Source organism: Pristiophorus japonicus, chromosome 8 (assembly GCF_044704955.1).
Source record: "Pristiophorus japonicus isolate sPriJap1 chromosome 8, sPriJap1.hap1, whole genome shotgun sequence".
NCBI lineage: Eukaryota > Metazoa > Chordata > Chondrichthyes > Pristiophoridae > Pristiophorus > Pristiophorus japonicus.
The window spans coordinates 93,965,212-94,253,569 of record NC_091984.1 but is presented as its reverse complement, the minus strand read 5'-3'; the positions used below and the strand labels follow the sequence as shown (position 1 = coordinate 94,253,569).

The 288,358-nt window shown below is 45.5% G+C and overlaps 3 protein-coding genes across 16 annotated transcripts in view; 1 reads left to right on the top strand and 2 right to left on the bottom strand.

Moving 5' to 3' along the window:
* The first annotated feature begins 24,447 nt into the window (after positions 1-24,447).
* Positions 24,448-43,421, top strand: pdcb (phosducin b). The gene is made up of 3 exons (XM_070887119.1): positions 24,448-24,520; positions 28,457-28,617; positions 42,894-43,421. Exons 1-3 carry the CDS (start codon positions 24,448-24,450, stop codon positions 43,419-43,421), a joined length of 762 nt encoding a protein of 253 aa, XP_070743220.1.
* Positions 43,422-127,849: 84,428 nt separating this feature from the next.
* On the bottom strand, positions 127,850-266,920 carry odr4 (odr-4 GPCR localization factor homolog). 9 transcript variants are annotated; one of them, XM_070887110.1, is made up of 20 exons: positions 266,789-266,920; positions 263,911-263,985; positions 263,619-263,724; positions 260,753-260,834; positions 238,040-238,087; positions 237,511-237,670; positions 232,037-232,165; positions 220,859-220,957; positions 213,541-213,647; positions 211,419-211,455; positions 199,450-199,575; positions 197,204-197,299; positions 196,839-196,880; positions 195,009-195,137; positions 191,561-191,642; positions 169,539-169,724; positions 151,726-151,758; positions 140,306-140,365; positions 129,820-129,893; positions 127,850-127,984 (listed from the first exon to the last, which is right to left on the bottom strand). In XM_070887110.1, the coding sequence occupies exons 6-20, from the start codon at positions 237,607-237,609 to the stop codon at positions 127,982-127,984; spliced, it is 1,302 nt and encodes a 433-aa protein (XP_070743211.1). In that variant the 5' UTR covers positions 237,610-237,670; positions 238,040-238,087; positions 260,753-260,834; positions 263,619-263,724; positions 263,911-263,985; positions 266,789-266,920; the 3' UTR covers positions 127,850-127,981. The 9 variants fall into 9 exon arrangements, with proteins under 9 accessions (XP_070743211.1, XP_070743215.1, XP_070743208.1 ...); XM_070887114.1 differs by having other exon boundaries at positions 237,511-237,629; XM_070887107.1 differs by lacking the exon at positions 260,753-260,834.
* Positions 266,921-276,484: 9,564 nt separating this feature from the next.
* Positions 276,485-288,358, bottom strand: part of kifap3a (kinesin-associated protein 3a) — a 256,736-nt gene continuing 244,862 nt past the window's right edge. For 4 of the 6 annotated variants that reach the window (XM_070887101.1, XM_070887100.1, XM_070887103.1 and 1 more), the window contains one exon: positions 276,485-277,293. In XM_070887101.1, coding sequence (XP_070743202.1) covers positions 277,185-277,293 — 109 coding nt within the window. In that variant the 3' untranslated portion in view covers positions 276,485-277,184. The remainder of the gene's footprint in view (positions 277,294-288,358) is intronic. The other 2 variants (XM_070887104.1, XM_070887105.1) reach the window with 2 other exon arrangements.

Here is a 288,358-nt window from a genome sequence, read left to right as displayed (position 1 = left end):
GCATATCATTAGGAGATTCCCTTCGTAAATGAATGCAATGGAATCCTCCTTTGTCATTGGAGAATCGGGCCCACGTGTTCCCAGGGATGCTTCCAAACCACCTGCGTCCCTGGGATACGTGGGCCTTTACACTGACATCCACCTCGAGGCCCGAGACCTCTCCCCGGCCCTCGGCGGCCCGACCTTGCCCCGGCCCTCAGCGGTCCGACCTTGCCCCCTCACCTTGGCGGTCTGACCTCGCCCTCATACCTCGGCGGCCTGACCTCGCCCCCTTACCTCAGCGGCCCGACCTTGCCCCCGGCCCTCGGCGGCCCGACCTCGCCCCCTTACCTCAGCGGCCCGACCTTGCCCCCGGCCCTTGACGGCCCGACCTCACCCCAGCCCTCGGCGGCCCAACCTTGCCCCCGGCCCTTGACGGCCTGACCTCGCCCCCTTACCTCAGCGGCCCGACCTTGCCCCCGGCCCTTGACGGCCCGACCTCACCCCAGCCCTCGGCGGCCCGACCTTGCCCCCGGCCCTTGACGGCCCGACCTCACCCCGGCCCTCGGCGGCCCGACCTTGCCCCCTTACCTTGCCGGCCCGACCTCACCCCCGTACCTCGGCGGCCCGACCTTGCCCCGGCCCTCGGCGGCCCGACCTCGTCCGGCCCTCGATGGCCCGACCTCACCCCGGCCTTTGGCGGCCCGACCTCGCCTCCCGCCCCTTACCTCGGCTACCCGACCCTGCCCGGCCCCCCCCCCCAACCCCACCTACCTTGGCCCAGGCAAAGACGTTCCGAAATCCGGAAATACCCGGAATCCGGAACGGCCTCAATCCCAAGGTTTTCGGATTTCGGACGTCACACCTGTATTGCAATATCATGAAGCTCCTTTCGATTGTCATAAGCTGGCTACTGTCAGCCCAGGACAGTTACTGCACCATAAAGTGACAGACTCTACATAAATTTATGACAAGCAGGGCAAGAAGGGCATCAGTGTACACCCTACCCATTAGAAAGTGTGCCACCTTGCCCATCAGCTCCAGTAATGCTAATTCCTAGGGGAGGCAAAAGGGGAGAAAAATCTGCTGCTAATTTCAAGGACATTTTTCCCTGACTCTAAAGGCAATCAAGCAAGCTCCATTAGTCCATGATTATCTATGATGCATCACTAGGAGAATTTAACTAACTCAGACAATTTCTATCCACCCAGTGCCCAGATCTTGCTATGTCCCCCGTACTTACCACTTCCATTCATTCCTGACATTTAACCTGACTCTGCTGTTTATTTTATAGGCATGTCCTCTAGTCTGACTGTCACTATACATTTGAGTATTTTATCCAAATCTATTATATCCAATCCTTTCAGAACTTAAAAACCTCTTTCATGTACAACCCGAACTGTCATTTCTTCAAAGTGACAAATCCTAACCCTTTTAAAGGTTACTCTCTTAATCCAAGGTTAGCTATCATCCCTGCCTCTGTACTTCCTTAAAACCTGTTACAGCGTTAACCTTTTCCAGTTCTGATGAAAGGTTATCAACCTGAAACATTAGCGCTGTTTCTCTCTCCACAGATGCTGCCTGACCCGCTGAATATTTCCAGCATTTTCTGGTTTTATTTCATATTGCCAGCATCTGCAGCATTTTGCTTTTGTCAGGTATCATTCCTGTTGCCCTCCTCTGCACCCTCTATAAAGCTTCAATATCGAGCACAAGATGCGGGGACCAAGCCAGACACAATACTTCAACACCATTTGCATTATACAATCACTAGTAGGAAGTAAATTAACTACTTATGGCATGACTTGCCTTTAAGAAAAGGGGTTTACTGGGAGCTAATAAACTGCTATATTATTGTGTGGGTAAGCCAATCAACTCTCTCAGTGTGGTCCTGTTATATGTTACTCAATATTGGCAAATAGATTTTAGGTTTTGCAGCCTTGAATGACAGAGTTCAGATGTTTGAGAGAAGTAGATTCCCTTCCCAAGATGTACCATGCCTTTTGCTGGTAGCACGGAAAGGACCAAGTATTGATTTGCAGCTGTCACTCTGTCTAAGTATAGTTATATGTGTAACAGTGTCAACTAATTTGCAAATTAAATAAATGGTTGGCTTCAAAACAGAACTCAGTGCAAGTGATGCAGAATAAAAATGCTGAGTGTAATTGCTGTAGTGACAACACAAGCAGCAGCAACAGTCAAAGTGATAACAACAGATTAGGTGGGCATGTAAGGGTCAGAGTTGATGCCATCTACAACAGATGGGTTATTTGTTTTAATCAACAACGGAAACAGGAAATAGACATGATTAGAAATGTATGAGCACGGAAATGAATAAAAGCTGAACTTTTGTCATTGAAGTACTGAAAACGCAAGAGTATAATAGTGAATGAGTGAGGGGAGAGAAGACAGAGACAAAGGGGAAATAAAGGAGGAGAGTGTGTGAGAAAACGACAACACTCAAGAAAGGGAAGTGAAAGGAAAGAGAGAAAAGTGAAAAAGAAGCAAACAGAGAGAAACTGGGTGGCGGTGTGAGCTGTGAGGAGGACGCTAAGAGGCTGCAGGGTGGCTTGGACAGGTTAGGTGAGTGGGCAAATGCATGGCAGATGCAGTATAATGTGGATAAATGTGAGGTTGTCATGGTACATCAGTCATTGAAAGTTGTCATGCAGGTACAGCAGGCGGTGAAGAAGGCAAATGGCATGTTGGCCTTCATAGCGAGAGGATTTGAGTATAGGAGCAGGGAGGTCTTACTGCAGTTGTACCTTGGTGAGGCCTCACCTGGAATATTGTCTTGCGTTTTGGTCTCCTAATCTGAGGAAGGACGTTCTTGCTATTGAGGGAGTACAGCGCAGGTTCACCAGACTGATTCCTGGGATGGCTGGACTGACATATGAGGAGAGACTGGATCGACTGGGCCTTTATTCACTGGAGTTTAGAAGGATGAGAAGTTAAAAAAAAAGAGGACAGACAGAGTCACGCGCACAGTGTGACAACACAACAAATAAATTGGATATTCTGCTAATCCATTAATACCGCATCAACCTACATACACTTCAATCCATCTGACAGGTGCATACGTCAAGTGTACGTTAGTTTACAGCATTCTCCAATCAGACTGATAAATTTCAAATCCTTATACGAGTGACCTTATAAGAAGTCTCTTCTTGCTAAACCACAAATCGCTAGACATATGCTGCGCGTAGTCATATGTAATCCCATTCTCACAGTGTACTGCTTTTCCCAATGTCCTTAGAATACTTGCTGTGAGTCAAAGTTACCTTAACCTTTTTGAACAGATTTGGTTATTAATAGATTTCTAAAATATATTAAAAGAATAGCCAACAAAATATATGTACACACATTAAGAAAGGAACATTTTTGAAGCTTTTATTTATAAACTAGGCCTTTTCAGCCTCACAGACACATTTTATTTAGTAGAGTTATAAGAGATAGGTTGTTTAATAAACCTAGAACAATACTTCCAGATATTCCAGAACTGCAGAACAAGAGAGTACAGGTTCCGGGTTGTGAGCAGTACATGTAGAACAGATGGTACAAAGCATTTCTCTTTTATACAGGTTACATCCAAGTTTGTAGATGACACTAAGTTAGAAAGCATAGTAAGTTATATGGATGGGAGCAGAAAGTTACAAGGGGACATGAACAGTTTACGTGAGTGGGCAAAACTACAGCAGATGGAGTTTAATGTGGGGAGGTGTAAGGTCATCTATTTGATCTGAGAAAGACAAATCGGAAAATGTCCTCGACAGTGAGAGACTAGGAGTGCGGAGGAGCAAAGGGATTTAGGTGTCCATGTACACAAATCACTAAATTTTAGACAACAGGTACAAAAGTAATTTGAAAGGCTAATTGAATGTTGGCCTTTATCTCAAAGGGGTTGAAATACAAAAGTGAGGAAGTGATGCTTCAGCTGTACAGAACCTTGGTCAGACCCAATCTGTAATTCTGCGTTCAATTTTTGGCATCGCACCTCAGGAAAGATATATTGGCCTTGCTGGTGGTACAGCGTAGATTTGCCAGAATTATACCAGGGCTAAAAGGGTTAAATTATGACGACAGGTTGCATAAACTTGGATTGCATTTTCTTACATTTAGAAGGTTGAGGAATGATAATTGATTCCAAATGTTAGATACAGAAAAACTATTTCCTCTGGTGGAAGAAACCAGAACAAGGGGATAATCTTAAAATTAGAGCTAAGCCAGCTAGAAGTGCAATCAGAAAGATGTTATTCACACAAAGGGTAATGGAAATCTGAAACTCTGCCTTTCCCCATATTCATCTCAGATACTAAATTTGAAGAACTCATTGGGCCCGAATTCGGTCGAAGCCAAGGCTCGTCCAAGTGCCGCCCAAAGGACCGCCGATGGCCGCCGAGAGACCGGGCGGTACTTTGCCAGGAAGATTCCTCTAAAAGAGATGGCAGTACCACTCGACGGCCAAACACCGGCTTATGCCGTCAGTCTGGGCAGCAGCGGGCAGGAGCTCTCAATCTTGGCAGCAAATGCGCTTGCTGCCCAAGTGCTGCCGAGGATGGAGTCGAGCCCAGGGAGGGATGAAGACATGTAAATAAAAATCATAGCAAAAAAAAAACGCACCGCAACACCTTAAGGGGACCCCATCCAGGTAAGTCGCTGTAAAAAAAATGTAAAAAATATGTTCACTAACCTTTTTTAACATTCTTCATACTTACCGTCGGGCTTAGAACAACGTCCATGCAGCAGTCCTTCCCCCTGCTGGCATCTACTCCCACCCGCACCAATCTGGCACCTCGGCAGGCAGGAGGCCACCTGTGCTACTTAGCCACCAGAGCATGTCAGCGGGCAGTTCCTGGTGGTACTCCCCTCACACCCGCTCCACACAAGTGGAAAATGACAAAGAGGGGAGACCGGCAGCAAAACTCGGCAACAGTCGGTGGCAGCAGACAGCAGTGGGCGGTAAGACCACCAATATCGGAGCCATTGACATTCTCGTTGTCCAAAATTCCAATGTCTCCCAGTCGCCCACTCCATTCCTCATTCTTGGTTCCTTCTGATTCATTTGCCACACCTGCACACTGAAGTGTCTCACTCATCTTCCACCCCTAGCTCTCAAGCTCATCTTCCCCATGAATCCCACTATATGCTCCTGACCTAGTTCCTAGTTACTTAGCTTTCTCTTCCTGCACCCATATTTCCCACCTCTCCACTTCTCCCTATCTTCTGAAACAGTCCTCACCTTTCAAAATCACCACCTTTCTATAACTAGAGAATATAGTCTAAGTCCCCACATTCTTCAATAGTTCTGGTACGCATTAAAGATCTCACAGCGTTAGTAGAAGTGAAGCAAAAATTTCTTGCTGACAGATTTCCCTCAATCAACATTGTAATGCATTTGCTTCATAGGCTCTTTGCTTAAGAATTCATAGCAACACATTACTATTAAGAACTAGTTGGTTTATTGGCAAAAAGTTTAACAATCACATTACACATTAGCAGTTCATCCAGCAGGCTCAGAACCGCCTGCCTTATCATGGATCTCCCGAAACCAACTGGCTGCGGTTTCATTGAGTCTTGTAAACATCACATCACTAGCTGAGCCACTCATAACTCAACAGCTCTGCAAACCTGTGAGCATACTCACAGGTGTATACATTACACTGCTTCCCCCTTTTTTTTTAGAAGCAAGGTATTTATACAAAATTTCAAAAAATTATTTATCATGATTCCAATTTTACAAATTCGACTGCTGAGACTGAGTATCTTGTTGTAAGCTTTTAGCTTTCTCCTGCTCCGACCTCCATTTCTTTGCAGTAGACTGGCTATGTCCATTTTCTATATTCTTATTTGAATTTCTGTTTTCAGGGTGTGCAGCTCAGGATTCCTGACCTCTATCTTCCTGTGTCCTCTTGAGTTTCCTTGGAACCCTAACATCCATCCTCATGTTAGCTTTCTTCCTAAGATCTTGATATTCCCAGTTATCAATATCCCGTCTAGTTGGTTTGCATTTCCTCGTCGATCTTCTCAACTGAGCCCCAACTCCACCTCTACCCCCAGAAGATACAGAGTCTGCGAGATTGTCCCAAACCCGCAGAACGGCCTTCAGTCGGCTGCATCTCAGTTGGTGGGGATATGGACGCTGTAACCATTGTGTCCGTTGAAATATTTGGACCTGCCAACTAACTCTGATCATCGTCCAAGTCAGGCTCATAATTATCTAGTCGTGGTACTGAAGGTGCATCACTTGCGAGCAACATTTGATACACATGTACCTTCCTGATATGTTCAACAATTTTGATCAAGTACTGCTTAATGCCACATACCCGAATAATCGTATCAATGTCCGATTTGTGTGGATTTGCCCTTTTCAATGGAAGGAGAACTCTGACCTGATCACCCTCTTGAAAGTACCGCTCTTTAGTCTTAATGGCCCCAAGTTTCCACACGCGGCGAAAAAGGCGCCCCTCAGAGCTGGGCATCTGTTTTTTGCGCCGAAAACAGCGCCTGAAAAAAAACGCCGTATTCTCGAGCTCCTTGCAGCTCGATGTCTGCTTGGCGCGGCACACAGGGGGCGGAGCCTACCACTCGCGCCAATTTTGTAAGTAGGAGGGGACGGGTACAATTTAAATGAGTTTTTGGAGCGTTCGCGCACGCGCAGTCTGAAGTAAACATTGGCACTCGGCCATTTTTAAAAGTGCTACAGAAAAAGTGAAAATTTGTTTATTGAACCCTTGCAAAGGCTTGCATTTTAATTTTCTAGATATTTCTGTGTGTGAGGGAGTGCTTTTAGCAGCACTGCTGAATAAATCACCTGCTGAATTAATGTTAGCTCTTTAACCAGTGTTACTGCAGCAACTGTGCATTTTAATTCAGCCTTTACAACTCATTACCGTTTCAATCTCCACCACTCATTCTGTAATTAAAGATAGACTGTGATAAACGGGACACGTGCACTTGTTTGAGACGATTCAAATTCTTTGTAGCTGTTCAATTTTTAACATTTTTTAATAAAACCACATTGCCCTTCAATGATCAGCACTGAGGCTGCTTGCTGCTTCTTGCCCCTGCTGTCGGGACCGACGCCACACCGCTGCCTGAAAGGCCTGCCTGAAGCACTTTCACACAGGTAGGAACATGGTTTATTTAATCTTTTCTTTGCTTATAAATTTTTATTCAGGTTGGATTTATTTGTATAATATATTTGTATAAGTATAACTAAGGATTGATTGTAGAATTTAATAACTTCCCTTCCCCCCCCCCTCCCCTCCCACCTCGTTCTGGATGCCTAATTTGTAACCTGCGCCTGATTTTTTAATGTGTAGACAAGGTTTTATCAAGCGTACAAAAATCTTCACTTGCTCCATTCTAAGTTAGCTTGGAGTACGTTTTCACTGTGGAAACTTTCAAATCAGGCGTCAGTGGCCGGACACACCCCCTTTTGAAAAAAAAATTCTGTTCAAAAGTGAAACTGTTCTACCTGACTAGAACTGCAGAAAACTTAAATGTGGAGAATTCCAATTTCTAAGATACTCCGTTCTCCACCAGTTGCTCCTAAAAATCAGGAGCAAATCATGTGGAAACTTGGGGCCAATGATTCATAATGACGTTTCTGCACCGATTGTGCCTTCTCTACCTTATCAAACAAGTTCGGTTGCAATAAACTGAGATGCGTCGTCAGCCTACGCGTCATCAATAATTAAGCAGGTGTGTACCCTGTTATAGAATGAGGCATAGTCCTGTATTTGAAAAGAACATTTGTTAACCTGTGTTTCATGATCACCGATGATCCAGTCTATAGAACTTGTTTCCGCAAATTCTTGACAATCCTGACCGACCATTCAACTGCACCATTCGAAGCAGGATGATATGGTGCTACCAACGTGTGTTTGTTACCATTATGTCTGGCAACATGCCAAGGTGAACATAAGAACATAAGAACATAAGAAATAGGAGCAGGAGTAGGCCATAAGGCCCCTCGAGCCTGCTCCGCCATTTAATACGATCATGGCTGATCCGATCATGGACTCAGATCCACTTCCCCGCCCGCTCCCCGTAACCCCTTTTTCCCTTATCGGTTAAGAAACTGTCCATCTTTATCTTAAATTTATTCAATGTCCTAGCTTTCACAGCTATATGAGGCAGCGAATTCCACAGATTTACAACCCTCTGAGAGAAGAAATTCTTCCTCATCTCAGTTTTAAATGGGTGGTCCCTTATTCTGAGATTATGCCTCCTAGTTCTAGTCTCCCCTATCAGTGGAAACATCCTCTCTGTATCCACCTTGTCAAGCCCTCTCATAATCTTATACGTTTCAATAAGATCACCTCTCAGTCTTCTGAATTCTAATGAGTAGAGGCCCAATCTACTCAACCTTTCCTCATAAGTCAATCCCCTCATCTCCAGAATCAACCTAGTGAATCTTCTCTGAACTGCCTCCAAAGCAAGTATATCCTTTCATAAATTATGGAAACCAAAGCTGCACGCAGTATTCCAGGTGTGGCCTCACCAATGCCCTGTATAACTGTAGCAAGACTTCCCTGCTTTTATACTCCATCCTTTTTGCAATAAAGGCCAAGATTCCATTGGCCTTCCTAATCACTTGCTATACCTGCATACTAACCTTTTGTGTTTCATGCACAAGTACCCCCAGGTCCCACTGTACTGCAGCACTTTGCAATCTTTCTGCATTTAAATAATAACTTGCTCTTTGATTTTGTTGTGCCAAGTGCATGACCTCACACCTTCCAACATTATACTCCATCTGCCAAATTTTTGTCCACTCATTTAGCCTGTCTATGTCCTTTTGCAGATTTTTTGTGTCCTCCTCACATTGCTTTTCCTCCCATCTTTGTATCGTCAGCAAACTTGGCTACGTTACACTCAATCGCTTCTTCCAAGTCGTTAATATAGATTGTAAATAGTTGGGGTCCCAGCACTGATCCCTGCGACACCCCACTAGTTACTGATTGCCACCCCGAGAATTAACCATTTATCCTGACTCTCTGTTTTCTGCTAATTAGTCAATCCTCTATCCATGCTAATATATTACCCCCAACCCCGTGAACTTTTATCTTGTGCAGTAACCTCTTATGTGGCACCCTGTCAAATGGAAGCCCAAATACACCACATCCACTGGTTCCCCTTTATCCACCCTGTTCGTTGCATCCTCAAAGAATTCCAGCAAATTTGTCAAACATGAATCCATGCTGACTCTGCCTGACCGAATTATGCGTTTCAAAATGTCCTGCAACTGCTTCTTTAATAATGGACTCCAACATTTTCCCAACCACAGATGTTAGGCTAGCTGGCCTATCGTTTGCTGCTTTTTGTCTGCCCCCTTTTTTAAATACGGGTGTTATATTTGCAGTTTTCCAATCTGCTGGACCGCCTCAGAATCGAGGGAATTTTGTTAAATTACAACCAATGCATCCACTATCCCTGCTGCCAGTTCTCTTAAGACCCTAGGTTGTAAGCCATCAGGTCCAGGGGATTTATCTGCCCTTAGTCCCATTATCTTACTGAGTACCACCTCCTTAGTGATTGTGATTGTGTTAAGTTCCTCACCCCCTATAGCCCCCTGACTATCCACTGTTGGGATATTGTTAGTGTCCTCTACCGTAAAGACTGTACTGTGTCCTCTACCATGAACAGACAGCAAGCCCTGAATGGTAATTGTCTTAATGTAATTGACTATTTTATGTCTCTAGAAGATTTCACTTTAGTCTTCGAAACTGGTACAACAGACCTCATTTAAAAGTTTAAAATATAAAATGATTTTTTAATATTCCTTCCTGGGATGTGGGCATCGCTGGCAAGGCCAGCATTTATTGCTCATCCCTAATTGCCCTTGAGAAAATGGCGGTGAGCCGCCTTCTTGAACTGCTGCAGTCCTTGTGGCGAAGATAATCCCACAGCGCAGTTAGGGAGGGAACTCCAGAATTTTGACCCAGTAACGATGAAGTAAAGGCAATATGGGCTCAAATTTGGGGCACCCCTTTTTTCGGCGCACTCACTAGAGATGCGGCGACTTTGTGGGCCGTAAACGACGCCTAAGAAATCTCCCCCAATTCTGACCGCTGTGTTGCCTCTCCCGGGGCTTAGTGCGGCATGACCAGTTGATTGGGGGGGCGGAGCTAGGGCCCTGCGCAAAAAACAGTGCCGGCATCTGTCCGCACGCACATTAGAGTGTTCGCGCATGTGCAGTAGCTCCTGCCAATGATGATGATGATGATAATGATGATGATGCTGCATGCTGCAGCGTGGGACCCAATTCGTCCCGCCACTATCCTGGGCCGAGTGGCCTGCCACACAAGCCGGCCCGTGCCTTCCCGGGCTAAGGCTACAACAAACAGGTTGGTGAAGAGTTTTGATCCGGGTGGTGGGGGGGAGAGGAGGAGAGTTTTGATCGGGGAGGGGGGGGGGGGGGGGAAGAGTTTTGATCCAGGGGGTTGGGAGGAGAGTATTGATCAGCAGTCGGGGGGGGAGGAGGCACGGAGGAGAGTTTTGATTGGGGGCTTGGGGGGGTGAGGGAAGAGTTTTGATGAGGGCAGGGGGAGAGTTTTGATTCGGGCGGGACAGGAGCTTTAATCCAAGGGGGGGTGCGGGTGTGTGATAACTGTGTAGCCAGTAATTTTAATGAACTTACTCAAGACTTTCCTTAACCCTGTTGATGAAAATACTTTCCTAGATAAGAATTACGAGCAAGAGGTACTTCTAGTTTTTATTTGGATATTTTAAAAAAATTATGTAAATATGTTTTGTCTCTTTACTTCTTTTATTTTTGTAGTTTAAGCTTCCATGAATGCTTCTGTTGCAAAATAAATTAATCTTGCAAAGTTTGTCATATGATATCCTGTATAGCTGTTTGATCCTGTTCACATTCTGTAGTCAAGTCATTAGTACCTACCTGCGCTGATTTCTTAACTCTCCGCAAGGGATTTCTGTGTGGCCACAAGTGGCCACATACGCTGGCCTAAGTTAGTTTGGAGTAACTATTAGCTGTCCAAAGTGGCCTAAATGGCCAAAACGGGCGTAGGTGGCTGGTAACGCCCCCTTTTGAAAAAAACCAAACTAAACTAAAAAAATCCTAACTAACTCACTTACACTGGTGCAAATTGAATGTGCAAAATGGGGATTTTTAAGATACTCCATAAAAATCAAGTTGCTCCCAAAAAAAATTCCTGGGCAATTTTGAGCCCTATATTTCCAAGTTAGGATGGTATGTTAATTGGAGGGGAACTTGCAGGTGATGGTGTTCCCATGCGCCTGCTGCCCTTGTACTTCTAGGTGGTAGAGGTCGCAGGTTTAGGAGCTGCTGCTGAAGAAGCATTGGCGAGTTGCTGCAGTGCATCTTGAAGATGGTACACGCTGCAGCCACAGTACGCCGGTGGTGGAGGGAGTGAATGTTTAAGGTGGTGGATGGGGTGCCAAACAAGTGGGCTGCTTTGTCCTGGATGGTGTCAAGCTTTTTAGTGTTGTTGGTGCTGCATTCATCCAGGCAAGTGGAGAGTATTCCACCGCACTCCTGACTTGTGCCTTTGGGGAGTCAGGAGATTAGACACCCCCTCAGAATACCCAGCCTTTGACCTGCTCTTGTAGCCACAGTATTAATGTGGCTGGTCCACTTAAGATTCTGGTCAATGGTGACTCCCAGGATGTTGATGGTGCTGGAGTCGGTGATGGTAATGCTGTTGAATGTCAAGGGGTAGTGGTTGGACTCTCGTTTGTTGGAGATAGTCATTGCCTAGCAGTTGTGTGGCATGAAAGTTTCTTGCCACTTATCAGCCCAAGCCTATGTCATCCAGGTCTTGCAGCCAGTGGAGTGTTTCCGCCTGATTCCCATTGGCCTCAGTATTACTAGGGCTCCTTGATGCCACACTTGGTCAAATGCTGCCTTTATCTCATCTCACCTCTGGAATTCAGCTCTTTTGTCCATGCTTAGACCAAGGTTGTAATGAGGTCTGGAGCCGAGTGGTCCTGGCGGAACCAAAACTGAGCATCAGTGAGCAGGTTATTGGTGAATAGGTTCCACTTGATAGCACTGTTGCCGACACCTTCCATCACTTTGCCGATGATTGAGAGTCGACTGATGGGGCAGTAATTGGACAGATTGGATTTGTCCTGCTTTTTGTGGACTGGACATACCTGGGCAGTTTTCCACATTGCCGGGTAGATGCCAGTATTGTAGCTGTACTGGAACAACTTGGCTAGAGGCACGGCTAGTTCTGGAGCACAAGTCTGACAGTCGGGATGTTGTCAGCCCCCATAACCTTTGCTGTATTCAGTGTGCTCAGTCATTGCTTGATATCACGTGAAATGAATCGAATTGACTGAAGACTGTCTGTTGTGATGGTTGCGACCTCAGGGGAAGGCCGAGATGGATCATCTACTCGGCGCTTCTGGCTGATGATGGTTGCAAACGTTTTAGCCTTGATTTTTGCACTTGTGTGCAGGACTCCATCATCATTGAGGATGGGGATATTCATGGAGCCTTCTCCTCCCATTAGTTGTTTAATTGTGCACCACCATTCACAACTGGATGTGGCAGGACTGCAGAGCTTTGATCTGATCCGTTGGTTGTGGGATCGCTTATTTCTGTCTATAGCATGCTGCTTCCGTTGTTTAACATGCATGTAACATCCCCAGCAATGAATCACTGACCACACTTGATCAGCTCCACTCGGCTGGTCACATAATTCGCATGCCAGACACGAGACTCCCAAAGCAAGCGCTCTACTCGGAACTCCTTCACGGCAAATGAGCCAAAGCTGGGCAGTGGAAACGTTATACAGACACCCTCAAAGCCTCCATGATAAAGTACAACATCTCCAATGACACCTGGGAGTCCCTGGCCAAAGACCGCCCTAAGTGGAGGAAGTGCATCCTGGAGGGCGCTGAGCACCTCGAGTCTCAATGCCGCGAGCATGCAGAAATCAAGCACAGGCAGTGGAAAGAGCGTGCGGCAAACCAGTCCCACCCACCCCTTCCCTCAACGACTATCTGTCCCACCTGTGACAGACAGTGGTTCTTGTTTTAGACTGTACAGCCACCTAAGAACTCATGTTAAGAGTGGAAGCATGTCTTCCTCGATTCCGAGGGGCTGCCTATGATGATGTCCTGTGTTGCAGCTTCCCCAGTTTAGCACCTCATTTTTTGGCACCTCATTTTTAGGTACTAAATTAATTACACAAATAAACAACCAAGTAGCCTAACAGGTTGCAAATCAAAAATAAATGTAATCTTTTCGAATTTGCTTTTAAGTAATTGGGGAAGTCCAGAACCAGGGGACACAGTCTAAGGATAAGGGGTAAGCCATTTAGGACTGAGATGAGGAGAAACTTCTTCATTCAGAGAGTTGCTAACCTGTGGAATTCCCTGCCGCAGAGAGTTGTTGATGCCAATTCATTGGATATATTCAAGAGGGAGTTAGATATGGCCCTTACAGTTAAAGGGATCAAGGGGTATGGAGAAAAAGCAGGAAAGGGGTACTGAGGTGAAGGATCAGCCATGATCTTATTGAATGGTGGTGCAGGCTCGAAGGGCCGAATGGCCTACTCCTGCACCTATTTTCTATGTTTTTATGTTTCTAAGTAGGCACAGTGTTTCATGTTACTTCCAGGAATTTCACTGTCAATGATTTTTAAACTGTCAATGCTTTTTAAGGTTGCTTCTGATCTTTCTCATAGGATTTTCAAACTGCTCTCTTGAACAGTTTTTTACATCTCAGAATAATGTGACTGAGACTTCAGGGATTTTGGAAACTCAAATTCAATGAAAAAATAGTTAATCAAAAACAAACTGAATCAATCACAGTTTATATATTTGAAAGCTTTGCATCGGGATAGACTTGGTGTTAAAATTTTGACTTTAGTTGAATGTTAAACTCCCTCAGCGCAATAACTGAGTTTTAAAGAGGTGAGCCTGGGGTGAGAGGAGAGCGTGGGGCCAGTGTGTGGTTGAACATTCCATTCCACTGCACCTCCTTTGGAGCCTATGTCCATTGCACCAGCCACTTCTCTTCCAATACAGTCACTTCAGCTCCCCTAACAATTGTTCCTCCTGTACTTGCATTGTTACCTCCAATGTGACCATGTCACCAGTACTCTCCTACTCCTCAGAAGCACTACCGACGCCAACTCTAGCTTTCCACTTCCACACAGCTATCACTTTAATTTGCTGCTGCCAGTACAATATCAAGTCCTGGATGAGAAAAAAAACATTCTTTCAGTTCAACGTTGTTGCATAACTGAAACCTTTCATTTTGACTCCCACCAGCACCTAAATCCTTCGTGTTCAAACTCCATCAAGCTCCCAGATTGCCCTATCAAGTGAAATTTGAAGATGCATAACCTTGTAATAACATAAGAACATAAGAAATAGGAGCAGGAGTAGGCCATACGGCCCCTCGAGCCTGCTCCGCCATTCAATAAGATCATAGCTGATCTGATCATGGACTCAGCTCCACTTCCCTGCCCGCTCCCCATAACGCCTTATCCCCTTATCATTTAAGAAACTGTCCATTTCTGTCTTAAATTTATTCAATGTCCCAGCTTCCACAGCTCTCTGAGGCAGCAAATTCCACAGATTTACAACCCTCTGAGAGAAAAAATTTCTCTTCATCTCAGTTTTAAATGGGTGGCCCCTTATTCTAAGATTATGCCCTCTAGTTCTAGTCTCCCCCATCAGTAGAAACATCCTCTCTGCATCCACCTTGTCGAGCCCCCTCATAATCTTATACTTTTCGATAAGATCACCTCTCATTCTTCTGAATTCCAATGAATAGAGGCCCAACCTATTCAACCTTTCCTCATTAAGTCAACCCCCTCATCCCCGGAGTCAACATAGTGAACCTTCTCTGAACAGCTTCCAAAGCAAGTATATCCTTTCGCAAATATAGAAACCAAAACTGCACACAGTCCTCACCAATACCCTATATAGCTGAAGCAAGATTTCCCTGCTTTTGTACTCTATTCCTTTTGCAATAAAGGCCAAGATACCATTGTCCTTCCTGATCAGTTGCTGTACCTGCGTGCTATCCTTTTGTGTTTCATGCACAAGTCCCCACAGATGTACAAAATACATCTTGTTTGACCCCAAACTGAGCTTTTCACTCCACATCTGGTCTATTGCCCAGATCGCTTTCTTCCACCAGTAGATCATTGCCTGCTTATGCCCCCTGCATCTCCTCCACCATTAATATCTTTTCCAGCTCTATGTCCCGAAGCACACTCTCCTCTGCTACTAGATTAGTACTTGTTCACTCTTCTGTTCGCCATCAGAAGTTGCTCTCTTGAGCATGACTCACCCGCCCTCTGGAACCTGCTCCCAAAGCCTTGCTGCCTCCCTCACTGCTTTCAAAATATCCCTAAAAACACTTTTCATGGACATAATCGTCCCTAAACTTTCTTTTTTGTCCCTGAATGTGGTGCCATGTTACATGCTCAGAAATGTTTTCTTTAAATTATAAATTCAAATTATTGTTTGCTGACAGATCAGAACTACATCTGGAACAAGCAGTGCAAGTTGCATTTTTGTGACAGGAATGGTGACATTACATTACATGTTAACCTAAATTTATTTGTGATAGCTATGATGTCTTTGGTGGCATTCATCATCATCATCAAAGGCAGTCCCTCGTAATCGAGGAAGACTTGCTTCCACTCCTGAAGTGAGTTCTTTGGTGGCTGAACAGTCCAATACAAGAGCCACAGACTCTGTTGCAGGTGGGACAGATAGTCATTGAGGGAAAGGGTGGGTAGGACTGGTTTGCCGCACGCTCTTTCCGCTGCCTGTGCTTGATTTCTGCATGCCCTTGGCGTTGAGACTCAAGGTGCTCAGCGCCCTCTCGGATGCACTTCCTCCACTTAGGGCGGTCTTGGGTCAGGGACTCCCAGGTGTCAGTGGGGATTTCGCACTTTATCAGGGAGGCTTTAAGGGTGTCCTTGAAGCATTTCCGCTGCCCACCTTTGGCTCGTTTGCCGTGAAGGAGCTCAGAGTAGAGCACTTGCTTTGGGAGTCTCGTGTCTGACATGCAAACTATGTGGCCGGCCCAGCGGAGCTGATCAAGTGTCGTCAGTGCTTCAATGCTGGGGATGTTAGCCTGGATTAGGACGCTGATGTTAGTGCGCCTGTCCTCCCAGGGAATTTGTAGGATCTTGTGGAGCCAGCGTTGGTGATATTTCTCAGCAACTTGAGGTGTCTGCTGTACATTGTCCATGTCTCTGAGCCATACAGGAGGGCAGGTATTACTACAGTCTGAAGGTTCTGTGCCTCAATGCAAGGAGTATTCGGAATAAGGTGGACGAATTAACTGCGCAGACAGCAGTTTACGGATATGATGTAATTGGCATCACGGAGACATGGCTCCAGGGTGACCAAGGCTGGGAACTCAACATCCCAGGGTATTCAACATTTAGGAAGGATAGGCAGAGAAGAAAAGGAGATGGGGTGGATTGCTGGTTAAAGAGGAAATTAATGCAATAGTAAGGAGGGACATTAGCCTGGATGATGTGGAATCGGTATGGGTGGAGCTGCAGAATTCCAAAGGGCAGAAAACGTTAGTGGGAGTTGTGTACAGACCACCAAACAGTAGAAGTGAGGTTGGGAACAGCATCAAACAAGAAATAAGGGATGTGTGCAATAAAGGTACAGCAGTTATCATGGGCGACTTTTATCTACATATTGATTGGGCTAACCAAACTGGTAGCAATGTGGTGGAGGAGGATTTCCTGGAGTGTATTAGGGATGGTTTTCTCGACCAATATGTCGAGGAACCAATCAGAGAGCTGGCCATCCTAGACTGGATGATGTCTAATGAGAAGGGACTAATTAGCAATCTTGTTGTGCGAGGCACCTTGGGGAAGAGTGACCATAAGATGGTAGAATTCTTTATTAAGATGGAGAGTGACACAGTTAATTCAGAAACTAGGGTCCTGAACTTAAGGAAAGGTAACTTCGACGGGTATGAGGTGTGAATTGGCTAGAATAGACTGGCAAAGGATACTTAAAGGGTTGATGGTGGATAAGCAATGGCAAACATTTAAAGATCACATGGATGAACTTCAGCAATTGTACATCCCTGTCTGGAGTAAAAATAAAACGGGGAAGGTGGCTCAACCATGGCTAACAAGGGAAATTAAGGATAGTGTTAAAGCCAAGAAAGAGGCATATAAATTGGCTAGAAAAAGCAACAAACCTGAGGACTGGAAGAAATTTAGAATTCAACAGAGGAGGACTAAGGGCTAAGTTAAGAGGGGGAAAATAGAGTACGAGAGGAAGCTTGCAGGGAACATAAAAACTGACTGCAAAAGCTTCTATAAATATGTGAAGAGAAAAAGATTAGTGAAGACAAACATAGGTCCCTTGCAGTCGGATTCAGGTGAATTTATAATGAGGAACAAAGAAATGGCAGACCAATTGAACAAATACTTTGGTTCTGTCTTCACGAAGGAAGACACAAATAACCATCTGAATGTACTAGGGGACAGTGGGTCTAGTGAGAAGCAGGAACTGAAGGATATCCTTATACGGCGGGAAATGGTGTTAGGGAAATTGATGGGATTGAAGGCCGATAAATCCCCGGGGCCTGATAGTCTGCATCCCAGAGTACTTAAGGAAGTGGCCCTACAAATAGTAGATGCATTGGTGATCATTTTCCAACAATCTATCGACTCTGGATCAGTTCCTATGGACTGGAGGGTAGCTAATGCAACACCACTTTTTAAAAAAGGAGGGAGAGAGAAAACAGGTAATTATAGACCGGTTTGCCTGACATCAGTCGTGGGGAAAATGTTGGAATCAATCATTAAGGATGAAATAGCAGCGCATTTGGAAAGCAGTGACAGGATCAGACCAAATCAGCATGGATTTATGAAAGGGAAATCATGCTTGACGAATCTTCTGAAATTTTTTGAGGATGTAACTAGCAGAGTGGACAAGGGAGAACCAGTGGATGTGGTGTATTTGGACTTTCAAAAGGCTTTAGACAAGGTCCCGCACAAGAGATTGGTGTGCAAAATCAAAGCACATGATATTGGGGGTAATGTACTGACGTGGATAGAGAACTGGTTGGCAGGCACGAAGCAGAGGGTCGGGATAAACGGGTCCTTTTCAGAATGGCAGGCAGTGACTAGTGGAGTGCCACAGGGCTCAGTGCTGGGACCCCAGCTATATACAATATACATTAACGATTTACATGAAGGAATTGAGTGTAATATCACCAAGTTTGCAGATGACACTAAACTGGATGGCAGTGTGAGCTGTGAGGAGAATGCTAAGAGGCTGCAGGGTGACTTGGACAGGTTAGTTGAGTGGGCAAATGCATGGCAGATGCAGTATAATGTGGATAAATGTGAGGTTATCCATTTTTGGGGCAAAAACACAAAGGCAGAATATTATCTGAATGGCGGCAGATTAGGAAAAGGGGAGGTGCAACGAGACCTGGGTGTCATGGTTCATCAGTCACTGAAAGTGGGCATGCAGGTACAGCATGGTGAAGAAGGCAAATGGTATGTTGGCTTTTATAGCTAGGGGATTTGAATATATGAGCAGGGAGGTCTTACTGCAATTATACAGGGCCTTAGTGAGGCCTCATCTGGAATATTGTGTTCAGTTTTGGTCTCCTAATCTGAGGAAGGACGTTCTTGCTATTGAGGGAAGGTTCACCAGACTGATTCCAGGGATGGCTGGACTGTCATATGAGGAGAGACTGGATCAACTGGGCCTTTATTCACTGGAGTTTAGAAGGATGAGAGGGAATCTCATAGAAACATATAAGATTCTGACGGGACTGGACAGGTGAGATGCGGGAAGAATGTTCCCGATGTTGGGGAAGTCCAGAACCAGGGGGCGTAGTCTTAGGATAAGGGGTAGGCCATTTAGGACTGAGATGAGGAGAAACTTCTTCACTCAGAGAGTTGTTAACCAGTGGGATTCCCTGCCGCAGAGAGTTGTTGATGCCATTTCATTGGATATATTCAAGAGGGAGTTAGATATGGCCCTTACGGCTAAGGGGATCAAGGGGTATGGAGAGAAAGCAGGAAAGGGGTACTGAGGGAATGATCAGCCATGATCTTATTGAATGGCGGTGCAGGCTCGAGGGGCCAAATGGCCTACTCTTGCACCTATTTTCTATGTTTCTATGTTTCTATGTTACAGCCTTGTCGACCATGAGCTTGGTAGCAGTTTTGAGGGCCTGGTCTTCGAACACTCTTTTCTTCAGGTGGCCGAAGGCTGCACTGGTCCACCGGAGGCGGTGTTGGATCTCGTCGTCAATTCCTGCTCTTGTTGATAGAAGGCTCCTGACATAGGGGAAGTGGTCCACGATGTCCAGGGCAGCGCTGTGGATCTTGATGTCTGGGGGGCATTGCTGTGCGGTGAGGACAGGCTGCTGGAGGACCTTTGTCTTACGGATGTTTAGCATAAGGCCCATGCTTTCATACGCCTCAGTAAATATGTCAACTATGTCCTGGAGTTCAGCCTCTGTATGTGTGCAGACGCAGGCGTCGTCCGCGTACTGTAGCTCAACGACAGAGGTTGGTGTGGTCTTGGACCTGGCCTGGAGATGGCACAGGTTAGGTTTGGTGGCATTAGTTCATTGATAAATACATCTGATGAATCTACTAATATCCTGTATATCTGAATTGTAATTTAATGATTTGTGAATAAGACTTCACAACAGTAGATTGCTGCCACAACCAAGTACAACAAAGTTTTAGTTTGTAAAATGTGTGGCTGAACTTCATAGTGAAATATGCCAGTAAATTAAACTGTTTTGAAAAATTATTGAGCATAAAAAGCTAGACAGCATCCTGAGGTCAGTGTTATTTGTGGATCTCAAAACTAAATCATAGAAATAGCACAGAAGGCTAGTGCCAGTGCTAGCTCTTCAATTGGATCTACCCAATTCCTTTTCCTGCCTTTTTTTAAGAGTCTTCATTTTCAATACTTATACAATTCCCCTTTAAATGAAGTTATAGTCTGTCTCAATAATCACTTGAGCAAAACCATTCCATGCTCTAACAACCTCTGCTAGTTTTTGTATATTTTCTAACCAGTCTCAAGCTGGGATTATACAGTATGATGTACTGACAGCAGACCAAAGTTATACTCCTGACTGCTTCTTACACTGAGATTAGCAAGAAAATAAATTATGAGTAATAGTGCACGTTTCACATCAACGTGTGCCCAAAACTGCTTTGAAGCAATGCAAAAGTAGTGGTATAAACTGAGCGCTTTAATAAACTGGCAGAGATTATGATCTCGCCATGCACTGGCAATATGAGTGATCCCGTTAACAGTCTGAGCCAAATTGTGAACTCGCTGTGCACTGAATTTACAGGATGAGCACACATTGTAGCACTATATAGCACAGCATATAAGGGCATCAATACTGCAGATGGCATGACTGACAGGTGCTACTGGCATTTAGTGAGACATTGGAAGTTCTAAAGCCCATGTCATGCAAAATCCTGATAAGCTTTAGTACCTAAAAATAAATTTGCATTGGCACGCATTATGTCAGCAGTGAAGAAGACAATCTGACAAGAATAAATGTATTTGTCCCAATACTAGGATAATGGATAACTGGATGAACTGACTTATAAGGTTCCTGAAGTCAACAAGTGATTTTCCAGCTTACGTTCTGTTGATCCAATTCCAGAAAAGAATCTGTCCTAATAGTGTAAGATGCTGCTTAAGCCTGATAATAACAAAGTGTATTAAGTGACATGCCATCTTACAAATGGAATATAATTGACCCTGAATTTAGTCATTTAGCATCATCATCATCATAGTTAAATAATCACCCAGTTACGACCCAAGTGCTATGACAAGGCTGTTCTGCACTGTCAAGACAGAAGCACCAACACTGAACATCTGCAGCCCAGAACTAATGATATTACATCATTTAAATAAAGAGGGGGGAGGAATCAGCTTCAGCATATATTGTGCAGTAAAAAATGTTTGTGAATAGACCGTATAACTCAATCCCAAATTGCCATGGTAACCCATGGAATGCATTCTCTGATTCACTCCCAACCACCATGTAATGGTTAAACCAGTTAATTTCAAGGACATTTGTACAGTATATTGATTTTGCAGGCTGAAAGCGATTCCTGGTATTTGTACACTTATAAATAAGCACTTATTTTGGAGTTATTTTCCTGAAACATTGTATGAGTTACAGTAATTACTATCATAACCTTAAGATAGTACAGAATGTCAGTCGGAAGCAACACAGATGAACCCACACCATCATTTACTCCCATGCTTAATCTGCACTGGCTTCAGTGTATAGTACATTCACTTGATATGTTCTGATGCAAGTTGCATGTTCATGTAATACATCGATAAAATAAAGCAAAAGCTTTTTGCTTAAACGTGAGAGTGATGTATACGCCAAATTTTATGATGTGTGATTGCAGGCAAATGCAAAGCAAGTAGAACGTTCTTTTTCCTCCCCTACTCTCATGCATCCGTTGACTTGGGTTCGGGCAGTGGACTACCTCTGCTACCTTGCCCGAGTGGCCATTCTATGAGATAAGAGAGTGAGTGTTACCAGAGTGTTTGCCCATGGATGGTGTAATTTATGCACCTGTGAATATGCTGATAGGTTTGTAGAGCTGTTGAAGAGGAGCACACAGTGTCCACCGGTACACTTGCGGCCTTCCTCAAGAGGTTGGCGCCAGAGGGACTGGAGTGCATCATCACCCCCGGGAACAGAATTTTAATTTAATTTGGCAAAGTTCCCAGTTGATTTGGAAATTTGTGGGTTCTAGTGCCCTTACAAAAAGGGGGTACTTGATTTTAAAGTTCTATCTTAAATAGTTGTAGAGCTGTTGAGTTGTGAGTGGCCTAGCCAGTCACGTGATGTTCACAAGACTCAATAAAACCCCAGCCAATTGTGTTCAGGGGATCCACGATGAGGCAAGTGATTGTGATCCTGGTGGCTGAACTGGTAATGTATATTGTGATTGTTAAACCTTTGCTAATAAATCAACTAGTTCTTAATAGCAATGTGTTACTATGAATTCTTAAGCAAAGAACCCATGAAGCAAGTACATTGCAGAGGGCATCACAGCTAATGCCAAATCTGACCTCAACTGACATCACTGCGAGTGAACCTTTCAGCAGGAATAACTTGATAGTGATAAGGAGTGGAAATCCTGACTTGGGAATGGATGGTGTCTGAAGGTAGGGGGAATCAGCTAGGGTTCTACTGAGTTATAGCCCCTGTACAGAACAAGGATTGAAACTGGAATGTTCCTGTCTATATGGCTCAGTGTTACTCTGGACAGGGCAGTTAATAACTGAGCCATCAATAAAGGCTGGGGCCCTTTTCTCTAGAAAAGGAAAGGCTGATGGGTGAGCCAGTAGAAATCTTTAAAATTATGAAGTGGTTTGATAGGGTAGACAGAGAAATGTTTCCACTTATGGGCCAATCCAAAATTGGAGGTCAAATAAAAGATAGTCACTAATAAATCGAATAGGGAATTCCAGGGACACTTCTTTACCCAGAGAGTGGATAGAATGTGGAACTCACTACCACAAGGAGTAGTTGTGGCAAATAGAGTAGATGTATTTAAGGAAAATCTAGATAAACACCGGAGGGAGAAAGTAATAGGTGGTTATGCTGATAGAATTATATGAAGTAGAGTGGGAGGAAGCTCATGATGAGCATAAACTGACACCTGTTTCTGTGCTGTAATTTCTATGTAATTCTACGTAAGTATGTTGTAAATGTTTGCTGTGCTTATCAGTGACCACAAAAAGGCCAAATACTTCCCACTTCTCAAAGCTGGTGGTTTTTTTATTAGTCCTACAAAGGTCATCACTCTTCTAAACAACTTGTATTTACACCTTTAATGTAGTGAAATGTCCCAAGGCGTTTCACAGAGGTATTATGAGATTTTTTTTAATTTGACACCGAGTCGCATAAGAAGAAATTAATGCAGGTGGTCAAAGAGGTATGTTTTAAGGAGCATCTTGAAGAAGGAGAGAGAGGTAGAGAGGTGGAGAGGTTTAGGCAGAGAGTTCCAGAGCTTAGGGCCGAGGCAACAGAAGGCACGGCCACCAATGGTTGAGCGATTATATTCAAGGATGCTCAAAAAGGCAGAATTGGAGGAGCGCAGACATCTCAGGGGAGGTTGTGGGGCTGGAGGAGATTACAGAGATAAGGAGGTGTGAGGCCATGGAGGGATTTAAAAATAAGGATGAGAATTTTGAAATCGAGGCGTTGCTTAACCGGGAGCCAATGCAGGTCAGTGAGCACAGGGGGTGATGGGTGAGTGGGACTTGGTGCAAATTAGGGCAAGGGCTGCCGAGTTTTGGATCACCTCTACTTTACGTAGGGTAGAATGTGGGAGGTCAGCCAGGAATGGTGTGTTGGAATAGTCAAGTCCAGAGGTAACAAAGGTTTCTCTCTTGTTTCTTCTAAGCTCCAAATATGTTGTCTCACATCCTTTTCCCGCTCCCTGTGGTGCAATCAGGACTCTGTTCAATATTTTCTTTATAAAAAATTAATTCTCAGGATGTGGGAATTACTGCCAAGATTACATTTATTGCCTGTACCTAGTTGTGCTGAGGTGATGGCAGTGTGCCTTCTCCTTGAATACATAGTGATTGTTTGTGCAACTGAAAGGTTTGCTGGCCATGTCAGAGAACATGGAGAAACAACCCATATCATGTGGGACGTGAGCCATGTGTAGACCAAACCTGGTAGAAACATAGAAACATAAAAAATAGGTACAGGAGTAGGCCATTCGGCCCTTCGAGCCTGCACCACCATTCAATAAGATCATGGCTGATCATTCCCTCAGTACCCTTTCCTGCTTTCTCTCCATACCCCTTGATCCCCTTAGCTGTAAGGGCCATATCTAACTCCCTCTTGAATATATCCAAGAAGTGGCAGATTTCCTTCCATAAAGGTCATTAGTGAAGTAAAGTATGTAACGTTCTTGATGGAAAGCCTGCTCCAAATACCATGTTTAATCCTTCAATTGGAATACCAAGATTGTCTAAACTGCAGAATTCTCTCCTCCTTGACTGACCAAGTGAGGCACAAGCCTGCAGGGGGCACTGGATCTTTCAGTTTTTCCCACATTCCTTGGCCTTAGTTCCAAACAGTGTTCCAAGTTGGGGCCTGGCCAAAAACTAGAAAATCTTGCCAAGTAATGGTGGAGTAGTTCAAATGTATCTGGGATTGTGGCCCACAATACCCTGAATTGGAATTACAACGCTCTACTATTAGAGACTCCCATCCACCCTCTGTGATGCTCACTTATAAAAAAAAAATTAGGTTCAAATAACAACTTTAAGTCACAAACAACAGCTGAAAAGCATTTTATAAAAGAACCATAAGTAATAATTTGAAATTTGTCACATTACAGCCAGACGCACCTAAAATCCAAATCTCATCTTATCTTACTGTTTTCCCATTTTCAGATACCTTTCATTGCATACCTGTCCAGAATGAACCGTGAACAAAGCGGGGATGAAGATGTGGAATCCGATTCAAATCTTGAATCGACAGCTACAAACACAGGTAATCAAAGAGAGTTGCAGATTACACTGCTGTACCAACAAATCATGTCACAAAGTGATCACGTGTTACGTTGAGGCCCAAGAGTTCCTTATGTAAACTAGGACCAAGTGCTTCTCCTGATGAAGTGAGGTACAAATCACAGGCAAAACCACTCTTGCACATTTTTTTATGGTTTATTTCAGAATAGCTAAGGAGAGAGCTAAGTACCAGTGTGTTATGCTTTGGGAATTTCTTTATTCTTTTTTTACTCAAGATATGTTTGACTTCCATGTTTCAGGCTACTCCCGCAGGTGTCTCCAAGATCTCTTTTGCTCCAGAGAGTGTTTTCACTTACCTGGATTCATAGTGTGCCCAGCGAACGAATGAAGAACCCATCAGATTATTTCAGTTACTGGCTTTATCAAGCATTCTCACATGATCTCCTTTGTTCCTGAAGGAGTAAGTGCCAGGAATTCTACATGGACATAATCTAAAGAATGTGGAAATAAGCTAAAATACTGTAGAGACATAGAAACATAGAAAATAGGTGCAGGAGTAGGCCATTCGGCCCTTCGAGCCTGCACCACCACTCAACAAGATCATGGCTGATCATTCACCTCAGTACCCCTTTCCTGCTTTCTCTCCATAATCCCTTGATCCCTTTATATAGTGCCTTTAGCATAGTAAAACGTCCCTAGGCACTTCACAGGAGCGTTATCGAATCAAAATTTGACACTGAGCCATAAAAGGACATGTTAGGGCAGAAGACCGAAAACTTGGTCAAAGAGGTAGATTTTAAGGAGTGTCTTAAAGGAGGAATGAGAGGTAGAGAGGCAGAGAGGTTTAGGGAGGAAATTCCAGAGTTTAGAACCTAGGCAGCTGAAGGCATGGCCGCCAATGCTAGAGAGATTAAAATTGGACATGTTCAAGAGGCCAGAATTAGAGGAGTGCCAAGATCTCAGGGGATTGTGGGGCTGAAGGAGATTAGAGATAGGGAAGGGCAAGGCCATAGAGGGATTTGAAAACAAGGGTGAGAATTTTAAAATCAAGGTGTTGCTTAACCGGGAGCCAATGTATGCACTTAGGAGAGGTCGGCAGCAGCGGGGCAGAAGTGGAGACCGCCGGAAAAATTTGTGAGTGGCGGCCATTCAACTCCGCCGCTTTCCGGCGATAAGAGGCATTTTCGGGAGGTTGAATTTTGGCCCCTCTGCATCTATTGGATTTTGAAACTCAAGCTTTCTTTCACCTAAGGTCGTTTTCTTGATCTCACCTTCACTCTTGCTCTCTTCAACCCTTGGTGATATCCTATACTTAGGATTCGGCCCTTTATCTACATTAAAGAAAGATCAGTACATATGCACCAGAGGTTATGTTTATAGGGAGAAAGGAATAGCAGGATATATTGATAGGTTGAGATGCAGTAAGGTGAGAGGAGGCTCATGTGGAGCATTGGTTTTCTAGACCAATATGTCGAGGAACCAACCAGGGAGCTGGCCATCCTAGACTGGGTGATGTCTAATGAGAAGGGACGAATTAGCAATCTTGTTGTGCGAGGACCTTTGAGGAAAAGTGACCATAAGATGGTAGAATTCCTTATTAAGATGGAGAGTGACAAAGTTAATTCGGAAACTAGGGTCCTGAACTTAAGAAAAGGTAACTTCGACGGTATGAGGCGTGAATTGGCTAGAATAGACTGGCAGAGGACACTTAAAGGGTTGATGGTGGATAAGCAATGGCAAACATTTAAAGATCACATGGATGAACTTCAGCAATTGTACATCCCTGTCTGGAGTAAAAATAAAACTGGGAAGGTGGCTCAACCATGGCTAACAAGGGAAATTAAGGATAGTGTTAAAACCAAGGAAAAGGCATACAAATTGGCTAGAAAAAGCAACAAACCTGAGAATTAGGAGAAATTTAGAATTCAACAGAGGAGGACTAAGGGTTTAATTAAGAAGGGGAAAATAGAGTACGAGAGGAAGCTTGCAGGGAACATAAAAACCGATGGCAAAAGCTTCTATAAATATGTGAAGAGAAAAAGATAGGTCCCTTGCAGTCAGATTCAGGTGAATTTATAATGGGGGCCAAAGAAATGGCAGACCAATTGAACCAATACTTCGGTCCTGTCTTCACAAAGGAAGATACAAATAACCTTCCGAATGTACTAGGGGGCAGTGGGTCTAGTGAGAAGGAGGAACTGAAAGATATCCTTATTAGGCGGGAAATTGTGTTAGGGAAATTGATGGGATTAAAGGCCGATAAATCCCCGGGTCCTGATAGTCTGCATCCCAGAGTACTTAAGGAAGTGGCCCTAGAAATAGTGGATGCATTGGTGATCATTTTCCAACAATCTATCGACTCTGGATCAGTTCCTATGGACTGGAGGGTAGCTAATGTAATACCACTTTTTAAAAAAGGAGGGAGAGAGAAAGCGGGTAATTATAGATCGGTTAGCCTGACATCTGTAGTGGGGAAAATGTTGGAATCAATCATTAAGGATGAAATAGCAGCGCATTTGGAAAGCAGTGACAGGATCAGACTGAATCAGCATGGATTTATGAAAGAGAAATCATGCTTGACGCATCTTCTGGAATTTTTTGAGGATGTAACTAGTAGAGTGGACAAGGGAGAACCAGTGGATGTGGTGTATTTGGACTTTCAAAAGGCTTTTGACAAGGTCCCGCACAAGAGATTGGTGTACTGTACTGACATGGATAGAGAACTGGTTGGCAGGCCAGTTGGGATAAAAGGGTCCTTTTCAGAATGGCAGGCAGTTACTAGTGGGGTGCCGCAGGGCTCAGTGCTGGGACCCCAGCTCTTTACAATATACATTAACGATTTGGATGAAGGAATAGAGTGTAATATCTCCAAGTTTGCGGATGACACTAAACTGGGTGGCAGTGTGAGCTGTGAGGAGGACGCTAAGAGGCTGTAGGGTGACTTGGACAGGTTAGGTGAGTGGGCAAATACATGGCAGAAGCAGTATAATGTGGATAAATGTAAGGTTATCCATTTTGGGGGAAAAAAAACGAAGGCAGAATATTATCTGAATGGTGGCAGATTAGGAAAGGGGGAGGTGCAACGGGACCTGGGTGTCATGGCTCATCAGTCACTGAAAGTGGGCATGCAGGTACAGCAGGTGGTGAAGAAGGCAAATGGTATGTTGGCCTTCATAGCTAGGGGATTTGAATATATGAGCAGGGAGGTCTTACTGCAATTGTACAGGGGTTTAGTGAGGCCTCACCTGGAATATTGTGTTCAGTTTTGGTCTCCTATTCTGAGGAAGGACGTTCTTGCTATTGAGGGATTGCAGCGAAGGTTCACCAGACTGATTCCAGGGATGGCTGGACTGTCATATGAGGAGAGACTGGATCAACTGGGCCTTTATTCACTGGCAGTTAGAAGGATGAGAGGGGATCTCATAGAAACATATAAGATCCTGATGGGACTGGACAGGTTAGATGCAGGAAGAATGTTCTTCAATTTGGGGAAGTCCAGAACCAGGGGACATAGTCTTAGGATAAGGGGTAGGCCATTTAGGACAGAGATGAGGAGAAACTTCTTCACTCAGAGAGTTGTTGACCTGTGGAATTCCCTGCCGCAGAGTTGTTGATGCCAGTTCATTGGATATATTCAAGAGGGAGTTAAATATGGCCCTTACGGTTAAGGGGATCAAGGGGTATGGAGAGAAAGCAGGAAAGGGGTACTGAAGGAATGATCAGCCATGATCTTATTGAATGGCGGTGCAGGCTCAAAAGGCCGAATGGCCTACTCCTGCACCTATTTTCTATGTTTCTATGTTTCTATAAACACTGGTGTAGACCTACTGAGCCAAATGGCCAGTTTCTGTGTTGTAAAATTCTATGTATTTTTATCTTGGAACTATGCTATTTAGCTGATCTGTAGTGTGCATATCGATGGAAGGAGCAACATTACAACCAACAGTTCTGTTTCCAGGTCCGAAAGGGGTGATAAATGACTGGAGAAAGTTTAAGCTGGAGACTGAAGACCATGAAACTACTGCTTCAAACAAAAAGCAACTCCTTAGACAACTGTCATCACCATACCGATCTCCCGATAATGAAGTCAAAGACACACGTGAGAAATTCTGTCGTAAGGTGAGCCAAAACAAGCAAGACAACTGTAGGTACAGCAATATATGTCGTATTCAAAACAAAATGGATTAACTGCAGGCAATAATTTATGGAGAGGATCCAGATATAGTAGGATGACTGAAACATGGCTACGTAGAGAAGACAATTGGCAACTAAATATTGCAGGATCTAACACATTTAGGAAGGAAAGAGAAGGAAGGAGGGGAAGTGGAGTAGTTGTACTAGTTAAATATAACATAATGAAGCTAAAAAAAAGGATGAAAATAGCAGAAAGATATATTGATTGAGTGAAAAGATAAGAAGGGCTCCATCACACTAATAGGAGTATACTATAGACCACCAAATAGTGGAAGGGAATTGGAGGAAGAGATATATAGGCACATCGATGTAGCAGGCATAGAATAATAATCATGGAAGATTCCAACTACCGCCAAATAAACTGGCAGGAAGAAGTAATGAAAGGACAAAAGGGAATGGAGTTTTTACTGTGTATACAGGACTCTTTTCTCACTCAGTACAAAGCAAGTCCAACAAGAAAATAATCACTGCTGGATCTTGTAATGCGTAATGAACCAGAACAAATGGGAGAGATAAGATTAGGCGAACATCTTAGTAGTAGTGATCACAACATAGTAAGGTTCAAGATTAAGATCGAGAGTGACATGAGTAGGGCAAAGACTAAGGTAATAGATTGGAAAAGAGCAATGAGGAAATGAAGGTGGAATTAAAGAAGGTAAACTGGAAGAAAATCTTGAAAAACAAGGACAGAAAACAGTGGGAAATCTGTAAAAGGGTAATTAAGAGTTCAAGAGAAATGTATTCCACTAAAAACCAAAACACAAGCAAGCTAATTATGGGGTACCATGGATGAATAAAGAACTAAAGAAAAAATTAAATCTAAAGAAAAAGACACATATGAAGTATTTAGATACTAAAGGGGAGGACAAAAGGGAATAGGAAGAATTTAGGAGAGAAGTTTTAAAAAACCATCAGGAAAACAAAGAGAAATCACGAAATCAATTTATCAAGGAATATAAATAGAAATATTGACACATAAATTAAAAAAAAGGAAATTAAAGTAGGGATAGGGCCAAGATATAAACTCACAATTAATAACAGAGAAATGGCAGATGGATTAAACAATGACTTTGCCTCAGTTTTTAAGGAAGCTAACAAAATAGAGAAGGAGCTTAAAATAATATTAATACATTTAGGGTCGAAAAGGAGAAAATCATTGACAAACTAGCAAAATTTGAAAAAGGATAAAACCCCAGGTCCGGATGGTATGCACCCACACATACTCGAGGAAACTCGGGAGGAAGGAAGTAGCAGAGGCACTATTTTATATATATATATATATATATATATATAAAAAGCTCCATAGCAGAGGGGATAGTGCCAGAAGACTGGCGGATAGCTAATGTTGTTCCTATATACAAAAGGAAGATTGAACAATATCTGGGAACTATAGACCAGTCAGCTTAACATCAGTGATAGTAAGATACAGGGCTAGAACCTCCACTTTTGAGCTTAGTGCCCAAAAATGGGCATTATTTCCAGTGTGGGCGGTAAAAAAGGGTTCTCAGATCACCGGCTTCTCGCCCATTCTCAAAACACCTAGTTTACATTTTTGAAAATGGGCGTTACCACGGGCGATATCAAATGGGCATTAAATTTTTCTGAAATTCTGTCGTAAAGTGTGGCCGTACTTAGCGACGGCATGGCAATGCTTCATTCCCGCGATTCTGGAGGTCAAGGGTCACCATGACATGCGCAGCAGAGAAGACAGAGAGAGAGGGATCTCAGAGGCACTGACAGCAGGTGTGGCTGTGGTGTGTGCTTGTTTAGCTGTTGTGGGAGGCATGAGGGAGATTCACCAGCAGCAAAAAGCCTACTAAGCACCAAGAACATAGTTGGCACCGAGTTTTTGTCCAACAAATAACATATAAAATGGAAGGGATGGAGGAGGCCCTAGAGCTGGTAGCCAGGAACACTGGTGGCAGAGGACTCCCAGTGGTCCCGGATCGTCACACTGCACCCCAAGGTGACGCACCCCCATTGCCATCCACACGAGAGCCAGGAGCAACATCTTGCTTCTGGGTTAGAGCACATTCCCACCTCAGGACCGTCCTCTCCCGTATCCATCCAAGCAGCGCTTCGGCCATCACCCCCCCCCCCCCCCCCCCCCAATGAAGCATCGCCTGAGGACCTCCTTGGCCAGGCAGCTTGGAGTCAGGAGGGGAAGGGGTAGAGGTGGGGAGGGGAAGCGGGGGGGGAGGGGGGTTGATTTGTACAGAAATACTGATGATTTCAGACTACTGTTCAGTTTAAATGTTTTTTATTTAACAAAACCTTGCAGCACATTGGCTCAGATAGCTGCACCATTATACGCTGGTGATTCCTTAACATCAAAGGGTATAATTACACTTAACTTCAATCAACTTAAACTTTAACTGTCACCAAGGTGATGCCCACTAATGATGTATGACTGCACACTCAGCAGTGTGTCAGCCATGGAAATAACACCAACATTCTTTCAGGCAAAGCGATCATTGATGAGCTCTTGACATAAGGTTTTTGCAGCTATCATGTCACCATGGGCCCTTTCATGTGGTCTACAGGGGGGCGGGGACATGGCTTCAGCATCAGCCTGATTGTCTGGGCCGATGTCAGTGTCCGCCTCCTCATCGTCCTCTTCCTCTCTCTGGTGAGATGGACTGTCAGACTCTTCAGGCAATTCTTGTCCCTTCCTGATAGCCAAGTTGTGTAGCATGGAGCACACCACCACAAATTGAGCTATCTGCTCAGGCTGGTATTGGAGCTCACCTCCTGAGTGGTCCAGGCATCTGAAGTGCTTCAGCACTCCAATGGTTTTCTCCACGATATTGCGAGTTGCTCTCTGGCTCTCGTTGTATCGCTTGTCAGCCTCGGTATGGGTGTCACGCAAGGGGGTCATCAACCAGATGGCAAGGCCATATCCTTTGTCCCCAAGCATCCAGCAGTGACCTTGTGGCTCATTGTTAAACAAGTCAGATACAGTGCTCTCACGCAGGATGTGCGCATCATGGATGCTGCCCAGAAATTTAGCATTCACTGCCAGTATAATTTGCTGGTGGTCAACAACCAGCTGGACATTCAGGGAGTGGAATCCCTTGCAGTTCCTGAAAACCTCTGCATCTGAAAAGGTGCCCGCATCGCGATGTGCATACAGTCTATTGCTCCCTGCACCTTGGGGAAGTTTGCAATTCTGGTGAAAGCTAGAGCCCTCTCACTCTGTGCTTCCCTGGTCATAGAGAAGCTGATCAAGTCCCTCCTGTCTGTACAGGGCTTCAGTGACCTGCCTAATGCAGCGATGTGTGGCATGCTGAGAAAGTCCGCAAATATGAACCCGAGGCATAGAACGACAGTGCCGCGGTGACTTTGATGACGGATAGTGCTATTCTGATTGTGCTGGCAGGCTGCAGGTCTGCCCTTATCAGCTGGCATACCTCAGTGAGAACCTCTTTGTGGAAGCGCAGTCTCCGAAGGCAGGTGGTGTCAGGCAAGTCGAGGTAAGAATGCTTCTCCCTGTACTTGCGGGGGGTGTAACATGTCCTCCTCATCTGTCTGTCACTTTGTACATTGGGCACATAATGCAGTGCAGCGTTCCTTCGGCAATGTCGAGTCTGCTGCATGTATTTTGTCACCAAGAGAGGGTGAGAAAGGACAGGCCCCATTGCAGTAGCTTTCTGTCTGCCACCGATTGCACACAAACAAGGAATGTCCTGACGAGCACACCTCTTCAATTCCAATTGGTCACAGTGTGGTCAAGATGTTTTCAGAGATGTTCACATCAACTCCAATGACCTGCAGAGTACATCTTAACTCCGCCGAGGTTGAAGCACAGCAGCCTTTTAAAGGACATGACATGTGATCTACAACATGGCGTCCATAACGCTGTGATTCGTTCCGGTTAGTTCCACTTTTTGTGGGCGTTTTTTTGAGCGAACGATATTGTGGGCGATATGTGTGCGAGGTGGTGAAATTGACGGTGGGCGATCTCCATGGCCGCTAGTTTGGGTAAATATGCTCTTTACAACAAAAAACAGTCGTCGGGCGTTAATATTGAATCTCGGCGTTAATTCCATGAGGAAAGTAACGCTGAGCGATAATATGGACGTTGACTTCACCCATTCTGCTGATACCACCCAAAAATGTGGGCGGGCGGTAATATTTTTTCTCGGCGTTAAGCCCATTGGGAAAATGGGCTTATAAGGGAATTAAGGGTTACGGGGAGCGGGCGGGTAAGTGGAGCTGAGTCCACAGCCAGATCAGCCATGATCTTGTTGAATGGCGGAGCAGGCTCAAGGGGCTAGATGGCCTACTCCTGTTCCTAATTCTTATGTTCTTATGTTCTTATGTTCAATAAGTCTCTTAAAAAAGCCCGTCAGTTTCATTTTGTGCCAAAATGGGCGATATCTGGGCGTTATACGTCATTTCAGCGGTAAAATGGGCGTTAAGTGGGCGTTAAGAAAGCAAAAATAGTTGAGGTTCTAGCCCATGGGAATCTACACTAAAAGAAGTGATAGAAGAGCATCTAGGGACAGAACATATAATACAAAATATTCAGCATGGATTCTGAAAGACAAAGTCATGCTTCACTAATCTGATAGAATTGTTTGAGGACATAGCAGAAAGAGTACATAAGAACATAACAATATAAGAAATAGGAGCAGGAGTATGCCATACTGCCCCTCGAGTCTGCTCCGCCATTTAATACGATCATGGCTGATTCGATCATGGACTCAGCTCCACTTCCCTGCCCACTCTCTATAACCCTTTATTCCCTTATCGTTTAAGAAACTGTCTATTTCTATCTTAAATTTATTCAATGTCCCAAGTTTCCACAGCTTTCTGAGGCAGCAAATTCCACAGATCCACAACCCTCTGAGAGGAGAAATTTCTCCTCATCTCTGTTTTAAATGGGTGGCTCCTTATTCTAAGATTATGGCCCCCTAGTTCTAGTCTCTCCTATCAGTGGAAACATCCTCTCTGCATCCATCTTGTCAAGCCCCCTCATAATCTTATACATTTTGATAAGATCACCTCTCATTCTTCTGAATTCCAATGAGTAGAGGCCTAACCTCCTCAACCTTTCCTCATAAGTCAACCCCCTCATCTCCGGAATCAACCTCGTGAACCTTCTCTGAACTGCCTCCAAAGCAAGTATATCCTTTCGTAAATATGGAAACCAAAACTGCACGCAGTATTCCAGGTGTGGCCTCACCAATACCCTGTATAACTGTAGCAAGACTTCCCTACTTTTATACTCCATCTCCTTTGCAATAAAGGCCAAGATTCCATTGGCCTTCCTGATCAGACAAGGGTAATGCAGTAGATGTCATGTACTTGGATTTTCAAGTACCACACGGTAGGCCCATGACAATGGTTAGGGCATGTGGAGTCAGGGGACAACTAGCGGAATGGATAGCAAATTCACTAAAAAATAGAAACCACAGAGATGGGGTAAAGGGTAGCTATTCTGATTGGAGGAATGTCGAAAGCAGCGTTCCACAAGGATCAGTACCGGGACCACTGTTACTCATAATTTACATTAATGATTTGAACAAGTAACTTAATATCAAAATTTGCAGATGATATCAAATTGGGGGTGGGGGGGCAGTGGGGGCGGGGAGGGCTGTAGCTAACACTTACGAAGAATGCAACATAATACAAGAAGACATTAGAAAACTTGCAGACTGGGCAGTTAAGTGGCAAATACATTTTAGCATATATAAATGTGAGGTAATGTACTTTGGTAGCAAAAATAGAAACATCACCTGCACCAACAACAACAATAACTTGCAGTTATATCACACCTTTAAAATAGTAAAATGTCACAAGGTGTCTCACGGGACCATTATCAGACAAAATTTGACACTGAGCTACATAAGGAGATATTGGGACAGATGACCAAAAGCTTGGTTAAAGAGTTAGGTTTTAAGGAGTGTCTTAAAGGAAGAGAGTGAGGTAGAGAGGTTTAGAGAGGGATTTCCAGATCTTAGGCCTAGGCAACAAAAGGTAGAATGGTGGAATGGTTCAAATCGGCTGTGCAAGTGGCCAGAATCGGAAGAGCGTAGAGATCTGAAGGGTTGTAGGGCTGGAGGAGGCTCTGGAGATAGAGGGGGCAAGGCTATGGAGAGATTTGAAAACAAGGATTAGGATTTTAAAATTGAGGCATTGCTCGACCAGGTGCCAATTTAGATCAGTGGCACAGGGGTGATGGGTGAACGGCACTTGTTGTGAGTTAGGACACGGGCAGCAGATTTTTGGATGAGCTCAAGTTTATGTAAGGTGGAAGATGGGAGGCCAACCAGGAGAGCATTGGAATAGTCAAGTTAGAGGTAACAAAGGCATGGATGAGGGTTTCAGCAGCAGATAAGCTGAGGCAGGGCGGAGTCGGGTGATGTTACGGAGGTGGAAGTAGGCAATCTTGGTTGTGGAGCGGATATGTGGTCAGAAGCTCATCTCGGAATCAAATACGACATCAAGGTTGCAAATAGTCTGGTTCAGCTTCAGATGTTTGCCAGGGAGAGGGATAGAATCGGTGGCTAGGGAATGGAGTTTGTGGTGTGGACCAAAGACATTGGCTTCAGTCTTCCCAATATTTAATTGTGGAAATTTCCTTAGAAAACACCTTAGAAAATGAGAAACTGAATAGGGTGGAAGAACAAAGGGATCTAGGGATATAGGTGAACAAATCATTAAAAGCAGCATCGTAGGTTCGTAAAGCTATTAAAAATGCTAACAAAGCACTGGGATTTATTTCTAGGGGTATTAAATTCAAAAGTAGTGAAGCTGTTTTCAACTTATATAGGACCCTGGTCATACCACACAGAGTACTGTGCATAGTTCTGCTCTCCATACTATAAAAAGGACATAGAATAATTGGAGAACATGCAAAAAAGATTTACACAGATGGTATCTGATCTGAGAGATTACAGCTATGGGGAAAAATGGAACAGGTTGAGGCTTTTGGCTGTAGAAAATAGAAGACTTATTGGAGACCCGATAGAGGTCTTTAAAATTCTGAATGGCTTGGACAGGATAGACGTGGAGAGAACATTTCCACAGAACAACGGAATCTTTTTTTAATGGTAAGAAACTATTAACTGTTGATCTTCAGAGAGACTTGGGTGTCCTCGTACAGGAAACACAAAGTTAGCATGCAGGTGCAGCAAGCAATTCCGAAGGCAAATGGCATGTTGGCCTTTATTGCAAGGGGGTTGAAGTACAAGAGTCGGGCAGTCTTACTACAATTGTACAGGACTTTGGTGAGACCACAGCTGGAGCACTGTGCACAGTTTTGGTCTCCTTATCTGAGAAAGGACACACATGCCTTAGAGGCGGTGCAACGAAGGTTCATTAGATTGATCCCTGGGATGAGAGGGTTGTCATATGAGGAGAGATTGAGTAGTTTGGGCCTATATTCTGGAGTTTAAAAGAATGAGAGGTGATCTCATTGAAACATGCAAGATTCTGAGGGGGATTGATAGGATAGATGCTGAGAGGTTGTTTCCCCTGGCTGGAATGTCTAGAACTGGAGGCATAGTCTCAGGATAACGGGTCGGTCTTTTAAGACTGAGATGAGAAGGAATTTCTTCACTCACCGGTTGTGAATCTTTGGAATTCTCCACCCCAAAGGGCTGAGTCATTGAGTATATTCAAGGTTGAGATAGATAGATTTTTGGACTCTTGGAATTTTTGGAATCAAGAGATATGGAGATCGGGTGGGAAACTGGAGTTGTGGTCAAAGATCAGCCATGATCTTATTGGATGGCGGTGCAGGCTCGAACGGCCATATGGCTTACTCCTGATCCTAATTCTTATGCTCTTAGGTTCTTATGTCCCATTCCTTCTTATTCATGGGAGAATCCAAAACTAGGGGCCATAAATACGACAGTTACTCATAAATCCAACAGGGAAATAAGGGGAAATGTCTTTACTCAGAGAGTGGTTAGAATGTGGAACTCACTATCACAGACAGTGGTTAAGGCAAATTGTTTAGATGCTTTGAAAAGGACACTAAATGAGTACGAGAGAAGCCTTCACCAAGACTTCTTCGACAGTACCTCCCAAACCCGTGACCTCTATCACCAAGAAGGACAAGGACTGCAGGCGCGTGGGAACACCATCACCTGGCAAGTTCACCTCCAAGTTACACACCATCCTGACTTGGAAATATATCGCCGTTCCTTTATCATCGCTGGGACAAAATCCTGGAACTCGCTCCCTAACAGCACTGTGGAAGTACCTTCACCGCATGGACTGCAGCGGTTCAAGAAGGCGGCTCACCACTTTCTCAAGGGCAATTAGGGATGGGCAATAAATGCTGGCCTTACCAGCAATGCCCACATCCCTTGAACAAATTTTTTTAAAGCTTGTGAATTGCTCATTGGCTGGGATAGTATTTGGAATAGCCTCGGCTATCAAAGTAAATGTTGGATTGCCAAATGTCAAATGTTTGAGTGGACTAGCCATTCAAAATGTTACCATTTGGAGTTCCCACCATTGTGAAATCTGGTCTCGCAGGGATCAGGTAAATTGAAACAGGCCGCATTTGTACAACTCAGTTTCTCAAGTTCTTACTCTAGCTCCCAACAGTTATCCATTCACACTGCGGACATTCAAAGGCCAGCAGCCTTGTAGTTATTAACAAACATCACCAAGTATGCTTTTTATAATGAAATTGTGATATATATGTTCATCAATTTACTCTGTCTCTTAGTCCAGAATCAGAACAATAACATTGGCAAAGAATAGGCCTCAATTCTGAACATTGGGAAACCTTTGAAAAAGAAAGCTCTTTCAAAGGTAACGCCTGAATTTCCCTTTCACACTGGCATTACACATCTCAAGAGTTTATACAGGTATATAAAAAGGAAAAGAGTGGCTAAAGTAAATGTTGGTTCCTTAGAGGACAAGACCAGGGAATTAGTAATGGGGAACATGGAGATGGCAGAAACTCTGAACAAATATTTTGTATCAGTCTTTACAGTAGAGGACACGAACAATATTCCAACAGTGAATAGTCAAGGGGCTATAGGGGGGAGGAACTTAACACAATCACAATCACTCAGGAAGATAATGGGACCAAAGGCAGATAAATCCCCTGAAGCCTTGCATCCTAGGGTCTTAAGAGAAGTAGCGGCAGGGATTATAGATGCATTGATTGTAATTTACCAAAATTCCATGGATTCTGGCGAGGTCCCAGCAGATTGGAAAACTGCAAATATAACGCCCCTATTTAAAAAAGGAGGCAGACAAAAAGCAGGAAATTTTAGACTAGTTAGCCTAACATCTGTGCTTGGGAAAATGCTGGAGTCCATTATTAAAGAAGCAGTAGCAGGACATTTGGAAAATCAAAATTCGGTCAGGCAGAGTCAGCATGGATTTATGAAGGGGAAGTCATGTTTGACAAATTTGCTGGAATTCTTTGAGGATGTAACGAACAGGGTGGATAAAGGGGAACCAGTGGATGTGGTGTATTTGGACTTCCAGAAGGCATTTGATAAGGTGCCGCATAAAAGGTTACTGCACAAGATCAAAGTTTACAGGGTTGGGGGTAATATATTAGCATGGATAGAGGATTGGCTAACTAACAGAAAACAGAGAGTCAGGATAAATAGTTCATTCTCTAGTTGGCAATCAGTAACTAGTGGCGCGCCTCAGAGATCAGTGCTGGGACCCCAACTATTTACAATCTATATTGACGACTTGGAAGAAGGGACTGAGTGTAACGTAGCCAAGATTGCTGACGATACAAAGATGGGAAGAAAAGCAATGTGTGAGGAGGACACAAAAAATCTTCAAAAGGACATAGACAGGCTAAGTGAGTGGACAAAGATTTGTCAGATGGAGTATAATGTTGGAAAGTGTGAGGTCATGCACTTCGGCAGAAAAAAAATCAAAGAGCAAGTTATTATTTAAATGGAGAAAGATTGCAAAGTGCTGCAGTACAGCGGGACCTGGGTGTACTTGTGCATGAAACACAAAAGGATGGTATTCAGATACAGCAAGTGATCAGGAAGGCCAATGGAATATTGGCCATTATTGTAAAGGGGATGGAATATAAAAGCAGGGAAGTCTTGCTAAAGCTATGCAGGATATTGGTGAGGCCACACCTGGAATACTGCGTGCAGTTTTGGTTTCCATATTTAAGAAAGGATGTACTTGCTTTGGAGACAGTTCAGAGAAGGTTCACGAGGCTGAATCTGGAGATGAGGGGGTTGACTTATGAGGAAAGGTTGAGTAGGTTGGGCCTCTACTCATTGGAATTCAGAAGAATAAGAGGTGATCTTATCGAAACGTATAAGATTATGAGGGGGCTTGACAAGGTGAATGCAGAGAGGATGTTTCCACTGATGGGGGAGACTAGAACTAGAGGGCATGATTTTAGAATAAGGGGCTGCCCATTTAAAATAGAGATGAGGAGAAATTTCTTCTCTCAGAGGGTTGTAAATCTGTAGAATTTGCTGCCTCAGAGAGCAGTGGAAGCTGGGACATTGAATAAATTTAAGACAGAAATAGACAGTTTCTCAAATGAGAAGGGGATAAGGGGTTATGGGGAACAGGCAGGGAAGTGGAGATGAGTCCATGATCAGATCAGCCATGATCTTATTGAATGGCGGAGCAGGCTCGAGGGGCCGTATGGCCTATTCCTGCTCCTGTTTCTTATGTTCTTATAGCACTGCATTGGTTTACATCAACGCAAAAGCTAGTTCAATTTTGTAAACAGTTACAGCACTAGCAGTAGAAAAAAAAAATGACTCAGCCAATAATTAACGAGCAATAAATAATCATCATGTCCGTGTCTGACACAAAAGCAAAAGTTGCACCTTTTCTAAGTGTGATTGACATGGTGGTGCTGCTTAATAATGTGTTGTATTACTATAAAACTTCTCATCTTTGGACTTTGTGCAAATGGAAAATGCAGGAAATAATGTGCAACTCAATCTTTAATTGGGCAAGTCAAATCTACAACAGTTAGATGGATTATTTTCTCACCATTAGGGCGAGTGTCAGCTGTGGCTCAGTGGGTAGCCAGAAGGTTGTGAGTTCATGTCCCACTTCAAGAACTTGAGCACATTTTTTTAAAAATCTCGGCTGACACTCCAGTGCAGTGCTGAGGGTGTGCTGCACTGTTGGAGGTGCCGTCTTTTGGATGGTGCAGAACACCAAAGGGCAAAAAACGTTAGTGGGAGTTGTGTACAGACCTCCAAACAGTAGTAGTGATGTTGGGGAGGGCATCAAACAGGAAATTAGGGGTGCGTGCAATAAAGGTGCAGCAGTTATAATGGGTGACTTTAATATGCACATAGATTGGGCTAACCAAACTGGAAGCAATACGGTGGGGGAGGATTTTCTGGAGTGCATAAGGGATGGTTTTTTAGACCAATATGTCGAGGAACCAACTAGGGGGGAGGCCATCTTAGACTGGGTGTTATGTAATGAGAAAGGATTAATTAGCAATCTCGTTGTGCGAGGCCCCTTGGGGAAGAGTGACCATAATATGGTGGAATTCTGCATTAGGATGGAGAATGAAACAGTTAATTCAGAGACCATGGTCTAGAACTTAAAGAAGGCTAACTTTGAAGGTATGAGGCGTGAATTGGCTGAGATGGATTGGCGAATGATACTTAAGGGGTTGACTGTGGATGGGCAATGGCAGACATTTAGAGACCGCATGGATGAACTACAACAATTGTACATTCCTGTCTGGCATAGAAATAAAAAAGGGAATGTGGCTCAACCGTGGCTATCAAGGGAAATCAGGGATAGTATTAAAGCCAAGGAAGTGGCATACAAATTGGCCAGAAATAGCAGCGAACCTGGGGACTGGGAGAAATTTAGAACTCAGCAGAGGAGGACAAAGGGTTTGATTAGGGCAGGGAAAATGGAGTATGAGAAGAAGCTTGCAGGGAACATTAAGACGGATTGCAAAAGTTTCTATAGATATGTAAAGAGAAAAAGGTTAGTAAAGACAAATGTAGGTCCCCTGCAGTCAGAATCAGGGGAAGTCATAACGGGGAACAAAGAAATGGCGGACCAATTGAACAAGTACTTTGGTTCGGTATTCACGAAGGAGGACACGAACAACCTTCCGGTTATAAAAGGGGTCGGGGGGTCTAGTAAGGAGGAGGAACTGAGGGAAATCCTTATTAGCCGGGAAATTGTGTTGGGGAAATTGATGGGATTGAAGGCCGATAAATCCCCAGGGCCTGATGGACTGCATCCCAGAGTACTTAAGGAGGTGGCCTTGGAAATAGTGGATGCGTTGACAGTCATTTTCCAACATTCCATTGACTCTGGATCAGTTCCTATGGAGTGGAGGGTAGCCAATGTAACCCCACTTTTTAAAAAAGGAGGGAGAGAGAAAACAGGGAATTATAGACCGGTCAGCCTGACATCGGTAGTGGGTAAAATGATGGAATCAATTATTAAGGATGTCATAGCAGTGCATTTGGAAAGAGGTGACATGATAGGTCCAAGTCAGCATGGATTTGTGAAAGGGAAATCATGCTTGACAAATCTTCTGGAATTTTTTGAGGATGTTTCCAGTAGAGTGGATAAGGGAGAACCAGTTGATGTGGTATATTTGGACTTTCAGAAGGCGTTCGACAAGGTCCCACACAAGAGATTGATGTGCAAAGTTAGAGCACATGGGATTGGGGGTAGTGTACTGACATGGATTGAGAACTGGTTGTCAGACAGGAAGCAAAGAGTAGGAGTAAATGGGTACTTTTCAGAATGGCAGGCAGTGACTAGTGGGGTACCGCAAGGTTCTGTGCTGGGGCCCCAGCTGTTTACACTGTACATTAATGATTTAGATGAGGGGATTAAATGTAGTATCTCCAAATTTGCGGATGACACTAAGTTGGGTGGCAGTGTGAGCTGCGAGGAGGATGCTGTGAGGCTGCAGAGCGACTTGGATAGGTTAGGTGAGTGGGCAAATGCATGGCAGATGAAGTATAATGTGGATAAATGTGAGGTTATCCACTTTGGTGGTAAAAACAGAGAGACAGACTATTATCTGAATGGTGACAGATTAGGAAAAGGGGAGGTGCAAAGAGACCTGGGTGTCATGGTACATCAGTCATTGAAGGTTGGCATGCAGGTGCAGCAGGCGGTTAAGAAAGCAAATGGCATGTTGGCCTTCATAGCAAGGGGATTTGAGTACAGGGGCAGGGAGGTGTTGCTACAGTTGTACAGAGCATTGGTGAGGCCACACCTGGAGTATTGTGTACAGTTTTGGTCTCCTAACCTGAGGAAGGACATTCTTGCTATTGAGGGAGTGCAGCGAAGGTTCACCAGACTGATTCCCGGGATGGCGGGACTGACCTATCAAGAAAGACTGGATCAACTGGGCTTGTATTCACTGGAGTTCAGAAGAATGAGAGGGGACCTCATAGAAACATATAAAATTCTGACGGGGTTAGACAGGTTAGATGCAGGAAGAATGTTCCCAATGTTGGGGAAGTCCAGAACCAGGGGTCACAGTCTAAGGATAAGGGGTAAGCCATTTAGAACCGAGATGCGGAGGAACTTCTTCACCCAGAGAGTGGTGAACCTGTGGAATTCTCTACCACAGAAAGTTGTTGAGGCCAATTCACTAAATATATTCAAAAAGGAGTTAGATGAGGTCCTTACTGCTAGGGGGATCAAGGGGTATGGCGAGAAAGCAGGAATGGGGTACTGAAGTTGAATGTTCAGCCATGAACTCATTGAATGGCGGTGCAGGCTAGAAGGGCCGAATGGCCTACTCCTGCACCTATTTTCTATGTTTCTATGTTTCTAAACCGAGGCCCCGTCCGCCCTCTCAGGTGGATGTAAAAGATCCCATGGCAGTATTTCGAAGAAGAGCGGGGGAGTTATCCCCGGTGTCCTGCCCAATATTTATCCCTCAATCAACATAACAAGAACAGATTATCTGGTCATTATCACATTGCTGTTTGTGAGAGCTTGCTGTGCACAAATTGGCTGTCGCATTTCCCACATTACAACAGTGACTACATCCAAAAGTATTTAATTGGTTGTAAAGCGCTTTGAGGTATCCGGTGGTTGTGAAAGGCGCTATATAAATGCAAGTCTTTCTTTCTTTTATTAGTTCTTGAAGGCCAGGAATGCTATAGGCAATTCAGAATAACTGAATCTGTCAGTACATGTGTTTGGTCTTCCCACAATAACATTCTAATTGCAAACCTCAAAATTGTTCTCTTTAAAAAAATCTCAAAATACAGATGAGTGTGCAGGAATATGAAATGATCCAGAGCAAGGAAGACGAAACCTGCCTTCGTCGGTACCGCAAGCAGTGCATGCGGGATATGCATCAGCAGCTGAGCTTCGGGCCTCAGTTTGGAGTCGTCTATGATCTAGAGAATGGGGAGCAATTTTTGGAAGTGGTCGAAAAAGAATTGAAAAAAACCACGGTGATAGTGCACGTTTATGAGGATCGAGTGAAGGGCTGCGACTCGCTGATCAATTGCTTAACATGTCTTGCTATGGAGTACCCCTTAGTCAAGTTCTGTCAAATAAAGGCCTCCAACACTGGGACTGGTGACCGCTTCTCTGACAATATTCTCCCAGCAATGCTAGTGTACAAGGCGGGTGAGCTGATAGGCAACTTCGTACACATCACCGAGCAGCTGGGCGAAGAATTCTTTGCCGTGGATGTTGAATCCTTTTTAAATGAATATGGCCTTTTGCCAGAAAGGGATTTTGCCGCAAACGAACACAGCAGTGACGGCAGTGATGTAGATATTGAATAGATACCGCTAAAGTGGAGCCCAACTCAGATCACTCCGCAGTATCATAGAGGAGAAAATTAATCTTAAGCATGCTTTGATCTCACGTGACGGTATTCCAGGAATTTTAATATAGTGTAATGAGGCCAATAAAACAAACCTTTGCATACTACCAATTTCCTACCTCTGTATCTCACTTGTAGACGTCTATATCTGGATTTGAAAACATGTGTAGTGCTAGTGGTGCTAACTGGTACTGCACGGACTTTTCCTTTTCCAATTCCCAATCAGTCACCAATATCCTCATAAAGGGAAAGTGAGAATATTGTCAGTTGCACATCGAGTCTTAAATATTGGTACTCCACTAAACATTCACAGCATGCTGGTGAGAAGTTACTGTATTTTGCTAATATTTAGATGTGTAATGGCAGTGAAGACTTTTTCCAGCCATCAAGAGCACGGATACATAGCAAGGTAGATGATTGTAAACAATCCTGGACTCATCTTTTAGCCCCAATTACACTGCAGCTTTCAAACTCATGTCATTGTGGAAGCTTTCGTTGTAAAACTTTTAAAGTATACGAGTTTTTACGTAAAATCCCGTGCATAAATTGCACCTGCATCCTGGTAGTTATGCCGCCTGAGGCCGTGACTTATGTCGTGATGCAACAGTACTCCTGTGGGTTCTATTCTTAAACCAGTTTTACTTCCTGGGCAAGCAGAACAGCTCCAATTTAAACATAGGGTTTGTTTCACAATGCACTTGTACATTGTGACACAAGCTATTTGTTCTATTCTCATTTTGTTTTTAAATGGACTGTGGGATTTGATGGCACACACTCCACTGTGAGCTGCTGTGCAAAATCTACACAGCACTTAATATTTTCTGAATTAAAATAAACAACTGGCACAAATGCTATCAGCGAGGATCCAGGGATCAGTGAATGAGAAATTGCAGATGGTGCAGGAATTAGATCTAAACTCTTGGGGCTAGAATTTCCCCAAAGCCCGCCAGCACCCGATTGCCACCCAAAAAGCTGACTGGGAAGATTATTGCCGGCGAAAACGTCCCGAAAAAATGTTTAAATCCGCTTTGCACACCCAATCTGGGTGGGAAAGTACAATTTCAGCTAGATTGGGCAGTGCCCAAAGAAAATGGGCAAAAAATAAAAAAATCTGTAAACATTTACCCCAAAGCTGTGGGTTGGGCCTAACACCAAAAAAGAATAAAAATAATTTTTTTAAAAAACCTAAGATACTTTTAAATGAAATCACCCCCAGAGATTTTGAAAATAAATAGTAAAAAACCAATCACTTACCTTTTTCTTGCAGGCCTACTCACCAAATGCCCAGCTCCGCTGATCCTCATGGGCGATGTTTTAAATGTATTTTTTATACTTACCTACGGGTCCCCGTTCAGCCAAAGATCGCGCCTGGGCGATCTGTGGATGTTGCACACCGGCAGTCTACTCCCCAGCGGGACTTCAAAACTGCCGGCGTGCCTCAGCTGGGGAAAATTTCGCTGACCCGGATCTCGCATAAAATGGCCAATACCGCCGAGAAACCGGGCGGTGAAAGAGTGCAAATTCTAGCTCTTGGTCTCATCAATTATAATTCGGATTCGGTTAATGAGAAAGTCTTGCAATTTGGAAAGAAGGTTAAAAGGCAGGAATTGATGTCGAGAGGGCTTTACTGTATTGTTCACTTTTACCTCAGTATAGTCTTTGTTCTGCTTTTCCCTGCCACTCTGTCCCACCGCAACCCATGAACTGATGCTAACTATGTAAGAAAAACTTCAGTTTTATTACACAGTGTCCTTCTTTAAATTGCTTTACAGAAATATGTAGGTACATATCTGTATAAATATTAAATGATCGTTTAAGCTTTATTACTTAATTGGATGTGGTTTAACAGAACATGGAAAGTAGCTTTAATACCAGTGTATTAGAAAGTTGAAATAAATTAAAATCAAGTAAAATAACCACTAATCATTTCACATGTTCTGGAGACAATCAAAGCTAACAGTTATCTGCTCTCTTAGAGCCAGTGTTGGAATCCACACTCTCGAATGATAATACCAAATATCTGTCATAAAAGAATTAAATGTTTTGTTACAAATGATCACACGATACTGTTCCAAAAGATTTTCAGTTATTTGTTGCATATATGTAATTTCTGCGGAACTATTGATCTGTTTGTAGGGAAAATGTTTATGGAAGTTTCTTTTTTTGTACATTAAGGGTCTCTGAATATAAACAGTAATTTAATAAAGGTGACACTTTCTGCAATATATGCCTCAGCTTTTTTCTTTAAATACATTATTTTTTGTTCCAAGAAAATGTTGAAAGTGATGAAGAAGGACAATGTGCTTCACACCAGACTGGAGATTGGAAGAGGGTTAAGGAGTTACCTGTGGTATATATCTGTAATCAACTGAACAGCAGCCTGGGAACACGGTGTGGTTCTGTGCCAGAATCAAAGTAGATCACTTGTGGCTACAGTTCCCAGCACGGCAAGATACTAGGGGGGAAATTCGGTCGCTCCCATTTTGAGGTATTAATTCAGGTGGAGCGGCAAATATAGTGCCTTGAAAAATGTTGTGCTTCCACCGAGAAGTTTGCTGGGAATCGGACCAAGTGTTAAAGGGGGTACTAAATCAGGCGTTACACACCTGACCTGGTGGGGGGTGCTTACAAACATACTGGCGCTAAATTTTGCTGAACCATTGCTGTAAGCAGTTTTCATCCTAGCCCAATTGCTAGACGGACAGTTCGAATCGCCCCTGCCTTACGAAAATTCGAGACCCCGGAATTATTATTCAGAGTGCAAATGAAATAAGTCACGGACAGGAATGCTTCGGTGAAAAATCGTACTTGTATATATTTGGTCTAACATACACTGGCTAAAAACATGCACCACTAAAATGAAATCACTGTCTCCGTGGAGAATAAAATCCAGGTTACAAACAACATACGTACAGTACAGAAACGAGACCAGTAACATGCAGAAATTCCCTGGTGGTTTCTAACTCTACCCTTACCAACAAATTACCCCGTCGAAGCTTCCTCCCCAGAATAGCCCTGAAAAGCTTCACTTCTGAGAAAACCCTGAGCCCTTAGTCTCACCCAGCTTGGGACACTCGCGATCATGCTCACCACTACACACACAGTTGGTTTCCTCGCTCAGCACAGCTGTGTGAAGTCACTGCCTGGTTTTCAGTCTCAGCGGCTTCTGCGGAACTGCGGCTTCCTCCTGGTACATCGATCTTGGTGGAGCGAGAGCGAGAGGGAGAGAGCGCTCTCTCTAGATACAAGCTGAAAGCTCCAAGCTACAAGCTAAAAACTCCAAACCAAAATTAAAGTGGAAAGAGCCTGTCTTTATGGGAGTCTTGCTACACCCTATTTTACCCGCAAAACTTTAAAATCCTTTTGTTTCTAAGCACGGGTACTGAGTCAGTGATGGGCCATCCAACCCATTTGTATTGGACTGATGGCCCTTAGTCTGGGCATTTCTCTCAGTATTTGTGTTGGGAAAGACCTGGCTCCTCTTTGGCTGGCCAGGCTACTGGCTTCATTGTTCTGCTCTTCTTCTGAGGTGGATGTGTAAGGAGTTTTCAGGGAGTGTTGTTGTGCCTTGGGTGTCTCTCTCTGGGCTTCTGCCCTCACAGCTTGTGCCTGGCCTGTGAGGTACCCTGAGTGCTGCAAGAGCACCCCTGGAGAGACTGTGTCCACAGGTTATGAAGGGGGTTTTGAGACTCGTGCATCCCCACAGCGTATGCCTAGCCTGTGAGGCACCTGTGAGTGTCAAACACTTCTAATTCCTTCTTCCCTAGCCCGTGACACACAGTTGAGCATTTTCGAGGCACTCCTAGCTTCCCTTACACTGTTCTGACATAAGACTCACGATCAGGAGATGTAATACAATAGAACTGAGACAAGGTGATTCCAAGAGGAACTTCAGCTTCCAATTTATTTGACAAGGTGTATCTCAACAAACAGCAATACACCAACAAAACAATCCCCCTAAATCCCACTAAATGGACACAACGAAAATCTTTACACAAGTTTAGCAGTACAATGCCCAACCTCCCACCTTTCCTGGCCTAACTGAGTTGGGAGTTCCGGGGACCAGAGGTTATACTCACTACTGTGCCTTTCTGCAGTCTGGTGGTTTGTTTCTTCTATCTTCGGTGTCTTCGGACACTGGTTTTCCTTCAGTGTCGAGAGGCTTGCTGGTTGTTGGATCACGAGGGCAGGGAACCACACACACTACGTCAGAAACCCCTTTTTACAGCCAGATTATCCAGTCCGCCTCTCCTGCTGAAATCGATTCTTCCCATTGGTGAGCTTTGTGATTTTGAAAAATGCAGCAGTTTTGGATTATTGCGGGGTTTTTTTCCCACTGATGTTAACCTACTCAAGGTTTGAATGGGTGTTGATTGCGTTGGCCTCCTGTAGCTATTGTGTAGGCCCTTGGGTTGTTTTGGGTTCCCTGGTTTCTGAAGGTCTGCATAATTTTCCTCCAATTCAGGTTTTCTAACCTACTCAAGGTTTGAGTAGGTGTTAATTGGGTTGGCCTCCTGTAGCCATTGTGCATTGTGTAGGCCCTTGGTTTGTTTTGGGTTCCCTAGTTTTCAAAAGGTCTGCATAATTTCCTTCCATAGTGTAAACATGGGGAAGACAATAGTCTGATAATGGCTATGGGTCAGTCACACAGTTTTCGAGCAAGTGCTCTCCCATTGGCTTGAAAACCCACATGCTTCGGTCTGACTCTGTCCTACCATTGGCCCTCCGGTGTCCTTCCCCGTCCAATCACTGCTCTGCCAAGGTCGAACCGTATCGGTTTCAATTCACAGCACAGACTGATCCCACAGCCCTTTTCCTTCTGGGTAAAATGAGGGGGTTTTCGTCCTCCCCTACATAATCCCCCATCTGACACAGTCAGACACCACTCGAGTGTGTCAAAGTTCAGGGTGGTGAGAAAACACTAGGTCTCCCAAATTGCCCAACTTTCTCCAGTTTAACTCTAAACTGATGCCGTCGATATGTATCGTAATTCCTTTTAACGCGGTACTAAACACAGAAATCCAACAGGTTACAATATACGACAGCAATATACATATATGTACTTAAGGTTACAGCAGCAATTGTACATTGAGTCTCATTTCAGTCTTAACCGTAAAACAAAGAAACCTGCCCTGCAAACTCCCCAGGGGCCATGTATGAAAACGCAGTCATCCCTGGGAATAACAAAACCACCTAAGTGTCGCGGTCAAGCTTTGTTTACACGCCTTGAGTGTTTAGCAATGGCTCTCCTGTCTGTGTAGTAGCCTGAGGAACTGCTTTCGTTTTCTTTTTCTCCTGAGCTTACAGCTTGTAACTAGCAGACATGCTACAATCAGGAGTTGGCTGATTACTAAGGCATGCGATCCCACCCGGATCCATGCAGATATGTCTGCCCGTATTCCCAAATCCCACCATGCTGGGGGTTTAATCTGGGCAATCTCCCCTGCTAGAATTTCAGTTTTCTGCTCCATGGTGTAAAAATGTTTTTGAGACAAATCCACTGCCTGGAGGAGGGCTGTAAGTTTCTCAGGTAGTGGGGCAATGGGATAGCCAAAATGGGCGACATATTGTTGTAGGTGGCTGAGGTTGTTTTGTACCGTGAGGTGAATCGTGGAAGGTTCAGGGATGGGTGTGATTCTGGTGTGTGCCACTTGAACCTCTGCCCTGGGTTTGAAGCAAAAGCTGCTGTACGGTATTGGACACCACCTTCCCGGTCCGTGTTCATACCATTGGGCACTTGTGGTGACACAATATGTCCCACCGCCTACATATGCTACCTGTGGAGGCATGTGGTTAGGGGCCATTACCTCCATTGTGTAATTGATAGGCTCTGCCCCAGCAGTGCTGAACCCGCACTGTGGCCTTGCAAAAGCGTTCAAGTGCTGGGGGCACAGGATTACCTGTGCTCCCCTGCTCCGACAACCCGAGAGGTCTGTACCTGTCACAGTGTGCTCCCACATTGTGACATAAGGTGGGACCTCTTGGAATCGAACATGCACCCCTCCACGAATGACTCCCACATTCTCCACTCGGTACAGGGGTGCTGGTCGTGGGGACGCCCCCATCACGGGCATCCTGACCACCACACCCATGATGGTATGATTTGACTTTCCACAGTCCACCGGTACCGGGTAGGCTTCCGACGCTGCACGAAGTTGGCAAGGACTTAAAACATTATCATAAGGGTGCAGTGCTGCTAAGTGCTGGTTGCTGATCCAGGAGGGGACCTGTCCCTGTCTCAGATCCTCGAGGTTACTCCGTCCCTCTCCCAGCAACCAGGCCCCATAGAGCACGCACACCTCATTTTGAGCGGCTTGATCGGAGGTGTTTCTATCCTCCTGAATCAAGGCGTTTACAGCCCTGGCCTGCGCCTCCAATTGAGAGATAATCTCCTTTAAGTGAACTGTCATTGCCACCTCTTCGTGGAGCGCGGATCCCACTACGGTATTCTCGTCCCCCAGGATTTTGCGAGGCTGATTCTTTAACCCATTTATCTGGAGGGCCAGCTGCATGTTATCCAAACTGTTTATGGCGGACGCCCCGGTGTTAAACCCCGTGAAAATGTCATTTAAAGTGCCACGCCTCTGCCTGCCCGGTTCAGCCCTATCCCACTGTTTATACAAGTCTGTCACTTTGACATCCCCAAAGTCCAGTTCATAGAACTTCCGGAACATCTCCCGCAGCAGAGCCTGGTATAACAGCTCGGTTTCCCGGGGACACCACGTAGGTAGGCGGACTTCTGTCAGATTTAGCACCAGTGATGCCACCGCGTAGTGTACCCCCTGATAAAGAAGTTTCTCGGTAGGGACCAACACTAAACCATTCCCTGGCCCCCTGGTTGTTGTCGGGCACTCGTGTGGGACGGTGGGCTTGGCCGTGGGTGGGGGTTTTCTTTCCCGAACTACAAGTTCGGTGGCGTTTACTAGTACCCGGAGATTGGGGGTCACACGTCTCCCCGCTGCGATCCCATACCACCCCATCTCCGACATCCTGCCACCACCTATAGAAAGCAATGGAGACCCCCTCTGAACACATGCGAGTGGATCCCCACATACACAAGTAAATTCCTTGGTCGTACGCCCACCATTTCTCCCAGCACACTGTTACCCCACCAGATAACCCCATGATGGTTCGGTAGGTATCATTATCCAGATGTTCTCAGTCCGAGTGTCGGTCTCCCACGTCCCTCTTGAGCTTTCTGAGCCACCACCACCGTCCCAGAGGTATGTCCCTTTGGCAAGTTAGGCATACCTTCCTGCCTTCTGTCAATCTCACTCTGGAAATGGCCACAGTGATCTCCGGGCAGGGGATGGAGGCCTCTCCGTAGGTAAAGTTCTTATGGTTGGAGTACTTGGTGGAGTTCGATCCCAACCACCCAGGCCATCTCCCCTCGTGGGAGTAGGTGACTCGGCCATCCGCCGCCGGAGTCCCTTCTCCTGTGGTCACTGTCGGCGCTCTGCCCCCGGAGCATCCGAAAATCAGGGAGTCCTCGGTGTCCCCTCGGTGCCCGGTGCAGATCCTTAGCGATACCAGCATCGCTAACGTCCAGTAGGGAGGTGTTGACATCTGAAAGGCAAGAAGAACATGGCCTTGCCTTGAGAGACCTCTCCAGGCTCGGCCCACTTAACATGTTCCGAACATAAAATGCTGTACCCAATCGTCACTGCCTTACCTAAACACATCTGCACACAACACAAAGTAACAAAACAGGAAGGGAAAATATATACACTGCCACCCGTCCCCGGGTGGCCAGGCTATATCCTGTCACTGTACAGGCGTCGTCAACCACTCGGCTGACCGTACCCTGGGGACCAGGATGCCCTCCGCTGAGGGGCTCGTATAGTCACCCTTAATGAGTCTTGTGCTGCCCTTCAAGGCCGTCCCGAGCCCCGGATAATCGGTGGGAGACCCTTGCTAGCGCAACAGAGCACCTTCCCTGTTGTCTTTCGCCTTCTCGGTCTGGGGCGGGGGGCTAAGTAAACAGGGGACCACGGCGCCCTGGTCTGTGGCACTCTGTTACTCCTCCTTACTGTCGGTGCAGAGTCCCACGTTATGGGCTGCAATGCTATCTCCTCCACCTCTTGGGCTAGCCTCAGCTGATCCACCATGGGAGGTTCAGCTTCCCCTTGGACCTTGCTAATGGTAGAGCCTTTCTCCCTACTTCTGTTAGTGGGCTGGGAACCTCTACCCAGTGGTGGGATAGCCTTACATGAGCAGTGAACCAGCCCTGGCTATAGAGCTTCAGGGCCCGCTGCCTCCTCCGGAGCCTCCAAATCCACCGGGGCCTGTTCTTCCCCCAGTGCCTGATTCCCTTCCCTTGCTCGTCCCCTCTGTTTTTTTACCTCTTTTGGGGTCAAACAATTTACACTGATTAATGTGATACCACTTCACCCGGCGAGGCAATCGAACCGCATAGACCCTAGGGCTAGCCTTGTCAACTATGCTGTATGGTCCCATTTACAGTGGTTCAAATACCCCGACCCGGGCGAAGCTTCTCACCATCACCTGGTCGCCCACCTCCCAATCATGGTGACTACGGGGTTCCAGCAGCAGCCGATTGGCACGGTGCTGTTTACCCATGTTGTTGGCCGCCTGCCAGTGAATCTGTTGAAGCTGTCCAAACAGATTCCTGACGAAGCGGTCCCGGTTCACCTCTCGGAGCTGCCCTTCGGTGAGAACTGGCGCCAACACATGCACTGGGGTTCTCATGATCCGGCCCGTCATCAGCTCATGGGGTGAGTACCCTGTGCTCTTTGACTGACTGGCCCGGATTCCCATGAGGACCAACGGTAAGACCTCCACCCACTTGTTCGGTGAGTCTCCCGTCTCCTTGCGCAGCCTTTCCTTTAGGGTCCGGTTCAGGCGTTCTACGGGGCCTGAGGACTGAGGGTTGTAGGCGACATGCCATTTGGCTCTTATCCCCAGCACCTTTAGGGTGGCCTGCATCACCTGGCCGGTGAAGTGGCTTCCCCGGACGGACTCCACGATTTGAGGTAGACCCCACCAAGAGAACACCTCCCTCACCAGGATTTTTGCAGTCCCCACCGCGGTAGCTGTTCGGCAAGGGAAGGCTTCCACCCACTTGGAAAACACATCCACCAGGACGAGGCAGTATTTATAACCTCCCTGGGCGGCCGGTAGGGATCCGATGTAGTCGATCTGGATCGACTGCCATGGTCCCTCTACCCGCCTGACGTGTCCCATAGACATCTTCCTTTCCTGAGGGTCTGGGTTGTTTGCAGCGCAAACCAGACAGCCCGCACAGAAGTTGCAGAAGTCTTCCCGGAGGTCTGGCCACCACCCTGCCTTTTTTACCCGTTGCCAGGTAGATTCCGGCCCAGGGTGTCCTGCACCTGGACCCTCATGGGCCAGCTGAAGGAATTCCCTCCGGTGTTGTGGCGGCACTACCCATTTGTCCCCTTTAAACAACATGCCTTCCCGCACAGCAATATCTACAGCACTGTATGTGCCCTCTGCCTTTTTCCCCTTTTTGATAGCAGCCAAGGCAGCCTTCAGGACCGGATCCTGCATCTGGACTACTTTAAGGTCCAGGGCCGCAGCCGCCCCTACGCTCCCTTGTGTCCCTGGCTTGCTTCTTGCTGCTGCTATCCTGCCTGACTCGTATGGGTCCCATGGGCGACCTGTACGAGCACCTTCCCTTGCCAGCAGTCTGCCTGCTGGTTACCTTGTCCCGGTGGCTCAGTTTTGGAGTGGGCCTTTACCTTATGGATATATACATCCCCGGTTTCTCCCACTGCAGCCATGACCTTTTCTAGCAGGGGTTTGGTCACAAGGGGCTTCCCATCCGCAGAGGTGTACCCCCGGCGTGACCAAATCGGCAGATACTCTGTACACGAATTGCAAGTGAACATGATGTCTGAGCAAATATTGTATGGGGTAGGGAATTACTCGGGGTGTGTGACCACATACATCACCGCCGAGAGTTCCGCCTGCTGGGCGCTCAGGGTGCATGGGAGTTTAAGAGCCAAGGCAATCCCTGCCTTGGGATCCCAAACTCCGCAGCCCGTGAGTCTTGTACCCGCGGACACTGAATTGGAGCCATCAACGTAGATCTCGCGGCCTGTGGGGTGTATCCCTGCCCGAAATCCAAAGTTGATGTCCCATACTCCCTCCACAGAGCATCGATGCAGCTGCCCTGGATAGATTAAATTTGCTGCGAGCCTGGGCTCGCAGAGGCCCTTGGCCTTTAAAGTCATTTGGGAGAGGAGGAGGGTCCAGCGAGTGATTCTAGCACTGCTCACTGTCCCATCCTTAATTCTCCCGTCCAACAGCATCTGCATCGGGGTATGATGGGTGAGGAGTGTAATGGGGGATATTCCGGTAAAGATCTGAGCTCTCTTTACTGCCCAGTGGGTGGCAAGCAAGTGCCTCTCACAATTGGAGTATCCCTTTTCTACCTCCGTGAGGACCCTGGAGGAGTACACCACTGGTCTCAGCTGACCGCTTCGCCCCTGGAGCAACACTGCACTTAAGCTGTCACCACTGGCTGCCACCTCCAGGAAGAATTCCTCCCCTCCATCAATTGCCCCTAGGGCTGGTGCTACCTGCAGGTCTCTCTTAAGACGGACAAATGCTGCCTCACAGCCCTCGTCCCATTCCCACTCGACCCTCTTATGTAGGAGTCTGAGCAGAGGGGTGGCAGTGGCTGCATAGTCCTCGATGAAGTCCCTACAATAGCCAGTGATTCCCAGGAAAGACCTTACTCCTGACACATCCCTAGGGACACGGAGTTCCTGCACTGCCTTTCTTCTAGCCTCATCAATGGCCCTTTCTCCTGCCCTTATCATCAGGCCCAGGAATTTTACCTCTCCTCGACCTATCTGGGCTTTCTTGGGGTTAACTTTAAAACCCCCTTCCTTCAGTAAGACCAGCAGTTCGGCCAGCAGTGGACCGTGTTCCTCACTGCTGTCTGTGAACAACAACAGGTCGTCCACATACTGGACCAGCTGGTGTGGTTGGCTGAAGCCTTTTAAGCAGTTCGCCATGCATTGGTGAAAGATGCTGGGACTATTATGAAAGCCCTGTGGGAGGCAGCTCCATGTATACTGCTGTTCCCGGAAGGTGAAGGCAAACTTGTACTGGTCTTCCCTCCGTACAGGGATAGACCAGAACCCGTTGGATATGTCCAACACTGTGAACGTGGTTGCGGATGCAGGGATTTCCCCCATCAGATCCGCAACCGCCGCTACTGTGGGGGCACAAGCTGGGATGTTTTTATTGAGCACCCTATAATCCACCGTAGCTCTCCAAGAATTGTCCGGTTTCCTAACCTGCCAAAGCGGGGAGTTGACATGGGTAGCTATGGGTCTCAAAACACCCTGCTCGACAAGCGAGCTTAAAGCTGTCTCCAAGTCTGCTTCTGCCTCTTGGGGAAAGCCATACTGCTTTTGCAGGCGGGACATGGGATCTCCATCTACTCTAACCTCCACTCCTGTGACTCTCCCACAATCGTGTTTATGGGTGGCAAATGCTGCAAGATTTGCTTGCACATAGGCCCGGTACTCGGCCGGGGTGTTACCGACCAGAACCTCCAGGTCGTAACCCACTTTTGGCTTCATTGTACACAGAGTCCCTTTTCCCTGTTTCTTATCAATAACCATGACTTCTCCCTCTGCTCCCGTGCCCACTCTGCCCCATAGGCAGTGATTCCTCAAGTCTACTAGGATCTGGCGAACGATGATGAAATCAGCCCCCAAGATCCCTTTTCCCACCTGCTCCCAGTTCATCAGGACGCACTTCCATTGTGTTTGGAGTGCTCCTAAATGAACTGCGAGCGGGACTGAGAAAAACCCAGCCTTCTCATTTCCTGTGAACCCAACTAGTTGATACGGCACCCCGTTTGATAGAGGTGAGGTTGCGGGGTACTCCGAATGGATTATCGTGCTGGAAGCACCAGTGTCCAAAAGGTAAGTACCCAATACACCCTCAACCTCCATCTTGACCCAGGGTCGTCCCCAGGGGTCGTATTCTAGTGGGCACAGGTATGCAGGCTGGGTCTGGGCTAGTCACGGCCTCTGTACTGGCAGGGTTGCTGGTGCTTCCCTGCCTGTTGCCGTGACTACCTTCCCAGTCCTCTCCAGCGCTATCCTCACTGCGGGTACTATCTCATCAAGGAATGGTGAGGAGCTCCCTGCACTTCCCCCATTCTGGACAGCTCCTAAAGAACTTCTCCCCCCCATATCTCTTTACTGGGCTCCTGCAATCCCTTTTAAAATGCCCAGCTTTCCCGCACCCGTAGCACACTCCCTCCTTAACAATCGAGCGGCCACCCTCCTGGTGCCATTCCCTTTTGGGAATCGAGTTGGGTTTTACTTCATTTACCCGACCTTTGGAGGTTTTCTCCTCCTCCCCTCCTCCATTCCGTTGGACCAGTGCCAGTTGCCTGACCACTGCTTCCTCGGTGAGGTTGGGGTCCCGGGACTCGAACCACAGTTCTGCCCTGGCCTTGAGCCGGGGCAAGCAGTTTGCCACCAGCATCCTCAGCCAGCGGCCAGTCTGTACCGTGGAAAGATTCGCCCGGTCGAGGAGCTCCCCACAGGCTGCGTGGTATACCACCAACAGTCTGTCCGCAAACGCCTGCAGGGTTTCCCCTGCGAGCTGCCTTGTCCTTTCGACCCGTTCGAAAGGACTGCCTTCATCGAAGCCCATAGCCTCAAGGACGGCCCTCTGGACCTCAGTAAATGTACGCTGTGCCCTCCGGCATTCTGCCTGTAGGGCCTGGTACAATTTGCTGTCCAGAGAGAAGAGCAGCAGCTTGGCTGTCTCTTCCTCGTCGCACCCATTAATTTCCCCTGCCTGCATCACCTCCATGAAGTGGATAGACGGGTCCCCGCTGCGAGTGAGTTTGGCCAAATGGGCCACCATGGCCCTGAGTGATTGAACTCCATGGGGAATAATAAAGTCGCTCTCCAGCGCTCCCCGACCTTGGCCACCTGCCTGTGGAGGACCGTACTTGCGCTGCCTGACCGGGCACATCCGCCCTCGTTCAGGATCTTTCTGCGCTGGTCCCTCTACCTCCGGCTGTCCCACCATACCCGGTGCAGCAGACAGTGCCTGGTCGCCTGATCCAGCCTTTAACTGACCCTTGGCTGGAACCTCACATCCCTGCTGCCGAGTGGGACACCTTGGTCCTGCCCCCAGCCTTGGGTGTGCTACTACCTGCATGCCCCGCTCCTCCTGGTACCCCACCGGACAAACCATCGGTGCCTCAGGAGGTGGTCGGGCGTCTCTTGCCTTTGGATTCTCCTCTACCCCCCAATACTCTCCTTTGTCCCCTGTGGACCTTCCGGGTCCTATCAGGGTGACCATCCCCTTTGCCTGGGATAGAGCGTGGGTGAGAGTTTTAATCCTCTCCTGGCACGGACCGTGATCTGCAAACTCACTGCTACTGGCCACTTTATAAGCTGCCTGTACATCTTTTAACTTATTCTCTAGTTCCCAAATTTTCTGGGTGTACCGACAGTTCTGTTCCCAGAGGGACCCCTCACTACCCTTGGCCTCAGTGACCTGACACTGAAGGTCTCCTCCAACTGCCGGTTCCTTTGCTGCTCCTCAGCTAATTCGGCCAGCAGGTTGTCCCCAACCGCAGCCCGGATAGCAGAGAGCTCCTCTGATTTCTGAAGACTCTGTTCCAAGTCCTTCACCTGCTGGTCGAGCTTTCGGACTTGGCGGGTGAGGCAGATAAGCCAGATGGCCTTTTCCACCCTGTGGTTGTGATCCTTCCCTGCTGTCCACTGAGCAGCAGCATCCACTGGGCGCTCTGCCCGAGTGAGGGCTTGCACCCAAGGTTTGGTGAGGTTCACCTTGCCAAAAATGTATGAGGAAATTCTCTCCTCCATTTTAGTTTCCTCTCTTATCACCTCATCTGTTATATTAATATATCCTGTTTGCTTTTGTCCTGCCGCGGTCACCATGTTCTGTAAGGGGTTTTCAGGGAGTGTTGTTGTGTCTTAGGTGTCTCTCTCTGGGCTTCTGCCCTCACAGCTTATGCCTGGCCTGTGAGGTACCCTGAGTGCTGCAAGAGCACCTCTAGAGAGACTGTGTCCACAGCTTATGAAGGGGGTTTTGAAACTCGTGCATCCCCACAGCGTATGCCTAGCCTGTAAGGCACCTGTGAGTGTCAAACACTCCTAACCCCTTCTTCCCTAGCCTGTGACACACAGTTGAGCATTTTCGAGGCACTCCTAGCTTCCCTTACACTGTTCTGACATAAGACTCATGATCAGGAGATGTAATACAATAGAACTGAGACAAGGTGATTCCAAGAGGAACGTCAGCTTCCAATTTATTTGACAAGGTGTATCTCAACAAACAGCAATACACCAACAAAACAATCCCCCTAAATCCCACTAAATGGACACAACGAAAATCTTTACACAAGTTTAGCAGTACAATGCCCAACCTCCCACCTTTCCTGGCCTAACTGAGTTGGGAGTTCCGGGGACCAGAGGTTATACTCACTACTGTGCCTTTCTGCAGTCTGGTGGTTTGTTTCTTCTATCTTCGGTGTCTTCGGACACTGGTTTTCCTTCAATGTCAAGAGGCTTACTGGTTGTTGGATCACGAGAGCAGGGAACCACAAACACTACGTCAGAAACCCCTTTTTATAGCCAGATTATCCAGTCCGCCTCTCCTGCTGAAATCGATTCTTCCCTTTGGTGGGCTTTGTGATTTTGAAAAATGCAGCAGTTTTACATTATTGCGGGTTTTTTCCACTGATGTTAATCTACTCAAGGTTTGAATGGGTGTTGATTGCGATGGCCTCCTGTAGGCCTTGTAAAGGCCCTTGGGTTGTTTTGGGTTCCCTGGTTTCTGAAGGTCTGCATAATTTTCCTCCAATTCAGGTTTTCTAACCTACTCAAGGTTTGAGTAGGTGTTAATTGGGTTGGCCTCCTGTAGCCATTGTGCATTGTGCAGGCCCTTGGTTTGTTTTGGGTTCCCTAGTTTTCAAAAGGTCTGCATAATTTCCTTCCATAGTGTAAACATGGGGAAGACAATAGCCCGATAATGGCTATGGGTCAGTCCCACAGTTTTCGAGCAAGTGCACACCCATTGGCTTGAAAGCCACATGCTTTGGGCTGACTCTGTCCCACCATTGGCCCTCCGGTGTCCACCCCCCCGTCCAATCACTGCTCTGCTAAGGTCAAACCGTATCGGTTTCAATTCACAGCACAGACTGATCCCACAGCCCTTTTCCTTCTGGGTAAAATGAGGGGGTTTTCGTCCTCCCCTACAGATGTGAGAGGTGCTTTTGCATATTAGAGTGGCTTTGTCAATGGCCCCCCTTCCTGTCCAACAGCACTTTTGTCAATGGATGATTGACAGTACTTTTGTCACGGCTAACTACCATGCGGTCTCTGGAGTTTTAACAACAAACAGCTTTTTCACTTATCTGCACAGGGTGACCCCAGTACAGGGAAAATACCCTCAGGGAAATAAAATCCACAAAATATTCTCGACTAAGTCCATTCTTTAAACAGAGTCTTTGCGATCTCTTCAGTCCCCTGTTTGATGCTTTTTCTTTCCATAAAACATCACTCGACGAGAGAGCAAAGGCCAAACACTCCCACAAGTGAAGCTGTTCCCCTGATTTTACATTTTGAAACACCAGAACTGTCCCCTTTACTGCGTGTCACAATACCCTTCTACAGAGTCAAGACATCAGTGAAAACGGCTTCTTCATTATGGTTGGGTTCCACTCCACGAGACGTTACAAAACAAACACCGCGCACATCGCACCGTACAGCGTTGACAGGTGGTAACACATTACAAAAATCACAACACCGCACATCGTGCAATGCAGAGTGTATAACTCTAACCAGAATATACAATACACTTGCTTACAGAACTTTGGTATATAATACAAATTTTAGCAAGGAGAAACCATCTTCAACATACATCAACTACACCTCTCCAGGTCGATCTAACACTCCTTGCCACTGCGCTCGGAGCATCTGGCTCCGTCACTTACAGCTGGTGTAAAACAAGTAGCCTACAAGCAACAATTGTATGATAACCAATGCATGGGAACAGACACGGATCCAGGGAGGAATCTCTACACTCAGACCGATGTCCCACTACGGTGGCGAGACAATCCCCTTGATCTCCTCCCCCAGTTCTACTGTCTTTTGCTCTAAAATGTAAAAATGTTTCTGGGAGAGCTCGACGGCCTTTATTAACTCAGTGAGGTGTTCCGGCAGAAAAGGGATCGGGTACCCGACATGTTCCACAATGTCCTAGAGATGCGTGAAGATGTTGTTCACAGTGAGATAAATGGTCGAGGGTTCGGCAATGGGAGCAATTCGCTCTTGTGCCACTCGAACCTCAGCCTTCGTTTTGAAACAAAAGCTGCTGTCGCTCACCGGACACCACATGTCCTGGCTGTACCGGTAGCGGAGCGCACTTGTGGTGACACTGTATGTCCCACTCCCCACGTATGCAACCTGTGGAGGTACGTGATCTGGTGCCATCACTTCCATGGGTACAATTGATAGGTTCTGCGCCTGCAGAAGCAAACCCACATTCTGATCGGGCAAAAGCAGTCAAGTGCTGGGGACACAGTAGTACGTGTGCATCCCGGCTCTGGCATCCGGAGAGGTCAGTGCCTGTCATAGCATGCCCCCACCTGATGACACATGGCGGGACCGCTTTAAAACGAACATGCACTCCTCCACGAATGACCCCGATATTCTCAACCCTGTATACCGGTGCTGGCTGGGGTGACCCGCCCATTACCGGCATCCTTACTACAATACCCATGAGTGTATGGTTGGACCGCCCGCAATCTACAGGGACAGGGTAGGCTTCAGAGGCTAAACGAAGCTGGCATGGGCTCAATAAATTGCTATATGGGTGCAACGCGGCGAGATGCTTGTTGCTTAACCACGAAGGGACGCGACCTTGCCTCAGGTCCTCCAGGTTACTGCGGCCCTCGCCCAGCAACCATTGCTCCGTACAACACACATACCTCATTCCATGCAGCCTGCTCCGAGGCGTCCCTGTCCTCCCGTATTAAATCAGGAACAGTTATTAGCATGCCTCTCCAACTCCGCAATGACCTACTTTAAATGAACGGTCATTACCTGGTCCTCATCTGAACCCACCACTGTATTCTCTTCCCCTAGAATCTTATGCAGTTGGTTCTTTAACCCAGTGATCTGCATCTGGAATTGTACATCATCCATACTATTAACAATACCCGTTCCTGTACTGAGCGCTGTGGCTACATCGTTCCAAGTCCCTCTTCTCCTCTTCTCTGCCTCCTGGACCTCACACTATTCCCAACATTCAGATCATAAAGCTGTTCTTTATCTACATTTCCATAGTCTAGTTCGTAAAATTCCTGAAACATCACTTTCAACAGAGCTGCATAAAGCTTCTCCATTTTCTTCGGGCACCACACAGGCAGGTGGACTTCAGTCAGGTTCAGGATCACGGATGCCATGGAGTAGTGCACATTCTGAAACAAAACTTTGTCAGTGGGGATTAACACCAACCCATTCCCTGGACCCCTGGTGGTGGTGAGACACCTATCTACAGTCGTCTGTTTACCTTCGGGGCTTTGGGCGGGGGCTTCCTGGTATATGAGATGAGCTCTGTGGCTCCGATGGTGTTCGGGGGATTTGGGATCACACAGACATTGGGACTCAAACCCACACAGACAATGTACACTGGGCCTCGAACCCATGCAGACAAGAAATGACATGGATCCCTTGTTTCTCTTTCCACCACTTTTCCCAATCCAATCTCGTATCGTTGGCTCCTATTAAGACAAAAAATGAAAGAAAAATCTTTTACTCTGTTGGGGCCGTCTCCTCACAGGTCCTTCTCCAGTTATTCACATATTTTTCATCTTTAAATCAATTTAGTTAAGTCAAATGTCCAGCCTTTGTGATCTAAATGACTGGAGTTCATACAGCACTGTCCCATACAGGTTCAAGTTCAGCTACACCTTGATGTCATTTCCATTTTAGCAATCACACCTCTCCGGTAATTGCCTGCTTGAAAGTAAAAGAAAAGAACATCCATTGTGGCTTTTTTGTCAACCCAATGGGTTAATTCATCAAGCTGATTTTCCCTTGCTGTTACTGAGGGAAAACATCCACTCAAATATGACTTAAAATATAACTTCAAAATTTTACAAATGCTCAGAATAATTATTTCACTCTTGACGAGGTGTTGCTTTCTGCTTGTAGCGAATGTTAACCTTTTTTAAAAAAAGTTCAACAAACACGCATACTAATGCTTGGTCCCACGCATACCAATAGCTTACACATTACAATGGTTCTCTCTTTCATGCATAATAGCAGCACACAGCCTTTTCTCCACTGGCCACATTCTTGAATTGGTTGGAACATTTTTATTTTAAAAATACCATATAAATGTGATTGTCTCATGTTTGGAACTAGAGGTTTTTCACACAATTTAAACCAACCAAAATTCCACCAAGGCCATAATGAAAGTTTGATTTTCCCAGATTAATTAACCTTAATAATTCCAAATTAATTCAAACCAATTTCAAACTAACCAGTGCCAGTTAAAAAAAACTATACAGACACACACACACTTAAAGATAAGTTACAAACCATCCACATGCTTTTAACTTTACCATTCACACTGAAACATCAGAGGTTTAGTCCAGCTTTCCTCCACCCGTGCCCATAACTTGCTGTAACGCGGCACTAAAATTTGGACTGGATCGTCGGCTGCCTTCCTGTGGCTCTGTTTTGCCTTAGTACCCTCGTAACCTGGTTTCCCTCCTTTCGGGAGCCTACAATTCCTGCTCCAGTGTCCAAAATTCCCACAGTTATAACACTCTTGGGATTGACCCGCATTAACTTCCTCTTGTCTCCATTCTTTCTTTTGCCTAATCTTTCCTTTAACTTCGTGCACTCTGCTCCCTACTACCGCCCCTGCGTCGGTCTGTGCCTCGGACTCCCTGAGCTCTGCCTCTAACTTACCAGCCTGCTCATCTAGCAGTTGGACTTGTCTTTTTAGACAGATGAGCCATATCGCCTTTTCAAGACTGCGCCTATGCTCCTTGCCCTTTGTCCATTCTGCCGCTGTGTCCACTAGACGCTCAGCACGCAAAAAGCCGAGCACCCATTTCTTAGTAATGTTAGCCTTCATAAATACATATGAAGAAATCCCTTCCTCCATTTGGGATCATTCGCCAGAAGCGCTGTCCATGACTGATTTACATTCCTTTAACCCGGGTCCTGCCGCGGTCGCCAGAGATGTAAGCGGTTTTGATCCTAGCCAATTGCTAGACGGACACTTCGAATCGCTCCTGCCTTACGAAAGTTCTAGACCCGGAAATTATTATTCAGAGTGCAAATGAAATAAGTCACGGACAGGAATGCTTTGGTGAAAAATCGTACTTGTATTTATTTGGTCTAACATACACTGGCTAAAAACGTGTACCACTAAAATGAAATCACTGTCTCCATGGAAAATAAAATCCAGGTTACATGCAACATACATACAGTACAGAAAAGAGACCAGTAACATGCAATAATTCCCTGGTGGATTCTAACTCTACCCTTACCAACAAATTACCCAATCGAAGCTTCCTCCCCAGAATAGCCCTGAAAAGCTTCACTTCTGAGAAAACCCTGAGCCCTTAGTCTCACCCAGCTTGGGACACTCGCGATCATGCTCACCACTACACACACAGTTGGTTTCCTCGCTCAGCACAGCTGTGTGAAGTCACTGCCTGGTTTTCAGTCTCAGCGGCTTCTGCGGAACTGCGGCTTCCTCCTGGTACATCGATCTTGGTGGAGCGAGAGCGAGAGGGAGAGAGCGCTCTCTCTAGATACAAGCTGAAAGCTGCAAGCTACAAGCTAAAAACTCCAAACTAAAATTAAAGTGGAAAGAGCCTGTCTTTATGGGAGTCTTGCTACACCCTATCTTACCCGCGAAACGTTAAAATCCTTTTGTTTCTCAGCACGGGTACTGAGTCAGCGATGGGCCATCCAACCCATTTGTGTTGGACTGATGGCTCTTAATCTGGGCATTTCTATCAGTATTTGTGCTGGGAAAGACCTGGCTCCTCTTTGGCTGGCCAGGCTACTGGCTTCATTGTTCTGCTCTTCTTCTGAGCTGGATGTGAGAGGTGTTTTTGCATATTAGAGTGGCTTTGTCAATGGCCCCCCTTCCTGTCCGACAGCTCCTTTGTCAATGGATGATTGACAGTACTTTTGTCATGGCTAACTACCATGCGGTCTCTGGAGTTTTAACAACAAACAGCTTTTTCACTTATCTGCACAGGGTGATCCCAGTACAGGGAAAATACCCTCAGAGAAATAAAATCCACAAAATATTCTCGACTAAGTCCATTCTTTAAACAGAGATTTTGCGATCACTTCAGTCCCCCGTTTGATGCTTTTTCTTTCCATAAAGCATCACTCGACGAGAGAGCAAAGGCCAAAGTCTCCCACAAGTGAAGCTGTTCCCCTGATTTTACATTTTAAAACCCCAGAACTGTACCCCTTACCGCGTGTCACAATACCCTTCTACAGAGTCAAGACATCAGTGAAAATGGCTTCTTAATTATGGTTGGGTTCCACTCCACGAGACGTTACAAAACAAACACCGCGCACATCGCACCGTACAGCGTTGACAGGTGGTAACACATTACAAAAATCACAACACCACACATCGGGCAATACAGAGTGTATAACTCTAACCAGAATATACAATACACTTGCTTACAGAACTTTGGTATATAATACAAATTTTAGCAAGGAGAAACCATCATCAACATACATCAACTACACCTCTCCAGGTCGATCTAACACTCCTTGCCATTGCGCTCGGAGCATCTGGCTCCGTCGCTTACAGCTGGTGTAAAACAAGTAGCCTACAAGCAACAATTGTATGATAACCAATGCATGGGAACAGACACGGATCCAGGGAGGGATCTCTACACTCAGACCGATGTCCCACCACGGTGGCGAGACAATCCCCTTGATCTCCTCCTCCAGTTCTACTGTCTTTTGCTCTAAAATGTAAAAATGTTTCTGGGAGAGCTCAACGGCCTTTATTAACTCAGTGAGGTGTTCTGGCAGAAAAGGGATCGCGTACCCGAAATGTTCCACATTGTCCTGGAGAAGCGTGAAGGTGTTGTTCACAGTGAGGTAAATGGTCGAGGGTTCGGGGATGGGAGTAATTCGCTCTTGTGCCACTCGAACCTCAGCCTTGGTTTTAAAACAAAAGCTGCTGCTGCTCACCGGACACCACATGTCCTGGCTGTACCGGTAGCGGAGCGCACTTGTGGTGACACAGTATGTCCCACTCCCCACGTATACAACCTGTGGAGGTACGTGATCTGGTGTCATCACTTAATGTTACAATTGATAGGTTCCGCGCCTGCAGAAGCAAACCTACATTCTGATCGGGCAAAATCAGTCAAGTGCTGGGGACACAGTATTACGTGTGCACCCTGGCTCTGGCATGCGGAGAGGTCAGTGCCTGTCATAGCATGCTCCCACTTTTTGACATACGGCGGGACCGCATAAAATAGGAACATGCACTCCTCCACGAATGACCCCGATATTCTCAACCCTGTATACCGGTGCTGGCTGGGGTGACCCGCCCATTACCGGCATCCTTACTACAATTCCCATGAGTGTATGGTTGGACCACCCGCAATCTACAGGGACAGGGTAGGCTTCAGAGGCTAAACGAAGCTGGCATGGGCTCAACAAATTGCTATATGGGTGCAATGCGGCGAGATGCTTGTTGCTTAACCACGAAGGGACGAGACCTTGCCTCAGGTCCTCCAGGTTACTGCGGCCCTCGCCCAGCAACCATGCTCCGTACAACACACACACCTCATTCCATGCAGCCTGCTCCGAGGCATTCCTGTCCTCCCGTATTAAATCAGGAACAGTTATTAGCATGCCTCTCCAGCTCTGCAATGACCTCCTTTAAATGAACGGTCGTTGCCTGGTCCTCATGAAGCTCTGAACCCACCACTGTATTCTCTTCCCCTAGAATCTTATGCAGTTAGTTCTTTAACCCAGTAATCTGCATCTGGAATTGTACATCATCCATACTATTAACAATACCCGTTCCTGTACTGAGCGCTGTGGCTACATCGTTCCAAGTCCCTCTTCTCCTCTTCTCTGCCTCCTGGACCTCACACTATTCCCAACATTCAGATCATAAAGCTGTTCTTTATCTACATTTCCGTTGTCCAGTTCATAAAATTCCTGAAACATCACTTTTAACAGAGCTGCATAAAACTTCTCCATCTTCTTCGGGCACCACACAGGCAGGTAGACTTCAGTCAGGTTCAGGATCACGGATGCCATGGAGTAGTGCACATTCTGAAACAAAACTTTGTCAGTGGTGATGTAGTGCTCCTGCACCTTACTACAAACTCACACGAGGCATAGATATATCAGACACGGTCACTCTATGACCTTCACCTTTATTGCCAGGACCAAGGAGTGTTGACCCTGGGTGGGACCTCCCGTTTGATACCTGGAAACCCAGGTGAGGAGTGTCTCCCGCAAGTTCACCCCCTGTGGTCAGGGTGTGCATTTCTAGGGTACAAGTACAGTGTACATGAGTTACAGTTACATGACTAAGTAATTGCAAGATGGTTAAATACATGACATCACCTTCCCCCTTAAGTCTTTTTGTTTCAGAGGTTAAGTCTGTCAGGTGGTCGACGCTCTCTCGTGGATCGCCGCAGTTGTGGCTCTGGTGACTGAGCCTCGGCACGCGTCTCTGTCACTTGAGGTGATTCCGGCCTGTCCGGGCTGGCCGCAGGGACTGTGCATCCTGAGGGCTGTCTTTGTTGCTTGTCCGTTGGCAGTGGTGTGGGTGCCATCTCATACTCTTCTTCAGGTTCCTCAGTGTCTATGCTGAACCTTTTCTTTACTTGGTCCAAGTGTTTGCGGCATATCTGCCCATTGTTTAGTCGGACCACCATGACTCTATTTCCTTCTTTGCCAATTACGGTGCCATCAAGCCACTTGGGTCCCAAAGCATGGTTAAGAACAAATACCGGGTCATCTATTTCTATATACCTCCCCCTTGAGTTTCGGTCATGGAGCTCGGTTTGGGACTGGCGCTTGCCCTCAACAATGTCTGCCAGGGCTGGGTGAATGAGGGACAGCCGTGTCTTGAGCGTGCGTTTCATGAAGAGTTCCGCTCGCGGGACTCCCGTGAGCGAGTGAGGCCGGGATCTGTAGGCCAGCAGGAGGCGCGATAGGCAGTACTGAAGGGAGGGTCCTTGGATGCATAGCATGCCCTGTTTTATGACTTGGACCGCCCGTTCCGCCTGGCCATTGGAAGCCGGCTTGAACAGCGCTGTCCGGGCATGCTTGATACCATTGCCCGACATAAACTCCTGGAATTCATGGCTGGTGAAACACGGGCCATTGTCGCTGACCAGGATGTCCAGCAATCCATGGGTCGCGAAAACTGTACGCAGATTCTCCACAGTGATGGATGTCATGCATGAGTTCAATATGATGCACTTGATCCACTTCGAGTATGCATCAACAACGATCAGGAACATTTTCCCCATGAACGGGCCCGCATAGTCTACGTGAATACGTGACCATGGTCTGGTCTGGTGGGCCAGGGCCACCGGCTGAGTGGGACCTCCCTGGGGGCATTGCCCAGCTGGGCACACGTCGTGCACTTGCGAACCCAGTGTTCCAGGTCTGAGTCAATCCCCGGCCACCATACATGTGACCGGGCAATGGCCTTCATTAACACGATGCCAGGGTGCTCACCGTGGAGTTCCCTGATGAACGCTTCCCTTCCTTTCTGGGGCATGACTACCCGGCTGCCCCATAGCAGGCAGTCAACTTGGATGGAGAGCTCATCCATCCGTCGCTGAAACGATCTGACTTCCTCGGGGCACGCCCTGTGTGCGGGCGCCCAATCCCCAGTCAGGACACATTTCTTTATCATGGATAGGAGGGGGTCCCTGTTGGTCCAGAGTTTGATCTGGCGGGCTGTGATGGGGGAGCCCGCAGTGTCAAAAGCCTCAATGGCCAGGACCATCTCAGCGCTCTGCTCCGATGCCCCCTCGGTGGTGGTCAGTGGGAGCCTGCTGAGCGCGTCAGCGCAATTTTCAATGCCTGGCCGGTGCCGTATGGTGTAGTCATATGCAGCCAGCGCGAGGGCCCAGCGCTGTATGCGAGCTGACGCATTGGCATTGACAGCCTTGCTGTCGGACAACAAGGATGTTAACGGCTTGTGGTCCGTCTCTAGCTCGAACTGTCTACCAAAAAGGTACTGGTGCATCTGTTTCACACCGTAAACACAAGCGAGTGCTTCCTTTTAGACCATGCCAGATCCACGCTCTGCCTGGGAGAGCAACCTGGAGACGTAAGCCACCGGTTGGAGTTGGCCGTCATCGTTACCCTGCTGCAACACACACCCAACCCTGTAGGATGAAGCATCGCATGTTAAGACCAGTTTTTTACAAGGGTCATACAAAGTCAGCAGTTTGTTGGAACACAGCAGATTCCTCGCCTTATTGAAAGCCCGTTCTTGACAGTCCCCCCAAAACTATTCACAACCTTTACGCAGGAGCATGTGTAATGGCTCCAACAACGTGCTTAAATTCAGTAGAAAGTTCCCAAAATAGTTCAAAAGTCCCAGGAATGATCGCAACTCCAACGTGTTGCCGGGCCTGGGCGCCCGGCGGATCACCTCCGTTTTTGATTCAGTGGGCCAGATCCCGTCTGCGGCAACCCTCCTGCCCAAAAACTCGACCTCTGGGGCCAAAAACACACACTTGGCCTTTTTCAGCCGCAAGCCTACCCGATCCAATTAGCGTAGCACCTCCTCCAGATTCTGGAGGTGTTCTTCGGTGTCTTGACCCGTTATGAGAATGTTGTCTTGGAATACGATAATTCCCAGGAATGGATTTGAGCAAGCTTTCCATATTTCTCTGAAAGATGGCTGCTGTCGAACGAATGCCAAATGGACACCTGTTGTCGACAAATAATCCCTTGTGTGTCGTGATGGTGGTCAGAAGCTTGGATTCTTCAGCCAGTTCCTGAGTCATGTAGGCTGAAGTGAGGTCCAGCTTCGTGAACAGCTTGCCACCTGCCAGCATGGCAAAAAGGTCCTCCGCTCTCGGAAGCGGGTATTGGTCTTGCAGCGATACTCGGTTGATGGTGGCTTTGTAGTCGCCACAAATCCTAACCGAGCCATCTGATTTGAGGACGGGAATGATGGGACTTGCCCAGTCGCTGAATTCAACGGCCGAAATTATGCCCTCTCTGAGCAGCCTGTCCAGTTCACATTCAATTTTTTCACGCATCACATACGGCACCGCTCTGGCTTTGTGGTGCACTGGTCTGGCGTTCGGAGTGATGCGTATCACTACTTTAGTGCCCTTGAACGTTCCGACACCAGGTTGAAACAGTGACCCGAATTTTTGCAGGACCTGTCAGCATGAACTTCGCCCCATGGATGAAATGGCGTAAACATCCCCCCATTTCCAACTCATCTCAGCTAGCAAACTCCTCCCCAAAAGCACGGGGCCATTTCCCGGAACGATCCAGGGGGGCAGCCGGTTCTGTAATCCATTATGTGTTACCACCAAGTTTGCACTGCCCAGCACTGGGATGATCTCTTTGGTGTATGTCCATAGCTGCGTCTCAATGCGTTCGAGTTTGGGCCTGCTAGCTCTGTGTGGCCATAGTCTCTCAAGTTGTTGGGCGCTCATGAGTGACTGGCTAGCTCCCGTATCCAGCACCATGTGCACCGAGATGCCATTCAGTAAGACTTTCATCATCATGGGTGGCGTTTTAGTGTATGAGCTGTGGACGTCAGCCACATGAACCCGCTGAACTTCAGCATCTATGGCTTTACCCCAGGCCTCATCCTGCATTGCAGACCCCTCGTCTGGTTCCTCTGTCTCGCAGATTAGCCTCGCTACTGCCTTTTTGCACATCCTGGCCAAGTGTCCACTGACATTACAAATCCTACAGGTATATTGCTGGAACCTGCAGCTTCTCGCAGTGTGTCTACCCCCGCACCTCTAGCATGAGCTGAGATTGAGATTGCTGTTAACAAAAGGACTATGACCAGGCATTCCTCTCTGATTGCCCACTTGGCTGTTTCTAAGCACGCTGATGGTGGGTGTTAATGATCCCATCGCGGGATGCATTGTTCCTCGAGATGGCGTGAATTGCCAATCCCCTTTCCATTGTCCTTGTTGCAGGCCCACCCTAGAGCCTGTTGCTGCCTGGGCGGTTTCAAAATGCCCTTGCCTGCCTGCGGGGTCCCGAGCCACGTTCACCATGTTAACTCCCTGGTCTGTCGCCACGTTTGGACTAGGACTGCACGCGTAAATTAGCTTGGTCTCCTCTTCCCCTGCCATAAAGGTCTGAGCTATCAACGCCGCCCCTTCTAAAGTCAAGACCTTAGTCTTTATGAGCTTGCTGAAAATGCCAGCATGATTAATGCCCTCGATGAAAAAATCCCTTAACATCTCCCCCCGCAGGCATCGGAGAACTTACAGAGACTGGCCAAGCGCCGCAGTTCCGCCACGAAGTCCGAGACGTTTTGTCCCTCCCAACGCCGGTGAGAGTAGAACCGGTGCTGGGCCATGTGTACGCTACTCGCCGGCTTGAGATGCTCACTGATCAGTTGGCTAAGCTCTTCGAAGGACTTGTCCGCCGGCTTTTGGGGTGCAAGCAAGTCTTTCATCAGCGCATACGTCTGTGGTCCGCAGCTAGTCAGTAGATGTGCCCTCCGCTTGTCACTGTCTCTTCCAGCCAGTCCTTTGTGACAAAGCTCTGCTGGAGTCTTTCCACGAAGTTATCCCAGTCTACACCCACATAGTAACGTTCCTATGTGGCACCAGTGGCCATCCTCGTGGTTCGGTGATTCCCATTTCTCGTCGCCAAATGTAGTGTCCTTGCACCTTACTACAAACTCACACGAGGCATAGATATATCAGAAACGGTCACTCTGTGACCTTCACCTTTATTGCCAGGACAAAGGAGTGTTGACCCTGGGTGGGACCTCCCCTTTTATACCTGGAAGCCCAGGTGAGGAGTGTCTCCCGCAAGTTCACCCCCTGTGCTCAGGGTGTGCATTTCTAGGGTACAAGTACAGTGTACATGAGTTACAGTTACATGACTATGTCATTGCAAAATGGTTCAATACAGGACAGGGGATTAATATCAATCCATTCCCTGGACCCCTGGTGGTGGTGGGACACCTAAATGCAGTTGTCTGTACCTTCGAGGCTCTGGGCATGGGCTTCCTGGTATATGAGATGAGCTCTGTGTCTTGGATGGTGTTCGGGGGATTTGGGACCACACAGACATTGGGACTCAAACCCACACAGACAAACAATGTACACTGGGCCTCAAGCCCATGCAGACAAGACATTGGGCCTCAACACCACACAGACGCTGGGCCTCAAACCCATGCAGACAAGTCATTGGGCCTCGAACCCACACAGACACTGGGCCTCAAACCCATGCAGACAAGTCATTGGGCCTCGAACCCACACAGACGCTGGGCCTCAAACCCATGCAGACAAGACATGACATGGATCCCTTGTTTCTCCTTCCACCACTTTTCCCAACCCAATCTTGTATCGTTGGCTCCTATTAAGACAAAAAATAAAGAAAAATCTTTTGCTCTGTTGGGGCTGTCCCCTCACAGGTCCTTCTCCAGTTATTCACATATTTTTCATCTTTTAATCAATTTAGCTAAGTCAAATGTCCAGCCTTTGTGATCTAAATGACTGGAGTTCATACAGCACTGTCTCATATAGGTTGAAGTTCAGCTACATCTTGATGTCATTTCCATTTTAGCAATTACACCTCTCCGGTAATTGCCTGCTTGAAAGAAAAAGAAAAGAACATCCATTGTGGCTTTTTTGTCAACCCAATGGATTAATTCATCAAGCTGATTTTGCCTTGCTGTTACTGAGGGAAAACATCCACTCAAATATGACTTAAAATATAACTGCAAAATTTTACAAATGCTCAGATAATTATTTCACTCTTGACGAGGTGATGCTTTCTGCTTGTACAGAATGTTACCTTTTTTTTTAAAAAGATGGACAAACACGCATACTAATGCTTGGTCCCACGCATACCAATAGCTTACACATTACAATGGTTCTCTCTTTCATGCATAATAGCAGCACACAGACTTTTCTCCACTGGTCATATTCTTGAATTGGTCGGAACATTTTTATTTTAAAAATACCAAATAAATTTGATTGCCTCATGTCTAGAACGAGAGGTTTTTCTCACAATTTAAACCAACCAAAATTCCACCAAAGCCATAATGAAAGTTTGGTTTTCCCAGGTTAATTAACCTTAATAATTCCAAATTAATTCAAACCAATTTCAAACTAACCAGTGCCAGTTAAAAAAAACTATACAGACACACACACACTTAAAGACAAGTTACAAACCATCCACATGCTTTTAACTTTACCATTCACACTGAAACATCAGAGGTTTAGTCCAGCTTTCCTCCACCCGTGCCCATAACTTGCTGTAACGCGGCACTAACTACCATGCGGTCTCTGGAGTTTTAACAACAAACAGCTTTTTCACTTATCTGCACAGGGTGATCCCAGTACAGGGAAAATACCCTCAGAGAAATAAAATCCACAAAATATTCTCGACTAAGTCCATTCTTTAAACAGAGATTTTGCGATCTCTTCAGTCCCCCGTTTGATGCTTTTTCTTTCCATAAAGCATCACTCGACGAGAGAGCAAAGGCCAAAGTCACCCACAAGTGAAGCTGTTCCCCTGATTTTACATTTTAAAACCCCAGAACTGTACCCCTTACTGCATGTCACAATACCCTTCTACAGAGTCAAGACATCAGTGAAAACGGTTTCTTCATTATGGTTGGGTTCCACTCCACGAGACGTTACAAAACAAACACCGCGCACATCGCACCGTACAGCGTTGACAGGTGGTAACACATTACAAAAATCACAACACCGCACATCGTGCAATGCAGAGTGTATAACTCTAACCAGAATATACAATACACTTGCTTACAGAACTTTGGTATATAATACAAATTTTAGCAAGGAGAAACCATCATCAACATACATCAACTACACCTCTCCAGGTCGATCGAATACTCCTTGCCACTGCGCTCGGAGCATCTGGCTCCGTCGCTTGCAGCTTGTGTAAAACAAGTAGCCTACAAGCAACAATTGTATGATAACCAATGCATGGGAACAGACACGGATCCAGGGAGGGATCTCAACACTCAGACCGATGTCCCACCACGGTGGCGAGACAATCCCTTTGATCTCATCCCCCAGTTCTACTGTCTTTTGCTCTAAAATGTAAAAATGTTTCTGGGAGAGCTCAACGGCCTTTATTAACTCAGTGAGGTGTTCCGGCAGAAAAGGGATCGCGTACCCGAAATGTTCCACATTGTCCTGGAAATGCGTGAAGATGTTGTTCACAGTGAGGTAAATGGTCGAGGGTTCGGGGATGGGAGTAATTCGCTCTTGTGCCACTCGAACCTCAGCCTTGGTTTTAAAACAAAAGCTGATGTCACTCACCAGACACCACATGTCCTGGCTGTACCGGTAGCGGAGCGCACTTGTGGTGACACAGTATGTCCCACTCCCCACGTATGCAACCTGTGGAGGTACGTGATCTGGTGCCATCACTTCCATGGTACAATTGATAGGTTCTGCGCCTGCAGAAGCATACCCACATTCTGATCGGGCAAAATCAGTCAAGTGCTGGGGACACAGTATTACGTGTGCACCCCGGCTCTGGCATCCGGAGAGGTCAGTGCCTGTCATAGCATGCTCCCACTTTATGACATACGGCGGGACCACTTTAAAACGAACATGCACTCCTCCATGAATGACCCTGATATTCTCAACCCTGTATACCAGTGCTGGCTGGAGTGACCCGCCCATTACCGGCATCCTTACTACAATTCCCATGAGTGTATGGTTGGACCGTCCGCAATCTACAGGGACAGGGTAGGCTTCAGAGGCTAAATGAAGCTGGCATGGGCTCAACAAATTGCTATATGGGTGCAATGCGGCGAGATGCTTGTTGCTTAACCATGAAGGGACGCGACCTTGCCTCAGGTCCTCCAGGTTACTGCGGCCCTCGCCAAGCAACCATGCTCCGTACAACACACATACCTCATTCCATGCAGTCTGCTCCGAGGCGTTCCTGTCCTCCCGTATTAAATCAGGAACAGTTATTAGCATGCCTCTCCAGCTCCGCAATGACCTCCTTTAAATGAACAGTCGTTGTCTGGTCCTCATGAAGCTCTGAACCCACCACTGTATTCTCTTCCCCTAGAATCTTATGCAGTTGGTTCTTTAACCCAGTGATCTGCATCTGGAATTGTACATCATCCATACTATTAACAATACCCGTTCCTGTACTGAGCGCTGTGGCTACATCGTTCCAAGTCCCTCTTCTCCGCCTCCCGGACCTCACACTATTCCCAACATTCAGATCATAAAGCTGTGCTTTATCTACATTTCCATAGTCCAGTTTATAAAATTCCTGAAACATCACTTTTAACAGAGCTGCATAAAGCTTCTCCGTCTTCTTCAGGCACCACACAGGCAGGTGGACTTCAGTCAGGTTCAGGATCACGGATGCCATGGAGTAGTGCACATTCTGAAACAAAACTTTGTCAGTGGGGATTAACACCAACCCATTCCCTGGACCCCTGGTGGTGGTGAGACACCTATCTACAGTCGTCTGTACCTTCAGGGCTCTGGGTGGGGGCTTCGTGGTATATGAGATGAGCTCTGTGGCGTCGATGGTGTTCAGGGGATTAGGGATCACACAGACATTTGGACTCAAACCCACACAGACAAACAATGTACACTGGGCCTCGATCCCATGCAGACAAGAAATGACATGGATCCCTTGTTTCTCTTTCCACCACTTTTCCCAACCCAATCTCGTATCGTTGGCTCCTATTAAGACAAAAAATGAAAGAAAAATCTTTTACTCTGTTGGGGCCGTCTCCTCACAGGTCCTTCTCCAGTTATTCACATATTTTTCATCTTTAAATCAATTTAGTTAAGTCAAATGTCCAGCCTTTGTGATCTAAATGACTGGAGTTCATACAGCACTGTCCCATACAGGTTCAAGTTCAGCTACACCTTGATGTCATTTCCATTTTAGCAATCACACCTCTCCGGTAATTGCCTGCTTGAAAGTAAAAGAAAAGAACATCCATTGTGGCTTTTTTGTCAACCCAATGGATTAATTCATCAAGCTGATTTTCCCTTGCTGTTACTGAGGGAAAACATCCACTCAAATATGACTTAAAATATAACTTCAAAATTTTACAAATGCTCAGAATAATTATTTCACTCTTGACGAGGTGTTGCTTTCTGCTTGTACAGAATGTTACCTTTTTTTAAAAAATTTCGACAAACACGCATACTAACGTTTGGTCCCATGCATACCAGTAGCTTACACATTACAATGGTTCTCTCTTTCATGCATAATAGCAGCACACAGCCTTTTCTCCACTGGCCACATTCTTGAATTGGTCAGAACATTTTTATTTTAAAAATACCATATAAATGTGATTGACTCATGTTTGGAACGAGAGGATTTTCACACAATTTAAACCAACCAAAATTCCACCAAGGCCATAATGAAAGTTTGGTTTTCCCAGGTTAATTAACCTTAATAATTCCAAATTAATTCAAACCAATTTCAAACTAACCAGTGCCAGTTAAAAAAAAGTATACAGACACACACACACTTAACTTTTAACTTTACCATTCACACTGAAACATCAGAGGTTTAGTCCAGCTTTCCTCCACCAGTGCCCATAACTTGCTGTAATGCGGCCACTAAAATTTGGACTGGGTTGTCGGCTGCCTTCCTGTGGCTTTGTTTTGCCTCAGCACCCTCGTAACCTGGTTTCCCTCCTTTCGGGAGCCTACAATTCCTGCTCCAGTGTCCAAAATTCCCACAGTTATAACACTCTTGGGATTGACCCGCATTACCTTCCTCTTGTCTCCATTCTTTCTTTTGCCTAATCTCTCCTTTAACTTCGAGCGAGAGTGAGAAGGAGTGAGCGCTGTCTCTAGGTACAAGCTGCAAGCTGCAAGCTAAAATTAAAGTGGAAAGAGCCTGCCTTTATGGGAGACTTGCTACACCCTATCTTTCCCGCCAATCTTTAAAATCCTTTTGTTTCTAAGCACGGGTACTTAGTCAGTGATGGGCCATCCAACCCATTTGTATTGGACTGATGGCCCTTAGTCTGGGCATTTCTCTCAGTATTTGTGTTGGGAAAGACCTGGCTCCTCTTTGGCTGGCCAGGCTACTGGGTTCATTGTTCTGCTCTTCTTCTGAGGTGGATGTGAGAGGTGCTTTTGCATATTAGAGTGGCTTTGTCAATGGCCCCCCTTCCTGGCCGACAGCTCTTTTGTCAATGCATGATTGACAGTACTTTTGTCATGGCTAACTACCATGCGGTCTCTGGAGGTTTAACAACAAACAGCTTTTTCACTTATCTGCACAGGGTGACCCCAGTACAGGGAAAATACCCTCAGGGAAATAAAATCCACAAAATATTCTCGACTAAGTCCATTCTTTAAACAGAGACTTTGTGAAGTCTTTATTGTGCATGCTCTGAAGTCCGATTCAAATCCCGGGAAAAGCCGAGTCTTAAAGGCGCGGCAAGCTAAATATGTTCATGCGCAGCTCTACCTCCTCACTGACTTGAGAGCGGGAAAATGGAGGAGCAAGGAGGAAGACAGAGAGCACACCGTTTCTCGGCCTCAGAGCCTTGCTTGAGGCTGTTGAGAGGCGCAACAATGCGTTACATCCTGGAGGGGGACGAAGGCCACTGCCAAGGATCTTGAGAAGACTGTGGAGGGACATGGCCCAGCACGTCTCTGCCCACAATATGGTGGCCAGGACAGCGATACACTGTCGCAAAAAATTCAACAACCTCACTAGGGTCATCAGGGTGAGTACCCTTTACATTAACCTTGCAATGTGTTTATGTGAGCCTCAGTGCCTTACACAATGTAAAGGCTTTACAGTGCCCACCCCTTCTCTATGTGTACCAGGTCATGCTCCTCGTTGCTGGAGACACCCTAAAACCTCTCTCTCACCTCACCAGACATGCCCCGCCCATCCAAAGGTCTCTTACCATCTAGCTCCCGACTCAGCCCGAGGACACCTTCCAACGCCTTTTAACTCTTCATAGGCGATCACATGCCTTCAGCCCCATACTTACTCGTAGCTTTTTGTCCTCAAATTCCACCATTGACACATCCACTGTGCGCTGCCATGCATGCTGAGATACAGAGATTCACACCTCGCAACATTAGTAGCAAGTTACTTACTGTCTACACATGTGGCACACGAGTAGCTACAGACCCACTGACAACTTCTTGCTTTGGTCACTGCAGGCCAAATATGCACCCTCAGACTGCAGCGTTTCAAGTGCAGGCTGTGCTTATGCAGTAGCAGAGTGAGGCCCTGCTAGCAGTGTCTGCCGCTATCCTCTCTGCCATCCCCACAGTCGGACGGGGAACAGACAGTGCTGCTGCAGGTCAGCAGTCTAAGGTAGCACATATTGCTGTTGATGATCTGGCTCCACCCTGGAGGAGTGCCAGTGGGCCGCTGGAAATGGAAGGTGCTGCCCATCCTCACGATGACAACATTCCGGTTCCGCCTCTGCACCCGACACAGCCTGCACCCCAGCCACCCGAGACTGCTGCCGCCCATTCTGAGGCGGAGCAGTCAGCAGCTGGTCCAGGGTGTCATTGTAGGCCATCTGTCCTGTCTCCATCAGACACAAGCAGCCCTCAAGCTGCCTTGCTGCACACACTGGGGCCACATTGAGGAGGAGCAAGTAGGCGTGGGAGGCAGAGGGCTGGGAAATGCCAGCACAAGATGCACTGATGAGATGTGTCCCTATGGGGCTTTTGTACCTATGTTCTGCATGATAATGATGCTTTGTGGACTTTGAAGGGGCGGCAGCTCCATGTTTTATTATTTGCGGGTGTGAGATCTCTGTACATATGTTCTGCATGATAATGATGTTTTGTGGTCTTTGAAGGGCGGTAGCTCCAGCTTTTATTATTTGCGGGTGTGTTGTGGGGCGTTTGTACGTATGTTGCCGATGGTCGTTATGTATTCTGCTGTTCGAAGGGACAGTAGCTCCAGTGTTTATTATTTGCGGCTGTGGAGTTTTTGGGGTTGTTTGAAGGATGTAAATAAATAAAATATTACTTTGACCGTCTCCTTCAGCCTCTGGTGTATGACAATGGACTTGTGACAGATGTGGCATTATCGTGGCACAATGCGCAGGAATTATTTTCTGCATCCCTCAGCTCCCTCCATTTAAGCAAACCGATCCCCAGGGCCTGATGGACTGCATCCCAGAGTACTTAAGGAGGTGGCCTTGGAAATAGTGGATGCGTTGACAGTCATTTTCCAACATTCCATTGACTCTGGATCAGTTCCTATGGAGTGGAGGGTAGCCAATGTAACCCCACTTTTTAAAAAAGGAGGGAGAGAGAAAACAGGGAATTATAGACCGGTCAGCCTGACATCGGTAGTGGGTAAAATGATGGAATCAATTATTAAGGATGTCATAGCAGTGCATTTGGAAAGAGGTGACATGATAGGTCCAAGTCAGCATGGATTTGTGAAAGGGAAATCATGCTTGACAAATCTTCTGGAATTTTTTGAGGATGTTTCCAGTAGAGTGGATAAGGGAGAACCAGTTGATGTGGTATATTTGGACTTTCAGAAGGCGTTCGACAAGGTCCCACACAAGAGATTGATGTGCAAAGTTAGAGCACATGGGATTGGGGGTAGTGTACTGACATGGATTGAGAACTGGTTGTCAGACAGGAAGCAAAGAGTAGGAGTAAATGGGTACTTTTCAGAATGGCAGGCAGTGACTAGTGGGGTACCGCAAGGTTCTGTGCTGGGGCCCCAGCTGTTTACACTGTACATTAATGATTTAGATGAGGGGATTAAATGTAGTATCTCCAAATTTGCGGATGACACTAAGTTGGGTGGCAGTGTGAGCTGCGAGGAGGATGCTGTGAGGCTGCAGAGCGACTTGGATAGGTTAGGTGAGTGGGCAAATGCATGGCAGATGAAGTATAATGTGGATAAATGTGAGGTTATCCACTTTGGTGGTAAAACCAGAGAGACAGACTATTATCTGAATGATGACAGATTAGGAAAAGGGGAGGTGCAAAGAGACCTGGGTGTCATGGTACATCAGTCATTGAAGGTTGGCATGCAGGTGCAGCAGGCGGTTAAGAAAGCAAATGGCATGTTGGCCTTCATAGCAAGGGGATTTGAGTACAGGGGCAGGGAGGTGTTGCTACAGTTGTACAGGGCATTGGTGAGGCCACACCTGGAGTATTGTGTACAGTTTTGGTCTCCTAACCTGAGGAAGGACATTCTTGCTATTGAGGGAGTGCAGCGAAGGTTCACCAGACTGATTCCCGGGATGGCGGGACTGACCTATCAAGAAAGACTGGATCAACTGGGCTTGTATTCACTGGAGTTCAGAAGAATGAGAGGGGACCTCATAGAAACATATAAAATTCTGACGGGGTTAGACAGGTTAGATGCAGGAAGAATGTTCCCAATGTTGGGGAAGTCCAGAACCAGGGGTCACAGTCTAAGGATAAGGGGTAAGCCATTTAGGACCGAGATGCGGAGGAACTTCTTCACCCAGAGAGTGGTGAACCTGTGGAATTCTCTACCACAGAAAGTTGTTGAGGCCAATTCACTAAATATATTCAAAAAGGAGTTAGATGAGGTCCTTACTGCTAGGGGGATCAAGGGGTATGGCGAGAAAGCAGGAATGGGGTACTGAAGTTGAATGTTCAGCCATGTACTCATTGAATGGCGGTGCAGGCTAGAAGGGCCGAATGGCCTACTCCTGCACCTATTTTCTATGTTTCTATGTTTCTATGATCCCTAATGAGCCACTGTAGAATAGTCCTAGCACATCCAACATTGGCATGTTGCTTCTTCCGTGGCTGCTGTTGGTCCTCGTCATCTTGCTGGACATTTGGGGTCTCACCAGGCTCCTCCCCCTCTTCCCCCCTCTCCTTCTCCTGAGGTGGGCCTGCAATCCCCACTCGCAAGGCCTGGGCCCTCATAATGGCCAAGTTGTGCAGCATGCAGCACACCACAATGAATAGTGAGACCTGTTGAGGGGAGTATTGAAGGTTACTTCCAGAGCGGTCCAGGCATCGGAATCGCTGCATCAGCAGCCCTATTGTCTGCTCAATGATGTTGCGGGTGGTGGCATGGCTCACTGTAGCGTTCCTCCGGTTCTGTGGTGAGGTTGCAGAGAGGAGGGGTCATTAGCCAGGTGGCCAAGTCATATCCCTTGTCCCTGAGCAGCCAGCTTTGGCCTTCTCCTGGTGGTTGAAACAGTGCTCTCCCACAGGATAAAGGCATCATGTGCGCTTCCAGGATAGCGAACATTGACTGCAAGGATGCACTGCCTATGGTCGCAGACCAGCTGCACGTTGAGAGTGGGATCCCTTTGTGTTTCTGAATACCTCTGCATTCTCGAATGGTGCTTGCAAGGCCATGTGTATGCAGTCAATTGTTCCTTGCACCCTCGGGAAGCCCTCTATCCTGGCAAACCCATATGCGCGTTCATTATGTTTCCCCATGGTTATTGGGAAGTTAACAAAGTCCATTCTGCATGTGTAGAGACCCTGTGTGATGTCGCGGATGCAGCGATGTGCTGTGAATTGTGAGACACTGCATATGTCCTCTGATGCAGCCTGGAAGGAGCCGGAGGCATAGAAGGTGAGTGCCACTGTGATCTTCACTGCGACGGGCAGCGCAGTCCTGGTGCCGATGAGAGGCAGAAGATTGCACATCTCTGTAACGACCTTCTTTCGCAATCGCATCATTATGACGCACTGCTCCTTGGACAGGTCCAGGTATGAGCATTGCCACCGGTAAAGCCGTGGGGAGTAAGGCCTCCTGCCCCAATGTCTAGGGGCTCTCTTCCTTCGGTCGCCGACATGGCCAACAGCTCTTGTCTCTTGACGCCGCCTTGCTAGAGCATGTAGAATGTGACGCTGGCGACATAGTAATGCATCCATTAAAGTTTTCAAAATGACTTTTTTTAAGCTGTACTGTTATGTCTGTCTGCCGCTGCAAACTCAGAGGTCCATGCACTGTGCTCTGTGTAAACGTTGAACTGACTGTGTCCTCTGAGGGAAGCATTTCCTCATCCCTTTCATCATCATAGGCAGTCCCTCGGAATTGAGCAAGACTTGCTTCCACTCCTGAAGTGAGTTCTTTGGTGGCTGAACAGTCCAATACGAGAGCCACAGACTCTGTCACAGGTGGGACAGATAGTCGTTGAGAGAAGGGGTGGGTGGGACTGGATGCCGCATACTCTTTTTGCTGTCTGCACTTGATTTCTGCATGCTCTCGGCGACGAGACTCGAGGTGCTTCCTCCACTCAGGGCGGTCTTGGGCCAGGGACTCCCAGGTGTCAGTGGGGATGTCGCACTTTATCAGGGAGGCTTTGAGGATGTCCTTGTAGCATTTAAGTAGCCACCAGTTAATGACAATGGAAGGTTGTACCGACTGTTTTTTCAGACATGATTAGTGGCTTTCACTAAATGAGGTCAACCGCACCTAATTTAGTGAGTGGGGCACAAGCGGGGTCGTTGTACCAGGACTGACGTCATGATCTGACTGATAGTCAGCAGCCAGGTGCTAGCATTTTGCTTCGCCAGTAAGCCTCAACTCAATTTTCCGTCGGGGCGCTAAAAGCTGGACGCCCGGTTGATAACCTATTCGGCTCGCATTAACGCCCTGCCTGGCCGCTAACTGAGGTGCGAGACAATCGACGTTCAACCCCCTAATGTCTAAACAGGTACCAAATGGCAGTGCTTTAGAGGAAGAGAGAAAATTCTTCCACAGCAATTATCCCACTTCCAAGTGATAGATCAGCACCGGTGCAGAAACCTGGTAAATATTATGGAAATCTGTCTTCTGTGGACATAGCAAACATGGAGAAAGCGCAGTGGAGATGGAGCAACTCGTTTAGTTATTTAGAGAGACAAGAGAAGCTGGAGCACTTTTCATTGAAACAGAAAAGGTGAGGAGGAGGCATTCAATATTATAAAAGGTGTTGATAATGTAAATAGGGAAACCTATTTGTACTGGTCTTTGAGTCAGTAACCAGAGGGCATACATTTAAGACTTTTAATTATGCAGAAGGTTATTAGGACATGGAATGCCCCATCAGAAACAGTGGTGGTAGCAGAATCCATAATACCTATTAAAATGAAAATAGATTAAAAATAAAATGAAAATAGATTAAAAATAAAATGAAAAAGAATAGGGCAGAATTTCCGACGTCCCGGGCCTGTACGAAGTTTCTACAGACCCGGGAAGGCATCGGAAAAGCCGGTTTTCAGCGCGCAATGCACATGCAGATCGGGAGCGAGGATGCCAGATCGGGAGCGAGGACATTTGTTCGGGCAAGGTTGGGCTATTTACCCACATCTTGCCCGGCAAATATCCTCAAAAATCTTGCGCCTGAAAAAGCAGGCGCATAGCCTACTTTTACAGGCGCAAGTGTTTTAAAACACACAAAAAGAATTGTAAAATAAAATGAAAAACACATAGTTTATTGTTAAAAACCATAATTTAAAAAACTTTAAAAATCAGGAAAATATTTTATTTTTATAAAACATAATAACTTTCATTTCAATTAATTTTAAATATGTGTGGTCTGTTTTTTGTTTTTTATTATTTTGTGTGATTGCTTTTGTTCCCATTAATAGCACTGAGAACTTATAGTTATGCGAGTCTCAATGCTATTAATGGGAACCTGTGAAATACTGACCTGATTGGCTGAGCAGTCACACATGACTGCATCTTCTGAGTTGGGAACCTCTGCACGGGAGCACGCTTCGCAGCGCGAGAGGAGAAGGCCTTCCCATCGGAAATCAGGGTGCCTCCTCGACTACCAGGTAAATTCGTTAAAAATATCCAGCAAGGAGGCAATTGCCTGCAGGAAGATCCTCAGAGGAATTTCTGGGCCAATATTTTCATAGGTTATGGTGAACGAGAAGGGGAACGGGACTAAATAAATAGCTCTTTAAGAGAATCAGCACCGGCACAATGGACCAAATGGCCACCTTCCAAGTTGTAAAATTCTATGTACGATTCTATCAGTGAGGAAGAAAAGCAGACTGAGGACACAGGCACTAATGTTTACATGTGGATATGCTCCAAGGGAATCCAAATTATTTCTGCTGACTTAGGAAATAGAGGATCAACGGAACTCCATGGAAGAGCTCTGTGAAAGAAATTATTTACAACAGGAGTTTTCACACATCTTGGGTTAAATACTTACCTCTCACTTAGAGATGAATGGAATTGCACTTGTGTCAAACCTGTGATGCTACCAGTAAGAAATTAAATCAATATTCCAAGAAGCAATTAAAATAAACAACTTGTTGATTTAGCCCAGGTGAAATACAAAAGGCACATGGTAAACATAATTGAAATGTATTGATGGACAGGTGGCGTAGCTTGTCAGTGTAGTTGTACACTGTACCACGAGTGGTAGGAAAGTGGACAGGGTAGGTTTCTGAACTTGGTTGGACTACTATGGAAGTCAATCAGAGGCTAGAGACTTTTTCACTCAGGTTAGAAATGCTGCAGTTTGTTCCGGTGGGTCTACTTTCAATCCTTCCTTCCAGACTCTAGACGAGCTGCTGATAATTTTACTCTAACCTAGACCAGGAGTGCAGTAAGACTAAGTATGCAAGGTTCTGTAGAAGGAATATATGAACAGGAGTAAGCCGTTCTGCCCACTGAGCCTGCGTATGGATGCAACTAGAGTATAACAGCGAGTTTTTAAAAAATGCCCACAAAAAGCAATAGTGCCAATATCATCAACAACAATTTGTATTTAGCACATTTACATAGAAACATGGAAATTTACAGCACAGAAGGAGGCCATTTCAGCCCATTGTGTCCCCGTCGCCCGACCAAGAGCTATCCAACCTAATCTCACCTTCCATCTCTTGGTCCGTACCCCTGTAGGTTACGGCACGTTAAGTGCACATCCAAGTATTTTTTTAATGTGGTGAAACTTTGTGCCTCTACCACCCTTTCAGGCAGTGAGTTTCAGACCCACACCACCTGCTGGGTAAAGAAATTTCCCCTCATATCTCCTCTAAATTTCCCCCCAATTACTTTAAATCTATGCCCTCTGGTTATTGATCCCTCTGCCAAAGGAAACATGTCTTCCTATCCACTCTATCTAGGCCCCTCATAATTTTATACACCTCAATCAGGTCTCCCCTCAGTCTCCTCTGTTCCAAAGAAAACAGACCCAGCATCCCCAATCTTTCCTCATAGCCAAAATTCTTCAGTCCAGGCAGCATTCTTGTAAATCTCCTCTGCACCCTTTCCAGTGCAATCATATCTTTCCTGTAATGTGGTGACCAAAACTGCGCTCAGTACTCCAGCTGTGGCCTAACCAGTGTTTTATACAGTTTCAGCATAACCTCCTTGCTCTTGTATTCCATGCCTCGACTAATAAAGGCAAGTATTCCATATGCCTTCTTAACCACTTTATCTACCTGGCCTGCGACTTTCAGGGATCTGTGGACATGCACTCCAAGGTTCCTTTGTCCCTCTACACTTTTCAGTGTCATACCATTTAATGTGTATTCCTTTGCCTTGTTAGACCTCCCTAAATGCATTACCTCACACTTATCCGGATTGAATTCCATTTGCCACTGTCTGTCCACCTGACCAGTACATTGATATCTTCTTGCAATCCGCAGCTTTCTTCTTCATTATCAAACACACAGCCTATTTTAGTGCCATCTGCAAACTTCTTAATCATACCCTCAACAATCAAATCTTAAGTCATTGATATATACCACATAAAGCAAGGGACCCAGCATTGAGTCCTGCGGAACCCCACTGGATACAGCCTTCCAGTCACAAAAACAGCCATCAACCATTACCCTTTGCTTCCTGCCTCTGAGTCAATTTTGGATCCAACTTGCCACTTTGCCCTGGATCCCGTGGACTTTTACTTTTGTGACCAGTCTGCCATGTAGAACCTTATCAAAAGCTTTGCTAAAATCCATGTACACTACATCATACACACTGCCCTCATCGACACTCCTGGTTACCTCCTCAAAAAATTCAATCAAATTAGTCAGACCTCCCTGAACAAATCTATTCTGACTGTCCTTAATTAATTCATGTCATTCTAAATGAAGATTTCACTTGTCCCTCAGGATTTTCAATAATTTTCCCACCACTGAGGTTAAGCTGACTGGCCTGTGATTACTTGGTCTATCCCTTTTTAAACAAATGTACAAAATTAGCAGTCCTCTAGTCCTCTGGCACCATGCCTGTAGCCAGAGATGACTGGAAAATGATGGTCAGAGCCTCTGCTATTTCTTCTTTTGCTTCTCTTAACAGCCTGGGATACATTTCATCCGAACCTGGGGATTTATCTACTTTCAAAGCTGCTAAGCCCCTTAATACTTTCTCTCTCACTATGTTTATCTTGCCTAATATTTCACACTCCTCCTCCCTCATTGCAAAGTCTGCATCGCACCGCTCATTTGTGAAAACAAATGCAAAGTATTCATTAAGAATCATAACGAAGTAAAACATCTCAAGGCGCTTCACAGGAGTGTTATAAGACAAAAATTTGATACCGAGCCACATTAGAAGAAATTATGGCAGATGATTAAAAGCTTGATTAAAGAGGCAGGTTTTAAGGAGCATCTTAAAGGAGGAAAGAGAGGTAGAGAAACAGAGAGGTTTAGGGAGGAAGTTCCAGAGCGGTGGGTCTAGGCAGCTGAAGGCACGACCACTGATGGTTGGATGATTATAATTAGGGATGCTCAAGAGGGCAGAATATATCATAAGATCATAAGAAATAGAAGCAGGAGTAGGCCATTTGATCTCTCAAGCCTGCTCCACCATTTAATAAGATCATGGCTGATCTGATCATGGATTCAGCTCCACTTCAACTCCACCAAACAATAGTAGTGAGGTTGGGGATGGCATCGAACAGGAAATTAGGGATGCGTGCAATAAAGGTACAGCAGTTATCATGGGTGACTTTAATCTACATATAGATTGGGCTAACCAAACTGGAAGCAATACGGTGGAGGAGGATTTCCTGGAGTGTATAAGGGATGGTTTTCTAGACCAATACGTCGAGGAACCAACTAGAGAGCAGGCCATCCTAGACTGAGTCTTGTGTAATGAGAGAGAATTAATTGGCAATCTGGACATGCGAGGCCCCTTGGGGAAGAGTGACCATAATATGATAGAATTCTTCATTAAGATGGAGAGTGACACAGTTAATTCAGAGACTAGGGTCCTGAACTTAAAGAAAGGTAACTTTGATGGTATGAGACGTGAATTGGCTAGGATAGACTGGCAAATGATAAAAGGGTTGATGGTGGATAGGCAATGGCAGACATTTAAAGATCACATGGATGAACTTCAACAAGTATACATCCCTGTCTGGCATAAAAATAAAATGGGGAAGGTGGCTCAACTGTGGCCAACAAGGGAAATTAGGGATAGTATTAAATCCAAGGAAGAGGCATATAAATTGGCCAGAAAAAGCAGCAAACCTGAGGACTGGGAGAAATTTAGAATTCAGCAGAGTAGGACAAAGGGTTTAATTCAGAGGGGGAAAATAGAGTATGAGAGTAAGCTTGCAGGGAACATAAAAACTGACTGCAAAAGCTTCTATAGGTATGTGAAGAGAAAACGATTAGTGAAGACAAATGTAGGTCCCTTGCAGTGAGAAGCAGGTGAATTTATAATGGGGAACAAAGAAATGGTAGACCAATTGAACAAATACTTTGGTTCTGTCTTCACTAAGAAAGACACAAATTAACCTTCCGGAAATACTAGGGGACCAAGGGTCTAGTGAGAAGGAGGAGCTGAAGGAAATCCTTATTAGTCAGGAAATTGTGTTAGGGAAATTGACGGGATTGAAGGCCGATAAATCTCCAGGGCCTGATAGTTTGCATCCCAGAGTACTTAAGGAAGTGGCCCTAGAAATAGTGGATGCATTGGTGGTCATTTTCCAACATTCTATAGATTCTGGATCAGTTCCTATAGATTAGAGGGTAGCTAATGTAACCCCACTTTTTAAAAAAGGAGGGAGAGAAAAAACAGGGAATTATAGACTGGTTAGCCTGACATCGGTAGTGGAGAAAATGTTAGAATTAATTATTAAAGACGTAATAGCAGCGCATTTGGAAAGCAGTGACAGGATCGGTCCAAATCAGCATGGATTTATGAAAGGGAAATCATGCTTGACATATCTTCTAGAATTTTGAGGATGTAACTAGTAGAGTAGACAAGGGAGAACCAGTGGATGTGGTGTATTTGGACTTTCAAAAGGCTTTTGACAAGGTCCCACACAAGAGATTAGTGTGTAAAATTAAAGCACATGGTATTGGGGGTAATGTATTGACGTGGATAGAGAACTGGTTGGCAGACAGGAAGCAAAGAGTAGGAATAAACTGGTCCTTTTCAGAATGGCAGGCAGTGACTAGTGGGGTACCGCAAGGTTCAGTGCTGGGACCACAGCTATTTATGATATGCATTAATGATTTGGACAAAGGAATTGAATGTAATATCTCCAAGTTTGCAGATAACACTAAGCTGAGTGGCAGTGTGAGCTGTGAGGAGGATGCTAAGAGGCTGCAGGGTGACTTGGACAGGTTAGGTGAGTGGGCAAATGCATGGCAGATGCAATATAATGTAGATAATTGTGAGGTTATCCACTTTGTTGGCAAAAACAGGGAGGCAGAATATTATCTGATTGATGACAGATTAGGAAAAGGGGAGGTGCAATGAGACCTGGGTGTCATGGTACATCAGTCATTGAAAGTTGGCATGCAGGTAGTGAAGAAGGCAAATGGCATGTTAGCCTTCATAGCGAGAGTATTTGAGTATAGGAGCAGGGAGGTCTTACTGCAGTTGTACAGGGCCTTGATGAGGCCACACCTTGAATATTGTGTTCAGTTTTGGTCTGCTAATCTGAGGAAGGATATTCTTGTTATTGAGGGAGTGCAGCGAAGGTTCACCAGACTGATTCCCGGGATGGCAGGACTGACTTTTGAAGAAAGACTGGATCGACTAGGCTTATATTCACTTTAGTTTAGGAAAATGAGAGGGGATCTCATAGAAACATATAAAATTCTGACGGGATTGGACAGGTTAGATGCAGGAAGAATGTTCCCGATGTTGGGGAAGTCCAGAACCAGAGGTCACAGTCTGAGGATAAGGGGTAAGCCATTGAGGACCGAGATGAGGAGAAACTTCTTCACTCAGAGAATTGTGAACCTGTGGATTTCTCTACCACAGAAAGTTGTTGAGGCCAATTCGTTAAATATATTCAAAAGGGAGTTAGATGTGGCCCTTATGGCTAAAGGGATCAAGAGGTATGTAGAGAAAGCAGGAATAGGGTACTGAAGTTGCATGATCAGCCATGATCATATTGAATGGTGGTGCAGGCTCGAAGGGCCAAATGGCCTACTTCTGCACCTATTTTCTATGTCACCTATTTTCTATGTTTCTATGTTTTCCCTGCCCGAAAGTGGAACCAATAAAAATAACTTTTGATTAGAACTATGAGAATTATCACCGATACACCTTTATCGACACCAATACTTTAGCTGCCCATGCTTGCAAACATTGCACCACCACACCTACACCACGAATATGCAATCTCTAGAGAACCACTACACCAGTATGCCGATCCAGACCGACTTGAACAACCTACCATCAACCCATCTCAAATCTAGAAGACTATTTTGGACTATAGCCAAAGCCCTTCAGCAATCTCCCCTCAGCCTTGATGACTGATGGCAAAATGCTTGGAAGAACTGCGATATACGGAATAGATTCTTTATAGAGGACCTCACGCTACAACCTGAAGGGTCAAACCTTCCTCGCAGTGGACAACCATTAACGAGCATCAGAACTGATCATGGTATATACTGCCACCTTCTCTATAGATGGAAGATTAAAGCATCCCCATCAGGCGACTGTGGAGCTCCTAATCAGACCTTGGAGCACATCATTGAGCACTGCCTTCAGAGGAAATTTGCAGGCAGTCTACAATATATCCATGTTTTGGCCTGGATATCCAACCTAGACACTGACATCTGATTTTCTTTGCTACTAACATACGAAAGAAGAAGATCTTTTGATCAGTGCTCACATCCCAACTTTCTGCTCCACAAGAAATGAATAACTATTCATTTTTTAAATTCCGATGATGAACATCCTCTTTGCTTTTCAGAGTTCATTATTCTGCCACTTTATTCAAGCGAGCAATAGTCTTGTGTTATTGTGCATGCTTGATGGTATTTTGCCTGTGGTTATGGACATAACTCACACATAAATTAGTAAGACAAAAATCAAAAATATTGCACGATCAGGATCGGCCTTCAAATATCATGGGGTATCAATAACCCGTCAGGCTTACTGACCTTTTCCAACCTGGTCAGCAAGAACAGATGGAAGAATCTATCCAAAATCTTTTCTGGGAAACTCAAGTACAACTAAAATTACTCATCTCTTTCACCATTACCAAGAAGCAGTGAATATATTTCAGGTACCTGAGCACCCAAGCACGAAGGAGGGCTCAGCTTCCAAAAGGTCAGGCACTATTTGGCAACCCAACTCTGGAGAATATTGGCCTGGAACTCATCCTACCCTACAATCCTAGGCTGAGCATGGAGATCCGAAGCAATCTACCCTTTGTAGACTACCAAAAAAGACTGATGGAGATCCAGAAATTCCTGATAATAATACCAATGCCTTCTGTCTATAAAATGCTCTGCAACTCCCAGGAAATCCCTCAGGGCCCTTTGGTCCTTTCTTCAATTAAGCGCAATGTGTAACTCCAAAATATATTTACCAGAGATGGATTCTGAACTTGGCAGGAAAGAGGCATCACCAGACAAGGTTAATATCTCAACAAGGGCCAGATTATGGCTTTCCATCAACTGTCAGACAAACTTCATCTCACCCTGCTCCCCCTCCTCAGCCACCTCCAAATTAAACAGCTCCTCTAATACCCAAACATGCTATAAAAACTCCAATATAAGCTGAACCCTGTGGAACTGTATCTCCACTCCCAACAAATCCTCACAAACATATTACCACCCTCTATGCCATGTGTATTTCAAGGTAAAAGTTCAACACAGAATGTTTTGAAAGAGGCTTGAGTGTGAGAACTGGGCTGCCCACGTCACAGAAGAAGAATGGAGATTAGGATGGAAGCTGACACAACTATTACCTGCAGCAAAATGCACAAACTCAGCATCATACCTTGAGCTTTCTGCTGCCCACATCTGGTTCACAAATTCCAGACCTTCCTGCTGGATGAAGCTGCAGCCAGGGGGCACATTGTTCCACACATTCTGGTCCTGCCCCCTCTTTCTGTCTTTCAGCAATCCACAGGCCCCGGAGAGCATGGCCTAGAAATTCAGGGGTTTAGTGCCTGCCTTTAAGGCCTGTTTTGATGAGCAAATGGTGGCCAACTCACTTCCGCCCGCTTCTGGCAGGTCCCGCGATGACCGCCATTTTGGAGAGGTTAGCAGTGCCCGCAGGAGAAACAGAAATGAGGCAGATCGTGACGGCAATGAGTGTGCAATGCCGATTTGATGTACGATCTGCCGTTTTCCACGTTGCCGCTCCGCTTACTGCCCACTCTTAATCGCAACCAACTGACCAAGCAATCAGCAGCAGAAAGGAAACCTCTGCAGTGCTATTTAAAAGGAACATCAGTAACAACTTGCAGCTGTCATGGTTTCTCAGTTTTACTGGCTCACTCTAATTTTCTGCAACTCTTGGAGGTTTTTAAAGTTTCTGAGGTCACAGGGTGTGTTGTTGCAACTGGAGAAGATCTTGATTCTCATTTAGAGGCATCTGGTCACACTTGCTCACAGCCACGAGGTCTTCACTTGCAGTACCCCTCGCACTCAAGTTGCTTTGGGGTAGGGAGCAGAGGCAGCAAGGTGCTCACAGAGGGAGGAGGACCAGAAGGGCTCTCAGCAGGTGGCCTTATGCAACTCGCGTCCTCAGAGCACTTCTCTTACCTCTACTTAAACAAGGAGTGGTATATTAGGAGGCTTCATGTCATCAAGCAGATGGTCATAAAACTCTGCCACTTGTTGCAACCAGACCTGCAGCCTCAGAGCAGGGCAACCATGGCTCTCTCAAGGTCACGTGGCCCTCAATGTTTCACCAGCAGAGACATCGCTAACGTCTCCCAGTTCGCCAGTCATTGCTGCATCCGGGATGTCACAGAGCTCTCTACATCAGGAGAAAGGATTATGTTGTCTTCTCCCTGAGCAGAGAGAAGCAGGAAGAGTGCGCATGTGGCTTTGCCAGGATAGCGGGCATTCCCATGGTGCAGGGTGCCATTGACTGCACACACGTGACTTTGCCGGCACTGTATACCAATCCTGAGATGTTCCACACACTTAACGTGCAGTTGTTGTGCAACCACATCAGTGCATCATGATGCTGAATGCCCGCTATCCTGGCAGCAGTCATAATGCCTTCATCCTGCACCAGTCTGGTGTGCCAGCAATCTTCCAGCCACCACGTCAAACCCAAAGGTGACTGCTCGGAGACAAGGACAATCCGCTCTGCACTTGGCTGATGACTCCCCTCCGCAACCCCACCACTTGTGGCCAGTATTCATTTAATGAGAGCCATGCTGCCACCAGGAACGTCATCGAGTAGACCATCAAGGTGCTCAAGCAATGGTTCCACTGCCTTGACCACTTGAGAGGATCTTCCCAGTACTTGCCGAAGCGGGGGCCCCATTTTGTGGTGGTCTGCTGCAAGCTCCACAACTTGGCCATCATGAACATGGCCCTTGCCACCAGGGATTGCGAGACCACCTCAGGAGGAGGGAGAGAAGGAGGAAGAGGAAGAGCCTATGCTGCAATGGAAGCTACGACATTGCCCATCACAGTCAGCATAATTTGTGGGTCCACAAGGTCTCTCATGGAGTTTTCCATCGTTTCCATCCTGGCAATCATGGGCTCCAAGCTCTGCTCAAACCCATGTGCATCGCTGAAGCTGGACTCCCCCATGCTCGTTGACACTATCTGAGGCTCTCTGGCAGGCTTGCTATTGCACCTAGCATTTGTGTGTATATGTCCATCACCCATCTCCTGAAGGCCACCCCATTGAGGTCATCATCTGAGTCCTGTGGAGCAAAAGCCATGCGGGAACTTGCCCTCCCTGCGCTGGTGCATGCGCTACCCTTTCCTCCTGGCCTGGCTGCAGCTCGTGCCTGGTGACTCACCATGTGCAGATCCTGTCTCTATACTATCCTCTAAAGTCCACACAGTGCCATTTTCTGAGCTGGTGTCTATGAGTGTCAAATACAGTGCCAGTGTTGTTGTTTCTCCTTCTCCTTCTCCTTCTCCTTCTCCTTCTCCTTCTCCTTCAGTTTGCTGTAGTTGAGGGACATGCTGGGCTGCTGGCAGTTCTTGGGTATCTGAAAGCAGAACGGTGCAAGGGTTGGGTTGTGGTGAGGGGAGGGTGGTGTGGAAGCAAGATATCCATACATACACCATCAGCAACTTGTAGTTGAGACGACATTGTGGGATGAGGGGGAAGTGGGATGTGAGAAGGAGGATTAGTTATGACCATACCATCATCAGCAGCAAGAGTTTCAACTTCTCCGCTGGCCATTGACTCCATCACTGCCCCTCCAATAATTTCAAGCACCGATTTCTCCAGGTCAGTCAGGTTCTCTATTGTGGCTTGGCCACCTCCCATCTATTGTTGCTCCCTCCTGTTGTGTGCCACTTTGGCCTGCAAGAGAAAAGGAAGTGTGACAGTGAGTATAGTGGAATGTATTTGGGTGATGCACCTGCCATAGGTTAATAGCAGTCAGCGTGTGCAAGGTGTGAGATGTGGATGTAAGAGTAGCAGCAGTGGTAAGGTTATGAGGGTGAAGTGAAGCTATGAATGTGAGGTATGAGTGGTGATAGCTGGGGATTGTTGGTAGGTGATTAATGGGGGTATGGTGCATTGAGCAGTGTGTGAGGCTTGTGATGCAGATGGTGAGTTATGGCATTTGCTGAAGCCTTCACTCACCTTGACCAGCCATGTGAGGTCATTAAACTTTTTTCAGTACTGAATCCAGGTCGTTGGGCTCACACTGATTGCCATGATGGAGTCAGCAATCTCCTCCCACAACCTTCTGCAAATAGACTTGGATGGTCGCTTGCCTCCCTGCAGGTAGAGGACACTGAGGACAGCCCACCTTCACTGCACACACAGGACCAAGGCCTCCAGTGCAGCGTCTGAAAACATTCTGGTCGTTCCCTAGGTTGTAGTGCTATGGATCTCTAGAGTGAGAATGAGGTGCTTCTGCAACAAAGCACCTCCTCCTTAAGTAGTGCAGAGAGTCGAGGCCAAACTTTATTGGCCATTACACTGCACCCAATAATGGTTCCCCATTGAGCTCTAAGCCAATAACTGTTAGCACTGAGATCAGCACTCCAATCATTATAGTGAACAGAGAGCATGAATTTGCACGCTGTCTGCATCACTTAGACTGGGCGCAGATAAATAGCGCTGGCCCGTGACACTGCCCAATTTTGGACCTTATCCAATTTCTAGGCTTATAAATTTTACCCCATATTCAGAGCCTGTGAATTGAAATCTGTACTTGGTCTGTTTATGATTCTCTTACCACTAAAAGCACAAAACAAGATGCTGACATTCAGCAGAAAATAAATTAAAATGGAGCCATTCTGCACTCTAATTGGCCAGGAGTGACCTTAGCATTGACTACAGCTATGAGAAAAAGCTGCTTCAAACATATTTGCAACTTTTAGGCAAAGATCCTCTTAAGCGGCTTTGGTTTCGCCTAAAGAAAAGCAAACATTTCGAAATACGGAAACCTCATCATGTATGCACATTTTTATTTCTTCACACTCTGGTTCATGTGAAACAAAATTTCAAATACGAGTTGAACCTCCCTTATCCGGAACCCTCGGGACCTAGGGCTAGAACCTCCACTTTTTTTGCATGCTTAACGCCCATTTTACTGCTGAAATGACATATAACGCCCAGATCGCCCATTTAGCCACAAAATGGAAACTGATGGGCATTTTTCGGAAACTTAGCGGCGAGCGTTACTGTCCCCATGTGCTAAACGGCGGGAAAAAATATTATTGCCCGCCCACTTTTTTTGGGCGGAATCAGCAGAATGGGCGAATTCAATGCCAATAATATCACCCAGTGTTACTTTCCGCACGGATTTAACGCCGAGATTCAATATTAAAGCCCGCCCACTGTTTTTTGTTATAAAGAGCATATTTACCGAAACTAGTCATGAAATCGTCCTGCATCAATTTCATCACCTTGAACACATATCGGCCACAATATCGCTCGCCCAAAAAAACGCCCACAAAAAGTGGAACTAACACAGCGTTATGGACACCATGTTGTAGATCACATGTCGCGTCCTTTAAAAGGCTGCTGTGCATCAACCGCGGCAGAGTTCAGATGTGCACTGCAGGTCGTTGGAGTGGGTGTGAACATCTGTAAAAACATCTTGACCATACTGTGACCAATTCCTTGTTTGTGACCAATCGGTGGAAAACAGAGAGCTACTGCAATGGGGCCTGTCCTATCTCACCCTCTCATGGTGACCAATTACATGCAACAGACTCGACATCGCCGAAGGAACACTACACTGCATTAAGTGCCCAATGTAAGACATGACAGACAGATGAGGAGGACCAGACGTTACAGCCCCCGCAAGTCCAAGGAGAAGCATTCTTACCTCGACTTGCCCGACACCACCCGCCTTCGGAGACTGCACTTCCACAAAGAGGTTATCACTGAGGTATGCCAGCTGATAAGAGCAAATCTGCAGCCTGCCAGCACCATCAGTACTGCACAGTCTGTCGAGGTCAAAGCCACCGTGGCACTGTCGTTCTACGCCTCGGGATCTTTTCAGGCCACAGCTGGAGACATTTGCGGACTTTCTCAGCATGCCACACATCGCTGCAATAGAAGGTCACTGAAGCCCTTTGTGCACGTAGGAGGGACTTGATCAGCTTCCCTATGACCAGAGGGCACAGACTGAGAGGGCTCTGGATTCTCCCGAATTGCAAACTTCCCCAAGGTGCAGGGAGCAATAGACTGTACGCATATCGCGATGCGGGCACTCTTTCAGGATACAGAGGTTTTCAGGAACCGCAAGGGATTCCACTCCCTGAATGTCCAACTGGTTGTCGACCACCAGCAAATTATACTGGCAGTGAATGCTCAATTTCTGGGCAGCATCCATAATGCTCAAATCCTACGTGAGAGCACTGTATCTGACTTGTTTAACAGCCACAAGGTCAATGCTGGATGCTTGGTGACAAAGGATATGGCCTTGCCACCTGGCTGATGACCCCTCTGCGTGACACCCACACTGAATCTGAGAGGTGATACAACGAGAGCCACAGAGCAACTCACAATATCGTGGAGAAAACCATTGGCGTGCTTAAGCAGCGCTTTAGATGCCTGGACCACTCAGGAGGCGAGCTTCAATACCACCCTGAGCAGGTAGCTCAATTCGTGGTAGTGTGTTCCATGCTGCACAACTTGGCTGTCAGGAGGGGATAAGAGTTGCCTGATGAACTGACAGTCCACCTCACCAGAGAGAGGATGTGGAGGACAAGGAGGCGGATGCTGACATCGGTAAAGACAATCAGACTGACGCTGAAGCCATGCCCTGCCCCCTGTAGACCGCATGAAAGGGCCCATGGTGGCATGATAGCTGTAAGAGCCTTACGTCAGGAGCTCATCAATAATCGCTTTGCCTGAAAGAATGTTGGTGTTATTTACAAAGCTGACACACTGTTGGGTGTGCAGGTCATATATCAATGGGGGGCATCACCTTAGTGACAATTAAAGTTTAAGTTGATTGAAGTTAAGTGTGATTATATCCTTTGATGTAAAGGAAGGTTTTCAGATCGCCGGCTTCTCGCCCATTCTCAAAATACCTAATTTCCATTTTTGAAAATGGGCGTTACCGCGAACGATATCAAATGGGCGGTAGCGTTAAATTTTTTTGACCTTCTGCAGTAAAGTGTGGCCGTATTTAGCAATGGCATGGCAACGCTCGATTCCCGTGATTCAGGAGGTCAAGGATCATCATGACATGCGCAAAAGAGGAGACAGATTGAGCAAATTATACTGGCAGTGAATGCTCAATTTCTGGGCAGCATCCATAATGCTCAAATCCTACGTGAGAGCACTGTATCTGACTTGTTTAACAGCCACAAGGTCAATGCTGGATGCTTGGTGACAAAGGATATGGCCTTGCCACCTGGCTGATGACCCCTCTGCGTGACACCCACACTGAATCTGAGAGGCGATACAACGAGAGCCACAGAGCAACTCACAATATCGTGGAGAAAACCATTGGCGTGCTTAAGCAGCGCTTTAGATGCCTGGACCACTCAGGAGGCGAGCTTCAATACCACCCTGAGCAGGTAGCTCAATTCGTGGTAGTGTGTTCCATGCTGCACAACTTGGCTGTCAGGAGGGGATAAGAGTTGCCTGATGAACTGACAGTCCACCTCACCAGAGAGAGGATGTGGAGGACGAGGAGGCGGATGCTGACATCGGTAAAGACAATCAGACTGACGCTGAAGCCATGCCCTGCCCCCCTGTAGACCGCATGAAAGGGCCCATGGTGGCATGATAGCTGTAAGAGCCTTACGTCAGGAGCTCATCAATAATCGCTTTGCCTGAAAGAATGTTGGTGTTATTTACAAAGCTGACACACTGTTGGGTGTGCAGGTCATATATCAATGGGGGGCATCACCTTAGTGACAATTAAAGTTTAAGTTGATTGAAGTTAAGTGTGATTATATCCTTTGATGTAAAGGAATCACCAGTGTGCAATGGTGCAGCTATCTGAGCCAATGTTCTACAAGGTTTTGTTAAATAAAAAACATTTAAGCCGAACATTAGTCTGAAATCAGATATTTCTGTACAAAATCAACCCTCCCCCCCACCCCCCTGCTTCTCCTCCCCACCTCGACCCCTTCCTCTTCCTCTCCTGACTCCAAGCCGCCTGGCCAAAGAGGTCCTCAAGCGATGCTTCATTGTGGGGGGGGCGGGGCGGGGGCGGTTGACAGCCAAACCGCTGCTTGGACGGATACAGGAGAGGATGGTCCCGAGGTGGGAACGTGCTCCGAGCCAGAAGCAAGATGTTGCTCCTGGCTCTCATGTGTGATTGGCAATAGGGGTGCAGCACCTTGGGGTGCAGTTCGGCGCTCCGGGACCACTGGGAGTCCTCTGCCACCAGTGTTCCTGGCTACCAGCTCCAGGGCCTCCTCCATCCCTTCCATGTTATATCTTATTTGTTGGACAAAAACTCGGTGCCAACTATGTTCTTGGTGCTTAGTAGGCTTTTTGTTACTGGTGAATCTCCGTCGTTCCTCCGACAACAACCAAACAAGCACACACCACAGCCACACATGCTTTCAGTCCCTCTGAGCTCCCTCTCTCTGTCTCCTCTTTTGCGCATGTCATGATGATCCTTGACCTCCTGAATCGCGGGAATCGAGCGTTGCCATGCCATTGCTAAATACGGCCACACTTTACGGCAGAAGGTCAAAAAAATTTAACGCTACCGCCCATTTGATATCGTTCGCGGTAACGGCCATTTTCAAAAATGGAAATTAGGTATTTTGAGAATGGGCGAGAAGCCGGCGATCTGAAAACCTTTTTTTAGCGCTCACACCGGAAATAACGCCCATTTTTGGCCAATAAGCACAAAAGTGGAGGCTCTAGCCCATGGTCTGTTCTGGATAAGGGATTTTTCAGGACAAGGGGTGGTCACGTTCAATACCTATTGGATGGTATAGGTACTGAGCAAGGGGATATTGGGGCTGGCTGGCTTGGGACTGGGAGTGCAACCGAGAGATCATGGTGGGGTGGATGGTGGCGGTGGATCGCGGGGTCAGACTAGCGATTGCGGGAGTCGGCAGCGAGGAAGGACTTCAATTTCTTCAATTTGTTCATGTCGGAGTTCTGCGCAGGCACCGCCTGGTGGCCGGAAATGGTTCCGGAGGAGAGGTGCCGGATAAGGGAGATCTGGAAAAGGGAGGTTCAACCTGTCATAACATTATAATGTTATGTTGCTCCTCGATAGCTTCCCCAGTGCTTCATTGATTAAATGCACCACGTCAGATGGAACAAAGTCATAGGACTGGAAATTGCTGGGATCCCGCTCCACCAACGTAAGTGCAGCAAAGTGGAATTTACATCCACCAATATTAGAGGAGGCTGACCACGTTAGAAATTCCAAATTCTACTAATTTAATTAATGCTGGTGGGACAAGGGCACCAAGAGAAGGCCAGATATACTGGAGACGGCCACTAACAGGAGGCCAGATAGACTGTTTAAGATGACCAACAGGAGGCCACATACACAGGACAAGGCAATCAGCAGGAAACATAAGAACACAAGAAATAGGAGCAGGAAGTGGCCATTTGGCCCCTCGAGCCTGCTCTGCCAATCAATAAGATCATGGCTGATCTTGGTCTCAGCTCCACTTTCCTGCCCGCTCGCCATAATCCTTGACCTTCCTTATCGTTCAAATATCTCCATCTTAAACCCAGCCTCCACAGCTTTCTGAGGTAGAAAACTCCAAAGATTCATGACCCTCTGAGAGAAGAAATTCCTCATCATCTTTGTTTTAAATGGGTGACCACTTATTCTGAAACTATAGCTCTTAATTCTAGATTCCCTCACGAGAGGAAGCATCCTCTCTGTATCTACCCTGTCAAGCCCCCTCAGAATCTTATATGTTTCAATAAGTTCACTTTTCATTCTTCTAAACTCCAATGAGTGTAGGCCCAACCTACTCAACTTTTCTTCATAAGACAACCCTTTCATCTCAGGAATCAACCTCGTGAACCTTCTCTGAACTGCCTCCAATGCAAGTTTATCTCTCATTAAATAAGGGGACCAAAACTATACACACCATTGCTCTGTACAGTTGTAAAAGACTTCCCTACTTCTATACTCCATCCCCCTTGCAATAAAGGCCAACATTTCATTTGCCTTCCAAATTACTTGCTGTACCTGAATGCTAACTATTTGTGTTTAATGTATAAGGACCCCCAGATCCCTCTGTACCGCAGAATTTTGTAGTGTCTCTCCATTTAAATAATAATTTGCTTTTTATTCTTCCTACTAAAGTGGAAAACCTCACATTTTCCCACATTATACTCCATCTGCCAAAAATTTGTCGACTCACTTAGCCTGTCTATATCCCTTTGCAGATTTTTTCACAACTTCATCAGCAAATTTGGCTACATTACTCTTGGTCCCTTCATCCAAGTCATTAATATAGATTGTAAATAGTTGAGGCCCCAGCACTGATCCCTGTGGCACCCCACTAGTTACAGTTTGCCAACCTGAAAATTACCCATTTATCCCGACTCTCTGTTTTCTGTTTGTTAGCTAATCCTCTATCCATGCTATTGTATTACCCCAACCCCATGAGCTCTTATCTTGTGCAGTAACATTTTATGTGGCACCTTATCGAATGCCTTCTGGAAATCGAAATACACTACATCTACTGGGTCCCCTTTATCCACCTTACTCGTTACATCCTCAAAGAATTCTAGCAAATTTGTCAAACATGATTTCCCTTTCATAAAACCATGCTGACTCTGCTTAATTGTATTCTTAATAATGGACTCCAGCATTTTCCCAATGACAGATGTTAGGCTAACTGGTCTATCGTTTCCTGCTTTCTGTCTGCCTCCTTTTTTAAATAGGGAGTGCTACATTTGCAGTTTTCCAACCTGCTGGAACCTCTCCAGAAACTAGGGAATTTTGGTAGATTACAATCAATAATCCATGCAGCCACTTCTTTTAAGACCCTAGGATGCAGGCCATCAGGTCCAGGGGGCCTGTCCACTTTTAGTCCCATTAGTTTGCCGAGTACTTTTTCTCTAGTGACAGTGATTATTTTAAGTTCCCCCCTCCCTATAGCCCATTGATTATCTATTATTATTGGGATCTTTTGAGTGTCTTCTGCCATGAAGACCGATACAAAATATTTGTTCAAATTCTCTGCCATTTCCCAGTTTTCCATTATTAATTCCCCAGTTTCATCCTCTAAGGGACCAACGTTTACTTTAGCTATTCTCTTCCTTTTTATATACCTGTAGAAGCACCAACTGTCTGTTTTTATCTTTCTTGCAAGTTTATTCTCATGGCTCAATTTTCCACAATGCCGATTTTTGGCGTACTGCAAGAGTTACACCCATTTTTTTTGGGGTTCCGATGACTCCAAAAAAAACCTAGCACGTTTCCCCCATTCTATTTTTTGAATTTGACGCCGGGCAGCCTGTCCTTTAGCTTCAGGGGGTGGAGCCTGATGTCTGCAGCGAAAAAACGATGCCCCCCCCCTTTCTGCGCATGCCCGAAAAACAAAAGGATATTTTTGACATGATTGCTATGGGCACGTGCATGCCCAGTACAGCTCCCGATCTGCATTCAACCATTTTTAAAGAGCGAGTTGTGTGTGAGAACTTTAATTCTTAGTGGAAAAGTCAAGATGTAACGTGGCTCAAGGACCAAAAACTAGATTTTCCTTTTTTTTTTTGCATGCTTAATGCCCACTTAACATCCATTTTACCGCTGAAATAACATATAACGGCCATATATCGCCCATTTAGCCACAAAATGGAAACTGACGGGCATTTTTCGGAAACTTATCGCCAAGCGTTACTTTCCCCGTGTGCGTAACGCCAAGGAAAAATAATACCACCCGCCCACTATTTTTGGGCGGAATCATCAGAATGGGCGCATTCAATGCCCATAATATCGCCCAGCGTTACTTTCCGCACGGACTTAACGCCGAGATTCAATAATACCGCCCGCCCACTTTTTTTTGTTGTAAAGAGCACATTTGCCAAAACTAAAGCCCAAGAGATCGTCCACCTTCACTTTCACCACCTTGCACACATATCGCCCTCAATATCGCTCATCCAAAAAAACGGCCAGAAAAAGTGGAACTGTTCTGAACTAAAGCCAGCGGTGTGGTATTTTTAAAATCGCAGGTCGCTTCATTCAAAAGGCTGCTTCAACTTTGGGGGAGTTTGGATAGATTCTGGAGTTCTTCTCAGGTGAAGTGACCATCTCAACAGACACATTTTCAGATTCTGGACTATTGGGGGTTTACTCTAGGTGTATTTTAGTGAGGAAATTATTGCTTTCATTGCAAAGGGGCCAGTCTTTTCTCAGCTTGCATCGATTAATACGCAGATGCTGCAGATGGCTCAATGTGTGATGCACATCATTATGTCCCCAATTTAAGATGTGCAAGAATGAGGAGGAGGGCCAGACCATACACACCCCGCACGTACAGGGAAAAGAGGTCTTACCTCGACTTGTCCGAGCAGACCTGCCTTCGGAGACTGCGCTTCCACAAGGTGGTGATCAATGAAATATGTGAGCTCATCAGGCCACATATGCAGCCTGCCATCAGGACATCAGTGTTGGTTGAGGTCAAGGTCACTGCAGCACTGTCTTTCTACGCGTCCGGTTCCTTTCGGGCCTCCACGGTCAAGATTTGCTCTCTGTCTCACCATGCCACCCATCGCTGCATTAGACAGGTCATGGATGCCCTGTGCACGTGAAGGATGGACTTTATCAGCTTCCCCATAACCACGGAAGCTCAGACTTACAGGGCTGGAGCATTCTACTGCATTGCTAAGTTCTCCAGGGTGCAGGGAGCTATACAGTGCACTCACATCGCCATGCGGGCACCTACTCAGGACCTGGAGCTTTTCTGAAGGTCCAACTAGTTGTCGACCACAACCAAATCATAGTGGCAGTGAATGCCAAATGTCCGGGCAGCTTCGATGAGGCTCACATCTTGCGTGAGTGCGCTGTCTCTGACATCTTTAAGAGTCAACCACAAGGACAATGCTGGATGCTTGGTGATAACAGATATGGCCTAGCCACCTGGTTGATGACCCCCCTGTGTGACACCTACACCGAATCCGAGAAGCGATACAACCAGAGTCACAGAGACACACGCAATGTGGTCCACAAAACAATAACTGTGCTTCAGCAGCGCTTCAGATGTCTGGACCACTCAGGAGGGGAGCTACAATACAACCCTGAGCAAGTAGGTAAATTCGTGGTCGTGTGCTCCATGCTGCATAACCTGGCTATCAGGAGGGGCCAAGAATTAACATAAGAACATAAGAATTAGGAACAGAAGTAGGCCATCTAGCCCCTCGAGCCTGCTCCGCCATTCAATAAGATCATGGCTGATCTGGCCATGGACTCAGCTCCACTTACCCGCCCGCTCCCTGTAAATCTTAATTCCCTTATTTTTCTTATTATTGCCTTATTTGCCAGAAGGGACTGATGCTCCACCTCAGGAGAGAGAGGAAGAGGACGACGAGAGGCTGGATGCAGACCTAGGGCCAGACAATCAGGCTGGCTATGCAACCATGCCCACACCCCCCTCAAAACTGCAGGAAAGGGCCCGTGGTGGCTACATAGCTACAAGACTCTTACGTGAGGAGCTGATATCTGAACGATTTGCTGTGTGTGTGCAGCTCAGACATCAATGCCGCCCATCAACTTGGTGCCAGTTAAAGTTTACGTTGATTGTGTAAAGGTCCAGCTATCTGAGACAATGCGCAACAAGGTTATGTTCAATAAAAAACCATTGGTCTGAAATCAAAGTATCACGGGCAAAAACACCCACCCCCCACCTACATCCCACTTTTTCCACCATTGACATCAATCAAATGTTCAACATGTCCAGCAACACAGAATACAAATGCAAAGCAGAAGGGAGGTCCACTCCCCACATACATTACAACAAATTGCATACACCCAGATGAAGATATATCACAGCCATCACCTGTGGACATGCACCTCACTTTCCTTCCCCCCTCCCCTTCTTCTCCCCATCTCTACCCCTTCCCCTCCTTGCTCCATGGTGCCTGGCCGAGGAGCTCCTCAGGCGGTGCCTCATTGGGGGGGATGAAGGCAGAGGCGGTGGTTGCATGGGTACGGGAGCGGGGGCGTTGCCGAGGGGGCAATATTCTCTGATGTAGAAGCAGGATATTGGTCCTTCCTCTCATCTGTCATTCACAGTGGTGGTGCGGAACCTAGGGGTGGAGTGCCGTGCTCTGGGACCACTGGGAGACCTGTGCTAGCAGTGTTCCTGGCTATCGCATCCAGGGCCTCTGCCATCCGCGGAACGTACTCAGTCATGGTGGCCAGCTGTCGGGATATGCCCCCCAATGCTTCGATGAGCTGGTCACCAATGTCTACAGTCCTCCTAGACAACTGTACCATCTCTCTGCTGTCATGTCGCACTCGTGGAACAGACCTGCCGTGCCCGCGAGGCCTCCGCGGAGTCGGCGCCGTCCGCACTCTCATCCATAGAGAACAGACCCAACAGATTGACGGGCGAGAATCAGAGCTCCTCAGCAGTAGATATAGGATCGTCCGGAGAGTCGGGCCCCACGCCCCCACCTTCTGGCCTCTGTGGTCTTGCCTGGGGCCATGCTGCTGGCTGAGCTGCAAAACACAAATGAGGTTATTAGAGGAGAAGGAGGTGCTAGGGTCACAAGGTGAGTCCAGCACTATACACAGCATATGCACGACAAAAGCACCACCTCTGTTAAAATCTTCACAGACATCACATTTCATGACTATCAACACATTTGCATTGCAATGATTCTCATTAGGCCAGCATTATTTCTAGGACAATTTTAGAAATCATCTATCATATATGATTGTTCGGATATGAGTGGGTGTGGCCTCTATTGACTTTACATCTCGCAATGGTGTAAACTTTACTCACGTGGCATCACGTCAGGGTCTGTAGATGCTTCCGTGGCTGTCCGGGTGTGCTTCCCCACGAGTGTGAGCACCCGCTCCTCCATCTCAGTGATGTCGCTGGGGACTGGTGGCCCCCCACCCGTTCGCCTCTGCATGAACCTCATCGTCGATAGCTTCTTCTGTAAAAGATGACAGGACGACATGGCACGAGATAATTGCGTGATATCATTGCTAGGTGCTGTCACAGAGACTGATACAACACATAACTGACCAATGTAATCATGATTATTATGATAATTATCATTCTTTACCTAAAGATGTACACCGTGACCGCAGGCTTTGAGTAAAACATTCCCGGTAAAAGTGAAAGACCTCTCATCTGCTGATAATCACTCATGACTGTTATAAATCAAATTATATAAATACATAAGTGCATGTAAATAAATGTAATACTTACTCTTGTGGATCCGACAAGGTCGTTCCATTGTTTGCGGCATTGGTTGCCCTCACACAGTTCGTTGGTCGCTGATGAGACCACCTCTGCTATCTTGGTCCATATCCTCTGGTATGCCTTTGGGTTGGGCTTCCCACTCCCTCCATGTGTCAAATCATCCCAACGTAACTCAACCTCCTGCAGGAGGGAGGCATTTGCCTCATCCGAGAACCTCCTCGCCCTTTTGCACCCTCCAATGTGCTCCTCTCCCACCTCATTGCTCTCGCCAGCGTCAGTCTCCACAGCATGCTGTGATGCCTCCACCTCTCCCTCCATTATAGGCAAAATTTGGGCAAATATGTGGCTGGTAACAGCTAAGTTTTGTTTCCCTATTTGCGCTAAAGCTCTAAACTCTCCAAAGCAACCACACCATACCCACACACGCCTTCAGTCCCTCTCAGCTCCCTCTCTCTTTGTCTCCTCTTCTGTGCATGTCATGATGACCCTTGACCTCCTGGAATCATGGGAGTCGAGCGTTGCCATGCCATTGCTAAGGACGGTGACACTTTACGGCAGAAGGTGAACGAGATTTAACGCTACCGCCCATTTCATATTGCTCGCGGTGCTTTGAGAATGGGCGAGAAACCGGTGATCGGAAAACCCATTTTTACCGCCCACGCCGGAAATAAATCCCGTTTTTGGGCGATATGCACAAAAGTGTAAAATCTAGCCCCAAGAATTTCTCACAGGACGATGTGGAATCCCTAGTTACTGTAATTTAGGCCAGATGGCACTAGCTGGACACCAGCAGAGGTCACACAAAAATTTCACCAAAAGAAATGAAGAAACGCTGCAGCCAACTTGCAGAAGATTACTGTGCAATGGTGACCACCCCGAGGTCTGGAGGCCAGTGCAAAAAGAAATGACAGGACCTTGGTCAATTAGTTAGTATAAGTAATTTTTTCATTTATTCAATGGAATTACAATTGTAAATGTGACCATCTGTATATGCCCCACCCAGCAGAAAGACACCCTCTCTAAAAAATAATATTTTTATCTTTGCACAGGAAGGTGGTACACAAACAAAGGGAAAGAACTCGAACAGGAGGAGGCCCAGCAAATCTGCACCCACTGACACCCTTGGAAGAGAGGGTCGCTGCTTTGATGCTCTGGAGAAAAGCAACCACCACTGCACAAGTTGGGCCCACACTCGAGGGAGAGGGTAAGTCCTGCAAATTCCAAAACCTGGCTTTGCTAAATGTTAAGTACTGCGCGGGCTAGCCATGCTTCGGTTCATGGGGATGTCTCCGTCAGCTACGCTTCGGTTGATGCAATGTGCTATCATTCATCGTGGTCCTTCAAATGACCTTGCTGCCTGCGCTGTGTGAGTCTACTCATGCCATCCTGCCCATCCCTCTGCTGCTAACTATGTGTCTGTTCTGTTATATTTTGCAGAACTTGAGGCTAACCCTGACGATGCAGAAGATTATTCAGACGCGGACAAGCCTGGAGGAAAACATCTTTCAATCCCACCTTCCAGACCAAGAGCATGGGGGTGAGGGGGGAGAGGGGGGTGATGGATGAAGCAGGTGCAGGTGCCGTCCATTGAGGTGCCAGACCCTTTCCTGAGTGGTATGAGTGTTATTGGGACAATCCATGGTTTCTCACAGTCCGAGGCTGCGGGTCCCAGTGGGATGCAGCAAGGCACACCCAAGGCCCCAGCGTCTGAGGCTGCAGGTCCCAGTGGGATGCAATGAGCCACACCTAGGGTGAGGAGGGGAAGGAGTGCTCGACAGCACTCTCCTGATGTGCAGGATCTAACAGATGTGGTTCAGATGATGGCAATGAGTGTGGAGATCATTAACCTGACACGATCCCTCCTGGATCAGTGGGGTGGGTGATGAGGTATCGGGACAGTCAGGAGAAGTAACAACACTCTCACATGAAATGGGAACACTGTCCGGGAACCTGAGGGAGGGAATGTCGCAGGCAGCTGATACAATGTCAGTGCACATGAGGGAGGGAGTGTCGCTGGTAGCTGATGCGGTGTCAGTGAACATGAGGGAGGGAATGTTGCAGGTAGTTGACACACTGTCAGCAAACATGAAGGAGGGAATGTTGGAGGTAGTTGAGAGACACTGTCAGGGCACATGAGGAAGGGAATGTCAGAGTTAGCTGCTGCAATAAGGGAACATGCCCAAATCCCGCGCCCATTGACAGAATGAACTGCCACTCCCACTCCAATCCCCAGACCAGCCTCTGAAGAAGCCCAAACCGGGCCTTCCAAATTACTGACTTCCCCCCGCCCCCCCTCCATCAAGAAGTGCACATTATATAAACATAAGAATTAGGAACAGGAGTAGGCCATCTAGCCCCTCGAGCCTGCTCCGCCATTCAATAAGATCATGGCTGATCTGGTCATGGACTCAGCTCCACTTACCCGCCTTCTCCCCGTAACCCTTAATTCCCTTATTGCTTAAAAATCTATCTATCTGCGATTTGAATACATTCAATGAGCTAGCCTCAACTGCTTCCTAGGGCAGAGAATTCCACAGATTCACAACCCTCTGGGAGAAGAAATTCCTTCTCAACTCGGTTTTAAATTGGCTCCCCTGTATTTTGAGGCTGTGCCCCCTAGTTCTAGTCTCCCCGACCAGTGGAAACAACCTCTCTGCCTCTATCTTGTCTATCCTTTTCATTATTTTAAATGTTTCTATTAGATCACCCCTCATCCTTCTGAACTCCAACGAGTAAAGACCCAGTCTACTCAATCTATCATCATAAGGTAACCCCCTCATCTCCGGAATCAGCCGAGTGAATCGTCTCTGTACCCGCTCCAAAGCTAGTAGATCCTTCCTTAAGTAAGGTGACCAAAACTGCACACAGTACTCCAGGTGCGGCCTCACCAATAGCCTATACAGTTGCAGCAGGACCTCCCTGCTTTTGTACTCCATCCCTCTCGCAATGAAGGCCAACATTCCATTCACCTTCCTGATTACCTGCTGCACCTACAAACTAACTTTTTGGGATTCATGCACAAGGACCCCCAGGTCCCTCTGCAACGCAGCATGTTGTAATTTCTCCCCATTCAAATAATATTCCCTTTTACTGTTTTTTTTCCCAAGGTGGATGACCTCACACTTTCTGACATTGTATTCCATCTGCCAAACCTTAGCCCATTCGCTTAACCTATCTAAATCTCTTTGCAGCCTCTCTGTGTCCTCTACACAACCTGCTTTCCCACTAATCTTTGTGTCATCTGCAAATTTTGTTACACTACACTCTGTCCCCTCTTCCAGGTCATCTATGTATATTGTAAACAGTTGTGGTCCCAGCACCGATCCCTGTGGAACACCACTAACCACCGATTTCCAACCCGAAAAGGACCCATTTATCCCGACTCTCTGCTTTCTGTTAGCCAGCCAATTCTCGATCCATGCTAATACATTTCCTCTGACTCCGCGTAACTTTATCTTCTGCAGTAACCTTTTGTGTGGCACCTTATCGAATGCCTTTTGGAAATCTAAATACACCACATCCATCGGTATACCTCTATCCACCATGCTCGTTATATCCTCAAAGAATTCCAGTACATTAATTAAACATGATTTCCCCTTCATGAATCCATGTTGCGTCTGCTTGATTGCACTATTCCTATCTACATGTCCTGCTATTTCTTCCTTAATGATAGCTTCAAGCATTTTCCCCACTACAGATGTTAAACTAACCGGCCTATAGTTACCTGCCTTTTGTCTGCCCCCTTTTTTAAACAGAGGTGTTACATTAGCTGCTTTCCAATCCGCTGGTACCTCCCCAGAGTCCAGAGAATTTTGGTAGATTATAACGAATGCATCTGCTATAACTTCCGCCATCTCTTTTAATACCCTGGGATGCATTTCATCAGGACCAGGGGTCTTGTCTACCTTGAGTCCCATTAGCCTGTCCAGCACTACCCCCCCAAGTGATAGTGATTGTCTCAAGGTCCTCCCTTCCCACATTCCTGTGACCAGCAATTTTTGGCATGGTTTTTGTGTCTTCCACTGTTAAGACCGAAGCAAAATAATTGTTTAAGGTCTCAGCCATTTCCACATTTCCCATTATTAAATCCCGCTTCTCATCTTCTAAGGGACCAACATTTACTTTAGTCACTCTTTTCCGTTTTATATATCGGTCAAAGCTTTTTCTTCCTGTTTTTATGTTTTGCGCAAGTTTACTTTCGTAATCTATCTTTCCTTTCTTTATTGCTTTCTTAGTCATTCTTTGCTGTCATTTAAATGTTGCCAATCTTCTAGTTTCCCACTAACCTTGGCCACCTTATACGCATTGGTTTTTAATTTGATACTCTCCTTTAGTTCCTTGGTTATCCACGGCTGGTTATCCCTTCTCTTAATGCCCTTCTTTTTCACTGGAATATATTTTTGTTGAGCACTATGAAAGAGCTCCTTAAAAGTCCTCCACTGTTCCTCAATTGTGCCACCGTTTAGTCTGTGTTTCCAGTCTACTTTAGCCAACTCTGCCCTCATCCCACAGTAGTCCCCTTTGTTTAAGCATAATACGCTCGTTTGAGACACTACTTCCTCATCCTCAATTTGTATTACAAATTCAACCATACTGTGATCACTCATTCCGAGAGGATCTTTTACGAGGAGATCGTTTATTATTCCTGTCTCATTACACAGGATCAGATCTAAGATCGCTTGCACCCTCTTAGGTTCTGTAATATACTGTTCTAAGAAACAATCCCGTATGCATTCTATGAATTCCTCCTCAAGGCTACCCCGTGCGATTTGATTTGACCAATCGATATATAGGTTAAAATCCCCCATGATTACTGCCGTTCCTTTTTCACATGCCTCCATTATTCCCTTGATTATTGCCCGCTCCACCATGAAGTTATTATTTTGGGGCCTATAAACTACACCCACCAGTGACTTTTTCCCCTTACTATCTCTAATCTCCACCCACAATGATTCAACATTTTGTTCATTAGAGCCAATATCGTCTCTCACAACTGCCCTGATATCTTCCTTAATTAACAGAGCTACCCCACCTCCTTTCCCTCCTTGTCTATCTTTCCGAATTGTCAGATACCCCTGTATGTTTAATTCCCAGTCTTGGCCACCCTGCAACCACGTTTCTGTAATGGCCACTAAATCATACCCATTTGTAATGATTTGTGCCGTCAACTCATTTACTTTATTTCGAATGCTGCGTGCGTTTAGATAGAGTGTTTTATTACCCGAGATGTTCGAAAGAATAAGCTTGGTACCAACCCGAGAAACACTGCGCCACCGCCTGTGGGCACGGGTGGAGTCAACAAGACCAAGCGCAGCGGGCGGCCTTAGAATAACGTTGAGGAGAGATGGGTGCAGCCTTTCTTTGCTGCTGTTGTTGTTATTATTGTTGGTACACATTTGTGCGCTGCGCTGGCATACAAAGGAGGAGCAGCACTACTACAATAAGTGAGACCAAGAGACGTTACATAATAATGCATCATACGGGAGTACATATGGTAGTATATCTATGTGCAATTCAGTGATCCAGAGAGCTGTGGCGGCTGGATCAGTCGGAGATAGAGAGAATGATAAGGGAGTGAAGGTTTATGGGGAGCGAACAGAGAAAGGGACAGATGGCCAGATGGCCTGCTCCTGCTCTTATTTCTTATTTCTAATGTTCTTATGTTGTCTACCTGAGAGTAGCAGAGAGGCTGCATGCATGCATAACATGACATCATTCGTATATTATAATTAAATGACATTACATTACTTTAACAGTGCTTGACACATTACTCACATTACTCACGTGATGCATGGGAGGGTTCTGCAACACCACAGGTGGTGGCCGAGTGACTGTGACTCCCGACAAGTCTGGGTGCCCTCTCCTCAAGGTCGGTCAGTGGTTGGAGCTGAGCAGGGCCCCCTCCAGTGCGCCTCTGCTTGGACCGGTTGTTAGATATCTTCCTCTGCAAACGTGAAAAGAGCATGGCATAAGTTCATTGACTAGGTACTATCATGGAAAGACGACATTCACCAACGTTATATGCTAATAGGGTTTTTATCCACAATTGATGCACATTATAACAAAGATCGTGTTTAGGAGCTAATGCTTGACACTAACATCTCTCTCGACTACAATCACCATTGAACTCGGCAATGACAGGAGCTAATGTCCCAAAGTGTCCCAGGGCAAACAGTGAGCAAGGGCAGCTCTCTCCCAATCCATGCCAGGTCACTGTGTAAATGACAGCAGCCAGAGAGACTTATAAAGGGCACAGTTTCATAGCCCTTAGCAGGGAATATATGTAATATATGTAAGAATAACAAGCTTAAATTCAATCCAGAAGATTTATAATTATAATTACCATTTGCATCATTACAATATAAAATCTATACTTACTCTTGCCGAAGCAACCAGGCTGTTCCAGTGCTTCCGGCACTGGTCGGACCCCTTCACCTCATGGGACACCGAGGAGACCATGTCCTCGATCTCAGCCCAAATCTTTCTATAGGCCTGGAGTGGGGGTTCCCACGCCCACCCCGGGTTAATTGGGCCCACCTTGATTGCACCTCACTAACCACTCCATCTGAAAAAGGTTTGGCTCTCTTCCTCCCCTCCACATCTTGGATACTGTGCTTGGAGTCTGACATTGCTGAATTATAATTGTACTATTGTGATATTGTGATCTCTCTCTCTCTTTCTTTTCACTCTCTTTCTCTTTCCTCTCTGTCTCTCCTCTCCTTTCTCTCGCTCCTCTCTCCCTCCCTTTGTCTTCTGCGCATGCATGGATGACCCCTGACCTCCCGAATCGCGGGAAAACTTGTTTGCAAAAAAAAACGCATGCACAGAAGGCCGTTGCTAGGGAAGCTTTGCCTTCTACATTGCTGGGCTATCGCTGGTCCCGTTTCACATCGCTGGCCTATCGCTGAGCCGAAAGGCGCGATCCTAAAAATGGGTGATGTTCCAGCGATCATTAAAGCTGACACATCGCCAAGGCTGGAACATTGCCCATTTTTTGGGCCCTAGCGATCTGAGTGGAAAGTCTAGCCTTATTGTTGTTACTGTTGTAACTGTTCTCAATTTAAAAGTTTTTTGTAAGTTATGTAAATTTACAAGTTTAAAATTTTGTAAGTGTTCTTAAAATTTGTAAATGATCGTAACTGAAAACGTTAAAGTTTGATACAAGAATATTTTTATTAAAGTTAAGTACAAACAAGTGTTTGTTAAACTTTTGAATAAAATATATTTTAAATTATACCTGAATCATTTCCATTATTTGTTCCATTATTAACACAACTTTTGAAGTAAACAAGAATAATTTCCATTATTTGTTCCATTAACACAACAGAACATTATGGAACAGGCCCAAACAGTAAACACGGTCCATTTGGAATAGTTGCCGCTGAGCAGCAAAGCATTCACAGATGAGCTGCTGGCGCAAGGCTCGAGCAATTGTTAAAGGGGCAGGACGGCCCGCCCTCCTCCACCATCGTGTTCCGGGTTCAGGTAGTTGCATGGCTTCCTTGCCCTCCTCCTCGTCATCTGCATCTTCCATATTAAATTGTACCTTTGCAAGAAGCTCAAAACAGCAGGACGAGCTTCTTTGTTGTCTCGCTCTCCAAGATCAACGCCCAGGTCTGGGCATGCGAAATAGACTTGCTTAGAATGAGAAGCTAGGCATTCAAATGAGGACATTTGGAGCAACAACGTCTAATGCAATTCTTTAATTTTAGATTTTTTTCAAAGTACCACCCAACCATCGATCGAACATCTCCTCACCGGGCTCGAGGGTTGGCCAGCAGAATCGTTCCCTCGCCCGGATACAGGGGCTCGGCAAACACCCACCCCCCCAATATGCCCCTCCCCGGGCATAATTTGTTGCTGCTGCATAGTGTAAGGGTTCTCATCCCGTTAGTTCGGCTTACACATGCCCCTCCCCCCTCCCCCCTCCCCCGGCTTCTTTTGAAGCTGAGACCCGAGCCTGTGTATGGGCGAGGGACAAATTCTGCCGGCCGACGCTCCAACCCTTGAGCCCAGTTTGGAGATGTTTGGTGGTGGCGTGGCACTTTGAAAAAAATCCAAAATTTTAAACTTGCATTAAACTTCCTTTTTCTGTGTTTTAAGTTTGAAAAAATTAAGCTTCATAATGCATATTCAATGTGTTCTTGACTCCCTCCAAAACTTTGCTTATAAACAATGGCGTCTTTCTGCGCCGACTTTTTGATGTGTGCTGGTTTTTCTTAAGTGCCCAGAAGGTTTTGGGAGTGGTCAAATAAGCCATCCTAGGAGAAATGTAAGTTGGCCAAACTTGAATAAATATGAAAAACTGATGTAGACATCAGAATACACTCCCCAAGACACAAAAAAAAACTAACCTAGAAAAATTGTGCCTAACTGAGTTACACTGGCGCACAATCTTTGCGGAAACTTGGATATTTTAATATAGGCCAAAAAAAGTGACACACGCCAAAAAAACGCGCAGATCACTGGGGAAAATTGAGCGCATAATCTATATGCACTCTCTTTATTCGTTTTTTAGTCGTCCTTTGCTGATTTTTTTAAAATTCCCAATCCTCTGGCCTACCACTAATCTTTGCAACATTGTATGTCTTTGTTTTTGATTTGATACCATCCTTAACTTCTTTAGTTAGCCATGGATGGTTCATCCAGATACCAGATACACTGGACAAGCCACCATAAGGAGGCCAGATACACTGGACAAGTCCACTAACAGGAGAATAAATACAGTGGACAAGACCACCAGCAGGAGGCCAGATACACTGGACAAGATACACTGGACAAGGTCACTAACAGGGGGATATACTGGACAAGATTAATAACTGGAGGCCAGATATACTGGACAAGGCCACCAACAGGAGACCAGATACACTGGACAAGGCCATTAAGAGGAGGCCAGATACACTGGACAAGGTCACTCCCAGGGGGATACACTGGACAAGACCACTAACTGGAGGCCAGATACACTGGACAAGGCCAGTAACGGGAGGCCTGATACACTGGACAAGGCCACCAACAGGAGACCAGTTACACTGGACAAGGCCACCAACAGGAGACCAGATACACTGGACAAGACCACTAACAGGAGGCCAGATACACTGGACAAGGCCACTAACAGGAGACCAGATACACTGGACAAGGCCACTAACAGGAGGCCAGCTACACTGGACAAGGCCACCGACAGGAGACCAGATACACTGGAGAAGGCCACTAACGGGAGACCAAATACATAATAATGTAAGAACATAAGAAACAGGAACAGGAGTAGGCCATATGGCCCCTCGAGCCTGCTCCGCCATTCAATAAGATCATGGCTGATCTGATCATGGACTCAGCTCCACTTCCCCGCCAGCTTCCCAGAACCCCTTATCCCCTTATCGTTTAAGAAACTGTCTATTTTTTCTTAAATTTATTCAATGTCCCAGCTCCCACAGCTCTCTGAGGCAGCGAATTCCACAGATTTACACCCCTCTGAGAGAAGAAATTCCTCCTCATCCCTGTTTTAAATGGGCGGCCCTTTATTCTAAGATCATGCCCTCTAGTTCTAGTCTTCCCCATCAGTGGAAACATCCTCTCTGCATCCACCTTGTCAAGCCCCCTCATAATCTTACACATTTCGATAAGATCACCTCTCATTCTTCTGAATTCCAATGAGTAGAGGCCCAACCTACTCAACCTTTCCTCATAAGTCAATCCCCTCATCCTCAGAATCAACCTAGTGGACCTTCTCTGAACTGCCTCCAAAGCAAGTATATCCTTTCGTAAATATGGAAACCAAAACTGCACGCAGTATTCCAGGTGTGGCCTCATCAATACCTTGTATAGCTGTAGCAAGACTTCCCTGCTTTTATACTCCATCCCCTCTGATCACTTGCTGTTCCTGCATACTATCTTTTTGTGTTTCATGCACAAGTATCCCCAGGTCCCGCTGTACTGTGGCACTTTGCAATTTTTCTCCATTTAAATAATTAACTTGCTCTTTGATTTTTTTTCTGCCAAAGTGCAGACCTCACACTTTCCAACATTATACTCCATCTGCCAAGGCCAATAACAGGAGACCAGATGCACTGGACAAGGCCACCAACAGAAGCCAGATACACTGAGCAAGGTCACTAACAGGAGACCAGATACACTGGACAAGGCTACTAACAGGAGACCAGATACACTGGACAAGCCCAGAATAATTCGGGCAGAGCCATGGCATGACTTCCCTATTTAAAGGACTCCATACAGTGAAAAGGCTGAGCAGGTGCTTGGACAAGTTAATAAAACGGCTGGAACTAAAGAAAGAAAAAAAGACAAGCTTCTATTTTTTCAGAGGCTGATGCAAAAATGTTGCCAGACAAAATTAGAGAATGGAGGGATGCTGTCATGTATCTAACCTTCATGTAACAACACTGCAATACTGTATATACTTGAGAAATGCACACATTGACCACAGGGGGTGAACTTGTGGGAGACACTCCTCACCTGGTCATCCAGGTATATAAAGGGAGGTCCCACACAAGGTCATCACTTCTTGGTCCTGTGAATAGAGGTGCAGGTCACAGAGCCTTGTCCATAGAATGTGCCTCATGTGGATTTGTGGTATTGTGTAAGGACTTTACAGTGGCGACGAGGAATGGAAATCAACGACCCACGAGAATGGCCACCGGTAGCACAGAGGAACGGCACTGTGTTGGTGAGGACTGGGACGATTTAATTGAGATGCTTCAGCAGAGCTTTGTCACGAAGGACTGGCTGGGAGATGCAGCGGCCGACAAGCGAAAGGCTCATCTACTGACCAGCAGTGGATCCAAGACTTACGCGCTCATGAAAGACCTGCTAGCACCCGAGAAGCCAGTGAACAAAACCTTTGAAGAGCTCAGCAAGCTAATCAGTGAGCACCTCAAACCGGTGAGCAGCATACACATAGCCCGACACAGATTTTATACCCACCGACGTCGGGAAGGACAGAGCATACCGGACTTCGTTGCGGACATCCGGCACTTGGCCAGCCTCTGTAAGTTCACAGACGCCTGCAGGGGGGAGATGCTAAGGGATTTCTTTATTGAGAGCATTGGTCATGCTGGGATTTTCAGAAAGTTAATCGAGACCAAGGACTTGACCTTGGAAGCGGCGGCGTTGCTAGCTCAGACTTTTATGGCGGGGGAGGAGGAAACCAAGATAATATACGCACGCAACTCTGACTCCATGGATCAGGGGTTCAATATCATAAACGCAACTCAGAACCCAGCAGGCAGGCAAGGGCAGTTCGACACACCCCAGGCAGCAATAGACCCCAGAACAGGTTTTCAACACAGACAATGGCAGGCTGAATGGACATTTACGCCATTCAAGTGGACAATGCATTCTGGGATGGGGCCATTGGCACCCACTAAAAGGGTGCTCAAGAGCAGTCAAAGGGACAATCAGCGAGGAATGCCTGTAACAGCTCTTTTGTTCACAACAATGGGAATCTCAGTTCATGCTGGAGGTGTGGGGGCAGACATGCTGCCAGGACTTGCAGGTTTCACCAGTTCGCCTGCAGAAATTGTAACCTCACTGGCCATTTAGCTAGAATGTGCAGGAAGCCTGCGACCAGGCGAATTTGAGATGGATGGACCAGATGAGGGGTCTGCGAGGCAGGATGACGCGTGGGGCAAATCAATGGACGCTGAAGTTCAGCGGGTTCATATAGCAAACATTCACAGCTCATATACCAAAACACCACCTATTAAACGGCATCCCGGTACGCATAGAGCTGGACACTGGGGCCAGCCAGTCACTCATGAGCGTTCAACAATTCAAAAAGCTATGGCCACTGAAAGCCAGCAGACCCAAACTAGAACGCATTGAGACTCAATTACGGACGTACACCCAAGAAATCATTCCAGTGCTAGGCAGTGCAATGTTGGCTGTCACACACAATGGATCAGTGAACTGGCTGCCACTCTGGATTGTCCCGGGCAATGGTCCCGCACTGTTAGGGAGGAGCTGGTTAGCTGAGATGAACTGGAAATGGGGGAATGTGCACGCAGTGTCATCTGTGGAGCGAAGTTCATGCTCACAGGTCCCACAGCAATTTGAGTCACTATTCCAACCTGGCGTCGGGACGTTCAAAGGTACGAAAGTAGTGATTCGCATCACCCCGGACGCCAGACCAGTGCACCACAAAGCCAAAGCTGTGCTGTATGTGATGCGAGAGAAAATTGAAAGCGAATTGGACCATTTGCTGAGAGAGGGCATCATCTCGCCCGTTGAATTCAGCGACTGGGCGAGCCCCATTGTTCCTGTCCGAAAAGCGGATGGCTCGGTCAGGATCTGTGGCGACTACAAGGTCACTATTAACCGGGTGTCCCTACAAGATCAATACCTGCTCCCAAGAGCGGAGGACCTCTTTGCCACGCTGGCAGGCAGCAAGCTGTTCACCAAGTTGGACCTCACTTCAGCCTACATGACCCAAGAACTGGCCGACGAATCCAAACTACTGACCACAATCATCACGCACAAGGGACTGTTTGTTTACAACAGGTGCCCATTTAGCATTCGATCAGTGGCCACGATCTTTCAAAGAAAAATGAAAGCCTGCTCAAATCCATTCCTGGAACGATCGTGTTCCAGGACGGTATCCTCATCATGGGTCGGGACACCGAGGAACACCTCCATAACCTGGAAGAGGTGCTATGCCGACTGGACCGGGTAGGCCTGTGACTCAAGAAGCCTAAGTATGTGCTTTTGGCTCCCGAAGTCGAGTTTCTGGGCAGGAGGGTTGCTGCAGACGGGATTCAGCCTACCGAGTCCAAAACAGAGGCGATTCGACGAGCATCCAGGCCCTGCAACATATCGGAGTTGTGTTCATTTCTGGGACTCTTGAACTATTTCGGGAACTTTCTGCCGAACTTAAGCACATTGTTGGAGCTGCTACACGTGCTCCTGCATAAGGGTTGTGATTGGTTTTGGGGGGACGGTCAAGAACGGGCTTTCAATCGGGCGCATAACCTACTCTGTTCAAATAAGTTGTTGACCCTGTACAACCCCGATAAGAAATTGGTTCTGACATGTGATGCATCGTCCTATGGGGTTGGGTGCGTGTTGCAGCAGTGCAATGCTGAGGGGCAACTCCAACCTGTGGCTTATGCCTCCAGGTCGCGCTCTCAAGCAGAACGTGGATATGGGATGGTTGAGAAGGAAGCACTTGCATGTGTCTATGGGGTGAAAAAGATGCACCAGTACCTTTTTGGCAGGAGGTTCGAATTAGAAGCGGACCACAAGCCGTTAACATCCCTGTTGTCAGACAGCAAGGCTGTCAATGCCAATGCGTCAGCTCGCATACAGCGATGGGCTCTCACACTGGCTGCTTATGACTACACCATCCAGCACCGGCCCGGCACTGAAAATTGTGCTGACGCGCTCAGCAGGCTTCCACTGGCCACCACTGAGGGGGCAGCGGAGCACAGCGCTGAGATGGTCATGGCCGTTGATGCCTTTGACAGCGCAGGCTCCCCCATCACAGCCCGCCAGATCAAATTCTGGACCAACAGAGATCTCCTCCTATCTTTGATTAAGAAATGTGTCCTGACTGGGGATTGGGCGCCCGCACACGGAGCATGCACTGAGGAGGTCAGGCCGTTTCACAGTTGGATGGATGAGCTCTCCATCCAAGCCGACTGCCTATTATGGGACAGCCGGGTAGTCATGCCCCAGAGGGACAGGGAAGCTTTCATCAGGGAACTCCACAGCAAGCACCCAGGCATCGTGCTGACGAAGGCCATTGCCCGGTCACACGTTTGGTGGCTGGGAATTGATTCAGACCTGGAACACTGTGTTCACAGGTGCACGATGTGTGCTCAGCTGGGAAATGCCTCCAGGGAGGCTCCGCTCAGCCCGTGGCCCTGACCCACCAGGCCATGGTCACTTATTCACGTAGACTACACGGGCCCGTTCATGGGGAAAATGTTTCTCATCGTGGTTGATGCGTACTCAAAATGGATCGAGTGCATCATTTTGAATTCGTGCACGATATCCACCACTGTGGAGAGTCTACGTGCGGTCTTTGCGACCCACGGTTTGCCGGACAACCTTGTCAGCGATAATGGCCCATGTTTCACTAGCTATGAATTCCTGGAGTTCATGTAGGGTAATGGCATCAACCATGTCAGGACAGCATCGTTCAAGCCGGCCTCCAATGGCCAGGCGGAACGTGCGGTCCAATTCATAAAACAAGACATGCTCAGGATTCAAGATCCCTCCCTTCAATGCTGCCAATCGCGCCTCCTGCTGGCCTATAGGTCCCGACCGCACTCGCTCACAGAGGTCCCGCCCACGGAGCTCCTCATGAAACGTACACTCAAAACTCGGCGTCCCTCATTCATCCTGTCTTGTCTGACATTGTTGAAGGCAAGCGCCAGTCCCAAAATGAGTACCATGACCGTAATTCAAGGGGGAGGTGTATAGAAATTGGTGACCCCGTATTTGTTCCCCGTCTTTGGCGCCCAAATGGCTTGAAGGTACTGTAATAGACAAAGAGGGGAATAGGGACATCGTGGTTAAACTTAACAATGGGCAGATATGCCGCAAGCATCTGGACCAAGTTAAAAAAAAGGTTCAGCATGGACTCTGAGGAAGATCATGAGATGGTATTCACACCACCGCCAGTGAACGAGCAACAAGAACATTCAGCAGCATGCACAGTCCCTGCGGTTAGCCCGGACAGGCCGGAATCACCACAGGGGCAGACACGCAGGCCAAGGCTCAACAGCCAGAGCCCCAATGCGGCGCTCCATGAGGGAGCGCAGACCACCCGAAAGACTTAACCTGTGATCCCAATAAGACGTTGGGGGGAGAGGTGATGTCATGTATATAACCTTCATGTAACAACACTGCAATATTGTATATACTTGAGAAATGCACACATTGGCCACAGGGGTGAACTTGTGGGAGACACTCCTCACCTGGTCATCCAGGTATATAAAGGGAGGTCCCACGCAGGGTCATCACTTCTTGGCCCTGTGAATAAAGGTTCAGGTCACAGAGTGACCTTGTCCACAGAATGTGCCTCGTGTGGATTTGTGGTATTGTGTAAGGACTTTACAGATGCCATTGTTGGAAAACCAAGGAAGATGCCATCACATGGAGTATAATGGACCATGTGGAAGGAGGTGGCTGTGGCTACAAGTAGAACTTCCAAATCCCAAATTTCTCCTTGCAGTTTTGGAAGAAGTTTAAGGACCTCATTAGGTCAGCAAATGTAAGACTGTTTTCAGATGAATAACAGGCAGATAAATGAATCAAGGAGAAACACATGGGTATTCGCTATGCATAATAATGGTGGGATGAGACTCATGTGGAGGCTAAACACCAGAATAAACCTGTTTGGCCGAATGGCCTGTTTCTGTGCTGTAAAATCTATTTAATAATCAAGCGATGCCCCAAGGTATTACATGGCACCATGTCCCTTATTCCAGAAGCAAAGTCACTTGGCAAAGGGATATAGACAGGCTAAGTGAGTGGGCAAAAATTTGGCAGATGGAGTATAATGTGGGAAAATGTGAGATCATCCACTTTGATGGAAAAAATAGAACAGCAAATTATAATTTAAATGGAGAAAAATTGCAAAGTGCTGCAGTATAGAGGGACTTGTGCATGAAACACAAAAAGTTAGTATGCAGGTACAGTAATCAGGAAGACAAATGGAATGTTGGCCTTTATTGCAAGGGGGATAGAGTATAAAAGCAGAGAAGTCCTGCTACAACTGTACAGGGTATTGGTGAGGTCACACCTAGAGTACTTGATCCCTTTAGCCATAATACCATATCTAACTCCCTCTTGAATATATCCAATGAACTTGCATTAACAACTCTCTGCGGTAGGGAATTCCACAGGTTAACAACTCTCTGAGTGAAGAAGTTTCTCCTCATCTCAGTCCTAAATGGCTTACCCCTTATCCTTAGACTGTGTCCCCTGGTTCTGGACTTCCCCAACGTCGGGAACATTCTTCCTGCATCTAACCTGTCCATCCCGTCAGAATTTTATATGCTTCTATGAGATCCCCTCTCATCCTTCTAAACTCCAGTGAAGGATATACTTGCATTGGAGGCTGTTCAGAGAGGTTCACCAGGTTGATTCCGGAGGTGAGGAGGTTGACTTATGAAGATAGGTTGAGTAGGTTGGACCTATACTCATTGGAGTTCAGAAGAATGAGAGGTGATCTTATCTAAACATATAAGATAATGAGGGGGCTCAACAAGGTGGATGCAGAGGATATTTCCACTCATAGGGGAAACTAAAACTAGGGGCCGCCCATTTAAAACTATGAAGAGGAATTTCTTCTCTCAGAGCATTGTAAATCTATGGCATTCTCTGTCCCAGAGAGCTGTGGAGGCTGGGTCATTGAATATATTTAAGGCGGAGATAGACAGATCTTTGAGCAACAAGGGAATAAAGGGTTATGGGGAGCGGGCAGGGAAGTGGCGTTGAGTCCATGATCAGATCAGCCATGATCTTATTGAATGGCAGAGCAGGCTCAAGGGACCAGGTGGCCTACTCCTGCTCCTATTTCTTATGTTCTTATGTGTCTTATCCTGTAATGCATCTAGCACACTGAAGTGTCACAACTTAGGTCCTTGCTCCCTGACGCCTTCCATTACTACTATTTATTTCCCGAATCCTCACTGCTTGTGACTGCAAGATCTGGAGACCGCAGCCGACAATTAATACAATGCATTCATAAGGCAGGAGAAGACAGCCCTGAGGGTAGAGATGTGAGAGTCTCTGCTTTCAGTTGGTTTGTGAGAATGTATATACATATATCTTTTAATGTTTTTATAGATACTTCAATCTCTTCACTAGCTACTGCTTTTTTCATAAGAAATGTGAAGTAGCAGATTAAGATAGAATGCTTCTCAAGGACACCAAAGTTAACAGTACTGTTTACTTGCTCCCAAGGTTGCAATCCTGAGAGAGAGGAGAACCTTGCTGCTGAACAAGATCCTTTAGTCCTATCTGGCGACTAATCCCTGACCTTATCATTCACTCTCTTCTTTGCACTCAGAAGCCCTGAGACACCCAATCGAGGGGGTACAGATAGCGTAAATGAGGAATTCACATGTAGTGAAACCCAGAGCACATGGAAAGCAGCAGATTCAGAAATGGAGTGGAGTCTGGTGCAGTTGAGGGTGTTCTCAGGAGTCCTGCCATGCAAACAAGGATGCTAGCAAAACATCAGGCACATTTGGAGGTTCTATGTGGCTAAAAGGTGTGGCAAATAGCTGGAATAGCAATGGAGTCCACTGGCCTGCTGAGTGCCAACACAGAGAGGGGTTCAACTAATTTCAGGGAAGCCAGGAGAAACAAGAAGGTGCTGGAGCATCTTCAAATATTTCACCCACGCTTCATGAGATATTCTGGAAAATCTGTCAAGTTAACATTCAGGCACTGATATGGAGAAGTCATTGTCAACTAGTTCACTCTCTCTCAAGAGTTGAAAGATCTTTCTAATTCCTGAGGTCCATTCCCTCACTGAGCATTGGTAACCAGAATCCTGTTACCAGTAGAGAAGCTGACGTGTGGGCCTCAGAGGCTACGTCCCCTCATGCCCACCTCGAATTCATGAGAGATATTTCAGTCAGAGAAAATATTTCCAAAATAGTTATTAATCAGACAGTTGATCAGCCTCTTTTTCTCTAATTTGTCCTTCAAAGTTTTAAATCCAAAAGTACTTGGAAGGCTTGTAAATCAATTTGACCTTGAAAATCATCTCTCCCCTTTCTCAGGGAAACTAACTTTCACATCATTGTCTGAACAGATATAGATTAGATACATTCAGAAATTCACACATCCCAGTCAGTATTCTGTGCTTGCATCAGGCAGGGTGATCTAGGGATAATTCAACTCGGTACATTCCAACTCAACAAGCCTTTAACCAGTATCAATATGAAGGGGAAATCATGCTTGACAAATCTTCTGGAATTTTTTGAGGATGTAACTAGTAGAGTGGACAAGGGAGAACCAGTGGATGTGGTGTATTTGGACTTTCAAAAAGCTTTTGACAAGGTCCCGCACAAGAGATTGGTGTGCAAAATCAAAGCACATGATATTGGGGGTAATATACTGAGGTGGATAGGGAACTGGTTGGCAGACAGGAAGCAGAGAGTCGGGATAAACGGGTCCTTTTCAGAATATCAGGCAGTGGAGTGCCACAGGGCTCAGTTCTGGGACCCCAGCTCTTTACAATATACATCAATGATTTGGATGAAGGAATTGAATGTAATATCTCCAAGTTTGCAGATGACACTAAACTGGGTGGCGGTGTGAGCTGTGAGCAGGACGCTAAGAGGCTGCAGGGTGACTTGGACAGGTTAGGTGAGTGGGCAAATGTATGGCAGATGCAGTATAATGTGGGTAAATGTGAGGTTATCCACTTTGGGGGCAAAAACGTGAAGACAGAATATTATCTGAATGGTGGCAGATTAGGAGAAGGGGAGGTGCAACAAGACCTGGGTGTCATGGTTTATCAGTCATTGAAAGTTGGCATACAGGTGCAGCAGGCAGTAAAGAAGACAAATGGTGTGTTGGCCTTCATAGCGAGGGGATTTGAGTAAAGGAGCAGGGAGGTCTTACTGCATTTGTACAGGGCCTTGGTGAGCCCTCACCTGCAATATTGTGTTCAGTTTGGTCTCCTAATCTGAGGAAGGACGTTCTTGCTATTGAGGGAGTGCAGCGAAGGTTCACCAGACTGATTCCCGGGATGGCCGGACTGACATATGAGGAGAAACTGGATCAACTGGGCCTTTATACATTGGAGTTTAGAAGGATGAGAGGGGATCTTATAGAAACACACAAGATTCTGACGGGACGGGACAGGTTAGATGCGGGTAGAATGTTCCTGATGTTGGGGAAGTCCAGAACCGGGGACACAGTCTTAGGATAAGGGGTAGGCCATTTAGGACTGAGATGAGGAGAAACTTCTTCACTCAGAGAGTTGTTAACCTGTGGAATTCTCTGCCGCAGAGAGTTGTTTATACCAGTTTATTAGATATATTCAAGAGGGAGTTAGATATTTATGGCTAAAGGCATCAAGGGGTATGGAGAGAAAGCAGGAAAGGGATACTGAGGGAATGATCAGCCATGATCTTATCAAATGGTGGTGCAGGCTCGAAGAGCCGAATGGACTACTCCTGCACCTATTTTCTATGTTTCCATTAAACGAAAACAGAGAAGATAGAATTGTTGTCAACATATGTAGAACTGAACAGTTACCAGAAGTGGTACTGGGATTTATTTTGTATATCAGCATTTTGTTAAAATTATGTAACAAAATAGCAACATGTTGATTTTTGAAATGCAGTATTTGTATAGAAACCCTTTGTTCTTTGCTGAGTCTTGTACACAATTGTGTTTCACAGACAATAGCAACATATTTGTCGTTAAGTTTTCTTTATCGGCATTTCCCTGACTAAAATTTTAAAAGTTCCGATATTTTTATTTGAAATTGTGAATTCTTAAATTCATTGAAATGGAGCATGTATGTAACTTTCACTGCTATAATTAGTGAAAACATGTGAATGTACATTATTAATAAATAAATCCAGTAGGCAGCAATTGATATGCTATTTGCAACCATAATAGCACATAACAGGACAGCGACGCCATTATTTGCAATGCCATCAATTGTCTGATAGAAACATAGAAAATAGGAGCAGTAGGCCATTCGGCCCTTCAAGCCTGCACTGCCATTCAATATGATCATGGCTGATCCTCTATCTCAACACTATATTCCCGCTTTTTCCCAATACCTCGATGCCTTTTGTGTCTAGAAATCTATCTATCTCCTTCTTAAATATGTTCAGTGACTTGGCCTCCACAGTCTGTGGTAGAAAATTGCACAGGTTCACCACCCTCTGAGTGAAAAAATTTCTCCTCATCTTGGTCCTAAATTTCCTACCCCGTATCCTGAGACTGTGACCACTTGTTCTAGACTTCCCAGCCAGGGGAAACATTCTCCTCGCATCCAGTCTGTCCAACCCAATCAGAATTTTATATGTTTCAATGAGATCCCCTCTCATTTTTTTAAAAACTCTAGTGAATACAGGCCTAGTCGATCCAATCTCTCCTCATACGACATTGCTGCCATCCCAGGAATCAGTTTGGTGAACCTTCGCTGCACTCCCTCTATGGAAAGTATATCCCTTCTTTGGTAAGGAGACCAAAACTGCACACAATGCTTCAGGTGCGGTCTCACCAAGGCCGTATATAACTATAGTAAGACATCCTTGCTCCTGTACTCAAATTCTCTTGCGATGAAGGCCAAAAAACCATTTGGCTTCCTAACTGCTTGCTGCACCTGCATGTTTGCTTTCAATGACTCATGGACAAGGACACCCAGGTCCCTCTGTACATCAACATTTCCCAAGCTCTCACCATTTAAATAATATTTTGTCTTTATGTTTTTCCTACCAAAGTGGATAACTTCACATTTATCCATGTTATCTAAATGCATCTGCCATGTGTTTGCCCACTCACTCAATCTATTTAAATCACCTTGCAACGTCTTTGCATCCTCCTCACAACTCACAATCCCACCTAGTTTTGTGTCGTCAGCAAACTTGGAAATATTACATTTGGTTCCCTCATCCAAATCATTTATATATATTGTGAATAGCTGGGGCCCAAGCACTGATCCCTGTGGTACCCCACTAGTCACTGCCCATCACCCTGAAAAAACCCGTTTATTCCTACTCTCTGTTTCCTGTCAGTTATCCAATTTTCAATCCATGCCAGTACATTACCTCCAATCCTATGTGCTTTAATTTTGCACATTAACCTCTTATGTGGGACTTTATCAAAGGCCTTCTGAAAATCCAAATATGCTACAACCACTGGTTCTCCCTTATCTATTCTATCAGTTACATCCTCAAAAAAACTCCAGTAGGTTTGTCAGACATGATTTTCCTTTCATAAATCCATGTTGACTTTGTCTAATCCCGTTGATATTATCTAAGTGTCCCATTATCACATCCTTTATAACAGACTCTAGCATTTTCCCTACTACTGATGTTAGGCTAACCGGTCTGTAGTTCCCTGTTTTCTCTCTCCCTCCTTTTTTAAATAGTGGGGTTACATTTGCCACCCTCCAATCTGCAGGAACTGTTCCATAATCTATAGAATTTTGGAAGATGACAACCAATGCAGCCACTATTTCCATGGCTACCTCTTTTAGTACTCTGGGATGCAGATCATCAGGCCCTGGTGATTTGTCGGCCTTCAGTCCCATTAGTTTTTCCAGCACTATTTTCTTACTAATACCCTTAAATTCCAGTCGAGCTCTTCCCGCGGGCAAACAACAGAAAAAGAGAAAAAAGATGGGCACTTACCTGTTGCTGTGGGGACGTGCGCAGGCCGGGAGCTGGAGACAGCAGCCAATCAGGTGTAGTATAGATTCTCATTCATAGTAATAGGAGTTCCGTAAGTCCGGAACTCCTATTACTATGAATGAGAAACCTCTCCCCAACACCCAAAATACAATAAAAAATAGAAAATAAACTACGCATTTAACATTAAAGTTGTTATAAAAAAATATATTTTCCAGACTTTAACATTTTTTTTAAAATTAAGCCTTAAAATAAACGTACCGTAGTGGGGAGTGTTTTTAAACAATAAAATGTTTTTATATCTTTATTTTAAAATGTTTTTGTGTATTTTTAAACATTTGTGCCTGTAAAAGTAGGCTATACACCTGCTTTTTCAGGCGCAAGATTTTAAAGGACATTTGCTGGGCAAGGCATTCGTAAATATCGGAAATCTTGCCCTGCAAGTGTCCTCGCTCCCTGAAAATCGGCTATTCCTATGCCTTCCCGGGTCCGTAGAAACTTCATACGGACCCAGGACATCGGAATTTCAGGGCCAATAATTTTCTTTAATTCCTCTTGCTCACTAGACCCTTGGTTCCCTAGCATTTCTGGGACGTTATTCGTGTTCTCTTCTGTGTAGACAAAACCAAAGTATTTATTTAATTGTTCTGCCATTTCCTTGTTTCCCATTATACATTCTCCCGTTTCTGACTGTAAAGGGCCTACATTTGTCTTCACTAATCTTTTTCTTTTTACGTACTTATAGAAACTTTTGCAGTTGGTTTTTACGTTCATTGCAAATTTACTCTCATACTCTATTTTTCCCCTCTTAATCAATCGCTTGGTCCTTTTTTGCTGAATTCTAAACTGCTCCCAATCCTCAGGCTTGTTACTTTTTCTGGCAACTTTGTATGACTCCTCTTTGGTTCTAATACTATCCTTAATTTCTTTTTTTAGTCATGGTTGAGCCACTTTTCCTTTTATGTTTTTACGCCAGAAAAGAATGTATAACTGTTGCAATTTATGCATTCATTCCTTAAATGTTAGCCATTGCCTAACCACCATCATGCCTTTTAATGAATCTTCCCAATTTATCATAGCTAACTCATTCCTCATACCTTCGTAGTTTCCTTTGTTTAGATTTAGGACCCTAGTTTCGGATTGGACTACTTCACTTTCCATCTTAATAAAGAATTCAATCATGTTATGGTCACTCTTCCCTAAAGGTCCCCATGCAACAAGACTGTTAATTAACCCCTTCGCATTACACTTAACCCCTTCTCATTACCCAATCTAGGATAGCCTGTTCCCTAGTAGGCTCCTCAACATACTGGTCTAAAAAACCCATCTTGTACACTCTCCAGGAATTCATCTTCCACAGTATTATTACAAATTTTGTTTGGCCAGTCTATATGTAGAATAAAGTCAACTACAATTACTGTAGTACCCTTGTTACATGCATCTCTAATTTCCTGTTTGATGCCGTTCCCTGCATTACCACTACTGTTTGGAGGCCTATAGACAACTCCCACAATGTTTTCTGCCCCTTGGTGCTCCTTAGCTCCACCCAGACTGATTCTACATCTTGATTTTCTGAGTCAATATCCTTTCTCACTATTGCTCTGATTTCATCCTTTACTAACAACGTCACACCACCCCCTGGGGCCAATATTTATCCCTCAGTCAACATCACTAAAACAGATTATCTGGTCATTATCACATTGCTGTTGTGCGGAATTTGGCTGGCGCGTTTCCTGCATGACAACAGTGACTACACGTCAAAAAAAAGTATTTCATTGGCTGTAAAGCGCTTTGCGGCATCCGGTGGTTGCTAAAGGCGCTATATAAATGCAAGTCTTTCTTTCTTTATGCAGCTAGAGGATGAGGCAATCCTGTCCTCACCTGAAGTCTGTAAACTCATGCTTTGCAGCAGAATTCATTGAAGAGTGATCAGGAGCAGGAGTCCTTTTCTAACCTTACTCTTGCCTAGCTCCACCACTGCTGCCCTGAATGAGATCAACAACTTCAGCAGACCAGAGAGCTTTTTAAAAAAAAAAAAATACCTTCAAATTCCTTCAGCTGGTCACCATGCAGCAGCCAAGTAAGGGAAAAGCACTGGATAGGTGCGCAAGCCAGCTCTGTCTGGGTGGGATATCAGAAAAATGGAGACAATATTTCTTTAGGTACATAGGATTTACAAGAGCCATTCATATACCTGCTTAATGACTGCCGAGTTATGAGCTGCTCTACTGATCCACAGTTGAAGTGGTTCTCATGCAACTTGGCGCCAAAGCACACTAGCTGAGTTTGAATTGCATAAGGGACAAATCTAATGTTGTTTCGGAACACCTAATGCAGAAAAAAGTTAGTCTGAATCTGTAAACGTAATATCCCCTAGGGTCTTTCTAATTGTCTCTTGCGAAGTATAATCTGGAGCCTCTCCCACCCAAAAAAGTTGGAAAATTGTAGTCAGGCAAAGAGGGATACAAATGCTTGATTTATACTGTAATTATAATTCTCCAACAATTTCAGCAGCTCCAAGAACAATATCAAATTGGTCACAATTGTTATATATATATACAGAATTGTTATCTTCTATCACAGTTAATAATGATGAAAAAACTCAATTTCTCTGTAATACTGCAAGACTACAAATTGCACAAAAATCTATGGTTTCTCTCTTTGTGTAATGCTTTTATTCAAATGGAGCTGAGGTTACAGTTTCAGTCAAAAAAGCATGGGAACTGGATCTTGTATGTTCTTTGAAAAAGGAGTTGGATTGCTGATAATCACTGTTCAAGCTGTTCACTGTAACAGAATAAAAGCAGGTGAGTTCAAAGTTCTCCATATGGTTGTTACACTTTTTGTCAAACTGCATAATTTTAATGTTTTTAATAGAGCCGTATCACTTTGCTGACATTGCATGACCATTTGGGACTATTGCCCATCAGTCCCATTCCATAAAATTTCAGTTCGTGCTGTGCAGAGAAACCTGCTAAGCTTTATGCTGAATGCTGTCAGGTGGTGCAAACCTTAAATGTTATCAGGTCATAGTATTTATTTAAAGAATGTAGCTTCAATATGTGGGCAATGTTAGGACTTCAAAGTAAGATTTATGCATGGATCACTGTTTTTGTCAGTTTGACTTCCCTTTTGTGTTAATACTATGGGTCAAATAGCATATTCAGTACTGGCATAGCCCTACCTCCATAGCTTTCTCTTGCAGGAGAGCATGAGAAAGACAAAGAGTGCTATGTTACAGCACTGCAAAATTCCTCAGGCAAAGCCAGCCTGCGAAGCCAAAGGGAGAAAAATAAAATGAATTTATGCTCATGATCTTCCACAAAGAAAAATGAGATAGATTACCAAATATTTTAGTGGTGGTGTTTGAGGGATAAATGTTGGCTAGGGCCACAACTCTTCTTCTCTTCAAATAGTGACATGGAATCTTTTACATCCATCTGAACAGGCAGATGAGAAATGTCAGCTCAGTTATGTGTTCAAGTCTCTGGGGTATGGCTTGAACACATGACTTTCTGATTTAGAAACAAGAGTGCTACCACTGAGCCAAGGCTGACAATGTAAGCAGGAACTAATGTTCCCATTGCTGCTTATCCCACGGTGAAACTGCAGATGGAGCCTCGTGTATGCATAGTCAAATGCATGCAAAGAGTGCTACCACCACCAGAAGGATCTTTAATGATTTTAAAAAACCTGAGGAAAAGCTGGCTCTTCAATCATTAAAACAGTGGCACTAAAGTTTATTTTCAACTTTCAACATTTCTCTCTTATGTGCCAATTGGTTTAAGCCTTCTGGTATGACTGCTCATTTCTTTCAGGTGGCTTCATAAACAGTACACTGGTCGGGAATTTCCTCATGGCTGCTGCCACTCTGCCGGAAGTGCAGAAGAAACCTTGCTTATGACAGCGGAACAGGAGGAGCTCCAAGGAAATATCCGGCCATTGCTACACATTTCCTCATTGGTTCTACATCCAAAAAGGCACCAACAGCAAAAGTAACATATGAAAATGACTTAACAAGTAGCATTTCTGAATTTAAGAGGTAGGATACCGTACTGTGCAGCGAGGCAAAAATTAGGGTTGAAGACAGGCTTAAGGTAAAAACACGTAGTGAAAGCAAGGATCCCTCACTTTGATCATTTGTCCTCAATTTTTATGAGCGGCTGGTTCAGAGATATGCATGCAATATGTATGCATCAAAAGTGGAAATTCATTAATGCATTTTCTATAATGAGATTTACAAGAGTGCAATTCCAAAAATAAGCAAATTTGTGATGAAAGCCTGATAGATGCTCATTTTGATCATATCTTAATTTTTCTACTTACAAAAGAATTAACTGTCCTGACATATGTCTTTTTTTAAAGCTCTGTAGGTGGACAGCAGGAAAAAACAGTTATCTAACTATTTTTTTAGGGGAGTTTAATTTACCACACAATTAACACAAACTTGACTCTTATAGGATAATGTCATCAAAATAAAAACACACAGAAATGGCTTGAATTCATTATTAGACTCTTGTTGTATTTAAATCATGTTTTCACTTGAACTTAGCATGCATTCATGCTGAATCTCAGTAATACAGCCATATCAAAATATAGGGAACATTAGGAATAGGACTTACACCAATGAAGTTTCCAAAATAAATCACAGAGATTGCTACAGCGATGACTCCTACGCTTGCTGCTGCTGCCACACCTAAGAGACAAAGCACAAACAGATTTTGAGGAGTGGGGTATGAAGCAATTGGAGCACTTTGGTCTGTACCATGACCCTGAATAACTAGAATTACAGGTGCAGCGTCGAGAATCTGGAATGTTCCGGAATCCGGGACGATCGGTGGCAGGGTCATCCAGAATCCGTAGATGTACTGAATCCGGACCCAACGGCCTCAGGGCCCCGCCGCTGCCGTATCTCGCCGCTGCTCACCTCTGCTCACCTCACCGCCGTTGCCCTTACCTTGGGTCTTCCTCACCAGCCGGCCCGACAACCTACTCAGCGGGGCCGCCCAACATGAACAGCTCCTCGGCGGGGTCCTGGCCCGCCCAACAACCTACTCTAATTTTTAACCAATAAGGAATTAAGGGTTACGGGGAGAGGGCGGGTAAGTGGAGCTGAGTCCACGGCCAGATCAGCCATGATCTTATTGAATGGCGGAGTAGGCTTGAGGGGCTAGATGGCCTACTCCTGTTCCTAATTCTTACGTTCTTATGTTTACTCGACGGGGCCTTAAGCCTGCCCGATGACCTACTCAGCGGGGCGTCGGGCGGGGCCCCACCGAGTAGGTGGTTGGACGGGCCGGCGAAGAGGCCCAAGGTAAGGTGAGCGGGGCAAATCCAGGAGGCAAAAAGAAAAGGTGGGATACAACTGGTAGATTGTAGTGCATTATGGAGTTGTTGTTCCAATTTCTTCTGCAGATCGCGACTGGTTTGAATGCTTTCCTCAAGCTGTTGTCGTAGCAACTGAACGGCTGTCAGCTCCATCTACAAGGCTTGGATGCGGCTGTACAGAAATATAGTAAAGAAGCAGATTCATGGGAAACAAAAAGAAGAAGAACTAAATGCTGCCCTCCCCCCCCTCCCACCCTTTGTGACGTTCTGAAATCCAGAAATACCCAAACCTGGGCTCGGGTGCTTCTGAATTTGTGATGTCAGAAAGCAAATTGAAAGTCCGGAAAAGCCCGGAATCCGGAACAGCCCCGGTCCCGAGGGTTCTGGATTTTAGGTGCTGCACCTGTACAAGCAGTACCAGAATAATGAATGCTTGGACATAATAGGGGTGTAATTTAAATTGAGGGATTTAGATCAAACCAAATTATCAATACACATTATCTAAACCAGCAAATGACATTTTAATCATTAACTGGTATTTTTATTTTAAAAAGTTTATTTACAGAGTATGCTATTTAAGGTAATCTTTCCACATGGCCGCTCCAGTCACAGATGGAAATACAAGAGCTGTAGGTGTGTGCTTTTTCCTAATATGCAATCCCAGTGGGCACAGTTCCATATACCGAAGCGGCTAATTTACCCTTTTGTGTCAGATCAATATTTATAACTTTATTACTGCAAAACAACCAAATTATACAATTTTACAGGAGTGTATTAGAATCAAGCAATTCGTTTGTGATAAAGGGGACAGAAAATGATGAGATGTCCATAATACAGTTACATACTAGGGTCTCGCACACTGCCACAAAACAACGCAATGTTCATTATTGCTGGATAATTTTAACAAGTGACAACACCCATTAATTTTAACAAAATTCTACAATCTTATCATCTCTGAAGGGCAGACTGTGTTGGAGCTCTAATCATCATCATCAGCAGTCCCTCGAAGTGAGGATTGTCATGTATTCAACCAGCATTGTAACCCATGTATAATCTGACCACAAGGTGGGAGACACTACTAACCTGGGCCTTCAGGTATAAAAGGGGAAGCCCCACCCACCTTCATCACTTGAGTGCTAAGGAATAAAGGACACACAGACTGACCTTCTCTCAAGCATGGGCCTCATGTGCATTTATACTGTATAGTAAGGACGTATCAATGGCGACGAGAAACTGGGATTTAAACCACGCAAGCATGGCCACTAGCAGAACAGACGAGAGATACTGTGTTAAGGAATGGTTGGGACAGAGATTCAACATTGTTAAAGCAGCACAGTTCTCCAGGCAGACAAGGGCAGTCGGGCATGCCCCAACATGTAGTCGAACCCAGAGGGGGAGTTCGACAGAGACAATGGCAAGTTGAACGGCGATTCACGCCATTGCAAGGGACAATGCGGCCAGTAATCGGGCCATCAACACCTCTTAATGGAGCACTCAAGGACAGTCATAGGGGCAGTCAGGGACGATCGACTGGCAAGGGACCTTTTGTTTCCAACAGCAGCTCATGTTGGAGGCATGGAGGCACACACTCAGCCAGAGTTTGCAGAGATGAGCAAAATACCTGCAGAAATTGCAGAAATGAACGCTGGGGGAAATCGCTGGAAGCTGAAGTTCAGCGAGTTCATGTGGAGCACGTATACAGTTCATACACCAGGACGCCACCGATAATGATGAAAGTGCTCCTCAATGGCATCCCAGTATCAATGGAGCTAGACACGGGGGCCGGCCAGGCCAGTCCCTGATGGGTATCAAACAGTTCAAAAAGTTGTAGGCGTCCAAGGCCAGGAGGCCAAAATTATCGCCGATTGACGCACAGCTACGGACTTACACAAAGCAGATCATTCCGGTGCTAGGCAGCGCCACGGTAGTCGTGACCCAGAAAGATTCGGAGAACTGGTGCCACTCTGGATTGTCCCAGGGGACGGTCCCGCACTACTGGGGAGGAGTTGGCTTGCTGTCATGAACTAGAAATGGGGCGATGTCAATGCAATTTCCTCTGTGGAGCGAGTATCATGCTCACAGATCCTGGACAAATTTGACTCATTATTTCAACCTGGCATTGGCACTTTCATGGGGGCCAAGGTAGTGATTCACATAAACTCGGACGCCAGGCCAGTACACCACAATGCCAGAGCGGTGCCATACCTGATGCGGGAAAAGATAGAAGGCGAATTGGACCGCCTGCTGAGGGAAGGCATCATCTCGCCAGTCGAATTCAGTGACTGGGCGAGCCCGATCGTGCCAGTGCTCAAGGCGGATGGGTCGCTCAGGATATGTGGTGATTACAAGGCCACCATCAACCGGGTGTCACTCCAAGACCAGTACCCGCTACCGAGAGCAGAGGACCTCTTTGCGACGCTATCTGGTGGCAAACTTTTTTCAAAATTGGACCGGACCTCAGCTTACATGACCCAGGAGCTGGCGAGTGAGTTGAAGAAGCTGACCACCATCACGACACACAAGGGCCACCGCGATCTTCCAACAAAATATGGAAAGCCTCAAGTCGATTTCAGGGACGGTGGTTTTTCAGGACGACATCCTCATCACGGGTTACGAAGAACACCTCCACAACCTGGAGGTGGTGCTACGCAGACTGGACCGGGTAGGGCTGCGACTGAAAAAGGCGAAGTGCGTCTTCCTAGCTTCAGAGGTAGAATTCCTGGGGATGAGGGTAGCAGCAGACGGGATCAGCCCTACTGCGTCCAAGACGGAAGCGATCCAGAGAGCACCCAGACCCCGTAACACGACGGAGTTGCGTTTGTTCCTGGGGCTCCTGAACTATTTTGGTAACTTTCTTCCCAAATTGAGCACGCTACTAGAGCCGCTACACGTGCTCCTACGCAAAGGTCGCGAATGGGTCTGGGGGGACAGCCAGGAAAGGGCTTTTAATAGAGCACGCAATTTGTTATGTTCCAACACTCTGTTAACACTATACGACCCATGTAAGAAACTTGTGTTAACGTGCGATGCGTCGTCCTATGGTGTCGGGTGTGTGTTGCAGCATGTCAATGTCAAGGGTCAGTTACAGCCGGTAGCTTATGCCTCCAGGAGTCTGTCCCAGGCAGAAAGGGGTTACGGGATGGTAGAAAAGGAGGCGCTCGCATGTGTATATGCGGAAAAGAAAATGCACCAGTACCTGTTTGGCAAGAAATTTGAGCTGGAGACAGATCACAAACCCCTAACATCCCTTTTGGCCGACAACAAGGCCATAAATGCTAACGCATCGGCCCGCATACAGAGGTGGGCACTCACGTTAGCCGCCTATGACTATACAATTCGGCACAGACCGGGCACTGAAAACTGCGCCGATGCACTCAGCAGGCTCCCACTAGCCACCACTGAGGGGGCTACCGAGCATGCTGCTGAGATGGTCATGGCTGCTGAAGCTTTCGGAAGCGAAGGCTCACCTGTGACAGCCCATCAGATCAAAGTCTGGACAAATAGAGACCCGCTATTGTCTCTAGTCAAGAAATGTGTCCTGAATGGGGACTGGGCAGCCACGTACAGGGCATGCCCTGAGGAATTTAAATCATTTCACAGGCGCAGGGATGAACTCTCGATTCAGGCCGATTGCCTACTGTGGGGAAACCGAGTAGTCATGCCCCAGATGGGCAGAGAGGTGTTCATCAGAGAACTCCACAATGAGCACCTGGGCATTGTCATGATGAAGGCAATTGCCAGGTCACACGTTTGGTGGCCAGGGATAGACGCAGATCTGGAACTTTGTGTTCGCAGGTGCAACACGTGTGCCCCCTGGGCAATGCGCCCAGGGAAGCCCCCCTTAGCCCCTGGCCATGGCCCGCCAAGCCTTGGTCACACATCCATGTGGACTACGCAGGTCCTTTCATGGGAAAAATGTTTTTGGTTGTAGTAGACGCCTACTCCAAATGGATCGAGTGTGACATTTTAAATTCAAGCACATCCTCTGACACGGTAGAAAGCCTACGGGCAATGTTCGCCGCCCACGGTCTACCGGACATCTTGGTCAGCGACAATGGCCCGTGCTTCACAAGCAGTGAATTCCAGGATTTCATGGCAGGCAATGGAATTAACCATGTCAGAACGGCACCGTTCAAGCCGGCCTCAAACGGCCAGGCAGAACGAGCAGTGCAGATAATCAAACAGGGGATGCTCAGAATCCAAGGGGGTTCCCTACAAACCCGCTTATCACGCCTTCTGTTGGCCTATAGATCCCGACCACACTCGTTCACAGGGGTTCCACCCGCAGAGCTGCTAATGAAAAGGATGCTCAAAACCCGGCTATCCCTTATACACTCCACCATGAAAGAAATTGTCGAGAGCAGGCGCCAGCCACAATATGACTACCATGACAGGAATGCGAGGGCGCGATGTATTGATGTAAATGATCCTGTTTTTGTCCTCAACTACGCTGCAGGGCCCAAATGGCTCGCAGGCACTGTGATTGCCAAAGAGGGCAATAGGATTCTGGTAGTTCAACTTACCAATGGACAAATCTGCCGCAAACATGTGGATCAAACAAAAAGGAGGTTCAGCAACCCCATAGAAGAAGCAGAGGAAGAACACGATGTAGAGTTCACTCCACCACAGGTGACCGCACACCGGAACCAAAGGGAGGAGAGCCGAGTCACTGTGGGCAGTGTGGATAGGCTTGAGGCACCGCCAACAATAGACACTCAGGCCAGCGCCCAACAACCGGAGCCCCAACTCAGGCGCTCTGCAAGAGAGCGTAAACCACCAGAGACTCAACCTGTGATCCCAATAAGACTTTGGGGGGGGGGGGAGGTGATGTCATATATTCAACCAGCATTGTAACCCATGTGTATAATCTGACCTAAGTTGTACATTGTGAGAACAATGACCACAAGGTGGGAGACACTCCTAACCTGGACCTTACCTTCAGGTATAAAAGGGGAAGCTCCACCCACCTTCATCACTTGAGTGCTAAGGAATAAAGGACAGGTCATAGACTGACCTTCTCTCAAGCCATGGGCCTCATGTGCATTTATACTGTATAGTAAGGACGTATCAAGGATGACTTGCTTCCACTCCAAAAAGGGATGAGTTCACAGGTGTTCCAATGTTCCAGATCCCGAACTACTTCTTGAAGGGTGGAAGATGCCTGTGCGTGGATTTTTTTAACATGTGGTGGCCGTTGCACACCAGTCACCACACGGGCTTGACAGAGCTAGGTCTTGGTCGAGTGGCAAGGATTAACCAGGACAATTGGAGACCAGCTCTGTTGTACGGACCCAGCGCGCACAAAGATCGCAGTGTAGGCTGACCTGTGCTGCCCCTGGGCCCTCGCCTCCTCTGTGCCCCAAACTCACGCCTCTCCTGGGCCCTGGTCACTTCCATCTACAAACTCTTGCCGCTCCTTCGTCCCTCCTGCTGTGCCTGCCCACACTGCAATCAGCGACCTGGCTTCACAGCCGTCGCCCTCCTGCAGCAGCACGTGCTGCTCCCTGCAGTGGTATGCCGCCGCATGCTGCTCCCTCCAATGGCCCCGGCCTGCTGATGGTCTTGCAGGCCAGGACCGTGCCGATTTCCAAGCCGGGTCGCTGATAATAGGTAATCATCACTGACTTTTTTCTATTTTGCCTTGATGTCACCATAGTCATTGATGCCCTATTACCTATTGTGGGCTGCCCCGACCTGTGTGAGGTCAGGGCTATAAATAGAGTTGGAGTGCCGGGCCCTGGAACATCGTGGTGGAGGTGCGGCGAATGAGGGCATGGAGCCCTGAAGAGCCAAGGGCCCATTGCAGCACGGACCTGCCCACACTGCGATATGTGTGCGCACTAGGTCTGTGCAGCAGAGCAGGTCTCCAGTCGTCCTAGTTAATCCTTGCCATTGGATAAAGACCTAGCTCTGTCAAGCCCGAATGGTGGCTGGTGTGCAATGGTCACCACATGTTAAAAAAATCCACGCACAGGCATCTTCCACCCCTTCAACTGGAGTTCATGACTGGAACATCGGGTCCTTCATTGAACATCTGTGAACTCTCGTGGAAGCAAGTTATCCTCGTTCGAGGGAGCTGTAATACACCCCGTCAAAGAACTGTAAAAAATGAATTTATGTTTATGATCTTCGACATCTGTTTCAGCTGTGCCAACGTGGGCTATCTTGTTTTGGAATCTTTTAACCATGTTTTAAAACATACTGGAGGTTAAATTGGGCCACATATTTCGGGTGCTACGAAGCCACCCAATGATCCAGAATGGTATCCAAGATGCGTGCACACACTTCTGACGGGAAGTGCACAGTGTACCATCTTGGTGCAGGAGGAATTGTTCATGAGAGTATTGCAAGTTGGAGAGAAGGGAGATAATCACCTGAATGAGTATGCAATGCTGACTGCAGACCACAATTGCTATTTTGGAAGGCTGCACTGGATCTGACACCACGTGCAGAACCTCGCCCAGCACAATACGACCCTAACTGGCACGATGGCCCTCTCACGAGCGGTATTTTAAAAAATAATTCAGGACTTCCAGGTAAGTTGCCTTGCATGCTCCCAATCTGAACCCTGAAATATTCCCCTTTGTCTGTTCCCCCCCTCAATTGACTCCAAATATAAAAGCCAACATTTAATGCAAATCTAAAACCAAATTTATCAAATCAATAATCTCACACTTTACACAAACTAATTACCATAAATACCTGTCTTCCATGTTCCTTTCCCTATCTTGGTGCTCCTGTGAGGTGCTTCCCCAGAGGCTGGAGCTTGGCAGGAGGAAGGCTGCTGAGTTTCAATTGAGGTGACTGCAGATGGTCTTGGAGGGCGACTTCGAGGAGCTCAAGGCAACAGCAAGGGCACTGATGGAGTGGCAGGTGCGGAAGCAGGTAGGCTGTCCTCCGGAGAGAGGACAGCAGATTACTTTTCCATGGAGCCAATGCCACTCTCCTGGGGCAGCAACTCAGTATTCCTAGTGCTCTGTTGGAAAATAGAGTGCTGGACTGCTGTGACGCTCTCGAAGCCCCTTTCAACAGTGGCACCAGAGCCAAGATGGCAGCTATCTAGGCTTTCATGGCAACATTTAGTGCTGTGATGGAAGATGTCAGATTCATCATGAGATTTTCACAGTGGGTTCCACTGTGGTGCTAATTAAGGTGATCAACCTTTCCATGTTGGAAAAGATGGGCTCTAAGCTCTGCACAAAGTTGGAAGTGCACGCATGCCTCCATGCTACGTGACATTGAGTGCAAGCTCTCTAGCAGGCTTCTCAGTGCACCGCATTTCTTGGTGTATGCCTATTAATCTTCCTCGGTAGCCCGGCGCATCAAAGTCCATATCTCAGTCCTCTGCAGCAGATCTAGTATTTGACCTCACCCTCTGGCGAGCTGGCACCTGTGGCATCCTGTTCCGCTGCCCTGGCTCTTGTGCACTTATACCAGGTGACTCATTACAAGCAGATCTCTCCTCGATTTCCAATGGTTGAGGGACGTCCACATCCTAACAAGCTGAAATGAAATAGGGACAAGCATTAGGTTGTGGTGCGGGGAGAGCAGAGAGGAAGAATTGTATGTGTTGAGAGCATCTGCAGCTTGTCATGCAGTGTGTGTGAGGTGAGGAAGAAGTGAGAAGAGAGGAGGATTAGGTATGAAGAAATCCTGCTTGGTGTGTCCTCCATGTTGCCAATGGCCACGGCCTCCGCTCTGCCCCATCTCAGTATCGCTAGCATCATCTCCTCAATGGGGGGAAAGGGTGCATAGTTACATTGCTCCTCCACTGGTGGCAATCTGCTGCCTAGTGCTATGTGCCACCATCTCCTGCAAGAAAGAGAGAAGTGTATTAATGAGACATGTTTGGGTAATGTGGCTGCCATCATTGAATAACTGCAGTATGTGTGTGTGAGATGTGAGTGTGAAGTTTATAATAGTGCTGAGTGTGTGAGAGTGAGGTGAAGGATATCCATTTAACTGTGTTATACTGATTGTTGCAGATTGTAGGTTCATAGAATCATAGAAATTTACAGCACGGAAGGAGGCCATTTCGGCCCATCTTGTCCATGCCAGCCTACAAAGAGCTATCCAGCCTAATTCCACTTTCCAGCTCTTAGTCCGTAGCCCTGTAGGTTACGACACTTCCAAGTACTTTTAAAACTGTGGTAAGGGTTTCTGCCTCTACCACCCTTTCAGACAGTGAGTTCCAGACCCTCACCTTGGTCTGGGTGAAGAAATTTCCCCTCAAATCCCCTCTAAACTTCCTACCAATTACTTTAAATCTATGTCCCCTGGTTGTTGACGCCTCTGATAAGGGAAATAGGTCCTTCCTATTCCCTCTATCTAGGTCATAATTTTATATACCTCAATAAGGTCTTCGCTCAGCCTCCTCTGTTCCAAAGAAAACAAACCCAGCCTGTCCAATCTTTCCTCATAGCTAAAATTATCCAGTCTAGGCAACATCCTAGTAAATCTCCTCTGTACCCTCTCTAATGTAATCACATCTTTCCTGTAATGTGGTGACTAGAATTGCACACAGTACTCCAGCTGTGGCCTAACTAGTGTTTTATACAGTTCAAGCATAACTTCCCTGCTCTTGTATTCTCTGCCTCAACTAATAAAGGCAACTATTCCGTATGCTTTCTTAACCACCTTACTTACCTGGCCCGCTACCTTCAGGCATCTGTGGACATGCACTCCAAGGTCCCTTTGTTCCTCTACACTTCTCAGTGTCCTATCACTTAATGTGTATTCCCTTGCATTGTTAGCCCTCCCCGAGGTTGGTGGGGGATGGGGTGGTGTGAATTCAGCAGTTAAGGAGGCTATGTTATTAAATGCCATTTGAAGACTGTTCTTACCTTGACAATTCTTGTCAGGTCTTTAAAATTCTTCCAGCATTGCATCCATGTCCGAAAAGCCATGCTCCTTGTAATCAACTTGTCTGCAACTTCCTCCCACTGCCTACTATCAGATGCCTGGAAGGCTTCCTTGCCCTCAGGAGATACAGAATGTCCCTCCACCTGTCTACCTTCTACACTAAGGTCTCCAAGTGCAGCATCTGAGAACTTTAGTGTCCACTCTCTGCCAGTTTCAGCCATTTCACCTCAGAGACAATTTCTACATGGTTTGCAGCTCCCCTTTAAGGAGGTACCGGCTGCCTTTAAGTAACATCTTGGAACTCCGATATCAGGCATCCTCCTCTTGTATGCAGACAATGAACAGCACAGATAGCTCTCATAATAATCACCATGCTGCCTGCATAACAATTAATAGGCAAGGGTTAATCTCGGACCATGATCCCGTGCCTGTTCTCCCTACATCGAGACAAAAGATGGTTAATATAGTAATGTAAATTCCACCCTCCCCTCCCCCTCTAGTCATGGGGACTCCTCATGGAGGCATCTGGCAGGCCTTCCTTTTGGGCAGTGAGATAGAGATGCACAGACAGTCAAGCCCTTGAAATAGAAAGCTGCCAGAGCCCTCCAAAACCTTGCACTATCAAGTCCAGCACGAGAATAGATTCAACTGAGAACAGTAGGATGAGCACAGTCCTATCTTTTCTCATATTCAATACTTCAAAAGGGGAAACTGTATGCAAATAATTAAGCTTAAGAAAGACAAATGGAAGACATAATTCCTTCAGATTAAGCCCTCTTCCACAGTTATTCCTTGAATATCCCTGTCTTCAGAAAACTGGAAGGCAACAACTCCATAAACATAGGAAATAGTCCTACAGGAACTTGTATTAACAATTTCAACAAAACGAGGAATACTACCTAGTTATATGTAACTTACCCTTGTAATTAAACCCAGACTCTATGTCCTCCTCTTCTGGTTTGAATTCTGCTTCTGGTTCTTTGAACAAAGAAAATAGAATTCTGATTAGCCAAAATTAACTTTCTTCCCTATAGAACCATAATTTTCTTTGGATAATCAATGCATGCCAGGTGAGTATTAAATGCACAGGATGTTATTGACAACAATAAAAGACAATTAAACTTTCACAAGTGATTCACAAAAATAGAAAAGCAAATTATTATTTAAATGGAGAAAAATTGCAAGGTGCTGCAGTACAGAGGGACCTGGGGGTCCTTGTCCATGAAACACAAAATGTAAGTATGCAAGTACAGCAAGTAATCAGGAAGGCAAATGGAATGCTGGCCTTTATTGCAAGGGGGATAGAGTATAAAAGCAGAGAAGTCCTGCTACAACTGTACAGGGCATTGGTGAGGCCACACCTGGAGTACTGCGTAGAGTTTTGGTCTCCGTATTTAAGGAAGGATATACTTGCATTGGAGGCTGTTCAGAGAAGGTTCACGAGGTTGATTCCGGAGATGATGAGTTGACTTATAGGTTCAGTAGGTTGGGCATATACTCATTGGAGTTCAGAAGAATGAGAGGTGATCTTATCGAAACATATAAGATAATGAGGGGGCTCGACAAGGTGGATGCAGAGAGGATATTTCCACTCATAGGGGAAACTAAAAGTAGGGGATAGTCTCAGAATAAGGGGCCGCCCATTTAAAACTGAGATGAGAAGGAATTTCTTCTCAGAGGATTGTAAGTCTATGGAATTCTCTGCCCCAGAGAACTGTGGAGGCTGGGTCATTGAATATATTTAAGGCGGAGATAGACAGATTTTTGAGCGATAGGGGAATAAAGGGCTATGGGGAGAGTGCAGGGAAGTGGAGCTGAGTCCATGATCAGATCAGCCATAGTCTTATTAAATGGCGGAGCAGACTCGAGGGGCCGGGGGCCTACTCTTGCTCCTATTTCTTATGTTCTTACGTTCAACAAGTTAACTCATGAGGAACATCTCAATTTTAAACTCCAAAAACTATAATGATTTTAACAACAAAGAACGAAGACTCATAACTAGTGCGCTGCAAAGCAAAAGAAAAGTGGGTAACATGACATTAAGTCTCAAACTTGAGATATTCTTGGAAACTGCTCCTGGCTGTGGAAAAGTTAGTTGCCATTCTGATGCATGGCCCTTAATAAAGTATGCAGTTGCTATCTGATACATAACTATGTAAACTGCAAAGGACTTAATTTGATAAGAATATACTGGAGTCTCCAAAATGGATTCCTATCATGCTGTGTTAAATTACACCCAATTAGGGCTGTAATACTAAACTAAATTACATTATATTGTGCACCCAGCGCAGAAAGCAAATGTATGTTGAGAGAAAATTGGTAGAATAGTTATGGGAGAAATGCGGCATGAGGACAGATTGCGACATCCAAGGCATATGGGTAAAGGATAAATAGTACAAGTTTTGTGTGTATACAAATGACTATGACATTTTATACAGAATCCATGAAAGAATATGTCTTACTAAATAGTATTGAAGCAATTGTTTGACAGCTAAATCATTTTGGGCGGGGTGAGGAGACAGATGGGTAGGTCTGAAGGTGTGGAAATATAAATACAAGGATTTTGTGAAGCTGAATTGGAGTATTACTACTATTACTAAAAATTGTAGCTCAGATGAACCAATAGCCTCAGCATGGTTCATATGAAAGTGTTGCAAGTTTAGAAAAGCTGCCACAACAGATAGACCTGGTATGAGTCATTGGGCTGGATTCTTGGATTCTTGGGATTTTGCCTTTTCTAGGCGCAAATCGCGGAGGAATCAAAATTTTAGCGCTGGGTCAGCGTTAGCGCCAGAGCGCGCAACTTTTGCCAAATGAAAGTTCACGACGGGTGTTAGCGCTAACTCTGGCGTTGCATGACAGAATTTGTGTGCCAGAGTCGAAAGTTCCAGCCCTAAACAAAATCGGTCGTACTGCGCAAAGAAACATAGAAATCTACAGCGCAGAAGGAGGCCATTTCGGCCCATCGTGTCCGCTCCGGCCGACAAAGAGCCACACGGCCCTTGGTCTGCAGCCCTGAAGGTTACATATAAACCTACGAACAATGGTGGAAAGGTAAAGAGCATTCGGCCCAACCACTCCGCCTCACACAACTGCAACACCTCTCGCACCGCAACATTCTACACTCCACCCTAATCAGTGTCATGTGATCTCCTGGGAGAGGCAAAAAAAGATAAAAACCCAGGCCAATTGGTGAAACTAAATCTGGGAAAATTCCTCTCCGACCAATCTAGGCGATCGAAACTAGTCCAGGAGATCACCCTGGCCGTATTCGATTCCCTGCAGTACTTACCATCGTATCTGTGCCAGCCAACAGGAGGTTATCCAGTCTAATCCCATTTACCAGCTCTAGGTCCCTAACCCTGCAGGTTATGGCACTTCAAGTGCCCATCCAAGCACCTTTTAAATGTAGTGAGGGTTTCTGCATCCAACACCCTTCCAGGCAGTGAGTTTCAGACCCCCACAATTGCCTGGGTGAAGAAGCATCCCCTCAAAACCTTTCGTCAACCACCTAAAAATTGACCCTTCCACCATAGGAAATAGGCCCTTGCTATCCATTATATCCAGGCCCCTCAAAATTTTATACACCTCAATGAGGTCGCTTCTCAGCCTCCTCTGTTTCAATGAGAACAAACCCATCCTATCCAATCTGTCCTCATAGCTAAGATTCTCCATTTCAGGCTGCATTCTAGTAAATCTCCTCTGCACCCTCTCTAGTGCAATCATGTCCTTCCTATAATACGGCAACCAGAACTGCACGCAGTATTCCAGCTGTGGCCTAACCAGAGTATTATACAATTTAAGCATAACCTCCCTGCTCTTGTATTCTATGCCTCGGCCAATAAAGGCAAGCATTCCGTAGGCCTTCTTAACCACTTTATCCACCTGGCCTGCTACTTTCAGGGATCTGTGGACAAGCACTCCAAGGTCATCTAAACTTCTAAATGGCCTACTGTTTAATGTGGATACCCTTTCCTTATTAGCCCTTCCCAAGTGCATTACCTCACATTTTTCTGAATTAAATTTCATTTGTCACTATTCTGCCCACCTGATCAGTAGATTGATAGCCTCCTGCAGCCCATGACTTTCAACCATCATCAACCACACAGCCAATTTTACTATCATCTGCAAATTTCTTAATCATACTCCCTATATTCAAATCTAGATCATTGATGTATACCACAAAAAGCAAGGGACCCAGTACTGAGCCCTGCGGAACCCCACTGGAAACATCCTACCAGTCACAAAAACATCCATCAACCATTACCCTTTGCTTCCTACCTCTAAGCCAATTTTGGATCCAACTTGCCGCTTTGCCCTGAATCCCATGGGCTTTAACCTTCGTGATCAGTCTACCATGTGGGACCTTATCAAAAGCTTTGCTAAAGTTCGTATACACTACATCGTACGCACTACCCTCATCGACCCTCCTGGTTACCTCCTCGAAAAATTCAATCAGGCTAGTCAAACACGATCTTCCCTTAACAAATCCATGCTGACTGCCCCTAATTAATCTGTACCTTTCTAAATGTAGATTTATCCTGTCTTTCAGGATTTTTTCCAATAATTTTCCCACCACTGAGTTAGGCTGACAGGCCTGTAATTACTCAGCTTATCCCTTTCTCCCTTCTTAAACAAGGATACCACATTAGCAGTCCTCCGACACCATGCCCAAATCCAAAGAGGACTGGAAAATGATGGTCAAGGCCACTGCTATTTTCTCTTTTACTTCGCTCAACAGCTTGGGATGCATTTCATCCAAGCCTGCAGACTTATCTAGTTTCAAACCTGCTCAACGCCGAAATACCTCCTCTCTCACTGTATATATTTCATCCAGAATTTCACACTCCTCCTCAATAGCAGTATCTGCATTGCCCCTTTTATTTGTGAAAACAGACGCAAAGTATTCATTAAGAATCATACCAACATCTTCTGCCTCCACACCAAGATTACTCTCCTGGTCTTTCTTTAGTTATCCTCTTGCTCTTAATATATTTATAGAACATCTTTGGGCTTTCCTTAATTTTACTTGTCAAGAATTTTCATGCTCTCTCTTAGCATTCCTAATATCCTTTTTCATTTTACCTCTGAACTTTCTATATTCCTCTAAAGATTCTACAGTATTTAGCTGTCAGTATATGACGTAAGTTTCCCTTTTTTTCTTTATTCTCCCCTGTAAGTCCCTAGACATCTAGGGGGCTCTAGAATTGTTATTCCCACCCTTTTTCTTTAAGGCCACATGAGTCCTCTGAATATCCTCCTTGAATGCCTCCCACTGTTCTGATACTGATTTACCTACAAGTAGCTGTTTCCAGTCCACTGTGGCCAAATCGCTTCTCAACTTAGCAAAGTTAGTTTTTCCCCAATGTGGGACTTTTATTCCTGCTCTATCCTTGTCCTTATTCAGAACCACCTTGAATCTGACTGAATGATGATCACTGGCACCCAAGTGTTCTCCCACTAATAACCCTTCCACCTGCCCAGTTTCATTCCCCAAAACTAAATCCAAAACCGCCCCCTCTCATGTTGGGCTTGTTACATACGGACTAAAAAAGTTCTCTTGAATGCATTTTAAGAATTCCGCACCCTCTATACCCTTCACACGATATTTGTCCCAATCAATATTAGGATAGTTAAAATCCCCTACTATTACTGCCCTATGGTTTTTGGACTTCACAGAAATTTGCCTACATATTTGCTCTTCTATCTCCCTCCCACTGATTGGGGGTCTATTATACATGGCCAGCAGTGTGATCGCCCCTTTTTTATTTTTCCAATTCGACCCATATGGCCTCATTTGATGATCCCTCCTCACAGCTGTAATAGTTTATTTAATCAATACCGCCGCCCCCCCCTTTTTATCCCCCTCTCTGTCTTGTCTAAAAATCCTGTAACCAGGAATATTCAGCTGCCAAACCTGTCCCTCTTTCAGCCATGTCTCTGTAATGGCTATAATGACATACTCCCAAGTGTCTACCTGTGCTCTTAGCTCATCCGCCTTATTCGCTATACTCCTTGCATTAAAATATATACTATTTAGCACAGGAAGTCCTCCTTGATTACTACTTACTAATCCCCGTTTCCTCTGTCTTATAGATTCACTTTCGACATTCTTCCTATGTCATTTCAGCTTTACTTCCATCCCCATTGAATTTGTTCTCAGGTTCCCATCCCCCTGTCAGGCTAGTTTAAACTATCCCCAACAGCACTAGCAAAACTCCCCGTGAGGATATTGGTTGCACGCTAAATTTTTTTTCGCCCCATGCTTCTGGTCTGCTGTCCGATTGCAAACGCTAATGCAGGGCGCAGCCGCGCGCATGCACAGTACACCCGGAGCTGAAGCAGCCATTTTATTATTTGATTTTGATGATGGAGGAGGAGAATAGCAGGCAGGGTGAGAGAGATGATTTTCACAGGAGGCTAACAAAGCTCTTGTAGGGGCTGTGGAGAGGAGATGGCAGGGACTACGCAGTGGGGGTGGATCTAGACCCCTGCCATCGATTTTTAACAGAATCTGGAGGGAGATTGCTGAGGAGGTTACTGCCTCAGACACTGTGATAAGGACTGGAAAGCAGTGCCGGAAAAAGTTCAATGAGTACAATTTTTATTGATGCACTCCTTTATTACTTAAATTATAAATGTGACACACTATTTGTTCTCATGCTGTTACTGTGTCTGAGCACTCTGTGGGTTGCCTCCTAAAATGGATGACACATAGCTAGGCTTAGTGTGGCACCCTATTTGCCATGAATGATCTTTACACATTATTAAGATTGCTTTTTTGAGATCTCATAAGATGTTTCCGTACTTCGATGTCCTCCTGGTGAACCACGTGCATCTACCAAGGCCATTAAACAGAGCACTCTATTACATTCAGTCGTTCTGGTATAAGTGCTTTGGTGGCTATCTGTGTATGCCACGTGAGCAGATGGACCCTCTAGTAACCATTCCCATTTTAATCTTTGCAGGCAAAGAAGTCCCACAACCGCCACGAATAGGTGCAGACAGGCGATGGTCCGCCTCAGACCCTACCACTTACGGACCTGGACGAGCGAGTAGCAGGCCTCATCGGCATCTCAGGTCGGACAACTGCCAGTGGTAACACTGAGGCCCCCTTGCATACTGAGGGTAAGTCCTGCACACTGCCTAGGTTGGGTTGGGGCAATGTGATGCAGTGTCTGTGGACTAGGGTTGTGGGAATGTGATTCAGTATTTGTGGACTCGGGTTGGGGCAATGTGATGCAGTGTCTGTGGACTAGGGTTGGGGGAATGTGATTCAGTATCTGTGGACTCGGGTTGGGGCAATGTGATGCAGTGTCTGTGGACTAGGGTTGGGGCAATGTGATAAGTGTTTCTGGACTAGATATAATGGAGTAGCGGTGGTCCTTCAAATGAGCCTGTGCTATGTGATCTTCCTCATCTATGTCACCCTGCCCCCTCCCCTGCTGCTAACCACTCATCTGTTGCTTTCTACTTCCAGATAACCAGTCACAGGCACCGTATCCCTTGGATCAACCCTCCACATCAGGCATCATGTGGAGGAGGAGGAGGAAGAGGAGGAATTGACGGAGCAGCCGATTCCGGGGGTGGGGGGGGGGGGGGGGGGAGGAGATGTAGTTTACACCTCTTTTGCCACTGTCACTCATCTCGTCCGAGGATGATGTTACAGATCTCTGAGGCTCCTGGGTCAAGTGGCATGCAGCAATGCAGTTCTGGGGTCAAATCCCGTATGCCATCTCTCCGGAGGGTGACTCGGCAAAGTCGGTCTGCTAACAGACAGGCAGACGCGGAACTGGACATGGTTGGACTGTACAGGGAGAGCATCCAGCTCACCCGACAGCTCCTTGATGTTCTGGGTAGGATTCTCGCAACCATCGAGAATCTCACCGCGACGGTAACAGAGGTAGGGTCACAGATTGTCGGTGCGAGCCGCGAAACCTGCAAGGCCATCACTGCTCACAAGAGGTTGGTGGCCTCCACCAGTCCCAGAGAGTGTGGCGAGAAGCCTTTCCGAGTTTCCCAGAGTGACACCCAGACACACCCCCACACTACCTGTGACTGGCGATGCTGATGAGGCTCACCAGTCAGAAGCCGGGCCTTCCAGTTCACGAGCTCATCCAGTATCTCCAGAGGTGTTCCTGCAATCCCCATTGGCAAATCCTGTCTCCTCATGATGGCCAATGAACTCAGTGACCTGCTGAGGGGAGTATTGCAGGCTGCCTCCAGAGTGGTCCAGGCATCGGAAGCGCTGCTTGAGCACTCCAATTGTCTGTTCAACGATGTTGCGTGTGGCTGCATCACTCTCATTATAGCGCTGCTCGGCTTATGTCCGAGGGTTCCGGAGGGAGGTCATGGGCCAAGTGGCGAGGCCGTAACCTTTAACCCCGAGCATCCAGCTCTGGCTTTGTGGTTGAAGCTGGAACAGGCCTGAGACAGTGCTCTCACTCAAGATGAAAGCATCATGGATGTTCCCTGGATATTAGGTATTGATTGCGCTGAGGGTATCTCGCATCAACTGACATGATGCGCTGCTTGTTGTCACACACGAGCTGCACATTGATGGAGTGAAAACCTTTTCTATTCCTGTACTGCTCGGAATCCTCCACAGGTGTTCGCAAGGCTATGTGGATGCAATCAATGCAGCCCTGTACCTTTGGGAAGCCGGCAATCCTGAAGAAGCCCATAGCCCTCTCATGGATTGCTTGTGCGGTCATTGGGAAATTGATGAAGTCATTCCTCTGCGCATACAGTGTAGCCGTGACCTGGTAAACGCAGGCATGTATTGCACGTTGAGAGATGACGCACACATCTCCAGTTGTAGCCTGAAACGATCCCGAGGCATAGAAGGCAAGTGCAGCTGTTACCTTCACTTCAACAGACAAGACAGTCAGCATTCTGCTTCTGGGCTGCAAATCTGATCTCAGCATATCACAGATCTCAGCGATAACTTCTCTGCGGGAAAGCAGCCTTTTGACACAATCAGCCTCGCTCATTTCCAGGTACGAATGCCTGGCTCGATATTGACGACATGGGTAAGGTCTCCTGCCCATCAGCCTACGGGCTATGATGTTCCTGGTGTGGTGAGCTCTAATCAATTCTCTCCTATGCAGTGAATTGATGGCGAACCATTGCATAATCTGTGGTGTTGACAATGCAGCACCCATTCTGCAAATTTAAGTTTCAACCTGGCTATCTGGCTGCCTCTCCCTGTCCCTGGCCGAATGGCCTCAGTCTCCCTCGCAGCTCGAAGGCTGCTTGCTGTGTCTTCTGCCGCCGTCAGCCACTGCCGCCGCCCCTATCCCGTGGCCAAATGGCCTCAGCTTCCCTCGCAGCTCGAAGGCTGCTTGCTGTGTCTTCGGCCGCCGTCGGCCACTGCCGCTGCCCCTATCCCTTGGCCGAATGGCCTTAGTCCCCTTCGCAGCTCGAAGGCTGCTTGCTGTGTCTTCGGCTGCCGTCGAGCCACTGACGCCGTCCCTGTCTCCAACATGGAAGGAAGGCCTGCCTGGAGAACCACAGCTTGAAGGCTGCTTGCTGCTGTTGTTGTTGGGCTGTCGTCAAGTCACTGGCGCCGCCCCTGTCTCCTACATGGAAGGCCTACCTGAAGCACCGCAGCTCGAAGGCTGCTGCTGCTTCTCACAGGTAGGAATATTCACTATTTTGTCTTTGCTTTGTTTATAATTTTTTAGTCAGGATGGCTCTTTATTTGTATAAGACAGACACTGTTGAATGCTTGTAGAATTTAATTACTTCCCTTCCCCCCCTCCTCCCCTTGTTCCCTACGCCTGATTTGCAAGGTTTTTCTGAGCATACAAAAATCTACACTTGCCCCAGTCTAAGTTTGTTTGGAGTAAGTTTTCACTGCCTAAACTTTCAAAACAGGCGTAAGTGGCCTGACACGCCCCCTTTTGAAAAAAACATCTGTTCCAAAATGAAACTGTTCTAACTGACTAGAACTGGAGCAAACTAAATGCCGAGAATTGTAATTTCTAAGATACTCCATTCTAAACCAGTTGCTCCAAAAAAATAGGAGCAACTCAGGCCGAAACTTGACCCCATTGAGTCTAGTTTATGATTACCAGTCACTTTACTTGAATAATATGGGATAGTGTTATCCAACGCTCTCTATAAGCTGCGCGGCTGTGCAGTAGTGGCTTTTTCAATGTTAAGATGAATGGGCCACCATTCAAAATAGAATTAGGAGGAAGTCTGCCAGATTTCCTTTAAGAATTGCAAGTGTTGGCAATGCAGAAAATACCTTTTCAGATTATCTCTGGTAAAAAATATCTGGGATGCTGGGATGAGATCTGAAAAGTGCAAAGCTGCCTTCATAATGGGAATAATGACTTCCCTGGTGGAGAGAGTAGGATCCTGGCATCATAAAAGAGAGTTTGAGATGGTGCAATGCTGGAACACTGAATATTCTCTAGTTGAAGACTTTTGTATGTGTTGTGGTGGAAGTATATTTGTCTGAGATTTGCTTCCTTTCCTCCTGGACATTTTCCCAATGTTGCAAACATGGGGGCAAAATTCAACTTTGCAGGCTGCACAAAATGGATGGCTATGGATCAGCAGGCTGCTATACATTCTACCTGATTTTACTTTCTACTAACTTCAATTGTTAGATGCGGGAAGAATGTTCCTGATGTTGGAGAAGTCCAGAACCAGGGGACACAGTCTTATGATAAGGGGTAGGCCATTTAGGACTGAGATGAGGAGAAACCTCTTCACTCAGAGAGTTGTTAACCTGTGGAATTCCCTGCCGCAGAGAGTTGTTGATGCCAGTTCACTGGATGTATTCAAGAGGGAGTTAGATATGGCCCTTACAGCTAAAGGGATCAAGGGGAATGGAGAGAAAGCGGGAAAGGGGTACTGAGGTGAAGGATCAGCCATGATCTTATTGAACGGTGGTGCAGGCTCGAAGGGCCGAATGGCCTACTCCTGCACCTATTTTCTATGTTTCTGTGTATTACGGATGACAATTCACTAATGCCAATTTTCCGCCCCGCCAAAGTTGAATTTTACTTCCATTGTCTCAATATGAGAACTATCCACAGAGCTGATAAAATGCTTCTTGAAACCGTGCTTGGTTACAGCCTATTCAATTGTGAATCATACAAGCTGAGGCCAAGTGTCTATGGGAGAGGTGCAAATTTATAAAGCCTGGCAATGGCATGGCTCATGACCAAACAGAATTATCTCGTATTTAAGTGCACGAATGAAATTTCTATTCAAGATAAACTAGCTTAAATGACAATCCACAAAATCTGCAAGAATATGTAACAGAAAGTTTCAGGCTTCCAACTGTAGTGAATGATGGGGAGCAAAATGAAATCGTAAGTAACTTATAAGGTGGGCATCACATGACTTACTTTAATTAAAGGCATAAATTAAAAGATTTGCCTTGTTCGAAGGCTGAAATGGCACAGCTTTTCTCCTTTCATATCGCGTATGTTGATGTAGCAAATGTCAATGTGCCGAGATTGAGGATCGTAGAATGAATTGTAAATCACTGTTTACGTTGTGATTTGGAGCACTATTTTTTGCCAGTTAGCTGCACTAGTGTTCTGCAATAATTTGAAATCAGTGGTCCTCATTATACAGCCTTTGGGTCACCTGTGTTCTCTTGATCTATGGTCCTTGGAAAACTTGCAAATCAGATTATTCCTGGCCTACCTGGCCATTGAATTCAGCACCATTAGGCCATTGAATTCAGCACCACTCCCTGCCCCTTCTCTGGCTCTCCAGTAAAGTAAAGCTTTGGAATTACATTAGGAAACAGGGGACTATCCTTACATCCATGCAGCAAGCGAAAGAGTGGTTTTAAATCTATAGCGCTATTGACCCTGTATAGTTTTATTTACCCCTCCTTTCTCCTATTAGGAGATGCCATCACCCCAATTCGCAACATACCACGGTGGCTTGATTAAAACCAGGAGCCCACCATGGGAGGAATCACATTACTCTGTGGTGCAGCATATTGGAGATTGGTTCTCAAGTGAAATGCTGTTTCACACTGTTCCCCTTTCAAAAAGTCACTGATCAACACTGCTCATAAATACAATATTACACCAGGTGATGGTATGTTATAAGATCATTTATAAGTTATATTCTAGACCAGACATCGAGTTACATGAAAATACCAACTCTGTTACAATATTTTGTACCTTCAATATGCAGTCTTAATTATAACCACCTCAACGTTTTCACTATGGGCTACATTTTCCACCCACTGTCTAGGAGTGCGCAAAATAATCTAGACATATATCTCTAATTCTTCACATTTTTCATCATGTACCCATAACCTTCCATTTGTTAATCCACATTCTCTCTAATTTTACCTTGCTCTGCGCTTGGTTTGACCTCCAACTCTTCTATAGTCGTTCCATCCAAGTATAAAACAAAATAAGAATTAAACAAAATGTTAGACATGTGGGTAGTAGCAAAGGAGAATAATATGCTCGACAATTAAAATAAAATAAACATTAAATATACTAGGTAATGGGTGGAATATTTCTATAAACAATGAAAGACATGTTTATTTGGAGGTTTTGTACATTTATAAAAGATAAAAGCAGTTGTTCTTTTTGACATTTAACGTCAAGGTCCTTTTAAGTATTACAAGTAACTATTAAAGAAAACTGTTGAGACATCTTTGTAGCAAATACAATGGATATAAAGAACAGCTAATTGATATCTTCATAGCTCAAGCCATCTCCAAATATTCTTTTGCCATGCTCACTACTTAAGACAACTTCAATATTTTGACCTGTAACTCTTACGAACTGAACATTAACCTTAAGCAGGGGATGTAATCCACCTATATACCAACAATCCAGCCATTTCCCACTGGGTTTATATCAGAAAAAGTACAGGGTATGCCCACTACATATGCTTCTCCAATAGGCAAAAAAACACATTACTAGACCATATACTTTACGCGAGATTACAAATCAAATTTATTATAATAAAGAAATATATACAGAAGCAAGTAAAATCAACAGATAAAACAGCATTACAGCACTTAATGCAAGTCTTTCTTTTTATTTTTTTAACTTGCATGGATATTCAATAAATTGTTTTCTGAATCTAAAGTAATAAAGCATTTGGGGAATCTAGGTCTTTTTTCAGAGCCTCATTAAAACTGAGTGCTTTGTTTTTTTATGTTAGCACATCCCATTGCACTCAGCGAGTTCTGTCTAACTATAGTGATCTGGAAATACAGCACATCTGAATGAACACAAGAACCTAGGCCTGCTGTATGCATATAGCTGGTCCAGACAGCTACTCATACCTCAGAAAAAAAGATATTTTTCCTCACTGAGCACGTTTATTTGAAGAAGCCACAGATCAGTTCTCAATAGGCGGGTATTATAATTAATAATGTCATGTGGAGCACTCAAAGGGACCGTGGGTCAGATAAAGAGCTACAAATACAGTCCTAATTGTGTGTAGCCTTAATTCTCCAATTTGCATTCCCGAGCTGGGAGAGTGGGGTTGATGAATTTATAGTGGAAACATTTTATGAATTTTTTTTAATAACTTCCAGTCAGGTGTATCCCCACTTCCATCATAACTACCCTTATATATTACAATCAACACTAGTAAATCTTGTTGCATTCCTCATGGTAAGTCAGTTATGCTGTAACAAAGGACGGTACTGTGGAGTGGAAGTGAGGGTGGGGATCTCCATTGAAAGAGACAATGAATTTTTCTTATCCATTGCAAGTAAATAAGTAAATAAATAAGGTACTTTAACAGAAAAAAAATTCCACATATAACATGAGGAACAGCTCTTTAGCATCTGTTTAGTGTCTGGATTTTAATAGCGGAGGCTAAGAAATATGCAAAATGTTAGCGACTTCTTCACCAGATATCTCTGCAACAGTACTTAGTGCTATTAAATGTTGCTTAAATAAATATATTTAAATTCAGAACATCCCTCCAAACTTATAATGGTGCAGTCCCTTTAAAATTTCAGGTCAAGGAGATCAGCAACAATGACTGGGAATAAGTCTGTATGACTACTGATGATAGTAAAGCCTTGATGGCAGATAACAAGCCAATCATTTCTTGCCTCTGCAGCTTAAGTAAAAACAAACTAAAGCTAGAGCTCACTTAGTAACACTTTGTTAAAGTAACTTCAAAGGGAAGGATTGCAGTTAAGCAAAAGCAAAGGGCATTCAAAGCAATATCTAAAGCCTTTTCAGAGCAATCTGGAGCTGCTGAAAATTGTTTAATATATACAGACTCGATGTATAATTCCAGCCATCTTAAAGCATTATCATCACCAACATGCAAAGCTCGTAGGCCAACAGTTAGTTACATCGGATATACGGCAAGAAACAGGCCATTCGGCCCAACCAGTCCATGCTGGCGTTAATGTTCCACTCGAGCATCCTCCCGTCTTTCCTCATCTAAATCTATCAGCAAACCTGCTATTCCCTTCTCCCTCATATACTTGTCTAGCCTCCCCTTAAATGCATCTATACTATTCGCTTCAACCACTCCCTGTGGTAGCGAGTTCCACATTCTCACCACTCTTAGAAGTTTCTTCTGAATTCCCTGTTGGATTTCTTGGTGATTATCTTATATTGATGGCCTCTAGTTATGCTCGTCCCCATAAGTGGAAACATTCTCCCTGTATCCACTCTATGAACACTTTTCATAATTTTAAAGACCTCTATTAGGTCACCCCTCAGCCTTCTGTTTTCAAGAGAAAAGAGACCCAGCCTGTTCATCCTTTCCTGGTATGTATACCCTCGCATTTCTGGTATCATCTTTGTAAATCTTCTTTGCACCCTTTCCAGTGCCTCGATATTTATTTCATAATATGGCGACCAGAACTGTACGCAGTACTCTAAAAGTGTGGTCTAACCAAGATTCGATACAGGTTTAGCATAACTTCCCTACTTTTCAATTCTATGGGCCCAAGTTTCCACATGATTTGCGCCTGATTTTTAGGAGCAACTGGTGGAGAACGGACTATCTTAGAAATCGCAATTCTCCACATTTTTTTTTTCTGCAGTTCTAGTCAGTTAGAACAGTTCCACTTTGGAACAGAATTTTTTCTTCAAAAGGGGGCGTGTCCGGCCACTGACGCCTGATTTCAAAGTTTCCACAGTGAAAACGTACTCCAAACTAACTTAGAATGGAGCAAGTGAAGATTTTTGTAGAACTGAAAAAACCTTGTCTACATATTAAAAAATCAGGCGCAGGTTACAAATTAGGCGTCCAGAACGAGGTGGGAGGTGGGGGGGGGGGGGGGGGGGGGGGAGGGGAAGTCATTAAGTTCTATAATAAATCCTTATTTATACTTCTACAAATATTATACAAATAAATCCAACCTGAATAAACATTTATAAGCAAAGAAAAGATTAAATAAACCATCTTCCTACCTGTGTGAAAGTGCTTCAGCCAGGGAGAATGCTGCAGGCGTTCATTCCCGCGGGGGGGGGGGGGGGGGGGGGGGGGGGAGAAAGCCGTTTGTTCCCGACGGCAGGCGGGGAGGGGGAGGGAAACGGCTGCCTCAACTTTCTGAGGCTTCTTGCAGCCTTCTCAGTGCTGATGGCAATGTGCTTTTATTAAAAAATGTTCAAAAATTAAACAGCTACAACGAACTACAAAAATGGCCGAGTGCCAATGTTTCCTTCACACTCCACGTGCGCGAACGCTCCAACGCGCACGCGCAGCGTTGCCGGCAGGAAAAAAACTAATTTAAATGGTACCCGCCCCCTCCCACTTACAAAATCGGCGCGAGTGTAGGCTCCGCCCCCCTGGGCGCCGCGCCAAACAAACAAGGAGCTGCAGGACGCTCCAGAATCGCGCGTTTTTTTTTCCGCCGCCGTTTTAGGCGCGAAAAATGAGCGCCCAGCTCGGAGGGGCGCCCGTTTTTTATCGTGTGGAAACTTGGGCCCTCTATCTCTAGAAATAAACCCTAGTGCTTGGTTGGCCTTTTTTTATGTCCTTGCTAACCTTTGTAGCAACTTTTAGCAATTTGTGTATTTGTACTCCGAGATCCCTTTGTTCCTCTGCCCCACCTAGACTCGTAACCACCAAGTAATATGTGATCTCCCTAATCTTCCTACCAAAATGTAATACAGGTGGAGTGTCTGAAATCCGGAAACCTCGGGACTGAGGCCATTCTGGATCTCGGGTATTTCCGGATCTCGGAATGTCTTTCTGACGTCCCAAATCCGGAATCACCCGGCCCGAGGTGCGGGTATTTCCGGATCCCGGAACGCCTTTCCGACATCCCGAATCTGGTAACGCCCGGGTCGATGTAGTTAGGTGGGGGTGGGGGTGGGGAGAGAGATGGGGTCGGGTGGCCATGGTAAGGAGGGGGGGTTGGGCGGCCGAGGCCCGGGGAGGTAGGGTGACCAGAGGTCGGGCGGCCGAGGTAAAGGGAGGTGGGGGTAGGTAGTTGAGAAACGCCCAATTATGACGTGGCCAGTTGAATCCTGCTTGACAGTCTGTGGGGGGTGGAAATTATATAGTGATTTATCGGAGCATCTGCTGTCTACTCTTCATGTCGGCAAGTTGATAAGGAAAAATCAAAGGGATCAGGAAAGGTTGACTATACTGGGTAACTCAAAGTGAGCATTTCTATTGGTGGTAGAACAAGTCAGAGTGAATTGGCAACATGATTTTGTCAAAGTCTATTCACCAATTTTGCTACTGTATCTAAATGACAAAGTTGTGGAAAGCTCTGTTGCAGAGGACTGGTAACCACGAGAGAGTAGTACGGTGCAATGTACATGACACAAGGCACATAACAGCATACAGTTTAGCATTCTCCAGCTAAATGAGTGGTGAACGAGCCCAAATTGGAGTGCAATGTTCTGCAACTGAATAACAGAGTGAGAGAGCAGATGAACGCAAAGTGGAGACATTTGCTCTGTAGGTAGAGCCAGCACGTTTGGTGATTCCAACAACTTGCATTAATATAGCGTCTTTAACATAGTAAAATGACCCAAGGTGCTTCAAGGGAATGTTATCAAACAAAATTTTACACCAAGCCACATAAGGAGATATTAGGACAGGAAAGGGGTTAAGTTATAAGGAGCGTCTTAAAAGAAAAGAGAGAGGCTGAGAGGCAGAGAACACAGTCTTTGTGATAATAAAATCAGAAAATGCTGGAAATACTCAGCAGGTCAGGCAGCACCTGTGGAGAGAGAAACAAAGTTAATGTTTCAGGTTGATGACCTTTTATCAGAATGGGAAAATAGTAGATATAACAGGTTTTAAGCAAGTGCAGAGGCAGGGAATGGGAAGAACAAAAAGGAAGGTCTCTGATAGGGTGGAAGGCAGGTAAGATCGAATGACAAAAGGCAAAAGGTAATAGGACAAGAAAAGAAACAAAAGATGGATCTCGAAGAGATGTAAATGGGAGTAGCAGAATCAGCACCTGCTGACTGTAAAAATGGGGGTAGAGGTTATAATCTGAAATTGTTGAACTCAATGTTGAGTCCGGAAGGCTGTAAAGTGCCTAATCGAAAGATGAGGTGCTCGTGGGTTTCCTTGTCCCCTGAGCCCTTTTGATGGCTTTCGGAAGGGGTGGTCCCAAAAGTCCATGCCTTCAGCCCCCAATACACAATCCGGCTTCATTCCGCCCTGCAACCTCCTCAAAATTCACGGAAACTGGTACACCACTGGTATGCTGGCGTTTCCATTACAAGCGAGGGGTCCAAGGAGTTGCAAGGGAAATTTTGATATAAGGACAGAATGGAAGACTTTAACATGGAGAGTTCCTTGTGTCTTCCCCCCTTTTCCAGTTAACTTCTTACCCCAGTTCACCCAAAGACCACACTGCTTCGACTGCCCGTGGAAACCAACCGCCAGCTAAGAATACCCCCGGGGTCCTCTTGGTGGAATATTCAGTCCGCCATTCCATCGCACCTCTTCAACTGACTCCTGCATACTGCTTAGAACGTAGAGCACAGAAACGGGCCATTTGGCCCAACTGGTCCGTGCCGGTGTTTATGCTCCACACGAGCCTCCTCCCAACCCTCTCTCCTTTTCCGTCTCTCTCCTCCCCAGCGGCCAAAACAGCACGAGACCAGATCAGAGCAGCAGATAAAAGCTGCTGCTGAACCAGTGCGAGACCAGATCGGAGCGGCAGATAAAAGCAGCGGCTGAACCAGTGCGAGACCAGATCGGAGCGGCAGATAAAAGCAGCAGGTGAACCAGTGCGAGACCAGATTGGAGCGGCAGATAAAAGCAGCAGGTGAACCAGTGCGAGACCAGATCGGAGCGGCAGATAAAAGCAGCAGCTGAACCAGTGCGAGACCAGATCGGAGCGGCAGATAAAAGCAGCTGCTGAACCAGTGCGAGACCAGATCAGAGCGGCAGATAAAAGCAGCGGCTGAACCAGTGCGAGACCAGATCGGAGCGGCAGATAAAAGCAGCTGCTGAACCAGTGCGAGACCAGATCGGAGCGGCAGATAAAAGCAGCTGCTGAACCAGTGCGAGACCAGATCGGAGCGGCAGATAAAAGCAGCGGCTGAACCAGTGCGAGACCAGATCGGAGCGGCAGATAAAAGCAGCGGCTGAACCAGTGCGAGACCAGATCGGAGCGGCAGATAAAAGCAGCAGGTGAACCAGTGCGAGACCAGATCGGAGCGGCAGATAAAAGCAGCAGGTGAACCAGTGCGAGACCAGATCAGAGCGGCAGATAAAAGCAGCGGCTGAACCAGTGCGAGACCAGATCAGAGCGGCAGATAAAAGCAGCAGGTGAACCAGTGCGAGACCAGATCAGAGCGGCAGATAAAAGCAGCAGCTGAACCAGTGCGAGACCAGATCGGAGCGGCAGATAAAAGCAGCTGCTGAACCAGTGCGAGACCAGATCGGAGCGGCAGATAAAAGCAGCAGGTGAACCAGTGCGAGACCAGATCAGAGCGGCAGATAAAAGCAGCGGCTGAACCAGTGCGAGACCAGATCAGAGCGGCAGATAAAAGCAGCAGGTGAACCAGTGCGAGACCAGATCAGAGCGGCAGATAAAAGCAGCGGCTGAACCAGTGCGAGACCAGATCGGAGCGGCAGATAAAAGCAGCAGGTGAACCAGTGCGAGACCAGATCAGAGCGGCAGATTAGAGAAGATCGGAGCGGCAGATAAAAGCAACAAGCTGCGAGCAGCATCAACCGATGTGGGAGGGTAAGAAGTAAAAAGAATCAAAGTGTGACATCACAAAAAAGCAAGCAAGTGATTGATTGGTCAGTATTTCTCTCTTTTTCGTGGGCATTGGTTTAAATTAGGAGCCGGGATTAAAAACTAAACGTTTGAAACTTGAAAACTTTACTAATTAATTAAATCATCATCATCATAGACAGTCCCTCGGAATCGAGGAAGACTAGCTTCCACTCCCTAAGTGAGTTCTTTGATGGCTGAACAGTCCGATATGAGAGCCACAGACCCTGTTACAGGTGGGACAGACATTCGTCGAGGGAAGGGGTCGGTGGGGCTGGTTTGCCGCGCACTCCTTCCGCTGCCTGCGCTTGGCCTCTTCACACTCTTTGCGTTGAGACTCGAAGAGCTCAACACCCTCCCGGATGCACTTTCTCCACCTTGGGCGGTTTTCGGCCAGGGTCTCCCAGGTGTCAGTGGTGATGTCTCACTTTACCAGGGAGGCTTTGAGGGTGTCCTTATAACGTTTCCGCTGTCCTCCTTTGGCTCGTTTACCACGAGGGAGCTCTGCATAAAGCATTTGCTTAGGGAGTCTCGTGTCTGGCATGTGTACTATGTGGCCTGCCCAGCGAAGCTGATCGAGTGTGGTCAGTGCTTCTATACTGGGGATCCCCTGGTCCATAGGAGGGGTGATGTGTTCCTGCTGCAGCATGTGGGAGCTGGTGGACACCATTGAGGTCCACGGTAACCACATCTGCAGTAAGTGTTGGCTGCTCGAGGAACTTCGGCTCCATGTTGATGAGCTGAAATCCGAGCTTCAAACACTGCGACACATCAGGGAGAGGGAGAGTTACCTGGACGCTGTGTTCCAGCAGAGAGTCACATCCCTTAAGTTAAATAATTCAAATTTGGTTTGTGGTTAGGGACAGGAGGGTGTGACTATGAGTGAGGCAGGTATGGGGACCCAGGATGTAGTAATGGAGGAGCGTCAGCCCTTGCAATTGTCTACCTGGTACAAGGTTCTTACTCCCTGTATGGACGAGAGCAAGGACTGCAGGGAGGATGAGCAAACTGACCACAGCACCATGGTACTGGGGGCCATTCAAGTTGGGGGAGTAAAAAGAAAAGTTGTAGCGGTAGGGGACAGTATCATTAGGGGGATAGATACTGTTCTCTGCAGCCGAGAGCGTGAGTCCCAAAGGCTGTGTTGCCTACCCCAGTGCCAGGGTTAAGGACATCTCCTCTGGGCTGGAGAGGAACTTGGAGTGGGAGGGAAAAAATCCAATTGTTGTGGTCCACGTGGATACCAACGACATAGGTAGGACAAAGAACGAGGTTCTGCTGAGGGAGTATGAGCAGCAGAGGGCTAAATTAAAAAGCAGAGCCACAAAGGTAATAAGCTCTGGATTACCACCTGAGCCACAAGCAAATTTGCATTGGGTAAATAGGATCAGAGAGATGAATGCGTGGCTCAAAGATGGGTGTGGGAGAAATGGGTTTCAATTCATGGAGCACTGGCACCAGTACTGAGATAAAAGTGAGCTGTTCCATTGGTGGGAGCTGACCAGGTTGGGGCCAGTGTCCTGGCGAAGTGAATAACTAGGGCTGTAGTGGCAGAGATAGTGGATGCATTGGCTGTAATTTACCAAAATTCCCTGGATTCTGGGGAGGTTCCAGCAGATTGGAAAACTGCAAGTGTAATGCCCCTATTTAAAAAAGGAGGCAGACAAATAGCAGGAAACTATAGACCAGTTAGGCTAACATCTGTGGTTGAGAAGATGTTGGAGCCCATTATTAAAGAAATAGTAGCAGGGCATTTGGAAAAGCAAAATTCGGTCAGGCAGAATCAACATGGATTTATGAAGGGGAAGTCATGTTTGACAAATTTGCTAGAATTCTTTGAGGATGTAACGAACAGGGTGGATAAAGGGGAACCAGTGGACGTGGTGTATTTGGACTTCCAGAAGGCATTTGACAAGATGCCACATAAAAGGTTACTACACAAGATAAAAGTTCACGGGGTTGGGGGTAATATATTAGCATGGATAGAGGATTGGCTAACGAACAGAAAACTGAGAATGGAGATAAATGGTTCATTCTCGGGTTGGCAACCAGTAACCAGTGGGGTGCCGAAGGGATCAGTGCTCGGACCCCAACTATTTACAATCTATATTAACGACTTGGAGGAAGGGACCGAGTGTAACACAGCCAAGTTTGCCGATGTTACAAAGATGGGAGAAAAGCAATGTGTGAGGAGAACACAAACAATCTGCAAAAGGACATAAACAGGCTAAGTGAGTGGGCAATAATTTGGCAGATGGAGTATAATGTCGGAAAGTGTGAGGTCATGCACTTCGGCAGAAAAAAAATCAAAGAGCAAGTTATTATTTAAATGCAGAAAGATTGCAAAGTGCTGCAGTACAGCGGGACCTGAGGGTACTTGTGCATGAAACACAAAAGGATGCAGGTACAGCAAGTGATCAGGAAGGCCAATGGAATCTTGGTCTTTATTGCAAAGGGGACGGAGTATAAAAGCAGGGAAGTCTTGCTACAGTTGTACAGGGTAGTGGTGAGGCCACACCTGGAATACTGCGTGCAGTTTTGGCTTCCATATTCACAAAAGGATATACTTGCTTTGGAGGCAGTTCAGAGAAGATTCACATGGTTGATTGCAGAGATGAAGGGGTTGACTTATGAGGAAAGGTTGAGTAGGTTGGGGCTCTACTCATTAGAATTCAGAAGAATGAGAGGTGATTCCAGGGATGGCTGGGCTGTCATATGAGGAGAGACTGGATCAACTGGGTCTTTATTCACTGGCGTTTCGAAGGATGAGAGGGGATCTCATAGAAACATATAAGATTCTGACGGGACTGGACAGGTTAGATGCAGGAAGAATGTTCTCGATGTTGGGGAAGTCCAGAACCAGGGGACATAGTCTTAGGATAAGGGGTAGGCCATTTAGGACTGAAATGAGGAGAAACTTCTTCACTCAGAGAGTTGTTGACCTGTGGAATTCCCTGCCGCAGAGACTTGTTGATGCCAGTTCATTGGATATATTCAAGAGGGAGTTAGATATGGCCCTTACGGTTAAGGGGATCAAGGGTTATGGAGAGAAAGCAGGAAAGGGATGCTGAAGGAATGATCAGCCATGATCTTATTGAATGGCGGTGCAGGCTCGAAGGGCCTACTCCTGCACCTATTTTCTATGTTTCTATCGAAACGTATACAATTATGAGGGAGCTTGACAAGGTGGATGCAGAGAGGATGTATCCACTGATAGGGGAGACTAGAACTAGAAGACAATCTTAGAATAAGGAGCTGCCCATTTAAAACTGAGATGAGGAGAAATTTCTTCTCTCAGAGGGTTGTGGATCTGTGGAATTCGCTGCCTCAGAGAGCTGTGGAAGCTGGAACATTGAATAAATTTAAGACAGAAATAGACAGTTTCTTAAACGATAAGGGAATAAGGGGTTATGGAGAGCGGGCAGGGAAGTGGACCTAAGACCATGATAGGATCAGCCGTGATCGTATTAAATGGCGGAGCAGGCTCGAGGGGCCGTATGGCCCACTCCTGCTCCTATTTCTTATATTCTTAGATAGGCTTTAAACTAAATAGTGGGGGTGAGGGATCCGGTGAGCGGAAATTAAAAAAGTTAAAGAGAAAGGAGAAGGCAAAAGTGCAGGGTAGTGATAGGGGTAATGTTAACCAGAGTGTGACAGGATGGGACAGACGTATATACACAAGACAAAATTAAAAGCTCGATACCTGAACGCACACAGCATTCGTAACAAGATAGATGAGTTGAAGGTATAAATAGAAATAAATAGGTATGATCTGATTGCCATTAGAGAGATGTGGTTGCAAGGTGACCAAGGATGGGAATTGAATATTCATAAGAACATAAGAAATAGGATCAAGAGTAGGCCATACGGTCCCTCGAGCCTGCTCCGCCATTTAATACGATCATGGCTGATCCGATCATGGACTCAGGTCTACTTCCCTGCCCGCTCCCCTGGTTGGTTCCACAGGAAGTAAAGAAAGGTATCAAATTGGAAACAAAGGGAAACAATGTTGGACGGGAACTTGCATGGGGTGCCAATCAAGCAGACTGCTTTATCCTCGATGGTGTTGAGCTTCTTGAGTGTTGTTGATGCTGCACTTATCCATCACACTCCTGACTTGTGCCTTATAGATGGTGGAAAGACTTTGGAGAGTCAAGAGATGAGACACTCGCTGCAGAATACCCAGCCTGTGGTCTGCACTTGTTGCCTCAGTATTTATGTGGCTGGTCCGACAGTTTCTGATCAATGGTCCAGGTCTTGCTGCTTGTGGGAATGGGCTGCTCCATTGTCTGAGGATTTGTGAATGGAACTGAACATTGTGTAGTCATTAGTGAACATCCCCACTTCTGACCTTATGATGGAGGGAAGGTCATTGATGAAGCAGCTGAAGATGGTTGGGCCTAGGGCCCTGCCCTGCCCTGAGGAACTCCTGCAGTGATGTCCTGGGCTGTGATGATATACCCTTGGAGCCACACCCTAGGTACAAGTGCTCTTTATTTGCAGTAATTAGCACCTATTCAAGATAAACACTAACAGTTAACTGCCACTGACAGGCAGTTTCTGTTAACTACAGTTTTTAAAGTTCTAAGTTAAATTGAAAATGATAAACTTCACTTTTTACAGCTAGTACTCACCCAGACTCACCTAGTACTTAGAGACTTCCACTCTTTCCAAATTCCAAAATTTAACACTGTTTAGAAGCACTCTGTGCCAACCACTCTATCCTTAGAAATAGAGAAGTCGAGGAAGGGAAAAGAGTTGAAGATGGACCATGTGAAGGCGAGGGGAGGATGGAAATTGGAAGTAGGAAATTTTCCAGTTCAGGGCGAAAGCAGGAAACGGCACCGATACAGTCGTTAATGTACCGGAAAAAGACGTGGGGGAGGGGACCCGAGTAGAACTGGAACATAAAATGTATCACATATCACATGGAAAGGCAGGCATAGCTAGGACCCATGGGGGTTCCCATAGCAATATCTTTAATTTGGAGGAAGTGAGTGACGTCAAAGGAGAAGTTGTTCAATGTGAGAATAAATTCAACCATGCAGAGGAGGGTGCTGGTGGATGAGGACTGGTTGGGTCTCTATTCAAGGAGCGCACTCAGGCTGTCCTAGTGGGGATTAAGGTGTAGAGAAATTGACGTCTTTGTGATACTTGGTTGAAGTTTCATATTATTAGCGAGTGTGGTTTCCAGGTCGGAAAGGTTACTAGCTTGAGTAACAGAGGCACCATCATCAGAATAGATAGATTTCTGCATCCTGGTCACAGGCATGTCAATTATGTACAGATTAAAAAGGAGTAGTACGGGAACTGATCACTGAGGAAGGCCTCTGTTTTGGTATCTCCATGAGCTGCTTCGACTGGCCACGTGTACTCTGAAACGTCGGCCCCTTAGCAGTAATTTAACCAAGCAGTATGACAGGACGCTAGATATTTTCATCAGAAGACTGTTATGCCAGACAGTGTCATAGGCTGCTGTTAGATCGAGAAAGATGCCACCAATCTTAAGGTTTTTCTGAAAACCATTATCAATGATGGTGGTTAGGGATAGCAATTGCTCACAATTGCTGCAGCCATAGTGGAAATTAATTGGTCTGAGCTCAGCGCGGTAGCAATCACTGGAGACAAACACTGGCGGACCAGTCGCTTGAGCAAACATTGAGGAGTAAGTTGGTCGGTAGCTCGCTACTAACTCTAAGTCTTTGCCTGGCTTAAGTAAGCCAATGATCTCTGCTCGGCACAATTTTGCTCGGATTCGGCATTCCAGGAAGACCCATGTGAAGAAAAATGATGGCTGATTGGGAGGGGGGGGGCGGTCTAGGTTCAGATATCTATTGTATAGAAAATAGCAGATAAACCACCATCAAATCTTGAAATGATACTGGTAAGTCTTTAAAATATAAGAGAAGTAATTGCATGGGGTGTACTCAGTTGTTTTTTATATTGTGCCTAATATGGGTATCAGTGGTTATTCTTTAGATCTGAGACAACCTGCGTGTAAAATAAGAAGCGCTACCAAGTTTTGTGACTTTCTTGAAGAAGTCTCTCTCACGTATGGAGAACTGTGATTGCAATATATTGGAATGCTTGTTTGCTGTGTCAAACCATTTAGACAATTAGGTTTTGGAACCATGACCAGAATCTTTGGGCCCAAGTTTCGGCATCTGGTGAAAATGGCGCACCTCCGAGACTTACGTGACCTGCCAGGGCTCGAAGGTGCGCCGGAATATTCCGCACAAATTCTCCGATCCTCCTGGACCATAGCGTGGCGTGGCGTGGCGCAGCATAGTCTCCCTGGGGAGGAGACTGCCTGCAGGGGGGCGGGGCTAGGGATCATGCCTTCTCCTCAGTGCCGGCAGCGTTGCGCAGGCGCGTTGGAGCATGTGCGCCTGCGCAATGGCTCGGGGGAGCGTGGGTACCGGGGGGGAGCGTGGGTACCGGGAGGAGGGGGGAACGTGGGTACCGGGTGGAGGGGGGGCGTGGGTACCGGGAGGAGGGGGGACGTGGGTACCGGGAGGAGGGGGGAACGTGGGTACCGGGAGGAGGGGGGACGTGGATACCGGGTGGAGGGGGTGGCGTGGGTACCAGGAGGAGGGGGGACGTGGGTACCGGGAGGAGGGGGGGCGTGGGTACCGGGAGGAGGGGGGGCGTGGGTACCGGGAGGAGGGGGAGGCGTGGGTACCGGGAGGAGTGGGGACGTGGGTACCGGGAGGAGGGGGGACGTGGGTACCGGGAGGAGGGGGGAGCGTGGGTACCGGGAGGAGGGGGGGCATGGGCACCGTGAGAAGGGGGGGAACGTGGGCACCGGGGGGGAGCGTGGGTACCGGGAGGAGGGGGGACGTGGGTACCAGGGGGGAGCATGGGTACCGGGAGGAGGGGGGACGTGGGTACCGGGAGGGGGGGACGTGGGTACCGGGGGGGAGCGTGGGTACCGGGGGGGGACATGGGTATTGGGGGGGGAGCGTGGGTACCAGGAGGTGGGGGAGCGTGGGTACCAGGAGGTGGGGGGGTGTGGGTACCAGGAGGAGGGGGGACGTGGGTACCGAGAGGAGGGGGGGACATGGGTATCGGGGGGAGCGTGGGTACGGGGAGGAGGGGGGAGCGTGGGTACCGGGAGGAGGGGGGACGTGGGTACCGGGAGGAGGGGGGGGCGTGGGTACCGGGAGGAGGGGGGGGCGTGGGTACCGGGAGGAGGGGGGGCGTGGGTACCGGGAGGAGGGGGGGGCGTGGGTACCGGGAGGAGGGGGGGGGGCGTGGGTACCGGAGGAGGGGGGGGGCGTGGGTACCGGGAGGAGGGGGGGGCGTGGGTACCGGGAGGAGGGGGGGCGGTGGGTGCCGGGGAGGAGGAGGGGGGGCAGGGGGAGAGAGAGAGCGTGGCAACAGGGATGGAGGAGCGTGGGTTGGGGGGCACTCAATGATCGAAGGGTCGGAGGAGAGCAGGAGGAGAGAGCCTCCTTCCAGCCTCTCCCCACCCCACCTCCCCCACCCCCACCCCCCCACACCTTCCCCCACCCCCCACACGCAACCCCTCCCCCCACCCCCCCACACGCACCCCCTCCCCCCACCCCCCCACACACACAAACCCACCCCCCACACACACCCCCCTCCCACAAACACATACGCCCTCCCACCTCCCCACACACACCCCCTCCCACCTCCCCACACACAACCCCCCTCCCACACACACACCCCTCAATCCCCCCACACCCCACACACACACACCCTCCCACCCCCCCCGCACACACATACCCCCCCACCCCCCCCGCACACACATACCCCCTCCCACCCCCCCCCCCCACCCACACACACCCCCTCCCACCCCCCCCACACACACACACCCCCTCCCACCCCCCCCCCACACACACACACACACCCCCTCCCACCCCCCCCACACACACACACCCCCTCCCACCCCCCCACACACACTCACACCCTCCCACCCCCCCACACACACATACCCTCTCCCACCCCCCCCACACACATACCCCCTCCCACCCCCCCACACACACACACCCCCTCCCACCCACCCCCACACACACACCCCCTCCCACCCCCCACACACACACACACACCCCCTCCCACCCCCCACACACACACACCCCCTCTCACACACACACACTCACCCCCTCCCACCCCGCCACACACACACACACCCCACCCCTCCCACCCCCCCCAACACTCCCACACACACACACCCCCTCCCACCCCCCCCACACACACACCCCCCCTCTCACACACACACACACACACCCCCTCCCACCCCGCCACACACACACACACCCCACCCCTCCCACCCCCCCAACACACACACACACACACAGACACACATGCCCCCCACCCCTCACTGTCAGATACAAAGAGAGAGAGACACTACAGTGAGAGACACTGACAGAGACACCTTCCCTTCACATAAAGGTAGGACTTCTATATTGTATTGATTGATTACTTATTACTTTGGTCTTGGTGCTTTAGGTGCAGGGTTCCTTCTATTTTTTATTAATTAATTGCTTATTACTTTTTGTGCTTCGTTTAGTGCTTGGTGCTTTAAATGTACTGCTTTGTTTAGTGCTTAGCGCTTTAAATGTACTTTGCTTCTTTAATGTTGTTGTGAAGGTGTTTATGGAAAATCCTCTAACTTCCCTTACCCCCCCGCTGTTGTGATGTTGTGTCCTTTGTGTTTAATGCTTCCCACCCGCCGTCTCTGGCTGTGCCTGCACTAAACTAGGTAAGGTTTTTCAGACCTTACAAAAGTGGACACTTACTCCATCCTAAGTTAGTTTGTGGTAAGTTTTCACTGCCGAAACTTGCAAAACAGGCCTGAGTGGCTGGACACACCCCCTTTTGAAAAAAAAAAGTACCTTACCTAAAGCCAACCTAAACTAACTCACTAGAACTGGAGCAAACTAATATCCGAGAATTGCAATTTCTAACATACTCCAAACTAAACTAGTTGCTCCAAAAAACTAGGAGCAACTCCACCCGAAACTTGGGCCGATAGATGCTGCCTGGGCTGTGAACTGGCAGCAATCGCTAGCCACATAGCAAGGTCTTATAATGGCCCATGAACAAGATCTTTAAAATCTCTATCGCTTGTCTTCTCAGAATAAAACAGCAGCAAGAGCAAATCCTGAACAAATTTCTGCTCGTTAGCTCTACTATTTTGGTCAATATGAAAGTGACTTCATGAACGTTTAATATGGTAGTCTTAACATCATGTATACGTTTTGTGTTATGGGAGCTGGTCAGTGTTCAGGGTTATTATTTTGTGAACCAAGAAATTGTAAGTTTAATATTGTAATCGAGTGGAATCTGCTGTGTTGGCCTTTATACTTTTAATAAAACTGGTTTGTATGTTATATCCTGAGCTAAAAAGGTTGAACAGAACAATTATTGCCCCATTATTCAAAGACTGGGAGAGTATGAGGGCACTCGTCATTTTCTGTTAGCAAATGATAGCAACAAGGATGTTCTGTTTAACCCTGGGCAATGCTGCTTTTACTTGGTACGGGGGCTATACAAACACACTTCAGCAAATAGGAAGTAAGGACTCAATAATGAGAATGATCAGTGGCACACAGCACAAGATATATATCTGGTACAGGCCAAAGTCTGTCATAGTCCCATCAAGACAGAAAACCATGAGTACAAATAGCCTTAATCACTACCTGTGCAATTCAGAATAATTTTCAGAGGCTACATCATCATTACAGGACAGGTTAGTCTGAAGACCAAAACTGTTCAAGTTAAACAATATATAGTTAAGATTTAAATGCATAAATAACTATCAGTTTACCTAGACATAACTACCTATGCTTATGGCTAGACCTCCAGTCAAAAATAATCAACAAACCACAACTTGCGAGATAGAAATCCAAAACTTGCACAGTGTAATACATTAGCCATCAAAGATAAGTACAGATAAGTGAAGGATTTGGCCCATCTAGCTTGTTCTTCTTTAGAAATCTTGACTTGCATCTGCTTTCCAGAATACTATTTCAGGTATTCTGCAAGAATAATTATTTACTAACAACAGCACTGAACATGCCTTTCCTTAGTTTGTACCTTTATCCGCCTTTCTTCCAGTCATAATTGAAGTTGAAGTAGTGCTCCAGGTATTTTTTTTTATTGACTTAGTCATATACCTTTATTTGATCCTTTTTTATTTGCTTTTCTAACATTTTGTTATAATCTAACATACTTCACTGTTCATCCCCATCGCAATCACTTCCAAAAGAAGTATCCCCTTAGTTGATCAAGCCTCCTGTTATCTCACGGCCAGCAACTGGATATGGTTCTTCAATAACACACTATTGGGATCCAGTGGACCACTTGGGGTGCAACAGATGTGCTCAATGCCTGTTAATATTTTATTGCAGTTTTAATGTATGTATGAACATTACTGTACCATCACTACAGCAATGAATTTCTTCTCAGAAAATTACCTCAAATTTTCGTAGCTGCATTTCGTACCATACCCATGCTAATGTGGACAAATTGCCTAAGGATAAGACATCTGTAACAGCATTTTAAAATCAGTATCACTGGACGCTAACATGAAAAGAAAAAGTTGCAGTGCTCCCATAAGAATCTCCCAAGTCATCTACAGAAAGCCGAATTAATGCTAACCGATAAGTCTAGTTCCTATCTGCACAGATTATCCTCAATCAAGCTTTATAATAAGTAACTATTTCTGCAAACTTCTTATCCATTACTTAATTTCCTACTGCTCAATCAAATGCGATAATAAGAAAGGCATCGGTATTATCAATTATGCCGTTCAACTAGCTCAAAACATAAGCTTGAGTGGAGTTTTATTTCAGGACCTTAACAGGTCTTTTTAATATGGATACATGCAACAATGTAATTGCAGGTAACTATATTGTTATAATCATAGTCCACAATATATCTACATTTTAAAGGAATACAGTCCACAATATATTTGCATGGTAAAGAAAATAAACGACTCACCCAACAAGGTTTCCTCTGCCCTATCCAACTGTTCTGGGTGTAGGTCGTAATCCAACAGCTCCTTATAACGCTCTTCCAGTTCCTTACTTCCCTCATCTGAAAACCCGTAATCACAGAAAGCAACACCGGAAGGCAAGATTGAGGCAAACACCCTATGTGGAGCTTTATGGCTTTCAGAATCACCACCTAATGAAAAACAGGACATGGAATTAATGTTTAAATGAGACAATTGTGTTATATTTTTACCACAGACAATACTTTAGACTAATGAAGCAAAGTACATCATCTAATGGGAGGTGCAAAAACACCAGTTCAGCAAGTAATAGGTAACATTGCATTTGAACTTCTCTGTTACAAATCAGACTACAAAACAGTTCTACAACAAAGAGAGAAAGACAGATAGGGAGTGAGGTGGGAGGGGGGGGGGGGGGGAAGAGAGAGAGAGAGAGAGAGACTCAGACAGACAAATTGGATGATTATGCACAGGAGTTCAGCGATACAAGAGAGCACATGCTCAGAGATTGAGCATAGACTAGAAAGTGAGCCCATGCAGCAGACAGCATACAAGGAGCACAAAGACACAAGAACTATAGACTGTATAAGTGAGAAAGAAAGGGAACCAGCATGCACAGGAGACAGCCGGTGCATGTGAGTGCAAAAGGGTGCAAGTGTGTACATACAAATGCAAGAAAAGATCAACTCCATGCAGCAGGCATAGGGAGTACAGAAAGATGCGTGTGCAAGAACAAGTGCAAAGGAATGAGCATGAACTCTGGGTAAAAGTGAACAAGAGTGCAAATGCAAGAAGGAGAGACAGAACTCATGTGTTCAAGTGTTTAAGCGTGTGCATGCAAAACACAATGGCCTAGATTTTCTGCTATTGGCATAGTTTAGACCAAAGTGGCTATCAAACTTTAGAAACACTTAGGCAGAAGTGTGTTGTTTGCACTCAGTTTCCAAGGTCAGCTCATTAGTGTAACTTCAGATGCAGATTAGGTCGATGTAGGCAGCACACTAGTAGTGGGAGTGGAAAATTGTATGTAAGTGAAATTTAAAGAGATGGGGCCACAGAACTATACAACAAACAAGGAGGCCATTCGGCTCATCATGTCCATGCCAGCTCTTTTCTAGAGCAATCCAAAATGAATCCTACTCTCTTCCCAAAGCACTGAATCATTCTCTGCTGCAAAGATTTATTCATTTTTCCCTAAATAATGCCCCATCCACTCCCTGCAGCAAACCATTCCATGCCCTAGCAACTCTCTGTAAAAAGAAAATTCTCCTCACTCTCTTAGTGACAATTTTGAATGACTGCCCAGCAGAGGAAATAGTCTTTCCTTATTCATGTTACAATAATCCTTCACAGTTTTAAAAATCTCATCAGGCCAATTAATCCATGCAACAGAGATCATGTAGCATTTACTTGAAAAAGGCAGTACAGGTTGAACCTCCCTTATCCAGAACTCCCTTATCCGGAACCACCCATCATCCAGAACCATTCCCGGCCACTCCGACATGGACAAATTGAAGTCCTTCCTCTCGACCGACTCCCGCAATTGCTGGCCTGACCCCACAGTCCACTGGCTCCCCCTCCCCCCACCCCCCCATGATCTCTCTACTGCACTCCCAGCCCCGATATCCCCATGCTCAGTACCATCCAACTTAACGTGACCACCCCTCGTCCGGAAAAATCCCTTATCCAGAACAGGCCAGGTCCTGAGGGTTCCGGATAAAGGAGGTTCAACCTGTGCATGTAATTGGGTGAAGGGGGGGGGGGGGGGGGGTGCTAAAGAGCAGAAACACATCTGCAGGAGAAAGACTGCGTGAGTCTGTAAGATAAACAGCAAAAGCAACAAGACAAAAACCGAAGTGCAGAGGAAGAAGCACATACCCAGGGACAGTGAGAGCGATACACTGTATAAATGTAGCAGAGAGAAAAATGATAAACCTATCCAGAAGATGAGCCTTAAATGCAAGAAGCTGAAGAAGAGCGGCAGATGAAGAGTGTGAGAAGGAAATGGAATATGAAGACCCAAAAGAAAACTAAAAGCGGTCAGCTGTGGCTCAGTGGTAGATCTCTCGCCTCTGAGTCTGAGTTCAAATCCCACTCGAGAGACTTCAGCACATAATCCAGACTGACACTCCAGTGCCATACTGAGTGAATGCTGCACTTTCGGATGCTCCATCTTTCGGACCAGACGTTAAATCAAGATGGACGTAAAAGATCCCATGGTACTTTTTGAAGAAGAGGAAGGGAGTTTTTCTAGTGTCCTGGCCAATATTTTTCACTCAACTACACCTAAAATACAGATTATTTGGTCATTTATCTCATTGTCATTGGAACTTGTGTGCGCAAATTGGCTGCCACATTTCCTACATTACAACAATAACACTTTAAAAGTACTTAATTGGCTATAAGGCGTTTTGGGACGGCCTGAAGTCGTGAAAGGCACTATGTAAATGTAAGTCTTTCTTTTTATTCCTATAACTGGAAAGGTCCTCTTCTTCCAGGAACTTGCCAAATACCCTTTTAAAGGACTGCAGCAACTCCATACTTATATTTCAGCATCTTGTTGTGGAAGATGACGACTCTTCTCATATTTAATTCAATTCCTGTTTTTGTAGGCATGACCTTGAATCATGCCATCATACCCAGGAGCGTTGTGATTGGGGCCCAGGAGAGGCGAGGGTTCGGGGCCCAGAAAGGCAAGGGCCCAGTGGAGCTTGGCCTCCAGTTGTCTTGGTTAACCCTTGCCACTGGATGTCTAGCTCTGTCAAGCCCTTGTGGTGGCTGGTGTGCAACAGCCACCCCATTTAAAAGAATCCACACACAGGCATCTTCCACCCTTCAACATGTAGTTCGGGACCTAGAATGTCAGATCTTTCATTGAAACACCTGTGAACGCATCCCTTTTTGGTGTGGAAGCGGATCATCCTCGATACGAGGGACTGCCTAATACTATACTATACTATCATTCCAAAAAAAATCTCTAACCCCTCATCATTTTAAAATCTTAAAGTCATTATCCCCTTATAAGTCATATCCCCTTAAATCCATGTTATCAATCCAAAGTAAATAATCCTATTCCTTGGACTTTATCCTCATACTAAAAAGCTTTAAAATGTGGTGTAATTCTAGTTGCCCTCCTCTGCACTCTCTTCAGTGTCTCAGTATCCTTCATCAAATGCAGGAACCAAAACTGGACACATACTTCAAGTGTGGATGTACCAGTCATATAGCTCAAGTTTGGTGCTCTTCATTTTGTACTCAATGGTTCTAGTCATATAAGCTAAAATCTTATTTGCTTTCCTTATAGCCACTTCACACTGCTTGGGCATCTTTAACAAGTGAACAACTACGAACTTCAGGTCTCTTTCTTGATCAGTTCCCTTTAACAGACACCCTTGCAGAGTAAAGATATGCCTGGAATTTCCCAATACCAAGTCTATGACAGTGTATTTGTCCACATGAAATGGCACACAAAGGCCCATTCACCTAACTTACCTAAATTGGCTTGCAACATATTGTTTTGCCCTGTTTACTAATTCCTGTGAACATTTTTGTTTTATCTGTGAATTTAAGAATGCTATTGAGGGAGTGCAGCGAAGGTTCACCAGACTGATTCCCGGGATGGCAGGACTGACATATGAAGAAAAACTGGATCGTCTAGGCTTATATTCACTGGAACTTAGAAGAATGAGAGGGGACCTCATAGAAACATATAAAATTCTCTGACGGGATTGGACAGGTTAGATGCAGGAAGAATGTTCCCGATGTTGGGGAAGTCCAGAACCAGGGGTCACAGTCGAAGGATAAGGGGTAAGCCATTTAGGACCGAGATGAGGAGAAACTTCTTCACTCAGAGAATTGTGAACCTGTGGAATTCTCTACCACAGAAAGTTGTTGAGGCCAGTTCGTCAGATATATTCAAAAGGGAGTTAGGTATGGCCCTTACGGCTAAAGGAATCAAGGGTTATGGAGAGAAAGCAGGAATGGAGTACGGAAGTTGCATGATCAGCCATGATCATATTGAATGGTGGTGCAGGCTCGAAGGGCCGAATGGCCTACTCCTGCACCTATTTTCGATGTTCCATTTGGCCCTCCTCTAGATCATTAATGAAAATGATGAACAGCTAAGGCCCCAAATCAAAGCCCTGCTCCACACGCAACTTTGCCTCAATCAGATCCACTCCCATTAATAACAACCCTCAGCTTACACGATTTCAATCAGCAACCTATACAATATAATAACTGCACTATAATCCCATGAGACATAATTTGATCTAATAGCCAGCTATGCAACATCTTATTAAATGCTTTTTGGAAGTTAAGGTGTAGAACATCAACCAGACCATCTTCATCCATAATTCTAGTCATTTCCTCAAAGAACACAATCAAGCTAGTGAAGTAGGACCTCAGTTTCCTAAAGCTATGTTGGGTATGTGTTTTCACTTTTCAAACCCCTCATCATTTTAAAATCTTTAATCAGATCTGTTGTGTATCTGTAAAGCATGCACTCCCATGTTCCGCCACCAGGGAGCTCATCCCCTGAAGTCCCAAGGGATCCCAGCATCCCTTGGGAACACTGTATATAAGCCAGCCCCTCTAAGGCCTGTTCCTCACTCTGGAGTGTCTTGTTAAAGACTGAGGTCACGGTTACTTTAACCTCCCTGTGTTAGGAACACAATAACTGGCGACGAGAATACGAATCCAACGCAAAGATGCAGCAAACTGTGGGCATCCTGGAGAAGTTTTCAGAGGGCGAGGACTGGGAAGCCTATGTCGAACAGCTAGACCAGTACTTTGTAGCCAACGAGCAGGACGGAGAAGGAAGCGCTGCAAAAAGGAGAGCGGTCCTCCTCACAGTCTGCGGGGCACCGACCGACAGCCTCATGAAGAATCTTCTGGTCCGGTGAAACCCACAGATAAGTCATATGAGGAGCTGTGTACACTGGTTCGGGAGCATCTTAACCCGAGGGAGAGCGTGCTGATGGCGAGGTATCGGTTCTACACGTGCCAGCGATCTGAAGGTCAGGAAGTGGCGAGCTACATCGCCGAGCTAAGGCAACTTGCAGCACAATGTGAGTTTGATGGTTACCTGGAGCAAATGCTCAGAGACCTTTTTGTACTGGGCATTGGCCACGAGACCATCCCACGAAAACACCGACCCGCAGTAAGGCCATCGCGATATTACAGGCGTTTATGTCCACCAGTGATAACACCAAACAAATCTCTCAGCACACAAGTGCTAGCAATGTTCATAAATTAACTGGAACTGTGTTTGCAAGCAGAAATGTACAGGGCAGAACCCACAAGTCTGCAACTGCCAGTAGGCCTCAGGTGACCCAGATGACTCAGAGTCCCCAACAAAGGATGAATGCAAGGCATTGTGGAGGCTTCCATTCAGCCTATTCATGCCGCTTCAAAGGGTATGTTTGCAAGAGCTGTGGAACAATGGGGCACCTCCAACGAGCTTGCAAACGAGCTGCAAGCTCTGCAAAACCTGCGAACCACCACGTGGCAGAGGAAGATCAGTCCATGGTGGACCAAAGCAATTACGAGCCTCAGAGAGAGGAGGCAGATGCTTAAGTACACGGGGTGCACACATTTTCGACGAAATGTCCACCTATAATCCTAAACATAAAATTGAATGGCTTACCCGTAGCCATGGAACTGGACACTGGCGCAAGCCAATCCATCATGAGTAAAAAGATGTTTGAGAGACTGTGGTGCAACAAGGCATTCAGACCAGCCCTGAGCCCCATCCACACAAAACTGAGAACGTACACCAAAGAGCTTATCACTGTCCTGGGCAGCGCCATGGTCAAGGTCACCTATGGGGGCACGGTGAACGAACTGCCACTCTGGATTGTCCCGGGCGATGGCCCCACACTGCTTGGAAGGAGCTGGCTGGGCAAAATCCGCTGGAACTGGGATGACATCCGAGTGCTATCACATGTCGATGAGGCCTCATGTACCCAGGTTCTTAATAAATTTCCTTCCCTTTTTGAGCCAGGCATTGGAAACTTTTCCGGGGCGAAGGTGCGGATCCACTTGGTCCCAGAAGCACGACCCATTCACCACAAGGCGCGAGCGGTACCTCACATGATGAGGGAGAGAGTGGAAATCGAACTGGACAGGCTGCAACACGAGGACATCATCTCCCCAGTGGAATTCAGCGAGTGGGCCAGCCTGATTGTTCCAGTACTCAAAAGTGATGGCACGTTCAGGATTTGCGGCGATTATAAAGTAACTATTAATCGTTTCTCGCTACAGGACCAATACCCGCTACCTAAGGCAGACGACCTATTTGCGACGCTGGCAGGAGGCAAGACGCTCACCAAGCTCGACCTGACTTCGGCCTACATGACGCAGGAGCTGGAGGAGTCTTCGAAGGGCCTCACCTGCATCAACACGCACAAGGGACTGTTCATCTACAACAGATGCCTGTTTGGAATTCCGTTGGCTGCAGCGATCTTCCAGAGAAACATGGCGAGCCTACTCAAGTTGGTACCACACACGGTGGTCTTTCAGGACGACATATTGGTCACGGGTCGGGACACCACCGAGCACCTACAAAACCTGGAGGAGGTATTCCAGCGACTGAATCGCATAGGGCTGCGGCTGAAGAGGTCGAAATGCGTCTTCATGGCAACAGAAGTGGAGTTTTTGGGGAGAAGGATCGCGGCAGACGGCATTCGGCCCACAGACGCCAAGACAGAAGCTATCATGAACGCGCCCAGGCCACAGAACGTCACGGAGCTGCGGTCGTTCCTGAGACTCCTCAACTATTTTGGTAACTTCCTAACGGGGTTAAGGACCCTTTTAGAGCCCCTACATGTGTTATTGTGCAAAGGTGAGAACTGGGTATGGGGGAAAAAACCAAGTAATTGCTTTTGAGAAAGTCAGAAACATTTTATGCTCCAACAAGCTGCTTGTATTGTATAACCCATGTAAAAGACTTGTGCTAGCATGTGACTCTTCGTCATATGGAGTCGGGTGTGTATTACAAGAAGGTAACGTTGCGGGGAAGTTGCAACCTGTCGCCTATGCTTCCAGGAGCTTGTCTAAGACCGAGAGGGCCTACAGCATGATTGAAAAAGAGGCATTAGCGTGTGTGTTCGGGGTAAAGAAAATGCATCAGTACCTGTTTGGCCTCAAATTTGAGCTGGAAACCGATCACAAGCCCCTCACATCCCTGTTCGCTGAAAACAAGGGGATAAATACTAATGCCTCAGCCCGCATACAAAGGTGGGCACTCACGCTATCAGCGTATAACTATACCATCCGCCACAGGCCAGGCACCGAGAATTGTGCGGATACTCTCAGTCGGCTACCATTGCCTACCACGGGGGTGGAAATGGCGCAGCCTGCAGACTTGTTGATGGTCATGGAAGCGTTTGAAAATGATAAATCACCTGTCACAGCCCGCCAGATTAGGACTTGGACCAGCCAAGATCCTCTGCTGTCCCTAGTAAAAAACTGTACTGCATGGGAGCTGGGCCAGCATCCCCGTTGAAATGCAAGAGCCAATCAAGCCTATCCAGCGGCAAAAGGACAAGCTGTCCATTCAGGCAGACTGCCTGTTGTGGGGTAACCTCGTAGTGCTACCAAAAAAGGGCAGGGAGACATTCATCTCGGATCTCCACAGCACACACCCGGGTATAGTAATGATGAAAGTGATAGCCAGATCCCACATGTGGAGGCCCAGTATCGACTATGACTTAGAGTCCTGTGTACGGCAATGCAGCATATGTGCTCAGTTGAGCAATGCGTCCAGAGAGGCACCACTAAGTTTGTGGTCCTGACCCTCCAGACCATGGTCAAGGATCCATGTCGACTATGCGGGCCCGTTTCTCGGTAAAATGTTCCTGGTGGTGGTGGATGCTTTTTCAAAATGGATTGAATGTGAAATAATGTCGGGAAGCACCGCCACTGCCAGCATTGAAAGCCTGAGGGCCATGTTTGCCACCCATGGCCTGCCTGGCCTACTGGTCAGTGACAACGGGCCATGATTCACCAGTGCCAAATTTAAAGAATTCATGACCTGCAATGGGATCAAACATGTCACCTTGGCCCCTTTTAAACCAGCCTCCAATGGGCAGGCAGAGCGGGCAGTACAAACCATCAAACAGAGCCTTAAACGAGTCACAGAAGACTCACTCCAAACCCGCCTGTCCCGAGTACTGCTCAGCTATCGCACGAGACCCCACTCGCTCACAGGGGTGCCCCCGGCTGAGCTACTCATGAAAAGGACACTTAAAACCAGATTCTCGCTGGTTCACCCCAATCTACACGATCAGGTAGAGAGCAGGCGGCAGCAACAACAAAATGTAAACGATGGTCGCACCACTATGTCACGGGAAATTGAGTGAATGACCCTGTGTATGTGCTAAATTATGGACATGGTCCCAAGTAGATTGTGGGCACGGTGATAGCTAAAGAAGGGAATAGGGTGTTTGTAGTCAAACTGGACAATGTACAAATGTGCAGAAAGCACCTGGACCAAACGAGGCTGCGGTTCACAGACTGCCCTGAACAACCCACAGCAGGCACCACCTTTTTCGAGCCCATAACACACACCCAAAGGATCAACGACACCACGCCGGACCAGGAAATCTAACCCATCACGCCCAACAGCCCAACAAGGCCAGGCTCACCTAGCAGCCCTGCAGGGCCAGCAACACGCCAGCCCAGCGAGCGCACAGCCAACACACCAGAACAGACATTAGTACCGAGGCGGTCCACCAGGGAAAGAAAGGCTCTCGACGGCCTCACCTTGTAAATAATTTTCACTTTGACTTTGGTGGGGGGTGGGGGGGGGGGGGGGGGGAGTGATGTTGCGTATCTGTAAAGTATGCACTCCCATGTTCCGCCACCAGGGAGCTCATCCCCTGCAGTCCCAAGGGATCCCAGCATCCCTTGGGAGCACTGTATATAAGGCGGCCCCTAAAGCCTGTTCCTCATTCTGGAGTGTCTTATTAAAGACTGAGGCCACTGTTACTTTAACCTCCCTGTGTGCAGCCTCATCTGTGTTAGGAACACAATAATATCCCCATCTAAATCTTTGTTTCTTCAAATAACCCTAATTATTCAAAATGGTTATGTCACTACCTGTATAATGCTGTCCAACAGCTTCCCCGGCACAAAAGTCAAAGCCAAAGGGTCTATTCCTATGATCCGATTTCTCACCTCTTAAATAATAGGGCCAAATAAGCCACTCTCCAATCTGTGGGAAACAACCCACAATGAGGTATTGCATGTATGAGCTCTCCCATTTCCCTGTACACTCTGGGGTAAATGGAATTGGGTCCTGTAACGTTGCAAATCTTAAGCACCTTAATCTTAGAACCATTTCTGTGGCTACTACTAATGAAGAAATTTTTCTACACCTTTATTCTGTAAAACTGAGTCCGTGGCAATTTCTTCAGTAGTGAAAAATAATGCACGGTAATGATTTAGCTCATCAAGCATGTCTGCATCCTCATTGATAACTTATCCTGAAAAATCCTCCAAATGACTAATGTGGTCAATTATTATTCACTGACTACTAACATAGCCAAAAAAGCCTCGCCATCACTAATGCAATTGATGACTGTCCTTTTTTCTAAAGCACTTTGGCAGGTAGGCTTGCTCATTGGCAGTACATATTGGGAAATCACGGGTGCACAGCTCACACTTTTCCCTCCATTAAAATTCAAGGTTGGATAATCGTGGTCAACATACCTGTGATTACCCAATGTGTGTGGCTAGAGGACAAGGCTGTTACCCCTTCCTTCAGCGCTGCAGAAATTGGGTCTCAAATGACATTTTGTAATTCCTAATATTGGTTTTAGTTCCCTTAACTGCTTTTACATTTTCTCTATTTTCTTGACAATTTAATCTTTTACACAACTTGCATTTATATAGTGACTTAATGTGAAAAACAATGACCGTCGGTATTTCTGAGACGCGAAAAAAAAAATGGAAACTGAGCCACTAAAAGAGATATTGGGCTTGAATTCGCACTCCCCACAGGCGGGTACGAGTGGCGCACGCGCCCATGGGGTCCCCTAAGTTCTGGGTTTAGGCTTGTGAAGCGCATGCGCCTAAAACCGGAACATGCGATCTCTCGACAGATCACACGTCTCCGAAACTAAAGGGTCTCTGCGTGCAGGCCCAACTCCTGCCCAGCGAATGTCCTTCAAATTCTTACAACTGATAAAAGCAGGCGTACGGCTTTTAAAGCACATAATTTTTTCAATAATTTAAACATTTAAAATTGTATTAAATAAAGTAAGTTTATTTATAGATCCTCTAAAATAAGTACATTTATTTTTCAAAAAATTAAATTTCTGTATTAAATAATTAATTAAATTCCATTTTGATTAATTTTAAATATGTGATGTTTTTTAATTTATTTTCAGTGTTTGTATGTTTTTGGGGGTATTCCATTCACACTTATGGTAGTTCCGTATATATGGAACTCACATAAGTATGAATGGGGATCCCCCTACTCTGCTAGGTTGGACTGGCCCACGTGATCCCAGTGATGCGCACAAAGTCCATACGCTGCTTTGATATGTGTGCCTCTATGTAGGCCTTTGCGTAGAGGCCCAGGACCGCAAGTCTCTGAATCTGCGAGACCACCAGGTACTTTCGTAGAAATTTTTGAGGTCGGAGGCATCCATCCGTGGGAAGCCTCCGACTGCAAATTCTGGGCCATTATTTGGGGTGACCAAACATTTGGTCAAAGAGGTGGATTTTAAGGAAGGTTTTAAAGGAGGAAAGCAATTTGGGGAGGTGGAAGGTCGAGGGGTTGGTTTAAGGATTTGTGGGGGGAGGGGTAGAGTATCTACGGGAGGAGAAATGAAAGTAGGCATAACGACAGGAGAGAGGACCCGAACCTTGAAGAGAAAAGAAGAAAAAGGGAGATAGAAGTGATGGGCTTAGGTTGGAGCGGCAGCCAAAATGCGCAAGCAAATGGACATGGGGAAAGTCAGGTGACATAAGCATGACAAAGATTCAAAGAGTTGGGGGTAATATTTAGCATGGATAGACGATTGGCTAACAAACAGGAAACAAACAGAGAGTCGGGATAAATGGTTCATTCTCTGGTTGGCAATCAGTAAAGAGTAGGGTATAAAAGCAGGGAAGTCTTGTTACACAGCTGTACAGGGTCTGGTGAGGCCACACCTGGAATACTGCGTGCAGTTTTGATTTCCATATTTACGAAAGGATATGCTTGCTTTGGAGGCAGTTCAGAGAAGGTTCACTAGGTTGATTCCTGGGATGAGGGGGTTGACTTATGAGGAAAGGTTGAGGAGGTGGGCCTCTACTCATTGGAATTCAGAAGAATGAGAGGTGATTTTATCGAAACGTACAAGATTATGAAGGTGGATGCAGAGAGGATGTTTCCACTGATGGGGGAGACTAGAACTAGAGTGCATGATCTTAGAATAAGGGGCCGCCCATTTAAAACTGAGATGAGGAGAAATTTCTTCTCTGAGGGTTGTGAATCTGAGGAATTCGTTGCCTCAGAGAGCTGTGGAAGCTGGGACATTAAGTAAAATTAAGACAGAAATAAATGGTTTCTTAAACGATAAGGGGATAAGGGGTTATGGCGAGCGGGCAGGGAAGTGGAGCTGAGTCCATGATCAGATCGGCCATGATCTTATTGAATGGCGGAGCAGGCTCGAGGGGCCGTATGGCCTACTCCTGCTCCTATTTATGATGTTCTTATGTTCTTATTAGGATAGATGTGTGTTGTAGTAAATGGAGAATAGAGAGAAGACAATAGGAGGCAGTCCAAAGTTAAAGTTAGTAGTGGGGTGAAATTGATGTATTTATCAACAAACTATTGTCCAGGTTCGGAGACAAGTGTGGAGGGCAAGTGAGTCCAGGAGTTATTTGAACGGTTGAGTATCGGAGGACGCATTGCTAGAGATATACCCATGGAAAATGAAGAGCTAAGGAGGTGTGGAGAATCGGTCGTGGAACAGCAGAGGTTGATCCAGTAGTGCCCTTGGTACACACCATCGGATCCAGTATAGCAGAGGGGGGGATGAAATGGAGTCAGCGACAGTGGGAAGCAGGCCTAAAACGGTAGAGCAACGGTCATTTGGCAGCAGTGGAGCAGAGTCTGGAGTGGGAACTAGCAGAAAGAGATTAGAGCGAGCTCAGCGTAGAATGAAAAATTCCCGTCAGAGGAGCAGAAAACTGAGAATGCAACAGCAGACAAGATAATAGAATTGAGATGACCCAGCAGAGAATACCGACACCGTAGAAAACTACAGCGAAGATGGAGGTTTCTATAATATCCAGAAGTAGCGAAGAAATGGACTTCGGCCCAGAAGTGAATTTCTGGCTAGGACCCATATAGAAACATAGAAAATAGGTGCAGGGGTAGGCCATTCGGCCCTTCGAGTCATGGCCGATCACTCACCCTCAGTAGCCCTTTCCTGCTTTCTCTCCATACCCCTTGATCCCTCAGATCTTTGTCCCTCGCCCGCTGTAACCGCAATGGAAAACCCACTAACTCGCACAAATGTGGTTTCTGACAAAAGGCACAGTGACACAGAGGTTTATTGGTTTACGGTGCTAAATTAGGTTCCATGTATCTGCAGAAGTGTAAATCCACGAAGAGCTGGGTCTGCACAGGATGGGGGAAGCTGGTTTTGAGAAGCGTAGACGCCTAGGGAGCTGGCTTGTGGGCACCGACCTTCCAGACTACGATCAGGGAAAGAGAAAAAAGTGTCGCTGGCGTGAAAAGCAGATTCAGAGGAAGGAACAATTTAATCCTTTGTCACGTTTGGTTATCGATCAGCATCACATACCGCGCAGCCCGCTCAGGACAGAGGGAGAGAGGGAGGGAATACTAGAGTCTGTTGATGGGGGTTTGAAGGGGGATGAGGGAGCTGCACGGAGCAGACTTTATTTTCAACAAAACTAAGGGAAGACATGTAGGCCCAAAGAGAGGATCGGAAGGGAAGTGTTCCAGTCTTTTTGCACTCAGAAAACGTTAAGCAAAGGTTACATTTTTTTTTAAAATTCGCCCACCCGCTTAACTTTCAGTGGTGACATTTAAACAGATAATTTAACATCCGTGACCAGAGAGTAATTTGGTTGTACAGGTAATTTCTATCCAGCCCTAAATAAGAGTTATATACAGATACATTTTACAATTACTTCATACGTTTCTTTTTCATATAAGGAATGACTATATCAATTAACAGCGAGGTGGGGGTCTTCAAAGTCGTTTGGTATTCAGGTATCGCCTCATTTTGTGGTCTACAAAGGCAGTGGGAACCAAAAAGGGGCGAGTCAACAGGCGGCTACTGGGGGAATTCTGCTCACTATCGTCCCCGCGCTCCCACCCCATCACCCGCTCTCCGAAGGCAGTTCCTTCTCACTAGAGGACAGTCCTTCAGGCAACAGGCATCCTCACCCACCCTGCTCAAATGGCCGTTCTCCAGTCTGATCAACGAGTGACAGCGGGCTATTGAACTGTGGGGTGCATCACAACCGAGTCTGAACACTCCTTCGGGGGCATCTGCACAGCCACGCTCTCCGGAAAAGTGACCAGGAGGGTGCAGCAATGGCCGACTGTCCTCTTCCCCCTCAACTCAGGGCAGCTGAAGGGAATGGCAGCATCCCGGCGGGGACCCGCAGATCAACCCTTCCCGTCCGTGTACTCGTCTCAGCTCCATGCGGGAGTGGTGCGAGTACCAACTGGGTCTTGTGGGTGGGAGGAACCGTTCTGCTCACTGATGTCCTGAAAACACAGGCTGCCAAGCAAACAATAAGCGCCGTTTGTCAATGCGGTCGAGAGAGTTACGTCGAGAGTTGTGTGGACTTCACCGCAAGAGTGAAATTGTGCCCAGTCGGCACTCTCTATCTCGAGGCTGGCGGCCATTTGTAGTCACCTCTTCTCCAGAATGGCAGCCATTTGCAGTGTCCAGTCACCTCATCTCCAGAACGGCGGCCATTTGCAGTGCCCTGCTCTCTTTCCTTTATATTGCAGCAAATTAAAGCTAAAAACCAGTAGTGCACTGAATGACAGTCAGAATCTCAGCAGGTAACAGCAGCAGGATAGGCTGTGGGCTAGACAAGTTACCATAAAACTTGAAGCTACTGAATAGCAGATCAGAATCACAGTGGTCGAGTCTTACAGTGTAGTCCAGTGGAGCAGCACTGTCCTAATGGCAGAGAATTCCAGGAGGTGGGAAGCCAAATGTGAGCAGATTTACAGGGCTCAGTGAAATCAAGTAACAAGCACAGTTGGTGGTTGCATTGTGGGCTCACCACAGGTAACTTTAAACGAGCAGTTTGAACTTGTCATTTGGGCTAAAATGCACCCACGATTAGAGACGGGGAACTTAAACAGATGAGTCCTTTCTTTGTGACCCAATCTATACTTACATAGGCCTCAATTTTGCCCAAGCCCGTTTTCTGGTGTATTGCCAGAGTTGTGCCGGTTATTTAGGTCCATAAACGCGCCAGAAAAACATGTCCAAACTTTCCCCGATGTTTATACTGTAATCCGGAGCTGCGCAGCGTGGCCAGTCGCCTCGAGGGGTGGAGCCTGCTGTCTGCGCCGAAAAACGCTGCCAGTCCTTCTGCGCATGCGCGGGGAAAAACACTGAAGTTTTTGACATCGCTGCAATGGACGCGCATGCACAGTACAGCTCCGAGCTGGCAATCGAGAGGCCTCCAGACCGGGACCAGGATCTTAAGCGGGCGCAGCTAGCTATCCAGGGTACACATAGAATAAGGAAAGAATGGATGGTTTATGGTCACTTTTAAGTTGCTTGTAATTAGTTATTCATAGAAATTATAGTCATATAGAAAACTGTGGACTTATGTCATGCTTGGTTATTATTCATGTTATGTAGGTTTGGATGACCATGTAGAGCCAAAGAATTCCGATGTGATGGTACTGGATTAAAGGACTTGTAATTTTTGTGAAGGTGGGATTAAATGACAAAGGGAGATTGTTAAACAGTTGCAAACACTTTATTGATAAGTTGAGTTTGGATTCATTCTTCTGCCATCACTGAGGAGTTATCTGAGTAATGGTCCTCCTGATACTCCATGTTCTTTTACCTCCAAAACAGCTACTTCGAGAGGCATCTCCATGCCCAGGTCTTTCTGCATAAAACAGTTGCTCCCTCCCCCGCCAATCCTCTCCGGTCCCCGAGTGAGTGCTTTCCCCCAGTCCGTTCCACTTCCCATCCCTAGCCCAGGCCGAAGGGCTTGCCAGTAAGTGCGCTCCCTCCCCCGCTGACCTTCTCCGGTCCCCGAGTGACTGCCGGTCCCGGTCCGCTGTGGCCCTGAGTGAGTCATTCAGGATTGAGGAAGACTTGCTTCCACTCCTAAAGGGCTTGTAATTTTTGTGAAGGTGGGATTAAATGACAAAGGAAGATTGGTGGCTGAACAATCCAATGCGAGAGCCACAGACCCTGTCACAGGTGGGACAGATATTCGTCGGGGGAAGGTGGAACTGATTTACCGCACGCTCTTTCCGCTGCCTGCGCCTGACCTCTTCACGCTCTTGCCGTTGAGATTCGAAGAGCTCAATGCCCTCCTGGATGGACTTTCTCCACCTAGGGTGGTCTTCGGCCAGGGACTCCCAGGTGTCAGTGGTGATGTCGACTTTACCAGGGAGGCTTTGAGGGTATCGTTGTAACGTTTCTGCTGCCCACTTTTGGCTCGTTTGCCGTGAAGGAGCTCCGCATAGAGCAATTACTTAAGGAGCCTCATGTCTGGCATGCGAACTGTGTGGCCTGCCCAGTGAAGCTGATCGAGTGTGGTCAGTGCTTCAATGCTGGGGATGTTAGCCTGGGCGAGGACACTGATGTTGGTGCGCCTGTCCTCCCAGGGGATTTGCAGGATCGTGCGGAGACATCGTTGGTGATATATCTGCAGCGACTTGAGGTGTCTTCTGTACATCATCCATGCCTCTGATCCATACAGGAGGGAGGGTATTACCACAGCCCTGTAGACCATGAGCTTGGTGGTAAATTTGAGGGCCAGGTCTTCGAACACTCTTTTCCTCAGGCGTCCAAAGGCTGCACTGGTGCACTGGAGGCGATGTTGAATCTCCGCATCAATGTCTGCCTTTGTTGATAAAAGGCTCCCGAGGTATGGGAAGTGGTTCACGTTGTCGAGGGCTGCGCCGTGAATCTTGATGACTGGGTGGCAGTGCTGTGCGGCAAGGACCGGCTGGCGGAGGACCTTTGTCTTACGGATGTTAAGCATAAAGCCCGTGCTTTCATATGCCTTGGTGAATACATCGACTATATCCTGGAGTTCAGCCTCAGAATGTGTGCAGATGCAGGCGTCGTTCACATAATGCAGCTTAACCACAGAGGTTGGGGTGATCTTGGACCTGGGCCTGGACCTTCTTCTCAATCGTCCTCACTGCCATGCTCCACCTCACAGTCAACAAGCTCCCCGCTGGAGTGGAACTAAACTACAGAACCAGTGGGAAGCTGTTTAACCCCAAGTGAGTGCCGGTCAGTGCACTCCCTCCCTCGCCAACCCTCTCCGGTCCCCGAGTGAGTGCTTTCCCCTGGTCCGCTCTGCTTCCCGCCCCTAGCCCAGGCCGAATGGCCTCTGATTTACTTACCTGCGTCAATTTCTTTAACTCTCCGCAAGGGTTTTCTCGAGAGGCAACATACGCTGGCCTAAGCAGAAATGGAGTAACTATCAGCTGGCCAAAGTTAATTAAATGGCCAGAATTGCCGTTGGTGGCTGGTTACGCCCCCTTTGTATGAAAAAAAAACCTACCTAAATAAAACGTAACTAAATGAGTTACACTGGTGCAAATTGATTGGGGAAACTGGATTTTTAGTTAAGCCAGAAAAAGCAGCCTGTTCCAAAAAAATGATGCAAATCACTGGGGAAAATTGAGCCCATAACCTTTGAATTACACGTCTGATTCATCACTGTTATCCAACCAGATTTCAGAGATACCAATGGTATCTAAATTTCTATGGAAACATGTGTCTGTAAATTAGGATTTTATTTCCAATATTTCTCGCAATGCATAAACATATTTTAAAAAAAATCTGTATATACCTTATATGGTTCACCCCATTTAAATTAGCTAGATCCCTGTAACTGAAATTCATTAATTTTTTATCACTCCCATCAGATGATTTGACTTCCCAGTCCTAGTATAACTGCACACCTTTTGAGCTACAGTATTCTTGCATTTTTATGCTTAGCCAAATGCCTGCCGCATACATGGACCTATCACTATGTATAAGAGTTCCAAACCAACCTGCTGAGAAATTCATACAGATAGAGTTCCTGTTTGCCTGAAATAGAGCAATGTCTCCCTGTAAAGATACACCACACTTACTTGAACTTAGAGAGCTTAGGAGCAACTTGGCAACAACCAAGGCTAAAGGATTCCCAACTATGCACAGTAGTATTGCTGGAGCTTAATCAGCTGGAATGGCACAATTCACCAGAGTGCTGGTAAGCTGCTCAAGGTTTGTTCAGCTATGATCATCCTAGCTGTTGGTGCATTGGCTTGCAGGGTTATCTAGAGCTGAATGCAAAGAACGCCACCCCCAAATGATAGATTTACACTCCAAGGCTCAGTAATGAGTCAGTGTGGCTGATCAATTATCAACAGTGCCCTAGAATATGGTAGATTTGCCTGGTCAGGTATCAGATTACAGTGTCTAACACCGAGGGTTGACTCAGTCCCAATCTTCCATCTATTGAGCATGTTATCTTGCAGGCAACATGACTGAAAAGAGATCCTATCTGCACTATCCTCCAGAAGGATGGCAGCCAGTTAATCATTAAACAACTGATAAGTATAAGTGTGAATCTGCACTAGGAGGCGAGAGACTAGAAATTCCACATTGAAAAATAGCTCAGTTTTTTAGGCACTATTTCAGATTAATGGCTGATTTTTTAATGCCGAAAATGCATGAAATAGCACCAAAAAAAAGGCCAAAAGCTTAAAATTTTTTGGCATTGCCTTAAAATACCTCCATTTTTAAGGACGGAACTACATTTTTTCACATTAAAAATAACGCTTGTTCTGCGCATGCGCAAAAAAAGAAAACAAAATCACCCGTTTTCCATGTGACGGGTGTGCCCGCGCATGCGCAGTACACCTCCTGGTCTGGATTAGCCATTTTAAAAGACCATTGTAAGTTGCAGGAGATTTGTGAGTACTTCCACGCAGGAGCTGCAAAACAAAAATTGGAGTCTGATTCGGAAAGAAAATGGGCCAGGAAGTTTAACCAAGACGCCAATGAGGCCCTGCTAGGCGCTGTGGAGAGAGGATGGCCCCAGGTTGGCAAGAAGGGTCCTGGTAAAATTAAATCAGCAGCAATAGCTCAAGCTTGGGAATGCATTACTGAACAGGTTTCCTCAGTCGGGTTCATCAAGAGGACTGGCCAGCAGTGCTAGAAGAAATGGCAGTACCGTTGCCAGCAGTTAAAGTAATGTTTTTATTTATGCACTAAAATTACTTAAATTGTAAATGTGACTATCTGTGTGTGCCACGACAGCAGAAGGCCCCTCTTTAAAAAAATTCTATTGTCATCTTTGCAGAACAACCGAGAGCGGACGAAAACTGGTGGAGATCCGCCAAGGGGAAGGTCTGGCAAGAATGCACCCACCAATAGCCTTGGAAAGTAGAATCGCCGGTATTATTGGTGGGTGCCAAAGATTGACCACCCGTGTGGATGCTGGGCCCAGGTTGCAGAGAGAGGACAAGTCCTGCAAAATCCAGTCTGGGTTGGCACAAGTGGGCTACGCTTCGGTTTATGCGATGTACTCTCCGTCGGCTACGCTTCGGTTTATGCGATGTACTCTCCGTCGGCTACGCTTCGGTTTATGCGATGTACTCTCCGTCGGCTACGCTTCGGTTTATGCAATATACTATCATTTGTCGTGGTCCTTCAAATGAGCCTCCGCTATGTGAGCCTACTCGTGTCACCCTGCCCCCTACCCTGCTGCTAACAATTTGTCTATTCTGTTATAGTTTGCAGATGTTGCACAGACGTCCAGAATGAAGGACAAGACCTCGCCACCTTCCCAGAAGCAGCAGTGGATGAGCCAGACGACCGCGACCATACTGAACAATCTCCAAATGGCGATCAGGAGGACGAGGAAGAGAATGAGGAGGAGCAGGAGCCCGACAATATTTTTCGGGGGGGGGGGGGGAGGGGGTTGGCTGATCAGATGGTGATATTGCAAGTGCAGGAGTTGCAGGCCACGATGTACCAAGCATTTTCAACAGCTCTATGCACGAGGGAATATTTGTGGGTTGTTCACCCTTCGAAGTCGCGGGTCCCAGTGGGTTGCAGGAAAGCAGACCCAGGGCAGCAGCAGCCCTGTCTGTATGGTGGAGGAGGAGAAGTCCTGAACAGCGCTCTCCTGAAATGCAGGCTCCACGCGAGGTGGTAGAGCTCATGGGAAAGAGTGAGGAGAGCGTTCAGCTTACAAAATCACTCCTTGAGGCCGTGGGTGGGATCAAGGGAGAAATAGCAGCACTTTTTGCTGACATTAGGGAGGGCATGCCGGGAGGAATAGCAGCACTATTTGCAGGCATGTCGGAGATAGTCTCTGCAACGCAGAAACATACCCAGGCTGTCATTGTCCAGTAGCAATTGATGGTAGCAAGCGTTGCCACTCCCACTCCAATCCTGCAGGTTGATCCACAGGCCGAAGAGGCTGAATCCGGGCCTTCCGATTGCCGTCTCCTGGGTCTGTCACCCAACAAGCAGAGCGCCGTACCTGAGATACTAATAAGCTTGGTCTCACCAGGAGTAGGGTTAAGCCTGGCATAACGGGCACAGCTAATGGCAAGGGCAAGAAGGGCGGGCGGCGCAGCAGTCTTTAAATAAGGGGGTGGGGGGAAGAGGTGGCTGCAACTGAAGTTTGTTTGCTGCTGCTGTTGTTGTGCTGTTCTTTTGTTGTTCTTTTATTGTTATTTAAGTGATGTTAATTTAAACGTTTAAAAAACTGCAAATTATTTTTTCAACTAAACAAAACTTATGTAGTGTTTCATTCGCAGAATAACAGGTGGAAATAGTCAACAGGGTGGGATACAATGATGATACATGCCGTTCAGCCTTCATGCAAAGCGCTGAAGTATCAGCAGCTGACGCAAGGCTCTTGCAATGGCGTAACGTCCACGAGGTCTCCTCCCCCGAAGTCCTGCGGGTTGTAGTGGTGCCATGGGTTCCTCGTCCTCCTCGTTGTTCTCGTAGTCAGCCCCCTCCTCCTCCTCCCCACCACCCCCCTTCGCCTGAGCTGGTTCTGCAATGTCCTACAGTGGGAAATCCTGTTCTCTCATGATGGCTAAGTTGTGTAGCATGCAGTACACCACAGTGAACTCACTGACCTGCTAAGGGGAGTATTACAGGGTAACCTCCAGAGTGGTCCAGGCATCGGAAACGCTGCTTTGGCACTCCAATTGTCTTCTCGACGATGTTGCGCATGGCTATGTGACGCATATTGTAGCGACGCTCGCCTTCTGTCTGCGTTTTGCGGGGAGCGGGGGGGGTCATGAGCCAGGTGGTGAGGCCGTAATCTTTGTCCCCTGGCATCCAGCTCTACCCTTCTGGCTGCTGCTCAGACATCTGTGAGACACCACTCTCATGCAAGATGAAAGCATCATGAATGCTCCCTAGATATTTTGCAGCTACTGCCATGATACGCTGAATATGATCGCAGACGATCTGTACATTCAGCGAGTGGAATCCCTTTCGGTTTCGGTAAACAACTGGCTCCTGTAAAGGTGCTCGCAGGGCGATGTGCGTACCGTCAATGGCACCCAATACCTTGGGGAAGCCAGCAATTCATGCAAAGCCTACAGCCCTCTCATTCTGTGCCTCCCTGGTCATTCGGAAGTTAATGAAGCCATCCCTGTGTGCAAACAGTGCAGCAGTCACCTTGTGAATGCAGTTATGTGTAATGTGCTACGAGATGCAGCATATGTCCCCATCTGATGCCTGAAAGGAGCCGAAGGCATAGAAGGCAATTGCCGCAGTCACCTTGACGTCGATGGGCAGTGCAGTCCTCCTCCTGGTTCTAGGTTGTATGTCTGCCTTTATGAACTGGCATATCTCTGTGACCACCTCTTTTCGAAAGCCCAGACTTCTAACGCACTATGCCTCAGTCAGGTGCAGGTATGAGTGCCTCTCCCTGTAAACTCGTTCAGGGTAAGGCCTTCCCTCATGAGAATGCGACCTCTTTGATTACACAGATAATGTTGCTGAATAAGCCTTCTTTGATGAAAAGCCAGGACAGCATAAGCATGCACCACATATGACAAAGTTAGAATAGCCCCCATTCTTTAAATGTCCTTAAAAAAGAATTATAAACTCACAAAAAGCTCAATCTGTAAATGCAGCCTTCCCTCCAAAAGCTTTAACTCAGCTCCATTTTCCAAGATGGCACCAGACACCGATTTCGATCGGACTCGACTAGGTAAGGCAAGCTTTTTAAAAGTGGTTTTTAAGCACTGTCCTTAATAATATCCTTATTGGGGAAACTCGCAAAAAATGGTGTTATCATTGGGTTTGACCCCGAGTGACATCACAAAAACGGTTCTCAAAAAAAATTGGCCCTTATTTTTAATTTTCTAAAAATGTATTTATTTATTTATTTTTTAAGGACGGCGCCACACCACTGGCAAAACTAGCAAAATGGCCCTAAATTTAGTTAGCTGCAAAAAAAAACCTTTTTGGAGTTAAATCGATCCTTACAGTGGCGAATTTCGGGCCCCTATAGGGCTGCATAACTCATCATAAAATGTGGTGTGTTGTGCTACTAATTATGCTGCCATGAGGAGTTCCTGATATCCCACTGTATGACATTATTGTTAAGCAGACATACTGCATTCGTAAAATCTCAACAGTTCATCACAGATATCAAAACACCACTAATATTCCTGAATATTACCCTGGTCACACAACATATAAAAAAAAATGGTTAAAATCTAATACAGACATTACTACACAAAAGAAGATGGTGAGAAAACAATAGGTTATCAGTTACTTACCAACATTTTTGTTCAGAATTTGTTCCTCAAATACCATTTCACAGCGGATAAACACAGTGTTCAGCACATCTCTTTTTAATGCCTGTGAAAAAAAGAGTGTTTTGATTAGCTATTACATTGGCATTATAGGAAATACACAGCACTCTATTTTTCAACAAAGTAATAAAATGGTTAGTAAAGTTCATCTGTGCTTAAAAAAAATATTGCAATCTGACCAAATGACAAGCATCATACCACAATACAATCGTTATCTCAGTCTAAATTTTTCTGAAGTCATCAGTTTTTAAGGACCGGGGACAAAATTACATAAGGTTAATTGGAAGTAGGTTTGGAAAAATGAAGACATGTAAAACATATATAGCACATGTTGTAGTTGAAATAAAAGTCTGTTGAAAATTATTTTACAATTAAGCATGAATGAATGTTTTGTTTGTGGTAACTTAACTGAGAATAGCTGACTAGAGGATAACATCATCAGCGGAGCTTATCAACCATTTAGAGTTTCGACATTTTGGCAAGGGAAAAAATGTAGTCCATTACTGATGTTGAATTATGGCTTAAAATGCTTACAATTTTTAGTATTTGTACTTGTTTATTAAATAATGTGATTAAATAGTCCTACTTACTCACTGTGCTTAACTCAGTGTGATAAAAGATCAGCACTGTAACTTCAACAATGTATTGCTAAAGGTAGTCAGACGAAAAACACTTTTCAAAGTTGGTTGGTATTTGCCCATAAGTGCTTTTTTTAAACTATCGAAGGGCAAGCTAAACAACAAGTTTTGAATGTTAGTGGTACTTCAGATATTTTAAGCCAGAACTTTCATGTAGGCAGATAGTATTATGCAAATCAATAAGGTGAAGCACACTAGATGATCAGGCAAACCATTTGGAGAATTTATCTGCAAGTCTCTTGCATTTGCATGTGGAGTTCTTGCACTAAGATACAGAGAAACCCTATTTGTTGGTGGGCAAAGACTTCCCAGTACACCTTGCATGTGGGAATTCAGGCTTCTCTTATGAGGGTAAAACCTGATACCCTCCAGCAGGCATAAAGTTATTTATTCCAGTCCTCTAGAAAGTGCACTTATGCAGCCATCCAAATTCACATCTGGGATGAAACTATAGATTCAATGGAGTGCTTTGTAAAACCTTAATGCAAACTTACGTTCTATACAATCCATGTATTCTGATATGCAGGAGATGATTTATTGATGGTAAACAACCATGTGTTGGATTTTGCCCATGGAAATGATTGACACCTAAAGCCCTGTTGAGGGTCAGGTGCAGACTTCTTATCAGGTTTTTAGGATGCTAAATTTACCCAGGATCTGTTCCAGTATTTTCTTCTTTTGCCGGGTTCAATACCCTTTAATTTTATTTATTCCTCTCCGGAAAAGGATTCTTTAAGGGATGTATCTCAGCCCTGCAGGTCTTGCTTGAAAAGTATGTGCATACCTACTGATGGGGGAAGCTGGTATGTCATACCATTGGTCGCTCTTATTATGTTTAAGGAAGAATATTTCTAACATGAATCTATGGATTTTATGGAAGGGCTTGTGAACAGCTAAGGAAAAGTTTCACTCTGAACATCTGGGACAGAGAGGACCTCTTCTGATCTGGGATCCCATTAGTGACAATCTCTGTGACCACCAAACCTATGAAAATTAGGATATCACCAGTGCTCAAGTTGGCCCCCCAAAAGTCTTACAATTGATAGCTTTTTTAGCGTTGAATTCTCAAAAAGCCTATAATCGCTTGACTCTGCCTCTGCCTTAGCTGCTGCTGAAACCCTCATCCATGCCTTTGTTAACTCTAGACTTGACAATTCCAATGTACTCCTGAACGGTCTCACACATTCTACCCTCTGTAAACTTGAGATCATCCAAAGACCTGCTGCATAAAATCCTGTTCACCCTGTGTGCGCTGACCTACATTGGCACCCGGTTAAGCAATTCATAGAAAATTACGACAAAGAAGGAGGCCATTGTATACATGTCGGTCGAAAAAGGGCTACCCAGCCTAATTCCACCTTCCAACACTAGGTCCGTAGTCCTGTAGATCACGGCTCTTTAAGTGCACATCCAAGTACTTTTTAAATGTGATGAGGGTTTATGCCTCTACCACCCTTTTCAGGCAGTGAGTTCCAGAGTCCCACCACCTGACGGATGACATTTTTTTCCCCTCATCTCCCCTCTAATCCTTCGAACTGCTTTAATTCCTCAATTTTAAAACTCTTATCCTTGTTTTCGAATCCCTCCATGGCTTGGTCCCTCCCTAGCTCTGTAATCTCCTCTAGCTCCACAACCCTCCGAGATATCGGCTCTCCTCTAATTCTTGCCTCTTGAGCATCCCTGGTTTTAATCGCTCCACCATTGGTGGCCATACCTTCAGCTGTCAAGGCCCTAAGCTCTGGAATCCCCTCCCCAAACCTCTCTTTCCTCATTTAAGACGCTCCTTAAAATTCACCTCTTTGACCAAACTTTTGATCACCTGCTCTAATATCTTCTTATGTGGCTCGGTGTCAAAATTTATAACGCTCCTGTGAAGCACCTTGGGATGTTTTACTATGTTAAAGGCATTATATAAATACAAGTTGTTCTATTACATAGGAAGACTGGATGCAATAGCTCTTACAATTCACTTCTGGTTACGCACATCAGGTTGAGGCAAAATGCCAGTGTAGATGCAGGTTACAAAAAGAATGATGTTTGTACCTAATGTGGCATTCTCTTCAGCTTTGTCTCTTTCTATGATGTAAACTGCAATTATTTAATTTTCACAATCCATAACATTGTTAACATTGTAATTTACCAAGAGGCTACAGTGTTATTCTGAAGTATGGGTAGAGAAAACAATGTTTCTGCAGCTCAGAATTTGAAGACAGAAAGCAAACCTCAGGCAAAAAAGGGCTTCACCAAAATTAGAAGAAACAGAAACAAAATAAGGGCAATGCAGTTTTTGTTTTTGGCTACTTCTACTTCTCTCTATGGCAAAATGTTCTCAACCTGACACTTGTATCTTACACTAAAGAAAGTTGACAAATGAACAGGACAATAAAACAGTAAAGGAAGACTCTTAATGACACACAAAGAATTTTTATCTCCCTGTTTGTATACCCATGGAACGTGTAATATAATTTAAGAAATATTTGAAAAATGTCCACCTCAAAATATAACTATAAATGTTCTTTGAATATGTCCGATGTAAACCTTTTGTGCATCTCCATTTACAGAATACCTATATTAGTTGTAAAATTAAACTGTGTAAACTATTGTTGTATAATCCAAGTGATTCCCTGCAGTTGCAAAATTATGTGAGACCAAGCAACAAATTTAAAAGGACAGAAGAGTTTGCCTGCATTTATATTTTACATTAAGAATGTTTTAGTTGAGGATGAAAAACTCCTTTCCAAGAACACAAATCATTTTGCCTACAGATACCATACCTGAACAGCATCTTTTATTTTTGTTTTACTGCCATGGAGATAAGCTCTGCAGCGTATGGTACCCTTCACAGTAATACAGCTGCCACAGCTTTGTATTAGAGCCTTAGTATCTTCCGTGGAAATAAGAGCCTAAAACAAAAAGATTTTAGGAATTTTAAAAAACATTCATTTATAAGTAATTTGTAGTCCACTGTGCTGTAATAATTACATTAAAACTTATTTTTAAAACAAAAACAGAACATGCTAGAAACACATTGCTGGTCAGTCTGCACCTGTAGAAAAATAGACAGGGTAACATTGTGGACAATGTTGATCATCAAAACGTTCTGAAGAACAATAGGGTGGTTATAACTCTGTCAGTTGGATCGTGCGTTCCTGTTGGCTGGAGGCCCATTCCATTTTGTGGGCTGGGCTTCATTGCCATGCCACCCTGAATAGGCTTCCTGCTATAGCTCGCTGCCTCCAGCGCAATGTCGGGCAGACCAGAGGTCGACCTGGCCATCAGGCAGGTAGGCACAGGGAAAGGGGAGGAACTAACAGTGTGGGAGGCAGAAAGTATTCACCTGGAGCCAAGGATTGCAGTCATTCTCCTCCCTTTGCCACAAAAATGATTCTGCACTTACCTTCCTCTCCTTTGCCTAGTATAACTGCGCGGAGTGTGCATAGTGCATACTTCACTCAGTTGTCCCTCAAAATTGCATCGTTGTCCTATTTACATCATAGGATCCTGATTTACACATAGTAATGGGGCTCCCAGCTGAGTAAATATGGCGGGTGGATCAGGAACAGGGCAGTAAATGCAGCAGAGCCATTTTAACTTTGCTATCACTTTATTCCTCCATGTTGGCCAAGATGTCCAATGTTGTTTCCTCTTTAAAGACGCTGACCGCCCTGCTGTGTGTTTCCAGTATTTTTTGTTTTTTATTCAGATTTTTAGTATTTGCAGTTTCTTTGCTTTTTATTTTTCACATTTTCTTAGACTGAGGTTTTATTGCAGTTTAACGGAGTTGTGCCTTTTCACAATTATACATCAATCAACAGCACTAATTTTGCTTGCATATTTTTTCTAATAGATTATTTTCATCATCATCATAGGCAATCTCTCAAAATCAAGGAAGACTTGCTTCCACTCTAAAAGTGAGTTCTTAGATGACTGAACAGTCCAATACGGGAATTACAGTCTCTGTCACAGGTAGGACAGACAGTTGTTGAAGGAAAGAATGGGTGGGACTATTTGCCGCACGCTCCTTCCGTTGCCTGCGCTTATTTTCTGCATGCTCTTGACGACAAGACTCGAAGTGTTCAGCACCCTCCTGGATGCTCTTCCTCCACTTAGGGCGGTCTTTGGCCAAGCACTCCTAGGTGCCAGTGGAGATGTTGCATTTTTATCAGGGAAGTTTTGAGGGTGTCCTTGAAACGTTTCCTCTGCCCACCTGGGGCCCGCTTGCCGTGTAGGAGTTCCGAGTAGAGCGCTTGCTTTGGGAGTCTTGTGTCAGACATGCGAACAATGTGACCCGCCCATCGGAGCTGGTCGAGTGTGGTCAGTGCTTCGATGCTGGGGATGTTGGCCTGATTCATATTTTCATTTTACATCATAACCTACTGGCATGTGTATAGAAAGATTAATAACAGCTCTGTTTACATGGCAGACTGTGGGAATTGTATGGTAAATAAACAATTGAAAAATAATAAAAAATGAAAGTCAATCCACAACATATTGAAATTTTCAATATAATTAACAAAGGAAGCAACCACATTTAATAGACATTTATAACTAATCATATGGAAAAAAGAATTAAACTTTAAAAAAATAGTAGTGAGAGAACTAACAGGAGCAGACAGGAGCTGGATTTCCATTGGCAGTTTCTTCTTCTGTGGAAGCAATAAAAAGAACAAAAAAGATTCAGTATAGATTTAAAGGTTAACAAATGGCACATAATGGATGATAGGCACTTTTAATATATTGGGTCACAGTACATATTTCATGAATAATAATGTTTACTTCCTTTAAAAATAAATGAAGTACTTTGATAACTTTAAAAGTATATAAGTTATAAATGCAAAAGGAATAATGAGAAAGTACATATATGTTTTGGTTAAAAACTCTGGTATTATAAATCAGTTAGACAGATATTTTTACATTAAATACTCTTTTTAAAAGGAACAAATCCAAGATCACGATTGAGTTTCCTTACCGATCCTTCACCTATTACACTATCTGGATCTTTAAAGTGTCCATTTATCAGGTAACTGCTCTTCTGTATTTGTTTTGCCCACAAATTCAGACCTTTCTGGGGGATGGGGAGGGGGAATAGTGGAAGGAAAGAGAACAGAAAATACAAAATAAAAATTACACAAACAGCAAACATAGTTTATTCTCTTTTTAATTCATATCCACTCCCCCACTCCCCCAAAGTGTTATCATACACATGTTCAACATAACATGACTGAGCTACATTTGAAAGAAACCACAATTTCAAGAATACTGTATTATAAGGAATATGTTAACTATGAAATTAAATTTTCGGGGGTCAAAGACCTACATTATTGCATTTACATCGTGTGGCTGTTGTACTGGATATCTGTCAGCAGGTGGGTCAGTGACAGAACGTAGAATAACAACAGTAGGTAACTGTATTATCAATTCATACTTCAGACAGTTGCTGTAATTCAGTTTTGAATTTTCAACATCATTTGAAACAAATTAATTTCTGTAAAAGTGGGCAATTTCAGTATTACAGGAAACAAAAGATAAATTAAACACAAAAACTGAGATATCAATAAAAGTAAAAAAGATTATAGCAAAGAAAATACAAAATAAGGAAGAGAAACATCTGATAAAATAAGTAAATAAAGGTTACCAACTTTGTTAGTTCTTTCTTTGATTAGAGATCTTGCCCCACAAATCTTAGGAGATTGGTAAGTCATTACCATTTTAGAAAGGAAGTTTGCTAAGTGTCCAGGACATTTTGATGCCACTGATATCATGATGTCAGGAGGTTAATCATGTAAGTTTTTTTGTTTACTTGTTGTATAAAGAGTACGCTCTGGTCATAAGACTTCAGTTCAGTTTGCCACAAAAGTCCAAAGAGGAAGCAAAAAATGACTGGTGGGTCATATCAAGGATTTTTAGTTCTCATCTCCACACCAACCACATTCCTTTCCTATTTGCCAAGCTTTCACTATACCCTTCAATCTTTCCCTTTCTGACTCTTAGCAATCACAATCATCCCCCTTTACCTTGCCTCAATGAATGTAAAACTTATTTGAATGTAAAACAAATACAATGTTGAGATATTTTTCTCCCATTATCATCTTCTTCTTTGGCAGGAGCCTTCTTGCACTTTATGGAACCCTTCTGATTTCCTGAATTTTTCATCAATTGACCATTTGAATATTCAGCAATCTCCAATCTATCTCCCTCTGAACATCTACTTCGATTTGACCCCCACCACTGCTGAAACCCTCATGCACACCTTTGTCACCACTGGTCCTCTAATCCCCACCTGCACAAACTCTTACTATACTACTCCATTGTATCTCAGACAAGTCATTGACTTCAGTCATACCCGCCAACAAGGTTCATGCTATAGTTCAGCCCAAAGACCGATATTTGGTTGAGGTGAAACAGCAACTGTTGGGATTCCTTTTCCTATTTCTAACTTGTCCAATAAGAAAGAATCATCTCCCAGACGATCACTGTTCTTCTGAAGATGTTCTTCTCCCTGCCCCCAAACTCAATGTTCATCTCTATCCTCTGCCCAAGATTCAAACAAGACTGGGCTGGGAGACTAACTGCTTCAGCATTTTCATCTCATGCCAAAATAATTGCTGCTTGTTTGACTGCATTCTCTCTTCCTCTGTTCAGTCTCTACCCACTCACCCATGACTCTTCTCTCTCTCAGAACAGACAGAATTCCGTCCCCATCTCATAAGCCTCTGCATCTGCCAGATCAACTACTATTTCTGTCTCACGCATAGTATCAAATGCATTTGCTGCTTCCCTCTTTCCTATCCAGAGGTACTGCTGTCTCCACAACATTCTTGTTCACTCTTCCATTACCCATGCACCAGCTGTTCTTTCACTTCTAACTTTAGTATGTGCAATAGGCCTGCACAATTCTCTACTTCTCCAAATACATTGTTTTCGGTCATAAAGTAATCTCTTGAATACCTGCATCAACATAATATATTGTATTCACTGCCCTCTTTATATTGGCAATATTAAATGGAGATTAGGAGATTGCTTTGGCAACCATTCCTGTATATCTCATCCTTCACCACAACTTATCCACTTTTTGCTTCCTTCAATGTCCAACCAAGCTCAACACAACTTCAGGAACAGTGGGGGAATCCAATACAACAGAATAAATTTTGACTCATTAAGCCTTATTCAGTGCAAAAATGAAAAGTAATTTAAAACAAGAAAAGTAACTCATACCAATGAACACTTGTCAAACTGACATTCTGGTAAAGGGATATGAATATCCACGTTGATGGTGGTTTCCACGACCTGCCAGGCAGATGTCAGGCTGCTGGATTTACAATCTAGCACTTTAATAGGAGTCTTGAAAATACAGGAAATTAGGATTCATTAGCAAATATTATATTGTCTTACTGGAATTATATTCATATTCGGCATAAGTAGTACGATATCTGCTGTTAATAATGTCCAAATATTCCGTGTACATTTCTATTTAATACTCCACAGTCAAAGTTTTAAAGCAAAATACCCTGTATTTAAAATCAGTTTCTGTGCATCCATCAGTTATTACTCTATTGTGATACATTTACTGCTGGTTGTTTTCTGGCTTGTATTATCTCAAAAAATAGTTTTGCCTTGCAACTGTCTTATAAATAAATTTTAAGATCAATAGAGAAAAACACTGGCATTTACAGAGCATCTTTTGCAAGCTCAGGACATTCCGAAGGCAACTCATGGTCAATTGATTAATTTTGATGAGCAGTCACTTATTTTATAGGCAAACACAGCAAACATTTTGCACACAGCAAGGTCCCACAACAACAAATGAGATGAATGACTGGTTAATTTGTGGTTTTTGGTGATGTTAACCTGAGGGAGGAATGGCAGCCAAGACATTGGAAGAACTCCCTGCTCTTCAAACAGTGCCATAGAATCTGTTACATCCATATGAACAGGCAGACAGAGCCTTGGTTTAACCTCTCATTTGAAAGATAGCACACCTCCAACAATATAGTGCTCCCTCAATACTCAAATCCTGGAGTTGTACTTAAACCTACAACCTTCTGACTCAAAGGCAAAAGTGCCAGAACCGAGCCAAGCTGACATTAAAGATCCTAACTTCTATTTATCATTTGATCTTTATTGTGAAAGCAGCTGGAAAAGATAATTAGTGAGATTACAAATTGCAGCTTCTAACAGTACAACTGAAATAGAGCTGAATACCAACAAGCGCATCGTAAAACTGTTAAACTAAGTGCACATGAAATAACATTTGTTACTTTCCTCTCAGATTTGTTTTCACCATGTGTCATTAATGCCCTGGATTTCCTTGAATTTTCTGCTGCGGCATCTTAACTTTACAGAAATGTGGTGGAAACAGTGCCGCACTTACAGCAACAAAAAGTCCAAGGAAATTCAGGGGCTATGGAGCAAACTGATTACCTATCTTTTTCATTCTTCTCCATTCAACAGATAGAGGTATCCTCTACACACAGATTGGGTTGCTGCAATAACCCCAAAAAGTTGGGAAAGGAAAGAGGAACATTATGCTTGTGATTATCCTGCATAATGGGCATGCACCACTCAAGATTTCTCAGAAAAGCAGCAGCAACAACACATTCCGAACACTCCTGCCCAACATCATCCTGTAACTCCTGCACAAATGGGCATCAGCAGAAGTGTCAACTTCTGGTCCTGTCCGAATAGTTGAGATACTGGCCTACTGTTGTGATGTTATTTCAGAGTTGCACTAATTGCCTCTGCAAGAGAACATGAAAGTGGGCCAGACCAAACCACACCACTCAAAGTATGAGTCCACTAACCCTGGGTCCACCCTTCCCCTCTTCCACTACCTCCACTCCTGCCCAACCCCCAACTGTGTTACAACATGCTCTGGGTAACGAACTGGACTCCTATACCAAGAAGTGTTCACATCAGCCTGCTGCTCTCTGAAATTATTTTAACCTGACAGCAGCATAGCCCAGAAAAGAAAACTAAGGAATTCATTTTAATTTATATAATTCCTTATCACAGCTTCAGAGCATCTCCAAAGCACTTCACAATCAAATACATTTTGAAGTGCAGTGACTGCTTGGTTGACAAGTATGGCAACCATTTGTACACAGCCAGGTGACACAAACAGCAAATGAATTCATTGTTTTTTGGTGGTACTGGTTGAGGAAAACTCCCTGCTTTTCTTTAAATAGCACCATGGGGGATTTTTACATAAACTTAAACAGGCAGAGAAGGCCCCAGTTTAATACATTATCTGGAAAATGATGCAGCATTATGTCTTGAAACAAGCCTAGTGGATTTGATAATACACTTTTCGTATTTGTGATTGCACAAAGACCTGTCTGACCATAATGGAAATTATTTGGTCTGCGAGATAGGGAGATGAGCAAACTAGGGTTTGTTTCTTGAGCTATGGTCTTACCATGAAGGAACTGCATTGGGTAATCCACAGCTAAATCAACAACTTGCAGTTATAAAGTGCCTTTAATGTAGCAAAACAAAGCTGGCAGTCAGATCAGTGCAGGAATAGAAGATGCCCAAAGGAGATATCAGAAAGGCTGGTTTTAAGAAGGATTTTGAAGTTGAGGTGAGACTGACTTTGATACACATTCAGGAGCTAGAAGGATATGGGAGTTCACTAAATAAGGGTTGAAGACTGTGAACTGTGAAGAACTAATGAGTCAAAACTTCAACTCAAGACTTTGCCACTCATCTGGTGCTATCCCATATCTCTCAGCACCTGTACTGGTAATGGTAACTGGAGGGAATAAAAATGAGGGATAGAGGGGTCAGAGAGTTATCTAGTAATGATCAAAAATTAAAATCCTCAATGCCTCTGGTCAGTTTAAGTTCAGTCTCTAAAAGGAAAGTTCTTGACAACGCCTTGATGTTGAAGGATGATGCCTCATCCCAATACTATACAGAGTTGAGAGATCAAGAAAGAGCTAAAAGCTTCATGGCTGTTGGGAAAGGGCTGAAGTCCAATGTCACTGGGCAAAGGCCTGTCAGCACCAGTGAGAGCTGGAGAATTACTTTGAAGATGGCACAATGCCAGGTGAAACTGAGCTCCAATAAGTGACCCATTTTAAATGCATATGGGAGAAATTGGGCTCCTTTGCGCCTTCCGTTAGCAGCTCTGGGGGTGTCGATAACGGGGCGAGATCAGTGACTCCCGCTAAATTCGGCGTGAAGGATGATGCCTCATCCCAATACGATAGAGTTGAGAGATCAAGAAAGAGCTAAAAGCTTCATGGCTGGTGGGAAAGGGCTGAAGTCCAATGTCACTGTGCAGCACCCCGGATGAAAAATTCTCTCTCGTCCCTGCTTGTGCGCCTGCCGTTAACAAGGACAGGTAGAGGAGGCGGCTTTCAGTTGGATATCTGGTGGAGCAGCGCTATTTAAAGACGTCAACATCCGGTTTAGTTTTAGTCGGCCAACAATGCTGGCTTGTTAGTTTCACCTAGGCAAACCGGCCTTTTGACCGATTTGAATGTTTTGAAGTTTAACGAGTGTTCTGGCTCAAAGATTCTTGGGGGAGAAATTCCGTTGCGCCTCATTTGAGGCGGCAACTCAAGTGGAACGGTAATTTTAGCGCCTTGAAAAAGTTTGTGATCTCCACCCAGAAATTCGTCAGAATCGGTCGAGGAGCTGACAGGGGCGCTAAATCAGCCACTGCACATCAGAGCTGGAGGGATGCTGATGAAAATACCAGCGCTAAATTTAACCGAATCATTGCGCATGCGCCGAACTCCGACTGTGACCTTCGACGGAAGCACTTCTCCATGATCGGAGTGATTGTCAGCAGTCAGGCGCTACTGGTTTGTGCTCCCGGTGAGCCTCTAATGAATTTTCGGTTGGGGCACTAAATGCTGCGCTCCCGGTCGGTAACCTCTTACATTCTCATTAAGGCCCCTCTGGCCGCTAACTGAGGCTTTAGACAACCAAAAATACAGCCCCTTGAGTTTCATTGAGGAGAGATTTGAAACAACAATATTTGGATCCTTTCATGGGGGCTGTACTGGCACTGAACCTCGCTTTCCAGCGTCAACGTCGGAGGCAACTGAGGCACAGAGAAAGAGTGCAAAATGTGGCCAGAGGTAGGAGGGCCAACAGGGCTCTCAACAAGAGGCTTTACCCAATCAGAGCATTCCGGCAGCAGTTCACCTACATGAATTTCACTGAGGAACAGTGTGTTCGAAGTCTCCGCTTTAGCAAAGAGATCTGCCACCTCCTGCAACCACACCTCGAGCCTCAGACTAGGGTGACCACAACTCTCCCAGTAGCAGTCAAGGTCACCATCGTGCTCAATTTCTACGCTAGTGGATCCTTCCAGTGTGCAACAGGCGACATCTCCAACATCTCCTAGTTAGCCATTACTCCATCTGCCAGGTCACAGATGAACAGAAGAAGGGACTATATTTCGTTCCACATGACCAGAGAGAAGCAGCACGAGCATGCATGTGACTTTGCCAGGATAGCAGGCTTCCCCATAGTGCAGGGTGCCATTGACTGCACCCATATCGCTTAGCGGGCAACTCATAATAATCCTGAGGTATTCCCTAACTGCAAAGGTTACCACTCACTTAATGTGCAGTTGATGTGCGACCACACATGGCGAATCTTCACTGTCAATGTCCGCTATCCTGGCAGCAGCTACAATGTCTTCATCCTGCGCCAGACCAGTGTGCTAGCTCTCTTCCCACCATCACATGAACTTGCGGCTGGCTGCTGGGAGACAAGGGCTATCCACTCTCCACCTGGCTCATGATTCACCCCGGCAAATCCCAACCCTCGTGCCCAACATTATATGAGAGCCATGCTGCCACCAGGAACATCATTGAGCAGTCCATCGGAGTGCTGAAGCAATGGTTCCGTTGCCTTGACTGCTTGGGAGGAGCCCTCGAGTACTCGACTGAGTGGCTGTCACTAGTCGTCATCGTCTGCTGCATGCTGCACAACTTGGCCATCACGAGAGCCCAGCCATTGCCACCAGGCATAGCTCCACCACCTCAGGTGGAGGAGGAGGATGAGGAGGAAGAAGAGGAGGAGGAGGAAGAGGAGGAGGCAGCCACTCAATTGGACTTCTGGAAGCTCAGACCATGACCGCCTCATCAGACTTGGTTTCCAGTGGCTTCGAGCCCTCTTTCCGGTTGCTGAGCACGTTCCTATCATTCCATCAATTTGTCATTCCATACCACACCCCAAAACTGAAATGAGAGACAGCACCAAATTTGCAACATTCCAGTAAAAAATTTATCAAAAACCATTAACCACATATATACACAGTATTGACTAATCACTCTTGTGCAAACCCTTACCTCTCCTCTTTACAGTCCCTTTTCCTAATCTACTGCTCCTACATAGTGTCTTCCCAGTGGCTGCAGCAGGGCTAGTGGAAGGCTGCTGAATGTCGGTGCCACAGATTACAGATGGACTTGTAGGACACCCTGGATCAACACTGGGCCTGAAAGGCCTGGCTGTAGACTGTACCACCTCAGGCTAGGTGGCAGCAGTCCGGGTTGGCTGGATGATAGGCAGCGACAAGTGCAATGACGGAGTGGCAGTGGTGGGATCAGAAATGCTGTCATCCTGAGAGAGGACAGCAGGTTCCTGCTCCACTGACCCACTGCCACTCCTCCGGAGCCAGCACCTCAACATCCCCACCAATCTGCTGGAGCAGTGACATCGTGAGATGCCTAGTGGATTGTGGTGGACCCAGCGACGATGGCAGCAGTCAGAGCTTGCTTTGCATCCAGCTGATACTGCATGAGAACAGTCTGAGATTCAATGCCATCAACCACTGTCTGCTTTACAGCACAAAGCCGTTGTGTCGCTTCCACCTGTGCTGCAATGGAAGCTGCCACATTGTCCATGACACATGTCATGAGGTCTGGATCTGCACGGTCTCTCTGCAAGTCCATCATCCTCTGCAGAGTGGAAATGATGGGCTCCATGGTGTGCGCAGAGCTCTGTGCAATGTTGGAGGATGACTCCTCCACGCTCCTTACCATTGCCAAGAGGCTCTCGGGCACCCTTGCCATTGCACCAATCATCTTGGGAGTACATGGCTATCACCCTTCTTGTGAATGCCTCCCCATTGAGGTCCTCATCCGAGTCCTGTGCAGTAGAACTTGTGCGCGAACTCGTTCTCACTGGCTCCCAAGCTACCCTTTCCCTCTGGCCTTGCTGCAGCCCGCTTGTCCCAAGTGCATCACCCAGTGCAGACCCTTCTACTAAACTTGCCTTTAAAGTAGTGCCAGTATCTGAGGTAGTGCTTGCGGGTAAGAGATGCAGTGACACGGTGCTTTGCTCCTCCTCTTCTCCTTCCTCACTCTCAGTGGGGGGGGGAGGGGGGCCTCAGGGACAGGTTGATGATTATCTGAAAGCATAAGGGCACAAGACTTGCGTTAAGATGGGGCAAGCGAGTAGGAATGGAGCAAGGAATGCTGATGTTATCAGGAGCTGGAAAGTGATAAAGGCTTGTGGTGTGAGGGGGAAGTGGGATGAGAAAAGGAGGGGATGAAGATACCGTTGTTGCCCCCAATGGGGTTGACATTGCCGATGGCCACGGCGCCCACCACCCGCTGCCCAATGAGTCGCAGCACTCGCTCCTCAAGGTCTGAGAGCTGCTGGAGACATGCATCACCCCACCTGTTCTCTGCTGCTCCCTCCTATTGTGGGCCATCTTGACCTGCAAAAGAAACAAATGTATGTGAGTCAGAGTCCAACTATGTGTTTGGGAGATATGCCTGCCATCGTTGAATAGCTGTGATTGTAGGCAAGGTGTGAGATGTGGGTTTGAGTAGGTGCAGATGTTTGGAGGTGAGTGGTGGGGGCGTGGTGCTTTGCACAGTGTGCACAGATTGAGGTTCAGATGCTGGTATGTAGTCTCTGGATTGGGGCCTTAAATCTATGACTTTCTGACTGAGAGGCATAACAACTGAGCCAATGCTGAATAAGAATGTAATCTAACAAATAAAAAAATAAATGTGCAATTCAAAAGTTTATAAAATATTGATTGATGTGCAACTGGAATGTAGGGGATTGTTCATAACCCTTGTGGAAAAATGAATTGGCTTTCTTTGAGCATGGCCTTTATATTGCGAGGGAATATTAAAAACATGGGTATCCTGGAGATCAAAAACATCTTCAAGATGTACAATCTCTAGTGATTTCTCATTTTCGAATGCATTTGTTTTGACAAAACCAGCAGTTAATGTGATGAACATGTGAATTAAACAAAATATACCATGAAGACCAGTAATTTATGGAAAATGAATCAGTCATTCACCTGTACACAATGCCATGTGTCTGGCATTCAACTGTTTTCTGTAATTCACCATATCTTAATGCTTTTTCATTGCTGCAGTTTGTACAATTTTAAGAGCAATTTACATTTCTTATTTTTGTAAAACTTAAAACTTTTAAGATAGAAAATAATAATGTAGTTCCAATGATTTTTTTTTGTATTTATATAGAATCATAGTGGACTACAGCAGAGAAGGTCCATTGTGCCAGTACCGGCTCTTTGGTAGAGCTATCCAACTGATTACTTTGTCAATTACCTTAAATCTGTGTCCTTTGGTTACCAACCCTACTGTCACCGGAAACAGTTTCTCCTTATTTACTCATCAATATAGATAGATTTTGAACACCTCAACAAATCTCTTAACCTTCTCTGCTCCAAGGTTCTCCAGCTTCTCCAGTCTTCCACATAACTAAAGTCCCTTATCCCTGCTACCATTGTAGTAAATCTCCTCTGCACCTTCTCTAAGACCTTGGCATCCTTCCTAAAGTGTGGCGCCCAAAATTGAATACAATACTCCAGCTGAGGTCTAACCAGTGTTTTCTAAATGTTTAACATAACTTCCTTGCTTTTGTACTCTATAGGGCCGAAATTGCCGCCGCCCGAAACGAGGCGCACCTACTGGTTTCGATGTGTTCTGGCCGCCCCATGCATTGGGGCGGCCTAACCTGCGGAATTCAGCAGTTTGGGGGTTTTTTTTCAAGCGGGGCGGAAGTGGCATCATCATGGGGACGGAAGTGGGGGCAGGCCGTAGTGGTCGTCACTAACGTGGTGGAAGTGGGGGGCGTGGCGGAGTATCCGAGGCTGTCAGTCATCAGCGCCGTGCTGACACGTCACAATGTCTCCTTCAGTTAAAGGGGAGGGCCGCAGCGAACTCTGCAGCTACTTTAGTGGCAAACACTAGGCCACCAGGGAAGGTTTCAGCCGGGCCAGTGGCCTGGCACCCAAGAGGGGGTGCCAGGCTGCTTGTTGGCTGAACCCATGGCCATAATTGTCGGATCGACCTGGCAGTCGGCCAACAAAATAAAACATGGCGGCCACGGCAGTGTGCTTCTTCCCTTCAAGGGCGGCCGGGCCGCCATGCCACAGAGAATGGGGTACCGATCAGCGGTGGGGCTGCTCCCACGGGGCACTACCGGAAAAGGGCAATTTTGCATAGGGGTCCCCGCCGGTCGGTAAGGGGTCAGCGCGTGCACCCAACAGGTGGAGCTTTCAGAAGGGGCAATTTCGGCCCCTGTGCCCCCACTAATAAAGCCAAGGATCCCATATACTTCTTACGTCATCCTGCCACCATTAAAGATTTGTGTACAAACATTCCAGGTCTTTCTGTTCCTGCAGCCATTTTAAAATGGTATCAATTAGTTCCTATTGTCTCTCCTCATTCTTCCTATCAAAATATATCACTTCACACTTCTCTCTGTTAAATTTCATCTGCCAATTTCACCAGTCTGTCAATATCCTGCTGAAATCTGTTACTATCCTCCTCATTGTTTACTACATTTCCGAGTTTTGTCATTTGCAAACTTTGAAATTATGCCCTATATACCCAAGTCTAAGTCATTAGTACATATCAAAAAGAGCAGTGGTCCCAATACCGACCCTGGGGAACACAACTGTGTATTTTCCTCCAGATTGCAAAACAACCTTTCACCACTACTCTTGGCTTTCTGTTCCTTAACCGATTTCATATCCACACTGCCACTATCTCTTTAATCACATGAGCTTCAATTTTGCTAACAAGTCCATTAAGCATTTAACAAGTCCAGTTACCAAGTGGTACTTTGTTAAATGCCTTTTGAAAGTCCATATACACATCAACCGCACTAGCCTCATCAACTCTCCCTGTTACTTCATCAAAGAAATCAATCAAGTTAGTCAAACACGTTTTGCCTTTAACAAATCCAGGTGAACTTTCATTAGCCCATAATTATATAAACCAAATTTTCCCTGATTATTATCTCTAAAAGTTTCCCCACCACCGACATTAAGCTGACTGGCCTGTAGTTATCGGGTTTTTACCTCTCCCCTTTTTTTTTTTAAAAAAGAGGAGTGTAACATTTGCAATCCTCTAGTCCTCTGGTACCATCCTCATATCTAAGGAGTATTGCAAGATTATGGTCAGGGCTTCTGCAATTTTAACCCTTACTTCTCTCAGTACCTAGGATGCACCCATCTGGACCAGGTGACTTTTCTACTTTGAGGACAGCCAACCTTTTAAGTATCCCCTCTTTATCTATTTTAATCCTATCCAATTGTGGTGAGAGCAGGGGGTGATGAGAGGAGTGTGTGGGGAAAGCAAGAGGTGCATGCTTGCACCAGCTGCAGTTTTAAAATCAGAAGAGATTGTAGGATGAGGGTGAAGTGGGATGTGAGAAGGAGGATTAGGCATGAGCATATCGTCATGTTCAATGGTTTCAGCACAGCCACTGGCCACAGCCACTCCGATTATGCCAAGCACCGGCTCCTCGAGAAGAGTCAGGGTATGGAGGTGTGACTTTCCCCCTCCAGTTAGCTGCCGCTCCCTACAGCTGTGTGCCATTTTGTCCTGCAAGTGAGAGGAAGTGTGTCAGTGAGTGTGATTCAATGTATTTTGCTAATATGGCTGTCATGCTTTAATAGCTGGCAGTGTGTGCAAGCTGTGAGTTATGGGTGTGAGGCGTGTAGCAGGGATTAAGTATGTGAGGGTGAGATGGAGCATATGAATGCGAAGTATGAATCATGATTGATAAAGAGATTGTTGGCAGCTGAATGATGGGGATGTGGTGCATTGAGCAGTGTGTGAGGCTCGTGGTGCAGTTTGTGGGATATGGCATTTGAAGATGCATTCACTGACCTTGACCACTAGCGTGAGATAATTGAACTTTTTCCGGCACTGCAGCCAGGTCCTCAGGGCAACACTGTTGGCATTGACCTCCATTGCTATCTGCTCCCACTGCCTGTTTGGAGGGCCTCCTGGTCCCCTATGGAAACAGGACCTCTCTCCTCCTATCCACATCCAGTACGAAGGCCACCAGTGCTGCATCTGAGAACCTTGGAACCCTGTGGCCTGTTGTGCCATTGCTGACTGTTTTCTAGTTCAAACTGTCTTCTGGAATCACTTCCAGCACTGGTCTCGTCAAACTGCACCTCACCTTTAAGAGGTACAGGCTGGTTTTAAGAAGTGCAGGCTAGCTTTAATTGGTGCTAGCCTGGCATGAACTTGGGCCCCCTGCTGAGCGTGCAGCCACTCAGCAGCGTGCTGCGCACCACTACCATTTAAATTAGCAGGCAGCACCAAGTTTGCATGCTGCCTGCATTACTTTGAATGGGCGCAGGGTCATTCTGAATCGCGATCCCGTGCCTGTTTTCGGGGGCTATCGAATTTTTAGCCCTATATCTTTTATCATCAAGGGAGCTCCAGCTTTGGATGCCCTTCCTTTCCCCTCATGGGAATGTGTCTAGTCTGTACCCGAAATATCACCTCTTTGAAGGCCTCCTATTGTTCAATCACAGTTCTGCCTACCAATTTTTGATTCCAATTCCAAACTCCTCCAAGTTAAGTATTTTTACACGTGATTGTTCCTTGTCTTTTTCCGTAACTGTTCTAAACCTAATGATATTATGACCACTGTTCCCACAAATGCTCCCCCACTGAAACTTGCCCCACTTGGTTACCTAAATTAGATCCAGCACTGCTTCCTTCCTCGTTGGACTGGAAACACAATGATCAAAAAACTCTCTTGTACACATTTCAGGAGTTCCTCCCCCTCTTTCCGTCTACATTGTTACTATCCCAGTTTATATTAGGATAATTGAAGTCCTCCATTATCGCTACTATGTAGTTCTTGCATTTTCTGTAATTCGCCTGCAAATTTGCTCCTTTATCTCCTTCCCATTATTTGGTGGCATATAGTATACACCCAATAGCATAATAGTTCCTCTATTGTTCCTTAGTTCTAACCAAATAGATTCTGTCTTTAACCTCGCACATACATCATCCCTCTCCAATGCTATAACAGTTCAGTTGATCAATATTGCCAAACCCTTCCTTTTTGTCCTTCCCTATCTTTCCTGAATACCTTGTATCCAGAAATATATTCGTTCCCAAGCCTCCCCTTCTTTGAGCCAGGTCTCTGTTATTGTCACTATATCAAAATTTGTATTGAAGCTGCCCAAACTCATTTACTGCATGTCACATCTCCATCAGAGAGATTTTCAGCAATTTGCCTGACCTGGATTCTAAGTCGAATCCCAAAAATGAACAGAAAGTGTGCTAATTACTGCTCTAAGAGTTCTGTAGGTATATTAAATAAAAGTAAAATAAAATATTTTACATGTGGTTGCAGTTTTAGGTTAAGAAATACCAAACGTAGTACTATTGTTAAGACATGTGAGTTCACACCGCAACTACACACTTCACTTAATGTCCTATATCAGGCCGGCTTATAAATACTGTGGCCCAGATGTTATTCAACAAGTTTTGTGCCTCCACTCTACAAACCAAAGCCATGATATAAATCTTTATGATTAATAATAGACTACTAAGTTATGTAATAATACAAGACATTACAGGATTAATTTTGAAAGCTCGAATGCCAGTGCAGAACCTGTGCTTGCTTCTACCAAGTTTCCACACTAACTACAAAGCTTCCCACTTATTCCCTATATTTCTAATGATATGCATCCACATCAGATAGAAATTTTAAATGTAAGAAAAATAGCTACAGTCTACTCCTGATAATTCAAATTTGTTTTTGCACTAAAACAATTAAATGATCCAATATTTTGAATTCAGCAACAGAAATAATACAGCAAAGTGTGAATTTAGTGCTTAAAAATTGTAACTATTACATCATTTGAATTAAGTGACTTCAAAATTGAGCAGAATGGATCGCATTATTATTACCTGTGGATTGTGAACATCATAGGTTCGTAACTTCATTCTGTATATAATGAGCTCAGGAAAAGTTCATTTTTTTCCAACGAGAGCAGACTCATCTTAAATTCTGTAATTTATTTGTTACTGAGATCTAAATCTGTAATTATTTCCTCTGGTTGCCTTTTGATATAGGTAGACTTTTTATCTATAATCCAAGATTTTGGATCCTCCACATATATCGTTCAGGCAAATGAGTTGATCTCCTCATTACTCGTGGTCATTTTTAAAATTATATTTCTCTTCGCGTTATCTGCTTCTCTCCCACTCACTAATTCATTACCTCCCTCTCTGTTTTTCTTTCACTGAGTTTTTCTCTTCCCAACCTTATTTTTGTTCTTTCTCTCTCCCCGTTTCTATGTCTCTTGTTTCCTCTGCCACCTCTCTGTCCTCCTTATTTGCCATTCTCTCTGTTAGCCTCTCACACATGTTCCTTAACTAATTTACTTAATTGTAAAGGCCAAGCAAAATATGGATTAATATGTAGTGGGTTAGAAGTGAGTGCCAGGGCTGGGCAGTCTGAAACCATCCTTTAGCTGCTGAAAGATGTCCGGGTGATAAAGGAAAACTTGCCCGTTCTTGGGCTTGCAGGGAATTCAGAGACTGAGGATGAAAAGTAGTATTAATGGAGGCTTGTAAGAGGGAAAAAAACACGTTTAAAAATAAAATATCCATATCTTTCCTCCATTAACTGGAATCTTGCTCTCTTCCTGCATTCACTCCCTTCTGTAACAAGGTCTGTGTTAACGTTTCAGGATTATTTGATAATTTTTCCACAAAAAGAATTTGTAACAGAGTTACGTTCAAATGTTGGGTTTTTAAAGAAAAGTGCATTCACAAAGTTTTTTTAAGGAGCATAAGAGACGTAAAGCTGTTACAATACAAATGAGTTTCTCCAAAAACAATAAGCAATTCATTAGACTATCTTGGTAATTGATGAACATCTCATATACATTGTGTTGCAAAGCATTTGGTAGGGGTTGTCTGGCATAGGCCCTTCCCTCTGGTTGCGAATACTGGGAGGTAAAATAGGGACAGAAGCACACACGGATAGTCGGAATTTTAAAGAAGAAAGCTTTCACCCTGAGTCAGAAGGCTAGTTCAATGTCATTGTGTTTAATTCAAGCAAGTTGGCCCACTGACCTGGGTATGCATCACATGTTCATTATTTTGCATTATTATATGAAGACAAATTGTCCTGATTGAATTAAATGAGTCCAATCATAGATGTTTCTCTGTATGTTCACATGTTGTCTGAGAAATCAAACAGCTTTCGGTTTCGTAACAGGCCACCTACTGAAAGACTGCAGGAACACATTTCAGGGCACATATGAAAGACATGATATCAGTTTGTATGTCAATAGGGATATGTTACATTCTCTGAGTTTACTACCATTTAAGTAGATATTGTTAGTGTGTGTGAATTTTGGAACTTGGGATCCACGTTTGGCAGTGTCTGATGCCACTAAACCCGAGAAGGTATCGATGGTGGACACAAATTCATTAACGGTTTGTCTCTCCTCTCTCTGCTGCGTTCAACAGGGTCTCTCACTCACCCTCAGTATGCATTCTGTTCCATTCTCTCTTCACTTCCCCAATCAATATGCTGACTCAAGCACTATCTCTTTCCCCAATCAACAGGAGTTCTCTTTCTTTCACAAATTTCCTTTTCTTCTCCTGATATGTTCTCTCTCTCTTTCCTCAACAGAACATCTCTTCTCCCTCTCACACATTCCCTGAGGAAGCTGTCTATTGTCCCTCAAGAAGATCTCCGCCAATCTCTTTCTCTTCCTACGTAAACAGTGGGGCCTCTCGATTGTTTTTTTTCCTGTTTCCTTATAAGAACGACATGCTGTCACTTAAAAGGGATTTTGTTTTGGTTCCAGCTGACACAGGGATTCCTGAAAATGGCAGAAACCTGTGGCAGGAAACTCAGGACCTCGTCCTGAAAATTAAAAAAATGGGAATCAAGAAGCACCTGCAAAATAAGTTGGCTCATTATGATTTTACTTACTTCTGATGTGACAGTAGTACACTTTATTACTTTATTACATAAATTGCTGTTTCCCTCAGTTTAACCATTAAAGGATACTTTTTTGAATCAGCATAGACTTGGAGAACAACTCGCTCAGGTAGTTCCTCCTCTGAAAAACTCCAGAGTCTTTCCTTTGCGACAGCAGTCTCAACAGCAGTTGCCAACTGTAGCAAAAAGTTGGAAACAATTATACTACTTTCCTAAAATGAACATTCATCTTTTAAATACTTAGTTTATAGTTGATCATTTAAGGTAATTAACGAAGAGGTGAAACATTAATGATTTTGCTGATGTCACAACATTTTGTATGTTGATGAGAACAACCACATCACTACAGTGTAGAACTGACTGCATCTCAAATTACCTGCCATGGTTACCCAAAGAACAACAGTAACTGCACTTCAAAGTAATTCTGACAGACATGCTATGGTGCAATGTAAATGTTAGTTCTTTCTTTCAACAAGGAATAATATGGTGGTTGCATGATGGACTATAGTATGCTAATAGTATGAACCTGCACATCAGTAAAGGATTGCTGCATGGTGATACATTTAGGTGGTAGAGGTCACCTTCATAGGTCACATTTATCAGATTATTACACAATGTTCTGTTTATACCATTATTTATACAGGTTGCTCACACACCCAATGTAATGTATTTTTCTGGATTAGAAATAGATCAAACATTTCCTATGGAAGATGGAATATGATTTTTGTTATTTGTAAAAATTCAAATAAATATAAATAAAAATCCAAGACCTATTACCAACCCAGATTTGTCTGTGGATTTCTAGTTCAGTTGCTCAACAACACATATTTATATAGCACGTCTCACTTAAAAGAATATCTTAGAATGATTTAAAGAGGACAGATATTATGCAGGAAGTGAATCAATTTAACAAAACTTGAATTTATACAGCACCTTTTACATAGTAAAACGTCTCAAGGTGCTTCACAAGACAAAAAATTTGACACCGAGCCACATAAGAAATTAGGGGACATGACCAAAAGCTTGATCAAAGAGGTAGGTTTTAAGGAGTGTCTTACAGGAGGACAGAGAGGTAGAGAGGCAGAGAGGTTTAGGGAGGGCCTAGGTAACAGAAGGCAGATAGGGAGACTAAAGATCTGGACAATAAGACACATTTTTAGGTGGAGTAGTTTTGGAAGAAAATTCCAGTGGAGCATGATGGCTCAAAGATCAGCAGAAGATAGGGAACAAGCAGTATTCCTGGAGCAGATGATGTGGACAGATGTCTGGCTGGTAAATATTACTCAAATAAGATGAGATGAGGCAGTGGATGCATTTGAAAATGTGGATGAGGATCTTCAAATTGATTCACTAGGGCAGAGATCCAGCTATGCTTTTCAAGGAACAAGAGTGATGGGGGTACAGAACTTCTGGATTAGCTGAAGTTTGTGAAGTGTGGTAAGCTAGTGAGAAGAGCATTAAAGAAGTTGATCTTCAAGGCAATGAAGCTGTTTGTGAGATTTCAGCAACAGTGAAAATGGTGACCTTGATGACAGACTGTATGCTGTCAGGGTCAACGAACAGCAAGATTGCATTCCACCTTATCCAGCCTGAGTGAGCAGCCAGCAAGGATGTTGGGTTAAAGCTAAAGGCACACAAGTGCTGGCCAAAAAGAAAAACTTCAACTTTGTTCACATTGAGCTGTAGGAAATTTTAACTCATTCAGGACTTGATCTTGGTCAGGCAGTCCAATAAAACAGCAACAGCCTAGAATCAACATTTGTGGCAGAGTTAGGTGTCACTGGCATACCTGTGAAAGGTGACTATACTAATACATTTTGTTGCCACACGATGGTTTGCCAATTATGGATGGGATGAGCCAGAATGGATCCCTGGGACACTACTGAGGCAGCTATGTGAGTATGATAGGATATACTGTTTGAGAAGATGAGGTGAAGACATTGGAACTACACGAGTGCAGTGCCTCCTAGGTTGACTGTAAGGCGAGTGGGTGGAGAAGAATGGATTCATAGTGTCAAGGAGGCAGAAAGGTCACACAGCTTGTCAATTTGACTTTGACCAGAATGTTCTTGGAAGCTAAATATGTTGGCAGATGTCAACATAGAGAATGCGGCAGAAGAGGAGCTCTTGGCATCAAAAGAAAATACTGCTGCTGCAAACCAGGGAAAAGAACCTTGGAACCAATAGGATCGTTAAGGATGCAGGATAGTTCTACTTAAAAGCTGCCAATGTTGGTTTTAAGCTGCTGAAGCATAACTTTTTCCAAATGCTACAAATTCTACCCTGATAATGCTAATGTGTCTATATACATACTTACAAGTGCTTTGGAGTGCATATAGAAGTCATCTAATTTTCCTGATTTTCTCTTCATCCACCCTACATTATGCCATCATAAGAGAGCAAACAACCACTCAGCCATCAACTTTGCCCTCCTAGTACTCCAACTACATTTTGAACTCCTGTTATGCACTTCAACTAACTTCCCTGGTAAATTATTCCACTTATGAGCATACATTTTTTCTAAGATCTTCAAATTTAATTTTCAGTAATTTAAATTTACGGCCTCTTGTCTCATCTTGAAGTAAAAATCTGCGTTGTTTATCTATGCAAATTAATACTTTGCATACCTCAATGAGATCTTTCCTTAAGTATTGCTTTGCTAACTGTACAGTTTAAGATTCTTGAATCTTCCTTCACAGCTTATCCCCATTATATTTGGTACTATTCTTGTTGCTTTTATTAGTGGTTAGCTATCTTAAATTTCATATTTCTTGAAATCAGAAGTAAATGAGGAAATGAGGTATAAATATAGGGTGAGCAAAGGAAATTGAAATCAGGAAAATTATGCCATTGAAACCAGAGAGATCCATTGCATTCTACACCATAAGAAATTTCAAGGTTCAATGTTGTTGCGTGGAGGGCAACACAAGGTTTAATTTTACCATTAAGTTCATGGCATCATTGAGAGATATTGGATAGGTAGCTAATAGATAATACCGCTCAACAAACTTAGTCACTATAACAGATAAGATAAGTTGAAAGAACACACAACTGCTAAAAGCTAGCTTTTACAAGCAAAGCAATTCCATATTCACCCGATGATTTGTTCAAGCAGGCAGACATTGACAAGTTTGTGAAAGGACATTTGGAAGGAAGGAAGGACATTTGGAAGGACTGAAGGAAATTTGGAAGAAAGGAAATTTGAAAAGAAATTTGGAAGGAAGGAAATTTGGAAGGAAAGACTTGCATTTATATAGCGCCTTTCACGATCACTGGACGCCTCAAAGTGCTTTACAGCCAATTAAGTACTTTTGGAGTGTAGTCACTGTTGTAACTAATCCCGAATTGCCCTCGAGAAGATGGTGGTGAGCCGCCTTCTTGAACCGCTGCGGTGAAGGTACTGCCACAGTGCTATTAGGTAGGGAGCACCAGGATTTTGTGCGACTTGGAGGGGAACTTGAAGCTGATGGTGTTCCCAAGTGCCTGCTGCCCTTGTCCTTCTAGGTGGTAGAGGCCATGGATTTGGGAGGTGCTGTATAAGAAGCCTTGGCGAGTTGCTGCAGTGCATCTTGTAGATGGTAAACACTGCAGCCATGGTCCGCCAGTGGTGGAGGGAGTGAATGTTTAAGGTGGTGGATGGGGTGCTTTGTCCTGGATGGTGTCGAGCTTCAAGTGTTATTAGAACTGCACTCATCCAGGCAAGTGGAAAGTATTCCATCACATTCCTAACTTGTGTCCTGTAGATGGTGGAAAGCCTTTGGGGAGTCAATTCAACTTTATCCAGTCATGGCTCTAAGATTATATATGATACAAAAAGGAGTTAGTTGTAAGATTCTAGCTAACAACCTGCCTTACGAATTGCTAGATTTGAGAGTCTAGTGTCAGTAACTTTAATACTTTATTAAGAAATGTAAGATTAACAGATTTCTACATTATCTTATATTAATACATCAATCATAATAAACATGCAAGTTCTGCGTGTCCACATTACTTACCTACAGCCAGCCGTCGGATGGAACACTTGTCTTATGTTTAAGCTGCCCATTTACATCAGTTTACCCTCACTTTTTATATCCTGTAGTGATCATCTGTTTCACCTGACACTTTATCTTCCCTGCTGGGTTTTGGCAGGAAGCAAGCAAAAGACAGCTGCAACCTTTCTATTTTGTGATTTATAACATATTCTTTGGTGTCTAGCAATATTCAGTTGCTTTCGACAGTAATTTTCCCATTATCCTAGAATGAATTTGCTTACTTAATTATGTTATATCTTAGTTTCACAATCGTACATATAAACATCACACATTATAATCTAATCTAGTCTATCACTCATTCTTACTTAAGCCTAAAGTAAATGTTGGTCCCTTAGAAGATGAGAAGGGGGATTTAATAATGGGAAATGTGGAAATGGCTGAGACCGTAAACAATTATTTTGCTTCGGTCTTCACAGTGGAAGACACAAAAACCATGCCAAAAATTGCTGGTCACGGGAATGTGGGAAGGGAGGACCTTGAGATAATCATTATCACTAGGGGGGTAGTACTGGACAGGCTAATGGGACTCAAGGTAGACAAGTCCCCTGGTCCGGATGAAATGCATCCCAGGGTATTAAAGGAGATGGCGGAAGTTATAGCAGATGCATTCGTTATAATCCACCAAAATTCTCTGGACTCTGGGGAGGTACCAGCGGATTGGAAAGCAGCTAATGTAACGCCTCTGTTTAAAAAAGGGGGCAGGCAAAAGGCAGGTAACTATAGGCCGGTTAGTTTAACATCTGTAGTGGGGAAAATGCTTGAAGCTATCATTAAGGAAGAAATAGCGGGACATCTAGATAGGAATAGTGCAATCAAGCAGACGCAACATGGATTCATGAAGGGGAAATCATGTTTAACTAATTTACTGGAATTCTTTGAGGATATAACGAGCATGGTGGATAGAGGTGTACCGATGGATGTGGTGTATTTAGATTTCCAAAAGGCATTCGATAAGGTGCCACACAAAAGGTTACTGCAGAAGATAGAGGTACGCGGAGTCAGAGGAAATGTATTAGCATGGATAGAGAATTGGCTGGCTAACAGAAAGCAGAGAGTCGGGATAAATGGGTCCTTTTCGGGTTGGAAATCGGTGGTTAGTGGTGTTCCACAGGGATCGGAGCTGGGACCACAACTGTTTACAATATACATAGATGACCTGGAAGAGGGGACAGAGTGTAGTGTAACAAAATTTGCAGATGACACAAAGATTAGTGGGAAAGCGGGTTGTGTAGAGGACACAGAGAGGCTGCAAAGGAATTTAGATAGGTTAAGCGAATGGGCTAAGATTTGGAAAATGTGAGGTCATCCACCTTGGAAAAAAAAACAATAAAAGGGAATATTATTTGAATGGGGAGAAATTACAACATGCTGCGGTGCAGAGGGACCTGGGGGTCCTTGTGCATGAATCCCAAAAAGTTAGTTTGCAGGTGCATCAGGTAATCAGGAAGGCAAATGGAATGTTGGCCTTCATTGCGAGAGGGATGGAGTACAAAAGCAGGGAGGTCCTGCTGCAACTGTACAGGGTATTGGTGAGGCCGCACCTGGAGTACTGCGTGCAGTTTTGGTCACCTTAATTAAGGAAGGATATACTAGCTTTGGAGTGGGTACAGAGACGATTCACTAGGCTGATTCCGGAGATGAGAGGGTTACCTTATGATGATAGATTGAGTAGACTGGGCCTTTACTCGTTGGAGTTCAGAAGGATGAGGGGTAATCTTATAGAAACATTTAAAATAATGAAAGGAATAGACAAGATAGAGGCAGAGAGGTTGTTTCCACTGGTCGGGGAGACTAGAACTAGGGGGCACAGTCTCAAAATACGGGGGAGCCAATTTAAAACCGAGTTGAGAAGGAATTTCTTCTCCCAGAGGGTTGTGAATCTGTGGAATTCTCTGCCCAAGGAAGCAGTTGAGGCTAGCTCATTGAATGTATCCAAATCACAGATAGATAGATTTTTAACCAATAAGGGAATTAAGGGTTACGGGGAGCGTCGGGTAAGTGGAGCTGAGTCCACGGCCAGATCAGCCATGATCTTGTTGAATGGCGGAGCAGGCTCGAGGGGCTAGATGGCCTACTCCTGTTCCTAATTCTTATGTTCTTATAAGCCTATATTGTAGTTAAAAACAGAAAATCCCGTTCTTCCTCCTTATCATAATGGGGGGCATATTCCGCCTTGGAGGCTTCCTTCGGACGAGCACCTCCAACCCGAAAATTATTTGCGAAAATACCTGGTGGTCAAGGAGGCGCCTTTGATTCCGGTTGGAGCCTTTATTCGATGCGCAGCGTACGGGGAGATGACTTCCGTACGAAAATGTTGGAGCCATGTGGGCCTGGACCACCAATCACTGTCTAGTATTCTCATTGATTATAATGGGAACTCCGTGTTTACGAGTTCCCATTATTATCAATGCAAAAACTCTCCTAAAACAAGAAACACAACATAATAAATTTTTAAAAACTCACATATTTTAAATTAATTGAAATCAAAGTTAATTAAATGTTTTAGAAAAATATATATATTTTTTGTAAGTTTTTTCAATGTGTTTTAATAGGGTTTACCTTAATGGACAGGGTTTTTTAACAGAAAACTCCAAGATTAAATTTAATTTTTACATGTTTTAAAACTCTTACACTGGTAAAAAATAAGCTAAACGCCTGCTTTTACCAGGTATAAAAGTTTGAAGGACATTCACTGGGCATGAGTTGGGCAAATAGCCCAATCTCTCCCACGCAAATGTCTTTCTCCCAGGGATTTGGAGGATCTGTCAAGAGAAATCTTGACAGATCGGAAAAGCTGGTTTTCGACGCATGCGCATTGCGCCCCGTAAACCAGCTTTTGCGAGGCTTCGCCAGGTCCATGTGCACTTCATACGCACCCGGCGATGCCAGAATTTTCGGCACTTTATTTTCCAACTACCTGATTCTGTGAAATGTTTTATCATGTTGCGACCTGTCTGCACTGAATGTCTGAGTTTCTAACTTAGGTTAACTTCACTTTCCCATAATGCATATTATATCAACTATTTTATGCCACTGTATGTTAGCTATTTTATGTTAATATTCATAAACCCTACAGGAGTCCTAGGCCAGCACACAAAATTAAAAATCCCTTATAAAGACTGAATCTTGGTAATTCTAACTTATCGCTGTAGTATATAGAAGATACCGAAAAGAAGATTTTTTATAACAATATTTCCCTAAATATGCTAAACATTTTTATATATCCAGGTAATACTTCAGTTGAAAACTTTGGCATGAACACTTGTTCCCCTCCATCTACATTCCATAATATAGAAAGCACATACAAGCTTCTAATGATAACAAAACAAATTGGCTACAGCCTATGTACTCACTTTTCGAAAAATATCCTGAGCTTCCTCTTTTGTCATTTTTGGAGGTCTGATAAGAAATACCCCAAGTACCAATATCCCTCCTGGCAACATCCTGGAAACCTGGAGTACATGGGGAAGAGTTGGATAATGTATATATTAAATGATTCTATATTAAGCACCTTTATCAGTAAACCAAAGTATACAAATAAAAGCAAAAGGCAAAATCCTGAATACAATGAAGGTACCATGCCCTAATTTAAACCAGAATAAAACTTGTGATTTTTTGAGTAAACTGTAAAATGGCTGATAGTCTAAAATGCCTTATTAAAATTATTAAAATATAGCAGTCCGAGATTCAGTGGAGGAGAAGAAAAAGACAAGAGAGAGAGGCAGAAGAGGAGAAACGGAGAAGGAAAAAAGGTTCGGGGGAGAGAAACAGCAAAGAGGACAGACGGAAGCCATTGAATAGAGACAAAGAGAATCAGCAATAAGACACGACAGACAGGTAAAACTATATTGCCCAAATTACAGTGTGTAATTCCATAGGAGATTTAACTACTTATATATTAAATTTGGTACTTGGGTGCATATTTGACTGAAACTCGTAGGTTACTTGCAGTACCTGTTACTTCTGTGGGTGACATTTCAATGTTAAAGGTGTCACGTTTTCCTGTCACAGCCTGTGTTACACATGATACAGGTACAATGTCCGAAATCCAGAATCCTCGGGAACGAATCCATTCTGTTTTTTCCCCCCGGATTTCAGACAAGAAAATCAATAGTCTGAAATCTTCGACTGAATCCGTGCCGGGTTTTGAGCGGCGAGTTCCAAAATCTGGCAAAATCTGAAATCCGGCACAGATTCGGTCGAGGATTCCGGATTTCAGACTTGATTTTTGTTTTGTCTGAAATCTGGAATACTCGACTGAATCCGGATTCCATTCCGTATTTTGCCTCAAAAATATCCGGTTTTCGGACAATAATTCCGGATTAGCTATATGCAAAATGTCCGTTTTTTGGACAATTCCGGTTTTCGGAGTTCCAGATTCAGGACGTTGCATCTGTAGCTGCTTTTTTATAGTGAGAATATATCACCTTTTGGTAATCTGGCCACCCACAAATAGTTTAAATGCATTCTGAAAAATGTTTCACTATTCATTTTATTTTTCAGTCTAACGTCCCAAATTGCAAAATAAAATAAAAATTACACTCACAATGATCATCATCGTCATAGGCAGTCCCTCGGAATCGAGGAAGACTTGCTTCCACGCCAAAAATGTTCTTAGGTGGCTGAACAGTCCAATACGAGAATTACAATCTCTGTCACAGGTGGGACAGACAGTCGTTGAGGGAAAGGGTGGATGGGACTGGTTTGCTGCACGCTCTTTCTGCTGCCTGTGCTTGGTTTTTGCATGCTCTCGTAGATGACACTTGAGGTGCTCAGCGCCCTCCCGGATGCACTTCCTCCACTTAGGGCGGTCTTTGGCCAGGGACTCCCTGGTGGCGGTTGGGATGTTGCATTTTATCAAGCAGGCTCATTTGTCATGAAGGAGTTCAGAGTAGAGCGCTTGCTTTGGGAGTCTTGTGTCAGGCATGTGAACAATGTGGCCTGCCCAGCGGAGCTGATTGAGTGTGGTCAGTGCTTTAATGCTGGGGATGTTGGCCTGGTCGAGGATGCCAACGTTGGTGCGTCTGTCCTCCCAGGGGATTTGCAGGATCTTGCAGAGACATCGTTGGTAGTATTTCTCCAGCGATTTAAGGTGTCTACTGTATATGGTCCATGTCTCTGAGCCACACAGAAGGGCGGGTATCACTACAGCCCTATAGATTATGAGCTTAGTGGCAGATTTGAGGCCTGATCTTCGAACACATTTCCTCAGGCGGCGTCCGCATACTGTAGCTCGACGACAGAGGTTGGGACGGTCTTGGTGCTGTTCCCTGCATTTTTCCTGCAGCTGTTGCGCTGTAAAAATCATGTCTGTTGTACCCCGTAGGGGACAAAATCTGCACTGTGACTCCGGGAGTAAGACGGTTGTGGAGGATTCTAGTGACAACTTTCCCAGTGGCTGATAACAGGGAGATTACTCTGTAGAAAAATAGAAAATAGGTGCAGGAGTAGGCCATTCAGCCCTTCGAGCGTGCACCGCCATTCAATAAGATCATGGCTGATCATTCACCTCAGTACCCCTTTCCTGCTTTCTCTCCATACCCCTTGATCCCTTTAGCCGTAAGGGCCATATCTAACTCCCTCTTAAATATATCCAATGAAGTGGCATCAACAACTCTCTGCGGCAGGGAATTCCATAGGTTAACAACTCTCTGAGTGAAGAAGTTTCTCCTCATCTCAGTCCTAAATGGCCTACCCCTTATCCTAAGACTGTGTCCTCTGGTTCTGGACTTCCCCAACATCGGGAACATTTTTCCTGCATCTAACCTGTCCAGTCCCGTCAGAATTTTATATGTTTCTATGAGATCCCCTCTCATCCTTCTAAACTCCAGTGAATACAGGCCCAGTTGATCCAGTCTCTCCTCATATGTCAATCCTGCCATCCCAGGAATCAGTCTGGTGAACCTTTGCTGCACTCCTTTAATAGCAAGAACGTCCTTCCTCAGATTAGGAGACCAAAACTGAACATAATATTCCAGGTGAGGTCTTACTAAGGCCCTGTGCAACTGCAGTAAGATGTCCCTGCTCCTATACTCAAATCCCCTAGCTATGAAGGCCAACATACCATTTGCCTTCTTCACCACCTGCTGTACCTGCATGCCAACTTTCAATGACTGATGTGCCATGACATCCAGGTCTCGTTGCATCTTCCCTTTTCCTAATCTGCCGCCATTCAGATAATATTCTGCCTTTGTGTTTTTGCCCCCAAAGTGAATAACCTCACATTTATCCACATTATACATCTGCCATGCGTTTGCCTACTCACCTAACCTGTCCAAGTCACCCTGCAGCATCTTAGCGTCCTCCTCACAGCTCACACTGCCAACCAGCTTAGTGTCATCTGCAAACTTGGAGATATTACATTCAATTCCTTCATCTAAATCATTAATGTAGATTGTAAATAGCTGGGGTCCCAGCACTGAACCCTGCGGCACCCCACAAGTCACTGCCTGTCATTCCGAAAAGGACCCGTTTATCCCGACTCTCTGCTTCCTGTCTGCCAACCCGTTCTCTATCCACGTCAGTATCCTACCCCCAATATCATTTGCTTTAATTTTGCATACCAATCTCTTGTCTGGGACCTTGTCAAAAGCCTTTTGAAAGTCCAAATACACCACATCCACTGGTTCTCCCTTGTCCACTCTACCGATTACATCCTCAAAAAATTCGAGAAGATTTGTCAAGCATGATTTCCCTTTCATAAATCCATGCTGACTTGGACCGATCCTGTCACTGCTTTCCAAATGCGCTGCTATTTCATCCTTAATGATTGATTCCAACATTTTCCCCACTACTGATGTCAGGCTAACTGGTCTACAATTACCCGTTTCTCTCTCCCTCCTTTCTTAAAAAGTAGTGTTACATTAGCTACTCTCCAGTCCATAGGAACTGATCCAGAGTCGATAGACTGTTGGACAATGATCACCAATGTATCCACTATTTCTAAGGCCACTTCCTTAAGTACTCTGGGATGCAGACTATCAGGCCCCGGGGATTTATCTGCCTTCAATCCCATCAATTTCCCGAACACAATTTCCCGCCTAATAAGGATTTCCTTCGTTCCTCCTTCTCACTAGACCCTCGATCCTCTCGTATTTCCGGATGATTATTTGTGTCTTCCTTCGTGAAGACAGAACCAAAGTATTTGTTCAACTGGTCCGCAATTTCTTTTTTCCCCCAATATAAATTCACCTGAATCTGACTGCAAGGGACCTACATTAGTCTTCACTAACCTTTTTCTCTTCACATATCTATAGAGGCTTTTGCAGTCAGTTTTTATGTTCCCAGCAAGCTTCCTCTCGTTCTCTATTTTCCCCCTCCTAATTAAACCCTTTGTCCTCCTCTGCTGAATTACAAAATTCTCCCAATCCTCAGGTTTGCTGCTTTTTCTGGACAGTTTATATGCCTCTTCCTTGGATTTAACACTATCCTTAATTTCCCTTGTTAGCCACGGTTGAGCCAACTTCCCCATTTTATTTTTACTCCAGACAGGGATGTACAATTGTTGAAGTTCATCCATGTGATCTTTAAATGTTTGCCATTGCCTATCCACTGTCAACCCTTTAAGTATCATTCGCCAGTCTATTCTAGCCAATTCACGTCTCATACCATCGAAGTTACCTTTCCTTAAGTTCAGGACCCTAGTCTTTGAAGTTGCCGCAGTCGGACTTGTCCCCTTTTTAAAAGATGGTCACGATTACTGCATCTCTGAGATCTCCCGGCATGCTCACCTCCTTCCAAATGAGATGAGGTCATGCACTCGTGTCAATAGTGCCTCTCCGCCATACTTTAGTGCCTCAGCGGGGATTCATCCGCTCCCGTAGCCTTGTTGTTCTTAAGCTGACTGATGGCTTTTTCCACCTCGTGCAGGTCAAGGGTTTTGCTGAGGTGATGGCGGCTAACATGCTGCAGGATGGAGTTGAGAACACTCGAGTTAATGGCAGAATCTCGGTTGAGGAGATCTTCGAAGTACTCCTCCAGCAGCGTTCGGGCCTCCTCCCCTCCACCGGCAATTGGGCCTCTCCTCCTCCACTAACGACCTGGCCTCTCCTCCTCCAGCATGTGGTGAGCACAATGTCTGTCCGCCCTGACCTCCTTCCATTCTGAACATCCTGACCTCCACCTCAAAAAATGGACCACTGACCTTCCCAATGCCTGCTCCCAGTCAAACCTCGGATCACCTACCATCTCACCGAAGGGCCCCCTTGCTCAGCTAAGCTCGTGTGGTAGCCAGTGTGCGACGGCCACCGCACGTTAAAAGAACTCATGCACAGGCATCTTCCACTCCTTTAACATGAAGTTCGGGACCTGGAATGTCAGGACTCCAAAAGCGACAGGCCAGAACGCCACACCGCTATAGTTGCCCGGGAACTTAAGACGCTTCGATGTCGACATCGCCGCCATAAGCGAGACTCGGCGGGCAGGGGAAGGCCAGCTCAAGGAACAAGATGGCGGTTATACCTTCTTCTGGAAAGGGAAACCAGAGGAAGAACGCCGCCACCACGGAGTTGGTTTCGCCATCAAAAACAAACTGATCGACCGCCTCAGAGACTCCCCCGCAGGATTAACGAACGTCTCATGATTCTCTGACACACCCTATCCGGAATCAATGCGCCACAGTCATCAGTGCATACACCCTAACACTCAATGGGACAGATGAGACCAAAGAGGGTTTTTGCTCCAGCCTTGAAAAATCCCTGTCCCGCGTCCCTACGGACGACAAACTGATCCTCCTCGGTGAATTCAACGCCAGGGTCGGCAAGGACACAGCCCTTACAATAATATGATTAATTTTATCCACTGACTTGTCTTTGCTAGGAGGTTTAGAGGGGATTTGAGGGGAAGTTATTTCACCCAGAGGGTGGTGCGGGTCTGGAACTCACTGCCTCAAAGGGTGGTAGAGGCAGAAATCCTCACCACATTTAAAAAGTACTTGGATATGCACTTGAAGTGTCGTAACATACAAGGCTACGGACCAAGAGCTGGAAAGTGAGATTAGGCTGGATAGCTCTTTGTTGGCCAGCACGGACATGATGGGCCAAATGGCCTCCTTCTGTGCTGTAAATTTCTATGATTCAAGGATGCCTTAATTAAAGTTTTCACTTGAAGGTGTCAGCCTCGCCCAAAAGCCTAGGCTTGGTCTTGTTATTCTTGACCAAAGCTGTGACTCTGAGCTGAATGTAGATCCTGCAGTGCCTAATTTCCCAAAATGCATCATGACAATCAGCTAATTGTACTGATGGAAGAGTCTAGCAGTTTCTGCTCAAATATTCTTCAAAATGATGTGAAGAAAACTAGAGGACAAATTTTAAAATCTGTAATCAGGTAAAATTTACATTAAACAAAAAAGGCTATGTGCATATGAGAGACAAACTACTGATTATATATCTGTTGTTGCTTTTGTTGTGTCCAACAAACTGCTGAAAGTGCATTAAGTTAAGCAAGACAAATGCTCGGAATTTGCTGCAATGGCAATGAAGGCTATAAGTTAGATCATTGTGCTCGCTGATCCTCTAGTGGCAAATTTTGCTGGAAAACTGATTAAAATACTCCACAGCAAGCAGAAGTGAACCGGAAGTGGCACAGCCAATGGATAGTACCAGTAATTTAATTATGGTTAAAATATTTAATAGCATGGGTATTTGAGAACTTTCAGTAAATATGAAAGTGAACAGTTTTCAGGCAACGAAAAATCTAACAGCAAAAGACTTGAAACAAATTAGCCAGATACCTGATCCTGGTGTAAAAAATGTAAGACCTTATCAGTTACCACACTGATTAAATGTGAACTGTTTATATCGTTAATGAAGAGTAAAAGTATAGTTTCCCTTTGATTTCAGACATGTAATTAGCAACCGTATAAAAGGTTGAGGCTTAGGCAGAACTTTCTGTCCCTTCTTGCTTCTTGTGCTAAAATCAATCTGCTGCCATTTAGTCCTGGCTTGCTCATGTATTTCGTGAATCTTGGACTGGAAAATTTATTTCTGTTCCTATAGTGTGCAGTCCTACTATAGAAATAACAGGTTGGAATATTCGCAGAAGATCCCTAACATTTCCTTAAAACCCACAAAACTGACATTCCTTTCGGAACATAGGAACACGAGTATGCCATTAGATCATGCCTGATCTTGAAATCCATAATACTGATGTATTCTTGAATCAAACACTGAATTAAAATACAAGTAAATTAATGAATTAAGAACTAATGAATGGATCTTAGAGGTTAAGCTTTATTTTTGTATTGCTCTTGTCTCTGGATCAAACACAATTGCATCTTCTGCAGTGTTGCCATATTTTATGTTCTTATATTATTTACATAAAAACATAATATATCTGATTGTAAACAGGATTAGTTAAAATGGAAAACTAATTGATTAATTCAGTTGATTCTAGGAAGTGTTTCATGTAATTAAAGGTTGAACTCACAGTGGAATGAAAATAATAGAGATGAAATAGCAATAGATGTTTACATTAAAAAGGCACCAGCACCATTCTTTACTCCCAAAGCAAGCACTCTACTCGGAATTCCTATTCGGCAAGCGGGCCCAAGGTGGGCAGAGGAAACGTTTCAAGGACACCCTCAAAGCCTCCTTGATAAAATGCAACATCCCACCGACAGCTGGGAGTCCCTGGCCAAAGACCGCCCTAGGTGGAGGAAGTGCATCCGGGAGGGCGCTGAGCACCTCGAGAATTGTCGCCGAGAGCATGCAGAAGCCAAATGCAGGCAGCGGAAGGAGCTTGCGACAAACCAGTCCCAACTACCTTTTCCTTCAACGACTGTCTGTCCCACCTGTTAGAGACTGTAATTCTCGTATTGGACTGTTCAGTTACCGAAGAACTCACTTTTAGAGTGGAAGCAAGTCTTCCTCGATTTTGAGGGAGTGCCTATGATGATGATGATTAACGGTCTAATTATCAGTGGTAACTGCAGTGGTGTTAGTTCAGCAAATTTGCAATCGCCACTGATTTTAAAGGGGGGCGGAGCGATGAACATTTGCTGTTCAACCTTTTTGGCTGCGTAGTAGTGGATTAAGCTACTTACACCATAATTTCCTGGGAATTTTGCGCCATAAAACGACGTTGATATGTGCCATTACAATGGCGCGTGTCTTCAGCAAGTTCTGGGCCCAAGTTTTCCTCAATGTAATTGAGTTAATCTTTAATATATTAAAAACGGTGAGTAGTTTTAAGATTCTAATGGTATTGTAGAGTTCAGCCTTAAACCTTCATCCTAACAGCTTGAAAGGGGAGACAGGGGCCCGAAACAGGGGCAATAGTTTGTGTGGCAAGAAACCAGTGATATCTTGAACAAATAGCTTGTGTGACAAAACAATGGACAAAGCTAAGCAAGATAAAGCAAAATGTGATTAAGCTGAATGAGCTGATCTCAACTGCCTACTGTCTTAACTGTTATCTAAACTAAGGTGTACACTCGGTAGCAACAGAATTAAAACTAATGATATAATATGGAATGTTCGGGATGGGAGATGGGGACATTGTACAGCGCGCCATGTGAATGCATAAAAATCAAGTACATGCTGTATCAATTTGAGAAGCCTAGCTCAAGACAGAGAGCAAGTTGTTTCCCATGCATGCGATTAAAGACTGTTTGCACCCTCGTTTTCAGACTTATGTCAAGTATTTTGAAATATTCCACAACACAACTGTATGTGACTTGGTCATAAATCCCGTCTCCCCTTTCACCTTCAACACTGAGCAACACTTAGACCAACATGACGCCCCATATGGACATTTTTGGCCTCCCACTACCCTCTCCATCCCAATTAACAAAATTTGCCCTCTGCCCCACCCCCACTAATGAGCAAGATTTCTTCTACTCGCTGCTAATCGCATTCCAAACCAATGTGGTTGCAGTTGGCCTTCACAGGCTACGTCTACCTTGCCTTATTTCCACTTTTACAGTAAACCCCACCACCCCAAAAACTGCATTTTCCATTCACATCACCCCCTTGAACTGGCTGTGTTTCTCCTTCCCCAATTCCTCAATCCCCTGCCCCCACTAATCTAAAGATCTCTCTGCACTCCCTTCCTCACCCTTTCCACTCCTCTCCCACAGCTCCTCCTGTTCCCCCACCACATCTTGTCCTCTCCCCCTTCTAATTGCCTCATCCACATTAGTTCTATTATTCCCTAGTGGCTAACTTTGCTTTGCTTTAAAAAATTACATTGGTCTTTCCTACCCAGATATATCAAATAGTATATTATAATACTGAGTGGTCGCAAAATTCTAATGGTACCACATCTGTAGATGGCATTGTGAGCGCAATGTTATATGACTCATTAAGTACAATGGCTGCAGCTAACATTGTGACAGCCCCTTTTTTACTGACCCAATGGACTAATGCAATCTGATTGAATCCCTACCTTATTTTGCTCCACAATGGTGCCCTATTTTTGCACTCTTGCTGCAGTTCATTTAAAAAAGGATACTTGTCCATTGCTTCACTCCCCCTCTCCAAAGATAGAATCATAGAATCTTTACGGCACAGTAGGAAGCCATTTGGCCCGTTGAGCCCGTGCCAGCTCTCTGCAAGAGCAATTCAGCTAGTCCCACTCTCCCACCCTTTCCCCATAGCCCTGCAATTTTATTTCCTTCAGGTGCTTATCCTTTTGAAATCCATTCTTGAATCTGCCTCCAACACCCTTTCAGGCAGTGCAGTCCAGATCCTAATCACTCGCTGCGTAAAAATGTTTTCCCTCATGTCGCCTATGGATTTTCTGCCAATCACCTTAAACCTGTGTCCCCTGGTTCTCGACCGTTCCTCCAATGGCAACAGTTTATTTCTATCTACTCTGTCTAGACCCCTCATGATTTTGAATGCTATTATCAAATCTCTCAATCTTCTCTACTCCAAGGAGAACAACCCTAGCTTTTCCAGTCTATCCACGTAACTGTGATTCCTCATTCCTGGAACTAATCTTGTAAATCTTTCTCCCAGCAGAATTTCTGGTGAGCCACTATTTTGATTTATTTAATACCACCACTCCATTCTGGGCCAGTTCTAATCCCTACTCGCTTCTATCTCCAGCCATTATCGGCCTCTGCTTCCACACAACCCACTATCAGTGAACGCTCAGAAATCGATTGCTGCTCTCCATCTGCCTTGGACCAGTTGTCAGTCACTGCCATTCCCCTCCCTGCTGATTTGTTATTCTAGTACACAGCCCATTCTGGGACTATTCAATACTGATATTATTTTTGAGGAAAAGAGAATTGCCTGACACCCACGCTGTCTCTAAGGGACAACATTGAGCTGTCATTGCAGATGGAGTATAATGTTGGAAACTGAGAGATTTGACACTTTGGCAGAAAAAAATCAAAGAGCAAGTTATTATTTAAATGGAGAAAAATTGCAAAGTGCTGCAGTACAATGGGACACGGGGGTACTTGTGCATGAAACACAAAGGTTAGTATGCAGGTACAGCAAGTGATTAGGAAAGGGGATAGAGTATAAAAGCAGGGATGTCTTGCTACAGTTATACAAGGTATTGGTGAAGCCACACCTAGAATACTGCGTGCAGTTTTGGTTTCCATATTTAAAGAAAGGATATACTTGCTTTGGAGGCAGATCAGAGAAGGTTCACTAGGTTGATTCCGGAGATGAGGGGGTTGACTTATGAGGAAAGGTTGAGGAGGTTGGGCTTCTACTCATTGGAATTCAGAAGAATGAGAGGTGATCTTATCGAAACGTACAAGATTATGTGGAGGCTTGAGAAGGTGGATGCAGAGAGGATGGTTCCACTGATAGGGGAGACTAGAACTAGGGGGCATAATCTTAGAACAAGGGGCCGTCCATTTAATATTGAGATGAGGAGGAATTTCTTCTTTGAGAGGGTTGTAAATCTGTGGAATTCGCTGCCTCAGAGAGCTGTGGAGGCTGGGACATTGAATAAATTTAAGACAGAGATAGACAGTTTCTTAACCGAGAAGGCATTAAGGGGTTATGGGGAGCGGACAGGGAAGTGGACCTGAGTCCATGGTCGGATCAGCCATGATCGTATTAAATGGCAGAGCAGGCTCGAGGGGCTGTATGGCCTACTCCTGCTCCTATTTCTTATGTTTTTATATAAGGTATAATCACCTGTTTACTTTGGGAGAGACAGATTTAGGAAATCAAGTTTTCACTGGCTTCGCCACATTTAAAATATATTATTTTTCTTGATTTTGGGCATCTACCTCCAATTGGTACATCTTACATATTATCTAAGTGCACATGTTTAGTTGATTTTCCATTGAAACCTTTAAAATACCTCCTAATTAGGTACTTTTCCAATCCCCTCCCTCATCCCACTGAAATCTCCACCTGGCCTCTTACCCACTCTCCTTCCCCTTTCCTCATCCCCCTCTCCTTCCTCTCCCCTTTTCTTCCTCCCACCCTGCTTGATCTGAAGACAGAACGTGGTACTGACTAACCATGTGCAACATTACAGGAGATCGTCTAGTTTAAATATAAATCTGAGAACCTTTTGCTCCCTTTAAATAACAGCAATTATTTTAATGTAGCACTGACCTGTCGAGCATGCTCAGACACCCACTCAATGTCACTTGCATTCATTTCATTTGGATTGTCTCGAGGTCCAACCGGATCGTTAACTGGGGTTCGAGCAGCAAATATTATATAGGTTTTCATTGGCGTAATCTGAAAAATGGTGGAAAGTCTTTCACACAAATACATCTGAATACACAAAACTACAAAATAAAAAGATATTCTGAAATTTCACTTCACACATTAGGGCTCTATATTTTTCACTGCTCACTTGAGTGGAGCATATGAGAATTAAATCTGGCCACTGCTTACAATTACTCATTAATTTACAAATGAAAGCAGATAATTTCTGAAAATCCTATTCATTTGACCATGAATAGAAAATGATTTCCACCCCCCAAAAAAACAGCTCCAATGTTCTTGTGCTCTCATGAGAAATACCCTTTTTGAGTGCAAGTAAAGGGTCAGTGGATACACACATGGGGCATAGTTCTTACCTTCACATTTTTGGCCTAAGGCATGCGATTAAGAATATTAATTTTTAAAATTTCACAGTACTATTGAACAGTCAACAGAATACGGTCAAGTAAAGTTATGGTTTCTTTTGATAGCTTTTTGAAATATTTTTAACGAAAGGGTGTTGATTTTTGCAAGCAGTGTCATCCTTCCAAATCAACCTCCAGATCATTCCAATTCTCTTTCCTTGAAGAAGCCTGAATATGTTTTAGTTTTGCCATTCTAGAAGGGTTTGTATAAAGGCATATGGTGCTTTCAGTTTGATCGTCGCAAAATGATTTGGTTAAAATTGTATGTTTAAAAATTAGTGTTCAAAATTAATTTACAATCACTCTATTGGCAACAATGTTGGACATAATAAGAAAGTTGCAAGACATTGCTGCCATGCACCAGTTTAAAAAAAAATAATGAAGTACTCGGATACAGTATTGCTGAAGTGTAAATATTTTTAAAAAAACAAAAATGTCAGTATAAAATGTCGCAAGGGCTGGACTTTCGGCTCCCTTGCATCTTTGGTAGCACCTCAGAGAGGCGGTAAAGGGTGTTTTAAGGTGTAACGGTGGGCGGCCAGCTCTTACTGCCTGGTCGGCAAATTTGGCTCAGGGTTTACGGCGACGCAAAAACTTACCGCACCCGCCCTCTAGTTTCAATGAGATCATGATGTCAATCATCGTGCAATGCTCAGCTAGCGTCCCGGCTGCAAAATTAGGCCCCAACACCGCATTATATGCCCGCCCCAAGAGACGATTGAAAAACCTGCTGGTCCTACGATCCAGTAGGCAGTATTTGCTGCATATTTAAATTGAGGGAGGAGGCTCCTACATCACAGGTCACATTGACTGCAACTTTTGCGCACAGCACGCTGCGTGAAGCTCTGACTTGAAAGCGGCAGTTTTAGCTGCCATTACAATGTCCTTACAACTTCAGTGAGAGAATTTAATAGGGGCATTACTAGTTTGCCAGAATATCATGCTCCATGCTATTGCTAGGCAATGTCAAGATAAAAGAAGGGCTCTTGGCCATGTCGGCCCACGGATGAGGAGAGGCCAAAGATGTCTGGGGAGAAGGGTTTACCCTCCACGGGTTTACAGGCAGCAACGCTCATACCTCCAGCTCTCTGAGGAGCAGTGTTTGAGAAGGCTGTGCTTCCGAAAGGAAGTGTTGACAAAGATATGCCATCTCCTACAGAGAGACCTACAATGCCAACTGGACTGTGCTGCCCGTCGCAGTGAAGGTGACTCTGGCGCTGGCTTTCTATGCCTCCGGCTCCTTCCAGGCAGCAGCAGGGGACATATGCAGCATCTCTCAATACGTTGCACATCACTGCACTCGCCACATCAAAGACTCTGTATGCCCGCAGGATGGACTTCATAACGTTGCCAATGAGCAGGGACAGCCAGAATGAGCGGGCATGTGGGTTTGGCAGAATTGTGGGCTTCCCGATGGTTCAAGGAGCCATTGACTGCACACACGTGGCCTTGCGAGCACCATTACACACGCAGAGGTATTCAGAACCCAAAAGGGATACCACTCCCTAAATGTGCAGCTGATGTGCGGCCACATGCAGCGCATCCTCGCAGTGAATGCCCGCTATCCAGGGAGCGCACATGATGCTTTCATCTTGTGTGAGAGCACTGACTCATGATTGGGTTCCCTTTGGTGGCTGAAACAAAGAGCTGGCTGTTCGGAGATAAAGGATACGGCCTAGCCACCAGGCTCATGACTCCCCTCCGCAACCCGACGACAGAAGCAGAGCAGCGCTACAATGAAAGCCATGCAGCCACCCGCAACATCATCGAACAGACAATTGGGGTGCTCAAGCAGCGATTTCGATGCCTGGACTGCTCTAGAGGCAGCCTTCAATACTCCCCTCAACAGATCTCCAAATTTATTGTGGTGTGCTGCATGCTGCACAACCTGGCCATCATGAGGGACCAGGCATTGCCAGTGGGGATTGCAGGCCCACCTCAGGAGGAGGAAGACGACGAAGAGGAGCCTGTCGAGGCCTCGATTGACAGCCACACCATCCACGGGGGAGGCAGCGTCAAGATTCTGCCGGAGCAAGAGCCGTATGGCGCCAGCTGATAATGGACCAAGTTCACTTGAATGGAGGCAGCTGAGGAATGGAGCTAATACTGGCCACACTATGTGCCACCATAAAGGCTCTCCTCCGGTGAACTTTGGAATGACACACACGACACCAATGGCAAAGGGTCAGTGATATTTTACAAATTAACAAACAGTCCCCCCCACTAAAAGAAAACCATACAATAAAAAAATGTTCTGTTGCAAGGCACTCAAAAACAATGAAGTGCACTAATTCAACTTAAATATTTACAGATATCATGATGAAAAATCAAGGCAGCTCCATAACATTGTCCTACAGCTTAATCGGACTTGCCCTGAGCTTTGCCCCCCTCCCACGCCTGCTACTCCTCCTCAACGAGACCCCAGTGCCTACAGCAAGGCTGCTTGAGGGTTGCTGTGTTAGTGGGCCAGACAGTGCAGACGACCTAGGATGACCTAGACAGCAAGGCCCAGCTGCGGACTGCTGTGCCTGAGCTTCGGCACCAGCAGTCTCTGATGGGTCGGGAGTGGACCATGTTAGGTGCAAGATCGGAGAGTCAGTGGGGGGAGCTGAAATGCTTTCATCTTGAGGAAGGACAGCATCTTCCATTTCCTGGGGACCACTGACACTCACATGGGTTGGGCCTCAGCATCCGGAGCACGATGTGTGACCACAACTTGCTGGCCTGCTTCAGCACCGTCACTTCCCTGTTGGACAGTGGGGAACAGAGAGGACGGCAGCAGTCAGTGATCGCATGACATCACCAAGCTGGAGTGTAGCTTGTCTGCGATGCGATCGCTGCTGTAATGTCACCCATAGCATGCACCATGCACTCTGGAACTCTACTGTCACTGCTGGAGCCCATCTGCCTCTGTGAGTGGGCATGGATGGGCTCACTGGAGTCCTCAGATGCATGTACAATGCGTGAGGCAGCCTCCGCCAGATGCTCTGGGGGACCCTACCCAATGCACCCATGAGCTCGCGGTGCATTTCCGTGCTCTCCCTGGACATAGGCACCAAATCCAGGCCCATGTCGGCCTGTCTCTGAGCAGGACCACTGTGCCAACTCACCCTCCAGGGAGCTGGCTTCTGAGCTTCCCCTCCCGCTGGGCGTTGCTGTAGGCAACTGGGGCCAGGAGCCTCAGTGTCATCAAACCCATCAAAATCACCATCCTACCCCTCAAAATCACCGTCCTCCTCCACTGATGGGGTCTCACGCTCAGGGAGCACACTGTCCTCCCCTCCCTGGTCATCTCCCCCGTGGCCAGATGTCGACGGTTCACGGAAAGTCTGCTGCGTTTCTGGCTGGTCATCTGCAAGCACAAAACAGATGTGTGGTTAGCAGCAGGGGAGAGGCAAGGCAGATAAGAGGAAAGTGGCATTGGACATCTATATGTAATGGGGCTACGCCATTTGATATTAGGGCTCAAGGAATTCACATCAATCGCAAATGCCATTCACATACCGTCACTATCCATAGGGGGTTCGGCCTCGCTGCTGGCCACAATGTGAACTGATGTGCTCATGAGGACCAACACTCTCTGCTCCACTTTGGTCAGCTCCTGCAGATCAGCCTCCGGTGCACTGATGCTCCCTCCTATTATGCAATAACTTGGTCTACAATAAGTGCAATAAGAAGGGTTGAGTAAGTATGCAACTCTTCTTGTGCCACATGTGCCTTCCATAATAGAATAGCTGCCACCGTGTGGCAGTGCGAATGTGTTTCGTTCAATCTGTGTGGCTGGTGACTGATCATGTAGGAAAAGTGTGAGGAGGTGGGAGCCAGGTAGCATAGCGGCTGAGGGTGCCCTTTGGACAAAGCATACCGACAGTGGAAGGGGAGTGCGAGGAGGGTTGATAGTGACAAGAGGTTACGTACATCCTGAATGCAGAGGGCATGGCTGGAGAAGTGAGCCTGCAGCTTTCAGGTGGCTTCAACAACCCACACCATGGCCTGGAACACATAGAGAAGTGGCAGCTCCATCAAAGACTTAACATTGTGTGAGACAGTGATCTTGAAACCATGGCAGGGGTGTATAAATGTAAAGGGTACTCACCCTGACGACCCTTGTGAGGTCGTTAAACTTCTTGCTGCATTGGATGGCAGTTCTAACCACCTTTGTCTGCCGCTGGCAACTCTGGGGCTATGTCCCTCCATATATTTTTAAAGACACTGGGCACGGGCCTCCTTCCACCCACTAGATGAAGTGCAGGCCATCTCCTCTCTATGGCCTGCACTAACGCTTCAGCAGCCGCTGCAGAGAAGCGGTGTGCTCTCTGTGTTCCCTCCTGCTGTGCCATCTCTCCAGCTGTGAAGGAAGTAGGCAGGCGCAAAGGAAATCACCACGCCCTAAAGTTTCGCCTGCGCCCAGGAAGACTGGAACATGTCTGCACATGCGCAAAATGTAGATCTTTTTTAACGCCGTGATTTTCGGCTGGGACGGAAAAACTCCTTTGTATAACGCCTGATTTTGCACCCCTGATCATGGAACCTCAATTTCTGCCGAATTTTTCAGACGAGGGCGTAAACTTTCTCCAGACGATATCAGGACCGGCCCTCTGTCATTACCGCCCCAAAGTCTCAAAAGCCGAAAACTTTCCTTCATTGAAGCACTGGCATTTGGAATACATATGAATAGAGACTGAGCATGGGTTCATATAAATACACTTATGAAGCATATCTCTAAAGGGCAGAGGGGCTATTGGCAGATATCTATGACAATTCTGTTTCTACAGTCCAAGTATTTTCAGTCATAAAGGAATACTGAAAACTCACTACCATATGTTTAAGTTGTTTATCTTGTTTAGACAATAAATGCAAGCTCATCCCTTTTTCTATCTTTCAATACATTCTAGTTTTAAAACCACTTAATCATTTTTAATATGTCAACAGAATATGGTTAAGTTTGCTTACCTGCCCTAATAAAATACCAGTTGTCCCATATTGCTCTTCTGACTTCAGCTTTTTAAGATACTTCTCACTGTACTCCCCAATGACGTAAGTTCTTCCCATGATGAGATGTCCCTGGTGAACTGGTCCAAATCACACACAAAGAAAGGAGTCTTCACTCTTACTTTTAGATAAATAAAAGTATATTTAGAGTATTATACTTTAACTGTACAAAATTAAGAAATCAAGCTTTAGAGGACTGCAATTAAAATTTTCATTTTATGAATCTCAAGATGGATGTAGAATTAGGCAAGACGAATAACTTTCCCTTGTACTTTGATTACTTGTAGAAGCTGGTAAATGATTTTCAATAAATAATTTTAAACTGTCAGATCTGCAATGTGGTTTTATTTCAAGCAATCTCAAGTTTCAGATAATTATTTTGCATGATGCAATGGGACCTATTAAGAGACAGTCTCACCATCAGGGAAGGAGTGGGAAAAAAAATCATTGGAGAGCTACCAACCAATTTGTTAGTGGCATAGATGGTTACCTGGAAACACGTCGACCCTCTCAGCTGGGGATGGTACAGAAGATCGAACTGAGAGAAATGGGAAGAAAAAAATCATTTAAAAAAAAAAGGGAAATCTTATTCTTACTACAACAAAGGTTCTTTTAAACTGTGACTTCTCTAATAGATCCCATAAGAAAAGGATTTGCAACATTTCAAATTTCAATAAAATACACTTTTATATAAGCTGTGGTAACACAGTACAGTCCAGAATATTTGATTAATGAGTACGTTCTTGGTAATGTATGCTGGCACAAAGCACTTTTGGGAGGGTAACAGTATCACAATGGGCTGGAAAAAGAATCAGTAATTACTATATAACGTTGTTACACCATATCTACTTTGCCACAATGCAAGTGGATGAAAGGAGGTGATAAGGTTGTGGCATTTAGGAAGAAAAAATAACAGCAGTAGTTATATTCTGAATGGAAGTAGGCTTGGTGCCACGGAAGAGCAGAAAAACATAGAAACATAGAAAATAGGTGCAGGAGTAGGCCACTCGGCCCTTCGAGCCTGCACCACCATTCAATGAGATCATGGCTAATCATTCCCTCAGTACCCCTTTCCTGCTTTCTCTCCATACCCTTTGATCCCTTTAGCCATAAGGGCTATATCTAACGCCCTCTTGAATATATCCAATGAACTGGCATTAACAACTCTCTGTGGCAGGAAATTCCACAGGTTAACAACTCTCTGAGTGAAGAAGTTTCTCCTCATTTCAGTCCGAAATGACCTGCCCCTTATCCTAAGACTGTGTCCCCTGGTTCTGGACTTCCCCAACAGCGGGAACATTCTTCCCACATCTAACCTGTCCAGTCCTGTCAGAATCTTATATGTTTCTATGAGATCCCCTCTCATCCTTCTAAACTCCAGTGTATAAAGGCCCAGTTGATCCAGTCTCTCCTCATATGTCAGTCCAGCCATCCCTGGAATCAGTCTGGTGAACCTTTGCTACACTCCCTCAATAGCAAGAACATCCTTCCTCAGATTAGGAGACACAATATTCCAGGTGAGGCCTCACCAAGGCCCTGTACAACTGCAGTAAGACTTCCCTGCTCCTATACTCAAATCCCTTAGCTATGAAGGCCAACATACCATTTGCCTTTTTCACCGCCTGCTGTACCTGCATGCCAACTTTCAATGACTGATGAACCATGACACCCAGGTCTCGCTGCACCTCCCCTTTTCCTAATCTGCCACCATTCAGATAATATTCTGCCTTCGTGTTTTTGCCACCAAAGTGGATAACCTCACATTTATCCACATTATACTGCATCTGCCATGCATTTGCCCACTCGCCTAACCTGTCCAAATCCCCCTGCAGCCTTAGTGTCCTCCTCACGACTTACACCGCCACCCAGTTTAGTGTCATCTGCAAACTTGGGAGATAATTCACTCAATTCCATCATCTAAATCATGAATGTATATTGTAAAGAGCTGGGGTCCCAGCACTGATCCCTGCGGCACTCCACTAGTCACTGCCTGCCATTCTGAAAAGGACCCGTTTATCCTGACTCTCTGCTTCCTGTCTGCCAACCAGTTCTCAATCCACATCAGAAATTACTCCCAATACCATGTGTTTTGAATTTGCACACCAATCTCTTGTGTGGGACCTTATCAAAAGCCTTTTGAAAGTCCAAATACACACATCCACTGGTTCTCCCTTGTCCACTCTACTAGTTAAATCCTCAAAAGATTCTTGAAGATTTGTCAAGCATGATTTCCCTTTCATAAATCCATGCTGACTTGGACCAATCCTGTCACTGCTTTCCAAATGCGCTGCTATTTCATCCTTAATGATTGATTCCAACATTTTCCCCACTACTGATGTCAGGCTAACCGGTCTATAATTACCCGTTTTCTCTCTCTCTCCTTTTTTTTGGAGGTACAGGCTCACAATACTTGATTGATACTCACAAAGGTTGATAAGGCTGTGAAAACAACAAATGGAATTCTAGGTTTCATCACAAGTGATATAGAATATAAATGCCAAGATGTAATGAAGAGCTAATATAAAATCTTAATATAACCTCAGGGTTCAGAGCACTGTGGGCTGTAATGGGCTTCACACTTTTGGAAGGATATTAAGGCTTCAGATGGCATACAATGCAGATTCACTGGTATGAGGAAATACAAATGTGAGGAAAGGTAATAAAAATGGGTCTTTTTTTGTTAGAATGCAGGTTATGGGGTGTTATGATATAAATATTTTAAATTATGAAAGAACAGAACAGGGTAGATAGAAGCAGATTATTTCCAGTACTCAAAGAGTCAAGAATGAGAGGACATGGATACAAGATTAAATGCAAGGGATTTAGAACAGAAACCCAAAAGAGATTGAGTAGACTAGGCCTATATTCTCTTGAGTTTAGAAGAATGAGAGGTGATCTCATTGAAATATACAAAATTCTTGCAGAGCTTGACAGGGTAGATACTGGGAGGATGTTTTCTCTGACTGGGGAGTCTAGAACCAGGGGTCAAAGTCTCAGAATAAGGGGTCGGCCATTTCGGACTGAGATGAGGAGAAATGTCTTCACTCAGAGAGTGGTGAATCTTTGGAATTCTCTACCCCAAACAGAATGTGAGTTAAGTGGTTGTAATTGGGCGTCGGGAGTTTATGTAATGTGGAGGCTCAGTCTTTGAGTATATTCAAGACAGAGATAGATAGATTTTTGGATATTAAGAGAATCAAGGGATATGGGGATAGTGCAGGAAAGTAGAGCTGAGGTAATCAGCCATGATCTCATTGAATGACGGAGTAGGCTCAAGGGACCGAATGGCCTACGCCTGCTCCTAATTCTTATGTTCTTATGTTCGAAACTTCTTCACAGAGTCACGAGACTGTGGAATTTACTTCCACAGTTAGTGACAGAGGCACAAACTTTATCAACATTCAAGAATAGATTGGATTGATGGATGAAAGAAATTGGAATGAAAGGATGAGGGTGGGTAAATGTGATTAGGACTATTTTCTGGTGTGAAGGTAGACACTCACAGTAGATTGATTGGTTCGAATGGCCTGTTTCCATGTTGTAACTTCTTTGTATTTTTATGTAATAAAATTCATTTTATTATTAATAAATTAATAAAACAGGCCTGAAACAGCTGTCATCAATGGGGAAGGGAAGGGATGAGGTTGTGCTCAGGATGCCAGAGTATGAGGATCAAGGAACATGGCCTGTGAAAAGTTGCAGGTCGGGGAGAATGAGGGCATGCAGATATTTGTAAATGATGATCATTCAGATTCAATGTGTTGGGTCAGGGAGATAGCCAAACAGAACAGGACTTAAATAGTGGAAATTGGACGTCGGGAGTTTGTGTAGTGTGGAGCTCGAGAGGTTGGTGAAATGGGCTTTGGAGAGTCAACGTAACAAAAACATTGCATGGATCACAGTCGTGCTGGAGGCGGGAATGGTAAGGATGGGAGCAGACAATAATGTAAATGTGGAAGCATTCTTGGGAATTGAAGCTCAAGATCGAACAGGACACCAAGGTTGTTCACCATCTATTTTAATATAAGTTATGCCAGGGAGAGGGATGTAGTTAGGAGCAAGGATACTGAGCTTTTGGCAGCAGATGGCTTTGACCTTCCCAATGTTCATTTGGAGGGGGTTAAGGCATATCCAGGAGTTGATGTCTGACAAAACAGAGGTAGTTATGCATAAGAAATAGGAGCAGGAGTAGGCCATTTGGCCCCTCGAGCCTGCTCCGCTATTCAATAAGATCATGGCTGATCTGACCTTGGCCTCAAGTCCACTTCCCTGCCCGCTCTCCATGACCCTTGACTCCCTTATTGTTCAAAAATCTGTCTATCTCCATCTTAAATATATTCAATGACTCAGCCTCCACTGCTCTCTGGGGCAGAGAATTATAAAGATTCATGACCTTCTGAGAGAATTCCTCCTAATCTCCAATTTAAAAGGGCGAACCCTTATTCTGACGCTATGTCCCCTAGTTCTAGATTTCCCCACAAGGGGAAACATCCTCTCTGTACCTACCATGTCAAGCCCCCTCAGAATTTTATAGGTTTCAATGATCACCTCAGTCTTCTAAACTCTAATGAGTATAGGCCCAACGCGCTCAACCTTTCTTCATAAGACAACCCCTTCAACTTGGGAGTCAATCTCTGAACTGCCTCCAATGCAAGTATCTCCCGCCTTAAATAAGGAGACCAATACTGTATGCAGTACACCAAGTGTGTTCTCACCAATGCCCTTACAGTTGTAGCAGGACTTCCCTACTTTTATACTCCATCCCCCTTGCAATAAAGGCCAACATTCCATCTGCCTTCCTAATTACTTGCTGTTCCTGCATACTAACTTTTTGTGTTTCATGTACAAGGACCCCCAGATCCCTCTGTACCACAACATTTTGTAATCTCTCCCCATTTAAATAATAATTTGCTTTTTTATTTTTCCTATCAAAGTGGATAACCTCACACTTGCCCACATTATAGTCCATCTGCCAAATTTTTGCCCACTCACTGAGCTTATCTATATCCCTTTGCAGATTCTTTGCGTCCGCCTCACAATTTGCTTTCCCACTTATCTTTGTATCATCAACAAACTTGGCTACATTACACTCGGTCCCTTCATCCAAGTCTTTAATATAGATTGTAAATAGTTGAGGCCACAGCATTGATCCTTGTGGCACCCCACCAGTTAGTTTGCCGACCTGAAAATGACCCATTTATCCCGACTCTGTTTTCTCCAACCATGCTAATATATTACCCCCAATCCCGTGAGCACTTATCTTGTGCAGTAACCTTTTATGTGGCACCTTATCGAATGCCTTCTGGAAATCCAAATACACATCAACTGGTTCCCCTTTATCCACCCTGCTCATTACATCCTCAAAGAACTCCAGCAAATTTGTCAAACATGATTTCCCTTTCATAAAACCATGCTGACTCTGCTTGATTGTAATATGATTTTTAAATGTCCTGCTACTACTTCCTTAATAATGGACTCCAGCATTTTCCCAATGACCAATGTTAGGCTAACTGGTCTATAGTTTCCTGCTTTCTGTCTCCCTCCTTTTTTAAATGGGGGCGTTATAATTGCCATTTTCCAATTCGCTGAGACCTCTCCAGAATCCAGGGAATTTTGGTAGATTATAATCAATGCATCGACTATCTCTGCAGCCACTTCTTTTAAGACCCTAGCATGCAGGTCATCAGGTCTAGGGGACTTGTCCACCTTTAGTCCCATTAGTTTGCCTAGTACTTTTTCTCTAGTGATAGTGATTGTTTCCCTTGATTATCAATTATTGGGAGGCTTTTAGTGTCTTCTACCATGAAGACCGATACAAAATATTTGTTCAAAGTCTCTGCCATTTCCCTGTTTCCCATTATTAATTCCCCAGTCTCATCCTCTAAGGGACCAATGTTTACTTTAGCTACTCTTCCTTTTAAATACCTGTAGAAGCTCTTACTGTCTGTTTTTATATCTCTTGCGAGTTTACTCTCATAATCGATCTCTCTTTTTATTTTTTTAGTCGTCCTTTGTTCTAAAAAATTCCCAATCCTCTGGCACTCACCTTCGCAACCTTGGATACTTTTGTTTTCAATTTGACGCCATCCTTTACTTCCTTAGTTAGCCACGGATGGTTCATCCTTCTCTTAAGAGTCTTTCTTTCTCACTGGAATATATCTTTGCTGAGAGTTATGGAATATCTCCTTAAATATCTGCCACTGCTTATCTACTGTTTATTTTGCAGTCCACTTTAGCCAACTCTGCCTTTATACCTTTGTAATTGCCTTTATTTAAGTTCAGGACACTAGCTTGAGACCTGAATTTGAAATTGTACCATGCTATGATCACTCTTCCCAAGAGGATCTTTTACTATGAAATCCAGTTTCATTACACATTAACAGATCTAAAATAGTCTGCTCCTTGGTTGGTTCCACAACATATCATTTTCCGGTTGGCAAACAGTAACTAGTGGGGTGCCACAGGGATCGGTGCTGGGGCCTCAACTATTTACAATTTATATTAATGACTTGGATGAAGGGACCAAGTGTAATGTAGCCAAGTTTGCTGATGTTACAAAGATGGGTGGGAAAGCAAATTGTGAGGAGGATACAAAAAATCATCAAAGGGATATAGACAGGCTAAGTGAGTGGGCAAACATTTGGCAAACGGACTATAATGTGAGAAAGTGTGAGATTATCCACTTTGGCAGGAAAAATAAAAAAGCAAATTATTATTTAAATGGAGATAAATTACAAAAGGCTGCAGTACAGGAGAACATGAAACATAAAAAGTTAGTATGCACGTACAGCAGCAAATCAGGAAGGCAAATGGAACGTTGGCCTTTATTGCAAAGGGGATGGAGTATAAAAGCAGAGACGTCCTGCTGCAACTGTACAGGGTATTGGTGAGGCTATACCTAGAGTACTGCGTATAGTTTGGTCTCCTTATTTAAGGAAAGAAATACAGGTTGAATCTCTCTAGTCCGGGACTCTTTGGTCCGGCAACCTTTCTGGTCCAGTATCATTCTCGGTGGGGGGGGATCACGAGTGTCCTGTGTTCATCAAGTTGAGTAATTTTTAAAGAGTATGGAGAATAAGAACGATGACAGGGAAAGGCTGATTGCTGTCTTTACACAGATCACTATACGAGATAAAGCACTTGGGTGCCCACGAAAGCCGATTCCTCCAAACGGCGCAGACATCAACCAAAGCAAAACAGACTGAAAGCTGCCAAAGGTCTGGGGCACAAACGCCGGTCGTTGCTGCCCCCTCCAAACAATATCCAGTCCCAGCTGCCGCTCACCTTTTTGATGTTGGACTTGGGAGGCTGGATGGAAATCTTTTTTACACATGAAATTGGCGAATGATTGCCTCCCGTCGACAGGAACCGCTTCACAGCAGTCATGCCTGAAAATGGGATTGGGATCAGGAGGAGCGGTGGATTCCCACAGGGACAGAACGACGCGGATGGACGGCACTACAGAGCGGGCAGGAGCACTGCCAGGTCAGAGAGGAGGTGAGGGCTCAATGGGCGTCAGGTGAGGGGATCTTAGTATTTATTTAAACCGGGTACTGCTGACATCGACCAGCGTTTGTGCCCCAGATCTGTGGCAACTTTCAGCCTGTTTTGCTTTGGTTGTTGTCTGCGCCGTTTGGAGGAATCGGCTTTCGTGGGCACCCAAGTGCTTTATCGCGTATAGGGATCTGTGTAAAGACAGCAATCGGCCTTTCCCTGTCGTCTTTCTTACTCTCCATGGTCCCTCCGCAGTTTTACAAAGTTAAGCACTTGTCAGTTGGCATCTAGGGTACTGCTGACAACGCGAGGGTAGGCGTGACCCCCCCTGGTCCGGAAAATTCTCTGGTTCAGCACTAGTCAGGTCCAGAGGGTGTCGGACTGGGGAGGTTCAACTTGTACTTGCATTGGAGGCAGTTCAGAGCAGGTTCATTAGATTGATTCCTGAGATGAAGGAGTTGATTTATGAGGAAAGGTTGAGTAGGTTGGGCCTATACTCATTGGAGTTTAGAAGAATGAGAGGTGATCTTATTGAAACATGTAAGATACTAAGGGGGCTCGACAACGTAGATGCAGAGAGGATGTTTCCCCTCGTGGGGGAATCTAGAACTATTGGGCATAGTTTCAGAATAACGGGTCACCCATTTAAAACTGAGATGAGGAGGAATTTCTTCTTTCAGAGGGTCATAAATCTGTGGCATTCTCTGCCCCAGAGAGCTGTGGGGGCTGGGTCATTGAACATATTTAAGGTGGAGTTAAGACAGATGTTTGAGCGATAAGGGAATGAAGAGTTATGGGGAGCAGGCAGGGAAGTGGAGCTGAACCCAAGAACACATCAGCCATGATTTATTGAATGGTAGAGCAGGCTCGAGGGCCAAATGGCCTACTCCTGCTCTTATTTCTTATGTTCTTATGTTCCAAGAAACCATCCTGAATGCACTCTATAAACTCTTCCTCAAAGCTACCTTTGCCAATTTGATTTGTCCAGTCAATATGAAGATTAAAATCGTCCATGTCATTGAGCATATTTAAGGTGAAGTTAGGCAGATTTTTGAGCGATAAGGGAATGAAGCGTTATGGCGAGCGGGCAGGGAAGTGGAACTGAACCCAAGATCAGATCAGCCATGATTATTGCAGTACTTTTCTTACAAGCTTCCATTATTTATTGATTTCTACTCTGTCCTATAGTGTAGCTACTGTTCGGGGGCCTAAGTGATTTATTTTCCTTAATAATTCTTATCTCCACCCAAACTGATTCTACACCGTGATCTTCTGAATCAATATAATTTCTCACTACTGAATTGATTTCATGTTTTATTAATGGAGCAACCCCACCTCCTTTTCCTTTCTGCCTATCCTTCTGAAATGTCAAATACCCCTGAATATTCAGTTTCCAGCCTTGGTCACCTTGCAACCACGTCTCTGTAATGGCTATCAGATTATACCTATTTATGCCGTCAACTCATCTATCTTGTTATGAATGTTGTGTGCATTCAGATAAAGAGCTGTTAAGTGTCTTTTTACCATTTTTCCCTACTCTAACCCCACTTTCTGATGCACTCATATGTTTATACGCTCTGTTCCTTCCTGTCACACTCTGGTTATCATTACCCCTATTGCTACCCTGCACTATTGCCGTCTCCTATTTCTTTGACTTTTTAAATTTCCGCCCACCTGATCCCCCCCCTACTAATGGAGTTAAGGGTGATGGTGGAGACCTAGAGCTGCAATTCATTAGCATAGAACTGTAAACTGATTATCTGCCCAAGGGCTACATCTCTAAACAAGGAAAAGGAAGGGACCACGAATTGAACTAAGGGATAGAATTTTTTTTTAATTCATTAATGGGATGTGGGCGTCGCTGGCAAGGCCAATATTTATTGCTGATCCCTAATTGCCCTTGAGAAGGTAATGGTGAGCCGCCTTCTTGAACCGCTGCATTCTGTGAGGTGAAGGTACTCCCATAGTGCTGTTGGGAAGGGAGTTCCAGAATCCTGGAGGTACTGTGGAAATGACCACAGTAGGAGAAGTCATTGCGGAGGATGAACTGTCTTTGTTGCAGCAAGTAGGAGTGGAAGCATTACCTCCTTGCTGTTCTCCGTCACAGAGCCGCAGAGATGGGTACTGTTCAATCCATTATGTTGCAGGTTTACAGAGCACCCCCTAAGCAAACAGTAGCTGTGCACACACACTAGCTGCTCTCAGAATTGCAGTGCAGGAAGGAGAGTGCAAGCCTGTGGTATGCTATCGCACACACACAAGCCAAGATAGTTGGCAGCCTGGCCAGAAGCAAAAACAAAACAGCAACAATGCTAAAGTGAGTGAGCCACTGAGTATAAAAGCAGATCCCTGAATTAGCTATTTTCCAGCCCCCCGCATAAACTGGGATTGGAAAAAATGAATGTCTGCTCCAAAAGTGAACGGTTGGCAACTATGCATATGTGAGACCATTGCGTTTATTGCTGGTCACGGCCTTCGGACTCAGAGTTGAGAATACTACCACTGAGCCAGGTCTGACACAATTAAGATAAGTGTCAACCCACAATTATTCATACAATCACCACTTTTATGGGCCAGAATGTCAGTTCCAAAGACTCTGCATAGTGCACCATCCAGCTTAAAACACGCTTTTGATCATTTATAATGGAAACAGGATTTGTTTTAACAAAGTAGCAATCCTCCTACAATTTCTGACCCCGTTTGCTCTCTAGATGTGTTATGCACATGCTCTTTGGTAATGGTCTACCAACATGCTTGCTTTATTTGATTGCAGACTGTGTGGTGAAGGTGCTCCCCCACAATGCTGATAGGTAGCAAATTCCAGGATTTTCAACGAGCGATGGTTGAAGGGACGATGATATATGTCCAAGTCAGAATGGTGTGTGATTTGGAGGGTAACTTGGAGATGATGATGTTCCCATACACCTGCTCCCCTTGTCCTTCTAGGAGGTGGAGCTTGCGGGTTTGGAAGATGCTGCCAAAGAAGCCTTGGCAAGTTGCTGCAGTGCATCCTGAAGCTAGTACAGACAGCTGCCACGGTATGCTAATGGTGGAGTGAGTGGACATTTAAACTAATGAATGAGGTGCCTATCAAGTGACTGATTTATCCTTGATAGTACCGAGCTTCTTGATGTTTTTGCAATTGCACCCATCCAAGCAAATGAAGAGTATTCCATTACAGCCCCGACTTGTGCATTGTAAGTGGTGGAAAGGCTTTGGGGAGTCAGGAGCTGAGCTACTCACTGCAGAATACCCAGCCTCTGACCAGCTCTAGTAGCCAGAGCATTTACTGGCTGGTCCAGTTGAGTTTCTGGTCAATGGTGACCCTCAGAATGTTGATGATGGGAGACTTGTCGAAGGAAATCCATTGAATATCAAGGAGAGGTGGTTAGGTTATCTCTTGTTGGAGATGGTCATTATCTGACAGTTACATGGTAAGTGGCATTCATGCCATGTATTAGCCCAAGCCTAAATGTTGTCCAAGTCTTGCTGCATGGACTGCTTCATTATCTGAGGAATTGCAAATGGAGCTGAATACTGTGCAATTATCAGCAAACAGCTCCACTTCTGACCTTATGATGGCGGGAAGATCATTGACGACGCAACTGAAGATAATTGTGCTAGGATACTGCCATAATGAACTCCTGCAGCAATGTCCTGGGTTGAGATGATTGGCCTCAAACAACCATAACCATCTTTCTTTGTGCAAGGTATGGCTCTAGCCAATGGAAAGTTTTCCCCCTGATCCCCACTGACTTCAGTTTTATTGGTGCTCCTTGGTGCTATGCTCATTTGAATGATGTCTTGATGTCAAGGGCAGCCAGTCTCATTTCACCTCAGGAATAAGCTCTTTTGTCTATGTTTGGCAGAAATTAGGTCTGGAGCCAAGTGGTCATGGCAGAACTTCCTCAGATTTAAACAATAGGGTTTGAAAGCTGACCAGATGTGTCTTCCAAGCATCAAAGATAGGCAATTTAACAGTACGTCTGTTCTTATATGAAAAATAAGCTACTATGATCATAGCTGCCTAGTAGCTGTCCAGAGACTATCTTTGTGAACACTGCAATTAATAAAGATTAGAAGGAAATAAATGTGAATCTAAAAATCATTCAGTTGCTTATGTAATGACAAATAAGACAGTCCTGATTTTCAGATAATGAAATGAGAGACAATAACATACTGTATTCTGATTATTTGGTGTTTTGTTTTTATCTAAATCTGTAGAGAAAAAAGTAAAAATACACAGTCAACTTGCACCATTGAGGACGGCACATTAACTATTGACATGCAGCGATTTAGGATTGGGGAGGGGTTAGGGTTAGGGTTAGAAACCACACGATTTAGGGTTTAGAATTAGGGGTTAGGGATCACTGGTTCAAGATAGGGTTAGAAACTGCTGCTGACAAAGCGGCGTTACTAGACACGTCCATTATTTTGTTTTTTAAATATAGAGGCAAACACAGGATGCTGTTTTCTATAATGCACATGTCTTCAATTCCAATCAATAGAAGTGGGTGCAGCTCTGATTTTGGAGTTAAATGTTTAGAAATAGGACGCATCTAGTGACATGTGTAAGACATGCGGAAACATCGACAGACTTCAACGCATTTTGGACTTTAAGTTTTGGACTTTGCTTTTGGACATATTTTCTGTTACTGCAGAAGAGCAGACAGCATGACTTGAGACAGGTCCAAACATGTTCCACAGGAATACACATCAGATGGGTGGGGATTGGTCAATGGCTGATAATCGCAGGAAGATGGCTAAGGGGACCCTTTGTCATGTAATGGGAATCCATCAGTGAAAGATCAAGTAAATTGGTCAGTGATCAAGCCATTGAAATGACTCAGAGCCTTGGAGCACAGGAACCTCAGGACTAAAGAAAGCTATTGACCACCCAGACTCGTTGGAGCCTTTATCTCCAGAAGAGCCCAGTAACAAAGGAATGGGATTCACTGCTCTTTCAGATGGACAGCCTCAGGCAAAGGACTGGTTTTTGGCGCAAAGAATTCAGAAGCATTTTTCAGGTAGAAGAGAGACAATTTTCTGCCATCTCTCTCTCTCTCCTCTTCTACGCTTGCTTGCTTCGTTCAACGCACACAAGGTCCGAGCACTCCATCTGGGACGGAGAGAAGAAACCACCATCTATGAGCATCGGGAGAAGCAGCGAGTAAGCCAGAGGGGTAATTGGTGAGCATTATCCCAGCCCACACATTCTTTAAGACCACCGCATAGTCTAAAGGGGGTGTCGTGTGTCCCAACCAAGTCTTAGGGGTTTAGTGGGGAAGTTTCTGCACTGATCATAGGCGTACGCACAAATCTGTTGGACAGATTCGGTGGTGCCCTATTGAACCAAGCAGTGGTGTTTTAATCGTGAGTACTTCGCGATAGGGGTCTGTTCAGATGGGCAAATGTTGTGTGTTAGAAGCATAGAAACATAGAAAATAGGTGCAGGAGTAGGCCATTCGGCCCTTCTAGCCTGCACCGCCATTCAATGAGTTCATGGCTGAACATGCAACTTCAGTACCCCATTCCTGCTTTCTCACCATACCCCTTGATTCCCCTAGTAGTAAGGACTTCATCTAACTCCTTTTTGAATATATTTAGTGAATTGGCCTCAACAACTTTCTGTGGTAGAGAATTCCACAGGTTCACCACTCTCTGGGTGAAGAAATTCCTCCTCATCTCGGTCCTAAATGGCTTCCCCTTATCCTCAGACTGTGACCCCTGGTTCTGGACTTCCCCAACATTGGGAACATTCTTCCTGCATCTAACCTGTCTAAACCCGTCAGAATTTTAAACGTTTCTATGAGGTCCCCTCTCATTCTTCTGAACTCCAGTGAATACAAGCCCAGTTGATCCAGTCTTTCTTGATAGGTCAGTCCCGCCATCCCGGGAATCAGTCTGGTGAACCTTCGCTGCACTCCCTCAATAGCAAGAATGTCCTTCCTCAGGTTAGGAGAGCAAAACTGTACACAATACTCCAGGTGTGGCCTCACCAAGGCCCTGTACAATTGTAGCAACACCTCCCTGCCCCTGTACTCAAATCCCCTCGCTATGAAGGCCAACATGCCATTTGCTTTCTTAACCGCCTGCTGTACCTGCATGCCAACCTTCAATGACTGATGTACCATGACACCTCCCCTTTTCCTAATCTGTCACCATTCAGATAATAGTCTGTCTCTCTGTTTTTACCACCAAAGTGGATAACCTCACATTTATCCACATTATACTTCATCTGCCATGCATTTGCCCACTCACCTAACCTATCCAAGTCGCTCTGCAGCCTCATAGCATCCTCCTCGCAGCTCACACTGCCACCCAACTTAGTGTCATCCGCAAATTTGGAGATACTACATTTAATCCCCTCGTCTAAATCATTAATGTACAGTGTAAACAGCTGGGGCCCCAGCACAGAACCTTGCGGTACCCCACTAGTCACTGCCTGCCATTCTGAAAAGTCCCCATTTACTCCTACTCTTTGCTTCCTGTCTGACAACCAGTTCTCAATCCATGTCAGCACACTACCCCCAATCCCATGTGCTTTAACTTTGCACATTAATCTCTTGTGTGGGACCTTGTCGAAAGCCTTCTGAAAGTCCAAATATACCACATCAACTGGTTCTCCCTTGTCCACTCTACTGGAAACATCCTCAAAAAATTCCAGAAGATTTGTCAAGCATGATTTCCCTTTCACAAATCCATGCTGACTTGGACCTATCATATTACCTCTTTCCAAATGCACTGCTATGACATCCTTAATAATTGATTCCATCATTTTACCCACTACCGATGTCAGGCTGACCGGTCTATACTGTTTTTGTTTGTTTTACACCACCAGGGTGTGTTTTTCTGGGTGCAGGTGTGTGCTTTAACTTGAATAAAAGCATTGCGACGGTCGAGAACTAAAGGATCTGTATATTCTATTCACCACTATAATTCCGGTGTCTAGAACTGTTGTAAGGGGGGGGTGATTCAAAACCACCAAGGGCAAAACCACTTACACATGGTACAGGTTGGCAGTGTTGTTAATACGGCTGTGATGTCAACAGTCATTGCAACGTCGCCAATGATGCAATTTGACCACGTTGTCAATAGTTACTCCGAAAGAAAAAATGGTTTCCTCACTCACACTTGCAGCGTCACAAAAGATGCGCTGTCTGCCTGAAATTTTATATTTCTTACACCACAAATTCCATTCCCTAGTCACTGACTCCATCTGTCTCCCTGGTCACTGTCTGAGGCTGAAACAGACCATTCACAACCTTGGAGTCCTATTTGACAATGTGATGAGCTTCTGAGCACATATGCCAGTCCATCACCAAAAGAACCTGCTTCTACCTCCGTAACATCGCCTGCCTATGATCCTGCCTCAGCTCATCTGCAGCTGAAACCCTCATCCATGCCTTTGTTACCTCTAGACTTGACTATTCCAATGCTCTCGTGGCCAGCCTCCCATTTTCCACCCTCCATAAACCTGAGCTCATCCAAATCTCTGCTCCCCATATCCTGACTCAAACCAAGCCCCATTCACCTATCACCCTTGTGCTCGCTAACCTACATTGGCTCCCGTTCTGGCAATGTCTCGATTTTAAAATTCTCATCCTTGTTTTCAAATCTCTCCATGGCCTCGCCCCTCCTATCTCTGTAACCTCCTCCAGCCTTACAACCCTCCGGGATCTCTGCACTACTCCAGTTCTGGCCTCTTGTGCAACCCCGATTTTAATCGCTCCGCCATTGGCAGCCCTGCCTTCAGCTGCCTCGGCCCTAAGCTCTGGAATTCCCTTCCTAAACCTCTCCGCCTCTCTATCTCTCTCTCCTCCTTTAAGATGCTCCTTAAAACCTCTCTCTTTGACCAAGTTTTTGGTCACTTTTAGTAATATTTCCTTATGTGGCTCAGTGTCACATTTAGTTTGATAATGCTACTGTGAAGTGCCTTGCGACATTAAAGACACTGTATAAATGCAAGTTGTTTGTGTTAGGAGGAGGCAATGTAGTTGGCATTAGCCACCTTTGCTTATCTGGCAACATAAATTAGGTATGAAATAAATTATCCAACTTACTGAATAGCAGAAACTGATAGAAAAAAGTAAACTTTCTGGCCGCGATTTTGCTGACCTCGGTGGGTCCGTGGTGGGCGACCTGGTGGCGGGTCCCGACCCTGCTGCTAGCTCCATCCTATGTAAAATGAATTTCCCTTGATAGGGCCTGTTAAGCCCGCCCAGCAGGATTCCCGGCCCTATCAGAGGAAGCAGATCTGGTGACATCATTCATGTCACGTCATCAGCTAGCTTCCTTAAAGGGACTATTTCCAAATTTATTTTGACATCTGTGCTGTCAGTGTTTTACACATTGAGGTACACAGACAAGCACTACACAAAGGCACAGGGCTGCACGCAGGCTCTCCCATGACTCCCTCCATATAACGCAGGGAGGTCCTCATCCCTTTCAATGGGTGGAAGAGACCTCCGCAGGAGATCAATACAGCCTGGTTGCACATTGCAGAGGAGAACACAAACAAGGATGTGGTCAGGAGGACCTGGGTGTAGTGCCGCAAATGTTTCAATTATCTCAGTAGATCACGAAACATTAGTACAAAGCCGCACTCAACCTCATCCTGCTGTGCCTCTCATCACATCTCCATAACTCTGCCTTCCCGACCCTACTCCTGCAATCCTTACTCACACCAATTTACCGTAGACCTCTATCCATCCCCTATCTACATTATCACATCCCCATCTCACTAGCTACCCCTCACACTCACTCTCATCCTCTAACAACACACAAGGATAGGCACTTGGGTGTTTTATCCAATGTCAAATAAAGTTTCTGTTAATGTGGTGTCAAACATTGAAACATTTATTTTCAACATTTTGCATTCTTGGACAGATTTGTGTGCACCTTTGGAAGTGGCTCAGTGAGTTGCAGTGAATGGTGAGACATAACGGAGTGTGAAAGGATTGGCTTAATCATTGTAGGGGTGCTTTATGGTGTTGGTGTGAGGTGGTGCCAACCTGGCGCGTCACGTGGAGTAAATCTGGCCAGGGTGAGGCCATTCCTAGGAGCAATGTGGTCGGGTGCTGATGGCCTCTGTCCTATGTTGTTTGCGGTGAAGGTTGGTATTGTTGTTGGTGCTGTTTGTGAGCCTGGTGCTGCTGGTGTTGGGGCTGATCGTGGTGGGATTCTGAGGACCAAGGTGTGTGTATAAAAGGCACCCAAGCAGATGGAATGGATGGTAAGTGAAGTAAAGATGACAGAAGCGATCTGTCAATGGTGAGAGAGGTAATGAGGTCAGACTGGATGGAGACTTGTGTAAAGACTGGCAGCATGGTGAACCTGTTGTGGAAATGCTGTGAGGAAGAGTTTGTGGTTGAGGGAAGATATCTCTCAGGTGGGAGCTTTTTGAAGCTGTCATAGAAACATAGAAACATAGAAAATAGGTGCAGGAGCAGGCCATTCAGCCCTTCTAGCCTGCACCGCCATTCAACGAGTTCATGGCTGAACATGAAACTTCAGTACCCACTTCCTGCTTTCACGCCATACCCCTTGATCCCCCGAGTAGTAAGGACTTCATCTAACTCCCTTTTGAATATATTTAGTGAATTGGCCTCAACTACTTCCTGTGGTAGAGAATTCCACAGGTTCACCACTCTCTGGGTGAAGAAGTTTCTCCTTATCTCGGTCCTAAATGGCTTACCCCTTATCCTTAGACTGTGACCCCTGGTTCTGGACTTCCCCAACATTGGGAACATTCTTCCTGCATCCAACCTGTCCAAACCCGTCAGAATTTTAAACGTTTCTATGAGGTCCCCTCTCACTCTTCTGAACTCCAGTGAATACAAGCCCAGTTGATCCAGTCTTTCTCGATAGGTCAGTCCCACCATCCCGGGAATCAGTCTGGTGAATCTTCGCTGCACTCCCTCAATAGCAAGTATGTCCTTCCTCAAGTTAGGAGACCAAAACTGTACACAATACTCCAGGTGTGGCCTCACCAAGGCCCTGTACAACTGCAGCAACACCTCCCTGCCCCTGTACTCAAATCCCCTCGCTATGAAGGCCAACATGCCATTTGCTTTCTTAACCGCCTGCTGTACCTGCATGCCAACCTTCAATGACTGATGTACCATGACACCCAGGTCTCGTTGCACCTTCCCTTTTCCTAATCTGTCACCATTCAGATAATAGTCTGTCTCTCTGTTTTTACCACCAAAGTGGATAACCTCACATTTATCCACATTATACTTCATCTGCCACGCATTTGCCCACTCACCTAACCTATCCAAGTCACTCTGTAGCCTCATAGCATCCTCCTCGCAGCTCACACTGCCACCCAACTTAGTGTCATCCGCAAATTTGGAGATACTACATTTAATCCCCTCGTCTAAATCATTAATGTACAATGTAAACAGCTGGGGCCCCAGCACAGAACCCTGCGGTACCCCACTAGTCACTGGCTGCCATTCCGAAAAGTACCCATTTACTCCTACTCTTTGCTTCCTGTCTGACAACCAGTTCTCAATCCACGTCAGCACACTACCCCCAATCCCATGTGCTTTAACTTTGCACATTAATCTCCTGTGTGGGACCTTGTCGAAAGCCTTCTGAAAGTCCAAATATACCACATCAACTGGTACTCCTTTGTCCACTTTATTGGAAACATCCTCAAAAAATTCCAGAAGATTTGTCAAGCATGATCTCCCTTTCACAAATCCATGCTGACTTGGACCTATCATGTCACCATTTTCCAAATGCGCTGCTATGACATCCTTAATAATTGATTCCATCATTTTACCCACTACTGAGGTCAGGCTGACCGGTCTATAATTCCCTGCTTTCTCTCTCCCTCCTTTTTTAAAAAGTGGGGTTACATTGGCTACCCTCCACTCGATAGGAACTGATCCAGTTGATTCAATGGCCACTGAACTCCCGCCTCAGCTTGACAGACGTGGTCCAAGAGCAGCGTAGACCCGTGGGCGAGGTGTGAAATGCAAAAGATAAGCTGAAAATCATTCTTAAGTGGCTCTAAACAAGCCACTAATTACTTGAATCGGGCCACCCACCGCTGCACCTCTGGTCTGCTCAGCGCTGACAGACCCGACATTAAGAAAGGCACGTGGCGGCGGGTTCACAGGGGGGGGTCCCAGCCCGCTGTGGAAAAAAACCCTTTTCCACCCTGTTAAGTATGCAATAAAGGTACAAACTGAGTACTGTTTAACTGAACAAGATACAATCTTGTTTTTGCTTTATTATGGCCAAACGTGTCTGAATCACAAAATGGCTGGCCCTTTATACCCGAGTAGCACCATGTGCATGCTGCTCAGTAGCCGCCAACAATGACATGATCTTGTGGCTACAAACAGCATGTACATACATGACAATACCCTCCTCTGAGATCTTATCACAGTCTTTCACAAGTTGAGACGGTCCGGTGCTTTATGCTCCCGGGTTGACCGTCTCAGTTCGATTCCAGCTTTGGGTGAATGTGCGGAGTCTGTTGTGGCTGGTGGCTGGATGGATGACTTGTTGGGGGTGGCAATGGCCATGTCAGGAATTGCAAGTCCATTTTTATTTAACATGTCCGCGATGGAAATTCCGGGTTCACTGATGACCCTCGAGTCCACTGAAGACTGCTGGTAGGTTGGTTGGTCGTCGAGTTTCTTCGTCCGACTGCTCTGGCTCGTCTGTGTGTTCAGCTTTGTTTGATCCATGTGTTTCCTGCAAGTTTGCCCATTCTTGAGCTTAATAACTAACACTCTGTTGACCTCCTTGGCCATGATCGTACCAGCGACCCATTTGGGACCCTGACCATAATTCAACACATATACAGAATCATTCACAGAAATCTCACGTGACACAGTTGCGCGATCGTGGTACCCTTGTTGATTCTGTCTTCTGTATTCAACATGATTATTTAAATCCGGGTGTACAAGAGATAACTTGGTCTTAAGGCCTCTTTTCATCATGAGTTCAGCAAGCGAGACCTCTAAGAGTGTGTGGGGTCTTGTCCTGTAACTCAACAGTATGCAAGACAAGTGGGTCTGCAGTGAACCTTGGGTTACTCTCCTCATGCTTTGCTTGATAATTTGTACTGCACGTTATGCTTGCCCGTTGGACGCAGGCTTGAACGTGCTGACCTTACATGTTTTATGCCGTTAAGTTTTACAAACTCCTGAAACTCCTAACTGGTGAAGCACAACCCACTGTCACTCACCATTATGTCAGGCAGACCATATGCCGCGAACATGACATTGAGATTCTCTATGGCTGCCGTGGACAAACATGCCGATAACATGATTATGCATTCTATCCACTTCGAATAAGCATCCACCACCACTAAAAACACCTTGCCCAGGAAGGGACCAGCAAAATCTACATGGATCCTGGACCAAGGATTGGATGGCCATAACCACAGACTTAGTGGCGATTCCGCTGGTGCTTTGCTGAGCTTCATGCAGGTGTTGCATGTATGCATGCTTCCAGCTCAGAATCAATTCCTGGCCACCACACATGGGACCTGCTGATGGCCTTCATCATCACTATACCAGGATATGTGCTGTGTAATTCACGCACAAACTTCTCTCTCCCTTTCTTAGGCATTACAACTCGATTGCCCCACAATATGCAATCTACTTGAATAGACAGTTCGTCCTTGAGACGAATGTACGGTTTGGACTCCTCGCACATTTGCTTAGGTATGGCAGACCAATCCCCTTTGAGGGTGCAACCCTTTGCCACCAATAATATCGGGACCTGGCTGGTCCAGGTCTTAACTTGTTGAGCCGTGACAAGGGTACCTTCACTCTCAAAAGCATCCATGATTTAACATTAAATCTGCTGGGTGTGGCATTTCCACTTCCAGTGTGGGCAATGGCAACCAGCTCAAAGCAGCAGCACAACTCTCTGTGCCAGGTCTGTGGCGAATGACATAATCATAGGCAGATAATGTCAGCGCCCACCGTTGGATGCGGGATGAAGCGTTGGTATTGATACCTTTGCTCTTGGAAAACAACGAAATGAGCAGCTTGTGATCGGTCTCTAATTCAAACCTCAGACCGAACACGTATTGATGTATCTTCTTAACACCCCGTCACATACGCTAAAGCTTCTTTTTCTACCATACTGTAGGCTCTCTCTGCTTTAGACAAACATTTGGAAGCATACGCGACAGGTTGAAGTTTCCCGACTCATTGTCTTGTTGTAACACGCAACCAATTCCATATGACATGGGTCATAATGTACCAGAAGCTTGTTCGAGCAAAGCAGATTGGTGGCTTTCTCGAAAGCTCTGACTCAAACGGGCACCTGTAGTAAATAAAAAGTCCTTTCTGCGTGTTAATGCACGTAAGTCTCCTTGATGTCTCGACCAACTCCTGCATCATATAGGCCGACGTCAATTCACCGATGTCAAGTCCAGTTTTGTGAATGACTTCACCCCGGCTAGCGTCGCAAATAAGTCATCAGCCTTCGGTAACGGGTACTGATCTTGTTTCGAAACCCTGTTGATCGTAGCCTTGTAGTCTCCACAGATTCTGACTGTGTCATCACTTTTCAGCACAGGAACAATGAGGCTGGCCCATTCATTAAATTTGACCGGTGATATGATCCCTTCACGCTGGAGTTGTCCAGTTCAATTTTGACCTTCTCCCTCATCATATATGGCAGTGCCCAAGCTTTATGATGCACCTTGGCTCCCGTGAAGTTGCCGATACCCGGTTCGAACAGCGAGGGGAACCTGCTCAATACTTGGGCACATGTATCTTCCTCCGACAACACCGCCTTTATGTCGTTCCAGTCGCATCTGATTTTCTCCAACCAGCTCCTGCCGAACAGCGTTGGGCCACTGCCTAGAACAATCCACAGTGGCAACTCGTGAACCGCACCGTTATACGACACATTAATTTGTGCACTGTCAATCACCTTTATCAGTTCTTTGGTGTACGTGTGCAGCTTGGCATTAACAGGGCTCAGCCTGGGCCTCACAGTCTTAGTATCCCACAGCTTAGTAAATGTCCTCTCGTTCACGATCGATTGACTCGACCGTGTGTCCAGTTCCATCGATACCGGTATCCTATTAAACTTCACATTAATCAAAATTGGTTTATTCTTGGTTATGAAAGAGTACAGTCCAAACACTTCCTCCTCTGGCATCTCGGATTGCTTATCCGGATCCGCACTAGTCTGACTCTTATCCTCCACATGGTGTGTCGCAGCTTGCTTGCTCATCTGTGGACAATTGTGCTGGAGATGCCCCACTCTCAGACAGCCTTTGCAACTATATTGCTTAAATCGCCACTGCTGGTGCTGATGATTTCCCCCACAGCGCCAACACGGAAAAGTCGGATACATTCCAGCTGACGGACTTTGGGCAGCCACAGGTTTCGCGAATGCAGCCGGATAGGCCCTGCCATGTGCCGCTCTGCCGAACGCCGAATCATTCGTGAATGCAGCCGGATAGGCCCTGCCATGTGTCGCTCTCCCGAACACCGAATAGCATTTACAGTACTTGCCGAGGTTCGGTTCTTCACCGATATGTGCTTTAAACTCCTGTCCGTCGTTATACATGATTGAGTGATCTGGATGGCCCTTTTTAAATCCAACTCCTCCACCGCCAGAAGTTTGCGCAGGATCACCTCGTGGTTGATACCGATAACGAAGAAGTCCCGCAGCATGTCTGCCAACACCGTCCCGAACTTGCACGGTCTCGCTAGGCGTCTCAGGTCAGCAACGAATTCCGCCGCGCTCTGGCCCTCCGATCGTGTATATAAAACCTGTATCTCGAGATGATGATACCGTCGTCTGGCTTGAGGTGCTCCCGTATCAATGTACACAACTCCTCATACATTTTCTCTGTTGGATCACTCGGCATGAGTAGATTCTTTGTCAGACCGTAGGTCTTTGAACCGCACACAGTGAGGAACATGGCCGGGCGCCGATCTGCAACGTCGACCTCCTTCATTTTGTTGGCCACGAAGTACTGGTTCAAACGGCTCACAAAGTCTTCCCAATCTTCTCCCTCCACGAATCGCTCTAAAAATCCAATCGTGCTCATTTTGCAACAAAGGTTTTTGTATTCTCATCGCCAAATGTTAAGTATGCAATAAAGGTACAAACTGAGTACTGTTTAACTGAATAAGGTACAACCTTGTTTCTACTTTATTACGGCCCAAAGTGCCTGACTCACAAAATGGCTGGCCTTTTATACCCGAGCAGCACAAAGTGTGTGCTGCTCAGTGGCCTCCAACAATGACACCATCTGGTGGCTACAAACAGCATGTACATACATGACACACCTAACCTGCCACCGATTGCGCTTGCTGACCCCCCGCAAAATTACGGTCTAAAAGTTTGTTTCAAACTAGTGTGTTTAGATGGCAAATATTTTCTCTTTATTGCTATGTTGAAAGTTTTTATGCAAACAAAGATATTATTTGATTAGCTTGTGGTTTATGATGTAATTTGAATTCTCTCAGTTAGATTACTCACTAAATTCCCTTCCTGGTATTTTTAAAAAATAATATTTTATGCGTTTTTAAAAATTTAGTTTTTGTGCTTGTGCTGACAGCTGCAGGCAATGTAGACAGATATCAGTACAAACTCCAAATATTGCATTTCATGCTGTTTACACTGTAGGATTAAAGGTGAAGTATAGTTGACTGACTGCCACAAAATCCTATATGTTATAAAGAGAGAGAGATATTTTTATACTTACCGGTATTTTCTCAAGTCACCCTTTGTTTAGAACTGTTGGCTGCAGCTACTTTGGAACAGATATTCTATGTAGAACTCCCTTCCTGTGACAACATAAAGTTTGTCTCCAGTGACATCATGAATGAAAAAAGCTGCCCATACTTCAATGTCCCCCAAAGGAGTTAGATTTCACAATGTTAAAGGAGTGGAGTTCTACAGAAAACTGTTCGCAGAGACTCCTGCAGCAATTTTAAAGCAAACAGGATGAGCGTTTGAGAGAGTTTACAAATATCAATCTCCTTTTACAACATTTATGATTCTAAGGCAAAAGTAGACTGTACTTTCCTCTTAACAATTATTTCATTCGTATTTTGGGTTTATTGAGGAATAATCTGCAGCTACACATATGCCTCATTGAAGTATCTAATACATTGTACAATTTGGTTGATATTTTTAACCTGAACATTACTTCAAAATAATAGGCACAATAGAGGTCATAAATATAAACCAGAAAAATAAATTTAGATCAGATACCAGATGGAAATGACAAATGTCTAGAATAATGTGCCAGGCAGAGTTACAATCTTCAGGGAAGTTGAAAACACATCTGGATCCCAGTCTGGGAAATGCGCTTTCCTCATCCTTGTCTTTTACGTTTTTGTGACTACTACAGGGAAGATTCACAATAATCATATTTATGACTTATCCCAGCACAGGAGCTTTCAAATTGATCCCCATAACTTACATAGGAATAACAAACGTTAACTAAACTGAGAAGAATATGGATTGCAGACTTATGTCTACAGAAATGCTGGGTTGAGCTAGCTACTTTAGTACACAAAAAACATTTTTTCTTCCTTTCAGGTGTAAAAATTCACAATCTTCAGCAACTCTTGGATACCAATGCCCATCCGAAACCTTCTTCGCCATCACTTTCCTCTGACCCCATCCCTTCTTCCAATCTCACCCGCTCCTGTGTTTTCACCATCCCCTCTGATCTTTCTCTCTCTGACCTCAAACGATCAGTCCTCATTAAAGGCCTGAGCTTCATCCCCTTATGCACCCACCTCAATGAATTGAGCTCGGCATAATGCTGAGCTCTTTCTCCGTTGCCTTCATGCCCACTTCTTTGGCCAGGAGTCTTCCCCCGCACAGTGAATCCTTGCTCCCGTTTTCAGAATTCTCGTTCTACCTGAACCCCACCCTCTGGCCTCTCATCCTCCCTAGATCTATTCATTGCTAACTGCCAGCATGACATTGGCCATCTCAATTTCTCTGCTCCCCTCACTCATTCCAACCTACCTCCCTCTGAACTTGCAGCACTCTGTTTTCTCAGATCCAACCCCAACCTTGTCATTAAACCTGCTGACAAGGGTGGTGCTGCTGTTGTTTGGAGAACCAGCCTCTAACTTGCCGAGAATGTACACCAACTCTCTGACATCTCCTCCTCCTCCTATCTCCCCCTGGACCATGACCCCACTACCGAACATCAAGCCATCGTTTCCAAGACTGTCACTAACCTCACCTTCTCTGGACTCCACGGCCTCCAATCTAATAGTCCACTTCTACCTCCTTCCCAAAATCTATAAACTGGATTGTCCTGGTAGACCCGTTGTTTCAACCTGTCTCTGCCTCATGGATTTCTTCCTATCTCGACTCTATTTTTTCTCCCCTTGTCCAGTCTGTTCCCATCTACATCCATGCCTCTTTCAAAGCCATCCACTACTTCAACAGTTTCGAGTTTCCTGACCCTAACCATCTCCTTTTCACCATGGACGTCCAATCCTTCTACACCCCCTCTCCCACCAGGACAGCCTGAGGGCCCTCTGCTTCTTCTGTGAACAGAGGCCTAACCAGTCCCTATCCATCACCACGTACTTCCTGCACCTGGCTGAACATTTTCTCAGTGAACAACTTCTCCTTTGACTCCACTCACTTCCTCCAAATTAAAGGTGTTGCTATGGGGAACCCGCATGGATCCTTGCTATGCTTGCCTTTTCGCAGGGTATGTGGAGCAGCCTTTTTCCAGTCCTACTCAGGTCCCCTCTCTCACCTCTTTTTCCAGTACGTTGATGGCTGTATCGGTTCCATTTCCTGCTCTTGCCCTGATCTGAAAAATTTCCTTCACTTTGCTTCCAATTTCCACCCTTCCCTTCACATGGTTCATCTCCAACTCTTCCCTTCCCTTCCTCGATTTCTCTGTCTCCATTTCTGGGGCTAGGCTATCTACAAACATCTACTATAAGCCCACTGACTCCCACAGTTACCTTGACTACACTTCCTCCCATCCCGCTTCCTGTAAGTACTCTATTTCATTCTCCCAGTTTCTCCATCTCTGCCGCATCTGTTCTGATGATGCCACCTTCCATATACGTGCTTCCTTTTTCCTCAACCGAGGATTCCCCTCTACCGTGGCTAACATGGCCCTTTACCGTGTCCATTCCATTTCCCACACTTCACCCCTTCCCCTGCATGCCAGAACCACGATAGGGTTCCCCTTGTCCTCACCTTCCATCCCACCAGTCTCCTCATTCAATGGATCATCCTCTCCCAGCTGTTGATGATGCTGCTATTTCCACTTACACTTCTTCTAGACCCATCTTTTGTTTCTTTACTTGTCCCATTACCATGTCCTTTTGCTTTTACAATCATACCTTTTGTCATTTAATCTTTCCTGCCTTCCATCCTATCTCAGACCTTCCCTTTTGCTCTTTTCTCCCCTCCATCCTTTCCCTGCCTCTGCACTTGCTTAAAACCTTATTATATCTCTAACTTTTTCCAGTTCTGACAAAAGGTCATCGACCTGAAATGTTAACTATATTTCTCTTCTCTCTCCACAGATGCTGTCTGACCTGCTGAGTATTTCCAGCACTTTCTGTTTTTATTACCTTAGTACACCTCCTTTGGAACTGTCTACAGTGCTTGATATACTGAACATAAGAGACTCCAGAAGTTCCTCAAAATACACATTCTGTTTTGGAAGGAATGGGAATTCTAGAAAAAAAACATAAAAGACTAAGTTTAGAGGAGTAGATTGCAAGCCAACTATACCAATTCTCCAGAGAAAGAAGTAGCAAGGGAGGAACTATTGGGATTTAAATTCCTCAAATTGGTAGCTTTACCAAAACAAATGGAGCAAACAAACTTTTACATTAAAATTATCAACAGGATTAATTTCACCTTCAAGATATTTTGCTGTGTGAAGTTTGGCAGAGTTTTCTTGACAGTATTTTCATTGATTTTCACAAATCATGGCTGTAAGAGACAGGGCAGATAACAACCAGTAAATACTTTGTCAATGGGAAAATACTGAATAGACATTGTAGTAAAGAGAAATGAATCACAAGATAAATGGAATACCAATGTGAAACTATTTTGATACTGAGCATATAACGAAGTATGATTATTGCAAATGCAAACAATGAATTAGTGCAAAAAGGATCACATGCTGCAAGAGCAGGTTTTGCTCAGCTCAGCATTCAAATTGAGAATTCACCCATCGTTTTTTTGGCAAAACACTCCAACATGGGAATCAGCTCTTTGCAAAACTTTAAAAAAAACTTTGATGGAAACTTTGTCAAAGTACTACACAATGTTAATAAAAAGTAAAGGAAGATTTTTAATGGGCACCACAATGTTGGATTGGCCTGGTGGAGCTGCTCAAACTCTGGAAAACATGGTGCAGGCCCAGTATGCAACATTTGCAACTGGTAGTACAGTTTTGAAGATCAGTACGGAGACAAGAGGAACAAACACTTGCATTTACATAGCATCTTTCATGACCACCAGACGTCCCAAAGTGCTTTACAGCCAATGAAGCACTTTTTGAAGTGGAGTCACTGTTGTAATGTAGGAAACGCGGCAGCCAATTTATGCTCAGCAAGCTCCCACAAAGAGCAATGTGATAATGACCAGATAATCTGTTTTAGTGATGTTGACTTAAGGATAGTGCCATAGGATCTTTTATGTCCACCTAAGAGAGCAGACGCAGCCTCAGTTTAACGCCTCATCCGAAAGACGGCACCTCCGACAGTGCAGTGCTCCCTCAGTACTGCACTGGATTGTCAGCCTACATTTTTGTGCTTAAGTCCCTGGAGTGGGACTTAAACACACAACCTTCTGACTCAGAGGTGAGGGTGCTACCAACTGAGCCATGACTGACACATGGTAGATGCAATTTAATGAGATAACTGCAAAGTGATGCACTTTGGGAGAAACAACAATGGTACTATTTTGAGGGGCGTGCAAGAACATAGAGATCTGGGGGTGCATATACACAAATCTTTGAAGGTGCCACAGCAAGTTGATAAAGCAGTTCAGAAAGCATATTGGAAACTTGGCTTTGCAAATAGGGCCATTGAATACAAAAATAAGGAAGTTACACTAAACCTTTATAAATCACTGGTTAGGCCTCAGTTGGACTATTGTGTACAATTCTAAGCACCACACTTTAGGAAGGATTTCATGGCCTTGGAGAGGTTACTGAGGTTTTCCAGGATGATACCATGGATAAGGGACTTCAGTTATGTGGAGAGATTGCAGAAGCTGGGATTGTTCCCGTTAGAGCAGCAAAGGTTAAGGGGAGACCTAATTATGAGGGGGTTTGATGGAGCAAGTAGGGAGAAACTCTGGCAAGTGAGTCGGTAACCAGAGTCATAGATTCAGAATAATTGCCAAAAGAACTAGAGGGGAAATGAGGAGAATTGTTTTCATAAAAAGGGTCGTTCCTGAAGGGGCGATGGAATCAAATTCCATCAGAACTTCCAAAAGGCAATTGGACATGTACTTGAAGAGGACCAGTTTGCAGGGTTCTGGGGATAAAGCTAGGGTTTAGAACTAAACTGGACAGCTCCTTCAAAGAGCCGACACAGACACGATGAAGTGAAGCACCTCCTTCTGTGCTGCAAGATTCTGTGAACAGTGTGAACTGATGTCTCTTAAGGTTATTAGTTTTAAAGCTCTTCCCCCAGTCAGAACATTTCATGGGTCTCTCGTCATGGTGAACTCGCTGGTGCCTCAGCAGGTGAGATGACTGAGTAAATCCCTTCCAGCACACAGAGCAGGTGAACAGTCTCTTCCCAGTGTGGAGACCCTGGTGATGCCAAAACTACTGCCAACAAGCAGGAAACTCAAAGATTTAAAAACCATGGTGATTGTCGAGGTTTGTCCCGTCACCCTCCCACAACTATTTTTGGTATAACTTTAAATCAAGTGCCCCCTTTTGTAAGGACACAAACATCCACAAATTAACTAATAAACATTAAAGGGAACCTTGACAAATCAAATTAAATTAACATTTTGTTCCCTGTTGAAATGATGCACTCCAGGTTGTCCCTGGAGATGGAGTGTACCGGTGTACGCTCGGAAGGCCGCGAGTGTACACCGGTACACTCCATCTCCAGGGACAACCTGGCACGGACACCCTCCCACAAACTTCCCTTTCACTGCCGATATAAAAGCAATTTTGAGAGTATATGCTTTTAATTACAGGGTCAATCATGTATGTATGTATTAAATAGGTTAATGACCACAGCTGGGGTAGTTACAAGACAATAATCTGATGCAGTATTGTCACTTGCAAGGCCTGACCCGCTCCGCCCGGTGATTGAGGGTAACCCGGGGGCGGAGCTACAATCACATTGTGAGGTCAACGGGGGAATGTTGACGGCACCACGCTCATTGTGACCTCACAGTGACGGCGTCATTTCAGGATACGTCACTAAACAACATCTTCCAAATAATAATCGGTCAGGAAAGTAATAGTAAAATAATCAAATAATAATAAGGTGGCAGGCGCCTGGCTCAGAATGCCTCCCATCCATCCTATTGTTCGCAGTTGACTGACGCTGCCTCGCGTTTCCAGCCGCGTTAAATGTTTCCCTCCCTCAGGGGGCGGGTGAGCAAAGGGCGGTATATTTTATGCCGTGTCACCTGGCGGCGAGCCGGGAACCTCACGGGCTGACTGACTGACCTAAGACAGCCGATCCTGAGATTTGAGTAGGTTTACTGAAGGCCGGACTGTGCTGCAGCAGATGTCAGTATATAACTTTTCTCTTACCTCTCTCTTTTCCCTTCCCCTTCACTTTTTCCTCAGGTGGCGTCGTTTTTTTTCGATCAAGATTTCGCCGTAACCTCCCGCTACGGCTCTCGGCCAATCAGCGGCGGATGGCCCGCACTGATGACGTGTGGCTCACTAACCGCCAGGAGCGCTGCGCGTGGGCAGGGCGGTTAACGGCTGGGCGCGCGCTGCGCATTCAAGTGCAAACAGCGCCCCCCGCGGGCAGGCAGTGCCAGAGAGAGAGAGAGAGCGAGAGCGAGCAAGCAAGCAAGCAAGCAAGCCAGCCAGTGTCGGTCCCAATGCATTTCAGTTACAACACAGGCCAATGCCATGGGATTGGAACACTGACTTAAAAAGATAATTTTTCAGATTTGTCGGTGATTTTTTTTTGCCAGCTAGATTCATAGAAATTTACAGCACAGCGGTCATTCTGCCCGTTGTGCCTGTACTGGCTCCTTGAAGGAGCAGTTGTGCTTCCCCACATCCCTGCTTTTTGAATGTAACCCTGTAAGTTCCTCATCTTCAAGTACAGCTCACATATAAAATTATTTATGGAATAAGCTTCCACCACCTTTTCAGGTAGAGTGTTCCAGATTCCGACAACTGAGTGAAAAATGTTCTCTTCTCCCCTCTAGAAATTTTTCCAATGATTTTGAATCTATAACCTCTAGTTATTGACCCATTTGCCAGAGGGAAAACATTTACTCTTATCAAATACTCTCATCATTTTGAAAACCTCTATAAGGTCACCTCTTAATGTTCTTTGTTCCAAGGAGATGACTCCTATCTTTTCCAATCTCTCCTCATAACTGAAGGCCCTCATCCCTGGTAAACCTCATCTGTACCCTTTCTAATGCCTTTCCTGTTTTCCTGAAATGTCATGCCCAGAATTTTCCACGATACTCAAGCTGAGGCTTAACCAATGATTTATAAAGTTCTAGCATGATCACTGCTTTTATATTCTATCCCTATTTATAAAACCAAACAATCCATATGCTTTGTTGACCACCTTATCAACTTGCCCTGCCACATTTAAGGATTTGTGTATACGGACACCAAGGTTTCTCTACTCATCTACACTTTTCAAAAACATGCCATTTATAGTATACAAGTGTAACGTCCCGAATCCGGAACTCCAAAAACCGGAATTGTCCGAAAAATGGACATTTTGCGCATAGCTGATGGAGTCGTCCCAAATCTGTAATTATTGTCCGAAAACCAGACATTTTGAGGCAAAACCCAAAATTCGGCACAGATTTAGTAGAGGATTCTGGATTTCAGACAAGAAAATCAAGTCTGAAATCTGGAATTCTCCACCGAATCTGTGCCGGATTTCGGGTTTTGTCCTATTTTGGACCTCGCCGCTCAAAACCCGGCACGGATTTGATCAAGAATTCCCGATTTCAGACTATTGATTTTCTTGTCTGAAACCTGGAAAAACTCAAAAACTGCTACAGATTCAGTCTCGAGGATTCAGGATTTCAGATGTTGTACTTGTACTGTTGTTCCATATTAGTCCTCCCAAAGTGCATCACTTCACACTTCTCCACAATGAACTCCATCTGCCATGCTTCTGCCCATTTCATCCTCCTGTCTATGTCAGCCTGAAGCCTCTAATTATCCTCATGATCATTTATAAAAACTTCAATGTAAAGTCCAGAGACTTGAGTACATAATCCAGGGTGGTACTTTGTACAGTATTGAGGGAGGATAAAGTGTAAGTTGCTGTTATAATAAAAAGGGCTAATAAAATTCATTATTTAGATTATGCATGAGCTGACTTATTGAACGGCTTTTATATACTTAACTAGAATCGATCCTCACCAGCTGGTGCCACAGTACTATCAATAAAATTTGCCGGATGCAGATACCCTGAACATAGATTAGTTCAGGGGTGGATACATTTCCTCTTTTTTAAATTAGGCTAAATTCCTAAATGTATGGACTCCTTTATTGGAATACTGTGAATAATGATTGGCAATTGGGGACTAACCCTCCAAGTCTCCCTGATGAATCGACAGTGAGGTGTTTGGAGCAGAGATGCAACCATGTGTAGAGCTGAGGAGTGGGCAAGGAAATACCAGGGCCAGTTCCAGTATTTGAATGGGACCAAGCGGTCCCAATAATCTTGCTAGAGGGTCACAGAAGTCTTGCAGAGTGTGAGTGGTAAGCCAGTCCCATTCATTATCATTTTGGGGAGTTGTGGAAAATTCTGGAGGGTATTCTTTTCATCTGGCTACAAGACATAATCACAAGGTGAAAAGTGTGTTTTCTGCCTCTTATTTCCACCTCTACTCCTTCCTACCGAACAAGTTTAGGAACCACTCTTGCAGACCGCCTTTCAAATTCTTTAATATAGATTTATACATCACATGCATGCCAATCTAGAAACCCCCAAAAAACTGAAACTTTAAAACAGCCTGAATAAAAGCTATGAGAAGTGAAAACAAGAAATTATACTAAAACTAGTGAGACATGGTCTTGTAACTTAAGCTGCAGATATACCCAACATTTCTTTAAATATGAAAGTCTAAAAGAGAATATAAATGTTGAAGGTGCAAGACTGTATTTCTAGGGGGGCATAACCCCTCCCAGAAAAGTTGACTCTTGGCACTTCATTTGTTACATTTTGCAGTATTTTGGAATCTAAAAAAGGAACTCTCTCAGTTTTATAGGGTTTCCACCCAGTTTTATTAACTTTTCCCCATTTAGCGCTAGGCACCACACCAATTTTAGAATTGTAATAGCACTTCAAATGCAACCCCCAACAACTGGTGGTAAATTTTCAGGATGGTGGGGAGGGAAAATTTGAAGACTTAAATTTTCGTAACTGATATTTTTAATCTATAGAAAGGAAAAAACATTTGGATCTCTAACAAGCTTCTTAAAAGCAGCACTCAGCACGTCCATCCCAACAAACATTCTGCTCCCAGTTTCCCTCCCCTCACAAGTGCTTCCCCCAGATTTTGCCATTCTAAGTAAGTGCTACTATCAGCTTCTTTTTCTCCCTCCTCTCCAAGTGCTGCTCCTGGCTTCTCGCCTTTTCCTCCTAAATAAGACTGCTCCATTCTATTCCACTCCCCTTCATTATTTAACTTCCTTGATCATGTTGTTTTCATTACATAGAATTTTACAGCACAGAAACAGGTAATTCGACTCTGCAGGTCTATGCTGGTTTTTATGCCCCACATGAGCATACTACTGTTGGTACAATCCTGCTCTTTTCCAAGGTTTGGTGAATACATTTCAAATAATTCTGATCTCTATGCAACGAGACTACAGGTTTGAAACTATAATCATTTGTTTAATTAGGTTCCCATGTATCTACAGTTATTGCAGACATGGAGTACTCACTGCCTCATTGTGTCATGTCACTATACTTCCAGTCCTTAAGTTAGTAATTTTTTCCTGAAACTTTGTTGCCTCTTTCAGGTCTACCTTGGGTTTCCTACCAAACAAGTTTAGGAACCACTCTTGCAGACGTCCTTTCAAATTCTTTAGTATAGATTTATACATCATAGCAGAGGCACTGGGGTTGAGGGTGTTTTGCTGTCAAACAGATTTGTGCTTTTTCCATGTCTCAGTTCTTTTCTTCTGTAGGGCCAGCTTGCTGAGTGGACTCAGCTCTTCCAGCACAGCGGGTTGATTTCTCAAGCTCCTCCTTCTAAACTCATGCCCTTTGGAACTGACCTATTCACATTTGGGGCCAAGAGGCGAGGACCATGGGGCAGCACAGGCCAGTCCACAATGTGATATGTGTGCGCGCTAGGTCCGTGCAGCAGAGCTGGTCTCCAGTCATCTTGGATAATCCTTGCCACTGGACCAAGACCTAACTCTGTCAAGCCTGTGTGCTGGTGTGCAACGGCCACCGCATGTTAAAAAATCCACACACAGGCATCTTCCACCCTTCAAGATGTAGTTTGGAATCTGGAATATTAGGTCCTTCATTGAAACATCCAACCCATCCCTTTTTGGCGTGGAAACAAGTCATCCTCGTTTTGAGGGATCGTCTATGATGATGATTCACATACAGGTGGTGGAGTTCACAGCTCCCTGGCTTCCACAGTTCTGGGTCAGGTTTTGTTTTCTCCAACATCCCATTTGAGATCAGATTCCACCAAACACGTCTGGGATATTTCCAGAGAATCTTAAAACACTTAGTGGGGAAAATGTTGGAATCAATCATTAAGGATGAAATTGCAGCCCATTTGGAAAGCAGTGACAGGATCGGACCGAGTCAGCATGGATTTATAAAAGGGAAATCACGCTTGATGAATCTTCTGGAATTTTTTGAGAATGTAACTAGTAGAGTGGACAAGGGAGAACCAGTGGATGTGGTGTATTTGGACTTTCAAAAGGCTTTTGACAAGGTCCCACACAAGAGATTGGTGTATAAAATCAAAGCGCATGGTATTGGGGGTAATGTACTGACGTGGATAGAGAAATGGTTGGCAGACAGGAAGCAGAGAATCGGGATAAACGGGTCCTTTTCAGAATGGCAGGCAGTTACTAGTGGGGTGCCGCAGGGCTCAGTGCTGGGACCCCAGCTCTTTATTCCTTCATCCAAATCGTTAATGTATATTGTAAAGTATAATATCTCCAAGTTTGCCGATGACACTAAACTGGGTGGTGGTGTGAGCCGTGAGGAGGACGCTAAGAAGCTGCAGGGTGACTTGGACAGATTAGGTGAGTGGGAAAATACATGGCAGATGAGTATAATGTGGATAAATGTGAGGCAGAATATTATCTGAATGGCGGCAGACTAGAAAAATGGGAGGTGCAACGAGACCTGGGTGTCATGGTTCATCAGTCACTGAAAGTGGGCACGCAGGTACAGCAGGCAGTAAAGAAGGCAAATGGTATGTTGGCCTTCATAGCTAGGGGACTTGAATAGCAGGGAGGTCTTGCTGCAGTTGTACAGGGCCTTAGTGAGGCCTCACCTGGAACATTGTGTTCAGTTTTGGTCTCCTAATCTGAGGAAGGACGTTCTTGCTATTGAGGGAGTGCAGCGAAGGTTCACCAGACTGATTCCAGGGATGGCTGGGCTGTCATATGAGGAGAGACTGGATCAACTGGGCCTTTATTCACTGGTGTTTAGAAGGATGAGAGGGGATCTCATAGAAACATATAAGATTCTGACGGGACTGGACAGGTGAGATGCGGGAATAATGTTCTCGATATTGGGGAAGTCCAGAACCAGGAGACATAGTCTTAGGATAAGGGGTATATAACATAAGAACATAAGAATTAGGAACAGGAGTAGGCCATCTAGCCCCTCGAGCCTGCTCCGCCATTCAAAAAGATCATGGCTGATCTGGCCGTGGACTCAGCTCCACTTACCCGCCCGCTCCCCGTAACTCTTAATTCGCTTATTGGTTAAAAATCTTTCTGTGATTTGAATGCGTTCAATGAGCTAGCCTCAACTGCTTCCTTGGACAGAAAATTCCACAGATTCACAACCCTCTGGGAGAAGAAATTCCTTCTCAACTCTGTTTTAAATTGGCTCCCCCGTATTTTGAGGCTGTGCCCCGAGTTTTAGTTTCCCCGACCAGTGGAAACAACCTCTCTGCCTCTATCTTGTCTATCCCTTTCATTATTTTAAATGTTTCTCGAAGATCATCCCTCATCCTTCTGAACTCCAACGAGTAAAAATCCAGTCTACTCAATCTATCATCATAAGGTAACCCCCTCATCTCCGGAATCAGCCGAGTGAATCGTCTCTGTACCCCCTCCAAAGCTAGTATATCCTTCCTTAAGTAAAGTGACCAAAATTGCACGCAGTACTCCAGGTGTGGCCTCACCAATACCCTATACAGTTGCAGCAGGACCTCCCTGCTTTTGTACTCCATCCCTCTCGCAATGAAGGCCAACATTCCATTCGCCTTCCTGATCACCTGCTGCACCTGCAAACTAACTTTTTGGGGTTCATGCACAAGGACCCCCAGGTCCCTCTGCACCGCAGCATGTTGTAATTTCTCCCCATTCAAATAATATTTCCTTTTACTGTTTTTTTTCCCCCAGGTGGATGACCTCACATTTTCCGACATTGTATTCCATCTGCCAAACCTTAGCCCATTTGCTTAACCTATCTAAATCTCTTTGCAGCCTGTGTCCTCTACACAACCCGCTTTCCCACTAATCTTTGTGTCACCTGCAAATTTTGTTGCACTACACTCTGTCCCCTCTTCCAGGTCATCTATGTATATTGTAAACAGTTGTGGTCCCAGCACCGATCCCTGTGGCACACCACTAGCCACCGATTTCCAACCCGAAAAGGACCCATTTATCCCGACTCTCTGCTTTCTGTTAGCTAGCCAATTCTCTATCCATGCTAATACATTTCCTCTGACTCCGCGTACCTTTATCTTCTGCAGTAACCTTTAGTGTGGCACCTTATCGAATGCCTTTTGGAAATCTAAATGCACCACATCCATCGGTACACCTCTATCCACCATGCTCGTTATATCCACAAAGAATTCCAGTAAATTAGTTGAGCATGATTTCCCCTTCATGAATCCATGTTGCATCTTCTTGATTGCACTATTCCTATCTAGATGTCCCGCTATTTCTTCCTTAATGATAGCTTTAAGCATTTTCCCCACTACAGATGTTAAACAAACCGGCCTATAGTTACCTGCCTTTTGTCTGCCCCCTTTTTTTAAACAGAGGCGTTACATTAGCTGCTTTCCAATCCGCTGGTACCTCCCCAGAGTCCAGAGAATTTTGGTAGATTATAACGAATGCATCTGCTATAACTTCCGCCATCTCTTTTAATGCCCTGGGATGCATTTCATCAGGACCAGGGGACTTGTCTACCTTGAGTCCCATTAGCCTGTCCAACATTATCCCGCTAGTGATAGTGATTGTCTCAAGGTCCTCCCTTCCCACATTCCCGTGACCAGCAATTTTTGGCATGGCTTTTGTGTCTTCCACTGTGAAGACCGAAGCAAAATAGTTGTTTAAGGTCTCAGCCATTTCCACATTTCCCATTATTAAATCCCCCTTCTCATCTTCTAAGGGACCAACCTTTACTTTAGTCACTCTCTTCCATTTTATATATCTGTAAAAGCTTTTACTATCTGTTTTTATGTTTTGCGCAAGTTTACTTTCGTAATCTGTCTTTCCTTTCTTTATTGCTTTTTTAGTCACTCTTTGCTGTCGTTTAAAATTTTCCCAATCTTCTAGTTTCCCACTAACCTTGGCCACCTTATATGCATTGGTTTTTAATTTGATACTCTCCTTTATTTCCTTGGTTATCCACGGCTGGTTATCCCTTCTCTTACCGCCCTTCTTTTTCACTGGAATATATTTTTGTTGAGCACTATGAAAGAGCTCCTTAAAAGTCCTCCACTGTTCCTCAATTGTGCCACTGTTTTGTCTGTGTTCCCAGTCTACTTTAGCCAACTCTGCCCTCATCCCACTGTAGTCCCCTTTGTTTAAGCATAGTACGCTCGTTTGAGACACTACTTCCTCACCCTCAATCTGTATTACAAATTCAACCATATTGTGATCACTCATTCTGAGAGGATCTTTTACTTGGAGATCGTTTATTATTCCTGACTCATTACACAGGACCAGATCTAAGATAGCTTGCTCCCTTGTAGGTTCTGTAACATACTGTTCTAAGGAACAATCCCATATGCATTCTATGAATTCCTCCTCCAGGCTACCCCATGCGATTTGATTTGACCAATCAATATATAGGTTAAAATCCCCCATTACTGCTGTTCCTTTTTCACATGCCTCCATTATTCCCTTGATTATTGTCCGCCCCACCGTGATGTCATTATTTGGGGACCTATAAACTATGCCCACCAGTGACTTTTTCCCCTTACTATCTCTAATCTCTACCCACAATGATTCAACATTTTGTTCATTAGAGCCAATAATCATCTCTCACAACTGCCCTGATATCTTCCTTTATTAACAGAGCTACCCCACCTCCTTTTCCTTCTTGTCTATCCTTCCGAATTGTCAGATACCCCTGTATATTTAATTCCCAGTCTTGGCCACTCTGCAACCACGTTTCTGTAATGGCCACCAAATCATACCCATTTGTAATGATTTGTGCCGTCAACTCATTTACTTTATTTCGAATGCTGCGTGCATTTAGTTAGAGTGTTTTTAATACTAGTTTTTAAACCTGCAGCCCCTTTATATTCATACATATTGTCCCTTCCTATCACCTTGTGGTTTACTTACCCCAGTGCTACTCTGCTCTGTTGCCTCCTGCCTTTTGCATTCTTTCTGGGGTCCTGTTCATCTGAGCTCTCACCCACTCTAACTAGCTCAGAGCCCTCTCCTGGGTTCCGAATACTCCTCGCATTGAGGCACCGAGCTTTCAGGCTTGCCTTTTTATTACACTTTGGCCATTTAGGACTGAGATGAGGAGAAACTTCTTCACTCAGAGAGTTGTTGACCTGTGGAATTTCCTGCCGCAGAGAGTTGTTGATGCCAGTTCATTGGATATATTCAAGAGGGAGTTATATATGGCCCTTACGGTTAAGGGGATCAAGGGGTATGGAGAGAAAGCAGGAAAGGGGTACTGAGGGAATGATCAGCCATGATCTCATTGAATGGCGGTGCAGGCTTGAAGGGCCGAGTGGCCTACTCCTGCACCTATTTTCTATATTTCTATGTTTCTTACAAATCTTCCAATAGATTTTGTGTACTCAATGCATGTGAGGTGAAGATCTGATAGGGTGACACAATTGTATATGTACTGGCCTCAATTTACAGGCAAAATTTGTGTGATACAGTTCTTGCATATGCACTTAAGTTGGGCATCTCATTTGTATTAGTTAAAATTGGGAAAGCCTGGATCATCTTTTTCCTTCGGGAGAAATAAGTAAAATTGTGGCTATGTGCAATATTTGAAATAGGAAAGAGTTTGAACTGGTAACTTTTAGACTAGGGATCCTCTATCATTAGAAGTACGTACAAGTGGTGTGACAAGACATTTATCTTGATAATTACAAAGTAAAGCAGGCCTAACACAATTTATCCCAGCCCAACAATGCTCCTTTCACTGTGTAACTTTTAAAAGTGGTGTGTTTAGAACACAGCAGCTGTTGTAGATAGAGTCTAAAGGAGAGCCAAATACCAATAAAGAGATTGCTGAGATGTGCAAGAGTAGCCTGGAACAATTGTGTCTTGAAATTTCTCTTCCACAAAGAGAAGCATCTAGCTTCCACTCAGCACCTCCTCTAAAGACATATTCTGTGGGAGACTGTACAGGCAGAACTATTTCCTATAATTCCATAGCACAGAAAGTTAACACACCAACATCCTTTGGGACGGGAAGGAAAAGATTGCTTTACGTACATACGAAAATGACAGAGAAAAGACCAACTGATCCTTCGAGCCTGTCCCATACAATCATGGTGCAACCAAGCATCGTGAGCCCCACCCACCACCAGCCAGTAATCTCCTGGGAGAGACAAAAAAAACCATCTTGCATAGTTTGTCACCAAGGACTGCCCCTTAGAAGCCTTTCCATTTAACTAGATAAAAGGGTACTTCTGTTTTATCTGTGTAATTATCAATTTATTGTTTTAATGCTGCTTCTGATTTTATCTAATCTTTAAATAATACGGTCCAGCAAATCCTCCACTCAGAAATAAGTACTCGTTTAAAATATTGGTTGCAATACAATTGTAATAGAGTAACACAAATAAACATTATTTTGGTTGTTTATTTTGAGTTTTCATTTATTAATTTAATAGGTTCATATAATGCGAAACAAATACAATGCATATAGTAATGTGGAACTGCCAAATCTATTTAAAATTCACATTTGTTCATAGGTCACAGTAATGGCAACATAAATAGAAACAAGCACATGGAACAAACAGAACAAAAGTGCAACAACCTGCAACTAGACACAATTCAAGTTATTTAGAGCTAAGAATGTGGCTCTGTATTTTGTGTAACCAATTCTATGAATAATAAAATAAACACAGCTTGGAATACTGTATTCATTAGTGAATAGCTTTAAAGGTAAAATTGCTCATGTAAAAATTGCTGATCGGAAGCATTTTATTAGATCAACAAACAGACCCTATAACTTAAATAGTAGACTTATTAGCTATTAGTGTTCACTTATTTAAGACTACTGTTTGCAAATCAGAGCCTCTACTCAGTTCTACACTTCAGACTCATCCAGCTATCCGAAAGGAGAAAAACAGAAACATTACACAATAGAATAACAGTTAATATTTATTATGTCAGGACATTGGTCTGTTACATAAATATACAAAATAAAACAGCCTGAATCAGTATAGATCACAAGTTAGCTACGACACCATGCAATACTGACAAGGATCCACAATACATTACAGATTTAATTATGTACAAGGAGTGTTACAAAAGCAGTAATAAATATTTCTTGCTGAGCTTATCTGCTTCCAAATGGATAGAGGTAAGGATCATCTGGACGGTAACCATAGGCCGTGACTGGGCGGCCAGCAAAGCTAACTGGCTGACCAAATCCGTCAATTGCCATGCTGAAATGAGGAAAGAAGTTCACAATTAGTAAGTCAAAAAATAGGGTATAAAAGCACAAATCTGCGTAGCAGTTCAGGTTCCACACTAGTTTTTTCAGATACTTTTCAAGCAATTGATATCAAATTTTCATTTAAGTTTAGCTGGGAAAATAATTCAGATTTGATAAAGCATGCAAAACAAAGACACACTTGCATTTGCAGCCTGTGATATTTTTGAAATATCAGTTCATGTATAATGAATTTCTTTGAAACAAAGTAGCTGTATTTGACTAAATTAAACTTTGTACATAGCAAGAATCCACAAAATAATGAGATGACCATTTAATCTGTTTGTAATGGTGTTGAATAAAGAAGAAATATTGATCAAGACATCGGAAGAATTCCCTACTCTTTGAATATTGTCAGTTAACGAACCTCTGAAACAGGAAGATGGGACCCAAGTTTGGATGAGATACTAAAGGACAGCACCGATTACATTGACCACTCTTCAGAATATACACTGGTATACCTAGATTGAGTTCAAGTCCTGGGTGGAGACTTGAACCCATAGCTTTCTGATTCAGAGGTGAGAATGCTAATAACTATATCAAGCTGATGGTGGGCAGATTAACCACGTTCCAGACTCCAAGTCAGCCACTCAAATTACTGGGTATGTAGACATCTATCTTTATACAGGCTCTATAAACAGTTTCATGATCAGTTAAACGACGTTACTGCTAAGCTCTGGAGGATTGATCATCTTAAACAATTAAAACATTCTTCTCTTAAAAATACTTTTGTGTTTAAAGCATCCAGTAAAAGTTTGCAGATTAGTCAGTTAGATAGTAAACAAATGACAATTACAGGAAATATCATGTGCCTTGTTAATTATCCTCATTCCAGTATATATACTGCATATCAAAATATAAAGTTTACATTAAAAAGGTCTCCTTTTTCCAAGTCCTGTATTTAAGAAAAATCTAAAATCTGTTCACTTGATCTGTGCATACTTTTCATGCTGTTAATCACTAATTGCATGCTACTTCCCAGTTTTACAACAGTATTCGTCTCTGGGACCTGGGCTCCAATCCAGCACAGCTTGATTAAAGTCTCCTTCTCTGATGGCTTATTAAAAAAACGCCATAAATGAACTAAATTTGGGCAATCTCAGTTTATTTCAGACAAATTCATAGTTAAATAAAAAAGACCATTGCTAGAAATTAAGAGTGAGGATGTGCATGTGTAAAAACAATGGGCTCAATTTCCCCCAGTTATCTGCGCTTTTTTTTGGCTTAAATTAAAATATCCAAGTTTCCCCAAAGTTTCTGCACCAGCGTAACTCAGTTACGATTTTTTTAGGTTAGTATTTTTTTGTTTCATAGGGGGCATAACTTGATGTCTGCGCCAGTTTTTCCAGATTTAAGCAAGTTTGGCCAACTTACATTCTTCCTAGGACAGCGTATGTGGCCACTCCCAAAAAACCTTCTGGGCACTTAAGAAAACCCAGCGCACATTAAAAAAAAAATCGGCACAGAAAGACGCCATTGTTCTTATGTAAAATTTTGGAGGGAGTCAGGAAGACATTAAATATGCATCATGAAACTCAAAACAGAGAAGCTAAGTCTAATGCAATTCTTTAATTTTGGATTTTTTTTCAAAGTGCCACGCCACCACCGAATGTCTCCTCACCGGGCTCGAGGGTCGGAGCGTCGGCCGGCAGAATCGCTCCCTCGCCCGGACACAGGGGCTCTGCTTCCAAAGAAGCCTGGGGGGTGTTTTGCCGAGCTTGTGTCCGAGCGAGGGAGTGATTCTGCCGATTGACCCTCGAGCCCAGTGAGGAGACGTTCGGTCAGTGGTGGAGTAGTACTTTGAAAAAAATCTAAAATTAAAGAATTGCATTAGACTTCGTTGCCCCAAATGTCCTCATTGAATGCCTAGCTTCCCGTTCTAAGCAAGCCTATGGCGCATGCGCAGACCAGGGTGTGGTCCATACTTGGGGAGAGAAGTTTTAATTCCTTGTTTTGCTGTTTTGAGCTTCTTACAAAAAGGTACAATTTAATTATGGGGGCAATACTGAACATTGTTATACCTCATGCAAGCCTTCTGCATGATGGTACTGCGGAGGAGACGATTGATTCAACATCATCGCATAAGGAACCTCAGAGCACGTAGGATGATGGGCAGGAGACCTTACCCACGTTTGATATATTGAGACAGGTGTTCATATCTGCACCCGAGTGATGCAGACTGCGTGAGAAGGCTGCGTTTCTGCAAAGAAGTTGTAACCGAGATCTGTGAGTTAGTAAAAGCAGACCTGCAACCTAGAAGCATCAGGAAGACTGCTTTTGTCAGTTGAAGTTAAGGTTACAGCTGCACTTTCATTCTGTGCATCTGGATAAATCCAGACTACAACTGGGGATGTGTGCACCATTTCTCAACATGCAACACATATCTGCATTCGGCAGGTGACTGCTGCACTATAAGCTCGAAGGAATAACTGCATAAAGTTCCCCATGACTGCCCGGCAATGCGTGACAGGGCTATGGGCTTCTCCAGGATTGCTAGCTTCCCAAAGGTACAGGGCCATTGATTGTACCCACATTGCCTTGCGAGCATCTTTGGAGGATTCCAAGATGTACAGGAACAGAAAAGGCTTCCACTCCATTAATGTGCAGCTCGTGTGTGACGACATGCATCGCATCATATCAGTTGATGAGAGATATCCTGGGAGCACCCATGATGCGTTCATCCTACACGAGAGCGCTATATCTACCGTGTTTCAGCAGCAGCCAGAAGGGCAGAGCTGGCTGCTGGGAGACAAAGGGTACGGCCTCGCGACCTGGCTCGTGATGCCCCTACACATAACCCGGATGGAAGCTGACCGGGAATACAACATGTCGCACATTGCGACACGCAGCATCATAGAGAGGACCACTGGCATCTTGAAACAGCATTTCCGATGCCTCAACCATTCTGGGGGCTACTTGCAATACTCCCCTGAGATTGTCGGTCAGCTCACTGTTGTGTGCTGCATGCTGCACAACTTAGCCATCATGAGGCAGTAGCAGCTTGTAGTAGAAGACCCACCTGAGGTGAGAGTGGCTGATGATGAGGAGGAAGATGCAGATGAGGAGGACGACGACGACGAGGAAGCCATGCAACAACCTGAACCCAGAGGATGATGGCGGACCGTCGTGCCCCTTTAACGATTATTTAAGCCTTGCGCCAGCAGCTCATCTGTGAACATTTTGCTGCATAAAGGCTCAGCGGCAACTATTCCAAATGGACCATGTTTACTGTTTGGACCTGTTCCATAATGTTGTGTTGTGTTAATGGAGCAAATAATGGAAATGATTCAGTTATAATTTATAATATATTTTATTCAAAAGATTAATACTTGTTTGTACTTAACTTTAATAAAAATACTCTTGTATCAAACTTTTAAGTTTTCAGTTAAGATCACTTACAAACTTTAAGACCGCTTACCGACTTTAAGATCACTTACAAACATTTAAACTTGTAAATTTACATAACTTACGAAAAACTTTTAATTTGAGAACAGTTACAACAGTAACAATAATAACAGCAGCACCCATCTCTCCTCCACCTTACTCCAAGACCACTCGCTGCACTTTCTTGGTGACTCCACCCCTGCCCACAGACAGTGGCGCAGCGTTTCTCGGGTTGGTACCAAGCTTATTCTTTTGAACATCTTGGGTAATGCGCACTTCTTGATGGGGCGCGTGGGCAGGCGGTAATGTGGAAGGCCCGGCTTGGGCCTCTTGAGAGGCTGGTCTGGGGATTGGAGTGCGAGTGGCAGTTGATTCTGTCAATAACCATGGGGTCTGGGCATGTTCCCTTATTGCAGCAGCTAATTCCGACATTCCCTCCCTCATGTGCTCTGACAGTGTATCAGCTGCCTGCAACATTCCCTCTTTCGTGCCCGGACAGTGTTCCCATTTCTCGTGAGAGTGTTGTTACTTCTACCGACAGTCCCAATACCTCATCACCCACCCCAACTGATGGTGTCCAGGAGTGATCACGTAAGGCTCTCCGCACTCATTGCCATCATCTGAACCACGTTAGATCCTGCACCTCAGGAGAGTGCTGTCGGGCTCTCCTTCCCCTCCTCACCCTGGCTGTGCCTCGCTGCATCCCACTGGGACCCACAGCCTCGGACGGTGGAGCCCTGGGTGTGCCTCGCTGCATCTCACTGGAATCCCCAACCTCAGACTGAGAGAAACCATGGAATGTCCCAACACTCGTACCACTCAGGAAAGGGCCTGGCACCTCAATGGGCTGCACCTGCACCTCCTCCAGAGTGAGTACAAGAGTGGGGGCTTTATTCATCCCCTCCCCCTCACCCCCATGCTCTTGGTCTGGAAGGTGGGATTGGAAGATGTTCTCCTCTTCAGGCTCGTCCGCATCTGAATCGTCTTCTGCATCGGCTTCAGCCTCTTCAGGGTTGGTCTCAAGTTCTGCAAAATATAACAGAACAGACAAATGGTTAGCAGCAGAGGAGGGAGCAGGGTGGTATGAGTAGGCTCACAGCGCAGGCAGCAGGCTCATTTGAAGGACCATGATGAATGATAGCACATTGCATCAACTGAAGCGTAGCTGATGGAGACATCCCCATGAACCGAATCATGGCTAGCCCGCGCAGTACTTAACATTTAGCAAAGCCAGACTCTGGAATTTGCAGGACTTGCCCTCTCCTTGAGTGTGGGCCCAACTTGTGCAGTGGTGGTTGCTTTTCTCCAGGCAGGACCCATCAAAGCAGCGACCCGGTCTTCCAAGGGCTTCAGTGGGTGCAGATCAACTGGGCCTCCTTCTGTTCGACTTCTTTCCCTTTTGTTGTGTACCACCTTCCTCTGCAAAGACGAAAATATAACTTTTTCGAGAGGGTGTCTTTCTGCTGGGTGGGACATATATAGTCACATTTGCAATTGTAATTTCAGTGAATAAATGAAAATATTACTTACACTAACTACTTGACCAAGGTCCTGCCACTTTTTGCACTGGTCTCCAGACCTCGGGGTGGTCACCGTTGCACAGTAATCTTCTGCAAATTGGTTTCAGCATTTCTTCATTTCTTTTGGTGAAACTTGTGTGAGCTCTGCTGGCGTGCCATCTGGCCTCAATTACAGTAACTGGTGCCTCCACTTCATCCTGTGAGAAATTCTTGGTCCTTGAGCCGTGTTGCATACTGTACTGCAGCTCCGATTTTTCCACTGAGAATTAAAGTTGTCACAGACAACTGGCTCTTTAAATATAGCCAAATGCAGACCGGGAGCTGTACTGGGCATGCACGCCCAGAGCAGTCACGTAAAAATCTTCTTTCTTTCCCCGCGCATGCGCAGAAGAAGGGGGCATCATTTTCTCGGCGCAGACATTTGGCTCTAACCCCCGAAGCTAAAGGACAGGCTGCACAGTGCCAATTTCCAAAAATAAAACGGGGAAACTTGCCAGTAATTTTTTTTGGAGTAGTCAGGCGTAACTCTTGCAATACGCCAAAAAATGGCATTGGGGAAAATTGAGCCATTCATGTTACATTGATAAAGGAAGGTGCAGAGAGCAAGGAAACAATCTGAGTTACTTCCAACTCGAGAACCTTTCCCCAGGCCAGTCATCTCATTTTCATGTGAATCCAAAATACTGAGTACCATATTTTCAATGTTTCATTTAATTTCCTATCAGTTAACATTTACAAAAATGCAGTTCATTTTTAATTCTGAATTTTGAGAATATAGCAAAGTAAAATCTGAGTAAACAGAAAGTATATGGCACACAGATTACACTGTGCGATACGAGTCTAAAAACAATTGACATGTTAATTTGATCTTCCTTTCTTTGCTATTTTAATTGCAAACATATTAGATTTGTGTTCGAGTTAAGGACCTATATCTTTACTGAAATACTCCATAAAAGGTTAAAAGCAATTATGTAAAAATAATTATCCTGTACACTGAATTCAATACTTGACTCACAAAAATAATCCTGTGCCAAGTATTATTGTATGGAGAAATCCAAATTGTAACATTAGATTTTCCGCTTCTTTGCTGATGGGGACATTACTCCTCAAAGTTACTGCACCAGTAATAAAAGCCAGGTGAGATGCATTATTCAGAATAATTGAGTGGAAAATGTTCTACTTTGATCTATTAGTGGAAACAATGGTTTGGTTAGATAGTGTCCCATCAGAAAATGTCGTCTCAGGGAAGAGAAAAAAAATCAGTTACAAAATGGATCCATCCACAATACAGCAATATATCAGAGCTTAGACAGGGATGTCAAACCGTTTGAAGTTTGGGGACAGGTACTCATCAAAACCTGTGACTGGAACACACATGATTACACAATACCATGCTTAAAAAGTGAGATCCCATATGCAAAAAAAACTTCCAAACACAAAAATTCATCTTTCCACTTCTTTACCCCTATTTCTGGTGTTTCTCTCGCATTGCAATCTCGTCATTTTTTGCTGTTAAACCAGAGTGTGTAAATTTACTTTGGCGAGTGCAAAAAAAAAATTAAACCTGAAACTCTCATGAACATTGCCATGAACAGATTTGCTGTTTTCCCCACAAGAGATCATCAGTTTGCCATGACTTTACTGACCTTTAACTGAAATTAGTTTCTGTGCAGAATTTGCCAGTGAAAACTGCTTCTGTTGCATAGATTAAGGAACTTGCAGATATTTCAGACAACTAATTATTTTGACACTACTGAATTCTGCACTCTTATGTTCCTATTGAGGCTATGGAAAATTGAAAATTTTAAAACAGAGATTGATCATATCTTTACCTAACAAAACTCTAAGGGATATGGAACAAAGGCAGGTAAAATGGAGTTAAGTTACAAATCTGCCATTATCTAATTGAATGGTGGAACAGACTCGAGGGGGCTGAATGGCATACTCCTGTTCTTATGAATGGTGCTGTGCACTTCTACAAATACTGAAGTAGCACTGGGATCAGGAGCGAATGCTTTAACTCTTTGGGCCCAAGTTTCGGGCCGCGCCTAGAACGGCGCAGTCCCGACCTGGACGCCCGTTTTTCGCGCCACAAAGTGCGCCGAAAAAAAACTTCCAGATTCTCCGGCTCCCTGCAGGTCGTTTGCAGCTCGGCGCAGCGCAGCATGAGCTGTTGGGGGCGGAGCTAGGTCCCTGCGCTGAAAACAGTGCCGGGACCTCTGCACATGCGCGCTTCAGTGGGCGCGCATGTGCAGTAGCTCCAGGCGCCCAAAACTGTGTGGGAGGGACCCGAAGCACGCAGCCCCTAGCCCTGGCCGAATGGCCTCACTGGGGCTGCATGCATAAGGCTGCCTCCCACGCCCAGCTCCTGCTTCCTCCGGACCGGACTCGACCCGACTTGACTCCCGCTCCCACACCCCTCCCCCCACCGGACCGCCCCGACCCGACCTCTGGGGGAAGGGGGGGAAAGGGAGGGGGGGAGGGAGAGGGAGAAAAGTAGAGGTTGATGGGGGGAGGAGGAGGAGGAGGTTGATGGGGGGAGGAGGAGGAGGAGGTTGATGGGGGGAGAGGAGGAGGAGGAGGTTGATGGGGGGAGAGGAGGAGGAGGAGGTTGATGGGGGGAGAGGAGGAGGAGGAGGTTGATGGGGGGAGAGGAGGAGGAGGAGGTTGATGGGGGGAGAGGAGGAGGAGGAGGTTGATGGGGGGAGAGGAGGAGGAGGAGGTTGATGGGGGGAGAGGAGGAGGAGGAGGTTGAGGGGGGAGAGGAGGAGGAGGAGGTTGATGGGGGGAGAGGAGGAGGAGGAGGTTGATGGGGGGAGAGGAGGAGGAGGAGGTTGATGGGGGGAGAGGAGGAGGAGGAGGAGGAGGAGGAGGAGGAGGAGGAGGAGGAGGAGGAGGAGGAGGAGGAGGAGGATGGGGGGGAAGGAAGGAGGGTGGGGGGGAAGGAAGGAGGGTGGGGGGGAAGGAAGGAGGGTGGGGGGAAGGAAGGAGGGTGGGGGGGGGGAAGGAAGGAGGGTGGGGGGGGGGAAGGAGGGTGGGGGGGGGAAAGGAGGGTGGGGGGGGGGAAGGAGGGTGGGGGGGGGGAAGAGGAGGGTGGGGGGGGGAAGGAGGGTGGGGGGGGGAAGGAGGGTGGGGGGGATGAAGGAGGGTGGGGGGGATGAAGGAGGGTGGGGGGGATGAAGGAGGGTGGGGGGGATGAAGGAGGGTGGGGGGGGATGAAGGAGGGTGGGGGGATGAAGGAGGGGTGGGGGGATGAAGGAGGGTGGGGGGGATGAAGGAGGGTGGGGGGGATGAAGGAGGGTGGGGGGGATGAAGGAGGGTGGGGGGGATGAAGGAGGGTGGGGGGGATGAAGGAGGGTGGGGGGGATGAAGGAGGGTGGGGGGGATGAAGGAAGGTGGGGGGGATGAAGGAGGGTGGGGGGGATGAAGGAGGGTGGGGGGGATGAAGGAGGGTGGGGGGGATGAAGGAGGGTGGGGGGGATGAAGGAGGGTGGGGGGGATGAAGGAGGGTGGGGGGGATGAAGGAGGGTGGGGGGGATGAAGGAGGGTGGGGGGATGAAGGAGGGTGGGGGGGATGAAGGAGGGTGGGGGGGATGAAGGAGGGTGGGGGGATGAAGGAGGGTGGGGGGGATGAAGGAGGGTGGGGGGGATGAAGGAGGGTGGGGGGGATGAAGGAGGGTGGGGGGGATGAAGGAGGGTGGGGGGGATGAAGGAGGGTGGGGGGGATGAAGGAGGGTGGGGGGGATGAAGGAGGGTGGGGGGGATGAAGGAGGGTGGGGGGGATGAAGGAGGGTGGGGGGGATGAAGGAGGGTGGGGGGGATGAAGGAGGGTGGGGGGGATGAAGGAGGGTGGGGGGATGAAGGAGGGTAAGGAGGTGGGGAGGATGAAGGAGGGTAAGGAGGTGGGGAGGATTAAGGAGGTGGGGAGGATGAAGGAGGGTGGGGGAGAGGAGGAGGAGGGGGAGAGGAGGATGAGGGTGAGGAGGGGGGTGAGGAGGAGGAGGGGTGGGGAGGAGGAGGGGGAGGAGGAGGAGGAGGAGGAGGAGGAGGAGGGGGGGTGAGGAGGAGGAGGAGGGGGGTGGGGGAGGAGGGGGAGGGGTGTGGGGGAGGAGGAGGGGGGTGGGGGAGGAGGAGGAGGAGGGGGAGGAGGAGGAGGATGGGGAGGAGGAGGAGGAGGAGGGGGTGGGGGAGGAGGAGGAGGAGGGGCGAGGAGAGGAGGGGCGAGGAGAGGAGGGGCGAGGAGAGGAGGGGCGAGGAGAGGAGGGGCGAGGAGAGGAGGGGCGAGGAGAGGAGGGGCGAGGAGAGGAGGGGCGAGGAGAGGAGGGGCGAGGAGAGGAGGGGCGAGGAGAGGAGGGGCGAGGAGAGGAGGGGCGAGGAGAGGAGGGGCGAGGAGAGGAGGGGCGAGGAGAGGAGGGGCGAGGAGAGGAGGGGCGAGGAGAGGAGGGGCGAGGAGAGGAGGGGCGAGGAGAGGAGGGGCGAGGAGAGGAGGGGCGAGGAGAGGAGGGGCGAGGAGAGGAGGGGCGAGGAGAGGAGGGGCGAGGAGAGGAGGGGCGAGGAGAGGAGGGGCGAGGAGAGGAGGGGCGAGGAGAGGAGGGGCGAGGAGAGGAGTGGGCGAGGAGAGGAGGGGCGAGGAGAGGAGGTGCGAGGATAATGGGGGAGAAGGGAGAGAGGAGAGAGGGAAGGAAAGAGGAGGGAGTGAGGGAAGGAGAGAGGAGGGTGGGAGGGAAGGAGAGAGGAGGGAGGGAGGAAAGGAGAGAGGAAGGAGGGGAGGAGGGAGGGAAAGGAGAGAGAGGGGAGGGAGGAGGGAAGGAGAGAGGGGGGGGGGGGGAGGCTCAAGACTTCGAGTTGGATTTACAGGTAGGTGGCGTCAGGTCTCGGGGGGGGGGAGGGGGGGGAGGAAGAGCGGGGGTCGGGTCGGTTGGGAGAAGCCTTATCGACGCAGCCCCAGTGAGGCCATTCGGCCAGGGCTAGGGGCTGCGTGCTTCAGGCCCCTCCCACAGTTTTGGGCGCCTGGAGCTACTGCACATGCGCGCCCACTGTAGCGCGCATGTGCAGAGGTCCCAGCACTGTTTTCAGCGCAGGGACCTGGCTCCGCCCCCTACAGCTCGTGCTGCGCCACGCCCAGCTCCAGAGGACCTGCAGGGAGCTGGAGAATAGATAAGTTTTTTTTCGCCGCACTTTCCGGCGCGAAAAACGGGCGTCCAGGTCCGGGCTGCGTCGTTTTAGGTGTGGCCCGAAACTTGGGCCCAATGAGAGTAAACTATGTCCCTTTCCTGACCCATGTCCCTTTCCTTGCTGGACTCATTCAATGATCACAGGTGACAGAAGGTTGTCTATATGGGCTAACAGCATTTCCAGCAGCTAAAGTTTCATGTGTGATCAGCTGTACTACACTTCAAAATCATGATGTTTTGTTTGGAACTACAGAGTCTCTCAAATTCAAACCATGTAACTGCAAAGTTTGTCAAGCAGCCACTCAAAAGTTCACAGGTGGTGCTGGAATTGGACCTGTGCCCATCTGGTTAAGAATCACACAGTTCATAACTTGGGACAAAGATAATGGACCCCAAGGTGAAATGCTGCTCTGAAGCTCTAACTGAGATCACAAAAAGGCTGCTATGGTTCCTGACATGACCTGTACAGAGGGCAGAAAACCCTTTAGTTAGTTTGTACCTCCTGCTTGTCAGCACCTCTGGGCAGACAGAATTGTTTGAAACAGTTAACTGGAATCACTATACATTGATAACTGCATAACTAGTTTCACCCTATTCCTTTTTCATGGTCCTTCAGCATATACCTGTTTGTTACATTAATTAGACTCTTGCAACTGTATCCTCTAAAAAAGTTGTTTTATGTTCAAATATCCCACGTATTTTTTTGCTGCCACAAGGTCATTCATTATTATAAACTTTAGTGTCACAATGGCTATTTCTATTCCATTAGCTTTGAACTTCAACTGGGCAGCCGATATTCTAGGTTTGGCTTTCAAATGATAATCATTCCACTTTACAATTTTAAACAACTCTATATATGCCAGGAAAATGGCAGCAGGGCTGGAGCCAAAGTCTTCAGAACTGGCTGAGCAATCAACTGGGTAATCAACTATGCATATGC

Bases quoted from the DNA above. Each gene is read 5' to 3' on its own strand.
- pdcb (XM_070887119.1), top strand. From the start codon at position 24,448: ATGAACCGTGAACAAAGCGGGGATGAAGATGTGGAATCCGATTCAAAT. The intron at 24,521-28,456 runs GTAATCAAAGAG...TTCTGTTTCCAG, and splicing joins ATCGACAGCTACAAACACAG to GTCCGAAAGGGGTGATAAAT. The intron at 28,618-42,893 runs GTGAGCCAAAAC...CTCAAAATACAG, and splicing joins GTGAGAAATTCTGTCGTAAG to ATGAGTGTGCAGGAATATGA.
- odr4 (XM_070887110.1), bottom strand. From the start codon at position 237,609: ATGGGAAGAACTTACGTCATTGGGGAGTACAGTGAGAAGTATCTTAAA. The intron at 220,958-232,036 runs GTCAGTGCTACA...CATGTACTCCAG, and splicing joins TGTCTGAGCATGCTCGACAG to GTTTCCAGGATGTTGCCAGG. The intron at 213,648-220,858 runs GTGAGTACATAG...TTTTTGCTACAG, and splicing joins CTCAGGATATTTTTCGAAAA to TTGGCAACTGCTGTTGAGAC.